Source organism: Mustela putorius, unplaced genomic scaffold (genome assembly GCF_011764305.1).
Source record: "Mustela putorius furo isolate JIRA1106 unplaced genomic scaffold, ASM1176430v1.1 tig00000081_pilon_pilon_pilon, whole genome shotgun sequence".
Lineage (NCBI taxonomy): Eukaryota > Metazoa > Chordata > Mammalia > Carnivora > Mustelidae > Mustela > Mustela putorius.
Window position 1 is genome coordinate 1,425,826 of NW_025421272.1, and position 288,358 is coordinate 1,714,183.

Sequence of the window (288,358 nt, forward strand, 5' to 3'; positions counted from 1 at the left end):
GAATGAAGTACTCATTCATGTTACAACACTGGTGAACCTTGGAAACTTTATGCTAAGTGAAAGAGCCCACTCACAAAAGATCACATATTGTATTATTCTAGTCGTAAGAAATATCCAGAACAGAGAAATCTGCAGAGACAGGAAACAGATTAGTAATTGCCTAGGGCTTGGGAAGAGGGAATGAGGGATGGGGATAACTAAAGGGATGAGATTTTTCAGGGGTTGATGAAAATGTTCTAAACTTGGCTGTGGTGATGATATATACATATCTGTGAATATAATAAAAACCACTGAAGTGTCACCTTAAAATGTGTGAATTTGGGGATGTCTGGCTGGCTCAATTGGTAGAGCATCTGACTCTTGATCTCAGCTGAGGTCTTGATCTCAGGGTTGTGAGTTCAAGCCTCACATTGGGTTCTACACCCAGCATGGAGCCTACTTAAAAATTAATAATAAAATAAAATGGGTGATTATACGGTATGTGAATATCTCAATAAAGCTGTTTAAAATTTTTTATTTCTATTTATTGCTAGAATATAGAAATATACTTTATAAATACTTTATTTATACTTTATAAATGAGCTTGTATCTAGTAGGATGTTTGGTTGTAGGTATTTATAATAGATATTTTTCTGATTAAAAGTCTTCCCTTCTAGGGGCGCCTGGATGGCTCAGTGGGTTAAGCTTCTGCCTTTGGCTCAGGTCATAATCTCAGGGTTTTGGGATCAAGCCCTGCATCGGGCTCTCTGCTCAGTGGGGAGCCTGCTTCCCCCCCTCTCCCTGCCTGCCTCTCTGCCTGCTTGTGATCTCTCTCTCTCTCTCTCATCAAATAAATAAATAAATAAATAATCTTTTAAAAAAAGTCTTCCCTTCTATTCCTACTATTGTGCAAAATTTTTATCATAAGTGAGAGTATATAAATGTACATTTTGGCATATATTAAGATGAGCATATGTTAGCTTTTTTCCTTCTCAATTCTGTTTATGTGATGACTTACATTGATTTTTTTTTTTAAAGACAAATGTATTGAGATACAGTTCACATACCATACAATTCACTCATTTTAAGTGCACAACTCTATGGCTTTTAATATATCTACAAGGATTGGGCAACCGTCACCATAATGAATTACATTTCATCACCCCAAAGAGAAACCCCACACCCTTTAGCTATCACCTCTATGTCCCCCATTTCTACTTCCCTAGACGTAAGTAAAGAGTAATCTACTTTCTACCTCAATAGAATTCCCTATTCTGGATTTTCCTATGAAAGGAATCAAAATAATATGTAGACTTTTTTTTTTTAGATTTTATTTATTTATTTGACAGAGAGAAATCACAAGTTAATGGAGAGGCAGGCAGAGAGAGAGAGGGAGGGAAGCAGGCTTCCTGCCGAGCAGAGAGCCCGATGCGGGACTCGATCCCAGGACCCTGAGATCATGACCTGAGCCGAAGGCAGCGGCTTAACCCACTGAGCCACCCAGGCGCCCCAATATGTAGACTTTTTAAAGGAATTTATTTATTTATTTGAGAGAGAGGGCAAGAGAGAACACAAACAGGGTGAGTGGAGAGAGAGAAGGAGAAGCAGGCTTCCCACTGAACAGAGAGTCCAATGCAGAGCTTGATCCCAGGACTCTGGGATCATGACTTGAGCCAAAGGCAGATGCCTAACCAATTGAACCACAGAGGTGTCCATAGACTTTTCTTTTTTTTAGATTTTTATTTATTTATTTGAGAGAGAGAGACAGAGAAAGCAAAAGCCGAGGAGGGGCAGAAGGAGATGGAAAAGCAGACTTCTCACTGAGCAGGGAGCCTGAAGCAGGGCTGGATCCCAGGACCCCAAGATTGTGACCTGAGACAAAGTCAAACATTTAAGCGATGGAGCCACCGAGGCACCCCTAATGTGTGGATTTTTGTAACTGGCTCTTTCACTTAGCATGTTTTCAAGATTCAACCATGTTGTAATATCTATTGGTACTTCATTTCTTTTTATTTTATTTTAGGAGTGGAATTCCTGGCTTGTATGTTGACTGAATTGTTAATTGTTTGACGAACTGCCAGATTGTTTCCCAAGATGGCTGTACCGTTTTAGGTTCCCACCAGCAGTGCATGAGGGTTTTGATCTCTTCATATCTCATCAACACTTGTTATTATTTTTTTTATTATCATTATTACATCCATCCTAATGCCTATGAAGTGGTATCTCATTTAGCTTTGATTTGTATTTCTCTGATGACTAATAATGTTCAGCATCTTTTCCTGTGTTTATTAGCTATTTGAATATCTCCCTTGAAGAAGTGTCTATTCAGATCCATTTTTATTTTTTAATTTTTAAATATTTTATTTATTTACTTGACAGAGAGAGACACAGTGAGAGAGGAAACACAGGCATGGGGAGTGGGAGAGGGAGAAGCAGGCTTCCCGCTTGAGCCAGGAGCCCTATGCGGGGCTCCATCCCAGGACCCTGGGATCATGACCTGAGCCAAGGGCAGATGCCTAATGACTGAGCCACCTGGTGCCCAAGATCTTTTCCATTTTTAAATTGCATTGTCTTTTTATTAAGCTGTAAGTGTTCTTTATATATATTCTAATATAATTCCTTAATCAGATATGTGATTTCTCCCATTCTGTGAGTTATCGTTTCATTTTTTTGATGGTGTCCTTTGAAATATGAACGTTCTTGGAGCACCTGGGTGGCTCAGTGGGTTAAAGCCTCTGCCTTCGGCTCAGGTCATGATCCCAGGGTCCTAGGATTGAGCCCTGCAGCAGGCTCTCTCTGCTCTGCGGGGAGCCTGCTTCCTCCTCTCTCTGCCTGCCTCTCTGCCTACTTGTGATCTCTGTCTATCAAATAAATAAATAAAATCTTAAAAAAAAAAGAAATATGATCGTTCTTAATTTTGATGAAGTTAAATTTATCTAATTTTTCTTTTGTTGCTTATGTTTTTGATGTCATATCTAATAATCATTCACCCAAATCAAGGTCATGAAGATTTACACCTATGCTTTCTTCTAAGAGTTTTATAGTTTAAGACTCATTTTAAGTTTAAAGTTCATTTTTTTAAGATTTATTTTTTTTTAAAGATTTTATTTATTTATTTGACAGAGAGAGATCACAAGTAGGCAGAGAGGCAGACAGAGAGAGGAGGAAGCAGGCTCCCCGCTGAGCAGAGAGCCCGATGCGGGACTCGATCCCAGGACCCTGGGATCATGACCTGAGCCGAAGGCAGAGGCTTAACCCACTGAGCCACCTAGGCACTCCAAGATTCATTTTGAGTTAAGTTTTGTACAAGTTGTGAGGTAAGGATCCAACCTCATTCTTTTACCTGTGGCTATTCATTTGTCCATTGATTGATTTTCGTAGTTAAATCAACCTTGTGTTGCTAGTCTGTATATCGCTAGATTCAATTTGCTAATATTTTGTTTAGGTTTTTTGTACCTACATAGAGAGAGAATGGACTATTATTCTTTTTTTCTTATGTTCTTGTCAGGTTTTTGTTATCTTAAATGAAAGTTAAGATAACTTAAGTTAAGTTGCCCTTCTCTTTTTCAGTTCTCTGGAAAGTGTAAGATTGGTGCTACATCTTCCTTAAAATTTGGAAGGGTTCATCTGCAAAGCTACATGGACAAGGAGGGAGATTCAATCTCAGATTGAATACATTTAATATATGTGGGGCACCTGGCTGACTCAGTCAGTGGGGCATGCAACTCTAGGTCTCGGGGTTGTGAGTTTGAGCCTCACTTGGGTGTAGAGAGTATTTAGAAATAAAATCTTTTTTAAAAAGCTTAAGAGATGTGGTTTTTGTTCAGGTTTTCTATTCCTGTGTTGGGTTTTTAATAAAGATTTTATTTATTTATTTGACAGACAGAGATCACAAGTAGGCAGAGAGGCAGGCAGAGAGAAAGGGGGAAGCAGGCTCCCTGCTGAGCAGAGAGCCCAATGTGGGGCTCAATCCCAGGACCCTGGGATCATGACCTGAGCTGAAGGCAGAGCCTTTAACCCACTGAGCCACACAGATGCCCTATTCTTTTTTTTTTTTTTTTAAGATTTTATTTATTTGACAGACAGGGATCACAAGTAGGCAGAGAGAGGAGGAAGCAGGCTCCCCACTGAACAGAGAGCCTGATGCAGGGCTCAATCCTAGGACCCTGGGACCATGACCTGAGCCCAAGGCAGAGGCTTTAACCCACTGAGCCACCCAGGCGTCCTCAGTTGCCCTATTCTTGTGTTGGTTTGATAAGTTGTCTTTTCTTCTAGGAATTTGTTCATTTTATCTAAAATTTCAGTTAATTGGCACAAACTTGTTCTTAACATTCTTTTTTAAAAGATTATTTATTTATTTATTTATTTGAGAAAGAGAGTGAGTGAGTGAGAGAGAGAAACCATGAACCGGGGCATGGGACACAGAGAGAGGGAGAAGCAGATTCCCTGCTGAGCAGAGAACCCAGTGTGGGGCTTGATCCCTGAACTCCAGGATCATGACCTGAGCTGAAGGCAGATGCTTAACCTACTGAGCCACCCAGGTGCCCCCTAATATTATTTTGTATTCTTTCTCATGTTTATAGGATTTTTAGTGATGTACTCATGTTCTTTCCTGACATAGGTGAATTTTTGAAGAGTCTCTTTTGTTTTTCTTCTCTTGGTCAATCTAGAGGTTTAGTAATATTTTTTTCAAAGGACTCAACTTTGACTATTTGATCTATTATACATTTGTTTTCTTATTTTATTAGTACCTACTTAACTGTATTTTTTTTCTACTTTCTTTGGGTTCAATGTGCTGTCCTTTTCTAAATTTCTCAGAATACTTAGAGGATTTGGTTTTCACCAATCTTTTCTAATATATGCATTTTAGGCTATAACTTATTTCTAAGTAGAGCCTTAGCTATACATTCTATTTTGAGCTACCATGTTTTCAATATTACTCAGTTCAAAATACTTTTTTGAAAAACGATTTTATCTGTAAATAATCTCTACACCCAACTTGGGGCTTGAACTTACAACCCTGAGATCAAGAATCACATGCTCCACCCACTGAGCCAGTCAGGCAACCCCCAAATACTTTTTATTTTAAAAAATATATTTAAAAAATAATTGTTTTAAATTGAAGAATGATTCACACATTACATTAGTTTCAGGAGTACAACACAGTGATTCAACAAGTCTATATGTATTAATCTCAATGTATTAAAGTACATTATGGGGGCTCCCGGCTGGCTCAGGAAAAGAAAGAAAGAAATGGATAACTGAATGGTTTGAGTAAAAGATAGTCCCAAATTTTAAAACATGCTCCCTGCCCATCAGCGCTTGAATTTGCTGGCCCTTCTTCAGCAAGGAAAAACAGCTGCTTCTATATCCGGAGGGGGAGAGGCAGCCAGTGCCTTTCTTTCAGAGACGCTGACAATGTATAAATAGATGTCATTCCAAAGGGATGTGAATGAGGCAGCCAAGCCAAATCTCTTCTCCACCAGGAAAATGCAACCTCCCAGGTCCCTAAGTGGCTCAGTTGGTTAAGCAATTGCCTGGGATCAAGTCCCGCATTGGGCACAGGGCTCAGCTGGGAGCCTGCTTCTTCCTCTTCCTTTGCTGCTCCCCCTGCTTGTGTGCTCCAGCTCTCTCTCTGTGTCAAATAAATAAATAAAATCTTAAAAAAGAAAGAAAGGAAGGAAGAAAATGCAGCCTCCTTAGAAGACTCATATTAACTTAAGTGGCATTCAGCGATGATCCCCATCACAGCCTTAAGCACAGTGTCTGGCTCTAAGTAAATGTAGACAGCATGAAAGATGCTGGCTGTGCAAAACTCTCCAAAAGTTCTGTTCTGTCTCCAAACTGGGAAACCTAGAGCAGTACTGTAATTCTCACTGCTGGAGTCCCCCATCCCAACAATGGGAAATCTGGATAAATGGGGTTCTCCATAGTGTTGGGCCATGGCTGGAAACCAACTGTCCAACTAGTCATGTGACCCTGGTTAAAGGTCTTAAGCACCTTGAGTCTCAGTGACTTATCTGGACATGGGATATCACTAACTGCATGGGATTGTGAGGATGAAACGATATAGGACAATTTCAAAGCACCTGGTAGGTGTGAATTATCCAACAGCTGCTGCACATTGATTTCTTCTGAAATTTCTCTACTACCACTAGGGGGCAGAGGTGGCCTAGGATTTAAGAACGAATTTGCAATCCCCCTGAGATTTAATTTTTTTTCTTTCTTTTTCTTTCCTTTTCTCTTTCTTTCTCTCTCTCTCTCTCTCTCTCTCTCTCTTTCTTTCTTTCTTTCTAAGATTTTATTTTTAAGGGGCATCTGGGTGGCTCCGTCCTTAAGTGTCTGCCTTCAGCTCAGGTCATGATCCCAGGGTCCTGAGATGGAGGCCCGCATCCAGCTCCCTGCTCCAGGGAGAGTCTGGTTCTCCCTCTCCCTCTCTGGCTCCCCCTGCTTGTGCTGTCCCTCTGTGTCAAATAAATTAATTAAATCTTTTTTTTTAAATTCTATTTTTAAGTAATCTCTGCACCCAATATGGGGCTCAAACTCACAACCACTGGATCAAGAGTCACATGTTCCCCCAACTGAGCTAGCCAGCCAGGCACCCCTCATTTTTCAACTTTTAAAGATGTTTTGCAAACTGTGGATGGTGGTGGCCATAGTGCATTATAGCTTTTGTGAGTCCTAAACACTTCTGCCTTAATGGAACCCTTCCTCCATAAAAAATAAATAAATAAAAATAAAAAATAAAAATTGCATTTTACAATTGTATTTATAGAAATACAAAGGAATCCAGGCCTCGTTCGTTACTATAATTATATATTTTCCCCTATTTTAATAAATTAAAATTAGAACATTGCTGTGGGCCCTAGCAACATCACAGTGCCTACATTTTTTTCTATTTTTGTGCCTAGTGATCAGGTTGGCCTAGGGTGGTAATGGAGAGGGTATGTCATCACTCCTGATAAAATGAGTGAAGCTTGGGCTTTGAGAATGTCAGAGTCCTCACTGGGCTTCCTGTAAGTGATGTGTACCAGCCAGCTAATGCTGACATAACAAAATACCACAGATATGCTGGCTTAAACAACATAAACTAATTTTTTCCCAGTTCTGGAGGCCAGAAGTCCAAGATCACGTTATCAGTAGGTTTGACTTCTTCTGCTGCTTCTCTCCTTGGCTTATACAGATGGCTGCCTTCTCACAGTGTCCTCACATGGTCTTCTTTCCTCTGTGTGTGCAAATTCTTGGCATCCCTTTGTGTGTTTTTATAAGAAGAGATTCTTATAAAACACCTCTCAGATGGGATTAGAGCCCACCCTAACATCTCATTTTACCTTTAATCTTTTTTTTCTTTCTTTTTTTCTTTTTCAGTTACCTCTATACCCAACATGGGGCTCCAATTCATAACCCAAGACTGAGTCATATGCTCTACCCACTGAGCCAGCCCTAATGTCTCATTTTAACTGAGTCACCTCTTTAAAGTTTCATTTTAGGGGCGCCTGGGTGGCTCAGTGGGTTAAAGCCCCTGCTTTCAGCTCAGGTCATGATCCCAGGGTCCTGGGATCGAGCCCGAGTAGGGTTCACTGCTCGGTGGGAAGCCTGCTTCTTCCTCGCTCTTTGCCTGCTTCTCTGCCTACTTGTGATCTCTGTCTGTCAAATAAATAAATAATCTTTAAAAAAAAAATAAAGTTTTGGGGCACCTGAGTGGCTCAGTGGGTTAAAGCCTCTGCCTTCAGCTCAGGTCATGATCCCAGGGTCCTGGGATCGAGCCCCGCATTGGGCTCTCTGCTCAGCGGGAGGCCTGCTTCCCTTCCTCTCTCTGCCTGCCTCTCTGCCTACTTGTGATCTCTGTCTGTCAAGTAAATAAATAAAAATCATTTAAAAAAAAATAAATAAAGTTTCATTTTATTTTTTAAAAAATTTCTTTATTTGGGGCACCTGGGTGGCTCAGTGGGTTAAGCCGCTGCCTTCGGCTCGGGTCATGATTTCAGGGTCCTGGGATCGAGTCCCTCATCGGGCTCTCTGCTCGGCGGGGAGCCTGCTTCCCTCTCTCTCTCTCTCTCTGCCTGCCTCTCCATCTACTTGTGATTTCTCTCTGTCAAATAAATAAATAAAATCTTTAAAAAAAAATTTCTTTCTTTGTTGGAGAGTAAGAGAGAGATATAACAAAAGAGAGAGCTGAGTAGGAGGGAGAGGAAGAAGCAGGCTCCCTGTTGACTTTATCCCAGGACCCTGGGATCATGATCTGACCTGAAGGCAGGTGCTTAACTGACTGAGCCACCCAGGTGCCCCTAAAGTCTAATTTTAACTGAGTCACCTTTAAATACAGTCACATCCTGAAGGCCCTGGGGGTTAGGACTTCAACATATGCACTCTGGGGGGAAGAGGCACAACTCAGTCCATAACACAGTGTGACCTTGAGCAGTTGGTTAATGTCTCAAAGTTTGTCCCTCCATCTATTAAAAATGGGGCCACATCGGTAACTGCTTATGCACATTATTGTATTCTGGAGTTGTTGGGCTAGCAGAAAGGGCTACTTAAGATGGCGAAAGTTCGGGGCGCCTGGGTGGCTCAGTGGGTTAAGCCGCTGCCTTTGGCTCGGGTCATGATCTCAGGGTCCTGGGATAGAGTCCCGCATCAGGCTCTCTGCTCAGCGGGGAGCCTGCTTCCCTCTCTCTCTCTCTGCCTGCCTCTCCATCTACTTGTGATTTCTCTCTGTCAAATAAATACATGAAATCTTTAAAAAAAAAAAAATGGCAAAAGTTCCCACCACAAGACCTGAGCTTGGACAGGAGAACAAAGGCCCAAGCAGGAATCTGAGACCCTCCCGCCCCCGGCTCCAGTGGACCAATGGGACCCCGACGAGCAGGTGAAATAACCAAATAAGGGAAACTTGCCAAAAGACCCCTTAAAAGCCCCCTCCTCCCTGCTTTCCAGAGTTGTGGAACCTCGCCTGAGGGTGCCCACCTCCTCCCGGAACAACTTTCCTGGCTCCCCTTCTCCTGAGCCCTGAAACTTCGCTGGAGAGTGTTTTTAATAAATCTTGCCTTGCACCCACTTTGCCTGGTGTTGTGTTTATCTCGCCAGAAAAAATTTTACAGGAGTGATGAAAATGTTCCTGAATTAGGTAGAGATGACGGTCGTTCAACATTGTGAATATACTAAATGCCACTAAATTGTTCACTTCAAATGGCTGGGTTTAACAACCAAAAAAACCAAACAACCCAATTTAAAAAGAGACAAAGCAGGTGCCTAGGTGTATCCATTGGTTAAGTGTTGGCCTTTGGCTCAGGTCATGATCCCAGGCTTCTGGGATTGAGCCCCATATCTGGCTCCCTGCTCAGCAGAGAGCCTGCCTCTCCCTCTCCCTCTGCCAGCCACTCTGCCTACTTGTGCTCTCTGTTTCTCTGTCAAATAAATAAATAAAATCTTTTAAAAAATTAAAAAATAAAAATGGACAAAGAATACCATCACTTTTAGGGGTTAATACTTCAACATATGAATTTTGGGGGATGCGTTCAGACCATAGCAGAAATGCATTGTTTTGCAAGATGTTACATTGGGAAACTGGCTTCCTCTGTATTATTTCTTGCAGAATGTGCATGTGAATCTACAATTATCTCAAAATTGAAATGTTTTATTTAAAAAAATCTCATTCCAGGGGTGCCTGGCTGGCTCAGTCTCTTCATCTTAGGGTTGTGAGTTCGAGCCCCAAGTTGGGCGTAGAGATCCTTAAAAAAAATAATAAAGATAAAGATTTTTTTTTTAATCTTTAAAGATTTCATTATTTATTAAAAAAAAAAATAGGGGCACCTGGGTGGCTCAGTGGGTTAAACCTCTGTCTTCTGCTCAGGTCATGATCTCAGGGTCCTGAGATCGAGTCCCGCATCCGGCTCTCTGCTCAGCAGGGAGCCTGCTTCCCCCTCTCTCTGCCTGCCTCTCTGCCTACTTGTGATCTCTCTGTGTCAAATAAATAAAATCTTTTAAGAAATAAATAAATAAATAAATAAATCTCATTCCGGATAGATTTGAGCCAGACTTCTGTCCCCTCATTCAAGCTACCTCTGGAATAAAACCTTTCCTTGATGCCTTAAGAAAAAAAATCTCATTCTGGCTGCTGTGTAGAGTTGGATTTTCGGGGGAGGAGGGTGAGAAAGAGTGGTTAGGAGTAGATGGCTCTTGTGCAAGTCTTTCGTTTTTTATTTTTATTTTATTTACTTATTTATTTTTTTTTTTAAAGATTTTATTTATTTATTTGACAGACAGAGATCACAAGTAGAGAGGCGGGCAGAGAGAGAGGAGGAAGCAGGCTCCCCGCTGAGCAGAGAGCCCGATGCGGGGCTCGATTCCAGGACCCTGGGATCATGACCTGAGCCGAAGGCAGAGGCTTTAAACCACTGAGCCACCCAGGCGCCCCTTGTCTTTCGTTTTTTATTTTTTTATTTTAATTTTAATTTTAATTTTTTTTTTAATTTGACAGACAGAGATCACAAGTTGGCAGAGAGGCAGGCAGAGAAAGAGAGAGGAGGAAGCAGGCTCCCTGCTGAGCAGAGAGGCCGACCCTGAGATCATGACCTGAGCCACCCAGGCGCCCTGTCTTTCGTTTTTTAAAAAGGTCATGTGACTTTCTAAGATTCACGGGGTCAGTGAATGAAATGGCTGGGCAATTACACCCAGATTGTCCAAAAATTTTCCAGGATGACTTTTTATGAATCCTATGCCTTCCAAAGAATACTGAGACAATGGGGGTTCTGAAGGGTAACAATAGACTCTGTTGCTGGTAACTGAATCTAAGGTTGGGGGGGAGGTGAGGAATGCCAAAGGCATTTAACCCCAATCAGCAAACACAAGTTTTGTTACACTGTTGTGGGAACTTCAACATCTGAGTGATTTGCAGCATACAGTCCTGAGAAGAAATTCCAAGGGTTCCTGCTGAGATTTTCATTTTTGTGACTTTGAAGCTAGGGCAAAAACTTGTTTGGTGAAGCAGATTTTTTTTTTTTTTTTTTTTTTTTTTTTTTGCTGTTCATAAGATTACTTCTCAGGTAGAGCAAGTTTTTGGCTATTTCTGCCCATGATTGTTATCAATTTTGTTTTCTTACACTCTGTGGTAGGTTGAATTTTTACCCATTTGTCCCAGTTCTTTATACTTCCCTGTATTACACTCATGTTCTTTCCCTTGTGGCTTTATGATTGATTCGTCCTACTACGGGTAGAATATTTTCCCCTGCTCTGTTGATACTAAGGTTGGCCATATGATTTGCTTTGGTCAACGGAGCATGTGAGGAGAGCACAGAGGCTTTCACCATTTGTGTGGTTTGGCTTGGCTCTCTTGCTCTGGGAAGCTATTGGTGCAAGGAATGTGAGAGATACTTGGACCAGACTAAAACCTAAACTACAGCCAAACCCTGCTGACCTGGAGTCTGAAGCAGATCCACTGAACTGAGCCCACTCTAGATCAGCCAAAGCACAGTTGACCTATATAGATCCAAGAGCAGGATAGTAGGGGGACCTGGTGGCTTAGTGGGTTAAAGCAGAGGGCCCAGACCATTCCTGCTCTTTTCCAATAGACTGCACCATCTGTCTGAATCCCTACTGATGCAGAAATTCTCCAGTTATGCTTCGATGATGGTCTACTCTATAGCAAGGGAGAGCAATGACCCATATCTACGTATATCAATCTGAGTTCGTCTCCAAAATAAAACGTCATTTGAAAATAACCAAGACGCTAAATGACACATACTCAGACAATTGGTGCACTTTAAAAAGAAAATAACATTGAGTGTGCCTAGGTGGCTTAATTGGTTAGGTGACTGCCTTTGGCTCAGGTCATGACCCTGGAGTCCTGGCATCGAGTCCCGCACTTGGCTCCCAGCTCAGCAGGGAGTCTGCTTCTCCCTCTGCTCCTCACCCCTCTTGTGCTCTTTCTCCCTCTCTTAAACAAATAATATCTTAAAAAAAAAAAAAATTACAGGGCACCTGTGTAGCTCAGTCGGTTAGGCATCGGACTCTTGATCTTAGTTCAGGTCTTGTTCTCAGGGTTGTGAGTTCGGCTTCCACATTGGGCTCCATTCTGGCTGTGGAGCCTATTCAAGAATAAAAAAATAGGGGCACCGTGGCTCAGTGGGTTAAAGCCTCTGCCTTCAGGTCATGATCCCAGGGTCCTGGGATCGAGCCCTGAATAGGGATCTCTGCTCATTCGGGAGCCTGCTTCCCTTCCTCTTTCGCTGCCTGCTTGTGGTCTCTGTCTGTCAAATAAATAAATAAAATCTATAAGTAAATAAAATTTATAAAAAAATAAAAACAATAAAGCCAAAATACATATCCTTTCTACCTGTGAATGCTGGCAAGTAAGCACTGTTCAAGTTTCTCCTCCTGCTGGCATGTTGAAGTCAGTCTCCCAAAGATTCTGAGCAGCTGCAGAGTTCTTCATGGGAGCTTTCAAACAGCTGATGAGTCTGAGGAGCCATTTTGAGCAATGCAGAAAGCTCACGGACTATGTGGTGTAATGAGCGAGCCAAACACTAAGTGCTTCAGGGGGCAGGTGGATTGGAGAGTTGTGGAACCAAAGAGAAGATTCTCAAAGACCTGGTGCCCACTTACCTGTGGAAAAAGATTTTTTGTTGGTGACATTAGAGAAGACACTGAAGAACATCACTTAAGAGATTATTCTGAACACTATGGGGAAATTGAAGTCATTGAAATCATGGCTGACTGAGGCGGTGCCAGGAAGAGAGTTTTTGCTTTTGGGATCTTTGATGACCATGACAAACTATCGTGGTCAAACTGTCATTCAGAAATACCACACTATGGGGTGCCTGGGTAGTTTAGTCGGTTAAGTTTCTGCCTTCAGCTCAGGTCATGATCCCAGGGTCCTGATATTGAGCCCCACATAAGGCTCCCTGCTCAGCGGGGAGCCTGATTCTCCTTCTACCTCCGCTTGCTGCTCTGCCTACCGGCACTCTCTATATCTCTCTGTCAGAAAAGTAAAATCTTTTTTTTAAAAGATTTTATTTATTTATTTGACAGAGAGAGATCACAGTTAGGCAGAGAGGCAGGGAGAGAGAGAGAGAAAGAGAGAGGAGGAAGCAGGCTCCCCAGTGAGCAGAGAGCCCAATGCGGGGCGATCCCAGGACCCTGGCATGACCTGAGCCGAAGGCAGAGGCTTTAACCCACTGAGCCACCCAGGCGCCCCAGAAAAATAAAATCTTAAAAAAAGAAAGAAAGAAAGACCTGCTATGAGTGGCCACAACTGTGAAGTGAGGAAAGCTCTATCTAGCAGGAGATGGGTAGTGCTTTGTCCAACCAAAGAGGTTGAAGTGACTCTGGAAACATTGGTGGTGGTCATGGAAATGGTTTTGATGGGAATGACAACTTTGGTCATGGAATAGCTAGTGGCTGAGGTGATTTTGGTGGCTGCCATAGCAGTGGTTGCATATGGTGGCAGTGAGGAGGCTGTAATGGATTTGGTAATAATGGAAGCCACTATGGAGGTGGCAGAAGCTATGATGATTCTGGCAATTACAACAATCACTCTTCAAAATCTGGATCCATGAAAGGAAAACACTTTGGAGGCAGAAGCTCTGGGCCCTGTGATGTTGGAGGCCAATACTCTGCCAAACTACAAAACCAAGCTGGTGATGGCAGTGGCAGAAGGTTTCAATTACTGCCAAGAAATAAAACTTAGAGAGAGAGGAGAGCCAGAGAAGGAACAGGGAAGCTACAATAGATTTATTTGTGAAACCCCCCAAACACCATGGTGGCAGAACCTAACTGCTACAAAGAAGACAAGTTTTGGGGCACCTGTCTGGCTCAGTCAGTGAAGCATCTGCCTTCAGCTCAGGTCATGATCTCAGGGTCTTGGGGTCGAGCCTCACATCAGGCTCTCAGCTCGGCGAGGAGCCTCCTTCTCCCTTTCCCTCTGCTAGCTGCTCCCCTGCTTGTGCTCTCTCCCTGTGTCAAATAAATAAATAAAATCTAAAAAAAAAAAAAGGGTAAGTTTTAGATAATATTCATGTGTATGGACAAAAAACATAAGGACTATATTTGTGACTAATTTTATAATAGAGGTTTTTCTGTTTGTTTCTGTCGGTAAAAAGTTGAAGCATTCCAATAAAGTCTTTTTTTTTTTTTTAAGATTTTATTTATTTATTTGAGAGAGAGAGACAGAGATAGCCATAGAGAGCAGGAGCTGGGGAGGAGAAGCAGGCTCCCCACTAAGCTGGGAGCCTGATGTAGGACTGGATCCCAGGACCCCGGGATCATGACCTGAGCTGAAGGCAGAAACTTAACCGACTAAACTGTTAGGGTCCGTAATCAAAAGAGCGAGACTGATACAAAGCGAAGGTCAGGCAAAGCTTCATTGAGAATCAAACTGAACGGTCAGGGCCGTCTCTTGCAAAGAGGCGACCCCTCCCCGCCTCACAGACTAACTTTTATAGAGGTAGTTTAGCCGGGCTATACACGCCAATGAGATTGCAATACACAGAGAAAACTGCACAGTCACGCTAGGTCTGCCACACACAGAAAAAACTGCTAGGTAACACACGGGTGGCCAATTGAATTTCAATTTACCCTAGTAGATGTATGTGCCCCCTAGTAGATATCAGTGCCCCACTGATTGGATGTCTTCACCTGGCTTGACCCGCCCTTTTATCTAGATTTTGCAAGTAAGTTCCTCTGGGAGAGGTGGGGTCAATCTAAGTTCACTATGTAAACACAAAATGACTCCCTCTGGCCAAGCAGGCCCTTAGACAAACCCCCCCCCCCCAATAAAGAGTCTTAATATAGATTTTTTTTTTGCATTCATACTTTTCATTGCTAAATGTAATCATCTGATCATGATGCTGAATAAATGTGTCTTAAAGCCAATACAGAGGCACTTAGCGGTCTCAGTCGGAAGAGCATGTGACTCTTGTCATGAACTCAAGCTCCACACTGGGCATAGAGCTTACTAAACAAAATAATATAAAAACAATATTGTAAGTTGCTTATATATAGAGAGAGAGACAGGAGTTAGGGGACTGAAGGACAAATACTAGCCTTCTGACAGTGGCTGTCTCTAAGGAGTGGAGCAGGGATATAATAGGGACTGATCATCTCTTTGGACTTTGGTGATATCCATAATGGTTTATTTCTTTTAGACATGACGGGAAGCAATTTGAAAAATACTAACCCTTGTTAATTCTGGATGGTGGAAATATGGGTGCTTATTATGTTCTTTTTTTTTTTCCTGCAACTTTTATATTTCTTAAAAAAAAAAATCTTTTTCTCTCCCCACAGCACTCCTACCTATATCCTAAAACTTGCCAGTCTGCCTCCTCTCAGTTCCTGACCCATGTGTCTCTCTCCCCTATCTGTCCATGACCTTCCAGAGGACTGGCTATTTTGTGTCCTATGGTGCTCAGGCAAGCCATGATACATTGATCTGTTCAATAAGCAGTTATTGAGCATGTGTGTGCCAGGGATGTGCAAGGGGCTGGGGATGGCAAACAAGACCTGCTCTCCTGAAGCTCACAGGGGAAGGGGATCCTGGGGAGTGAGCAGGCAGCTCAGAGGGTGGGGGAGTATATGCACTGAGGAAGCACGTAAGAGGGGTGCCTACCAGGCAGTGGTGGGGACAGAGCCGGAAGGGGCTGGGGGAAACCTTCAGAGATCTGAAGTACAGGCAGTTCAACGAAGGGGTGGAGAAAGAATATTTCCCGCCAATGTGACAGCTTTCCTGCAAACGCTTCAAGGGAAGAGAGAGCATGGAGGATCTAAGACACTAGAAGAAATTCAGGGTGCTGATTCAAGGGGGAATGAGGCTGGAGAGGAAGATGTGGGCAGAAATGCTGATTTTGATAACACAGCCTCACAGTCAGGAGGAGGCCCGTGGTCCTCATCTACAAAATGGGGATTACAATGATTTACTCCAAGTTGCTGTGAGAATTCAAGGAGAACATAAGCACAAAATGCTTGGCCCTTGGGCAGGGCTCAGTAAATGACAGTTATTATCTTTATTTGAGTATGAGGACAAAGCCATGAAGAGATATTAAGAGGTGGTTCTGACAAGGGCAAAATTGTGTTTCACAAAGATGGCAGCAGTAGGAGAAGGCAGCCAGACTCATCAACTGCTGCAGTGCTTTGGGAATTTACCTCTCTGTTTGCACTATTTCAGGAACCATTGCACCATCTTCAAGAGTCTGAGATTAAAAATGCAAAAGAATGGGGTGCTGGAGTGGCTCAGTCAGTCAAGTGTCTGCCTTCAGTTCAGGTCGTGATATCAGAGTCCGGGGATCAGGCCCCATATCAGGCTTTCTGCACAGCGGGGAGTCTGATTCTGCCTTTCCCTCTGCCTTTTCCCTGTTTGTGTTCTCTCAAATAAATAAATCTTTTTAAAAAATGCAAAATAAAAAGGAGAAAAATTCCCAAGAGGATTCCTGTGCATGGGATTTTCTGCCTTCCAGCACACCACACTTATGTCCTTGGGCCAGGGATGCAGTCTCCAGGTTGGGGTTGCAGGTACCACCTCCCAGATAGGTGACCCCACTGCCTGCTGCCTCCGCAATGGGTAACTCAACTGGCCCCTCCCCGCTTATGAGCTACAGTCAATCAGAAGGCGTGAGACCAGCTGTAGGTGTGGCTGCAGCCGGAGCTGGGCAGAGCTGGGCAGAGCTGGGCATCAGAAGAGTTGACCAGGGGCACCTGGGTGGCTCAGTCAGTTAAGCATCTGCCTTGGGTTCAGGTCATGATCCCAGGATCCTGGGGTGGAGTCCCACAGAGGGCTCCCTGCTCAGTGGAGTCCGCTTTTCCTTCTCCGCCTGCCACTGCCCGTGCTTGTGCGCTCTGTCAAATAAATAAAATCTTAACCAAAAAAAAAAAAAAAAAAAAAAAAAAAAGAAAGAAAAAAGAAAAGAAAAGGAAAGGCGACCAGTTCTACCCTTTGTATCTGGGTAGCCACAGGCTGGGTCCCTTGAAGAGTCACTGAAGGGAAGAATTACGGGGCTTTCACATAGCCAGAGTCAGGGGGTTGAAAAGGACTTCACCAGGTCTGCGCCACAAGAAGTTCTGTGAAAGCAGCCTATTCGTTCACCCATGACATGCTTACGCAGCTCCTCCCATAATATGTGAGGGGCTGTTTAAGGTGCCAGGAGAGCCCAGGGTGAATAAAACAAAGTTCCTGACCTCAAGGAGCTTACCTTACAGGAATGAATATGTACAAAGTTGTAAGTGCTGCAGAGTATAAATTACATAACGGTGATGCAGAATGGGTGGGGATACACCTTTAGGAAGGGTGATCTGGGAAGGCAAAGATCTGAGAGAACATATAGAAACATGGGAGAACATTCTGGGCCCTGGAGACAGCAAATCAAGTGAATGTATCATACAGTGGGAGCATGCTGTTCAAGGAACTGCAAAAGGTCTGTATGTAAGTTCTATTCAAACTGCTTCTATCTCCTCAGTGTACAGGGAGAAGACACTGGAAGTGTAAGATGTTATGACTCATCCATGACCTTTGGAAGTTGCTTAAAAATTAGAATTTTCTGGAGCACCTGCGTGGTTCAGTGGGTTGGGCCTTTGCCTTTGGCTCAGGTCATGGTCTCAAGGGTCCTGGGATCAAGCCTCACATTGGGAATCTCTGCTCAGCAGGGAGCCTGCTTCCCCCGGGCCTCTGCTTGCCTCTCTGCCTATTTGCGGTCTCTGTGTCAAATAAATAAATAAATAAATCTTAAAAAAAAAAAAGAATTTTCTATAACACTTCTTGAGAAAAGTCCCAGAAGCAACTGCAGAGATGAGGTGTCTGTCACGGCAATAGGGCAGGACATCACAGAGGATTCTTAATCAGCATGGACCAGTCCTTATTCTCAGGAGGCCCTACCAACCCAAGATCCTGTAATGGGATTCGCTAAAGAAAGAACACTTAATAGATGATTAGTCTCTCCCTTCTAAACAAAGAAAATGTGTAGGAGAGTACTCTTCTCAAGTAATTGTGAAAACTAACAGAAGCACAGCTGCCAGGCAGAATGTTCCCCAAATGTAAAAGACTACATGGATGGAATTGTGTTGTAGAAGCCCAAGAATTAGAAAAAGCCAAGAAGGGACACTGGGCACTGCTTTTCCTCTGGACAGAGGAAGAACAACCTCAGAAATCATGCTTCTCTCTGGGACATGTCGGTGTGTTAGAGAGCCATGTTTTCAGTCATTTGCTAGCTGCCATTGGTGGAAAGAGGGAGCTGAGAATGGAGGGCTCACAGCCTAACTCATGGATGGATAGGAGGATGCGATAAAAGGCAAGACCCTTTTTACAGTAAATGAATGAACTTATTTATACTCTTATACTCTATCTAGTTTCATTAACAAGTCAAGCTCTTACCTAAATAGGCTAGTATTGGAAACATATCTGCTTTCTTGCCCCTCTGCCAAATGAGAAAGTAAGGTGCACTATTTAAAAATCATACCTAGGGGCGCCTGGGTGGCTCAGTGGGTTAAGCCTCTGCCTTTGGCTCAGTTCATGAACCCGGGGTCCTGGGATCGAGCCTCGCATTGGGCTCTCTGCTCCCTCTCTGCCTGCCTCTCTGCCTATTTGTGATATCTGTCAAATAAATAAAATCTTTAATAAATTAATAAATAAAAACATACCTAATGAGTGCTGTGAATTGTGTAAGACTGACGATTCACACACCTGCACCCTGAAGCAAATAATACATTATATATATATATATATAATATATATATATTATTTTTTTTCTTTAAGGATTTTAGTTATTTATTTGACAGACAGAGATCACAAGTAGGCAGAGAGGCAGGCAGAGAGAGAGAGGGAAGCAGGCTCCCCGCTGAGCAGAGAGCCCGATGCGGGGCTCAATCCGAGGACCCTGAGATAATGACCCAAGCGGAAGGCAGAGGCTTAACCCACGCAGCCACCCAGGCGCCCCCCCTTTTAAAATACATTATATATTAATTAAAAAACCCATCACACCTAAAATACTGCTCAGCAACCCTACCCCACATGGTATGACTCAGATCTGAATGAGTCTCAGTGGTTTCCAAATACCAAATTCTCTCACAAGATAATTTGTTGCCACTGAGTAAATTTTATTTTATTTAAGACCTTTTTACTTACTTCAGACAGAAAGAGTGAGAATGAGCTCAAGGAGGGAGGGGCAGAGGGAGAGAGAAAGAAGTAGACTACTGGCTAAGCACAGGGCCTGATGCAGGGTTTGAGCCCACCACCCCAAGATCATGATCCAAGCCAAAACCAAGAGTCGGACGCTCAACCAGTTGTGCCACCCAGGTGTCCCCCACTGAATAAAATTTCAAAGGTTCACTGCAGGATCAGAAGGTCACACAAAGCAAGAGTCCTTGGGGCAGTCTTCAGAAAATAGTGAAACCTCATGACACTAGAGGTAAAATTTTAATCTATTACCAACCTGTAAGAATAAAATAAGAGGGGTGCCTGGCAGTCTCAGCCGGTAGAGCATGTGATTCTATATCTTGGGGTTTGAAGTATGAGCCTAAAGCTGGGTATAGAGATTACTAAAAAAAAAAAAAAATTTTTAAAGATTTTATTTATTTTGGGAGAGCGAGTGAGCAGAGGCAGAGGGAGAAAGAACATCTCAAGCATACTCCATGCTGAGCATAGAGCCCCACGTGGGGTTGATCTCACAACCCTGAAATCATGACCCAAGCCAAAAATCAAGAGTCAGACACTTAACCAACTGAGCCACCCAAGTGTCCCCCCCTCTTTTTTTTTTTTCAAAAGGATGAAATAACAGCCTTGAGAGTTATTTGAAAGGTTTTCAAAAAAAATTTTATTTTCATAAATTAACACACATAACAGTGGGAATTTTAGAGTCACAAACTACCAAACAGAAAAGGAACTGCAGGGGCATCTTGTATGCCAATGTTACCAAAAATGTACAAATTTCACTTAACTATTGACCATGATAATATATAAACACTTCAGGCAGCTATTTACTGGCCCAGACCAGCCCAAGGAGATGCTGAGGCCTCTCACCAGGAATTCAAATCCAATTCAGCACCAGGGAGGGGCTCATGAAGACACACAATGAACAAGCTTCAAATCTGAGAATATGCTGTGCTAGATGGAGGGCTTTATGGGGACCCTCACTTTATAATCAAATTAGCATTTGCTGCTCAATTTGTGGTTAAATGGTAATATGAAACTTTGATTTTTGTAAAACTAAGCCTTCCTCCAAAATCAGCTGTTTACATTAAGAAGTGCAGTTGTGGTAAGGCACCCTTCCCGTGGATAAATCCAGGAAAGGCTATTCCATACCTCTGGCCAATTATTTATTTATTTATTTATTTATTTATTTTTTTTTTTTTTAAGATTTTATTTATTTATTTGACAGAGAGAGAAATCACAAGTAGATGGAGAGGCAGGCAGAGAGAGAGAGAGAGAGAGAGAGAGGGAAGCAGGCTCCCTGCCGAGCAGAGAGCCCGATGCGGGACTCGATCCCAGGACCCTGAGATCATGACCTGAGCCGAAGGCAGCGGCTTAACCCACTGAGCCACCCAGGCGCCCCATGGCCAATTATTTAGACTTTGGATACAGCCACCCACAATGCGGTATTTAAGAGGTCCTTTCCATGATACCAGGGGAAAAGCTTCCAGAAACAAAACAAAACAAAACAAAACAAGGGAATTAAAGAAAGCACCAACTGGGTACTTCTCCCTCGGGTGGTGGGAGAAAAGTATCACTGACTAAAAGTTGGTCTTTCGCAGATCTTATTATACATGGAATTATGAGATGGAATCCCAGCCTGGGGACGGAGCGCTGGCTGTGCGTTCCATTAGGCTATGCCAATGCCTTGGCTCTGCTGCCTTAGTCCCACACACTCCACAGGCTCTCAGTCTGGTGGGCAGGGAGTGAACCCTGGGGGGAGGGATCATGCCCAGATGGTAGGAACTGGAATTTATCTCAGGTTGGCTCTGGTGCCCATGCGAAAGACCCTTTCAGGCAAAACTGTGACAAAGTGTCATGATTTTCACAGCTCGTGAAGGAGCGCTGAGTTTGGGGATTCACAGCATGAGTTTCTACGCTCTTCAGGCTCCAAGTAAGGCAAACGCTACATGTCTTTCCATTGTACCTCCCTCAGCTGTAGCTCTTAGAGTAAGGTCACTAAGAAAAAGTGGACATAATATGCTTGAATAGGTGATGAGGTACATTTAAATGAATGGAGAAACGAAGCTGGAAAGGTGACCAAAAGAGAAGGGGAAAGTGGGTGGGGAGCAGATGAGAGGAAAATGTAGCTATAAACTGAAAAATGGGGAAAACAAAAACAAAAACAAAAACCAAAAAAACAAAACAACAACCCATCTTTGAAGTTTCAGTGAAAAGCTGATGGGCAGAACCCTGATTGGACCTGAGATTTCTCCTCTCTTTCCTGTATTAAAAATACTAAACCTCTGGAGTTGAGTTATAGCTGAGTAAATCATAGTTAATTGTAACTTCCCACCACTTGGGGTAGGAAGTCCCCAGACTCAGAAGTTGTATCAGCCTCCAACCCAGGAGACCTCCAGTAGCTCTGGACAGGTGGTGTGCCAGCAGCTGACTAATGCCTCCCATTGCAGGCAGCTTCCACAGGCTCTGAGGACCACAGAAAGCATTGAAGCTGGCCAGGCCAATGATGAAAATGGATGCTAAGACAGGTTGGCTGAGTGTGGTTAGAAGTTGATGTGTCGACTTCAGGCAAGCAATTTCAAGTTTGCAATGGGGGCCCCTTCTTAATTTTGGAGCAGGGGAAAGCCCCTAGTCCGGGGTCAGGCCAAGATTTTCAAGGATAGGCAGGGCTGCCTCAGAGCTGCTTCTCTCCCACACGGCCAGGACAAGGAGAGAGCCCAGGCCTCACTTCCTCCATCCCTCCAGTGTTCCAAATCATTGCTCCTGGCTCTTCCAAGTGCCATGCCTATAAAGGGCAAACTTGAAATTGTGTTTCTGTAATGGTGGTGATGCCACAGCTGTGCCCACTCAACTTCAGTCTGGTGGATGACATGGCTGTCACATTACTAACTGGTCTACACTGGCAATGGAGCTGGCAAACAGGGCTCTGTTGAGTTGCTGGGAGTTTGCACGCTGTCCAGCAGCACTCCCTAAAAACATCTGTCGGAGGATACAATGGATTACTAATCCCACTCCTTTAGGCAAAAAGACAGAGAGAAGCATTTAGTGTCTAAGGACCTTGTCCCAGGAAGGGAGAGGTACTGAAGTGAAACACAGGTTGTGTCTATACAGTCTGGGCAAAGCGGATGTAGAACGACAGAATTTGGTTCACATCATTTAGAGCCAGTGTGGAAGTGTGGCCCTCTTCTAATGCTATTTGGCCAAGGCCTTAGAAGCCTCCGTGGGTCACCAGGTATGTATCTCACTTACTAAATGCTATGTCTGAGGCAGCGGGCCTAGAAGATAGACGTGGCACTTTTTTTTTCTTGCTCAAGTCAGTTCTTCTGCTCCAGTGCGGCATAGACTGTCAACCTGCAAAGGAAAGGCACATAGAGACCCCCCGCCCCCACCCCATCTCCCCACCCACTCACAAATGGGGAGACAAAGGAACCCTAGGAGACAACACTCCAGGACGGCACCACTCACTCTTCTCTAACAGACTGGCTTTGAAAATATCTCTGGAGTTCTGACAGTCTCTAGGGGCGGATGCTTCCCAGCAGAGGCTCCTAGGAGAACGGAAAGAGGTGACCAGTGTCCTAAGGCTGGGTGTCGCATCTCACTCACCAGCCAAGGAATGTTAATTCTCTGAACTTTTGTTTTGAGAGCAAGAGAGAAAGAAAGATATAACACAAGGGAAGGAGGTAGGGGGAAGCAGGGCAAGGGCACACAGGAGTTAAGTGGAAAAGGAATGACACCTCTGGGCCTGGCTGACTCACAGAGTGTCCTTCTAGGCCACGGACTCCTGCAGGTCCATATAAAGGACTCTGCTAACTCTGGCACTCCACAAAATTTCCAGTAGGTTTGACACAGCCCCCAATACGATGGTGTCCTCAGAGAGGGCTGGTGGTGGAATTTCATGATCCAACCACAAGGATGCATCACTGGGTCTGAACCATGCCCTGTCTCACTCCCCACTTCTGGAACACACTCTGGGTTGACCTTTATCACAGCCTGAGCTGTTATGCCCAACTTTGTTCTATACTACCACTTCAGATATAACCCATTAAGACCACACCCAATATTCCTATTTTTTTAAATGGCTGGGAGGAAAACCTGCTCTTACTTCCATCATTAAAATAAACACATCAACTTAACGAGCAAGAATGAGAACCCAGATGAAAAAGTACTCCCTCTAATGAGTTACACTGGAAGGTAGAGATGGGGAAGGGGCTGTTTGAAACATGTGATGGAAAAATGTCTCTCCATTGTCCCAAACCATGCACTGATACACTGGGTCAAATGCCTGTCATATATTCTGAAGATGTGTATTGTCTTTCTCCTTGATGTCTTAAAAATTTTGTTTTAAAATCACATTTAAAGGCTCCAAACATGCAGCAATAATACAAAAAAAAAAAAGGAAAACAAATGAAAATAATCAACACCACAACATTAAAAAGTGCAACTTACGTCGAATGGGGCCTGGACGGGCTCCTCTGGCACTAGTGACCCACAGTCACAGAGGGGAGAAAATGATGGGGAAAAAGCCACACACACACATACACACACGCACATGGTTCTAGGCAGACAGACTCAGAGGATTAGGAAACACAACAGCTCATCTTTCCTCAACTACCAAAATGAGCTGGTGTGACCACACAGGACAGGACGCCAGGTCCCCCTCCCTAGCCCATGTCTCTAAATAATCTTGGTCTAGCACCACCGTAAACAATGCAGAACTTTCACATGGACGTGCAAATGCTGTGAGTCCTTGGAATCCTAGTGTTACTGAAGGTGTGCTGTGTCCTCCTCCTGAGGATGGCAAGTGGCGGGAGAGGAGGCCAGATGTCATTCAGGACCATTTCTAGGATAAAGGGAGCATTCCTGAGGTTCAATACTCAGCAGTAGAAGTAGAGGACCCTCTTTCACCATTTCCTAAAAAGGTTGCACCTTAAAATAGGTAAAAATCCATGGATTGCATCTTGAGTAGTTTGGGTGGTAGGGCAAAATTAGGCAACCTCTTCCAAGGAGCCTGGAAAACCTAAAATCGAGACCCCCAAACTGAATTGCTTCTCAACAACCAGATGGTCGCTCCTGATCCTCCTCTTCCTTGGCAAAAAATGTCTCCAATTCCATTAGTTTCTGTATCAACAGAGCATCGAGCTCCCGACTCTGCAGAGCTGCCTTCTGCGCCCTGGTAAAGCTGCCTGCCACCTTGACCTTACCACGAACTCTCCTCTTTCGTGGGACGGTAAAATCCTGAAATTCTAGAACTCGTTTTCTCTTCTGTTGGCTGATTGAGATTAGCGTACCATTTCGTTCCTTAGGTTCCTCAAAGATGGTCTCCAAACACCTGAGAGCAAAGTACAAAAAACAATCAACACGCTGACTCATGTGGCGCGTCTCCTGGGCCACCAACCCTTCTGGTTAACTGGGGCTAAAACAACTAACAACTACTTACTCAACTCTGGCCAATATTTCTCTCTTTTATATGAAAAAATATATATATGGGTATGTAATATATGAACACATAGTGAAAAAACTGCAGCTGGACAAAAGGGTAAAGAATAAAAGGCCAGCCCTTGTCAGCAACACCAGTAAAATTTTTTGTGTATCCTCCCAAAAGTCATTCAATGCACAGACATACATAAATAAGCATTTATTATCAGAGGTGAGCTCTTTTACATAAAATGCCAGAGTAAACATTTTAAAATTAGTAAGCCACATAGGACTCTACTACATACTCTTCTTTTTGTTTTTAAATAACTCTTTAAAAATGTAGAAACCAAAAAAAAAAAAAAAAAAAAAACCAAACAAAAAAACCCCCCAAAATGTAGAAACCATTCTTTGCTCATAGACTATAGAAAAGAAAAGAAACAGGCCATTGGCTGAATTTGGCCTGTAGCCTGCTGACCCATGACATTTATCTTCCACTTTGAGTTTTTTCCCTCTTACTCAAATGGTAGCAAATTACATACACTATCTTATGCACTGTGCCTCTCTGACTTGCTAATAACTTTTTTTTTAAAGAAAGATTTTATCTATTTGACGAAGAGAGACAGAGAGCACAAGCAGGGTGAGCAGCAGAGGGAGAGGGAGAAGCAGCCTCCTCACTGAGCAGCTCGATTCCAGAACTCTGGGATCATGACCCAAGCCAAAGGCAGATGCTTAACCAACTGAGCCACCCAGGAGCCCGATTCATCTTTTTTTTTTTTTTTAAATAATTTTTTATTTTTAAATTAACATACAATGTATTATTAGCCCCAGGGGTACAGGTCTGTGAATCACCAAGTTTACACACTTCACAGAACTCACCATAGCACATACCTTCCCCAATGTCCATAACCCAACCACCCTCTCCCTACCTCCCTCCCCCTGGCAACCCTCAGTTTGTTTCTGACTTATCTTTTTAATGGCTATACAGTACATTCCATTATAAGGCTGGATTACAATTTAATCAAAACTAGATTAGTGAATATTTTCAGTTGTTTCCAATCCTTTCCTATTATTTAGTAATGCTGCAATGAATAATCTGTACAAAAGTCTTAGAGCAAATATTCAATTTACAGGATAAAATCCTAGAAACTCTCTTGCTACAACCTGGACACAACAGGAATTTAAAAAATGTTCCCTGATTTAAACTGAATTCAGATTCAAAGGCAGCCAATGAAATTTGTTCTGTATTTGGAATCATATCTGAAGATTGACCATTATTAGTCCTGAAGAAGAGAGCTGGCATGTTTGCTAAAAACACAAGTACAAATTGAAATAAGACGTTTTCTGTACGTACACCATTCAACGCACGTTCCTGTCCCATCCTACCACCAACCCCGGTCCAAATGCTGGGAAATAAAATAACTGAACATAAAACCCTTTCTGAAGTGAAAGGATTGGAGATTTGCATTGATCATTTCAGAAGTCCTCCCAGTCTATTAACTCCTACTCATGTACCCACCTGTTTGCAGGAGGAGACTTATAATTCTTATTGGTATAGATTTCTTCTAAACTAAACTCTTTTTTCTTCAACCTGAAAAGAGAACAAAGTAAGTTCTTCATGCTTTTTTTTTTTTTTAAAGACTTTATTTATTTATGAGAGACAGAGAGTGAGAGCACGAGCAGGGGAGAGGGGAGGAATTGACTCCCCCCATTGAGCAGAGGACCCTAGGAGCATGACCTGAGCTTAAGGCAGATTCTCAACCAAGTAAGCCGCCCAGACGCCCCTCTCCACTGAAAGATAAACTCTTCAACGTGAGGCAGGAATCCATCAGAATCTTAGAGGAGAACATAGGCAGTAACCTCTTCGACATTGGCCACAACAACTTCTTTCAAGATATGTCTCCAAAGGAAAAGGAAACAAAAGTGAAAATGAACTTTTGGGACTTCATCAAGATCAAAAGCTTCTGCACAGCAAAGGAAACAGTCAATAAAACAAAGAGGCAACCCAGGGAATGGGAGAAGATATTTGCAAATGACAGAACAAAGGGCTGATATCCAAGATCTATAAAGAACTCCTCAAACTCAACACCCAAAACACAGATAATTATGCCAAAAAATGGGCAGAAGACATGAACAGACACTTCTCCAATGAAGACATACAAGTGGCTAACAGACACATGAAAAAATGTTCATCATCACTAGCCATTAGGGAGATTCAAATCAAAACCACATTGAGATACCACCTTACACCAGATAGAATGACCAAAATTAATGAGACAGCAAACAACGTGTGTTGGAGAGGAGGTGGAGAAAGGGGAACCCTCTTACACTGTTGGTGGGAATTAAGTTGGTGCAGCCACTTTGGAGAACAGTGTGGAGATTCCTTAAGAAATTAAAAATAGAGCTACCCTATGACCCTGCAATTGCACTAGGGGTATTTACCCCAAAGATACAGATGTAGTGAAAAGAAGGGCCACCTGTACCCCAATGTTCATAGCAGCAATGGCCACAGTCACCAAAATTGTGCAAAGAAGTAAGATGCCCTTCAAACGGATGAATGGATAAAGAAGATGTGGTCCATATATACTATGGAGTATTATGCCTCCATCAGAAAGGATGAATACCCAACTTTTGTATCAACATGGACGGGTCTGGAAGAGATTATGCTGAGTGAAATAAGTCAAAGAGAGAGACAATTATCATATGGTTTCACTTATTTGTGGAGCATAAGAAATGACATGGAGGACATGGGGAGATGGAGAAGAGAAGGGAGTTGGGAGAAATCAGAGGGGGAGACGAACCATGAGAGACTGTGGACTGTGAGGAACAAACTGAGGGTTTTGGAGGAGGCCTTTCAGCTCTTCCGCAATGAGTTTTAGATGGCTCATGTGCACAGCACAAACTAGATTTTTCTTTTCTAGGCTGTCAATTTTCAGCTTTATGAAATTTTGTCCATTTATACTTACTGGCAATGATATAACTGTATTTGTATCTATTATCATATTTTACAGCTTCTTTTAATCCTACCTTTTCAATGTTTTTCTTCTCCTTGACTGACTGTTTATTTTCTCTTTTTTATCCCCCCTTACTGGTTTGGAAATTATACATTCCTCTTTTAGTGGTTGGCAAGAGTTTCAGTAAGTATTTTTAACTTAGAAAATGAAGTACATCACTTTTACCCTTTTCCCAAACACAGGTCCCTGGAATTTTTAATCCCAATCACACCCATCTCAATTTGTATGTTACTCGTGTTCTATTTTGTCTGTCTCCCTTTTCATTTTGTAATTTATTTGGTAAAGAAACCAGGTCGTTTGACCTGTGGCTTCCCCAGTCTAGATTTTCTTATTACACCTACACAGTATCATTTAACCTGTTCCTCTGACCCAAACATATGGGAACTACTATAGGTATTTCCTACAGACTGATGATTAAATATAGAGGCATAATCGGATTTAGGTATTTTGATAGTAAGATTTTTAGATGGTAGTATATACTTAAATCATGATGGACCTGTTGTTGATTTTTTATATAATACTAATAGCCACTGAAAAAGGCTGACTAATCTATTACTTCTTCAGGGTCATACATGGTGACAGTCTATCACTCCTCCAATCATTAGGTAGAATTCTTCTATCTAAATTGAAAAACCTCATGCTCATCAATTACTTGGTAATCCTGAGGTACAATGTATGCAGGAGATCATGACCTGAGCCGAAGGCAGCGGCTTAACCCACTGAGCCACCCAGGCGCCCTAACGTATGCAGGAAAAACAAATCATACTTGGTTCTTTCCCCTTATTTATTGATTTCCAAAACAATTAATTGGTTCTCTAATCTCATCCAAATATGGCCAATGGATTGTAAGGGCATCTGGGTGGCTCAGTCAGTTAAGTGCCCCCACACAGGGCTCCCTCCTCAGCTGGAAGTCTGTTTCTTCCTTTCCCTCTGTGGTCTCTCACTTTCTCTCAAATAAATAAAATCTTTTTTAAAAAGTGTCATTATAAACTATAGCACTTAAACATATTTCTTGTGCTTTAATCTTTTCAATGCTCAGACCATTTCATCTGTGGCCAGTGGGAGTTCCAAACTGGTTCCTGATCTATTTGATATGACCTTAGTAGTCTTTGAGAGCTTTAGCACTTCCTGGTAAGAAAAGATATTCTATATGCATCTTTTTAAAAAAACCAAACAAACATTTTATTTACTTATTTGAGAGAGAAAATGAGCAAGCAGGAGCAGCAGCAAAGGGAGAGGGACAAGCGGACTCCATGCTGAGCACGGAGCCCAATGTGGGGCCCAATCTCACAACCTGGCAATCATGACCTGAGCCAAAATCAAGAACGGGATGCTTAACTGATTGAGCCCGCCAGGCGCCCCTATACTCATCTTGTACATTTTCTGCTGTAGAACTTTAATCAGTCCTCGAGAAGTCTTGGTTCATATACCATAAAATTCACCCTTTTATTCATTTGTTTGAGTATACTCAGTTCATTTTGGCTACACTATGTGGAAGAGGATAGCTGCAGGTCACCACGCTTATCTAAGTAGAAACTTATTTTCAGAGAGCATAACTTTTACATTAACTATTATGAAAGAGCAAATCACCACAATGTTTCTGTATATTTTAAACCCGTCATTCAGATAAGAAAAACAGTCTGCAGAGCATGTCAATTAACTCTGGCATCATGTTTTAGTTTCTTTCTGAAAATCTTATGAGGTTTTGTTTGATTCAATTTCAATTCAGCAAAGAACATGCTCATGGAAGATACCCAAATACAACAACACATATATAATTTTTAATAGTGATTAAGCACTGGCATTCCAACAGACAGCAGCTACTCTGCTTCTTACTGGTAGCAACTGCTACATTAAAGATGTCCGATAGGCAGTCTGAAAGTGAAAGTCATTCTGACTGGCAAATCAGGGCAGTATGTGTCATTTCTGCGCTGAGGTGAAAGATGGTAAACAGAGCTCAGATTCTGGAATTTCTGGCCCTTAACAAACTGCCTTCTTCAGAGAGGCTTCACTCACTGGAATGATGCAGTCTGCCTCACAAGCACATGTTCTGTGGAGAGACCACCTTGCCCAGAGTGGTTTTGGCGAGAGTCTACATTTGAGTGTCTTCCCATCTGGTGGGTCCTCTCTCCCTCATCACTTGATTTGTTTTTATGACTTGCACCATGCAGAAGGCAATTTCAGAGAAAACTCTCTGTGTAAGGTGTGGTCTTGAGGCTGAGATGTGCGGATATATATGCTAAGCAGAATATAGCAACAACTTTTGATGGCACCTGTTTTCTGGCCTAGAAAATGACTAGGGACATTGAATCCCTAAGGTGACCAAACTGCTTGAGTAACAATGACTTTTATATTCTGAGGCAGAGAGAACAAATCTCTACATACAGACAAAGATAAAACATCAGGCATTTGGTGGGTAGGTTGAAATTCTCATTTTGAGCAATCACATCCCTCATTTATAAATGTTTATAGAAGACACGGTTACAGAAATGGTCTATATAAAACAAAGAAGTCTTAAGAATTCCTATTTCCCGAAACCTCCATTGTTTTATACAAATGGCAACATTCCACAGACAATTTTTGCTCTAGCCAACACTACCTTAAGACACTGATTATATAAAATGGTACATCTTGGTGTTTTGAAAGATTATATGGCATTCTGTTCTTTTGAATAGATGTACCATAAATTATTTGATCAGGCCCATATTTTTCTTAGTCTTCTGACATTATTATGATGTTGTGAGTTTTATACACGTCATTTCCTATACATCGAAGTGTATCTGTATCAGAAATTCCTAGATATCCAAAGGGTCTGCACATTTCTAATTTTGATACAGCCCTCCAAACAAGCAATGTGGTGTTATGATCATTTGTTCCATTTGGGTAAGAGCTATTTTCACTTTCTTACCTGTGGGCCGTCTATCTAGTCACATCCTTTGCCCAGTTTTCTGTGGGGATTTTCATTTTCTCTTATCAATTTGTACAAGTCTGGTGTGTTTGTATGCACAAGCATATGTATGTATGTAAATTAGCTTTTTGATAGGAGTTTATGGTTTCTTAAAATTTTAAAATTTTACTGTTTTTTTTCCAGCTTTATTGACATATACCTTACAAATAAAATTCTAAGACATTTAAAGTGTACATCTTGAGGCTCTGTTATGTGTATACATTGTGAAAGGCCTCCTCCCACCTAGTCAATTAGAAGTTGTGGTTTTTTTTTTAAGTTTTTATTTGAGACAGAGTGTACGTGTGCAAAAGGGCGAGGGGGGGCAGTCTCAAGAAGACTCCCCACCAAGTGCAGAGCCCGTAACCGAGGCTAGGTCTTAGGAACCGAGGCTCAGTCTTAGGACCTAAGATCATGACCTGGACTGAAATATAGTTAGGCACTTAACTGACTAAGCCACCCAGGTGCCCCACAAGTTGTGTTTTGACTTTGTTTATGGTATTCCTTTTTCTAGCAGAAGTGCTAGATTTTTATGAAATATATTTCTCAGACTTTTATTTTATGGCTCTGGACTTTGTATTCTAGTCAGTCACTCCAGTTAGAAATTTCCTATGGGCAGGGGCACCTGGCTGGCTCAGTCAGTGAAGCATGTGACTCTTGATCTTGGGGCCATGCTGGGGGGAGAGTTTATGTTTAAAAAAAAAAAATTCCTATGGTTTCCTCAAGTATTCTTTTTTTTTTTTTTAAAGACTTTATTTATTTGTCAGAGAGAGAGGAGCGAGAGCGAGCACAGGCAGACAGAATGGCAGGCAGAGGCAGGGGGAGAAGCAGGCTCCCTGCCAAGCAAGGAGCCCGATATGGGACTCGATCCCAGAATGCGGGGATCATGACCTGATCCGAAGGCAGCCGCCCAACCAACTGAGCCACCCAGGCGTCCCCTCAAGTATTCTTACAGTCTGATTTGTTTCTGTTTAAATCTGATTCATTTGGAATTTCTTCTGGTAGAAGGTCTAAGATACAGATTCAACTTTATTATTTTTTTTGAAGATTTTATTTATTTTTATAAGATTTTATTTTTTGAGAGAGAGAGTGAGAGAGTGAGCAAGAGAGAACATGAGAAAGGGGAAAGGCAGATAGAGGAGAGGCAGATACCCACTGAGCAGGGAGCCCTTCAAGGGGGTCAATATTCCAGGACTCTGGGATCATGACCTGAGCCACCCAAGTGATCCCCAAATTTTACTTTTAAGTGATCTTTATACCCAACATGTGGCTTGAACTTACAGCCCCGAGAACAGAAGTTGCATGTTCTACTGACAGATAGCCAGGCAACACTCCCCACCAAGTTTATTACTTTTAAAATGGCTATCCAGTTGCCACTGATTTGAGGGGACACCACGATCACATACTAAATCTGTGTTTGTGTCTAGTTCTGGACTTCCTATTTTAATTTATCAATTTGTATGTTTATGCTCTGGCACTACACCATTCTTATTTACTGAGACTTTACAATATATTTTAATATCTCTCAGGATTAGTACCTCTCTTATTTCACTCCTTTTTGGAATTTTCCTCCCTATTCTTGCTTCTTTATTCTTCCATGTGACTGTGTTAAATACCACTTTTCCATTTATTCGAATCTCTCCTTAAAAGGACAGTCTCTTGGTCAAGTGAATGGCATTCATATTTCTGGTTTATACTGGTATATACCAGCTATCAAATTATTGCTTCTTAGATCAAACTGTACCTTTTAGTAGCTACTCTGTGAAACTGGAATCTTGGACTCTCAACACATTTCTTCTTTACAGTAAGAATGACGCTAAAAGCTTTGGCAGAAGAGGGCACTGGGGCAACACTGTAGGAGGAAAGGAGCTTCTCTTCCTGGTTCTGGTAAACTACCCCCAGCCCCTGTCACTGTGTGTGCTTGTGAGGATGTCAAGGAGGGGCATTTGGAGTGGGCTCAGCCCTAGCTGTGTGGACAGAGCATGCAGTCCGTCAGTGCTCTGGCAACCCTAGCCTGGTGACCATGTCACATGTTTCTGTGTCAGGAAATACGTGGCACTCCAGGCTATAAGCTTGCACTCCAACTTCCTGAGGGTTGTTTCCTGTAGCCCTCCTGAAAGAGGGCAGTATCCCCTTCCCCTGCATGCCCACCTACCTCAGCTTGTCTGCACCCTGCAAAGTTGCTATTTCTTGCTTGCCTAGCTCTGGCCTTAGCAACCCAGCCATCCAATGGGTTGCAACTCTACTCTCTCCAACAAAGTCTAAATGGCAACTTTGGGAGGTGTCCCCTCTTCTAAGTTTATCCTTCTTTGAGTACTTGCCCTCAGTCTTAGGGTACCCTCAGAATTCTCTGTACATCTTGTGGCTACTCTCCTATTATAGTTTAAGATTTTATTTTACCATTTCCCTATTTAACATACTGTGTAGTCTGTCTAGTTGGACTGAAAGACACATGAACTCCCAAGAGCTAAATAAGGTTGCTGTTAAATACCCTAAACCAGTGGCATTCACACCAGTGTGCCAAAAGACATGTCACAGAGTACACGAATACCCTGTTTTAGTGTTTTAGTGGAAACTATCTCCCGATCTTTAATTTCCTAGAACTTCTAGTCATATGTTTGAGAAGTGTCTTTGAATGTTTATGCAGATTTCTCCATCCCCACGAATTCTTTCAGAACAGCACCTATCCATCCCGAATGTTACTTCAGTAAATGAGTCAAATCAGTGATCTTGCTGAGTCCCCTTCAGTAATTAACGAAATCACAGTAAACTTGGATTGGATTGGTCTTTCCCTATCACCTATAGTTCCAGTAAGAGAGGAGTGGCTTTAGAAATAGGGTACTTTGGCTGGTGTCAGAATATTCAGATTTCATATATGCTGTAGAAATGAGTTTGTCAGGGTGACCCTACATCATGTGTCTCCTGATTATCATCAAACAATGCCTCCTTAAGAAGGAGGGCCGACTTAACAGTCAATTCTTCTTTCTTAAAATATACCACTGAAATGTTTACCAAGACTATCAAACGTTATTAGATGAAGTGTGTAAAACCCACAATCAAAAATTTTAAGTAATTTCCTTCAGTTAAGGAATAAACTTAACAAATCACATTAAGAAAAATTTAATTTGATTATTTAATCCTCATCTTATTTTAGCCTATAAAGTATTGTAACTTCTACACCTGTTAACAGCAGCAAAAATTACAGGATACTGCCATGTAAGCTGGTTTCATAGTACATTTTCTCCTACATTGAATATTGAAGCAGTCCTAAGATTTACATAAATAGGTTTATTTGATGTTTTACATGACTCTTAATTGCTCCTAAAAGTCCAATAACATTGTTTGATTCACATATGCATACACATTTACTGAAGCAGTATCATGCTTTTACCACACTCCTCACTTCATTATTTATTTATTTAAAATATTTTATTTATTTAATTTATTTGAGAGAGACACAGTGAGAGGGAACACAAGCAGGGTTAGCAGGAGAGGGAGAAGCAGGCTCCCCGCCAAGCAGGAAGCCGAATTCGGGGCTCAATCCCAGCACCCTGGGATCATGACCTGAGCAGAAGGCAGATGCTTAATGATTGAGCCACACAGGTGCCCCCTCACGTCATAATTTATTATTCTAACTACACATTACATTAGTTTATTACAAATCCAGTAATGACAAACAGCATTACCATGTTATTTTAATAATGTGCTATTAAAATAAATTATATATTTGTTATATATGATTTTAATTTTCACTTACAGCTTTTACAAGTAAGATATTTTCAGAACTTACATCTATAAATAAATGCAAGGGGGCGCCTGGGTGGCTCAGTGGGTTAAGCCGCTGCCTTCGGCTCAGGTCATGATCCCGGGGTCCTGGGATCGAGCCCCGCATCGGGCTCTCTGCTCAGCAGGGAGCCTGCTTCCTCCTCTCTCTCTGCCTGCCTCTCTGCCTGCTTGTCATCTCTGTCTGTCAAATAAATAAAATAAATAAAAAAAAATTCTTAAAAAAAATAAAAAATAAAAAATAAATGCAAGATACTTTACTGTAAGATATGTTCCATAATTTATTTCTCAATGGTTTGCATAATTTTAAGTGCGAATTAATACATTTACTTGAGTTGGAACACAAAAGTTAGGGAGTAAGAATGATTTGGCTGATGGGCTTGAATAATAAAAACTGTGTTTGCCAATTTAGTTATATGTTAAGGGGTGGGGGAATGTGCAAAATGGGTGAAGGGGAGTGGGAGACTGGGGTTTCCTGTTATGGAATGAGTAAGTCACAGGGATAAAAGGTATGGCACTGGGAATATAGTCAATGGTATTATAATAGCATTGTATGGTGACAGATAAGAGTTACAACTGTGGTGACCATAGCATAATGTGTAGTCTTGTTGAACCAGATGGGAAACTAATGTAACATTGTGTCACGTGTATTAAAAAAAAGTTGAATGTCAAGGCTTTTCCATACATTTACTACACTAAATCTGTAACTTCAAGATTTTTTGACAAAAGATGATGGGAATAAAAAGCACTTTATCAAAAAGCATCTTAGACTAAGGTTTGTCAAAAATCTTATTTTTTCAACCTCTTTCATTATATTGACTTAAATAAAGTATCTCTAAGTGAAAGACCGGCATACAAATTATTGGGCATCTGACACTGGTCAGATCTTTTTGGTGTGTTGCTTGTACAATGAAACACTCACTGCTTCAATGCCTGGTAACAGAACCTATATGAGTCAGCACTTGTCAATTCTTTGCTTTCAACAAAATTAGGTGATAAATCATTAAATATAATTTGATGATAGATCACTCTGGGATTTTTTGGCTAGTAATATTACTTGAAAGAAGTTTAAAGGACTGAATGTCATTATTATATTAACTGTCTCTACTCCCAACTACTTATTTATCATAATAAGGTTTTTCAGAACTTATATCTATATACAAATGCAAGATAGAATACATCTGATTTTGAATCCTATTTCATTCTAGTAATAAATACTATTCAACCTAGGATATCTGAAGTATTTCAAAATTTCTCTTATAAAGACATATGGTAGGATGATCAATAAAAGAACTGTAAGATAAAAATATATTAAGACAAAACCATGTGGGAAAAGTAGGTCAATTATGATTATAGTAATTATTGCATTTGTGTTACATGAAGCAATGTAATAGGCACACTACACATTTTTTCTTCAACTGGACTGTACAGCAATCTTAAGTGTTAGGAATTCTTACTACACTTTATAGACACATTCTTGAAGTTCAGGAAGGTTCAATAACTTACCTGGAGTCACTTAAGGGACTACTGTTAGACTTCTATTTGCCAGTGAGAAATGAAGGAGTGAAATCCACCACAAGAAAATGTAACTCTGGAGATCTTTTATAAAATGTTATTTTCATAGTGTGTCTGTATAATTAATGTACAGTACACCAAACACCTAATTTGGTAATCTGTTTTTTCTTTCCACTTCCTGTTTTAGGGTTAGCAATTATCTCTGTCATAAAAAATAAATCTTTAGAAACCAAGTTTTTAAAGGCCATGATATAGACCATAGCATGGATCTGGCATTTTCTTAAAAAAAAAAAAAAAGAGAGAGAGAGAGAAAGAAAAAAAAATTTCAACTTCTTTCTCTCATGACATCAGGTCCCTTCTCAATTTGTACCAGCATGTTGTGAGCTTGGGCTGTGGGTTCGGGTAAAAACCATGTGAGAGAGAAGCCGCCTGAGCCACGACTGACACCATGGCCTAAAACAAGTGTCTTATACACTAAGCCCTGGCATCCTCATCTAAACCTTGGAGCAACAATTGCACTGACCTCTCAGCACCACTGGGGGACAAACAGACTATGTACATAAAGGGACAGAATAATATCTGGCATAGTGAGCTTGCTAAAAATGATTAAGAATGCAGAACAAGGGGTGCCTGGGTGGCTCAGTGGGTTAAGCCGCTGCCTTCAGCTCAGGTCATGATCCCAGGGTCCTGGGATCGAGGCCCGCATCGGGCTCTCTGCTCAGCAGGGAGCCTGCTTCCTCCTCTCTCTCTGCCTGCTTGTGATCTCTGTCAAATAAATAAATAAAATCTTAAAAAAAAAAAAAAAAGAATGCAGAACAATATCCCTGGCACATAAATCTCTGGTCGTATTACCAATTAACTGTTTTGGATAAATTCCTAGAAGTATAATAAATAGCTTAGAGTCCTTATATTCTACCAAAGGTCCTTATATTCTACCAAACAATTTTCCAAAAAAGCAGACCTATGTGTGTTAGAGAAGGAGCTCACCTTTTGGGTCGAGGAAGGCCCATAGGGGTAAGATTAGGGTCTGGCTTAGGAATGGTTTTCCGGATACGAATCTGTGAGACTTTCTTTGGCCTCTTCTCTGGCTCAGCCTATTTTTAAAGATTAAGAAGAAAGACGGTCAAGTTGTAAGACATTTTAAATACAAAAAGTCCTTTTTCTTGACACTCTAAGATTTTGCTTCCTCAGTTTATAGATGACTCTAACTCATAGTTTATGACAAAGCTCTACTTACTCCTGCTGACAGTGTTCTCAGCAACCACTCCCTTTATATTATTAGAAGAGAATCCGTACATTCAGCTCAGATATTGAGATTAGCAATATGAAAGCCTGTTAACTGTTGGAGACAGAGAGAGATTGCAAAATTGAAGAATACCATTGTTCACTCATCTTTGAATGCATGAAGCAGCTCTTTGGTCTAATACTCTAAATACTGTTAAATGCTATCATCGAACAAAAGGGACCTGTAAAACAATGCAGATTCAGAGATCCAGAGTAGCCTTCAGTGGCCAAGCAGAAAAACCCCTGCTTTGGTAATCTCCAGCACTCAGCTGAAGCTAACAGTGATAAGCAAAGATACCCAGGGGCCTGTGTACCCATCATGTGATATGCGGACCTCAATAGATGCTTCCAGTACTGCCCCCGACTCTATCAGCTCTTTACATTTACCTCCTTCTCTTCTGGAGGGCTGCTCTGTGGATGGGGGCATGACGCTGCCACACTATCCAGCTCATCAAACTCAGGAACCTGGAACTCGGAGGCTGAAAGCAGGAGCTTGCTGACAGCTGAGTCTGTTACCAGGCAAGACTTTGGTACCAAGGCAGGGAATGGAGGCTCTAGTCTAGCACCATGGAAAGAAAAACGGAGAAGGAAAATATGAGACAGGTTTCACTTTCTACCTGGGCAAAAATTCCTTAACATCAGACTAAGGTTGAAGATCTTCCCTTTTTCCAGCAATGATGTTTCCAGCCAAAGGATTCTCTAGTTATTTCTGGACACAGCCTGTGACTACATATTTAAAAAAATTATGAGGATGTGGCCAATCCTTTCCTTGGTGTAGAACAGTTTTATTTAAGAAAAATATAAAAAGGAACAGATTCTTTGGAGGAAAAGGCATTTAGTGAACTGAACAAAAGAACTGTGCTCAGATAAGATCAATCCCATCAAGGCAATGAAGATGGTTCTATGAACAAGAGATAGCTTGACAGGGAATCTGTGGTTCAATGAGCTGGCTAATGATTTTGACTTTTTTTCAGTAAATGGTACTGATTACACACCTTAGGTGCCACTTAGGATAAAAGATATCTGAATCTCAGATCATGTTTGGAAGGAAAAGATGTCAGAATCATACTGTGCTCGATGTACACCATCTGCCAGCGCGTCCTCAGGTGCTGTGTTTGGTTGCACATTCACTCTTTCCTTGATCTCCCACACATGCACACACACTCGTTGCAAGCCCTCTGTACCAGGTGCTGCTGGAGGCTTACCTCATCTGACTGCCACTGGTGTTATAAGAAGCTTCCATGCCTGGAAGAGGCACATATGGTAACATGGTGTGGCTGAGGTGGGGCAAAAGTACAAAAGCAACAGGTTAGGGCAGTGAAACAATAGGAAAATTTTGATGCCACTGTGGTACTCAAAGGTTTTGACGCCCCTGATAGCACATGATAAGCAATTAGGCCCCAGGAAGACAAGAAATGTCCAGTCACTCAGAAAGAAGAAAAACCGCCTCCAGTCATAAGAATTACATTTGCATGCCCACCACTGGAATGAAGGCAGGCTGATGGGAAGATATTTTCTAACCTATATGGGAAGAAGATAGAGAGAGTAATAAAGAGAGGACAGTAAGAGAATGGAGGGGAACAAGGATGACTTTGAGTCTTGCATCTTCTGTTGTTAAATATATATCTTAAAAGATTTCAAAAAACGATTCACAGATAAAAAAATCTTGTATTATTCATCTCCTTATTAATGCTATCAAAAAAAATAGAATTTTTTTTTAAAAGATCTTATTTATTTGACACAGAGAGAGAGAGAACACAAGTAGGCAGAGAGGCAGGCAGAGAGAGAAAGGGGAAAGCAGGTTCCTTGCTGAGCAGAAAGTCTGATACTGGCCTTGATTCCATGACCCTGGCATCGTGACCTGAGCCGAAGGCAGAGGCTTAACCCACTGAGCCACCCAGGCACCCAAAATAAAATCTAATTTCTATACCCTTAGAGAAAATTATGAAGAAACCTTGTTTTCTTTAAAGCCAAGTTCCACAGAAAACATGGTTATGTAGAAGAAAACCACTAACAGGGTTAGCTCCTTTGTAATTAAGCTTTTATTTTTATAAATGAAGCAAGAGTATTCATCACTTATAGATAAATCAATACGCGATGGTGGAGAGCTTTTTGTGCCTCTCAAAGTAAAACCTGTATCAGTTTCTACTGAATTTGGAACACAGTACCAATTAATGAGGTGTTTGTATGGCTGTAAAACAATTCATCTTCTCTTAGAAGTAGATTTGCTCAATGTCTACAAAATAAAGATAATTCAGATTTTTAGAAGGTTTAGCACTAATTCAGGATTCCTTGACAGGTACTGATAAAAGGAAAGAGGCAGGGTGTATACTGGAAAAGGAGCAGACCAAATCAGAAATCAGGAGACCCTGCGTCTAGGTCTAGTTCAGCTGAAACACTAACCTGATTTGGGTTAGAAAAAACCATGTTCCTCAAGATCATCATCTATAAAAACAGCGAAAAAGAGGCCCAATCAACCTATATTATTGAGTGCTTAAGGTTCAAATAAAATCTTATGGGGGTGCCTGGGTGGCTCAGTCAGAAGAGCAGGCAAGCTCTTGGTCTTAGGGTTGTGAGTTCAAGCCCCACACTGGGTGTAGATTAAATAAATAAAACTTAGGAAAAAAAAGTCCTATGGGCTGCCTAGGTGGCTCAGTTGGTTGAGCATCTGCCTTTGGCTTGGGTTATGATCCCTGGGGTCCAGGGATTGAGGCCCACATTGGGTTCCATGCTCAGCAGGAGCATGCTACTGCCTCTCCCTCTGCTGCCTCACCCTGCTCGTGCACTTGCTCTCTGTCAAATTGAAGGAAAAAAAATCCTACAGAAACAAATTAATTTAACATTTGTTAAGTCCTGCTTTCTTGGGTTACCCAATTTATCATGCTTAATATTTCTAAGTCTGTTTAAAAAATAGCAAACTTCTAAACCTAAAGTCAAGGCATATGATGTTAAGGCACTTCTAGAACCAACAAGAAGGAAAAGTCCCTATAAACAGCCCCCACGCCCACATTACACTTGAACTGAACTAAAAAACACAAAGTAAAATGCTAGACAAAGGAAGGGAGGAAGAGAAAAAATATCCCACACTAGGAAACAGAAGTCAGAAGGGAAGAGAGTTCTGGATGAAGGAAAAGGCCAAAGGCCACACATCTTCACACGGTACAACAAAGAACTGGCCTACATTCGAACCTCAGGCATGAACATAGTGTAGAGAAGGTACAATTTAAAGCTGTGTGTCAAAAATAAATAAATAAAGCTACGTGTCAGACACTGAGCAAAGTGTGTTTATGAGATCATAGAGGCATACTGACAAAACAGACAAAATAAAATGAATACACTATCATTTAAAACAATCTGAGTCAGGGGTGCCTGGGTGGCTCAGTCAGTTAAGAGTCTGCCTTTGGCTCAAGTCACGCTCTCAGGGTCCTGGGATTGAGCCCCGTGTCAGGCTACCTGCTCAGTGTGGAGTCTGCTTCTCTCTCTCCCTCTGCCCTCCTCCTGCTTGTGCTCTCTCTCTCTTGCTATCGCTCTCTCTCTCAAATAAATAAATAAATAAAATCTTTGAAAAAAGTTAAATAAAAAAAAAAAAAACCCAATTTGACTCATTCCAGTGTATTTCTTGTGACTACACTATACGAACATTTTTCTATTAACTACAAGACAAGTACTTAGAAGAGCACTCATCTCTCAATTTCCATCAACCCCATTCAGGTTCTGGGGTGTTCTTCTGAAACCCTTTGATTTAGTTAGTTTTCTACTAAGACGCTCAGGGAACTTTGCAATATGCGCCAGATAGCATTTTAGTGACACAGAATGATTCTGCACAAGAGACTGCACAGACACACAAAATACAAGACCTCTTCCAGGCTATTTGTAATTTTAAGGCTTTGATGGTGCTGAGTTTTTAAATTATAGCAACAATGAAAGCTAATTAAAAAAATGTTCAGTTTCTGAGAGATTACAAATCAAAGGATTTTTTAATGTCTGAGACAGATCTTTGGGAATTCAACTCTCAAATTCTTTTTCCTCTTATTTTTATAAGGAGGTAAAATGAGGGGCACCTGGGTGGCTCAGTCAGTTAAGTGTCCAAATCTCAATTTCAGCTCAGTTCATGATCTCAGGGTTGTGGGACTGATCCCCACATACAGACTGGGATCAGCAGGGAGTCTGCTTGAGATTCTCTCTCTCTCCATCTCCCTCTTGCCCCAACTCCCTCTCTAAAATAAATAAATGAAATCTAAAAAAAAAAAGAAGAAGAAAAAGAAAAAAAAAAGAAGGTAAAATGATATTGGTGAAATGATTTACAACTATTCTAAGTGGTCAAACTCCTCTTCTCTGGCTCACTTAAAATTCTATGAATTGTACAACTATAGTATGTAAATGTCAATCTTTGAAGACTCTCTGCTCCAGGGAGAAATCCAAAGGTTTGTGAACTAGATTTGGTGATGTCTACATAATTAGTTTATTTACTTAAGAAGTACTTATTCTGAGGGTGCCTGGGTGGCTCAGTCGGTTAAGTTGTCTGTCTTCAGCTCAGTTCATGATTCCAGAGTCTTGGGACTGAGCCCTGTGTTGGGCTCTCTGCTCAGTGAGGAGCCTGCTTCTCCCTTCCCTTCTGCCTGCTGCTCCCTATGCTGTGCTCTCTGTGTCAAATAAATAAATAACATCTTAAGAAAAAAAAAGTACTTACTCTGTATCCTTTATATATCAAACATCAAATCAGTTGCTGACCGAATAACACTTTGTCAATAAGATATAGTTAGAAGCCATTGTTTGTCACTATTTTCTTTTTTAAAAGATTTTATCTATTTGACACAGAGGGAGAGATCACAAGTAGGCAGAGAGGCAGGCAGAGAGAAAGGGTGAAGTAGGCTCCCTGCTGAGCAGAGAATCTGACGCGGGACCTGATCCCAGGATCCTGTGATCATGACCTGAGCCTAAGGCAGAGGTTTAACCCACTGAGCCACCCAGGCGCCCCTGTTTGTCACTATTTTTAAGTCTTTGACCTGTAATGGTGTTTGCTCTTTGCAAGGCAGGGGCATGGATAGAAGAGATTCAAAAAATTTGATGGTTTGCGAATGACATGGACAGAACATAGAATGGTAAAAATACTTAAGACTTACTGGTACATTTTCTCAGCAGAGATTTGTCAAGGTAAACAGAAAATGCAGACACAAGAACTCTAAATAGCCTTGCATTTCCAGCCCTCAACTTTCCCCAGAGATTGAAAAGCAAACATGGATTTTACCTGCTCGTGGTGCTCGGAGTTGGCTGCTGCTTGCTGTGAGTGGAATGAAGAGCAGAGATTTCGAAGGGGCAGGCAGAAGGCCCATGCTGGCTCCAAATGGAAAGCACTCGGCCCACCGAGTAGGGAAAAGAACAGAAGACCTTGTCTGCTATGGAGGCTGGAGATCTTAACCCTTTTAAGCCCTGTGTAAACTGGGTCATGAAGAGCCTCTGCATGGTAGGCATGTGACTAGAGAAGCTCCGTTTTTTTGTCCAGATTCTGTAACATCCAGGAGAACAAAGTGCTAGAAGTGTGTGAAGGCCAAGTACAGAGCAGCCTGCTCTGGTCTGGACTATGGCAGTGCCTCCATAGTCTTGGAGAGGACCTGGAGACTGTGAAGGAGCCTGGGCACATGCCTGACCATGGAGGCCAGTGTCTTCCCTGAATGTGGCCATCCCAGGACAACTGTGGGACAAGAAAAAAGAAAAGGTCCACTTGGGAGGTTGAGACAGGCACCTTTGGGCCTCTCCTAAGGCGAGCCTGGCTGGAGCACAGTGCTCAGGAAAAGTCCTTGGGGACTCGGTCATGCACTCAGAGCCCGACTTCATGTGAAAAGATACTGGGAAAATTTCCGAACCAAACAGCAGTGATGGCACCTTGTTGCTCAAATCTATGAAGCTCATTTTGATGGCTTCGAGTGAATAAAGTGTCAAGGGCTTACTGTTAGGTCTCTTATCCCATCCGCCAGCTGCCAAATAGGGATTCAGCTGCATTGTATTGTATGAAAATCCATCCAGAAGCCTTTTATATCTGAGACGCTTGTAGCTTTTAGCCACTGGAAGAAGTTCAGAGGAACACCGCCGATATCTTAGTTTCTGGGTCTTTGTGGCTGGGACCAGTTTGGAGGCAAGAATGGACAGCTTGCTAAGTAAGGCTGATTCTTTGGTAGGCTTCCTAACATTCAGGCTCCTCAAGGAATGGCATGGAGTCGCCCTCTGCTTTGGTATGTGGCTCGTTAAGCTCCTGGTTGGTTCTCTTTCAGGTTCCAACTGTGCAGGTGCAGGCACGGCACATGAACTGAGAAATCTGTGTGCTTTTGTGGGGACGGTTATAGAGGAACTCTTGAAAAAGGCAGAGCTTCTGATTTTACTTATTTTTTTCCCCGTGTTGACTTGCTCCTGACAGGAAACTTTCTTACATGTTCGATGGGGCTGCTTCTTTAAGGGAAGCACTCTTTTCTGATATGAAGTGTTCCCAAAGGCACCATGTATTTCATCACACCCAGCAAAATCGGGGCCTTGTGCTTTCTGAGGGGCACCATGAAGGCAAGGACCTGTGCACGACTCCATGGCCCTTTTTAATGGATGACACAAGCTTTCCTCCTTTGGATCTTCCAACTTCTGGAACTGTGCAGCTCTGCTGCCCTGGGCCAGCTTTGCTAGGGTGATTTCCTTCATCACGGTGGACCCACCTTTGCAATCTTTAGCTTGGTTCTTATCTTGCAACTCATCTGATAACATGTTAGATGATGTGCATTGTTCCAATATCGTGTGTACTTCTTTTTGATGTATATATTCCTCTTCATTCTGCAACATGTAGTCCAAAGCCCTCTGCCTTTGCTGCTCTTCATCACCAAGCATCTTCTGGGACTTAGAGGGGGTCTCTCTTATTTTATCACCATGACCAGCTTCTCTGGAAATCATCTCCTCAGACTCTTCGCTGACAGTTAAGTGACCCATGGGTCCTCTCCGATGTTCTTCAGTTTTTTCTTCTCTCAATTTAGTTCCTGTTTCTATTGTCAAAGGCAAATTTTGCACATCAATGTCTATTCTGACTCCTTCACTAGAATTACTCCCATCTCCTGGTGCTCTTTCCTTCGTCTCAAGCAGGACGGTGTGATGCCCCATGTTTTCACAAGGCATTTCACCATCTTTTGGTTTAAAAAGATTTTCCAGGTCAGTTTCTTCACTATTAACATTACTTTCTGAATTTTTGTGAGAAGACAGATATGAAGGCATTATCTCAATGGATTCCAGGCTCCCTACGGGAGCAGGATTCTCATCTGGACATCCAGAAGATAGCAACTCTTTCGAGGAAATTCCAAAGGTACTGTCCTTATCAAACTCAGAATTTATTTCCAGTCTTGATCCTTTAATCATTCCTTCTATTTCTCTAAGAGATGTTTCTTTAACTTGCTCTTCATGATGAATATAATTTAAGGACACATTTACTCTATCCAGTGTTCTTGTATTTGGTTCATGATCTGTAACAGACTCTATATCATGGGCACAAGAGTCTGGGTACACTTCCATTTCACAATCTTTTAATGATCTGCTTACTTTCTCTTCACATGATTTTTTAATTTCCAGAGGCTGCCCTGTAGAGGACGTAGCATCTGGGAAATCTGAGTCCTGGCCAATCATTCCGATAAATGCAGCATTCAGTTCTCCTCTCTGAGATAGAGTACTCACCAAGGTTTCCTGTAACCTCAGTCTATCTTGCCCTGCACCACTGTCAAGAGTACTAGATGCTCTGAAGTCTAACATGCCTTCTGTAGACTTTCTACTGCAGTTCGTGTAGATGATGTCTGGCATGTCATCTGCGGACTCCTCACTACCAGAAATACGTTGAGAGTCTCCTTTCAAATTGCCTTTCTTTGAACTACCACTGGACAATGGGTTGTTACTGGCTGAACCAACTAGCAGATCCTTTTGGTTGTGGCTTACGTCTCTGTTAGGTGCTATGACAGTCTCTCTCTCTTCACCATCTAGTGTCTCCTTAGCTGGTTTATCTTCATTCCTGCATTCATCTGGTCCATTTTGATTATGCTGGCAGTTAAGGACTTCATCTCCTTTCTGATCAAGAGTTTCAACTGTTTGGCTCCTGTTTTTGAAACTGGAGAACATAATAGTAAGAGACTGGTCCAACAATTTTTCAGGCCTTGGAATGTTTGCAGGTACGTTTAGTTCTGGTGTGGCACAGTCAGAGATTTTATACTTGCAAAACACAGTCTCTTTAGGTATATCCTGTTCCTTTCCTTCTAGCCATTCCTCACTGGGCTGGGTGTGAATAGTGGGGGAAATGGCCTTGTCTAAAGCTTCACTATTTAACATGCCTGCTGCCATTCTTTTCCTCATCTTATCTCCTTTAGTTTCTTCCCCAGAAAGTTCACTTCCCTCCGAAGTAAAACTCACTTTGTGGGTGCTACTTTCTGTGGAGTCTTCTCTTCCTTGCAAGTGGTGACTGCTGAGCTGAAATGCATCTTCACACTTGGTTATCAAAGAGTTTTCAACTTTTGTGATGATTCTGCTGGACTCAAAAGCAGCACAAGAAGAACACATACTCTCTTCTTGTGCATTTTTACTTACACGAGGACAGCTAGAGAGATCCTGAGATTGAACACTATGACATTCCATAACAGAGACTTCTTGAGGCAAGCCTGCTGCTTCTTTCTTACTTGAGGGAAGTCTGGAATGTAGATCGACTATTCCAGAATCAGTCACTTTGCTTTTTCTTTCTAGGCTTCCTGGTTTGATGTTTAAGGTGGGGTTGTTTGATGAGGCACCACAGGTTTTGTCACCTGATGGAGAGACATCTTTCATTTTTGTCTTCATGGAAATGATTTGGGTATCAGCAATGACATCTGCTCCATCCTCTAATGGAGGGTGATGGCTCTGTTGGGAATCCTCACTTGTTGCTAAAGGCATCTTTCTTCGAGCTGGCAACTTAGCGTGGTCTTGAGAATTAAGGGGCACTTGATTTAAAACACATTCACTTTCTATTTTGTTTACAACCAGTTCATTGGTACAAGGAAGTTCATTCATCTCACAGGCAATGTTCTGTTCATCTAAATGTGAACTATCGTCCTGTGCGGCCTGTACAGCTTGTTCTGACTTGGGTTTGTAATCAAATTCTAGGGATGGTGGTAACTGAGCAATATCTTTCTTGGGTTTTGACACCTCATTCACAGGACTTATCTGGTCCTCACGCATTAAACTCACAAGGGATTTTCTTTCAATCAGAAATTCATTATATGATGCTTCACTTAACTGGGTGTCGCCTTCCAGATTTCTCTGGAAGCGGAATGAGTTAGAGTCTTTACTGTAAATCTTTTCAGTTATCGTTCTGAGCTCTATAGTGGTTGTCTGTTCTGGCTCCTTAATTGGCATTAAGGAGGAAAAGCTGCTCTCTTCAGAGTGTTTGCCTAAATGGCTCATATCAGTAGAAGTTTCTCTATGGTCCTCATGGTTTTTCAAGCTACCTTGAGTGTCTAGAGTGATTTTCAGATCATTTTTTTTAAACATTTGTTCCGTGGCTTCAGTGAAAGAACCAGGCATTGAAGAACTAGACCTGTCTGTCTGGATACTGCCTTGAACACAAGAGTTACCATGGCTAGTCTCTTTGGGGGAGGCAACAGTCTCTTTTTCACCAGGACAATAACTGCTAGCATCCTCTTCTGGTTGCCTGGCGTTAACAAGAAAGAGTTCCCCTCTTTCACTCCTGGGGTTCAAAAACTGTTCATTTTCCTCTCTAGTAGCCACGTTCTTGCTTTGATCGTCCCCATCAAAACAGGAATTGCCTGTCTTTTCAGCACATCCCTTTGGCAAGCCATCACCTTTAAAACCACATGTTTCTAAGGATGGTGTTCTGGATTGTGGACCAGACAAACTTGAAGAGAAATAGGAAATGCCAGAGTTTTCTCCTAAGGGTTCTGTAACAATTACATTTCTTGTGGCTTTGGGACTGCCATGGGCAGAACTGTGTTTTTCATTATGGTGGCTGAGAATCTGTTGGTGATTGTCATCTGCTTCACAGACAAGGTTTAACTTATACACCTCTTCCTTCCCATTGTCCACTTTGGAAATGGCACTGCTCCCTGGTAACAATGACAACCAAGAAGGACAAGTTTTTAATTCTTCACATTCTTTTTCTTTAGAAGTTGCTTCTGTTAATCCAGGGTCCACAAAGGTTAAAGGCTCTAGGGAAACTAATGTGCTGGTTTCTGAAACCTTACCACTGGCCATGATTTTGTCTATTTCTGGGTATTCGCTGCACCCAGCTGAGAGACCTTTACTCACATTGCCATTCTTGTGTCCTTCATTATAATCCGTCTTAGTACCATTGACCTTTATACCTTGTACTTCAGTAGATTTTAGAAGAGTTCCAGTTGTAATTTGTACATTTCCTTCTGCACGAGAAAAAGAAATCCAAATCAGTATGCAATTTAAAAAAAATTAGTTACACTTTCATAAATTTAATTATGTGATCAATAGCAACAAAAAAGACCCAACTCAAAAAGCAAATTATAAAATTAGTGCATGATACCATTGGTTTTGTTCTTTTATGCAAAATACGACGCAGGGCCAAAAGTATACTCGCCTAATTTTGAACAACTGCCTTTCTCTAAGTATTACTTATTTAAATGTACTTACTTAGCTGGACAATTGAATATGGAGACATACATGTAATCCAGAGTCTTAAGAAGCTTCCATTTTAAAAGATTAATAAAGCAGACCCACAATATAACATCTTATATTATTCAATGAGCATCTTCTTATTACTTGAATAATACTGAGACATAAATAAATTACCTCTTTGTAAAAGAACAGTTTTACACAAAACCTATGTAAAAGATAAATGTGTAAGTTGAATATTAGTTTTGAACTGAATTACTTAGAGTAACTGCTTCCCTACAAAACTAGTTATGAAAGCTGAGTGACAGATACATGTGGGTTTAGTATACTCGCCACTTTTCAATAAATTAAAAATTTTCTTTTATGAAACATTAAAGAATAAAAAACCTTTTTAAGCAGAAGGTTATGCAATTCATAAAGAATTAAATTAAAAATTAAAAATTTTCTTTTATGAAACATTAAAGAATAAAAAACCTTTTTAAGCAGAAGGTTATGCAATTCATAAAGAAGTATTACTATACAGTGTCCCTGAAATCCTAGGTAAAAGACGCAGTATAAACAAGTTCCCCAAACTTGTTAATATATAACAAGTTTTTCATCCTTACTTTCTTTTTAGAAAACACAGATATACTCATACATGTGCATATATGTATATGTATATTTGCATGCACACATATATATAACAAAATACGAGCACTAAACAGATAAAGCTAAAACCAAATCAACCTAAAGATCTAATTCTCACTAGAATATAAACTCCGTAAGTAAGGATCATGTTTGTCTTGGTCTCTTCCTTTCCCTATTGCCCAGCATAATACCCAGTACAAAATAGCATTCAATAAATCTGGGGAATTAATAAACGGTTAGGTCAAATCAACAAATGCTATGAATACTGTCTTTTAGAGCTTCCCTATCCATTTCTCAACTGGTACTGACAGCAGCAATTCTGAGAAAAAGAACAGCAACTCTGAAGGCAGGTGGGCTCTGTGATCTTACTTACCTCTCTGAGTTTCAGTTTCCTCCTCTGAAAAAGAGGGTATGAAATACACTTACCTCAGTGCTACTTTGAGGATTAAATTAAACAATACATGTAAAACACCACCTGGTACAGTGCCTGCCATTTAAAGAAAAAGTGCTTTTCCTTTGTTCTGCTTTCTTTCTTATCTTACTGGACCTGAGAACAGTTAAAATGATAAACTTAATAACTATGCTAGGACAGGACACAGTGTTTAAAAATACTGGGAGTCAACAAATACTAGATGGATAAATACATACTGGATTCCACAAGCCTGCACAAATTCCAATTATTGACTTATTATGGCCTTGAAATCCTAATGGCCCATATAGTATTTATCTTTTTGAAACTAGCTTACTTTCCACATCATAGCAGATAACCCTACCTATTCATGAATTTCTAAGTGCATTTACCCCAAATAGTTTAGTGTATCTCTTCACTGGAGAGTATGGCATTAAGCCATTCCTGTAAACTCCAGTCCTTTACACGCTGGTCTAGCACCATCCTAGTCAAATCCTTTGTTTTATCTGCTCAAGAAAACTGCAAAACTCTTCACCCATCCCCAAACTATTCACTACTGTGCAAGGCACTTAAGGCAAGATTCCACCTCAGAGCCCTTACCTGCTAAGAAGAACACCTGTTCTCAACTGAGCTGAGAATCTTAGGGGGAAGGAGGGGAACAGTTGCTTCCCAGGTGGTATTAACACTGAAGGTTGGGTGGGAAACAGGGGTTGTGTACAGCTTGAAAGCAAGAGGATACTCTACCAATCTTTTACTTGATTATAATTAACCACGTTGACTTGGAAATGTCGAAGAATTTTAAAGGAGAGTTTGAGGCAATTATGTTTATAAGAAAGTTCTCTAAAGGCTATGGAACACTGACCCAGTCCTCTCCTTTAATATGGGGAGAAAGATGGTATCCCCTTGTAGGACTTGTAAAGGTGAGTCAAGTGCCAGAGTTCAAACTTGGTTAGGGCTAGGAACTCCTTTGGGTTTCCACTCCCTTGTACAGGATCTCTACTAAAACCTCTGTGATACTGTTTCTCAAATATTTGTTTAATATATCACCTCTGTGAGACTGGAGCTATCTGAGGGCAGAAACAGGACCTTAATGATCACTGTGGATTGAGTACCCGACACTGACCTTGGCACATAGCAGGTACATAATAGATGTTGTCTGAATGAAGAACAAGAAGGTTAGGGAAGCTGATCAAAGTATTAGATATACTCCATCCAGCAACTCCACTTCTGGGTATATATCTAAAGGAAATGAAATCACTATTCTGAAAAGATATCTGCACCCCATGTTCATTCCAGCATTATTTACAGTGGGTGAGACATGGAAACAACCCTAAGTATCCATTAATGAATGAATGGATAAAGAAAATGTGGCATATTAAAAAGAAGTATTTAGGTATACTGGAGGGTAAAACATGTATTTTGTGAGGTATGGGTCTATTTTTATTTATTTATTTTTAAAGATTTTATTGTATTTATTTATTCGACAGAGACAGAGACAGCAAGAGCACAAGCCTGGAGACAAAGGGAGAGGAGAAGGCTCTCCACTAAGCAGGGAGCCCAATGCAGGCCTAGATCCCTGGACCCTTGGATCATGACCTGAGTTGAAGGCAGCTGCTTAACCAACTGAGCCACTCAGGTGCCCCTGTCTGGGCCTATTTTTACAAGCATTGGGATTTCATGACCTCAGCTGAAGGCCCTAGATTTATTGTTTTATTAAATGGTTATTAACCATTTAAAAAGTGCTTACATTTGCAGAAACTGACAAACTAATCCTAAAACTCAAACAAAAATGCAAGGGACACATAACAACTGAAATGCTCTTGAAAAAGAACAAAGATGGGGTGCCTGGGTGGCTCAGTCATTAAGTGTCTGCCTTTGGCTCAGGTCATGATCCCAGGGTCCTGGGATCAAGTTCCACATTGGGCTCCCTGCTCAGAGGGAAGCCTGCTTCTCTCTCTCCCACTCCCTCTGCTTGTGCTCCCTCTGTCAAATAAATAAATAAAATCTTAAAAAAAAAAAAAAAAAAAGACAGAAAGAAAGAGAAAGAACAAAGATGGTAGACTCACACTTCCTGATTTCAAAAACAAAGTTGCAGTAATATAGTGTGGCACTGACACAGGATGGATTTAATGAAAAGCAAGGAAATCAGAACTGAGAATCCAGAAAGAAACTCAAACATTTATAGCCAGTCAACTGATTTTTGACAAAGAGACCAAGAAGAATGGCTTTTCAATATATGGCTCCAGGACAACTGGACATCCACATGCAAATGAACACATATGGACGCTGTCTCACGTCATACAAAAAAATTAACTCAAAGTAGATCAGAAACCTTAATATAAGAACTGAGAGTAAAAAGCCTTACAAGAAAACACAAGAGTGAATTTTCATGATTTTGGTAATGATTTCTTAGCTAAGATACCGAAGGAGTGATAAAAAGAAGACTGGTAAACTGGACTTCATCAAAACTAAAATCTCGGGGAAACTGGGTGGCTCAGTTGGTTAAGCATCCAACTCTTTTTAAAAAAGATTTATTTATTTATTTGAGAGAGAGGGAGAGAGAGCAAGCATGGGGAGGGAGAGGAACAGAGGGAGAAGAAGACTTCCTGCTGAGCAGGGAGCCTGATGCAGGGCTTGAAGGACCCAGAGATCATGACCTGAGCTGAAGGGAGACACTTAACTGACTGGCCACCAAGATGCCCCAAATAAATAAAAAATCTTAAAAAAAAAAAAAAGAGAGAGAGAGAACTGAAAATTTATGTCTACACAAAATCTATACACAAATGCTGACAACAGCATGATTAATAATAGCTAAAAAGTGGAAACAACCTAAATGTCGATCAGACAAATGGATAAATGGAATATTATTCAGCCATAAACATGAATGGCATACTTATATATGCTAGATCATGGATGAACCTTAAAAATCTTTATGCCAAGTGAGATCAGTCATAAAATACCAGGTCTCATTTACAAGAGCTGATTAGTGGCTGGAAAAGGTTGGGGGGTATGGAAGAATGGAATGAAAAATGAATGCTAATGGATACAAACCAGGTGGGAGTAATGAAAATTAAATTGGGGTTATGGTTGCATGCTGTAAGTACAGAAGAAAACCACTGAACTGTATGTATACCTCAAATGGGCAAACTTTATAGTACATAAATTGTATCTCAATAAAATTATTTTTAAAAAAGTGCTTATACTCCAATTATAAGTAACTTAAAGATTAAAGTAAAATATAAGTAAAAATAGAAGTAAACTTAAAGATTAAAAATCAGAAAACTGAGAGATCTTTTTTTAGGTGTTATTTCCATATAACCATATAACCAAAATTGGGGATAGACATGCTGGAGGTTGACAAAGATTTAATTGCATTTCTGTCAAAACCTTCTCCCAAATCAAAACATTAAGTGGTTAGACTGTGGACACTAAATATGACATCCGTTTTTGGCACATCGTACATCTCATTTTAAAAAAGATGTGCAATGGGTTAGCAACATTGTAATGTCTTATAAAAGGAAGCTCTCCTGTGTGGAGACTCACAAAAACTACCTACAGGGAGGAGGCCAGCAGACAACCCTACAAGCTATTGTCACCTCCCCAGCTTCTCTGACCAACAAACATCTGGTTTTCCAAACGAATGAATTAACAATGAAAAAGGATTCAAGGGGCACCTGGGTGGCTCAGTAGGTTAAATCCTCTGCCTCTGGCTGGGGTCATGATCCCAGGGTCCTGGGATCGAGCCCCACATCAGGCTTTCTGCTCAGCAGCAAGCATGCTCCCTGCCCCCCTCTCTATGCCTGCCTCTCTGCCTACGTAGGATCTCTGTCTGTCAAATAAATATAAAATTAAAAAGAAAAGAAAAAGAAAAAGGATTCAACTCCTTAACTGGAACTCATATACTATTGGTCCCAAAGGGTACAACCACTCTGGAAAACTGTCAGTTTCTTATAAAATAAACACACTTTCCAAATGACCCAGCAGTGTCACGCCTAGGTATTTGCCCAGGTGAAATGACAACTCATGTTCACACAAAACCTTGTACACAAGCGTTCACTGCAGCTTTATTCCTAACTGCCCAAACTGGAAACCCCATTTCCATGGAAATAGGAAACCCTATTTCCCTAAACCCTATTTCACATCTCCCTCAATGGGAAATAAACAAGTTGTGACAGAAATTTCCCTCAATGGGAAATAAACAAGCTGTGATAGAACCAGACAACAGGATACTCTTCAGCAAGAAGAAGCAATGAAGTACTGATACACATAGCTGTATGGATGAATCCTGAACGCACTATGCTAAATGAAAGAAGCCAGACTCAAAGGCTTCTCTTCTATGATTACATTTAGGGACATTTTGGACAGCATAAAACCATACGGACAGAAAAAGATCAGTGGATGCTAATGACGGAGGCTGGCCAGAGGGATGCACTATAAAAGAAATGCAAGAAATCACTGGGGTGATGGAAATGTTCTGTATCTTGATTGTGGTGAGTCACACAACTGTATTTGTCAAAACTCACAGAGCTGTACACACAAACAAAAGGGTGAATTTTAGTGTAGGCTAAGTTATACCTTAATTTTTAAAAATGATTTTATTTATCTATTTGACAGAGGGTGAAAAAACACAAGCACGGAAGTGGTAGAGGGAGAGGAAAAAGCAGGCTCCCCATGAGCAGAAAGCCTGATGCAGGGCTTGATCCCAGAACTCTGGGATCATGACCTGAACTGAAGGCAGACACTTAACTGAATGAACCACCCAAGGGCTCCTACACCTTAATCTTAAATAAATAAATAAATAAGTAAGTAAATAAAAATAAAAAAATTTTCAGTTCCCAAAAGGTCTGCACTTATTTCATGTTGTCTATTAAATGGGAGTGGTACTGGCTGATTTTTCAACTTTCCCCACCCTAAAATATAAATTATAGGAGGACAATGACATAAATAGGGAATATAAACAGGAAATATTCTTTCCAAATTATATATATATATTTAAAAAGAATCAATAAACTCCAAGAATCTAGATGAATATAGAGCATAAGAAATTTATTGATAGGGTTCTTTCCATCTACTTAAAATGCTTAATTGAATCGTATGACAGACATAGAGGGCTTTGAAACATAGTTTCAACTTGAATTCTTCTAAATAGTTCAAACTACCTAGTTCCAAAAATTACATAAGTTATCTTTTCCCTCCTTGACTGCTTTTACCTATGCATCATAATGTATTCCCTCAAATGCTCTTCCTATTTCTTATGACTCTCCTACTTCAGAGAATTCCTAAATAACCCTTCATGGAGACTGCTACTCTGGGAATTAAGTCATAAACTTCCCAAACCAAGCCTGTTACTAACAGGGAACTTGCGGGGGAGAAAACCACAACAGAAACAAACAAAAACTTGATAATGTCAATTCTATAAAATACTGAACAGAATTATGGTAAAAAAGCCACATTAGAAAAGCCACACTGATGGAACTAGAGGGTATCATGCTTAGCGAAATAAGTCAATCGGAGAAAGACAACTATCATATGATCTCCCTGATATGAGGAAGTGGAGATGCAACATGGGGGCTTAAGGGGTAGGAGAAGAATGAATGAAACAAGATGGGATTGGGAGGGAGACAAACCATAAGTGTCTCTTAATCTCATAAAACAAACTGAGGGTTACTGGGGGAAGGGGGTTTGGGAGAGGGGGGTGGGGTTATGGACATTGGGGAGGGTATGTGCTATGGTGAGTGCTGTGAACTGTGTAAACCTGGTGATTCACAGACCTGTACCCCTGGGGATAAAAATACATTATATGTTTATTTAAAAAAAAAAAAAAAAAGAAAAGCCACACTGGTAGAAAGGGAGGGGCAGCAGAGTGCCTGAGAGGAGGACACCCTCCTTTTGTGAAATGGCCCCTCAGCCAACATCCATCACTGCTCCCCCATAGCCATTTTTCATAGGCCTGCCCTACAGCAATCAAGAAATAAGGAATGATTTGCAAGGTAACATCCTACCAATTAAAGATGACTTTTGGTTAACACAAATGTCCTTTCAAAGCATTAAGCTTGTTCTAATTTTATCTACCTAAGTCACAGCAGACATGACTGTAAAGAACCTAAAAATTCTGAATACCACACTAACTTGGAAGTACTGTGAATGGGACATTTACTTAGAGAAGGAAGAACAACACACCAATGAGAGTGTGGCAGACTTAGGTTCTCTTGCTGAACGCCTCCATGCAGGGAACCCAAATCCATTCCTCAGCAAATTTATCAATTCATACAGCCCTAACCTCTGAGGTGCCCTCATTCAGAATAAGCAAAACCGAATAGAGCAAACATTTAAAACAAAAGTAGGAAGGATATACCAGTTTTTATCAGGAAGATCTACCTCTAAAATGTGTGGGACCAGGATCTGGGGCAGAGTGAAAATTCTGCAGCTGGGGACCCCCGAGGCAGTGCACCACTAAGTCTCCAAGAAATAGTAAATGACAGGCTGCCAAATGCTTTACTTTAAACCTGGCAAACTGAGCTGAGATGCTGGCCACATGACAATACAGCATGTACACTTGTTTAATTGAAATCCATGGCAGCAGCCTGTGTGTTCATTTCTTTCACAGACCTGCCTTCATAGAACTTTCTTTCTGCCTTGAATAATAGGTTGGGCGGAGCCTGTTTCCTCCTGTGCAACAAAGGGACACCTTGGGTGGCTCTTTGGGGACTGAATGGAAAAACACATCACAGTCAGGCACACTAGGTCACTGTTACTAAAAAACTCTAGTAGAGCTGCTGTTTTCAAGTTTCTCCATCTAAAACTGAGAACCTTGCACATGGCTTTGGGGAAAGAAAAATAAACCATATTCCCAATTTTAGTAATTAAAGAATGGTATTAACTCAGGAAGAAAAATGTCACAAAGTAGTTTATCTGTGAGTACTTTTCAGAAGAGCTCATCTTATCCATGTCCAATGTAGACCAGATTTTTTGGTGGACAGTGACCAGGTAAGTCTGAGAAGGCAGATTTCCTCACTGAAAAGAATTCTCTTTTCTTCTCTTGTTTTTGTTTGTTTTTTTTTTTCCCCAATATTTTTATTTATTTTTTTAAGATTTTTTATTTTTTTAAGTAATCTTTACACCCAACGTGGGGCTCGAACCTACAACACCGAGATCAAGAGTTACTTACTCTACCAACCAAGTCAGCTAGGCACCCATTTTTTTGCTTGTTTTTTAATTTATTTATCTTCATTAAGTAATCTCTATGCCCAACATGGGGCTCAAACTCATGACCCTGAGATCAAGACTTGTATGCGCTACCAAATAAACCAGTCAGGCACCCCCCTAATTCTGTTTAAAGGTCAGTTCAGTTGTTAAGTGAAAGTGTCTTTGGTATATTTGGTATGTGGGTGAAAATATACCAAATACACCAAAGACTCAATACAGCAATACTGGAGCCCCCTAAAAAGATATTTGAGGTGGGGGGTGGAAGGGTGGCTAAAATGGTCCCAAGTAAGGCCCTAGGAACTGGGTGAGACACGTACAAAAGGACATTTCTCATCTTCAGAGTTTTAATCTATACTGGACAGCCAAGCCTTTGAGCCACAGAGGAAATCTCCAGCAGCAGGAAGCAGGGTGATAAACTGGGACAAGTGCCCTTTCTCATAAGGACAATTTGTGCTTCCTTTTCTGTCTGGGCTGCCAAGAAGCAGAGAGTCAAATATGATGTTTTATCACAGTAACAAAACGTTCATATAATTAAACATACTTGCTCTATTTTCCTTTTTTTATGGTTTTGATTACTCCGTATTTTTAACTTTAATTGCATAATACATACACAGAGTCCTCTCTAAAGTTACATATGATTATTTTCAGCCTGGGGAGAAAATCTTGGCTCAGCACTCTTTCTTTGGGCCTCTGTTTTCTCCTCAATCAATCAATCTAAAGGTGGTATCTCAGATGCCTCTATCTATTCATTATTTTGAGGAACAATACAAAGCAATGGAAATGAAAATGCTTTGACGGTTTTCAAGGTGACCTGGAGTGAACACTTTCTCCTATCCCTGCCCAGGGGAACAGAAACAGGATGCACTCTATAGTGCTGAACTGGACTGGGTCAATTTCTCCCCATTCATGTTAACCTTTCCGAACAGGCAGTTTAGTTTTATAAAATCAAAGATTTCACATCAATAGGGGTTCATTATATAAAAGGGGGAAGCAAACTATTGTCAAAACTAAGGCTCTGCTTGGGGTGGCTAACTGGCTCAATTGGAAGAGCATGTGACTCTTGAATTCAGGGTCATGAGTTCAAGCTCCACACTGGGGGTAGAGTTTACTTAGAAACAAAAACAAAAGACGGGTGCCTGGGTGGCTCAGTTGGTTAAGTGTCTGCCTTCAGTTCAGATCATGATCCCAGGGTCCTGGAATCCAGTTCTATGCTGGGCTCCCTGTTCAGAAGGGAATCTGCTTTGCCCTCTGTCTTTCCTCTTCCCCATGCCTGCTTGTGTGCTCTCTCAAATAAATAAACAAAATCTTTTTTTAGAAAGTTGAAAAAATTAGGGCGCCTGGGTGGCTCAGTGGGTTGGGCCGCTGCCTTCGGCTCAGGTCATGATCTCAGGGTCCTGGGATCGAGTCCCGCATCGGGCTCTCTGCTCAGCGGGGAGCCTGCTTCCTCCTCTCTCTCTCTGCCTGCCTCTCTGCCTACTTGTGATCTCTGTCGAATAAATAAATAAAATCTTAAAAAAAAAAAAAAAAGAGAAAGAAAGTTGAAAAAATTAAAACAAAAACCAAAAAACCACAAGAAAACCTCAGGCACTGCTCAATAATATTAAGTGTCTTCAAGTATGTCTGTGGACAAGATCAAGAATTTCTACAGTTAAGTCCATCTTGCAAGGCAGGGACTTGCATTCCCAATGCGAAATAGAAACCGTGAACTAAAACAGTGTGTGTAATAAGTAGAAAAAGGAAAAGACTGGAGAAAAATAAATACCTTTGCTTCTTAGATAGTCTTCAGGGAGGCCTGTGCATAAACGTTCTCTGCTTGACTGCATCAGGAGGTCTTCCTGGAAGAAGAAAATCCAGTGGTCAGGGAGGATTCAGAGATACCTGATCATGAATGCAAATTACCATCTGAGAAACTTCTTTATGACTAGCAGTCATAAATTTTTGGTAGCAGTCACAAAGATTGGCAACTGAAGGAAACCTCAAATTTTTTTTTTTTGAAGATTTTATTTATTTATTTGACAGACAGAGATCACAAGTAGGCAGAGAGGCAGGCAGAGAGAGAGGAGGAAGCAGGCTCCCTGCTGAGCAGAGAACCTGATGTGGGGCTTGATCCCAGGACCCTGGGATCATGACCTGAGCCGAAGGCAGAGGCTTTAACCCACTGAGCCACCCAGGCGCCCCAGAAAACCTCAAATTTAAAGAAATAAAATCAATAAAAACTGCTCTTCTCTAGAATTTGAACTTGAAAAGCCAAGTTTCCCAAGGTCTGGATAATAACAGAGGCTTAAAATGCTGACCCTATTAAATACTTTCTGAATAAAGAAACACATTGCTGGGCCGCCTGCCTCTCGGCTTACTTGTGATCTCTCTCTGTCAAATAGATAAATAAAATCTTTAAAAAAAAAAAAAAGAAACACATTGCTGCAATGTAACCTTAATTTCATCCATTTATATCCAAAGTGGATGTATCTCAATCCCCAACCACTCTAGAGATCATGTATGCATTTTCTTTCCAAACTTCTTAGAAGGGCTATTTTCTCTTTTCATCTCCCTTCACTGGAGGAAGAGCATGCAAAGAAGAACACCATCAATGACAACCAGTTTTCTCCTACAGAACAAATTCAGAAGAATGGGAGGGGTCAGTGACAGCAAAATGTGCATGTCATGGCAGCAAATGGCTTCAAGCACCATGAAGGAAAGTTTACCAGCTAGGAGATGCTGAAAGAACAAAGATCGCTGCTTATGTTAAGCTCTCCTTCTGAGTCACCTCTCTTACCCTACCCCAAGATTTAAGTTTTTTTTCATACTGATTTAATTGCTAAGTGCAAGATACTGACATGGTACATATCTAAATCTATGGATAGTGGTATCATTACTGTAACTTGGTAATTTTTATAGCACTTCAAACAAACTCAAAACTAGCAAAAAGCTCAGTGGCCTAAGCCCCTGCCTTCAGCTCAGGTCATGATCTCAGGGTCCTGGGATCGAGCCCCACATTGGGCTCTCTGCTGAGCAGGGAGCCTGTTTCCCCATCTTTCTCTGCCTGCTTCTCTGCCTACTTGTGATCTCTGTCTGTCAAATAAATAAATAAAATCTTAAAAAAAAAAAAAACTAGCAAAAGCCATCCGTATCCTAAGCAAAGTTCTCTCGTGGAAACAGAACCCAGGACGGAGAGGGAAGATAAAAGCAGTGGCAAGAACTGGTGGAGACAGGCGGAAATAAAACATCACCACTGAAATTGACAGCATGGACTATCTCATATGAAGAACTATTTTTCCATTTTCTTAGTGTGGAATACTTTTGCAAGGCATGAACTTAAAAACAAGTATCTCCCAGATAATTTACAGTAATACTACCTGTTTGACAAAATATGAGTTCTAGCATGATGCCAGACTGAACTTGTCTGCAAAGGAGGAGAAGAGAAAGCTCTTACTTACTGTAAAAGGAATCATGGAATTAGAAAATCACTACTGGGTGACCATCACAGTAATAATAATCTCAACCAACAATCGTCAATGGATGTTAAAACTAGTGGCTAAAAGTTTGAATCAGAAACAAATATTTACATAGCCTCAAAGTATCTTTCCATGAGATAACTAATAATTTCATAAGGGAAAATAGTAACTGCAGTGGAGAAAGCTGGCAGCTCCCACCTGAACCAAGTGATAGACTTGACCTCCCAGGAATGAAGCAACCCAAAGCCATGTGCCTCCTAAGAGGATGGACCAAGAAGAACCAGCATCACTTCTGTGGGATTCCTGCTGCCAAAATGCATAATCAGAATCTAATCATGAAAAGTCCAGACAAATCCAAATAGAGGGAAATTCAACAAGATAAATGGCCTGTATTCTTCAAAAGTGTCAAGGTCATGGGCTGAGGAACTGCTACGCATTATAGGAGGTTAAAGAGACATGCCAACTGAATGCTACAAGTGATCCTAGGTTTTTCCTAGACCGCCCCCCCCCCAAAAAACATTTTATTTTGCCTCAAAAGACATTAGTGCAACTGGCCAAACTTGAATATAGTCTGTAGATTAAATAAAAATACATAGATCAGTGTTAACTACTTGATTTTGACTAAGGTACCATGTGGTCATGCATCACAATGTCTTTTTTTGCTAGGAAATACACACTGAAATATTTAGGCATCATGTCTGCAACTATACTCCCAAATTATTCAGGGGGGAAAAAAAAAGCAAAAGTGGAAAAATGTTAACATGTAGGGAATTTGCATGAAGGGTATATGGGAATTCTTTGTACTATTTGTGCAACTTTTCTGTAAGTCTAAAATTATTTCAGAATAAGAAGTTACAGAAACATCTTTATTTGTAGTTACATTTGCTTCTTTATCCAAAATGGTATTTCTCTTGCTGTTCCAGTTCTCAGGCTGAATGTTTGGGATGTGACATGAGATGCTATTTAGAATTATTTTTTCAGGCTAATACTTTATAGAAAAGGCAGAATGTTGGAGTAAAAGATTATGGGATGAGGAGTTAGAAAGGGCTCTGTTCCAACCTCAGGACTCCTACCTATTAGCACTAAGAACAAGCTTGTACAATCAACCATACAGACTCCTGCTCTGGGAGGGGCTCCTGGAATTTTAGTTTTGCTCCACCTGCTGCTCTAAGGTTCTCAGCTGGAGGACTCAAAATACCCTGGTGGAGTGCCAAGCCAAATGCTTCAGCCATGTCCCCTTCTTCTTGGTTTGTCATGATTTGTACCAGGGAAGGAGAGAAGCAGAAGCTAAGAGGAAGTGACTCCCCTCTCCCTCTGCCTTGCTGACTTCTCTTAAAAGGTTCTGAGTTAAGAAGACCCTATAAAGTTTGAAGTCTCAAATATAATAAGAAGTTTACTGTGTTGAAAAGAAAACAGAGTGTGAGGCTGAGGTCAGATGTGAGACACCTCCCACCCCCAACAACCACCACCACAGTGGTGGGTCGTCTCCATATCAGATGGGAGCTCTACAAAGTATGGGTCTCAAGTGCGGCTGACAGAACAGAACAGCCCACCTGCAAGCAGGACACATGGAGCATAATGATCCTGTCATTCTCCCAACCCCATCACGGTCAGCTAGTCATAAAATAAACACTTGCAGAAATTTATCAATTCCTTTTCCTATAATATTTTATAGGCTAAATGTTCTAACTTTCAGGATTTTTAGAGGTGGAGTCTAAACATTTTCTCTTCCACCTAGATTCTGCAAAATCTGTTTTGAATGAATCAACTTCCAAGATGAAAGTTCACATGGTTCCTTCCCTCTGCTATAGCTTATAATATGCTGTTAGCTGTATAGAGTAAGAATTGCCACAGTACATTACCAATTCATTTTTCAAATCGACAGTAAACATTCTTTGCCTTGCATATCCAATATACCAGGCTCTTGCCAAATGCTTAGAATCAAAATCAACTTTTGATACTTCAAAGTTGTGGCAGATTTTAGAAAGGTCTTGAAAAACCATTCTTACTGCTCATCTGTGATCTTATTTCCCATTAAAAGTTGTTATGTCCTGGAAAGGATGCAATTCTCTGATTCATTCCTGTGAGACTAGTTTAGAGTAGGAGAACACAAATGTTTCAAAGAAGAAAATAAATATAAATCAGATTCTTCAGCTTTTTACACGTGGTAAGTTACAAGCTCTTCAGGGCCTAATTTATCTCTGAGCTGTGAGCCCCGCTTGTAACCAGACTCCACTGAACTCTTCTAAACCTGAGCTTCCTGAGCTGAAGGCAGAGCTAGATGAGTAAGGATGGTCAGTGACCACACCATCTTCAGATGGGACTGTCTGTACACTGAAGTGTGCAATGACAGGGCAACAATATGGAGCAAATGAGATTCTTCCTACTACCTAACCTTTGTGGAAACAGCCATGATTATGTTCATAGTGAAGAATACTTTGAAAATAAAAGAAACTTTTGTATCTCTAAGTGGATCTTTGAGTTTCCTGTCTCTTGCATATTTAGAAAGGAACAGCTGTTGAACAGTAACTGTAAATCATCCTTACTGAGCTTAAAAAGGAATTTTCCTTCACGTATTTCAATTCAGGGAAATAACTGGTGACTTTAAATAAGGCACTGATCACCTTAGCTGGGAGAGGCATTTGATAATAATCCCATCTCCCAATAATTATCTGAGAACTCTTCTAATAATTAGGAGAAAGTTCTATCTTAGTCTCAGCAATATGCCCTTTGTGCTTAGGGCAATTTTCTGTCACTTTTAACATCATAAGATATCAGAGGGCAAACCATCACTGTGGGGACAAGAGTGCCCTGGCAGACCTGGAGAACAGGTTATGGCCACCAGCTTTACTAGTAACAGCATGAAGTTCAGACTTTTTCCACCTTTTTTAAAAAATTATTATTATTTTTTATAAACATATATTTTTATCCCCAGGGGTACAGGTCTGTGAATCACCAGGTTTACACACTTTACAGCAGTCACCAAAGCACATACCCTCCCCAATGTCCATAATCCCACTCCCTTCTCCCAACCCCCCTCCCCCGAGCAACCCTCAGTTTGTTTTGTGAGATTAAGAGTCACTTATGGTTTGTCTCCCTCCCAATTCCATCTTGTTTCATTGATTCTTGCCTCCTTTTTCCACCTTTAAATCACCAAAAGTGAATTCTTTCCACCAAGATATCCTTTCAAGCAAATAGCAAGCTCCTACACTCAACCGCAAATTTCGCATAGGATCACAGACTCTTAGAGTAAGATGTAAATAAGCTTAATGGGCATTTACTTCAGTGGGCTTTCATTTAAGTGAAGTCACACAAATTGCACAAGTTTGGGTCTGATGAACATGGCATTAAAAAACAAGTTTCTTGGGGTGCCTGGATGGCTCAGTGGGTTAAGACTCTGCCTTCGGCTTGGGACATGATCCCGGGGGTCTGGGATCAAGCCCCGCATTGGGCTCTCTGCTCAGTGGAAAGCCTGCTTCCCCCTCTCTCTCTGCCTGCCTCTCTGCCTGCTTGTGATCTCTCTGTCAAATATATAAATAAAATCTTTAAAAAAAAAAAAGTTTCTCCAACAGCATAACATGGTTCAAGTGATCAACAGCCATTGTGCATCCTTATTTGATGTCCCCTGTCCAGATAGCTTCAAATATATCTGTCAAAAGTGTATAATGACTCTTCATGTGTACAGATAACAGATGATCAGAACTTTTTTCTATGTCCGTGTTGAGCACAAATGAAGTATCATATCCTGGAACTAAAGCTTTTGTAACATATTCAACCCAGGCACCTCAACCACTATGAGAGGAAAAAAAAAGTAAAATACATAAAAACTTAAACACCCGGGGCACCTGGGTGGCTCAGTCATTAACCGTCTGCCTTCAGCTGGCGTCGTGATCCTGGGATACAGTCCCGCATCAGGCTCCCTGCTTGACAGGAAGCCTGCTTCTCCCTCTCCCACTCCCCCAGCTTGTGTTCCTTCTCTCTCTCTCTGTCAAATAAATAAAATCTTAAAAAAAAAAACAACAACAAAAAACCAAAAAACCTTAAACACCCTACAGCTAATATCTAAGCACCAGGAAAAACAAAGAACAAGCATATGTTGGGGGCGGAGGGACCAACCACACACTGAATAAAGAGTTTTCAAGGTTAAAATCATCTACATGGAGTATCACATTCTCATCTCTATCTACTCTTAAATAACACTAACATTGTCCACATCCTCGCTATGCACCCGATTTGCTGACCTTTGTCCTACAACTGAGTTCTGAACTGAATTCTCTCTTTGACCATTCAGTCTGGCTCTTGCAGCTGTCCCTGCCACTGAGTCTGTTCTGATACTTTCCCCTCCTTCCTTTTTGTCTTTCTTCTCTCCTCCTCAATAACAAAGTGGTTTCCTGATCAAAACATCAAATTATTAGTTGTAAGCTTTTATGCCTTTTTGACACAATCCTAAGTCAGGAAAGAATTATTTTTTGTTGGTTTCCCTTTACATGACTGAAGCATTTGAATGACTGAAGTATTTCATGGTTAGAATATTTTAATTTTTTTAAGTGGATCTTAAAAAAAAAAATGTTAAGTGCAGTCACAGAAGGACAAAGGATGTATAATTCCACTTAGATGAGGTCCCTAGAGTAGACAGATTCATAGACAGAAAGGAGAATGATGGTAGCCAGGATTGAAGGGAGAGTCTAATGGGGAGTTAGCATTTAATGGGTAGAGTTCCAGCTTGGGAAGATGAAAACAGTTCTGGAGATGGATGGTGTTGATGTTTATATAACAGTGTTAATGTGCTTAATGCCACTGAACTGTACATGCACAAATGATTAAAATGGTAAATTTTATGTTATGTGCATTTATCACAATTTAAAAAAGGCAAAAAAAAGTTAACACCAACATTTAAAAATATCCCACTTCATAAAATAACATATTGTTTTTTCTTTTAACAACAAAAACCTGTAACAACTTTAAATGCGATTAAACAAGTCAATGAATTAAACAAGTGAATTAAAACCAGTGCAAACTTCTAATTATAAAAATGAGTGCTGTCCTTCTCCTTGAACTGGGAAGTTCACCAAGCAAACTGGACTGTTAAATTCATTTGATTTATACAATGTATGCCCTGGAAGCCTAGGTGGCTGAAGCCACTACTTTTCCCGTCGTGATGGATTTTGGTCCAAAGGGAAGAGAGAGCAGTGGGTAAGAGGTAATCTTTGAGTATTCACTGTGCTACAAACCTGTGGCAGTGCCCAGCTGGGCCTCTTTGCTGGTATGAGATGAAGAACAGCCGAAGGAAAAGAACTTTGTGGAATGCTGCTGAAGGCTATTAGAAATAAATCACAGACCCTTGGGATGGGAAAAGAACAGCTCTCAGGTTGCCTGTCCAAACTAGATCCCCTCTGCTATATTCCTGACATTCAGTCATTCTGTCTCTTCATAAACAGGACTTCCCCACACAACATAACCTATTTCTAAACTGGCCTAGATGTGAAAAAGTACCTTTTCTATTGATTTAAATTCTGTTTCCTTTAAACAAGAAGAGTTATTTTTTTTGGTTGTTTTTACTATTATTATATTTAAAAATGTTAAATGTTTTTTTAATAATTCAGAGGTATTTTCCCTCAGATGTGTAAAAAAAATTTAAAAAGTTGGCAAATACTGTTCAAAAAATTTTCTGTAATCTTCATCCAGCTTTCCTTAATGCTACTATCTTACACATAACCACCATACAGTTATTAAGGCCAGTAAACTACTATTATTATAATATTTACAGAATTTACTCAAATCTTATTAATGGCTTCCCAAGTCCTTTTTCAGGACCTGGATCCAATCCAGGCTCTCATGATACCTTTAGTTATCATGTCTCCTTAAGTTCTCCCTTAAACTGAGATAGTTCTTTAGATATTCATCTTTGTGACTTTGACAAATTTGAAAAGAAAGTCCCTTGATTTGGGTTTGATGTTTCATCAGTAGATTCTGGTTATCTATTTTGGAGGCAGGAATCTCACAGAAGTGATGCTGGTTCTTGGTGGATTCTCTCAAGAGGAACATAGCTTTGGAGGGGGGTGTTCTCAAACCTCTGGAGCCAAACTTCCAACACTTGGTTCAGGTGGTGTCTGTCAGGTTTCTCCACTGTGATTATTTTCTCCTTTGTATACCTTGTAATGATTCTGTTACTATAAAATTACTAAGTATCTTATGGGGGAGGTATCTGGAGACAATGTAAATACTTGTTTCTCATTTAAACTTCTAGCCACTACCCATTGAGGATTCTTGCTTGAGATGACTATTACTGTGATGGTTGCCCAATGGAGATTTATTTCCATGATTCCTTTTGTATTTACGAATTAGAATTCTTTAAGAGCTTTCCTTTTCCAAGTTATTTATTCAATTATTTTATATCAACATGGGCTCATGATACTTGCTTTATTCTCTGGGTTATAATTCATTATCATCATTATTTAAGCTCAAATTGTCCCAGTCTTAGCCACTGGGAGTTCTTTCAAGTTGGCTCCTGGGTCCTTCTGTTATGTCTCCTAATTTTCTAAGCAATTAACCATAAATCGTTCTTAGCTCATCTTGTATTTTCCCCTGTGCCAGCCTCTAAAACATTTCCCCAAAAAGTCCTGGTTCCTTTAATTGGAAAATGTTACTTAGGAACCAAGAACTGGGTGCTCACTGCTATGAGGTGTCACTAGATCTAGATCCTACCTCACATACCCATATATATAAGTACATTTCTTTATCTATCTACATATATTAAAAACCGGAAGTTCATACTGATAGCTCCAATTCTAGTTTCACACCATAGGATTCATTCTAGCCCTCAACCCACCCCCATCTATAATTTCATTTTGTTAGTGAGAAACCTGGTTCACTCTCATTATTCACAATATTTACCTATTTGCTCAATCCCTGAACATAACTATAGCAGTTCAGGAACTGCTAAGCCTCACCCGTGTGAAAAACAAATTACTAAAATGAGGGCTACTTGGTGACTCAATTGGTTAAGTGTCGGACTCCTGAATTTGTCTCAGGTCATGATCTCAGGTCATTGAGCCCCAAATTGGGCTCTGCGCTGGGCATGAAGCATGCTTAATAAAAAATAAATTTTTTTTAAAGTTTTATTTATTTATTTGACAGAGAGAGAGAGAGAGAGATCACAAGCAGGCAGAGAGGCAGGCAGAGGCAGAGAGAGAAGCCGGCTCCCCGCTGAGCAAGGAGCCCGATGCGGGGCTCGATCCCAGGACCCTGATCATGACCTGAGCTGAAGGCAGTGGCTTAACCCACTGAGCCACCCAGGCGCCCCATGAAGCCTGCTTAAGATTCTCTCTCCCTTTAGCTCTGCCCGCCCTCCCCACATGCCCGCCTGCTTGTTCTCTCACTCTTAGGAAAAAAAAAAAAAGGCCTTATTGGATTTAGATTTAAAAGTACAGTTAAAATACTGTTTCCCAAAGGTACTCGGGTTACTTTTCTTTTTCATCCACCTCCCTTAATGTGGGTAATACAGTTAAGAGTTATTTGTTAAGAGTTTTTATTCAATTCTGGGTTCCCCTCACACCCAGGTTGTCTAATTAGTTTTTTTTTTAAATTTTTTTTTAAGAATTTATTTATTTATTTGACAGAGAGAGATCACAAGTAGGCAGAGAGGCAGGCAGAGAGAGAGAGGAGGAAGCAGGCTCCCTGCTGAGCAGAGAGCCCGATGCGGGACTCGATCCCAGGACCCTGAGATCATGACCTGAGCTGAAGGCAGCGGCTTAATCCACTGAGCCACCCAGGCACCCTAATTAGTTATTTTTTAAGAACAGACTCAAAATTATACAAAAAGATGTACTCAGAGAAGTGTCACTTCCTCTTGTTCCTTCTGTCCTATTCCTACACTCTCTACCCTGCTCCCACTGGCTTCTTTTAAGTAGCCAAACCCAATCATTTCTACTTTATTCTTCCTGCATGTACATGTGTGTGTTTTATACAAACCAGTAGATACCTGTACGTACTCATCTCCCCTTATTTCTTGAATGAAAGCGAGGATACAAACAATTATTTACTTGCCCTTTGCTCTTTTCCTTTACCAGTATATCCTAGTTTGCAGAAGAGAGTTAACATAGTAGGCCTGTTATCCTTAGAAAGGCCTTGCTTGCAAGGGTGGCCTTGGCTCATCTGGGAACTTAGATTTGGGGAGAGTTTCCAACATTCCCTAGTGGGAAGAGTGGCTCGGTGCACCTATATGACAATGGGGTTTATGCTGAACATCTGCTTTCCTTCTGGAAGTCTGGAATTTTGGTATGTGCCAGCCAGAGGATGCCCACATGACCAGCCCCAGTAAAAACCCTGGGCTCTAAAAACGTTTCCATGGTAAACATTACACATGTGTTGTCACAGTTTGTTCCTGGAGAAGGCTGTGTATATGTGTTTGTGTGTGTGTGACTACAGCGGGAGAGGACTCTTGGAAGCTACCACCTGATATCTTCTGGACTTTGTACCATGCTTCCCCCCCTTTGCTGACTGGCTAATATTCTTTGTTATAATTAAACTTAGCTACAAATATGACCGTATACTGAGTCCTGTGAGTTCCAGTGAATACTGAAACCTGGAGGTGGTCTTGGGGAGCCACGGTACTTCTGGAAATCCCTATCAGTACACGGAGATCCTCCTTGATTCTTTATTATAGATGCATAGTGCTCCATGTATAAATGTACCATATACATACTATGGTTTAATCAAACTTTGTCCTATATGTGGACATTTAGGTTGCTTCTAACATTTTGCAATGCTGCAAATAGTAACTTTGGGTATATGTATTTCCATAATTTGGGAGTGTATATTCAGGGTAAATTCCTAGAAATGAGAGTGCTAGGTCAACAGGTCAGAGTATGTGCTTTCTAGTTAGGTGCAGCCAAATGCCTTTGCTGAAAGGTTGTATCAGTATGCATTCCCACCAGCAACGGGTGAGAACACTTTCCCATAGCCTTGCCAAACAACATGTTGCCATCATTTTTCATTTTCTCCAGTCTTACAGGTAAAAAAGTGGTATTTCAACCATTTAAAATTACATGTCTCTAATTATAACTGAGGTCGACCATCTCTTCACGTGTTTAAGAACACACACACGAACACACACACACACACACTAATCATCTATTCAAGTCTTTCCTTCATTTCTCTATTGGGTTTTCCATTCCTCAATCTAAGAGTTCTTTATATAGTAGTGGGGTGCCTAGTTGGCTTGGTCAGTAGAGCATGACTCTTGATTGAACCTCAACTTAAAAAAATCTTTAAGGGCCCCTGGGTGGCTCAGTGGGTTAAAGCCTCTGCCGTCGGCTCAGGTCATGATCTCGGGATCCTGGGATTGAGCCCCATCTCAGGCTCTCTGCTCAGGGGAAGCCTGCTTCCTACTCTCTCTGCCTGCTTGTGATTTCTGTCTGTCAAATAAATAAAATACTTTAAAAAAAAAGAGAGTTCTGGGGCGCCTGGGTGGCTCAGTGGGTTAAGCCGCTGCCTTCGGCTCAGGACATGATCCCAGGGTCCTGGGATCGAGTTCTGCATCAGGTTCTCTGCTCAGCGGGGAGCCTGCTTCCCTCTCTCTCTGCCTGCCTCTCCGTCTACTTGTGATTTCTCTCTGTCAAATAAATAAAATCTAAAAAAAAAAAAAAAGAGAGTTCTTTATGGGATGCCTGGGTGGCTCAGTCAGTTAAAAATCTGCCTTTGGCTCAGGTCATGATAGTAGGACCTGGGATGGAGCCCTACTATGGGCTCCATGCTCAGCAGGGAGCCTGCATATTCTTCTCTCCTGCCCCGCCTCTTGCTTATGCACTCTCTCATATAAAATATTTTTTAAAAAAGAGAGAGTTCTTTATATATTAGAGAGATAAATCCTTATCTGTGATATATACCGCAAAATGTTTTCCTAATTCATCAGTTGTGTTTTGTCTGTTTGTGGTGTTTTGCCAATCTAGCAAGAATTATCTTGCGGCGCCTGGGTGGCTCAGTGGGTTAAGGCCTTTCTGCTTTCGGCTCAGGTCATGATCCCAGCGTCCTGGGATAGAGCCCCGAATCGGGCTCTCTGCTCAGCAGGGAGCCTGCTTCCTCCTCTCTCTCTGCCTGCCTCTCCACCTACTTGTGCTCTCTGTCAAATAAATAAATAAAATATATTAAAAAAAAAAAAGAAATCTTGATGTCAAAGATGTCTGGGCTCTGCAAACCTTCTGAAACAGTAGTCTACTTTAATGAAAGATATGCAGCATTCATTCAGATTTTCAAAGGGTCCTGTGACCTAAGAATGAGCTACCACTGTCTTCTACAGAGCCTAACTGTGCCCAACAGAACCATTTCTACTTGACAGCTTTGCAAATTCCTTTTTTTTTTTAAAGATTTTTTAAAATTTATTTATTTGTCAGAGAGAGTGAGCGCAGGCAGAGAGAGAGGCAGGCAGAGGCAGAGGGAGAAGCAGGCTCCCTGCAGAGCAAGGAGCCCGACGTGGGACTCGATCCCAGGACGCCGGGATCACGACCTGAGCCGAAGGCAGCTGCTCAACCAACTCAGCCACCCAGGCGTCCCAGCTTTGCAAATTCTTTTATTTTTTTTTTTAAGATTTTATTTATTTATTTGACAGAGAGAGATCACAAGTAGGCAGAGAAGCAGGCAGAGAGAGAGGAAGAAGCAGGCTCCCTGCTGAGCAGAGAGCCCAATGCGGGGCTCGATCCCAGGACTCTGGGATCATGACCTGAACCGAAGGCAGAGGCTTTAACCCACTGAGCCACCCAGGTGCCCCTATTTTCAGGTTTTGTCATTAGTGTGAACTCTTTATCATGAATGCGTTTCTGGTTTTCTATATTCTTCCTACACATGATACATGTGACACCAGGCTCAGCATGGGGAGAGGACAGGATCCAGTTTGGCCAGTGACCCCAACACTGACACATTCTTTGCTTTCCCTCTGTCCTTCTCACTCCAGGGGCATCTTGAGCTCATCTGAGTGCTGGAGTGGGAAGAGGGGACTGTGAGTGTGATATTCTAACTATAGATTAACCAACACACAACAGACTATAATTGCTAGTTCTCAGTTCAACTAACACTAACAACTAACAACTAACACTTCTGTTCATGGACATTTAAGAGCAAATTGGCTTTTCTTGATGGCTATCCCAAAAAGCCAATTCTAATTGAGTAGCTAAAGCCTATAGGTCTTTTGTTTTTCCAAAAGTATTTCTGCTTTTTTCTCTTTTTTTCCACTTACGCAGTTTTTGGAACGAAGTAAAAAAGTCTCACATTTATATCTATTAAATTTAATTTTGCTTTACACAATTCAAAATAGTATTTATCTCTGGTAGAGCTGGGAGGAAGAAAGGGACAATAATTTTCTAGATCTTAGGTTGGGAGGCATATATATGTGAGTGTATGTACTTATTCATTACGTACTTCATAATTTATGCATATGTACTTTTATTTTATACCAAATACCACATGAAAACGTCACCAAATTACAGAAAAATTTCATATTGTTAGACTGAGCCCACCATATCAAGAAGTTAAGAAACTTTCAGATCCTGAATCTGTTACCTCACTTATATTTTTAAAGGTAGCTTATCATAACATAAAATCAGATACATTATTTAATTGTTGTTATCTAAAGCTATTCCTAACTATGGTCAATGTACGGAGACTATTAACAATCAATTTTGCCCTGTAACCTGTGTAAACAAATGACAGATCTATAAGATGGGAAATGGAACTTAGCCCAGAAAGCCCAGGCAGTATGAATTTATTTGTAGGTTTAGGGTGGGGGCTGACAAACTATACCCTACGGGCCAGCACCTGTTTGTAAAAAAAGGTTTACTGAGGGGCGCCTGGGTGGCTCAGTGGGTTAAGCCGCTGCCTCTGGCTCAGGTCATGATCTCGGGGTCCTGGGATCAAGTCCCACATCAGGCTCTCTGCTCGGCAGGGAGCCTGCTTCCCTCTCTCTCTCTCTCTGCCTGCCTCTCTGCCTGCTTGTGATCTCTCTCTGTCAAATAAATAAATAAAATCTTAAAAAAAAAAAAAAGGTTTACTGATATATTTTGCCACACTCATTCATTTATGTATTGTCTATGCCTGCTTTTATGCTACAAGGGCACAGCTGAATAATTTTGACAGAGACCCTATGGCCTACAAAGTCTAAAATATTTACTACATGGCCCTATACAGAAAAAAGTTTGTTGAACCCTGGTCTGAGGCATCACCCAGAGAAAGTTAGTTTTCTAGTGTACTTGGCAGATATATTCCTTTAGGAGTCTGGGTTCCTCAGGCTATCACAGCTTACTAATCATTAGTTTTACCTACCTGAACCTTATTACTCTAATTTCACATTACAAAGAGAGATTTGATTTCCCATGTAGACTTGCCTACAAGAAGAAGACATACTGACCAGCCAGTGTGACCATTCCTACCAAGTTATAATTCCACTTTTCACGCAAATTAAAGAACTGGCTTTCTGATTTATACTTTAGTCTCTCATGAAATGGGTTAGCATGGGTCAGTCCTTTGGAGATAATAATCTCTGATATACTAAAAAACAAAAGTTAAGTGTCTGGACCTGCAGAGCTAAGGACTGGCTCCTGAAATAAGGAGACTGCTCTAGGGTATTCATCCTATGAAGCCCGACCTGGGTCAACAGAGTTTCTCAGAGATTTCTGTGACATGTCCCTCCATCCTACTTATGATGCTACCAAAACTTAAGGAATGAGTACCCATCATTTCTTAAAACCAGATGCACAAGTATCCGACTACCATAAGACTCAACATTCCACATACGGTAGCTGCTTCAGAGAAGTGACACTTTTTCATCAGATAAGCACTTTCTCTCTTTAAGTGTCTGATGCGACACAGATGTTTTTAAAAAAATCATTAAAAGAAAGTTAACATCAAACTCAACTTTTTGGAAATATTTCAAGAGCAAATCATAAGCTACCTGTCAGCATCTGTACTTTACCATGTGAAGTGTTACTCTGGAAAGCTGTCATTCACACTCATCTGAATTGAGATCTCATGTCTTACCTGACTTAAGCTGATCTTTTCTTCAGCAGCTGTGGAATGTTGATGTGGGTCTTCCTTTGCTCCCTCACAGGGGTCTCTTAAAATTTCCGCCTGGTCCCCTTGATCTCTGAAGACCTTTAGCTCCATGCTCTTGATTTTCTCTTCCCTATCCAAGATCCCAGAAGCCACAGAACCTCCTGCTGTGGAGTCCACCAGCCCACACCGCCCAGGTTCACCCCCATGATCCAAGGTGCCAGAAGTTTCTTCACAACAACTTTCCGCATGAGTCCTCTGCAGCTCCAAGGGCACTGCCCTACTCTGACTTATAAGAGAGCTTGAGGCTCCGGGTTTTACATCTGGAATCACACTTGGCTCAGGGTCAGCATGAAGCTCTTTGGAGACACTCACAGGGAGTTCAGAGTATAATTCCTGTACCACGGCAGACATGGAGGAATCAAGTGGAACTGGCTGAGTCTCTACTCCGGATGACAGCATTAGGGCAGATGGAAGATTATGGAGTCAAGTCTTTTACATCAAACGGTTCACCCTGACACAAATCAAAGGAAGGGATAAAAGTTTAAAAGCTTGCAGGGTAGAAGAAAGCTGTTTCAGCTAAAAAGTGGCTAAAATAAGGACAAAAAAAAATCCACCTCAAATGCTGACAACATCTGGCACCAAAACATCTTCCTTAAAAAGACTGTGAATTAGTGGAAAAATAAATAGCTTACACCTTTAATAGACACCTGTCTAATCTCAACTGAAATACTGCCTTATGAACAATTATCAATTGTGGGTGAGCGAGGGACAGCAATATGGATGAGAATAAGACATGTTTTAAGCATCCAAGGATAGAAATGATGTAAGTTAGAAGATAAAGATAATTTTCTACCTGTTTTCAGGGCATGAACCTTGCCTGTTGTGTTCATTGCAGGATCCCCACTGCCTGGGAGAAGTGCTTGGCACATAGAAGGTACTCAGGAAATACTTGCTGAATGAACATATACCGAGAGATTCTGAGGAATTTAATATACTGACTTTTCCTCAAGAATAATTCTCTGTAAAGAAAAGTTTATAGACAACAGAATTCCATTCCTTTATTGCTTACCAAACACTCTGGCACAAGACACTACTAAACCAGAACTTTAGCAAAGTCCTCTCTGACTTCCATTCAGCATCTTGAAATTTTCCAAGTGCCTTCACAGGCACAACTAATTCGATTCTCACAACCCTATGAGCAAAGTAGAGCAGCTATCACCATCCCATTATAGATCCTAACATCACATTGAAGAGGTAAAAGTGACCTGCCTAAAATATTATAGGGTTATCTGAGGAGAGATGGGAAGATACAAGAGGCTTCCACAGTGTTGGAAATGTTTCACCTTTTGCACTGGAGAGTGGAAACAAGAGTTATTTGCCAAAATACGTATATTTGTGTAATTCATAAAACTAAATTACTAAAGTTACACACACACACACAAACGCACACAGCTAGGGAATGGTACACTTGGACCTAAGGTTTCCTGATTGGTAACTTTTTCATTTTAGTCTACCAAATATGGGCAGTTTCCACAACAAAATTTACTTCGACCTGACCAAGGTGGAAACTGGCTAACCAAGTAAGATACTACATGCTTTCATTCTTGATGCTTTCCCTAATCTAAACAAAGGAAGAGAAAACGTGAGAAATCTCTGGCAACTGAGTTCATAACAAGGATTTACCTGAGGCTACTGATGGCAAATCCCTTTGGCCAAAATGCACACAGGAAAGGGTATTTCAGAAAGCCAGCAGATTTCTACTCCTACCACTTTCTAACATCCATCTCTTCCCAAAATAAACACATTACATACAAGCAAAATCCATTGTTGGCTACCAAACTGTTTTGACTACTAAGTTGTCTCACCTCCTCTCTCTCAATTGACCACATTCAGATTTCTGAGCAGGAAGGACTCTCCAATACACCATGTAAATCTTTACAACTCAATTTCCTTGGACACTGTCTCTATTCCTGCCCTGATTTTCTTGGGAAGCCCACACATGTTACTTATACAAAAGGCACTTGCTCTGCCTCCCCGTCAAGAAGCACCTACCCCTTGGATATTCCTGGGTTTAAAATCTTTCCTCTTTCCACAGAAGATCCCATCCATTGACCTGAGCTATCAAGACTGAAGCTGAGAGGGACGCCTGGGTGGCTCAGTTGGTTAAGCAGCTGCCTTCGGCTCAGGTCATGATCCCAGCGTCCTGGGATTGAGTCCCACATCGGGCTCCTTGCTCCACGGGGAGCCTGCTTCTCCCTCTGACTCTGCCTTCCACTCTGTCTGCCTGTGCTTGCTTTCGCTCGTGCTCTATCTCTGACAAATAAATAAATAAAATCTTTAAAAAAAAAAAAAAAAAAAAAAAGACTGAAGCTGAGGGATGAGTCGGGACCAAAGACAGATCCTTTCATTTTGCACCATTCTGCCTTTCTGGTTTTCCAACCTGTGGTAGATAAATTTACTTACTCACGTTCCTATGCTTTCATCCACTGGGTGTCCTTATTGTTTTGAAGGACTTCTCCCCAAAAGTTAAGACATGACACTACTAATTTAAATACTAGAAATTATAGGAAATCAGACTGCTGGTCCATTAAGTTCAGAGAACACAAGAGGGCTGATGAAAAAAAATGAATCCAAAAAAGCAGCAAGGAGAGATAAACTGTTGTGTCCAGGAGTACGGTGAGAATCAAATGAGACATTTTAATAAATGGTGCTGACAGAAACATATCCTTTTTGGAGCTACAATCTTCCCCTTTCTCCTCTAGCTCCTGGATATTTTTAGAGGCACTTTAGATTTTAGGCCACTGAGGCGGGGGGGGGGGGGATTAACGGCTAAAGTAGAATTGCTATTGGATGCCAAAAAAGGGAGGAGGTGCTCAATTTTCATTTGGCTCAGTTTCCCTTTCCCAACAACAGATACAATCCAGTTTTTGGTTATCACACCACATACAGACCAGCAGAGTAAGTGCAGGAAAGGATACTGTAGAAGAGCAGATTTGTTGATGGAGATCAGCTCCCTGGGTCTCTTGCCCCCATGTGCTCAAGAGCTCCTCTCTCTTACTGCCACTAAGGTGTGAGTGTTCTCAAAAGTTTAATCCTTGATATGCCTCGCATTCCAGGCTTCACTTTTTTGATGCCCTCACCTTTTTTGCAGCCTTTCTGCTATGTAGATGACTGAAAACTCTCCCTTTAAGTACAGGTAACCATATGAGCCAAACGTTCCACTCCTAAGTACGCATGCACAAAAACTAGTACACAAATGTTCACAGCAGCGCTATTCACAATAGCCAGAAAGTGGAAACAGCTTTTATGTACAACAACTGATTAATGGATAAGCAATGTGGTACACCCATACAATGGAATATCACTTGGCTGTGAGAAGGAAGTGAATACTGATTTGTGATAGAATATGGATGAACCTTGAAGACATTACAGTAAATAAAATACACCAGTCAAAAAGAACCATATAAGATCTCATATATATAAAATATCCAGAGTCAGCAAATCTGTGGAGTTAGAAAGTGAATTAACAGTTCCTTAGTGAGGGCTCGAAAAACTGGGAGTGACTGCTAATAGTTTTTTGGGGGGGCATAAAAATGTTCTAAAATTGATTGTGGTAAAAAAAATAATAATAAAAAAATAAAATTGATTGTGGTGATGGTTACACAACTCTGTGACTATGCTAAAAACCACTAAATTGTACAGTTTAAACTGCTGAATTGTATGATATGCAAATTATATCTGAAAGCTGATTTAAAACAAAAACAAAACACCTATCCCCAGCTCCCATGTCTTCTCAAATTCCTGACCTATGTTTCACTTATAAGGATGGTACCTCTCCCAAACTTAACATTTCCAAGATAGAACCCACTCAACCCAATAAATAATTGGGTCTCACTACATACAAACAACAACCAGAAATGAAGGTAAGTAAGATGTTCTCAGTAAACTTACATACTTATTTTTTTAATCCATTGCCTCTCTGAGTAACAACACCCCCACTATTCTAGAGGTCAGACTTGAACCCAGACACAACTGTATCTGACCTTCCACCTGTTGCTCCATTAGCACTTGTAGTCCACAAACTCAACTCCCATGGTTTCTCTAACAAATCCCACTCCTTTCCATCCCCATGGTCCTAATTCAAGATTTGTTTCAAACACAGGATCATACACAAATACACATTTACTAACAGATCTGTATCATGAAGAGGCAATATTGATAATCACATAGAATGGTTCAAAATATTCATCAAGGAAAACAGAGCTGTTATGTTTCTTGTACATGCTTCTATGATATAAACTGGCATTTGCCAAAACAGAATTTTAAAGCTTTGGTCACTCCCAAATAACCTCCAATTTACAAAAGCCAAACACCACAAAGCTATCTATCACTTCTTGAATTTTCTGTTTGGAAAAGATACAATTCTAAGAATTTTCAATCTGTAAATCACCTAAGCACATTGGCTGTTGAAGCAAAATAGACTTCTCTCCTTTTCTCCTTGCCCTATCCTGGGTCCTTGAGTTTCTGAAGAGTATCTGCAGTTGAGTCACCCAGGACAGGGGAGTCTCTCAGCTGGAACCCTCGGAGTTGAAGTAATATTTAGATGTAAGCCTAGAGTAGCAGATTAAAATTATTCTCAGCTCACTAGCTTGTACCATCAAATATTGAAAATGCCACAGACTGTAGAAACAGAAAAAAATTTTAAGAAGACATTCAAATTCTTTAAAACTAAATTTCTAATTACACTGGAACAATTAAAGATGATGGTGTAGAGAAACAACTCTACAAAGGAGGTTGCCTGGGATAGCTGATCAAACTAAACATCAAAACTCTTTTATTATGGTAAAATATACACATAAGAAAACTGTCTGAAAGAATATAATTAATATTAACAGTATTACCCTAGGTGAGAAGATCACCAACAACTTATATGTTTACTTTTTTTTTTAACAGTAAGTATGTACTACTTTTGTTAAAACATTTTAAACACTGTTTCCCAAGATCCAAACAGGAATAAAGAATAACTGGTATATGGTTTCACTTATCTGTGGAGCATAACAAATAACATGGAGGACATGGGGAGATGGAGAGGAGAAGGGAGTTGAGGGAAACTGGAAGTGGAGGTGAACCATGAGAGACTATGGATTCTGAAAAACAACCTGGGGGTTTTGAAGGGGTGGGGGCTGGGAGGTTGGGGGAGCCAGGTGGTGGGTATTAAGGAGGGCATGATTGTATGGAGCACTGGGTGTGGTTAAAAACAATGAATACTGTTATGCTGAAAAGAAATTAAAAAAAAAAAAAAAAAGAATAACTGGTAAGTGGGACGCCTGGGTGGCTCAGTTGTTTAGCATCTGCTCAGTTCATGATCCCTGGGTCCTGGGATCAAGTCCCGCATTGGGCTTTCTGCTAGGTGGGAAGCCTGCTTCTCCCTCTCCAACTCCCCCTGCCTGTGTCTCTCTCTCTCTCTCAAATAAATTTAAAAAAATATATTTTTTCTTTTATTCTTTTAAATATTTTTTAAAATTTTATTTATTTATTTGATAGAGATCACAAGTAGGCAGAGAGGCAGGCAGAGAGAGAGGGAGGGAAGCAGGCTCCCTGCTGAGCAGAGAGCCCAATGAGGGGCTCGATCCCAGGACCCTGGGATCATGACCTAAGCCAGAGGCAAAGGCTTTAATCCACTGAGCCACCCAGGCACCCCCCCCAAAAAAAATAATAATAAAAAAAAGAATAACTGGTAAGTGTATTATCCCTTTATTTTTATCAGTTATCTTTCCAAATGTCAGCTCTCTGCCTCAACCATAAAAATTTTTACATCAAAGTGTTAAGTAAACTTGAAAACAGTGAGTTACACATGCTCATAAAATGAAGGCAGGGATTTATAGCTTAATCCTTACTAATGACTTGTAACCAACCTACTGGGTTAGCACACTGGGTAATTATCTAGTTTGAGGTATAAGCAAAAAATAAATAATAGATTGACAAACTCTTAACAGCTGTTACTGGCTTCTCATCTTTACCATGACACAAATTAGAATTAGACTGCTTAGGGAATGGACTTAGCCCTGAAAAAAGACCCATATTTATAGGAGTATGCAGTAAAGTTATCCCAATAATGGAAGAAATTCTTTTGAACTGAGAACAATCATCTCAAAACCTTTCCATGTCAACTGCAACAGCAATGCTGGGAAGCAGTCTAGTTGCTGGTCTCCAAACAGGGTCCCTATCCTGCTGCCTGTATGGTCTTGAATGTCACTTAACTTTTCTTCCATGTTTTTCACATGTAAAATGAACAAGTTAAACAAAGTAACCTCAAAGGGTCCTGCCACCCGTAAGAATTCCATGACTCTAAATGATAACTTTTCTATTTCTCTTTGTTTTTCAAAGTACATCTATAGATATCAATAATGGTGATAGAATTCCAACTAAGCCCCACTGTGGCACTCAAGGTTTACACACACAAAGTTTTTTCTTAGTGGCAACATTAATTCCTATCCTACCAAATAACAAAAACGTGAAAAAAAGAAAATAAACTACCAGTGAAAGATTAACACTGCAGCTCTCAATCTCATTAGAATACATTTTATAATATAAAAAACCTGACAAAGTGGTTTAGTAGTTTAGTAGTTCAAACACTCCCTAAAACAAAAGTTCTGGGAGTACAAAGTTTACAGCAGTAAGTAAAACGTAGAAAAAAGAATCAAACAAAGAAAAAAGCGGAACAGAAAACCATGTGCCCAATAATCCCCAGTCTGAAGGTCTCCCCTCCCTTTAATTCCAATGCAAAAGGGCTGCTCAAAATGAGAACAGTTAACACTGGGCGCTGCCACACTTATGTCAAGGGACAATACTCACAATATCGATCAGGCCCTCAGAAGTTCACAACATTCCTTTCACCTTGAGAAAGGGGCTTTCTTTTCCAAGATTCGGACACTGTAGCCAATGCCTCCATGAGGGCATTCGTAGAAGGGGCCTCTTCTTGAGGGACAGAGAAAGAAGAATCTTTTAGCAAGATCTCTAGACAAACATAAAGTAGGGTAGTGAAGTCTGTACACTAAACAGGGCCCAGCTCTTCAACATGGGAGTGTGCAGGAAATCTCAAAAGCATCAAGCACTGTTTCCCTTTTCCTTCCTTTATTAGCATGCAGAAAAAGGATCCCTCTGTCTCCACATGGGGAGTGAAACAGCGAAAATGCTCCTGATTTCTGACAAAAGGCTTTCTGCATAAAATATTTTTGTTTCTTTTTCAAAGGATGAGGAGAAGGAAACCATCTGTGCCACTCTAAATACACTGCAGGAAAGACTCCTCCTCTCAAAGGTAGAGTCTTATTTTCCTTGGGAGAGAAAGAAAAAAGAAGTTGGAACTCCCTCTTTGAGGAGGGGGAGGTGTGTAAATCACTACAGCAGGTAGGGGGAGTGGGTGAGGACATCTCTAACCAGTCAGGAAGTGATAGCTTCTGTGGACAAAGGGAAAGCTGGCTTTTAGTATCTGTCCTCCCTCCCTCTTGGAGTACAGACCTGTTTCCAAAAACAAAGTCTTTTCTCTTGATTATTCTGAGGCCCTCTTTGTTAATCTGGGGAGCATGGAAGAATCTAAAGGGAGTAGAAATGCCTCTTTCTCCACCCCAGGATGGGGAAAAGTCTCCTTTCCAGTGAGAAAGGATGGACTGAACACCTGTGATGTGGGGGTGGGGACGGGAGGAGGCATGCATGGAAAAATCTGGGTCTCTATGAAGATATTAGTTTTCTTTCTTTAAAAACAACAATAACAGTAGCAGCAAATTTAGTAACAATGACAGCAACAGTCTACCAAAAGCTTGTTATGTCCTAAACACTTACACAAATTCTCCCTTAGCCCTGAAGACCATGCTTTCTACAAAGAGGACCCAAATTAGAGATGGGCTAATTGAGACTCAGGAAGGTTGAACAACTAAGCAAGGTCACGAAGATGGAAAATGGGAGACAGACTTGAAACTACCACATTCCAGACGCCATGCTCTTAACTGTGCAAGGGAAAGGAGCTCATTGCACACCAAGAGACTTGCGGAAAGAGAAGAGAGCCTCACTCTGGGGACGTTATTGGGGGAGGGGGGAAGAGACTGACTTCTAATACCACAAAGTAAATTCAGGGTCTTCCTCTGGAGTTAACCTCTAGGGTTAAAGGTGAAAAATAAAAGAAAGAAGGTAAGTCTCTCTTTTACAGGGAAGGAAGACACCCCCCTCCCCAACACTTTTAGGCAAGTTGAATCTCGCTCTTCATCGAGAGCGCTGACCAAATCGGGGGAAAAGGTCTTGTTGAGGGGTTACCTACTACTGCTCCTATTGAAATAAGTTTAGAATCGCCCTCTCGCACCCCGGGAGCGAGTGTCGCATGGCTGACAAACGCACAGGAACTGGGGAAGAGCGGACGCCCACAACAAGGGGCGTCGCCCTCCTCGAGAAGTTGGGGGTCCCCCGCCGTATCGAGGTGGAAGAGGAATATCTCTCCCCCGTCGGAGCCATGACTCGAAAAGCCGTTTCCCCCTCGCGACGCGGGGTCTCCTCCCTCTCCCCAGGTCGTTCCGCCGCCCGCAGAGCAGCCTCCGTTCCCGTCGACACCCCAAGAGGGAGGGGAGCCCGGGCTCCCCCTCAGCCTGCAACGCCCGGTAAAGGGTCCCCTCGGGATGGAGAGGGGCGGGGCGGCTGCGCCCGAAGCCTTCCCGCCCCCGGCCTCTTACCCTGAGGCCTGCTCCGCGGCCCGCGCTCGCCCCGCCAGGCCGGCCTTTGCAGCCGCAGCCCCGCCGCCGCCAAAGCTACCTGAGCCTACCGAGCCGAGAGAGCCCGGGGGCGCTCCAGCCGCCACCGCCTCTTCGTCTCTATGGTTTTCTTCCTCCTCACCACCCCCCACCCCGCACTTCCTCATCCGGGACCCGAGCCAGCCATGCGGGCTCACCCAAGTCCCGCCCCCGCATGCCGCGCGCGCAATCCTAGGGGCGGCTCTTCCCGCGTCCAGTCTCGGCCATGGGCCGGCCCTAGCAGCCTTCTGCCCCGCCCCTGCGCCCAGGATTCTTAAAGGGGAAAGCACCTTTGCCTCAGCTCCTATTAAACCTTAGGGCCTATTGTCTCCCCTGCTGCTACCCTGGCCTAGTCCACTGTTTTCCTGGCCCGAATGGCTGCAATTCTAGGGGACTCTCACTGGCAGCCCAGGAGATCTTTTTATAACTCGAATCAGTGTGTTAGGTCACGTCAGTCCCCTGCTCCTTCCAATCACATTGAACACTAAATCTAAAGGGCACCTCGGCCTCCAGTCCTGCAGGACATCTTGTTTTAACTTCTTCAAGGCTTAAAGACTGGTTGAAATTGCCACGTTGCGGGACGCCTGGGTGGCTCAGTTGGTTAAGCAGCTGCCTTCGGCTCAGGTCATGATCCCGGCGTCCTGGGATCGAGTCCCACATCAGGCTCCTTGCTCCGCAGGGAGCCTGCTTCTCCCTCTGCCTCTGCCTTCCACTCTGTCTGCCTGTGCTCGCTCTCACTCGCTCTCTCTCTGACAAATAAATAAATAAAATCTTTAAAAAAAAAAAAAAAAAAAAAAAAGAAATTGCCACGTTGCAACTATTTATTGATTCATTCATCATTTGTCCCTTCCCATGCTTGTTCATCATTCTATGGTCAGCACCTAGCATGGTATTAGGCGTAAGTAAATGTTCAACAGATATTTGAAGGAAGAAAGATGGTTTATTCAAAAGGGAATCAGAGGGGTGCCTGGGTGACTCAGTTGAAAAAGTGTCCAACTCTTGATTTTGGCTCAGGTCATGATCTCAGGGTCATGAGATGGTATTGAGCTCCATATGGGGCTCTGTGCTTGGTGGGGAATTTGCTTAAGATTCTCTCCGTCTCCCTCGGTCCTTTCCTCCTGCTTGCACACACTCTCTCTCAGATAAATAAACAAATCTTGGGACACCTGGGTGGCTCAGTTGGTTAAGTTCTGCCTTTGGCTGAGGTTGTGATCCCAAGGTCCTGAGCTCTAGTCCTGCACTGGGCTCTCTGCTCAGTGGGGGGCCTGCTTCTCCCTTTTCCTGTTCTGTCTACTGCTTCCCCTTCTGGTGCTCTCTCTGACAAACAAATCAATAAAATCTTTTAAAAGAAAAAAAAAAGAAGGTTCAGAATAAATAAACAAATCTTAAGAAAAAGTGGGGTGGATTAAGGAAGTTCAGAGAATGGAGTCAACTTGATCCAAATCACACAGCCTTATATTAAACACAGAAATCTGTTGCTTTTTGGAACTTAATAACCTGGCTGCCTATAGAACTAGAGATTTGGAGGTTTATGAGAGATTTTAATTCTCTTTTCTCTGATCAGGATATCTTTGAGCCAACATGTGGACCATTTTGGCCAAGATAGTGGTTTTCCCACTTTTGGTCAGGGCTGGAGATAGATAAACCCAAATGTCAGCTCTGTTATTTTACAGCCCATGAGTGCAAAGATCATCTGTATATATGTACAATTCATACATAGACTACTACAAAAGGTATTGTGATGATTTTTTTAAAAAGATTTTATTCATTTATTTGACACAGAGAGAGAGATCCCAAGTAGGCAGAGAGGTGGGCAGAGAGAGAGGGGGAAGCAGGCTCCCTGCTGATGCGGGGCTTGATCCCAGGACTCTGAGATCATGACCTGAGCCAAAGGCAGAGGCTTAACCCACTGAGCCACCCAGGCTTCCCGGTACTGTGATGATTTAACTAGAAATTCACTTTAAACATGGCTGCCTTTACACAGTATCCACATTGTCCAGTACTTTCTCAGGCAACTATCTGCCTATAGAATGGGAATCTGAGAAATCCAGTATTACTGGTTTGTCTTTTTGCTTCAGGATCTAGCATGACTGTCCAGCATCACTATTGATCTTGTCTTTATTTTATTTTAAAAGAGTTATTTATTTATTTATTTATTTAAGGCGTGAAGAGGGACAGAGAATCCCAAACAGTTTCCCTGCTGAGTGTGGAGCCTGATGCAAGGCTCAATCCCACAACCCTGAGATCATGACCTGAGCCGAAGTCAAGAGTTGGATGCCCAGCTGACTGAGCCATCCAGGTGCCTTGACCTTGTCTTTTTTTTTTTTTTTAAGATTATTTATTTATTTGACAGACAGAAATCACAAGTAGGCAGAGAGGCAGGCAGAGAGAGGAGGAAGCAGGTTCCTTGCTGAGCAGAGAGCCCGATGTGATGCAAAACTCGATCCCATGACCCCGAGATCATGACCCGAGCCGAAGGCAGAGACTCAACCCACTGAGCCACCCAGGCACCCCTTGTCTTTATTTTAAAATGTGATATTTTGGGGGCTCCTGGGTGGTTCAGTGGGTTAAGTGTCTGCCTTCAGCTTGGGTCATGGTCCCAGGGTCCTGGGATCAAGCCACACATCAGGCTCTCTGCTCAGCAGAGGGCCTTTTTCTCTCTCTCCCTCTGCTGCTCTCCCTGCTTGTCCTCTCTCTCTGTCAAATAAATACACACACACACACACACACACACCCCTTTAAAATGTGATATTTTGGGGTCCCTGGGTGGCTCAGTGGGTTAAGCCGCTGCCTTTGGCTCAGGTCATGATCCCGGGGTCCTGGGATCGAGTCCCACATTGGGCTCTGCTTAGCGGGGAGCCTGCTTCCCTCTCTCTCTCTCTCTCTGCCTGTCTCTCTGTCTACTTGTGATCTCTCTCTGTGGAATAAATAAATAAAATCTTAAAAAAAAATAAAATGTGATATTTTGGAGGTACCTGGGTAGCTCAGTTGATTAAGCATCTGCCTCTGGCTCAGGTTATGAACCCAAGTTTCTGGGATCAAGCCCCACATTGGGCTTCCTGCTCAGTCAGGAGCCAGCTTCTCTCTTTGCCCCTCTTCCTCACTCGTGCTCTCTCTTTCTCTCTGAAATAAATAGATAAACAAATCATTTTACAAATGTGCTATTTTGGGGTGCATGGGTGGTTCCATCAGTTCAGTGGCTGCCTTCAGCTCAGGTCATGATCCCAGGGTCCTGGGATTGAGCCCTGCATCAGGCTCCCTGCTCAGTGGAGAGCCTACTTCTCCCTTTCTATCTGCCAGCCGCTCTGCCTACTTGTGTTTTCTCTCTCTGTCAAATAAATCAATAAAATCTTTTAAAAATGTGATATTTTGTTAATAGTGGGCTTTTGTATTAATTTTTATTTTAAAAATTATATTAAATATTATTTATCTTGTTCCCTGAGCTTTTTTTTTTTTTAATTTTTAAAAGATTATTTATTTATTTATTTGACAGATAGAGAGTACAGGTAGGCAGAACAGCAGGCAGAGGGAGAAGCAGACTCCCCGCTGAGCAGGGAGTCTGATGCGGGGCTCCATCCCAGGACCCTGGGACCATGACCTGAGCTGAAGGCAGTAGCTCAACAGACTGAGCCACCCAGGCGCCCTTCCCTGAGCTTTTTTGACATCTCCTTAACATTTTGTGCCCTAAGATAAGTGTCTCACTAGCCTTACCCAACTCTGCTCCTAGCTCTCTATTAGGCACAAAGAAGTCCAAAGGAAGGAGCATAAATATCATTCAATGCCCTGAAAGTCGTGGAAAGCCAGTTTCCTAATCAACTCCATGCTTGCCAATAATACTCTGTATTTATATATAGTATTTTAAATTATTTTAATTTGAAAGACTTAATATAACATGCCCATCATTTCATTTGGTCTTTAAACATCTTGTGAACAAGGAAATACAGGTACTTCTTATCTCCATCTGGCAAGGGAGAAAATTGAGAAAAGAGAATTTGGTATAAAGCCACACTGCCCAAAACAGGCTATTGTGCAGGTGGTTGTAGCACAGTGATCTTAGAATTGAGAATCCCCTAGACTAGATCCCCTGTCCAGGAACTAACTGCTCCAGCCATCCCTAACCTTGACCAGGCTTGACAATTTTTTTAAAAACTCAAAACCTATTAAGTTTTTTTTTTTTTTTTTAAGATTTTATTTATTTATTTGACAGGGACAGCAAGAGAGAACAAGTAGGCAGAGAGGCAGGCGGAGGGAGAGGGAGAAGGAGACTCCTCACTGAGCAGAGCAGAGTCTGGACCCCGGACTCTGGGATCATGACCTTGATGGAAGGCAGGTACTTAACTAACTGAGCCACCCAGGCGCCCCTGTTAAGATTTTGTTTGCTTGTTTGTTTGTTTGTTTTTTTAACAAGTTTTTGCCAAATTAAAAAGTGAAATATTTGCAGTTCTAAGATATGACACCAATTATAGACATTTCTCAGGAGATGGAATCAAATTTCAATGAGGGCCAGTGAGAGAGAATCTCATTAGGCCCTCTGGAATGAAAGACTTCCCACCAGCCACTGCTGCTAACAAAACAGTCAGGGGGATCTGAATGCGTCCGCTGAATTAGCAACATTGAAGTCTTTCATAGTTAACATTTTATCCCTGAAGTTTTTGCAACTGTTGCAGTTGATTACATGTTTTTACTTATATAAAAAATCACAATTATTTTTTAGTTTTAACTTCTGAATCCTAAAACAAAAGTATGGATACCGAAAAGAAGCTCCTCTCTTCACATACCCCCCCTCCTTCCCCCACCCCCGCCTTCTCCCAATCAGGTCTCCTTTGTGCCACGCGACGTTTTCATCTTTAAACATTCAGAAAATTTCCCAAACCGTTGTCAGTTAAATGGAATTGGTAACTTGTCAGAAGTCCTTGGCGAGTTTCTGGAACAGTCCACACAGCTCTAATTTTCTTCTGGAGAACAGAAAGATGTCCTGAAACGGTCTTAGGAAGAGCTCCTCGGTCTGTGAGGAGGATGCTCGTTAGAAGCTCAGCCTTCAGAGCCACGCTGGACTCGACTGGGTCAGGATCCATCCTTGCTTCCTTCTGAGGAGTTTCGTGTCCCCCGCCTGTTTACCTATATGTGAAATACAACGTACCTGCCACCTAATAGGGAAGTGACCATTTTATAAGGATGTCTGTGAGAGGGTAGCTATTAACCAGGGAGGCACGCAATTCATTTGGGGTTTCGAGGGATTTGAAAAGTGAATGCTTTTCAGCAGAATCCGTCGCTCTATCGCAAGACCTGGGCCTTTTGCATTTTACAAAAGTTCTCCCAGAAACTCTTTTGTGCTTCTCAGTAGCCCCGTGAGGCCAGGCGAGGGTCCGCAACACTATTTACAGATCCGAGGAGACTCGTCTGTGTTTGCCCTGTTGGGCGGGGGGGAGTCCTAAATCGGAAACGAAGTTCTTGGGCATGGATCTAGGTGAGACTGTCTGGAAGAAAAACGATTTCCATTCCATGGCCGGCTACCGCCCTGCCTGCGAGCGGAAAACACAGCAAACAGCCAGAGATAGAAGCCACACGCAACGCCCCGCCCCCGGCGGGAGCCCCGGATAGGGAAGTGGCGTGGACACCGAGATGAGGCGGAGGCCGGGCCAGAGCGTCCCGGGGGCGTGTGGGCGGGAAGGGGGCGGGGCTCCGGGGCGGAGCCACCAGAGCTGCGCGGGTTCTCAGGTGAGCACACTGTGGCCGGGGCGGGCGGACAGGAACCTTGAGCTGGGGCACGGAAGCCGCAAGGGCTGTGGGGGCGTAGGCGGGGCGTCCAGAGGAGGCGCAGGGGACCGTGGGAGGGTCCGGCCCTCGGAGTCCCGGCTTGAAGAGGGAAGGGGCTCCGGAGCTGTGGGTGAGTGGGGCTGCTCGCCGGGCCCGGGTTTGTGGAGTCTGAGGAAGGGGGTGGTGGCCCAGGTTCGAGTTCTGACCCCACTCTCCATGCTGCTGTGTGATCTTAGACAAGTCTCCGAGCCTCTCTGAGCTTTAGTGGCCGCAGCTGTGAAATGAGAGTGGGGAGGAGGAGTCGCTGAGAGTTTGTACAAATGGACATAAAGGGAACGAAGCCCTGCCTTCCTCCTCTTTATCCTCTCCTTGCCCAGGACACTGACTGCGAAACGTGAATGGTGGGAGTATCTCAGTCTCTGAGTGACCTTGGACAAGTCCCTTACTTCTTCATCCACAAAATGAGTGCGCTAACCTGTTTCAAGATCTCTTTAGTATTTGGATGTTTTTGCTTTAGATAGAGACAAGGTAGTGAGTGCGCAATTGACTACAAGTTTTCCATTTAGGGGGTGATAGAATATCTTCTTGGAGGTTGGAATAGACCCTGGGCCAAATTTCCTTTAGTTTCCAGATTCTCCGTTTTGCCCTTTAACCCTCCTTGTAATTGGAGGAGTGATTTCATCCAAGGGTTGGTGCTACCTCTTCTCTGAACAATACCAGTATATTCAATGGCCTAAAATCAAAGAGCAGTTGCAAAGAAAAGTCTGACATTCTAGCCTTTTTGTGTTTCAGTGGCAGAGAGGCAAGATGACTTCTCTCCCCCAAGCTTGGAACAGCTGAAGGAAAAACAACAGTACAAGATGAAAACAACAAAGGTCTACAAACTTGTCATCCACAAGAAGGGCTTTGGGGGCAGTGGTCAGTATTGATTGGTCTTTGAGGGTTGTGTAAGTTGGCTAAGGTTCTTGATGTGTCCAATGCCTTGAAAATGACACACTGACTCACATGACCATAGCAGCTAGAGGCAACTTAACTGAGTGAAACAGCAAGTATGAAATAGTTGCAGGGAGGACAGTAGCACCAGAGAGCACAGGCCCCTGCTAAGAGCATTTCTATTTTGACTTTTAAGGAACATGGTGAATGTTGCCAGTCTACTACCCTTCATTTATTTGTATTTTATTATTTATTTATTTAAGTTTTAAAAGATTAATTTATTTATTTGACAGGAAGAGAGACAACAAGCAGAGGGAGCTGGAGGGGGAGAAGCAGGCTTCCTGTCGATCAGGGAGCCAAAGTGGGGCTTGATTCCAGGACCCTGAGATCATGACCTGAGCCAAAGGCAAATGCTGAGTCGACTGAGCCACCCAGGCGCCCTTATTTGTATTTTATGTTACATGTTTATTGCATATATCTTATAAAATCTTAGTATGCACTGGTTTGGCAGATAAAAGAAACTTACATTATATGAGAGCAGTAGTAGACACACATTAGACAGGTCTGATCAAAGCATGAAACTTTGCCTGGCTGAGAGGCATAGTGAGGAGGGGCAGGACAAAGCATATTGTTCTGTACTAAACCAGATTTTTCAGCTCTGCCTTTAACTTTCCCTGTGACCTCATAGGCAAGCCCCTAGTTTATCTTATCTAAACTTCAAGCACATTAGAATAATTTTTCTGTTTTTCTTAGCACATTGTGTCTATTAATCTGCAGAATAGGATGGTGATTAGTAAAATGATTTTTTTTCTTTTTGTAAAGAAATAATTTTCCTTTTTGTCCTAACAATCTTATTTGCTTCAGAAATTGGAATTAACAACACAATGAGTGTTTTTTGTTTTTTTTAAAAAAGATTTTACTTATTTATTTGACAGAGAGAGATCACAAGTAGGCAGAGAGGCAGACAAAGAGAGAGGAGGAGGCAGGCTCCCGGCTGAGCAGAGAGCCTGATGCGGGGCTCGATCCCAGGACTCTGGGATCATGACCTGAGCCGAAGGCAGAGGCTTTAACCGACTGAGCCACCCAGGCGCCCCACACAATGAGTCTTTTTAAAGATGTATTTTACTATGCATTTGCTCTTGTATATGTGTAAGCCTCCCAAGGGCAAGGATTCCCCAAAAAGGAAAACACTAGTTTGGATATCATAAAGTATGTGAGGTTGAGTAAGATGATATATGGAAGGTATTTAGTAGAGTATCAGACTCAGTGCCGCTCAGTAAATGTAACCATTATTATTACCAGGGCAAGGATATACCAGGTGTTGCTGTATTTAAAACACAATTTCTGCTAAAATGCAGAGTCTGTTGTTAATACTAGATTTTGTATTCTGTTGATGCTGCCTGAACACTTGGGGTAGAATTGAGTAGAAAACAGAAACAACTTTTGACAGACAGAAGAATAAGAAGATACAGTGTATACAGTGTATATACAATGAATACATGTCTACTTTTTCATTTGTATAAGAGAAAGACAGCTAAGTGTTATACCCCGTCTCCTGTAGGACTATAAATAAAAACACATCAAATGAAATTAGGTGCATATCTGTGCTAAACGTAAAAGTTATGAATATGACAAGGTCCCTTGTCCCTAAGGAGCTTTTAGCTTGATGAGACAGATATGCAAAAAGAAAATGGTAAAATGAAACAGTGGAATTAGTGCTCAGGGATTTTAATTCAGAATATGGAAGTTAGGGGAAGGCATCATAGTGGATTTGGCATAAAACTATCAGTGGAAGCAATATACCAAATAAAATTTGGGATTAACCCAATGCTTTGCTTTCCTAGGCTGAATTTTTATGGAGTCTGATTATATTTGAAGTTTAGATATACGTATTTGTCATGGTTTTAGCATAATTAAAGGCTGTAGCTTTTCCTCAAAATCAAAACAATAACAAAAAAAATCACTCCCTCTTTATGATTCTGAGTTTGTTATATATGAAAGGATTCTCTCCACTCCTAGTGAGTGTGGAGGTGGGGGTAGATAAACATATGAAACATAGGTCCTCCCTATATTTTAAGAGTTTTATTGGACCCTAATGTGAACTAGTATCCAAAATTTTTCCCTGATCAAGTGCTGCCTTCCAAAGTGTAGGGTATTTTACTTGGCTTGTGGGATTTTGTTTTGTTTTGTTTTATGACATATGGGAGGTTGTGGGCTTTAGGCAGAAGGAATCCTGGGCTAAGGGTGCCTAGGTGGCTCAGTTGTTAAGTGTCTGCCTTTGGCTCAGGGGATTGGGCCCTGCATCAGGCTTCCTGCTCAGTGAGAGGTCTGTTTCTTCCTTTCCCACTCTCCCTGCTTGGATTCCCTCTCTTGCTGTGTCTCTCTCTGTCAAATAAATAAAATCTTAAAAAAAAAGGGAGGGGGGAGAGAGAGAGAGAGAGAGAGAATGAATGAATCCTGGGCTAGTAATCAGTCTTGGCTGTGCTGTTATTAGCTGTTTACCTTTAGGCAGGTCACATTATCCCCTAGGTCATTTCTTCACTTCTGTTAGATCTAAAGATTTATTGTGAGGATCATATTAAAGACAGTATTTTTGGAAATTCTTTGAACACTTTATAAATATCAGGGATTGTGCTGCATTTGTGGGATCAGGCTGTTTTGTTCCTGGTATAGGCCAGGTATGTGATAATTCAAGGAACTAAAGTGTTAATCCCAGAGGTTTCTTTTTCCCAGTGGGGTGGTAATAGAAAGAGCATGGGCTCTGAGGACAAAGGCCCCGAACACTATCCAACTCAGCTACTCACTAGTTTTATGTCTCTCTGTGAATCCTTAAGTTCACCTGAATTGCAATTTAGAATGGAACCTCATCTTCGAGATGGGGTAGTGATACTAACCAATGAGGTCACTAGGACCCAACATGAGAATGTATATCACAGCTTGTCGTCCAAGTTAGTCCGTTTTCTACTTGAGATTGCTGACTTGTCTTTCAGATGATGAGCTAGTCATGAACCCTAAAGTGTTTCCTCACATCAAGCTTGGAGACATTGTGGAGATTGCTCACCCCAATGATGAATACAGGTAAACATCTCATTAGGATCAAGGGGACTAACTGGGCAGCCTGCTGTTTCCAAATATTTTGTTTAAGGGGCATGCAAGGCAGGACAGCTCTTAGCCTTTACATGAAACTGTTCCTGCCCTCTGGGATTTGATAAAGCAATAATCTTTTAAAAAGTAGTCTATTCTTTCTGATTTTAAAGTCAGGATGACAACTCTGTGAAAATTGTGTAGCATTTAGCTGTTTCCTGGAAGGCAAGTGCAGAGTTTCTTTGTTTCTAAGAGAACTTCTCCCCCTTCTTGTGCTGTACGTTACAATATATCCAGAGGGATCTCTTTGCCTTTTGTAGGGGGTGAAGAAAGCTGGTTAATTACAGCTTACAACATCCTATCTCTTTGTTGCTTTCTCCCCCAGCCCTCTGCTTTTGCAAGTCAAGTCACTTAAGGAAGATTTGCAGAAAGGTAAGAATTTCATCTCTCTTCTCTAAGGTTTTTATTTTTACACTTGGAGAAACTGTTCCAGAAACTGTAAGGAACATGTCTCTTCATAATCTCAGGGAATGAGGGCATAGTACTTCTTTCCTTGTCAAAATGTGTGCCCCTAAAATAATTGTCAGATTTCAAAAGTGCCAAGGAATCTCGTTTGTCAGCATCCTGAGGGCACTGAAGAAACTGTCTTTATTGTTAGGAGGAAAGTTAATCTGACTAGGTAAAGCTTTATTCTTAACTCCAAAAAAAAAAAAAAATTTGTTGGCAAAGCATGCTTTCCTAAATATTGTATTTTTTCACAAGATGTTTGTTAAGTGCGTACTCTAGGTGAGAGAAGATAACCTATCACAAATGTAGGATAGTATACTGGGAGCTTTTTGTTGTATTTATTTATTTATTTATTTAAATTTTATTTTATTTTTTCAGTGTTCCAAGATTCATTGTTTATGCACCACATCCAGTGCTCCATGCAATACCTGCCCTCCTTAATACCCACCGTCAGGCTTACCCAACCCCCCATGCCCCTCCCCTCTAAAACTCTCAGTTTGTTTCTCAAAATCCACAGTCTCTCATGGTTCATCTCTCCCTCTGATTTCCCCCAACTCACTTCTCCCTTCTCCCAGTCTCCTCCATGTTATTCCTTATGCTCCATAAGTAAGTGAAACTGGGAGCTTTTTGTAATGTCTCTTTCTTTTTATCTTCCCACACAACTCTTGATTGAGGGAGGGAACTTAGTCTCACTGAGGTAAATTGGCTTGTCTGACGTCAGTAAGTAGAGGAGCCAGAGCAGCCATTCTACTTACTCATTCTGGATCTGATCCTTTCTTTTTTCCTCTAATGAGTGTACCTCCAATGAGCTGTTCAAGGAACCAAAATGTTAATTGATAGCAAATAAGGTAATTTCTTAAATGGTACTTCAAAGAAAAAAAAATTCTGATTTGCTCTAAAGGATGGTGATGCTCACTACTTTTAGAATTCAGTATGATGGGGAAGCATTTTATAAAACCCAAATCATGGGGTGCCTGGGTGGCTCAGTTGTTAAGCGTCTGCATTTGGCTCAGGTCATGATCCCAGGGTGCTGGGATCGAGCCCTGCATTGGGCTGCCTGCTTAGCAGAAAGCCTGCTTCTCCCTCACCAACTCCCCCTGCTTCTCTTCCCTCTCTCACTTGTGTCTCTCTGTCAAATAAATAAATAAAATCTTAAAAAATAAAAAGACCAAAACCCAAATCCTAAGAGTTTTCTCCTTGCTCTCACCACTCCATCTCCTGCCATCTGGTATGTTTCTTACTTACCAGCTGTAACGGCTCATTGAAAAGTTTGTTTCTCCCTTAACTACCTCGGCTACTTTCATTCCAAATGAGAAATGGTCTCCTTCTGAATTTTCACAGTTCTTTGAGCTTTTTTATGTTGCTCCTTGGTTTCTTTAATTTTCTCTCTCTGTCTCCATTTCTGTTTCTCTCATTTTTAATTGCTGAAGGCTTGGGTCTTATTTCACATGCTTGTTTCACCTAAAAAGCTTTCAGATGCTAGAAGGCAGAGAATTTTTCTTGCCCATGGCCAACAGTCATTTGTGTTGCTTGTCAAATGACTACAGATTAGAATATATTTGCCTGCTTTTTCAGAATATGTTATCTGATCCAGATTTCTTCTGTTTCAGAAACTATTAGTGTGGACCAGACTGTGACTCAAGTATTCCGATTAAGACCTTATCAAGATGTTTATGTGAATGTTGTAGACCCTAAGGTATGTGTTTGTTCTGGACTTGAGTATCTTTTGGGAATGATTAATACTGTTCCCAAGAGGTTGGGTCTCTAAGGAAGTAATGAGTTACTTAAGTATAGTGTTGGATTATTAAATATGTGGTCATATATAGGTCACTTAGATTATAGGTATATATAGGTTGCACTTAAAGCCCTCACTTTTTTGTAAAAGCTTTCCTAAAAAGATTCTGTATGTATAGGTACGTGTCAAGCTCAATGTAAAATTTGCTATTAAAATACTGTAATTTCTCTAGGCGTTCTTATTTTTTTTTTTTTTCTGAAATGAGAAATGGTGCTATAATAGGTAAAAATCATTGTTTAAAAGACACCACTGACATTATCTAGGGAAATAAAACACAGAGCTCAATGTCCTGTGTAAGTGCCAGAATCAAGACTAAACACAGAATTATTACTTTGGTACTCTTTGCACTTAGTCATGATCCAGCTGCTGTAGCATCTCTTGTAGACTTATCATCTGTACTCAGAAGCCTTTTCTGGCAGTATGAAATGCTGTTTGTCAGTGTTCTGTTATCAAATGTTCTTCCAGTAGTTTTCTTGTTTGCTGAAAAGTTTCTCCATGCTGAGTGTGCCTTATCTTAAGATGAAGTGTGGCAGAGTAACACAGAGAGATATATTTGATTATCCCTTTTAGGATGTGACCCTTGACCTAGTGGAATTAACCTTTAAGGATCAGTATATAGGCCGTGGAGATATGTGGCGACTAAAGAAAAGTTTGGTAAGATGTGATAAAAAAAAGTCTGTTACTTTTCCTGTTATATTAAATAATCCATTTTCCTTGTAGAGATTTAATAGGGAGAAGGGTATAAAATCATTTCTAAAACCAGCTTCACAGATAATTATTGTAAACTCTTCGTGTATTTTCTTCCATTCTCTTTGTGGTGTTTTTTTTTGTTTGTTTTTGTTTTTTAAAAGATTATTTATTTATTTATTTGACAGAGAGAGAGAGATGACAAGCAGGCAGAGAGGCAGGCAGAGAGAGGAGGAAGCAGGCTCCCTGCTGAGCAGAGAGCCTGATGCGGGATTTGATCCCAGGACCCTGAGATCACGACCTGAGCCGAAGGCAACGGCTTAACTCACTGAGCCACCCAGGCGCCCTCTCTTTGTGGTTTTTTTTGAGCTTTGTTTTTCCTTGTTTATAGATTTTTACTCCACATTTTTGGTTCAAATGGGAAATTATAATATTACCTTCCATTTGAGTGGAACTTTAGCTTTCACATGTTCATGTCATTCCCATGGATAGCTTTTTATTACCCTTCATTTATAGATGTGAAAATTGAGATTGAGAGGATAAACGATTACCCAAGACTAGAAAACTATAGTCAGCAGTTGACACCAGGCTAGAATCCAGATCTTGTCGCTTCCTGGTTAAACTGCTTTTGCCGTACCCTCCCATTTTCCTGATCTATTTATTTTGAGTTAACGTTTTCCACTTAAAATGATCAATTCATTGTGAGCTGGTGCTGAAAATTTTTCTTATCGGGCATTTTGAGCATTGTGAAGCAATGAATTATAGATGGAATTTCCATAACAGTGAATATTTTCAGAAAAAATATATTTGTTCATTTTTTATTGGACAGGGAAGGGTTCCATTCTATAAAATGAGAGCTAAAATGAGAAATGAATGTTGTGTAATTAAATAAGCATGTAAATAGAGATATGTATGCAAACATATGTGAAGATAGCATGTTAGTGAAGCCCAGTTATTTTTCCACCTGGTCTTTATTATTGTCTATACTTGTCACACTCTTAAGAACCTACTGTTACACTTGCCCCAGCAGGTTTGCCTATAGGGCAAATCTATTGCTCCCTTGTTAATTGAACCTTTGGTTGTTAGAAGAAATTAAAAAGGCAGGAGACCTTCTTTGTGACCTTGATGTGTTGTTGAATCTCATATTCTCTCTATCTTCCTTAGGTCAGCACATGTGCCTATATCACTCAGAAGGTGGAATTTGCTGGCATCAGGTAGGTATTACATCACTCTTGACTTAATCGGCTAATATCTAGGAGTAGGATCTAGTGCTGTAACTGGGATATATACTGCATTTGAGGTGTGTGGTGTCCATATAATAAAATACATGATAGCTTAAACGATTAGACTTGTTGCTAAAATAAACCAAAAAATCCCGAAGTACACTACAGTAGTTTTTTTTTTTTTTTTTTAGATTTTTATTTATTTATTTGACAGACAGAGATCACAAGTAGGCAGAGAGGCAGGCAGAGAGAGAGGAGGAAGCAGGCTCCCTGCTGAGCAGAGAGCCCGATGTGGGGCTCGATCCCAGGACCCTGGGATTATGACCTGAGCCGAAAGCAGAGGCTTTAATCCACTGAGCCACCCAGGCGCCCCTACACTACAGTAGTTTTAAGTTGAGTGGAAGTTGCTGAAGCCACATGGTATTCTGTAACAAAGCAGGCACAGCCTCATAATTTTAGAATAAGAGAAAGCCTTAGATGAATGTATTTAATCAAACCTTCTCTTTTTACAGATTCAGAAACATACTTGGAGATACAAAAAGACTAGCCTAGTAGTTCCTGATTTGCTGCCTTTTAAACCATATTACACTGCCCTTGATTTATTAAAATGATTCCTAGATTTTAGTTTGTAAAGAAGAGAGAAAAAGGGATTTTTTTGAAAGCACTTTTAATGTGAAAAGCACAACATCCACAGAATAAAGCCTTCAGACAGGGCAAAAAGGTATAATGAAAAACAAATCCTTCTCCTTAGAAGAAATGGTTTCTTTCCTGAAATTTGTTATGTATAACACAAGCATGTTTACATCTGGTTGACTCATATTTTTTAAGATTTTATTTATTTATTTGAGAGAGCGTGAGTTCACACGTGAGTGAGTGGGAGCAAAGGGAGAGGGAGAGAGAGAGAATCTCAAGCCGACTCCATGTTGAGCATGGAACCCAAAGTGGCTCAATCTCAGGACCCCAAGACCATGACCTGAGCCAGAATCAAGTCAGACACTCAATCCACAGATTGAGTGTGTACAGAATACACACTCAGGCGACCCTGGTTGACTCACTTTTAATGGCACTAGGATTGATCAGGGGGTTCCAGTGAGGTAGTCTGGTCCTCCATTATGAAGTTCCCCGTAAACTTTTCACCTAATGGTATCATCCATTGATGATCATTGCATGATAGTGATTTTCTGATTCAGTCATTTCTCCTACCTTTGTTAGCCAGAATCCATTCATTCATCCATCCATTAATCCTGCCATTCATTTCTTTCTTTCCTTTTTTCTTTCCTTCCTTCCTTCCTTCCTTCTTTCTTTCTTTCTTTCTAAGATTTATTTATTTATTAAGGAGAGTGAGAGAGAGAGATAGTGCATGCATGCAAGCACACAGAGAAAGAGGCAGAAGCAGACTCCCCACTGAGCAGGGAGCCTGATATGGGACTTGATCCCAGGACCCTGGCGATCATGACCTGAGCTGAAGGCAGACACTTAACTGACTGAGCCACCCAGGCACCCTCAGAATCCCTTTTATAAAGAGCATTTCATCATCAACTAGGGCTAATTGGTTAGTCTGAACTACTGATCCTAAAGGAAAGAAAGGATAAAGGATTAATTTTTTTTTCCCAAAAAGGGGATGGTTTAAAAATTGGAGGGTCAAGATTCTTTGAGAAATCTTAGTAAGAGATTATAAAGCACAGCCCAAGAAGTGACTAAGCCTTGAGTTAAACAAGAAATGTAACCTAGATTCATTCTTTCCGGTACAACTTAGTCTCTCCGAGGTGGTGGGCCAGGAGTCAGGAAACCTATAATCTGTTCCTGTACTGCCAGTGATTAGTGGGGTGATGTTGGGCAGGTCAGGGAGACTCTGAGTCTACTCCTCTGCAAAATGAAATGGTTGGTTTAGAATCTTTTTCCATAAAGGACCAGAGAGTAAATTTTTATGCTTTGGGCTACATGGGTCTCAGGTCTCTGTTGCAAATTTTTTTTTTTTTTTTTTTTTAGCATTTAAAAATATAAAATCCATTCTTTAACTGTGACCCACATAAAAATAGGAGATGGACTGGATTTGGCTTGCGGGCTATAGTTAGCTTAGCCCTGGTTTAGAAACCCACTCAGATACCTTTCATTCTTAAATTTCTTGTTTTTCTGTGCAAGTGCCCATATCTATATGGTGCCAGATACAGAAATGAGAACCCTGACATAATGTCAGGCTTAGACTTTTAAAGATCTGTCCTAATATTTTGCTCATTCATGGTTAAATGTAAACCACAGTCTTCTACTATTTCTCTAGAATATTTACTTATAGTCTTCCTACATTGAATCAAAAGTCACTTTCTTTCCTACAAGGAGGCATGCAAATTAAGAAGACAAAAAGAAAAAAGAAGGAAAGACAGAAACTAAGAAAAAGATACTCTGGGCCTCACATAACAAAAGACAGTTGTTATTTACATAAAGTCATAATTATTGAAGTCTTCTGTAATTTAGCTTCTTTACTTGGTACTTTAGTTAGTTCTTAAGGACATATGAGACAATTTCATTACCTTGAGACCTTGCCTTTGAAGCATCATTTTTCCTTCAAAGGTAAACATTTTGATTTTCTCAGACTAAATTCCCAATGTATTCTTCAAAATGTTAAAAATAAACCCTGCAATCGATAATTTTAAAAAAATTAAAATTTTAAAAGAAAAATACTGCACTAAAGTCCTATTTCCTAAAACTTAGCATTTTGCTTTTTTTTAAAATATGGAACTTAAAAACCTAGTCCATTTGATTTCATCATGAAGTTTTCCAGGTAGTTTTGGGACTGCTGACTAGCTAAGGTATCTTTTTTTACTGAAAAAAAAATTTTTTTTTTTTCTGATCAGACTCCAGAGGGAGCAACACTGAATAATTTCTGGCCTTGACTTCTCAGCTCTCCAGAAGCAGACAGACCAGTGTGGAGAGTCATAGTTAAACCCCCTTGAAATACTCAGTTTGGGTGTTTTCCTGCTACATCTGCTGTATCGCAGATCTGGAATCTTCTCTGACTTGAGTCTTCTCTGGTGGCCATTCTCTTAGAATGTCTTCTCTAACTATAGTATTAGTACTAAGTACCACTTGTTTATCACATGTTAGATATCAGGCATATGCTAAATATTTTTTATATATAATATGTGTTCAATATAGGCAGTTTGAAAAATGGAAAAAAGAAGCAGGGAAAAGAAATATAACATTACTACTCAGAATCAACAACTATTAACATTTTGACATAGTTCTGTCAAAATATTCTGCGTTTTGGCTTGAGACCATATAGTATATGTGATTTTATATTCTGTGGGAAAAAAAAAACCCTGAAAACTTTGCTTTCATAATTTGAAAAAAACATTTATTCTAGAAAATTTGGGTATTACAGAGAGTATAAAGAAAAAAAAACTTTGGTTACCTGAGTCTCCGTTGGTTGTGCTTTTCCTTTCAGCTCAGGCCCTGTCTGAGATGGAGCCACTCATCAGGCACCTAGCTCAGTGGGGTTCTCTTCCTCCCTTTCCCTCTACCCCTACCCCCACTCATGCTTATGTGTGCATTTTTTCTCTGTCTCAAATAAATAAATAAAATCTTAAAAAAAAAAAAAGTGGGGTACCTGGGTGGCTCAGGTGGTTAAGTGTCTGAATTCAGCTCAGGTCATAATCCCAGGGTCATGGGATCAAGCCCCACATCAGGCTCCCTGCTGAGTAGGGAGTGTGCTTCTACCTCTTCCTCTGCTGATCCCCCTGCTTGTGCTCTGTCTCTCTCAAATAAATAAATAAAATCTTAAAAAAAAAAAGTAGAAAACTTATGGTGGAATATAAGCTAACTATGTATTGGTAACCACTATTAAATTTTAGTGTGACCTTTCAGTATTATTTTTCTTTTATTTAAAAAAAATTTTTAAACAATGAATTATCCTTTTAATGTATTATTGAATGCTGTTTGCTAATATCTGTTTTAAAAAATTTTATTAACATATAATGCATTATTAGCCCCACAGTAGAGGTCTGTGAATCGTCAGGCTTACATACTTCACAGAACTCAGCATAGCACATACCCTCCCAATGTCCATAACCCAGCCACCCTCTTCCTTTCCCCTCTCTCCCTGGCAACCCTCAGTTTGTTTTGTGAGATTAAGCGTCTGTTATGGTTTGTCTCCCTCCCAATGCCATCTTGTTTCATTTTTTCCTTCCCTACCCCTTAATCCCCCCACTTTGCCTCTTAAATTCCTCATATCAGGGAGATCATATGATAATTGTCTTTCTCTGACATCCATGTCGTTGCAAATGGGAAGATTTCGTTTATTTTGATGGCTACCTAGTATTCCATTGTGTATATATGTATATACATATATACACACCACATCTTCTTTTTTTTTTTTTTTAAAGATTTTATTTATTTATTTGTCAGAGAGAGAGCGAGCGAAAGCGAGCACAGGCAGACAGAGTGGAAGGCAGAGTCAGAGGGAGAAGCAGGCTCCCCGTGGAGGAAGGAGCCCGATGTGGGACTCGATCCCAGGACGCTGGGATCATGACCTGAGCCGAAGGCAGCTGCTTAACCAACTGAGCCACCCAGGCATCCCCACACCACATCTTCTTTATCCATTCCTCTATTGATGAACATCTAGGTTCTTTCCATAGTTTGGCTATTGTGGACATTGCTGCTATAAACATTTGGGTGCATGTGCCCCTTCAGATCACTACATTTGTATCTTTAGGGTAAATACCCAGTAGTGCGATTGCTGGGTCATAGGGTAGCTCTATTTTCAACTTTTTGAGGAACCTCCATACTGTTTTCCAGAGTGGCTGCACCAGCTTGCATTCCCTCATTGCAATGAGGAGTGTTCCTCTTTCTCCCCATCCTCGCCAGCATCTGTCGTTTCCTGACTCGTTGATTTTAGCCATTCTGACTGGTGTGAGGTGGTATCTCATTGTGGTTTCAATTTGTTTCTCCCTGATGCCAAGTGATGTGGAACACTTTTTCATGTGTCTGTTGGCCATCTGGATGTCTTTGCAGAATTGTCTGTTCATGTCCTCTGCCCATTTCTTGATTGGATTATTTGTTCTTTGGGTGTTGAGTTTGCTAAGTTCTTTATAGATTTTGGGTACTAGCCCTTTATCTGATATGTCCTTTGCAAATATCTTCTCCCATTCTGTCAGTTGTCTTTTGGTTTTGTTGATTGTTTCTTTTGCTGTGCAAAAGCTTTTGATCTTGATGAAGTCCCAATAGTTCATTTTTGCCCTTGCTTCCCTTGCCTTTGGTGATGTTTCTAGGGAGAAGTTGCTGCGGCTGAGGTTGAAGAGGTTGCTGCCTGTGTTCTCCTCAAGAATTTTGATGGATTCCTGTCTCATATTGAGGTCTTTCATCCATTTTGAGTCTGTTTTTGTGTGTGGTATAAAGAAATGGTCCAGTTTCATTTTTCTGCATATGGCTATCCGGTTTTCCCAATACCATTTGTTGAAGAGACTATTTTTTTTCCCATTGGTCATTCTTTACTGCATTGTCGAAGATTAGTTGACCATAGAGTTGAGGGTCTATTTCTGGGCTCTCTATTCCATTCCATTGATCTCTGTGTCTGTTTTTGTGCCAGTACCATGTTGTCTTGATGATGACAGCTTTGTAATAGAGCTTGAAGTCTGGAATTGTGATGCCACCAATTTTGGCTTTCTTTATCAATACTTCTCTGGCTATTCGAGGTCTTTTCTGGTTCCATATAAATTTTAGGATTATTTGTTCCATTTCTTTGAAAAAAATGGATGGGATTTTTTTTATGGGATTTTGATAGGAATTGCATTAAACATATAGATTGCTTTAGGTAGCATAGACATTTTCACAATATTTGTTCTTCCAGTCCAAAAGCATGGAGCATTTTTCCATTTCTTTGTGTCTTCCTCAATTTCTTTCATGAGTACTTTATAGTTTTCTGAGTATAGATTCTTTGCCTCTTTGGTTAGGTATCTTATAGTTTTGGGTGCAATTGAAATGGGATCGACTCCTTAATTTCTCTTTCTTCTGTCTTGGTAGTGGTATATAGAAATGCAACTGATTTCTGTGCATTGATTTTATATCCTGGCACTTAACTGAATTCCTGTACAAGTTCTAACAAATTTGGAGTGGAGTCTTTTGGATTTTCCACATATAGTATCATATCATCTGCAAAGAGTGATAGTTTGACTTCTTCTTTGCCGATTTGGATGCCTTTAATTTCTTTTTGTTGTATGATTGCTGAGGCTAGGACTTCTAGTACTATGTTGAATAGCAGTGGTGATAATGGACATCCCTGCTGTTTTCCTGACCTTAGTGGAAAAGCTCTCATTTTTTCTCCTTTGAGAATGATATTTGCTGTGGGTTTTTCATAGATGGCTTTGATGATATTGAGGTATGTACCCTCTATCCCTACACTTTGAAGAGTTTTGATCAAGAAAGGATGCTGTACTTTGTCAAAGGCTTTTTCAGCATCTACTGAGAGGATCATATGGTTCTTGTTCTTTCTTCTGTTAATGTATTGTACCACATTGATTGATTTGTGGATATTGAACCAACCGTGCAGCCCTGGAATAAATCCCACTTGGTTGTGGTAAATAATCCTTTTAATGTAATGTTGGATCCTATTGGCCAGTATTTTGGTGAGAATTTTCACATCTGTTCATCAAGGATATTGGTCTATAATTCTCTTTTTTGATGGGGTCTTTGTCTCGTTTTGGGATCAAGGTAATGCTGGCCTCATAAAATGAGTATGGAAGTTTTCCTTCCATTTCTTTTTTTTTTTTTTTTTAAAGATTTTATTTATTTATTTGACAGAGAGAGATCACATGTAGGCCGAGAGGCAGGCAGAGAGAGCAGGGGAAACAGGCTCCCTGCAGAGCAGAGAGCCTGATGGGGGGCTCAATCCCAGGACCCTGGGATCATGACCTGAGCCGAAAGCAGAGGCTTTTTTTTTTTTTTTTAAAGATTATTTATTTATTTATTTGACAGAGAGAAATCACAAGTAGATGGATAGGCAGGCAGAGAGAGAGAGAGGGAAGCAGGCTCCCTGCCAAGCAGAGAGCCCGATGCGGGACTCGATCCCAGGACCCTGAGATCATGACCTGAGCCGAAGGCAGTGGCTTAACCCACTGAGCCACCCAGGCACCCCGCTTTCCTTCCATTTCTATTTTTTGGAACAGTCTCAGGAGAATAGGAATGAATTCTTTAAATGTTTGGTAGAATTATCCTGGGAAGCCATCTGGCCCGGGCTCTTGTTTGTTGGGAGATTTTTTGATCACTGCTCCAATCTCCTTACTGGTTACGAGTCTGCTCAGGTTTTCTATTTCTTCCTGGTTCAGTTTTGGTAGTTTATACGTCTCTAGGAATGCATCCACTTCTTCCAGATTGTCAAATTTGCTGACATATAGTTGCTCGTAATATGTTCTTATCATTGTTTGTATTTCTTTGGTGTTGGTTGTGATCGCTCCTCTTTCATTCATGATTTTATTTATTTGGGTCCTTTCTCTTTTCTTTTTGATAAGTCTAGTCAGGGATTTATCAATCTTATTAGTTCTTTCAAAGAACCAGCTCCTAGTTTCATTGATTGGTTCTACCGTTTTTTTGTTTGTTTGTTTCATTTTCATTGATTTCTGCTCTGATCTTTATTATAATTTCTCTTCTCTTACTGGGTTTAGGCTTTCCTTGTTGTTCTTTCTCAAGCTGCTTTAGGTATAGGGTTAGGTTGTGTATTTGAGACCTTTCTTGTTTCTTGAGAAAGGCTTGTATCGCTATATATTTTCTTCTCAGGACTGCCTTTTCTGTGTCCCACAGATTTTGAATAGTTGTGTTTTCATTTTTATTTGTTTTCATGAATTTTTTCAGTTATTCTTTAGTAGGATGCTCTTTAGCCTCCATGTAATTTGGGTTCTTTCCAACTTTCCACTTGTGATTGAGTTCGAGCTTCAGCGCATCGTTGTCTGAAAATATGCAGGGAATGATCCCAGTCTTTTGGTACTGGTTGACACCTGATTTGTAACCCAGGATGTGATCTGTTCTGGAGAATGTTCCATGTTTAGAGAAGAATGTGTGTTCTGTTGCTTTGGGATGGAATGTTCTGAATATATCTGTGATGAACATCTGGTCCAGTGTGTCATTTAAAGCCTTTATTTTCTTGTTGATCTTTTGCTTGGATGATCTGTCCATTTCAGTGAGGAGGGCGTTAAAATCCCCCACTATTATTGTATTATTTTTGATGTGTTTTTTTGATTTTGTTATTAATTGGTTTATATAATTGGCTGCTCCCATGTTAAGGGCATAGATATTTAAAATTGTTAGTCTTCTTGTTGGACGGACCCTTTGAGTATGATATAGTGTCCTTCCTCATCTCTTATTATAGTCTTTGGTTTAAAATCTAATTTATCTCATATAAGGATTGCCACCCCAGCTTTCTTTTGATGTCCATTAGCATGGTAAATGGTTTTCCACCCCCTCATTTTAAATCTGGAGGTGTCTTTGGGTCTAAAATGAGTTTCTTGTAGACAGCATATTGATGAGTTTTGTTTTTTTATCCATTCTGATACCCTGTGTCTTTTGTTTGGGGCATTTAACCCATTTACATGCAGGGTAATTGTTGACAGATATGAATTTAATGTCAGTGTCTTGCCTCTAAGGTGAGTGTTACTGTATATTGTTTCTGTTCCTTTCTAGTCTAGTACTTCTAGGCTCTCTCTTTGCCTGGAAGACCCCTTAGAGGACCTGGTTTGGTGTTTACAAATTCTTTTAGTTTTTGTTTGTCCTGGAAGCTTTTTATCTCTCCTTCTACTTTCAATGATAGCCTAGCTGGATATAGTATTCTTGGCTGCATATTTTTCTCTTTAGTGCTCTGAATATATTATGCCAATTCTTTCTGGCCTGCCAGGTCTCTGTGGATAAGTCTGCTGCCAATCTAATATTTTTACCATTGTATGTTACGGACTTCTTGTCCCAGGCTGCTTTCAGGATTTTCTCTTTGTCACTAAGACTTGTAAGTTTTACTATTAGGTGATGGGGTGTGGACCTATTTTTATTGATATTGAGGGGGGGATTCTCTGCACCTCCTGGATTTCAATGCTTGTTCCCTTAACCATATTCCTCTACAGGGAAATTCTCTATAATAAATTCTCTACAATAATTCTCTACAATAAATTCTCTACAATAAATTCCTCTAATATACCTTCTGCTCCCTTCTCTCTTTCTTCATCTTCTGGAATCCCAATTATTCTAATGTTGTTTCATCTTATAGTATCACTCACTTATCTCTTGAATTCTCCCCTCATAGTCCAGTAGTTGCTTGTCTCTCTTTTGCTCAGCTTCTTTATTCTCTGTCGTTTGGTTTTCTATATCACTAATTCTCACTTTTGCCTCATTTATCCTAGCAGTAAGAGCCTCCATTTTTTTATTGCCCCTCATTAATAGGTTTTTTGATTTCAACTTGGTTAGATTTTAGTTCTTTTATTTCTCCAGAGAGGGTTTTTATTTCTCCAGACAGGGTTTCTATAATATCTTCCATGCCTTTTTTGAGCCCAGCTAGCACTTTGAGAATCGTCATTCTCAACTCTAGATTTGACATATTACCAATATCTGTATTGATTAGGTCCATAACTTTGGTACTACCTCTTATTCTTTTTTTTTTTGTGGTTAGTTTATCCACCTTGTCATTTTATCCAGGTATGAATGAGAGAATAAAATAACTAAAAGGGTGGCAAAGATCCTAGATACATGTATGCTATCCGAATCAAAAGAGACCCCAAATCAGGGGGTGATAAAAGGGGGTAAAAGGGAGTTTTAAAAAAATTTAAAATGAAATAAAAAAAAATACACACACACACACACACATATATATATATATTAGACTGATGAATAGAATAGAGTTCTCTTAGAAGAAACTACTTCCCAGAGTTTTAAAGAAAGAAAAACTTACATGTATACAAAATTAAAGGTAAACACGATGAAGGAATGGAATATAACTGTAACGATGAAAATTAAAAAAAAATTTCTAAAAAAGAATTGGTAAGATACATTGGTTGGTAAAAGAAAGAAAAAGAAGGTGGAGAGAATTTGGTCAGGCTGGAGACTAGAACAAAGCCCTGTGCTAGATTTAGGGTATATTTTAGAGGAAATTTTATCCCAAAATTTTTTTAGAAGAAAACCCCTATATGTATACAAGAAATAAAGTTAGATACAATGAAGGTTAAAATGTGACTGTAATACTCTGTCAAATAAATAAATAAAATCTTAAATGTGACAATAATAATGCAGGTTTAAAAACATTTTTTCTTTAGAAAGGTATTGTTAAGATAAACTAGTTAAAAAATATTGCGAGAGGAAAGAGGAAAAGTTAAAAAAATTAGAATAAGAAAAAAATTAAATTAAAAAAATTTAATTAACCTTGCAAGACTAAAGAATCATGGGGAGAACACCATGCATTGCATGCTTTGCTTTTCCCTTCTCTGGAATTCCACTGTTCTCCTTGATCAGTGAGCTTGGTCTTGGCTGGATGTTCCTGCTGATCATCTGGGGGAGGGACCTGTTGTAGTGATTCTCAAATGTCTTTGCCCAGGCGGAATTGCGCCATCCTTCCAGGGGCTGGGCTAAGTAATCTTGGTTCGCTTTATGGAGCCTTTGTTCTGCTAACGCTTTCTGTAGAGCTCTGGAGGACAGGAATTAAAATGGCGGCCTCCCACTCTCCGGCCCGGAATAGCCAAGAGCTTGGGCCCCACTCCTCAGTGCCTCCTTGGAGAAAAGTGCTCAGTCACTCCACTCTCCCTCGTCTCCAGCCACACTCCTAGGTCATCCGGCCTGCAACCAAGCATTTATGTCTCTGGCACACAAATCCAGCAGATTCCTGCCGCTCTGCTTTTCCGGCAAATGAAGGTGGTTTTCTCCGGATCTGCCACTTATGGGGGCCCTGCTCAAATAGCAGTGGCCTGTCTGTGCCATGGATCACGGTTTAAGGTAACCCTGAGCTGAGAGCTCACTCATCAGCTCTGTCTCTGTAGCCAGCTTCCCCGCTCTGATACCTCCGAGTTCTGCTACACTCAGACACCCCCAATCCTTCTGTGACCTTGCGGGACCTGAGACACACTCTCCCTGTGAGGGCTCCACCCCTGCTTAGCCTCTGGAGCAATGTTCCTCAGTGGAGCAAACTTCTAAGGGTTCAAATTTTGTGCTCTGTTGCTCCACTGCTTGCTGGGAGCTGGCCTCTCCCTCCACGGTCTGTCTTCCTGTTGCTTCAGATTCATTTCTCCGCACGTCGTACCTTTCAGAAAGTGGTCGGTTTTCTGTTTCTGGAATTGCTGCTCTTCTTCTCTTCGATCTCCTTTTGTGTTTGTAAGTGTTCGGAATGGTTTGATAAGTATCTAGCCGAACTCCTGCGACCTGATGTCATCTCAGTCTGCTACTCCTCTACCATCTTGACTCTTTCTTTTATTTTTTTAAAAAGATTTATTTATGTATTTAAGGGAGAGAGAGAGAAAGAGAGAGAGAGAGCGAGCGTGCATGAATGAGAGGCCGAAGGAGAAGCAGACTCTCCACTGGGCAGGGAGCCCAATGTGGGTCTCAATCCCACAACTCTGAGATCATGACCTGAGCCATAGGCAGTTGCTTAACTCATTGAGCCACCCAGGTGCCCCCTCTTTCCTTCCTTCCTTTCTTTTTTTTTTTTTTTTTTAAAGATTTTATTTATTTATTTGACAGAGAGAGATCACAAGTAGGCAGAGAGAGGCAGGCAGAGAGAGAGAGAGGAGGAAGCAGGCTCCCTGCCGAGCAGAGAGCCCGATGCGGGACTCGATCCCGGGACGCGAGATCATGACCTGAGCTGAAGGCAGCGGCTTAACCCACTGAGCCACCCAGGTGCCCTCCTTCCTTCCTTTCTTTTTAAATTTTTGATTTAGTAATTTCCATGTCCAAAGTGTGGCTTGAACTCACAACCCAGAGATCAAGAATCGCATGCATGACCTACTGTTTGAATCAGGTACCCCTCAATGTTTTTTTCATGCATACACATGCATGAATTTTTTTTATATAGATGAATATATATATATAGGTGAATCTATATTTTTATATAGATGATGATACTGTGTGTACGATTTTGTATCCCTTTTTTCTACTTAAAAGCTTATAAACACTTCTGGTGAAGTTAAAACTCCTTGTAAACATGAGTTTAATGGTTGCATGATATTCTGTTGTCTGGTTACATCATAATTTACTTAATCTGTCTGCCATTGTTGGACATTCAGGTTGTTCAAAGCTGTGTTACACAGATAACAGGATAGTGACCATACTTTGCATTTATTTTAACTTCGTATTCACAGAAGGATGAAATTTAGTTGTAAAAGATAGTGGAAGTCACTGATCCCCAACAGCTCACTCGATAGAAAAGGAAGGGGAAGTGCCCTGCCTAAGCTTCTACATAAATCAAGCGCTAGTACCCTGTAGGTTAACTTCATCCTCAAGGCTTGGCAGTGTGCCCTTTTGTCTTGTCGTAAGCCATGTGTGCTCTTAGGTTCTGTCCTGGGGGATAATGGATTTTGTGTTTGCATTGGTCAGTGGCAGTTTTTCTTCCCTTGAACCAGCAGAAAAGAGAAGAAAATCTACCTCAGGGCCATTCTCAGTTCCTGTTTGGCAAAGGGCAGATTTTAGGTTTAGGAGCAAAGGTCAATACTGCATTTTCTATGTGTGTTTTATTTTTATGTTTATTTTTTAAAATTTATTTGTCAGACAGAGATCACAAATAGGCAGAAAGGCAGGCAGAGAGAGACGAAGGGAAGCAGGCTCCCGGCTGAGCAGAGAGCCTGATGCGGGGCTCGATCTCAGGACCCTGGGATCATGATCCGAGCCGAAAGCAAAACTTTAACCCACTGAGCCACCCAGGCGCCCCTCTGTGTGTGTTTTATAAGGAACCATTTACATTGGAATCATAACTGTTTCACAGTACACCAAGTACTCTCATTTACAGTGATCTCATTTACTGGATCTTCTCAAGAGCTGTAGAAGATGGATGAGGCGGTGTTCTTATTAATCACATTTACTGATTTTTTAAAAAAACTGGCTCAGAGAGATTGTGACTGGGGGGGACCTGGGTGGCTCAGTCTGTTGAGCATCTGCCTTGGACTCAGGTCATGATCCCCGGGTTCTGGGATTGAGTCCTTTATCAGGCTCCTTGCTCAGCAGAGATCCTGCTTCTACCTCTGCCTGCTGTTCCTCCTGCTTGTGCACTCACACAAACACTGTCTCTCCGGCAAATAAATAAATAAAATCTTTAAAAAACATGCTTACCATTGTTACGGTTCCTGCTAATACAAGTAGCTACTAGTACTCTTAACTCTGACACCTCCTATCCCAGCACTGTCCTGAATAGTTTCTCCACAGTATGTGGTTTAATTCTCTGAATACCTCTATAAAGTAGACGTCATTATTTCCTTTTTTAAGATAAGGGTGCTGGGCTTCAGAGTTATTTCCCTATGGTCGTTCATCTACTTTAGGACACTCAGAACTGAGATTCCTGCCGCGAATAGTTCCACTCAAGGCTGGTCAGCTCAGAAGGACATACTCTTTGAACTATGCTATCCATTTCATGCCCTTAATAAGTTGCAGAGCCAAAGACATTAAGCCCCAAAGTGCAAAATCAAGTCGCCATGAAAATTTTTCAGAGTGACCTTCATTGAATAGGGACTCTGTCCCATGCCTCCTAATGGCTTGTCTTCCAATCCTGATATTAAGACAGATTTTTGTTTTTGTTGATACTCATCATATCAAAGTTGGGATTAGCAAAATTGTTTGTTTGTCAGTTCTTCCTAATTATTTTTGTGACATGGACCCTTTAGAGATTTGACAAAAACTATAATTCTTTGCCCAGAAATCTTTGCATGATTTCAGAGGATTCATGGATTTCCTGAGACTTGTGTGTTGCCTATGGATTCCCAGATTAAGAACTGTCATATAAATTCACTATACTCTGAGAATTATCTTTTTTTTTCCTTCTATTTTTAATGACAAAACAGATCTAAAACTGGAGCTTCTGGAAGAACCACTTGTTCTTGCTTGTCTCATACTTCTTCTCGAACTTGACCTTGGCCTCTCTTCAGGCCTGTGTTTAAGAGTAGGGCCTCTGAAGATGTCCTGTTGATGACAGTTTTGTCAAAGGGGGTATCCACAGAGTACCTTGTGGGCATGAAGTTGTTTGTAGTTACCAACTTTCACAAAAGACTTGATCTTTGATCTCTGGGTGATTTTCTTCTTCCCCATGGCAGCTGTCACTTTGTGGGGATGGTGGTCATTTCCAACCACCAAAGTATGACTGTAGGGACAGTTTGAGGTGCCATCATCAATGCTTTGCGTCTGGAGCAGTGTCTGGCCAGGAGCAACACCACCTAACTGGGTTTCATGAACTTGTCCATCTTGACACCAGCCACTCCAGCCCATAGCAGAAAGGAAGAAAGGGCACTTCCACTCCATTATGAGAATTCTTCATGTTGCGTAATCTGTTCATGGCATTTCCTCTGGAAATCGGTAACCGGGCAGGTCATTTAGGGATAAGTATCAGAGTACAGGGAGGCACCCTGAAGTTATCCCTGTTTCTTTGTGTTTTATGTAAGACTTGCAGTAACCTCTGTGTCTATCTTTTCAGGGCACAGGCTGGTGAGCTGTGGGTCAAGAATGAGAAGGTCATGTGTGGTTATATCAGCGAAGATACTAGGGTGAGACTGATAAAATATCTTTTGGTTTTGTTTCTTCATACCATTATCTCTGAGTCCTGAAACCGAAAACAAATCAGAAACAGTCAAAAACTTGATTATCTCCTGATGGGTACTATTCTCCCTGGTAAATAATATTGTAATATTGTTAAGGACTCCTGGAATTCTTTTTTTCTTTTTTAAAAATATTTTATTAATTTATTTGACACATAGAAAGAGAGATCACAAGTAGGCAGAAAAGCAGGCAGAGGGGGAGGGAGAAGCAGGCTCCCCGCTGAGCAGAGAGCTGGATGTGGGGCTCAATCCCAGGACCCTGGGATCATGACCAGAGCCGAAGGCAGAGACTTAACCCACTGAGCCACCCAAACGCCCCAAGGACTCCTGGAATTCTAATGTTCTATAGTTGGAGCTCTCCAGTTTGGGGTCAATCTTTGTTTTCTCTTCTTATTTATTTATTTATTTATGAGAGAGAGAGTAAGCGTGCAGGCACAAGTGGAGGGAGGGGCACAGGGAGAAGCATACTCCCCTCTGAGCAGGGAGCCTGGTGGGGGACTCAATCTCAGGACCCTGAGATCATGACCTGACTGGAAGGCCCATGCTTAGCTGACTGAGGCACCCAGGTGCCCCTTTGTTTTCTCTTCTGAAAGAGGTCTAAACATGGAAATGCAGTGTCTAGTTTGCAGGCTTTGATGCTTGCTAGTACATATAGCAAAGGTTAAACTCAGTAGAAGACTGCAGTTGGTAAACATCAACAGAGACTTTTGTGAAGGAATTTCCTTCTTTGGTTCTCTATTCTAGCTGGCAAAATCCAAACTGAAGAGCTGTAAACATTACCCATGCTGGTGAAACCACCTGTCTGCTCTTCCTTGTTCTTATCCCCTGCCTCCTTTGGGAGTGGTGGTTTGACCGGAGGGTGATCTTGCCTCCACTGGGGTCTTTTGGCAATGTCTGGAGACATTTTTCTGTGTCACAGCTAGGATTTTGAGAAGAAGGTGGTAAACATGATTATAATGTATAAGACAGGTCTCCAGAACAACGAATTACCTGGTTCAACATAGCAGTGATGTGATGGGGGGCTGTCTCATGCAGTATGGGATGTTTAGCAGCATCCCTAATTTCTGTGCACAAGATACCAGTAGTACCCTGTGAGTCACGACAACCAGAAACATCTCCAGATATTACTGAGCATTCCCTTGGGGAGCAAAATTGCCTCTAGTTGAGAACCAGTGCCTTTATAAGTAACTGCTATCTGAATTCTATTTTTGTGTATTTTTCTTGTTTACTTAGTAACAAATACATGTGTGTCTTACTCTTAACAGTATATTATTTGTTTCACTAATTTTTGAGCTTTATGTATGTATGTATTTATTTATTTATTTTAATCAGAGAGACAGAGGGAAAGAGCGAGCGAGCGAGAACAGGCAGACAGAGTGGCAGGCAGAGGCAGAGGGAGAAGCAGGCTCCCTGCCGAGCAAGGAGCCTGATGTGGGACTCGATCCCAGGATGCTGGGATCATGACCTGAGCTGAAGGCAGCCACTTAACCAACTGAGCTACCCAGGCATCCCTTGAGCTTTATTAAGGCAAAAAAAAATATAGTCCTTTTTAGCTATATTTTTGTACCTAATACATACATACATATAAATATATAAATATATATATATATATATATATATATATATATATATAAAAGATTTATTTATTTGAGAGGGCAAGCACAGGTGTGTGAGCAAGGGGAGGGGCAGAGGGAGAAGGAGAGGAAGAGAATATCAAGCAGATTTCCACTGAGTGCAGAACTCTATTCAGGGCTTGATCTCACAACCCTGAGATCATGACCTGAGCTAATATGAAGACTTGGACACTTAACTGACTGAACCACCTAAGAGCCCCTTTTTATATATTTTTAAAGATTTGGGGTGCCTGGGTGGCTCAGTGGGTTAAACCTCTGCCTTCAGCTTGGGTCATGGTCTCGGGTTCCTGGGATCGAGCCTTATGTTGGGCTATCTGCTCAGTGGGGAGCCTGCTTCCTCCTCTCTCTCTGCCTGCCTCTCTGCCTGCTTGTGATATATCTCTCTGTCAAATAAATAAATAAAATCTTAAAAAAAAAAAAAGATTTATTTATTTATTTAAAAGAGAGAGTGTGCAGAGGGGAGGGGCAGAGGGAGAGGGAGAGAGAGTCCCAAGCAGACTCTGCACCGAGCACAGAGCCCAGCACAGGGCTGGATCTCACGACTCAGATCATGACCTCAGCCAAAACCAGGAGTCAGACACTCAACTGACAGTGCTCCCCCCAGGTGCTCCCTTAATACTATATTTTTAATCTATAATTAGGAGTGTATAGGCCATAGGTAAGATAATGGAAAATTATTTTTCAAAATATTTGGACCAGGTCATATTCCTAATAGCAATATATATAATCTCCTGTTATTTTTCATTTTTTCCTACATTTGGTATTAGATTTTTATTTTTATTTATTTATTCATTTATTTTTAAAAGATTTTATTTATTTATTTGACACAGAGAGAGAGATCACAAGTAGGCAGAAGGGAGGCAGAGAGAGAGGGGGAAGCAGACTCCCCGCTGAGCAGAGTGCCCAGATGTGGGGCTCGATCCCAGGATCCTGAGATCACGACCGGAGCCGAAGGCAGAGGCCCAACCCACTGAGCCACCCAGGCGCCCCAGTATTAGATTTTTAAAGTCTTTGCAGCTCTAATGGGCACAAATTGTTATTTGATAGTGATCTTGTTTTGCTTGTCCCCACTTTACTAGAAATTCACTCTTAAGCATAATTTACAAAGACACAATAATTTGGCATATGCTTGTTTACATCTTCAACCTCATTCATTCACATATTTAAAGATTTTTTAAGATTTTATTTATTTATTTTTCATAGAGAGCACAAGCAGGCAGAGTGGCAGGCAGAGGCAGAGATAGAAGCAGGCTCCCCTCTGGACAAGGAGCCCGATATGGGGTTCGATCCCAGGACCCCAGGATCATGACCTGAGCCGAAGGCAGCAGCCTAACCGACTGAGCCACGCAGGCATCCCTCATTCACATATTTAATAAATAATATGGAAGCACCTTCTGAGTGCTATTGTGCTTTTCTTTCTTTTTTTTTTTTAATACTTAATTTGGTGGGGGGAAAAAATTGGTAGATGGGTACCTGGCTGGCTCAGTTGGTAAGGCATGTGGCTCTTCATCTTGTGATGAGTTCAAGCCCCAAGTTGGGTATAGAGATTAACTATTAAAAAAAACCAAACAAATTGGTATAGAATGTTATCCATGAGCATCCTTCATTCTAAAGATTTTATTTATTTATTTGTCAGAGAGAGAGTGTGTGCACAAGGAGGGGGAGCGCTAGGGAGAAGGAGAAGCAGGCTCCCTGCTGAGCAAGGAGCGTGATGCAGAACTTGATCCCAGGACCCTGGGATCATGACCTGAGCAAGGCAGACACTTCACTGACTGAGCCACCCAGGTGTCCCTATGAACATCCTTCATTCTAGAGGGGAATTCAGAGTGGAGCACTACCACTCAGTGGGGAGGCATGAGTGAACAGCACAGATGAGATCCCTCCTGGTAAAGAGCCTACACACCCTAGTGGGGAGACAGATGTAAGTAGACACCCAGTGCATAAATGTAATTATAGATTATGATGAGTAGTCCAAAGGAAACTAGTTGGGTAATGAGAAAGACTAACTGAAGGTGGCCTTCTTAGTAAACAAATGAGATAAATTAAACATTCATAGGGAAACAGAGCATTGCGAGAGAGAGTAGTAGATCTCCTTTACAAAGATGGTCAAGGAGGTGTCTCTGAAAGACTTCAGAAAAGTGAAACTTAGCCAGTGTATGGAGGTTTAGGCAAAGAACTTTCCAGGCAGAGGAAACAATTGTGAGAGGCCAGTGTGCAGAAGCATAAGAGATAAATAGGAAGAATGATGTCGGTGGAAAGGTGGACTGGTTGCAGCCGGTTCACATAGGTCCTTGTAACTGGGGTAGAAGGACAATTGGAATCTATTCAAGGATTTTGAGTGGTTGAGTGATTCCCGAATTACGCTTTCAAAAGATCACTTATTCATCCAATTGTTTTTTTTTTTTCTTTTTTTGTTATGTTGTTGTTACATTAGTTAACCTATTTATTATAGGCTAGAGGTGTTTCAAATGATGGAGCTTCTGCTGGTCTCTGAATTCCTTTCCTGCACTGATGGCCGCCTTCGCTATGATGGTAGTGTAGGTCCAGGCACCACTGGTTACTGTTTTCATGTAGGAACCATAGTGCCAGATGCCCACAGCTCATCTTTTCATCTTAGTTTTGCCACAGAAGGAGCATGTGTACTTGATGTGCTGACTTTTTCAATTTTCTTCATCATTTTCCTGAGGGAGACCCTGTAATGGGTGCTGTTATTTACCAACAGTTCTGACCTTCCTGGTGCATTTAGCCATGTCACCACAAATAAGGTCCATGTTCAGAGCCATTCAGTTGGATTTTGTTGAACAAAAAAATCCCAAAGTAACAGTGGCAAATTGATGTTCCAGAGTCAACTTTTTTCTCTCTGATAAAAGAAGTCCATGGGAAGACCATTCCTGGCTGGAATGGCAGTGTCGCAATTATTGGTGAGCTAAGGCTCTATTTATCTTCCTGTTCTTCCATCCTCAGGACTGGGCTTCCATGGTACAGCGGGAGCTGCTGTAACCACATTCATATTCCAGGTCGAGGAGAGAGGAAGGGAAGAAAGTCAGGAGGGATTCACCTTCCAGCCATGTCAGCTTCCAGATGTGACATTTTGTTTACATCTTATTGGCCAGAATTTAGTCACATGTAGCTACTCAGGAAGCTGGGAGGTTTAGTCTTTTGACTGGGTGCCTTGCCTCTTGGAATAGAATCAGCTTCCCATTACTTAGGAAGAAAGGTTGTGGCATATGCACCCATAGTATTCTACTCTGTGTAGAGCATTGTTTGTAGGGGCAAGAGTAGAAGCAGAGAAATAAGTCAGGAAGATAGAAAACTATGGTATGGACTAAGGTAGGAGCCCTAGCAATGGAGGGATGTGGGCAGACTTAAGAGGCATTTTGGAGTAGAGTTCACAAAACTTAATGGTGGATTGGGTATGAGGAGTGAAGGAAAGAGAAGAATTGATCAGCTTGATGGACAGACAGTGATGTCTTTTATGAGGTGGAGAAGACTGGGGAGGAGACATTTGGGAGCAGTTGAAAAAAGTTGTTTGTAAGATACCTGTTGGACTTCTGAGAGGAGAAATCTGCGGAGACATTGGAATCTGGAGCTCATTTTTTCATTTCTCCCATAAGTCCCTCTATCGCATGCTGTCCTGCCCTTGGGAACCATTTGCTGTTCCTCAAACATGCCATGTTCTGTCTTGTGTCCGTGTCTTTGCACATACTTCTCTACTTCTCTCTCCTGTCTGGAGCATTTAGCTCCTGCCTTCTCCCCCTTACAAGCTATTCATTCATCCCTCTGTACTTGTCTTAGGCTCCCTTACTTTTGGAAAGCCTTCCTGATTCCTTGAGGCAGTCTAGGTATGTAGGGTGTGTCCGATGTGAATTATAATTAATAATTTATTAGACTGGCAGCTCATCGACTGGCATATCTTACCCCCAAGTTCTGTATTCATAATGAGGTTTTCTTGACTATCCTAGGTAGATTTACTGCCCCCCCCATTTCTTACGAGAACCTTCAAGGAATATTTGTATATGTTGCAGTCTTTTGTGTGTTTTAATCCTCTACTCTAAGCTCCTAGAGGGCAGGGACAAGATCTTCTCTTCGTGGCTTTATGATGCCAGGGATGAAGCTTGCTTTTAGAAGTTCCATGTCACATTTAAGAAAAATCTTCCATCATTGCCTTTCTTTTTCTTTTGTGGTAAAAAACATGTAAAACATACCATCTTAACCATTTTATTTTGTTTTATTTATTTTTTAAGATTTTATTTTAAATATTCTATACACCGGGTGTGGGGTTTGAACTTACAACCCTGAGATCAAAAGTTGCATGCGGGGTGCCTGGGTGGCTCAATTGGTTAAGTGTCTGCCTTTGTCTTGAGTTCAGCATTGGTCTCCTTCCTCAGTGGGGAGTCTTCTTCTCTCTTTGCCTGCCCCACCCCCTGCTTGTGCTCTCTCAGACAAATAAGATCTTAAAAAAAAAAAAAAAAGTCCCATGCTCTACTGATTGAGCCAGCCGGGCCCCCCATCCTATCTTAACCATTTTATTTTATTTTATTTCTATTTTTTTAAGAGAGAATGAGAGTGAGTGGGGGCCAGGGGCAGAAGGAGAAGAAGGGAGAGTCTCATGTAGGCTCCACATCCAGTTCAAAGTCCAACACTGGGCAAGATCTCATGACCCAGAGATCAGGATCTGAGCCAAAATGGAGAGTCAGATACTTAACTGACTGAGCCACTCAGGTCCCCTGTCTAAACCATTTTAAAGTGTACAGTTCAGTAGGGTTAAGTGCATTTATATTTAATTATTGTGAAATAGATCTCCAGAACTTTTTCATCTGGCACAACTGAAATTCCATACATCATTGCTTTTTAACGCAATTAACATTTTTGTTTATTTCAGGTGGTGTTTCGTTCTACGTCGGCTATGGTTTACATATTTATTCAGATGAGCTGTGAAATGTGGGATTTCGATATTTATGGTACTGTTCCTAAGTGCTGGTTGTAGCTGCCATTGGGTTGACATTTCTGGTTTCTCCCAAGTTGGTATCATTTTACAGTAAGCTATTGACATTCTCCAAAAATCTGTCCTGAGATCTTTACAAATCATTAAATGCCAAAATAAACAAATTGAAAGGAAATATTTTACATATTTATATTTATATGGTGAATTCCATGAAATGCTATAAAGTATTAATGGAAAATCTGACTTCTCAGATCTTTAATTATCCTGCAAGTATGGGTTGAAAAGACATAAAATCACTCTATGGCTAGGAACAAACTTTCTTTGATATCATTCATTTCTCTTCGTGTCACTCAGGACTCTCCATGTTTGTCTCATTTTTTTTTTTTAATTTAAAGATTTTATTTATTTATTTGACAGAGAGAGATCACAAGTAGGCAGAGGCAGACAGAGAGAGAGGGGGAAGCAGGCTCCCTGCTGAGCAGAGAGCTCCATGTGGGGCTCGATCCCAGAACCCTAAGATCATGACCTGAGCCGAAGGCAGAGGCTTTAACCCGCTGAGCCACCCAGGTGCCTCTGTTTGTCTCATTTTATTAGAGTTATCATGTAATGAGTAGAGGGCAGTATAGCTGCTATGAGGTGTGGCTACTGTGTCCAATACACTAGCCCTATGGTACATGTATTTCAAATTTGTGTTTAGCAAAATTACAAATTAATTTCTTTTTAAAAACTTTTTATTTAAATTGAATTAATTAACATATAGTGTATTATTAGTTTCAGAGGTGTGGTTCAGTGATTCATCAGTCTTATGTAACACGCAGTGCTCATTATATCACATGCCCTCCATAATGCCCATCACCCTATTACCCTATCCTCCCAAACCCCTTCCTTCTAGCAACCCTAAGTTTATTTCCTGTAATTAAGAGTCTCTTATGGTTTGTCTTCCTCTCTGGTTTTGTCTTGTTTTATTTTTCCATCCCTTCCCCATGATCTTCTGTTTTGTTTCTTAAATTTCACATATGAGTGAGATCATATGATAATTGTCTTTTTCTGATTGACTTATTTCATATAACATAATATTCTCTAGTTCCATCCATGTCTATAAACTAAACTCTTTTATGGGTCATCAAAGTCACTCAAGAACAGTAGGAACCGCAACTGATAATTCAGTGAATGCGCAGGGTCATCTAACCAACTTTAAGCATCATTGTGAGAATACTCACATTTGGAGATTAAGATGGTCCTCTCATTCTGAAGGTAACACTGCATTTTTCAGTCATCAAAGCATTTTCAATCTTGGCTTTTACCTTAGAGCTACAGCTTCTTACTAAGTTAGGCAAATATTAAATTTGGCTCTGTGGAAAGTCTAGATTGAAGCTACTTTTATACACCTGACTTTTATAATCTTGTTTTAAGATATAGCAGAACCCACCTTGTCTTTGGTCCCATTCCTGCTACTTTACTTAGAGCAGATACTGTAAACAAGAAATAAAGATAATCTTCACCCTCTTCTCATTGTTGCTTTTCAGGGGATCTGTATTTTGAGAAAGCTGTGAATGGTTTCCTTGCTGATCTCTTTACCAAGTGGAAGGTATGTTTCTTACACACTAAATTTCATTGCATAAACATTACTATTGCAGATTTTAGAAATACACCATTTTTATTAAGCTACCTTTGGATTTTTAAATTTAATTTTATTTATTTATTTGACAGACAGAGATTACAAGTAGGCAGAGAGGCAGGCTGAGAGAGGAGGAAGCAGGCTCCCTGCAGAGAGCACGATGTGGGGCTTGATCCGAGGACCCTGAGACCATGACCTGAGCCAAAGGCAGAGGCTTAACCCACTGAGCCACCTAGGTACCCCAAACTACCTTTAATTAAAGTTATCATAGCTAAAGCCTAAATTAATAAAACTCTAGATTTACATTACTTTAACTACCTCGACATGATAAAGTATTTGTGAGAAACCCATAGGTGACATCAGATTTAATGGTGAAAGACTAAAAACTTTCCCCTTTAAGATTTAGGAATATTAGGGTACCTAGGTGGCTCAGTTGGTTAGGCATCTGCCTTTGGCTCAGGTCATGATTCTGGGATCGAGTCCTGCATTGGCTTCCCAGCTCCACGGGGATTCTGCTTCTCCTTCTGACCTTCTCCCCTCTTATGCTGTCTCTCACTTTCTCTCTCTCTCTCAAATAATAAATAAAATCTTAAAAAAAAAAAAAAGATTTAGGAACACAGTAAGGATGCCTGCCTTCACCATTAGTATTCAGTGTTGTACCAGAGGTTCTAACTGCAGCAATTAGGCAAGAAAATGAAGTAGAATGCACCCTTATTGGAAAAGAAGAAGTAAAACTACCTCTATTCACAGATGAACTCTTATATGTAGGAAATCCTAAAAAATCTACAAAAAAAACTATTAGAACTAATGTAAATGGATTCAGCAAAGTTCAGGGTACAAAATTAACACACACCATCATTTGTGTTTCATAGGCAATGAATAGTTTGAATAGGAAATATAAAAACATAGAATTAAGTTTTAAAAAGAGAATTAAATTAAAAACAATTCCATTTACAAGAGCATCAGAGAGAATCAAATACTTTGGCGTAATTTAGCCAAGGAGGTACACGATTCGTATACTAAAATCTACAAAATTAGCTGAGATAGATTAATAAGGATCTAAAAAATGAAAAACAACCCATGAGAATAGATTGGGAAACTTAATAAGTGTTAAAGTGGCAGTACTACTCAAAGCAAACTATAGTTCAGGGCACCTGGGTGGCTCAGTTGGTTGGGCGACTGCCTTTGGCTTAGGTCATGATCCCAGAGTCCTGGGATTGAGTCCCACATCAGGCTCCCAGCTCCAAGGGGAGTCTTCTTCTCCCTCTGACCTTCTTCCCTCTCATGCTCTCTCTCACTCTCTCTTGCTCTCTCAAATAAATAAATAAAATCTTAAACAAACAAACTATGGCTCAGTCCCTATCAAAATCCCTGTGGCCTTTTTCTTTGCAGAAACAGAAAAGCTAATTCTAAAATTTATATGCAATTGCAAGGGATCCTGCATAGTCAAAACAACCTTGAGGAAGAGCAACAAAGTTGGAAAACTCTTACTTCCTAATTTCAAAACTTACTACAAAGTTAAAGTAGTAAAAACAGCATGGTACTGGCATAAAGATAAATGATATAAGTCAATGGAATAGAATTGAGAGTATAGAAATCAATCCATACATTTATGATCAATTGATTTTAGACAAAGATATGAAGTCCATTCAATGAGGGAAAGAATAGTCTCTACAACAAATGATTTTGAGCCAGATATCCATATGCAAAAGAATGAATTTAGACTCTCACTACACATCCATATTTAAAACTTAACTCAAATTAGGGTTCCTGGGTGTCTCAGTTGGTTAAGCATCTGACTCGTGATTTTGGCTCAGGTCATAACCTCAGGCTTGTAAGATCAAAGCCCTGTTTCGGGCTCCCTGTTCAGCAGGGAGTCTGCCTCTCTCCCTTTCCTCCCCTCGCTCGAGTGCTCTCTTTCTCTCTCTAAAATAAATAAATACATCTTTAAAAAAATTAACTCAAGGTGGATCAAAGACTTAAATAGGAGAACAATTTATATGTTATAAATGTTATATATGATTTATATGTTATTATATGTTATTATGTCTGAGGTTATATTATGTAGTGGGAAAGAACATGGAGTTTGGTTAAAGTCTGACTGGGTTTAAAATTATGGTTCTACTTTGATTCTATTTTTTATCTTGGAGAAGTAGTTAGTTTCCTGGGCCTCTATTCTCTTTTCTGCAAAATGGAGTTGATAGTAGTTCCTGCCTCACAAGGTGTTTTTTTTTTTTTTTTTAATTTATTTGACAGAGTGAGATCACAAGTAGACAGAGAGGCAGGCAGAGAGAGAGAGGGAAGCAGGCTCCCTGCTGAGCAGAGAGCCCGATGCAGGACTTGATCCCAGGACCCCAAGATCATGACCTGAGCTGAAGGCAGCGGCTTAACCCACTGAGCCACCCAGGCGCCCTCTCACAAGGTGTTTTAAAGCATCTATACATAGTATGGTCTCAGTAGGATCCTGGTCTCAACTGAATCTAAGTCCCATCTTCCTCAGCAACACCGAAGCAATATCCTTCAGCTGTGAAGTGTATAGACGTAGAAGTACAATGCTTGCCCCCAGAGAACTTACAGATCTGCTGGGAGCTTGCATCTGTGTATTTGAAGCAATAGCAAACTGTATGTTTTAGGGGTTGAAACTTTATTTACTTTTGAATTTGGGCCTGGAAGGCCGAGGAAGGTTTGGATGTTGGAAAGGAAGATGGAGAGGGTGTGTCAGATGAACAGTTCGAGCAAAAGGATGTAGACAGGTGTGAGAGTGGGGAGTGGTCTAGGCAACTTCATAGAGGGTTTATATGGGGTATAATTAAGTAATGAGGTGGATTAGAAAGATAGGGTCACATTGAGCCAGGTAGTTTTGGACTTGAAGTATGGGAACTATTACAGGTTCTCAACCAAGACATCACTGTGATCTAAGCCAGGGAGAATTTGAGGAAAGAAGAGTCCAGTGGCCAGGAGCAGTTTGGTGAAGGGACACACTGAAATTAAGCAGACCAGCCAGGAGGCTTCTGCAGTCATGTGGCTTAACCATGATCAGGCCTTGGTGTCTGCCAGAGTACTGAGCCTAAAGCTTGGGGTGGGCTGAATAATGGTTACCTTGGACCTCATAATGGCCATTTCATTATTGGGTCTGTGAAAACCTTCATTTCAGGTCTGGCTCAGTCGTGTCTTAGATGTGGACTAACCCAAGATTCTGTAAGTGGATATGTGATTAGCTATAGGGGCAGAATTTGGCATAGGCCCAGTCATTAGTTTACAGGATTTTGTTCTTAGGATTTGTTTATTTTTTTAAAGATTTTATTTATTTATTTATTTTTATTTGGCAGAGAGGGAGAGAGAGAGAGTAGGGGGGGCAGAGGGAGAAGCAGACTCCCCGCCGAGCAGGGAGACCGATGCAGGGCTCCATCCCAGGACTGGCATCATGACCTGAGCTATATCATTAAATCAGGAGTTGAGTTTGGAGCACTTGGTTGGCTCAGTCAGTTAAGCAGTTAACTGACTGAGCCAACCAGGCACCCCATGAATTTGTTCATTTTTTAAATTCAAGAACTTGGTTTTTTTTTTTTTTTTTAATATTTAAAGATTTAAATTTCTTTATTGTTTGACAGAGTAGGCAGAGAGGCAGGCAGAGAGAGAGAGGGAAACAGGCTCCCCACTGAGCAGAGAACCCGATGCGGGGCTTGATCCCAGGACCCTGAGATCATGACCTGGGCCAAAGGCACAGGCTTAACCCACTGAGCCACCCAGGCGCCCCTTGGTTTTATTTTTTTTTAAGACTTTTATTTCTTTGTGAAAAAGAATGTGAGAGAGAAAGAGAGCACGAGCTGGGGAACGGCAAAGGCAGCGAGAGAAGCAGACTCCCCCTTGACCAGGAGTCCAGTGTGGGACTCCATCCCAATGCCTGGGATCATAACCTGAGCTGAAGGCAGATGCTTAATGCCTGAACCACCCAGGTGCTCAAGAACTTGGTTTTAAAGCAGGAGCTTGAAAATGAATTAACTTTACATAACCACTCTGTATTGATTTAATGATTTTAGTGAAGGTTGTTTATTCCTCTTGTCTAATAACTTAAAAGTTAGCACTGTGGACAGAAGGATTGAGCATGAGAGTTCATGAATTCATTTCAGAGCCCAAAATATAGTAGTGGTGGGAGTAATAGTAGTAGTCTGAGTTAACATTTATTGAATATTTTGACATAGCAGGTATCTTGATAAGTGTTTTATCCACATTATCTCACTAAACTCTTGCCACTATTTTACAGGTAGGGAAAGTACAGCTCAAAGAGGCTGGGTAATTTGCTCATGATCAACAGCATGTAAAAGCAGAATGAGGATTCTAATTGGTGCCTTCCATTCACCCAGAGGTAGCCTGAGATCATAACCTCTGTGCTATCCTGTCTGTATTATTATAGTCCCAGGTCATGTTGCCTGTCATATATTATCCCCGTCATCACATGAGTTGAGAGGCTCATATGGCCACACCAGCCCACTGTAAGGCATTTTTTTCTGTATATCACTTACCAAAATCAGATAAATCAGGAGTTGAGTTTGGAGCACTGGGTATCCAATAAATTTGTTGGTGGCTAATGAAGATGTGCTCTTTCCTAGCACTCTGCTCTGGGTACTGTGGCTTGTATTTAGGAATTTCTGTCCACTTGAGGTATATCCATGGGGGTATATAAGGTGGATCATGGTAAATGGTGAATTGTGTAGTCAGTGAGTGTGGTCAGTTAGAGATGGGTCATTGTAAGCTCTCCTCTTTGAAGATTGGGAGGAACTAAAACTGGGCTTGCTGGTTCACTGGTGCAAGCCAAATTTCATGCCATCTGTGAACAGCCTATTTCCAGAACATTGATCTCCAGACTCTGTGGAAATGTATTCTCACCAAAACCCGTCCCCATCCAAAGGTACTTCATTGCCTTGGCTTCGACTCCTGCATCTCAAGTAGTCCCAAGTCTCATCTTTATGGCAGTGGTAGGATGTTGGGATGTGTTTGATTCTCACATCTACCACCATGGGTTTTATTCTTGTTTCCTAAGCTACTTTTCTGAAGAAATTTTAAAAACACCATGAAACAGGTACAGATACCATAATCCTTTGACACTGGGCTAATCTAGTTCATGCCAAATCAAGAGCTGGGAGATAGTGACCCATACTTATTGGCAATTTGCTGTTTTTAAGCACTTTTTGCACTTCTGGGACAATTGGTAATTTGCCCAAGGTCATGTGGTGGTAAATTTCAGAGCCAGGACTCAGTGCAGATCTTCTCACTCCAGCAGTGCTGTGTTCACTGCATTATGCAGCCTCAGTTATGTGATATCATCTAATACAGTGTGCTATCACTGAGCCTCCTAAAATTGAGACTATTATGTTCATGCAGGCTCCTTCATTGTGAAGTAAACGAAATAAATGTAAGCCTTTTTTTCTCTACTCATTCTAGGAGAAAAACTGTAGTCATGAAGTTACAGTGGTCCTATTTTCTAGAACTTTCTATGATGCAAAATCTCTTGGTAAGTTTTTCTCCTCTAGTTTTTTTTTTGTTAAGCTTCCCACCCATTCCTTACATCTTTCCCTTCACAATGCTCATCTTTCATACTTTTTCTGTTATGAGCCCAGGGTAAAATAGAAAATCTTAGAGTCTATTAGTGGATGCCGAGGGTCTGCAGGCTGTGATTAGCCAACTTGATATATAATTTTATTCACTCATTTATTTTGGTGATGCAAATTTTCAACCCAGAAGAGGGAGCAGAGAAACTGAATTTCTCTTTTCACTTTGATTTATATGTGTTGTTTCTCTTTTTCAGATGAATTTCCTGAAATAAACCGAGCCTCAATTCGACAGGATCACAAGGGACGGTACTATGAAGACTTTTATAAGTATGTTTGAGTGGTTTGCTGTGCCTTTTTTTTTTTAAAGGATATTTTAAAGATTTTATTTATTTATTTGTCAGAGAGAGAGAGAGAGAGCGAGCACAGGCAGACAGAATGGCAGGCAGAGGCAGAGGGAGAAGCAGGCTCCCTGCCGAGTAAGGAGCCCAATGCGGGACTCGATCCCAGGACGCTGGGATCATGACCTGAGCTGAAGGCAGCTGCTTAACCCACTGCGCCACCCAGGCGTCCCTGCTGTGCCTTTTTTAAAAAAGATTTTATTTATTTTATTGAGATAGAAAAGAGAGGGGGGATTGGTGGGGGGGCAGAGGGAAAGGTAAAAGTAGGCTCCCCACTGAGCAGGGTGGCTGATGTGGGGATTGATCCTGGGACCCTGAGCCAAAGGCAGATGCTTAACCGACTAAGCCACCCAGGTGCCCTCTATGCTCTGTTTGTTTGTTTGGTTATTTCTTTCCTAACTTAAAAAAAAGTTAACCTTTTCATTTTGGAATAATTCTGGGTTTATAGAGAAGTTACAAAGATAGCCCAGAGAGAGAGTTCCCATATACCCTTTACCCATTAACATTAACATTAACATACCCCTGTTAACATTTCATAACCAAAGTCCATTTGTCAAAACTGCAAGATTAGCCCTGGTGTATTACTATTAACTAAATTTCAGATGGTTTTCAGATTTCATTAGTTTTTCTACTTTATGTTCCAGGATCTAATCCAGGATACCACACTGCATTTAGACTTTACAAACTTTGTACTGTGAAAACTGTCAAACTCCCAGAAAAAAAGAATAAATAATGTAATGAATTCACATACCCAACAGCTAGATTGAACAGTTATTATTATGCCATATTTGCTTCCTCTGTTTTATTTGTTTCTTTCTTTATTTTGCTTCATCTTGTTTTTTCGGCTAGCTTTTATTTTAGCATAAATTGCAGATGTTGTGACATTTTTGTTTTTTGGTATATCTAAAAAATAAGGGCATTTTTACATATAACCACAATGTCATGCCTATGTTGAACAAAGTTAATTCTAATATCTAATATCTAGTATATATTCAGATGTCATTAATTATCTCTGAAATAATTTATGTTTGATTTGCTTGTTAAGTCTAAATCTAAAGCGGTTTCACCCTTCCTTTTTTTTTTTTTAAAGATTCTATTTATTTATCAGAGAGAGAGAGGGGGAGAGAGCAAGCACAGGCAGACAGAATGGCAAGCAGAGGCAGAGGGAGAAGCAGGCTCCCTGCTGAGCAAGGAGCCTGATGTGGGACTCGATCCCAGGGCGCTGGGATCATGACCTGAGCTGAAGGCAGCTGCTTAACCAACTGAGCCACCCAGGCGTCCCTCACCCTTCCTTTTTGCCCCCAAACATTTGATGTGTTGAAGAATCTCAGTTGTACTGTGTGCTTCCCCAACTTCAATGTGCAGGTGAATCATTCCAGGGGATCATGCCAATTCCATTAAGTTCAGGAGTCCTGGGGTGGGTCTGAGATTCTGCTCAGTCTAGCTAGCTCCTTTGCTTGCGTAGGTTGGTTTTTGTATCCCGTTTTGAGTAGGGAGGCTGTAGAAGACCCCTTCTGGATTGGTCTAAGTGCATCCTTATGGTGGTGTAGGTTTATTTTCTGTAAACCAGAGGCTCCACTGGGGCAATTTCCTTGCCACCTCTACTTACCCAGCACATTTGGCACTGTTGAGAGATTTTTTTTTTTTTTTTAAATCGTCAAAATAGTGTGCGGGAGGTAAGAAGGGGAAGTTATACAACTGATATCTCCTGGAGAGGCCAGGGATGCTACTAAGTGTCCTACAGTGTGCATAGGACAGCCTGCACAGCAAAGTTACTTAGCCCACGAGACCAATGGTGCTGAGGTTGAGAAGCCCTCTGGAAAGACTTGACTGGACCTTTTTAGTTAAGACTTACCCTCTTTGCTGATGCCCTGTACTTCTCATTCCATCAGCACAGAATTCAGATCAGTCCAGATGTCCTGAAGTGCCTCTGAATAAGGAGGCGCTTTGTGAGATGGTAGAAGCATAGCAGATACAGTCGGATGGGGATTGCTTAATGGGCTGGAGCTAAAGGGCTTTGATCTTTTATTTTTTATTTATTCATTTTTAAAAAATATTTATTTATTTATTTGACAGACAGAGATCACAAGTAGGCAGAGAAGCAGGCAGAGAGAGCTGAGCAGAGAGCCCGATGTGGGGATTGATCCTAGGACCCAGGGATCATGAGCTGAGCTGAAGGCAGAGGCTTTAACCCACTGAGTCACCCAGGTGCCTTGGCTTTGATCTTTTAAATTCTCAGATCCTTGGAGAAGTTTATCACATGACTGTTGACACTTCAGGTGGATGATAGAATAGATCTCGAGGCTTTAGAAAGCCTTTCACTTTGTAGAGTTTAAATGGATTGTTTTATTTTTGCCTGAGGTAACAAGATTTTTTTTTTAAGACTTTATTTATTTATCTGACAGAAAGAGAGAGCTAGCAGAAGCAGGAGGAGCAGCAGGCAGAGGGAAGAGGGAGAAGCAGGCTCCCCACCAAGCAGAGAGAACCCTATGCGGGGCAATCCCAGGACTCTGGGATCATGACCTGAGCCAAAGGCAGATGCTCAACTGACTGAGCCACCCAGGCGCCTCCCAAAAATTTATGTTTAAATAAAAAGGAACTCTTTTGATACGAAGCGTGTTTTCTCACCTTACTACACTTGTTAAAGCCGATAGAGACTGCTTCTCTCAAGCACATGACTCTGTTACTGGTTCATTCTTGCTGCCTCAGACTATTTATTTCCTTCTGTAACTGAGAGGAGGAACCCTTTGCTCATTTCCCTTACCATCTCAGACTGGGAAATCAATGTCTCTCTCTTTTGCAGAAACAGTTTACTATGTGGATTTAGTTTTTGTCTCAGATGTCCATTCTTCTCCCTTACCCCCAGCCTGGAACCTTTAACATTTCTTTGTAGCTAGTTCCTTCCTAAGTCCCAAGCCAGCACCAAATGCCAATTTGTAGAGTATTCCCCCCTTCCCGCCCCATTCTCAACTTTGTCGTAACATTCCTAAAGAAGAAATTTTTTATTCTTTTACAACTGTGTGTGTGTGTATATATAGGTATATATATATGTATATATGTATGTGTATATTATAATGTATATGTGTGTATATATATATATACACACACACACACATATTATCATTTGTATTCTGGACTTACTATGTGTATGTATATGTGTGTGTATATATATATACACACATAGTTATATTTTATTTTATTTTTTTAAAGATTTTATTTATTTATTTGACAGAGAGAGATCACAGTAGACAGAGAGGCAGGCAGAGAAAGAGAGAGGGAAGCGGGGGAGCCCGAACACATAGTTATATTTTAAACTGTGGTTGCGGATAAGCCCCAAAGAATGACAGAAGTTACGGACACTCTCTAGGCAGTTTTTTGGGCAACCTTTTAAAATTTCTATCTCAAAAAATTTTAAGTTATGAGAAAGTGGAAGGAGGAATATAATGAATATCTGTATACTTTTCACCAGATTTATCAATTATTAACATTTAATAGACACATGATTATCTTATACTTCATTATTTATCTCCTTAGAGCAAGGACATTGTAACAGTGCTAATTGTCCTAATATTCCTTCTTGAGATGCTTTTCCTGATCCAGATTTCTTTCTAGGATCAGCTTAGGTAATTTCTTTCTAAGATTAGCTTAGGTAATTTTGTTTGTTTTTATAGTATGTTACTGTGAAAATTTTCAAATAGAGAGACAAATTGATTGAATTGTATAGTGAACACTCATATACCTGGAATTAATAATTAACATTTTGCTGTACTGTTGACCCTTGAACACATGAGTTTGAACTATATGTCATATATGTGGATTTTTTCGACAGACACAATACAGTATGTAAAGGTATTTTCCTTATGATTTCTTTTTAAGATTTATTTATTTGAGAGAGAGGGAGCACTGATGCATGTGAGCAGGGGGAAAGGCAGAGGAAGGGACAGAGAGAGAGAATCTCTCTCTCTGCTGAGCACAGAGTAGGACACAGGGCTCTATCCCACAACCCTGAGATCATGACCTGAGCTGAAATTGAGTCAGACGCTCAACTGACAGAGCCACCTAGGTGCCCCCGTTTATGAGTTTCTTAATAACGCTTTATTTTGTCCAGCTTATTTTATTGTGAGACTATAGTATAAAATATCTATAACATCTATAACATACAAAATACATTAATGGACTATGTTATCAGTGAGGCTTCTGGTCAGCAGTCAGCTATTAGTAGTTAAGTTTTTGGAGAGTCAAAACATACACACATTTTCAGTTGCACAGGGCAGGGGCGTTAGTGCCTCCAACCTCCATGTTGTTCAAAAGTCAACTCTATTTCCTTTATCACTTACCAGATTACCTTTTTCTGTCATTTAAGAAATAATGCATCTTCATTGTAGAAATTATGAAAAATCTATAGAGGAGCACAAGATAGAATATAAGAGTGGCTCCACTCTCTTATTGAGATGGTAATAAGATGATAATAGTTATCATTTGTATTTTGGACTTACTATATATAGGACACTTGCTAAGCACTTTAGTTATCTTGATTTCATTTAAATATCATAGCATTCCTTGTGATGGTTGCTGTTATCCCATTTTACAGATGCAGAAACTTGGACACAGAGTTTAAGTAACATATCCAAAGTCCATGGAAGATTAAGTGATGGAGTATGCACTTGATGCAGGCAGTGTGGTTCAGAGTCTGTGCTTTTGTTTTTTTTTTTTAAAGATTTTATTTATTTATTTGACAGAGAGAGATCACAAATAGGCAGAGAGACAGACAGAGAGAGAGATGAGGAGAAGCAGGCTCCCTGCCGAGCAGAGAGCCCCATGCGGGACTCGATCCCAGGCCCCTGGGATCATGACCTGAGCTGAAGGCAGAGGCTTAACCCACTGAGCCACCCAGGCACCCCGAGTCTGTGCTTTTGACCAGTGTATTCTTTTTTTTTTTTTAAAGATTTTATTTATTTATTTGACAGAGAGAGATCACAAGTAGGCAGAGAGGCAGGCAGAGAGAAGGGAAGGGAAGCAGGCTCCCTGCTGAGCAGAGAGCCCTATGCGGGACTCGATCCCAGGACCCTGAGATCGTGACCTGAGCCGAAGGCAGCGGCTTAACCCACTGAGCCACCCAGGCGCCCCATTGACCAGTGTATTCTTCAACCCCATACTGATCATACTTTAAATTATTTGTCGATTTTCTTTTGGGTCCTGTATTATAATGGGCCATTTCTTCCCCCAATGTCACCATTTATATCTTCATGCTGTTAAATTCATCATATCACTTCAGTGGATCCTAGAACTTTTTTATTTGATTTTTTTTTAAAAGATTTTATTTTTCAGTAATCTCTACATGTAACATGGGGTTTGAACTCATGACCCTGACGTCAAGAGTTCTATGCTCTTCCAATTGAGCCAGCTGATTCCTGGAACCTGAGAACCTCTTTTGGCCTAAGAATATATGAAGTTATTTCTACATAATGAATATGAATGAGTATGAATTCACTTGAGGATAATTATGGACATATTAAAAGATTGTAGAAAGCATGAATGAGTTACAAGTATAGATTTACATACGTAAATATATCATTAATATATCATTATACATCATCATAAATATATCATTAAGATAATATATCATTAATATATTAAAATTTCCTCACATTATTAAAAAATCAGCCCCAACATTTTTTTTTAAGGTTTTATTTATTTATTTGACAGAGATCACAAGGAGGCAGAGAGGCAGGCAGAGAGAGAGAGAGGAGGAAGCAGGCTCCATGCTGAGCAGAGAGCCCCTTATGGGGCTCCATCCCAGGACCCTGGGACCATGCCCTGAGCTGAAGGCAGAGGCTTAACCCACTGAGCCACCCAGGTGCCCCAGCCCCAACATTTTTTAAATTAAAAGAAGCTTTGTTTATATTTTTCTTACTATAAAAACAATACAGATTTATTTTTAGGAAAATCATGAAATATAGTTAGGTACAGGGTAATACAATATAGGACACCCTCAATTCCACTTCCCAGGTGCAGTCATCATCACTTGGGTGTATCAAACCCTGTTCTTTGTTTATAGAGACAGAGTAGTTTTCACAGAGATGTGGTCACAGACTCCCCTGCCTTTTTTTTTTTTTAATTAATTTATTTATTTTCAGAAAAACAGTATTCATTATTTTTTCACCACACCCAGTGCTCCATGCAATCCGTGCTCTCTATAATACCCACCACCTGGTACCCCAATCTCCCACCCCCCACTCCCCTGCTTTTTTCACATGATGTTTTAAACGAGCATTTTCTTTTTAAGATTTTATTTATTTGACAGACAGAGAGCGCGAGAGAGGGAACACAAGCAGGAGGAGTGGGAGAGGGAGAAGCAGGCTTCCTGCTGAGCAGGGAGCATGATGTGGGGCTCAGTCCCAGGATGCTAGGATCATGACCTGAGCTGAAGGCAGATGCTTAACAACTGAGCCACCCAGGCACCCCAAAACCAGCATTTTCCACTAACTTCATCACAAATGCCATTCCATGTCAAATACTGTTTCCACAGCATCATTTTTATTGCTCTGTAGACATTTCATTTGATTGCTAGCATTTATTGAACACAAGTAATTTTCAACTTTCCACTACTGTCAGAAGTTCTACCAGTAAATGGTCTTACAGTGTGTAAGCATTAGCTTAGTTATAACCTTAAGCATAAACAGGATAAGTTCCCAGAAACCGAGTTATTGGGTCAAAGATATTCTGTTTCTGTTAAGGCTTTTTATTGGTGTTGCCAAATTGCCCTGCAAAACCACGGAAGTTAAAAAAAAAATCTGTTTTCCCAGTAGTTATGTTATTTCTCTGTCCTTTCCAACACTGAATACTATTTTCTTTCTTCACAGTTAGAGTGGAAGAACAGTTACCTCACTAAGTCTTAATAATCATTTCTTTTAATACCAAGAGTAAATATTTTCTCATGCTGATTGGCCTTTGTATTTCTCTTTTGCAAATTGTATATTCATCTTCTTAGCTAATTTTTTCATCTTTTTTGTTTTTTGTCTTATCCCTGGTTTGACTTTGTAATCCAGAGGGAAGTACTTTTAATACTGTGGTATGTTTCTCTAGATCTTTTTCTCTTTGGCCCATTTTATTTTATTTTTTAAATATTTTAGTTTATTTTTTAAGTAATGTCTACACTGAGTGTGGGACTTAAACCTATAATCCTGAGATCAAGAGTTGCATGGTCCACTGACTGAGCCAGCCAGGTACTCCTGTTTAGCCTGTTTTAAAATTGGATGATTTTTTTGGCTTGCTTTGTTTTTTTTTTTTTTTTTTTAAAGGTTTTATTTATTTATTTGACAGAGAGAAATCACAAGTATACAGAGAGGCAGGCAGAGAGAGAGGAAGGGAAGCAGGCTCCCTGCTGAGCAGAGAGCCCGATACGGGACTCGATCCCAGGACCCTGAGATCATGACCCGAGCCAAAGGCAGCGGCTTAACCCACTGAGCCACCCAGGCGCCCCTGGCTTGCTTTGTTTTTAATAAAATCAAATATACTTGGGTGAGATAGCATTGTGAACCTCCATTACTCATATTAAATGGCTATCAAAGAGGATTTCATTTTTGATAGTTATATATCTATTGTAGCCTGAAATTTTATCATATCATACGATATCTTTATTGTTAGATATTTAATCTTTTTCTAATTTTTATTTATTTATTAAAGATTTTATTTCTTTATTTGACAGAGGGAGAGAGAGCACAAGTAGGCAGAGTGGCAGGCAGAGGGAGAGGGAGAAGCAGGCTCTCCGCTGAGCAGGGAGCCTGACTTGGGGCTCTGTCCCAGGACCCTGGAATCATGACCTGAGCCGAAGGTAGCTGCTTAACTGACTAAGCCACCCAGGCACCCCTCTCATTTTTAAAAAGATTTATTTATTTCCTTGAAAGAGAGAATGAGCAGGAGGGGCAGAGGGAGAGGGAATCTCAAGTAGACGATGCTGAGTGCAGGGCCCAACACGGGGCTCAGTCTCACAACCCTGAGATCATGACGTGAGCCAAAACCAAGAGTTGGATGCCCAATCAACTGCACCACCCAGGCACCCCAATCTTTTTCTAATTTTTAAATTAATCAATGTCCACTGTGATATACAGGTATATAGTTATGCATTACTGAATGTTTCTTGCTTTTTTTTTTAAGATTTTTAAAAAAGATTTTATTTATTTATTTGATAGACAGAGATCACAAGTAGGCAGAGAGGCAAGCAGAGAGCGGGGGGGAGGCAGGCTCCCTGTTGAGCAGAGATCCCAATGAGGGGCTTGATCCCAGGACCCTGGGATCATGGCCTGAGCCGAAGGCAGAGGCTTTAACCCACTGAGCCATCCAGGTGCCCCTATTTTAAAGATTATTTATTTATTTATTTGACAGAGAAATTACAAGTAGGCAGAAGAAGGCAGAGAGGCAGGCAGAGAGAGAGGGAGAAGCAGGCTCCCTGCTGAGCAGAGAGCCTGATGTGGGGCTTGATCCCAGGACCATGGGATCACGACCCGAGCTGAAGCCAGAGGCTTAATCCACTGAGCCACCCAGACTCCCCGCCTTTTTTTTTTTTTAAATTAAGACTTCTAATTTTTTTAGAGCAATTTTGGGTTCCCAGCAAAATTGAGAGAAGGTACAGGGATTTCCCAAAACTTTCTCTACCCACATCTACATAATGCCATTCTCATATTATCAACATCCTTTACCAGAGTGATGCCATCGTTAGAACTAATGAACCTACACAGATACACCATAATCACTGAAAATCCATAGTTTACCTTAGGACTCACTCTTGGTATTGTACTCTCTGTAGGCTTTGACAAATATTTAATGATATATCTCCATCATTATAGTATCTTGCAGAGTATTTTTACTGCCCTAAAAATCCTCAGTGTATCACTATTCATCCCTTCCTCCAAAGCCCTAATCCTTGGCAACCACTGATCTATTTAGAGTCTGTACAGTTTTGCCTTCTCCAGAAAGTCATGTAGTTGGAATCATACAGTATATAAGCTTTTCAGATTGGCTTCTTTCACTTAGTAATATGCACTTAAGTTTCCTTCAAGTCTTGTCATGGCTCATTTCTTTTTAGCACTCAGTAGTATTCCATTTTCTGGATATACCACAATTTATTTATCCATTCATCTACTGAAGGACATCTTGGTTGCTTTCAAGCTTTGGCAGTTATAAATTAGGCTTCTATAAACATCTGTGTGTAGGTTTTTGTGTGGACCCAAGTTTTCATCTCCTTTAGGCAAATATGAAGGAGTTTGACTGCTAGATCATATGATGAGAGTATGTTTAAGAAACCACCAAACTGTCTTCCAAAGTGGCTGCATTATTTTGCATTCCCACCAGCAAAGAATGACAGTTTCTGTTGCTCCACATCCTTACTAACATTTGGTGTTGTCAGTGTCCTGGATTTCAGCCATTCTGATAAGTATATAGTGGTCCCTTATTGTTGTTTTAATTTGCATTTCCCCATATGACATGATGTGGATCATCTTTTCATATACTTATTTGCCATGTGTGTATCATCTGAGGTGTCTTTTTAGGTGTCTGCCTATTTTGAATTGGGTTGTTTGTTTCTTATTGTTGAGTTTTTTTTTTTTTTTTTAAGATTTTTAAAATTTATCTGACAGCGATCACAAGTAGGCAGAGAGGCGGGCAGAGAGAGAGGAGGAAGCAGGCTCCCTGCTGAGCAGAGAGCCCAATGCGGACCTAGATCCCAGGTCCCTGGAATCATGACCTGAGCCAAAGGCAAAGGCTTTAACCCACTGAGCCACCCAGGCGCCCCTTACTGTTGAGTTTTAAGAGTTTTTTGTGTATTTTGGATGATAGTCCTTTATCAAATGTGTTTTTTGCCAGCATTTTCTTCTAGTCTGTGGCATGTCTTCTCATTCTTTTAACATTGTCTCAGAGCAGAAGTTTTTGTATTTTAATAAGATCTAGCTTATTAGTCTTTTTGTTTCATGGATTGTGGCTTTGGTGTTGAATCTAAAAAGTCATCATCCTACCCAGGGTTATCTAGGTTTTGTGGTATATTATCTTTTGGGAGTTTTATAGTTTTATTTTTTTTTAAAGATTTTATTTATTTATTATTTGAGATAGAGAGAGATTGATGAGTAAGAGGAGGGGCAGAGGGAGAAGCAGACTTCCTGTGGAGCAGGGAGCCCAATGTGGGACTCAATCCCAGGACCCTGGGACCATGACCTGAGCCGAAGGCAGATGCCCAACCAATTGGGCCACCCAGGTGTCCAATATAGTTCTACATTTTATATTTAGGTCCACAATCTACTTTGAGTTGGTTTTTAAAAAGTTTTCTGCCAAAACCCAGGATCAAAGCATATATTTTAGTTAATTTTTATGAAGAGTGTAACGTCTGTGTCTGGCTTGCTTGCTTGCTTTCTTTCTCTTTTTTTTGCATGTGTATGTCCAGTTGTTCCAGCACCATTTGTTGAAAAGAATATCTTTGTTCCATTGTGTTATCTTTGCTTCTTTGTCAAAGATCTATTGATATATTTTGGGGATTCTATTTCTAGGTCCTCAATTCTGTTCCATTAATCTGTTTGTCTACTATTTCACCAGTGCCACACTGTGTTGATTACTGTAGCTTCTTGAAGCTTCAAAGGTGTCCAACTTTGTTCTCTTTCAATATTGGGTTGGCTATTCTGGGTCCTGTGTGTTTCTTTTCTTTCTTTCTTTCTTTCTTTTTTTTTTTTTAAAGATTTATTTATCTTAGAGGGTAAGAGCTGGGGAGATAGGGGCATAGGATGAGAGAGAGAGAGTTTTGTTTTGTTTTTTAAAGATTTTATTTATTTATTTGAGAGAGAGCATGAGAGGGGAGAGGTCAGAGGGAGAAGCAGACTCCCCTCCGAGCAGGGATCCCGATGTGAGACTTGATCCCAGGACTCCAGGATGATGACCTGAGCCTAAGGCAGTTGCTTAACCAACTGAGCCACCCAGGTGCCAAGGGAGAGAGAGTCTTAAATGGACTCAGCACTGAGTGTAGAGCCCAACTTGAGATCATGACCTGATCCAAAACCAAGAGTCAGACACTAACTGACTCTGCTACCCGGATACTCCCTTTGTCTGCCTTCCTTCCTTCCTTCTTGCTCTCCCTCCCTCCCATTTTCCTCCCTCCCTCTATCCTTTCCTTTCTCTCCTCTCTTTCCTTCTCTCCTCCTCTCTTTTTTAAAAGATTTTATTTATTTATTTGAGAGAGATATCAAGAGAGAACATGTGCAGAGGCAGGGGAGAGGGAGAAAGAAGCAGGCTACCCACTGAGCGGGGAGCCCAATTCAGGGCTCCATCCCAGGACCCAGGATCATGACCTGAGCTGAAGGCAGATGCTTAACCAGCTGAGCCACCCGGGCACCCACTGCTGTGTGTTTCTTTAGGATAAGTTCCTAGCATTAAAATTGCTAGGTTAGGGGCACCTGGGTGGCTCAGTCAGTTAAGCTACTGCTCAGGTCATGATCCCAGGGTCCTGGGATGGAGCTCTGCATCAGGCTCCCTGCTCAGCTGGGAGCCTGCTTCTCCTCCCCTGCCACTCCCCCTGCTTGTATTCTCTGACTCTATCCCTCTGTCAAATAAATAGATAAATTAAATCTTTAAAAAAAAATAAAATTGCTAATTTAATACAAATGTATGTATTTTCATTTAAATTTAAATTTTACTTCTTGTGGTACATTCACATGGTTCAGAAGGTCTATAGTAAATAGATTGCCACCTATCACTTCTTTCTTTCCTTTTTTTTTTTTTTAATATTTTGTTTATTTATTTATTTGACAGACAGAGATCACAAGTAGGCAGAGAGGAAGCAGGCTCCCCGCTGAGCAGAGAGCCCTATGCAGGGCTTGATCCCAGGACCCTGAGATCATGACCTGAGCCAAAGGCAGAGGCTTTAACCCACTGGGCCACCCTGGAACCCTTTTTTTTTTTTTTTAAATACTTTATTTTTAAGGAACACCTGGGTGGCTTAGTTGGTTAAGTATCTGCCTTCGGGTCAGGTCATGATCTCAGGTTCCTGGGATCAAGCCTTGAATTGGGATTCCTGCTCAGCTGCTCGGCACCTCTCTTTGTCTCTCAAATAAATAAATACAATAAAAAAAAAAAGATTTTATTTTTAAGTAATCTCCATGCCCAACGTAGAGCTCCAGCTTACAAACCTGAGGTCAAGAGTTGCAAGCTCTACTTACTGAGCCAGCTAGGTGCCCCATTTGTATTATTTATTTATTTAGATTTTATTTATTTATTTGAGAGAGAGAGAGCAGGAAAGCATGAGCAGGTGAGGGGCATAGGCTCCCTGCCAAGTAGGGAGCCTGATGTGGTGCTCGATCTTGGGACTCCAGGATCATGACCTGAGCTGCAGACAGACGCTTAACCGACTGAGCTGCCCAGGTGTCCATTCTTACTTGTTTTAAAAGATTTTATTTTTAAGTAATCTCTATGCCCAACATGAGGCTCAAACTCACAACCCTAGATCAAGAGTCTCATGCTCCACTGGGTGAGCCAGTGAGGCTCGCCCCAACCCATCCCTTTCTATTAATCTAGTTTCCTGACCTAGACATGTTTATTGGATATATATGTAAAACATACATACAGTTCTTTTCTTTTTTTTTTTTAAGATATTTTTATTTATTTGTTTGACAGACAGAGATCACAGGTAGGCAGAGAGAGAGAGAGGAGGAAGCAGGTCCCCCGCCGAGCAGAGAGCCCGATGTGGGCCTCCATCCCAGGACCCTGGGACCACGACCTGAGCCGAAGGCAGAGGCTTTAACCCACTTAGCCACCCAGGCGCCCCCAGATATTTTCATTTAGGGTTTTTATATATTCCCTAATTGTAATTCATTATGTGAAAATTTCATATTCCTACTCAATGCTAGGTATTAATACAATCTCAAGGCAGTTTTAAAATATATATTTTTTAAAGATTTTATTTATTTATTTGACAGAGAGAGAGATCACAAGCAGGCAGAGAGTCAGGCAGAGAGAAAGGGGGAAGCAGGCTCCCCGCTGAGCAGAGAGCCCGATGTGGGACTCTATCCCAGAACCCTGAGATCATGACCTGAGCTGAAGGCAGCGGCTCAATCCACTGAGCCACCCAGGCACTCCAAAATATTTTATTTTTGTTTTCAATCTGTGTGACTGTTTATGTGATTACATTCCTTTGTTAATGTTTGTTATGTGCATTTGACTTTAATACTTGTTATTATATGGTAAATTACCCTAACCTTGGGAATCCCATCTTCTCCTTTCCTTCAAAACCCTGTGAAGGACCTGATGTAAATAATAAGCTCTTCAGTATTTATGACAATATTCCTTTCAGAGTGGTGGTGCAGAATGAAAGGAGAGAAGAGTGGACTTCACTCCTTGTGACCATTAAAAAACTCTTCATCCAGTATCCAGTGTTGGTGCGACTGGAACAGGCAGGTACTGCATACATATGATAGGAGGTGCGGCAGGGAAAGGAGGATGGAGAGATGAAGGAGGGGAGGTGAAGAGGTTCATGCTTGCTTCCTTCCCAGTGCTGGGCATAGTTTCTGCTTCTGGTCGGGTTTCTATTTCTAGTTGCGTCCACTTGTTCATTAGGTATGCAGTAAGTTCAGTAATGTTCCTACTACAGGGTTGGGCGGCCCTGTCCAACTACTTTCTGCTTGTTCTTTTAGAGTTCATCTTTCATGAGATACTTTTCCTTCTTGTGTTTTTTTGCTTCAGAGGGTTTTCCTCAAGGAGACAATTCTACCTCAGCACAAGGAAACTACCTAGAGGCCATCAATCTGTCATTCAATGGTGAGTAAGGACACTAGCCATGGTGAGCTGGCATCTTGTTTACCACATGGATATGAACTTCTTCTTTTTTTTTTTTTTTTTTAATTTCATTTACTTACTTGACAGAAATCACAAGTAGGCAGAGAGGCAGGCAGAGAGAGAGAGGAGGAAGCAGGCTCCCCACTGAGCAGAGAGTCCAATGTTGGGCTCGATCCCAGGACCCTGAGATCATGATCTGAGCCAAAGGCAGAGGCTTTAACCCACTGAGCCACCCAGGCACCCAGGCTATGAACTTCTTTTTACTATCATCCAAAGACCTAGATCCAGTTGATAATCTCCCCACCCACCTACCTCAAAGATTAATTGAAAGCAATAACTTCTGATTGGATGGTTTTAATGGCCAACATTAAGCTTTTGGTTCTGCTGTTCTCATCTGCTTCTCATGGTAACCTGAGAGTAAAGAGCTGGAAGGAATCTTCCTTGGGCTGCTTTACTAAAACTTTGTTCTTGATATTTTCTACCTTATCCCTCAATTGCTTCTAGGGAATTAAAAAAAGATTTTTTTTTAAATTACAAAAGGAACTCATGTTTCTAGAATTCAAATAATCAGAGGTATATCAAGTAAAAAGGAAGATCTCTCCCCTCCCTCTACTGTCAGTTCCCTTCTAAGAGGGAACCTTGTTAACAGTGTGGTGTGATTTCTTCCAAAGGTTTGTTCCAGCATATATGTGTGAGGTGATACGCTTTGTTTCCAAATAACTGAAACCTACTTAATTGGTTTACAGAAAAAGGGAAATTTACTCTCAGGATATAGAAACCTGGTGAGGCCACCAGGGAAGGCTTGAACATCATGCAGAAGAAGGTGGGGACCAAGGTGGCTCTAGGAACTGCAAGAGCAGGTATTCCTAGAACAGTGGTCAGCTCCCAGCTCTGCGGTCAGCTCTCTCCTCTCTGTCCAGAATTCCATGTTCCCAGCACAATCTCATCGGCCCAGCTCTGGTTAGGCATCCGTTGACACTGGCTAGTGGTGGAAGTGATGATGTGTGGTCACTTCACTGCATATAACCTGCCCATGGGTCTACACCCAGGTGTGCTGGGGATTCTAAAGCACAGGGTCTTGTGTTAGTCAGTCTTTTAGTCATATTGGAACATCTTTGGTTTTCTAAAGTCAGGATTGTATAGGACAGAAAGAAAAATTAACTTGCCAGATACACAAAGTCCACTCTTTTAAATATTGTCTTAGATTAATATTTGATTTTTATGAATTTCAATACAGACTCATTTATGGATTGTTTAAATTAATGACATAAAATTTGAGCATTTAATGCTGCAAAAGGCAAGTATTAGGCATCAGTGATGGAGTGTTAGCAAAGGCAAATGTGACATAGTCTTGTGTTCAAATAGTTCTTAACGTAGATGGGGAGAGGCAGATGTGCACACGACTAACTAGAATTCAGGTGAGAATGTCGCTGCAAAGAAACATGGACAAAATACCCTGAGGGCACAGAGAGGCTCACCAGTGGCTGGTTTCTGAGAAGCTGTAACCTCTTCATTTGAGAACTTTTGCTTTCTTTCAAGTGTTTGACAAGCACTACATCAACCGCAACTTTGACCGAACTGGGCAAATGTCTGTGGTGATCACGCCTGGGGTGGGTGTGTTTGAAGTGGACCGTCTACTCATGATCTTGACCAAGCAGCGGATGATAGATAATGGTAATGTTCCTTGGTTTGTGCTGTCTCTGAGTGTTTATAGCCTCACTTACCCGTAGAACTCTGAGCTTTCCCTGGTTCTGTGTGTCAGAGATCCTGGAGATGTGAACAGTGTTAGGGGACAAAAAAAGTTCCGTGGTCAAGTTGGTTTGGGAAGTGCTGGGTCATACACAGTTTAGGCAGATTCCCTAATTGCAGGTTTTAATATGTTAGTGTATCTTGTCTATCTCTAATGGTACTCAGGGTTTTGCAAATATAAATGACACTGGAGAACTCTTTTTGGGGGGATCGTTTCAAGGAACTGGTGTGCCATCAGTCTGCCTTGGGGAGGACCATCAGATCCTCTGACCCTGTCCTCCCTCCATGATGTGCCCTGCTACCCCAGCTTGTAACCCTGGTCTCATTAAATTTGTGCTTCAACAACAAGATGGAGGTGGAATGTAGATCCTGATTGCCAGTGAAGAAGCTCCATTAAATGATATGGATTGTTTTGCTTTTTTACTGAAATAACAAAGTTCCTGTTCCTTTCTGGCCTTGAAACTTGAGTAATGGGGCCTGGGTTGTCTTTTTGACCAATCATGATTTACAAAGCGGTCAAAGGCTAATTGTCAAGGATTTAATAATTGCAGGCTGTGATGGGACCTGGTAAAGAGGAAAGAGACAAAAACGCATCTATTTATTTCTCTGCTCTGTAGGCAAATAAGGTTATAAATCATAGGATGGGAAGTCAGCTTTGCCTCATACCCTGACCCGCTTAAATAGTATTGTTAATAGATTAGGACACTTATCTCTACTTTTCCCACCTCCACCCCAATCTCTTTTCGTCTTCTGTCTTTTTAGGAATTGGTGTGGACTTGGTATGCATGGGGGAGCAACCATTACATGCTGTCCCGTTGTTCAAGGTAATTCGATTTTGGAGTGCTTCCTAAACCAATTTCCTAGTACTAGGGTGGTCTTGAGAATACTGCTGAATAAGGGCGTCTGGGTGGCTCAGTTGTTAAGCATTTGCCTTTGGTTCAGGTCATGATCCCAGGGTCCTGGGATCAAGCCCCACATCTGGCTCCCTGCTTGGTGGGAAGTCTGCTTCTCCCTCTCCTATTCTACCTGCTCGTGTTCCCTCTCTCACTGTGTCTCACTCTGTCAAATAAATAAAATCTTGAAAACAATAAAAGAATGAATACTTCAGAACAGAAAAGTTGAAGTGAGTTGGGGGAAATTGGAGGGGGAAATGAACCATGAGATACAGTGGACTCTGAGAAACAAACTGAGGGTTTTGGAGGGGAGAGGCGTGGGGGGTTGGGTGAGCCTGGTGGTGTGTGTTAAGGAGGGCACGTATTGCATGGAGCATTGGCTGTGGTGCATAAACAGTGAATGCTGGAACACTGAAAAGAAATAAAATAAAATAAAATGGAAAAAAAAAAACTTAAAAAAAAAGAAAAGAAAAGTTAGAGCAGTTCCATAGCCTCCTTGTTTTCTAGCTGATCTGTGACCTGGCTTTTTTCTTCTAGCTACATAATCGAAGTGCGCCTCGTGATTCTTGTCTGGGTGATGACTATAATATTCCTCACTGGATAAACCACAGGTAGGTGTGACCTTGATTCGTAGTAGATGATGTGGGTTTTGAGTAACTTCCTTGCCATTTTCTCTTCCCATCTATAAAGTTCTTTTTTTTTTTTTTTAAAGATTTTATTTGTTTATTTGACAGAGACACAGCGAGAGAGGGAACATAGCAGGGGGAGTGGGAGAGGGAGAAACAGATCTCCCTTTGAGCAGGGAGCTGGATGCGGGGCTCAATCTCAGAACCCCAGAATCATGACCTGAGCCGAGGGCAGCTGCCTAACAACTGAGCCACCCAGGCATCCCCCCTTCCCCCGCCAATCTGTAAAGTTCTTACCATAGAAACTTTTGTCCAGAAAATGCAGAGACCAAAGTTCCAGTGTTTGCTTAGAGTTTCTGTACATGCAAAGCGGTGGCAGTAACATAAGAACAGTCTAGAGTGAAAAAATAAAGGCAAATTTGAAGGACTTATTTTTATTATTAGCCCTAGCTACTAAAATTCCCAGCTCCCACAGATTATAGCAGATGAACATTCTGCCCTTCTCTGTTTGTAGAAAAATCCCCAAGCCTCTTCTTCACATTGGGACAAGGCCTCAGTGTTTCTGCTGACTGAGACTCAATGGGGTTATCTCTCATGCCTCTCTCAGTGCTACTGCCTTCTCCCATCCTCATGTTTTTGAATATCTGCAATATTTTTTAATTTTATTTTTAAGATTTTATTTACTTGATAGCATAAGCAGGGGGAGCGGGAGAGGGAGAAGCAGGTTGCTCGCTGAGCGGAAAGTCTTCTGTGGGGTCCTGGGATCATGATCTGAGCCCAAGGCAGTTGCTCAACCAACTGAGCCCCCCAAGTGCCCCGGATAACTGCTGCAGTAGTTTTTTTTTTTTTTTTTTTTTAAGATTTTGTTTATTTATTTGATAGAGAGAGATCACAAGTAGCAGAGAGGCAGGCAGAAAGAGAGCAGAGAAGCAGGCTCTCTGCTGAGCAGAGAGCCCGATGTGGGTCTCGATCCCAGGACCCTGAGATCATGACCCGAGCCAAAGGCAGCGGCTTAACCACTGAGCCACCTAGGCGCTCTGCAGTAGGCTTATTAGTGTGTCTATTTCTGATCTCTCTCCTTCAGTCCATCCTTTAGATCAGGGTTTTTCAACCTCAGCACTACTGACATTTTGGGCCAGATCATCTTTGTTGTTGGGGGGCTGCCCCATGCCTTGTAGGAAGTTGAGCAGCATCCCTGATCTCTACCCACCAGATGCCAACAACACCTACCCCCAGCGTGATAACCAAAATGTCTATGAGAACTGTGGCTAAGTGAATTTTCCTATAAAAAAACCTGGAGCGAGTTAACTGTTCCTTTGAAATCTGCCAGTAGAGCTCATAACCTCCTGGAAACTAACTATGAGAACTAGATATCTGCAGACCTGCCAAAAGTGAAAAGACTTGAGCTATTATTCTTTTTAGTGTTTTATGATTTTTAAAAAAAATGCCTGCAGGTTTATGGAAAGTGCAGTCGAAACCATTGGAAACTGGAAAGGGAAATCATTTAAATTAAAAAAAAAATTTTAAAAATTTAAAAAAATCCAGTGTCTCCTACAGTACCACATGCCTCCCGAGTGGCAGAATCCCACTCATTCCCCATTCCCCACTTCGAGAATCAGTTCTTTAGGCCAGTGGTTTCTTCTTTCCGATTTTTTTCTTAAGCAACAGCCTCCCCACCTTTTTTTTTAAGTATAAGTCTTACTTGCAACCAAGTATACAGTAGTGAGAAAGTACTCTTTTCACTTTTGTATGAGGAAAAGTTCACTTTTCCTGATGTAGTAGGCCCATATGTCACACCAAGGAACCCTGGGGTTCTGCGGGCCAGCATCTGTCAACTACCATTCTACTTGGTTACCAGAGTCATTTCATGAAAAGTAAATCCCGTTGCTTTTCTTCTCTGATTACTCATACCTGCTTGATGAAGACTGAAGTGTTTGACATCTGAGGCCTCCTTTCCCCCCTTTGACCTCTTTTATTCTGCATAGCAGATGCACACTTGCCCCTCTTCTGAGTCTTTCTACCTGGAGGGCCTCTCCACCTGCCCTCTTCCTCACAAATGCCTATTTATCCTCTAAAACCTGACCTCAGCAACTCTCTCCTGCGAGTTTTTCCTGTGCTGTCCTGGAGAGCCAAAAGCCACCTTCTCTTGAGTGCTTCTGGAGCATTCTGCCCTTCCCTGGGTTGTCTGTTTTAAGGCGGCATTCTGTGAAGGGCAGAAGACTGCTCAGCTGTTCCCCAAGCTAAACAGAACCTGTAATTTTGTCTTCTGTTTAGTTAGAAGTCTTTGCTGGAGACCAGCTTGAAAATTGATCACAAATGCTGATTTTGGCCTTCTGGTTTTTTCTCTACCTTTGCTATGGGCCAGATTGCCCTTGTATGGTGGTTGCTCCCAGTCAGCTGTAATCATTCATAGGTGAAGAACCAAGAAGGAATAGTGGTTTGGCCATCCGTGTAAGGATGGTCTGGTCACCCAGTAATTATCCTGTTCTGAGTGTGCCTCTCCCTTCTCAGCGCAGTGAGGGACTCTCTGGCTGGTCATCCATGTGATTCCGTTATGTACATGTGTGTGTAACTGTTCAGTGATGTTCAGTTTTGTATGTTGTCATTGCATTGCTTGATGAAGTCACTTTAAGAAAAAGTGCCTGCTTTCCAAGAGGTTGCCTTCAGAATCTTTCTCATCTTGTATTTATGTTACTGTCGTTTTAAAAACTTGGTCCAAGTAAAATAGTATTTTGAACTTTTTAGATTTTTCACTTATTTCAGGGAGCAATGTATCTTCTTTTTTGTCAGCCCTTTAATTAGTTTTGGCTTTGTAATCTTTAAAGAGACATTCAGATTCTTTTGCCCATAAGAAAATAGCTACTGTTTAATTATACACCATATTTCATGGTTTTATGTTTAGTTTAGGAAATAACTAAAGGACAGAGTAGCTGTAGCACACAAAAAATTATATAAGAATTTAAGCACTGTAATTTCCTCAAATTTTAATTAATAATAACTTGAAGGTTTCCTGATGTATCACTTTATTTTTCATGCCAAATTGGCTCTCTGATGCCATTTAAGATGGATGATAGATCCAGGTGGGGCTTCAGAATTTGAGAGCTGGGATGGCCTGAGGCCTGCTTTTCACTTCTCATTGTGAGCCTTATTTGCTTGAGCCATCCAGGGACAGGAGGGCTGGCTGCCTGGGCTACATGGCTGCTCACAGGGGCCATTGTTCTCATTCTGTCCGCAGCCTCTTCAAAAGCATCCCACAAGGCCAGAGAGCTTACCTGAAGCATAAACAAATTGTCTTCAGTGAAAAATTATCACTCTCCAAAAAGATCCAGAAAGTAAATTAATAGCAGATATATGAGTTACGAAGGTGGGGGATATCACCGACTATCCCCAGAGACTGTTTTGGAGATCATAGAGACCTCCAGTCACACTGTATAGGTGAGGAACCTGAGTTCCAGAGAGGTAAAGTGGCTTGTTGAACAACAAATTCATGGCGAACCTGAAGCTATTGGTTTAAACCATTTGAAATTGTGATAGGAGACTGGTTTTGACTTTTTTTTTTTTTTTAAGATTTTATTTATTTATTTGACAGAGAGAGATCACAAGTAGGCAGAGAGGCAGGCAGAGAGAGAGAGGAGGAAACAGGCTCCCTGCTGAGCAGAGAGCCCGATGTGGGACTCGATCCCAGGACCCTGAGATCATGACCTGAGCCGAAGGCAGCGGCTTAACCCACTGAGCCACCCAGGCGCCCTGGTTTTGACTTTTAAACACAGCAATTTCATGTGGATAAATCTAGTAGAAACCCATTGTTCTGGCTAACATCACTATGCCACACAAATTTTTAAATTTATATTTATATTTTATTTATATTTTTCAAATTTTATTTTTATTTATATTTTATATTTTTATATTTATATATATCTTTATTTATATATTTTTTATATTTATATTTTTTGTTTATATTTATTTATATTTTTTCAAATTTTTATTTAAATTTGAGTTAGTTAACATATAGTATAATATTGGTTTCAGGAGTAGAATTTAGTGATTCATGACTTCCCTCAGATCATTTGTAATTAATATCTGGAAACAGAGCTACATCCTCTACATAGTACTTTCCTTGGTACCACTTGGAGTGGCCAAGTGCCAGGAGCTGGTTGGACTCCAGGTCTTAATGTAGTTAGTATTCTTTTTTTTTAAAAGATTTTATTTATTTATTTGACAGACAGAGATCACAAGGAGGCAGAGAGACAGGCAGAGAGAGAGGAGGAAGCAGGCTCCCTGCCGAGCAGAGAGCCTGGTGCGGGGCTCGATCCCAGGCCCCTGGGATCATGACCTGAGCCGAAAGCAGAGGCTTTAACCCACTGAGCCACCCAGGCGCCCCTGTAGTTAGTATTCTTACTTTCTTGTGCACATAAAGTGTTAGTTACTAGGATTGCCCTAAAGTCTGCTGGTTATCTATTGATACTGCCTTTTTTTTTTTTTTTTTTTTTTTTGGCTTATGATTAGAGTTATGATGGAAGGTGGGGATTGGTTAGTATTCAGAACATCCTTCCCATAAATTAATTATAGATTAAAGAGGATGCCTGAGAAATGGAAAAGGCTGTATAGCCTCTATTTACTCATTCATTCAGTATACCCAGGGCCAGCTTGGGTCTCCCAGTTTTCTTTTGTGCCTGACATGACAAATGTGATTTTCAAAGGGGTAGGAATTTGATGGTTGTGTCTTTTTTTTTTTCCCTTTCCTTTTTTTCTTCTTCTTCTTTTTTTTTCCCTTTTCTCTTCTTTCTTCTTAAGTAGATTCCATGGCCAGAATGGAGCCCAGTGCAGGGCTTGAACTCACAACCCTGAGATCAAGATGTGAGCTAAGGTCAAGAGTCAGATGCTCAAAAGACTGAGCCACCCCTGTGCTCTCTTTTCATGAGATCACTTTTTTCTTGCCTTGCATGATTTATTCTTGCTTACCAAATACTATTCAACCAATAAGGAGCACCTTTGTGCCCAGCATCATGCCAAGTATCAAGATGCAAAAGTATCATGGTATAAATAGATTTAAGGAGGAGTTTCTCATCCAGTTAGGAATCAGGGCTAGCATGAAACCGTTTATGGAGAATGAAAGAACAATAATTAAAACCATATTTAATGTTTTATAGTAATTACAGAACAAGTTAGAATTGGGGGAATGAGTGAAGCCTGAGACATAGGCAGTCATGAGAGGGCTAATTCATGGCTGCGTTTTAATTGTGTCTTGAAATTTAAAATGAAAGGAGCTTAGATTAATGACCCTTTCTTCTTTCACAGTTTCTATACATCCAAAAGCCAGCTCTTTTGTAACAGTTTCACCCCACGAATAAAACTGGCAGGAAAGAAGGTAGGTGTCACCAACCTCCAGAGCCTTCAGGGACAGTCCCTCACCAACATGGTTATTTTGGTCCCGAGATATGCCCTTCTCCCTTACGGTCATTAATATGTTTAAGATACTCATCTTAGAGCTTTGTAATTTTCCACATTAAATACATCAATAACAAGGCAAACCCTCCCAGACCATAAGAAATATCTTTGGGAAAAGTATGACAATTATTTGTAGTTCCTTAATAATGAAAAGAATTATTTTAGTTATGATGTGACTGGTTTATTCAGATACTGGGACCTCTCAGATACCTTTGGGGACAAAGACATGGGCATGCATTGCAGCAAAGGGGAAAGATGAAAAGATCAAATCTTAGTGGTAAAGAAATGCAAATTCAAACAAGAATAGGATTATTTTTTGCTCACCAAATGGGTTTATTTTATTTAACTTTATATTTAAACATTTCATTTTTAAGTAATTGCTACACCCAGACTTAACAACCCAAAGATCAAGAGTCACATGCTGTACGGACTGAGCCAGGCAGACACCCCTGCTTACCGGATAACCTTAAAGCAAAATAATTATACTAAGTCCTAGAAAAAGTGGTGAAGTTGGTGCTCGAGTACCTGGTTGTTGTACCATACTTATGAAAAGAATTCAGCCATGTATATCAATAGCAGTGCAAATGTTCATGCTACTTAATCAGATAATTCCATTTTGGCAATGTGGTCTAAGGAAATAACTGAGCTGTATTGAATGCAAGTGAAGTCTTGGTCCTGTATTATTTATAATAGCTACAAGTTGAAGATAATAGGGAAATGACTAAGTGGAACCATGAGATATCCACTCGATGGAATATATTCACAGCCAATAAAAATGCCAGTTTTAAGAATCTTAAAGGGTGTTTTTGATGTAATATGAAGAGAAGAGCAGACTGTTAGGTATGTAGGTGGTATACCAGTGTGCTCTCACGCAGCTGCCTGTTTCTACCAGAGCTGAACTCTGAAAGTTGTCCCATTGTCACTTTGTTAGTAGTATCAGGGCCATTTCTTCCTTTATGGGGAAGAATCGGGGGTTAATGTTACTTGTCTAATAAGGAAAATGTTAATTTCAAGGACTAGGAGGATTCTTCCTAAAATGGGCCATGTCAAGTAGTGAAGTGCTGGGAGAAGGGACTCTGCCCAGAAAGGGCCACCTCCTGTCCTCTGAGGTTTTATGCCTTCATCAGAACCCTTCTGGGCAAAGAGGAACACAGAGGAACTTCTCTGCAACGTGACCATTTTTGTCTTTTTTTTCCCCACAAGATTTATTATTTGAGAGAGAGAACAAGAGCACTCATGCTGCGTGTAAGCGGTGGGGAGGGGCAGAGAGAGAGAGAGAGAGAGAGAGAGAGAATCTCCAACAGATTCTCTGCTGAGCATGGAGCCTGATGTGGGGCTTGATCTTACGACCCTGAGGTCATGAACTGAGCTGAAATTGAGAGGTGGACACCTAACTGAGCCACTCAGGTGCCCCTGCAAAAAAATAAATAAGTAAATAAAATAAAATAAAAATAAAAAAATTTTTATTTTATTTTGAAGATTTTTAAAAATATATTTGAGAGAGGGATCAAGAGAGAGAAAATGAGTGGGGTGAGAGGGTGAGGGGTGGAAGGAGAAGCAGGGTCTCCATTGAGCAGGGAGCCCCATGTTGGGCTCAATCCCAGGACTCTGGGATCATGACCTGAGCCAAAGGCAGATGCTTAACTTACTGAGCCACCCAGGCACCCCAACATGATCATTTTAAAGAAGAAACAATGAGTATTATGAACATTTAAAGGGTGCTGAAAAATATTTATTTGGGTGGAAAAAAAAAGCTCCTTCTGTTTTCTATCTCTGTATGCCATTTCAGCAAACTGGGTAATCCACTCAGTGCTGAGCTCTTGTGGGTGTAGGCAGACCGGTGAGAGTACCATGGTGAAGGGGGAGGCATGCATGCAGGGCTTAGGGTAAAGTAGGAGCAAGCCATGGTAGGACATATACACCAGTGGACTGACCAAGAGCATGAAGGGCTGGGCTTGGATTTTGGCTCTGCCAGCTGCTAACCATGTGACTTTGAGCAAGTCCCTTTTTCTCTTTAGAATTGAATATCCTTTCCTGAAGGTGGGGTGCATATCCCCATTGAATAGAGTTTTGAGGGTGACCAAGGTGTGAAGTGGGCCGGGTAGGGCCTGATACTGAGGTAGGGGGGCCTCAAGTGTTCCCTCCTGCCTTTCTGTCAGTTTCATTGAGGGGGAAGGCACGGTCCCTTCCCTGGGGAGCAGCCACCTACATATTGTGCCTTGTGATAAGTTCTGTTCTGGCAGAGGAGACAGTGATTAATTATCTATCTAATTTTACAGCCTGCCTCTGAGAAAGCAAAAAATGGCCGTGATACATGTGAGTATTTTTGTGACCTCCTTTCATCCCTTTTAGAAAGAGTCAGCTAAGCCATGGCAGCAAGATCATGTGAGGTCGCAGAAACAGTTTACCACCCAGTTGGGAAACTGGAGTTCCCTTTGGAAGGTCCCTTAACCACCTTGTATATTTTTGTCCCATCACCTGCAAAATGGATGGTGACAAACCTTGTTTTTCTTTTCCTTAGGTCAGTTGTAGGGATTGGGTAGAAAATTTTAAAGTACTAACTGTGTTACATATTAAGATGATCTTTTTAAAGTGGAATCCCAGAAGAATGAAATATTGCCAAAACCTTACCTTTATTTAGTGCTATATTATTTTCTTTTTTTTTAAAATATTTTAAAATTTATTTTGAGAGAAAGAGAGATTGAGAGATAGAGAGCTAGTGGGTGGGGGAGAGGCAGAGGGAGAGAAAGAATGTAAAGTAGACTCAACGCTGAGCGAGGAGCCCTATGCGGGGTTCGATCTCAGAACCATGAGATCATGACCTGAGCCAAAATCAAGAATTCAAAGCTTAAGCGAGCCACCTATGTACCCTAGTGCTAGTGTTATTTTCTGTATCACTTCGACATGTAAGTCATTTAATTTCAACAACCTGATGAATGGATTATCATCTCGCTTTTCTTGGGCGGTCATGATGGTGATCATCTCTGCCTTGCAGATTTTGATGAAGACCCTTCGAAGGCATCTGGTTGAAATGTGTTTTAATGACTATTTGTGTGATTTATGCATTTCAGCTCTTGGGACACCAAAAGAACCTGAGAATGCCCTTCCCATCCAAGTAGATTATGATGCTTACGACGCCCAAGTTTTCAGGCTACCAGGCCCATCCCGGGCTCAGCGCCTCGCCACCTGCAGGTTTTTTGCCAGATTCACTTTGGGGTGTATATAAAAGTTGCTTGGAAAAAATCTGAGGGCCTGTGGGGACCTTCATGAGTACAACTTTGAAATTGTTTTAAATTAAAATTAGCCAATGGAAGCTATACCATGTAGCTCATTGGGAATTTTGTTTCCAAGTTCTCTGGCCCACCCATTTTGTTAGCTATATTTGCAGGAAGCATTTTCTCCAAATAAAGAGAGTGTTCTGCTTTTTCTAACCAAGAGAAACAATTCACAGATTCTAGAATATTTTTCTCACTGGGCTGCTACTAATACGTATAGATCCTATAGATCCACAGTTCCTTTTGGCTTTTTTATTCCCAGAAGGCAAGAGACTTCCCTTTAATTGCTTTTTTTTTTTTTTTAAGTAAGATTTTATTTATTTATTTAGTTGTCAGAGAGATAGAGTACAGGCAGGCAGAATGGCAGGCAGAGGCAGAGGGAGAAACAGGCTCCCTGCGGAGCAAAGAGCCCTATGTGGGACTCGATCCCAGGGCACTGGGATCATGACCTGAACCGAAGGTAGCTGCTTAACCGACTGAGCCACCTAGGCATCCCTCTTTAATTGCTTTTTAAATTGCTCCATGGTGTTTGGTCATAAGCTAGTCTTTAAGAGTGATGTAGTTAGATTTACCAATATATTAATTTCTGAGTATTATGTTAAAAAAAAAAATCCATCCCTATCCCAGGGCTTCCTCCTGCCCTTGTGAACCAAGTACCACAAACCCATTTTCCAGATTTCTTAAATATGCAAGTTTATTTAAGCACAAGTGATTGGAAAAATATGCATCCCTTCACATTGGTAAATGAGCTTATAGTGGCCACATGATTATCTTTTGTCCTTTTTCCTCATCCCAAGATGAAAACATTTAGAGCTCAGACAAAACATTTCCTAAATGTTGAGAACATTCAGTGCCATTAACTACAGCTCTCCCACACATAGATGCTGCTTAGGGGCTCGGTCGTGTTTTCATTTGGAGTATTTTAAAATGCTTTCATGGTCCAAGATCCTTGGTTTTCCTTTTTCTAATGAAAGGTGGCAAGACCTGGTATTTCAGAGACCTAGGTTATATGTTCCCTGAGGGAGCAGACCATGTTTTGGTGCTCTGTACCCTGTGCAGGACTGAGCATCCACTAGTGTCCATATATTTACTGTTGCAATAATGTATATATGGTCAGCTCAGGGGATCTGTTTTCAGGCTGTTTAAGCTCTGACTTAAGGCAAAATCCTTCCAGGTGGAAAGCAAACAGCTCTGATGCCAGAGAGAGCAAGCCTTATCTATAGTTGCTAACTTTTCCTTTTTTCCTTTTTGTCTCCCCATTGGGCTTCTCCCCTTTTGATACTTCCTCCCCCTTAGGGAGTTTTATGTTTTAATAAGAGTATACTGTTTTTTAAACCTTTATTAAGGACATGTTCGGACATGTTCGAACGTGTTCGAACAAATGGAGTAATGTAATGAAGAGTGCTCAGTGTCTTGTGAGACTCATTTCATTACTTTCCTCACATTTTGCATTTTGCATTTTGCTTGAGTGTTCTAAAGCAAATCCTTTTTAAAAAACCTGTAAATACTATAATGTATGTCTCTAAAAGAAACAAATAAGTAATCACAAGTACCAAAATTAACACTAATTCTTTCATATCTTCTACTAGCCAGTCTATAATTAGATTTCCCAGTTGTTTCAAAAATGTATTTTTAGTTTGAATTGGGATCTAAAGGAGATGTAGACATTGCATTTGATTGGAATATCTTTTTTTCTCTAAATGTAGTTGTGTTGCTTTCTTCATTTGGCTGATTGTTATGTTATAATGTTTAACTTCTCCTCTCTTTTCTGGATTTCCTATAAACCAGCAATGACCTCCAGAGGCTTGATTAGATTTAGGCTCAGTTTTTTCATGCAGGAAGCCTCTTGAGGTGGCACTGTGTACTTTTCTCTTGCATCATATTGTATCCTGCATAGTTGTCCCATTTTCAGTGATATGAGATGGATCAGTGGGGATCAAGCAGGGTCAGACTGGACCAGTCACTGCTTGACAGCAATTACCCTAAGACTTGGGCCATTTGCAAACAGTCAGTTCTTAACATATTATCTCAAGCTGGTCAAGGCAGAATACCTCCTACTATTTCCCACTCATAGATCACAGTGGGGGTTTTTGTTATTGGTTTCCCAAGTATCTTGGGGTGGCGACTAATTTTGTGTTTTCAGTTCTGGGTGGGGCAGCATCACTTGTTGGTTGGTAACTCATTGTCTCTCATCTTTCAGGTCTGTGCGAGAGCGGGAGAGTCACCATCGGAAGAGTGCCAGCTCCTGCGACGTCTCATCCAGTCCTTCCTTGCCCAGCCGCGCACTGCCCACTGAGGAAGTGAGGAGCCAGGCTTCTGATGACAGCTCCCTGGGCAGGAGTGCCAACATCCTGATGATCCCACACCCCCACCTGCACCAGTATGAAGTCAGCAGCTCCTTGGGCTATACCAGCACTCGAGGTCAGAGAGCTGAAGTATGGGCACAGCTAGGGACAGATGGGGACAGCTCCCTTCCTATAGCAGGGGCTAGAGGGCACGGGATGTGACCAGGTGTGGGGTTTAAGCCCCATATCTTATTTATTTCCATGCCAGTGCATTGAGCTGTATGTATGTGCCTCTGACACCTTTCCCCCTTCACTGTAGCTGTATATCTTTCCTTCTGTTAATGTAGATACTTTCTTAGGCCTAGAGCCCAAGGTGTTTGCTCATTTCCTTTTTAAAAAAATTTTTAAATTTTTTGAAGAGTTTATTTACTTGAGAGAAGATAAGAGAAAGAGAGAGAGAGAACACAGAGGCAGAGGGAGAAGCAGACTCACTGCTGAGCAGGCAGATTCACTGCTGAGCAGGGAGACGGACATGAGACTCAATCCCAGTACTCTGAAATCATGACCTGCGCTGAAGGCAGACATTTTTTTTTTTTTAAGATTTTATTTATTTCTTTAACAGAGAGAGAGAGAGATCACAAGTAGGCAGAAAGGCAGGCAGAGAGAGAGGAGGAAGCAGGCTCCCCGCCAAGCAGAGAGCCTGATGCGTGACTCGATCCCAGGACCCTGAGACCATGACCTGAGCCGAAGGCAGTGGCTTAATCCACTGAGCCACCCAGGCGCCCCTGTTTACCTATTTCCTTATCACTGTCATTTGTGCCATCCCTAAAACAGCCTTTGCCTCATATTCTACTTTAAGATTTCTCGCAGTCACCTGCTAACCTGGCTTGCAGTAACGAGTGTGGGTACTGCTTTTTTTGTATCTCATCCTGCCATTCGACCGTACCTGCAGCTGGAGTCTAAAGGCCCCTCCTGAAAAAACTTCTGTTTGAAATCATTATGGATCCATGGAAAACTGCAAATTACACACGCATGCACACACATTGGGAGGTCGTATGTACCTTTCATTCATTTCCCCATGGAGACATGTTGTATAATTGTAGACAACCTCACAGTCACAGAAACTGACGCTGGTACAAGCCCACAGCGCTTATTCAGAGTTCACCAGCTTTGCATGTACTCATTTGTGCATGTGTATGTCTATGCAGGTTTTTTTTTTTTTAAGTAAGTACCATGCCCAATATGGGTCTTGAACTCATGACTCTGAGATCAAGAGTCATATGCTCTAAAAACTGAGCCAGCCAGGCACCTCCTGTGCAGTTTTATCATGTGTGTAGATTTATTTATTTGTGAGTATCATCGTAATTAAGATACCAAACTATCCCATCATCACAAGGCTGTCTTGTGCTACCCCTTTATAGCCACACACTGTCACTAATCATTCTCTTTCTCTATAATTTTGTTAATTTCGAAGATGTTCTATAAATGTAAGCATAGCCCTTCTGACTTTTGACCAGTGACTTAGGAATGTTGTATACATGCAGCTTCCCTCTGTTGCCCTCCTGGAAGGATTCCTGAAGGGTGAGGACTGTTTTCTGTGTGCCAGGACATTGAAGGGGAAGGCATCAGCTCCAGCATCATATACACTGTGCCAAAGGCCTAGGACATTTTTTTGTTTTAATTTTATTTGTTTATTTGCGAGACAGAGAGAGAGAGCATGAGAAGGGAGAGGGTCAGAGGGAGAAGCAGAGTGCCTGCTGAGCAGGGAGCCTGATGCAGGATTTGATCCTGGGACTCCAGGATCATGACCTGAGCTGAAAGCAGTTACTTAAGCAACTGAGCCACCCAGATGCTCCAGGTCTAGGAAGATTTTTGACCGGAGGAAAAAGTTTGTTTTTTAACTGGCTCAAAGTATAAAAAAGAAATGCTGAAAGAGAAAGGAGCAGATATTTAATTGCATGACTATAGCATATAACCTATGTATATAAACATTCAAAGAAATTTTAATATGTTTGAAATTTTCTAGGTTATCTTTTTCCCACTTTCTGGAAATATCTAAGTTTGCATGACAGGTACTCCCATTTTGCTGAAAATATTCTTGGTAGGGTCTGTAACAAAAGCTAAATTAAACTAAATGTTAATTCTTTCAAAACGCTTTTTTACTCTAAAATCCAGCTCTCTGGGGAAATAACGTAGCTTTGAAATTAGCTTTGAAAGTAGCTTTGAAAATAGTTTTCTTAAAAATTATCTGAATAGTAGAATTGATTTCAATGTCCTTTAGTGATATTTGGGAGTTTATTGAGAAAGCCAAAAACCAATTCACCGGAATATTGTAAGGCAGTACAATCTACAGGCCCTTAGTTTACTATTTCTCTGCTATGTTCAGGGGGTCTTATCTATTTACCTACCCAACATAGCATAAAAAACATTTCCCCATTCCTCTACATGTATTTTTGACCCATTTTATCCCTTAGTCATATTTCTCATCCTTTTCAAAGCATGAACTTACCTTTTTAAAAAATTGGGTTTTCGGGGCACCTGGGTGGCTCAGTGGGTTAAGGCCTCTGCCTTCGGCTCGGGTCATGACCCCAGGGTCCTGGGATCTAGCCCTGCATCGGGCTCTGCTCGGCGGGGAGCCTGCTTCCTCCTCTCTCTCTGCCTGCCTCTCTGCCTACTTGTGATCTCTGCCTGTCAAATAAATAAATAAAATCTAAAAAAAAAAAAAAAATTGGGTTTTCTCCTTTTACTTTCATGACAACTAACTAGACCATATTCTTCTTTACTTGGTAAACCAGATCATCGGTTCATTAACTAACAGTGAAAAATACAGCTTTCACGGAGATCTGAATGTCCTCTTCTTGCATGCAGATCAGCTTTGAGGAATTAACTATTACTGTATACCAGGTTCTTTGGTAGGCATTGACTAAATATTGGTGGACAAGACAGATTCCTTGATGCCATGAAATTTGCATCTGTTTGATCCCCTTTCTAATGTGGGTGATTGCTTAGTGAACATGGGATGCACATCAGGGATGCTGGTTGTGGGTTTTAAGTCTCTGATCCACTTAGGTTATGTAGCCTGTGGCCTCCATCTCTATAATAGGGACCTGTCTGCCATTGGATGGGGGACAGGTTGAGTCTAAATATCATGCCACCTCCTTGCCAGGTCAGCACTGGATGCATCCATTTCTTCATTCTTTTCTCCCAAGAATTTTTTTTTTAAACACAGTGGCATTTGATTGCTTTCTTATGTCCAGGTCACTGAGTCAGAAGGAAGGGGTTCTGATCCACCCAGTCATTAGGGCTCAAGGATCCTTCTATCCTGGGATGCCATGATCATTAGCACTGGTCTTCAAAGTTGGCACAGTAGGGGAAAAGAGAAGGGATAATTATGAGTGGAGATATCTGTGGTCTAGGCCTTCAATTGGAGCATGTCACTTCTACCAGTGTTCTCTTGGCTAGAACAAAGTTTTTTATTTTATTTTATTATTTCCAGTATAGTTAACATACAGTGTTATATTAGTTTCAGGTGTACAGTAGAGTGATTTAACAATTCTGTACATCACCCATTGCTCGTCAGCAAGTATACTCCTTAATCCCCATGCCTCCACCCACCTCCCCTCTGGTAACTATCAGTTTGTTCTCTATAGTTAAGAGTCTATTTGTTGGTTTGTTCCTCTCTCTCTTTATCTCCTTTGCTCATTTGTTTTACATTTTGCTTAGTGTAATATTCTCTGGCTCCATGTCATTGCAAATGGCAAGTTTTCATTCTTTTTCATGGCTGAATAATTTATCATTGTATTTATATACCACATCTTTTTCCGTTCATGTATTGATGGATGCTTGGGCTGCTTCCATAATTTGGCTATTGTAAGTAATCCTGCTATAAACACAGGGGTGCATGTATCCCTTTGAATTAGTGTTTTTGTATTCTTTGAGTAAATATCTGGTAGTGTGATTACTATATCATAGGGTAATTCTATTTTTAATTTTTTGAGGAACCGCCTTACTCTTCTCCACAGTGGCTGCACCGGTTTACATTCCTACCAATAGTGCAAGGGGTGGAATGAAGTTATTTGGCCCCAGCACAAAGGGACTGTAGTCTCGTGTGCCTACACATTTGCTCTCTCTGCCAGGACCTTTCCTTCTGGACACCAAATATCTATTTTAAAAATTTTTTTTAAAGATTTTATTTATTTGTCAGAGAGGGACATACAGCGAGAGAGGAAACACAAGCATGGGGATTGGAGAGGGAGAAGCAGGCTTCCTGCCAAGTAGGGAGCCCGATGCGGGGCTTGATCCCAGGACTCTGGGATCATGACCTGAGCTGAAGGCAGACGCTTAACAGACTGAGCCACCCAGGCGCCCCTCAAATATCTATTTTTATTGTTCCTTCCATATAGAATATACTCACCCTATCTCCCAGGGAATTGTTGCATTCAGCTCAAAGTATAAGGTCTCCCGCAGATGTGTGTGTGGTCCTCCCCACCAGGTTGTGGTGTGACTTCATTGGGCCAGTAATTTAGGAACCAGAATGTCCTTCTTTCAGGTATTTGTTTATTAAGAAAGCATGGGGGAGGGGCAATGGGAGAGGGAGAGAGAATTGCCCCACGCAGGGCTCAACTCTCAGGACGCTAGGGCCATGACCTGAGCTGAAATCAAGAGTCAGACCCCTTAAGTGACTGAGCCACCCAGGTGCCCTTCTCACAGGTATTTAAAAAGCGAATCAAATCAGTGATTTTACGTGTTTCTCTCATTCCCAACATGTATGGTATCCAAGATTCTGGTCAGCTTGGCTGATTGCCTGCCCATCCCTGGTTTCACCATCATCTGTGGTTTCTCTTTGTGCCCCTACCATCACTGACAGATGTCCTGGAGAACATGATGGAGCCACCACAGCGAGACTCAAGTGCACCGGGGAGGTTCCACGTAGGCAGTGCGGAATCCATGCTGCATGTTCGACCCGGGGGATACACACCCCAGCGGGCACTCATTAACCCCTTTGCCCCCTCACGAATGCCCATGAAGCTTACCTCCAACAGAAGGCGCTGGATGCACACTTTTCCTGTGGGTAAGTTGGTTGCTCAGGAAAGAGCCTAGGCTGGGAGCTGCTGGTCCTGGTCCTTGTCACTAACCAACCATGTGGCTTGGTCAAGTATTTCAACTTGTCTACACCTCTGGTGCCCCACGCATGAGATGGGGATAACCATGGCCATTCTGCCTATCCCAGGGGTTCTTGTGAGGATTCTTGAGGGCACTCTTGGAAAGGGCCTTGTAACGATGGAGCTATGTAAACCTAAGGGCTTCTCATTTTTGTTTGCAAAGGACTGTACTTTGTCACCCGTCTTCTTTGTTAAGGTGATTGCCCCTCATTCTTGTTCATTCCTTCCTCTCCTAGCTCTCTCTCTGGATAGTGATATTATTGTCTTGCTTACACAGAAGTTAGGTTACTCTGTGTTCTCTCAGGGGTCTCTGACAACTGAAAAAAACAAAACAGGACACTTTTTGAGAAATGGGTGAACCTTCTTTTTTTAGTTCAAATAAGTAAAGAAAAAAGTGTAAAATAAGTGGGTTCTATTTTTTATAATGAGATGCTGTACAGAAATAAAATTGAACTACAACCATATACAAACCTATGTTGAAATTTACAAACATAATGAAAGAAGCCTGACATAAAGAAGTACATACTGTATGATTCCATTTAAATTAAGTTCAAAAGCAATCAAAACTTAAGAAAATTTTTTTCTTCAATTTCACTGTTTTTCCTAGCCCGTCCTCTTTGATCTGTGTTCTGTCCTACAGAGGATGACCGTAAGATTTTATAAAGCTGTGGCTAAAATTAAACTTCAGCTTAATGGGCTCTGACTGGGCTGGGAGGGAACAGATGCATTAAACTCCAGGGTTTTTTCATGGAGGCGATCCTGCTGAATGCCTGCACATGTCTAGTTATTTCCTTTTCACTTGCTTTTAGTGTTAAAAGTTGAATAAGTGAGAAGTGAATCTGGTTGTTTGGGATGTAATGGGGGTTCATTCCCAAACTCCTCTTTGACCCCCGTCTCCCTGCCATAATCAGTCGCATGGTTTGTTTCTTCCCGATGTCTCTTTCCCTACATTGTTATCCCCATGAGCTCCCTTCAAATTCTCTTACGAGAACTGTTGATGTTTGTTGTGTGACCTCTAGCTCTTCTTTCTCCCAACCATTAGGTGCACTTTCCTAATACAGGACTGTCCGGCCCCACTTCCTCTGTTTCCTCCTACTGCCTGCCCAGCCTGCTCATAGCTGAGGCCCTCCTTTGCCCAACTCCCCAACTTGGTGTCCCCTTGCTCCCATTCTCAGAGGTTCTGTTCTTCCCCAAGCCCATCTGGTGGTCTCCTGCTTGTCCTCCACATTTGCGATTTCATACACATTGTTTCTTCTGCCCAGGTAGTCACCCTGTCTTTCAGTTCCTGCTAACCTTGCTGAACATTCACCTCTGAAGCTTCTCCCTCCCCAGGAAGCATTTTATAGTAGATTTCACCCATGGTGATTTCTCTTCCGCCCACCCAATGTCTTTTCGGCACTTGCTCATCCTCTGCTGCTTAGAGTTACAGTTGTCACTGCCTTATGTGTTAACAGAGTCATTGGCATTTCACTTGTTGTGTTCTTTGTTTAGTTTGTGTTAGCCCTCCTGGGAGGGACCCTGTACTCCTATACATCAGAAGTTCTCCATGGTGTCTCAGCTTGACATGCATGAGACAGAGGCTCCTAATGTATTCTGAGGCTAAACAGGATGACAAATGTGAGGCCCCAAAGGAGGGTGAGTCCTGCTCAGAAGAGGAGATGTCCTTTTGGGAAGCTGGAGGGTCATGTGTGTAGTGTTGCCCTTGGAGTGCTCTCTTGACGGTCTCTCCCAGCACCCATGTCCCAGCAGCTGGCAAGAAGGAAGAATCAAGCTAAGTACAAAGCACTGGCTGTTGGGTGGGAATGATGCTCAGTGGATCTTTGTCTGGGTAGGACCATCCGGAGAGGCCATCCAGATCCATCACCAGACCCGGCAGAATATGGAGGAGCTGCAGGGCAGCGGGCAGAGGGACCCAACTCACTCCTCTGCAGAGCTGCTGGAGTTAGCGTATCATGAAGCAGCTGGAAGGTGAGGATGTGCGTAGGGCTCTAGAAGGTACCTTGAGAAACTCCCCAACACCTAGGACCATGGCTGAATAGTCTGCCAAATATTATGTTTCTATGACTTGAAGGGGCAGGATGAGATCAAACCTTTCCTTTGTCAGTGCCATTCCTTTCACTGGGCCAAGTGCAAAGCAAATAGCCTGACACTGTTGCCACATGTGTTACTCAGGCCCTGCTGTAGCTTTCATTCAAAGCATACTTTGTAAACCTCAAACATGAGCTTCATCTAAACCTTAGCCAAGGGTGAGACCGAGTGCTGAGGCAGGTGGTTCATGCTGCGTGTTTCAGGCAGTCTGTCTATGACTTTTGTCGTTTTGGTCACTGAGAAATTCCACTGTTGAGTTTAGAAGTTGTTTATGCTAAAAGCAGTGGAAATCAAGGCCTGCATTTATAGAGACAACTCTTCTGAACCTGGGCTATGAATGCGGTACAAAGCAGCCAAGAGAGTCAGTGCAGGAATAAAGTCAGTTAAGCCTTGACAAACATGAGCTGGGGGTGACCTCCAGCCTCACTGTTCCTCTGATGATTTGGAGACACTTGGCAAAGGGCAATCTTCGGCCCCGTTTTCAGTCACTTCGACATGCCATGGGTTGGATGAGATAGGGCAGGGCCTGACCCTCTTTATCAGCTTAAGTCACCTTACATCCTTCTGTCCATGTGAGCAGGGGAAGGCTGAGGACAAGAAAGGGCTGCCCTGTATGGCAGTTGGAGAGTAGTTTTGAGGGGGCAAGGGCAGGACAAACAGGCCACAGGGGAGGCCAGAGCTGGCCCACATACTGAGCACGGCAGCCTGGTAGCCTGTGATATGGCTCCCAGTTGTTGCCAGCCCATGTGGCCAGATATTCAGAGCTGTTTTTGATGAAAACTCCTGGGATACAGGGTAAGCAGGATGACAGAGGTGATGGTCTGCATTAAGCCAGGTGGCTGGGCTCTGTTCTCTGCAGGCACAGCACTTCCCGTCAGCCTGGTGACAGCATGTCCTTCTTGAACTTCAGTGGAACAGAAGAGCTTTCTGTCAGCCTGCTTAGCAGCAGTGGTGCAGGTAACCAGTCCAAGAGGTAACTTGGGATGCTTGGAGTTGCAGGCTCACATCTAGAAAAGACCTGGGGAACCAGAGAAGCAGGGCCAAGTCTATTCTGGGATCATTTCAGCCACGATTTTGGGTGACCTATTTAGAAGCAGTGCTATATAATGCATGGAATTAGAAATGGGCCGCATGTTACATTTTGAGCCAAGAACACATTGGTCAAGCCACATTTATCATTGGCCTGTCAGTGAGTCGTGACCAAGGGCTGCATATGAGCTTGGTGTGGAGGGTAACACCCTTGGTGTTGGATAGCAGGAGAAGCCTCTGCTCTCAAGGAGCTTCCAGATCTGGGAGTAGGGGCCTCACCCAGCAGCGTAAAAATAATCAGAAGAGGCCCAAAGTGAAACAGTGTGATTCCAGTTGTGCAATCAAAAAAGAGAAGGGTGGCATTTTTGCTTCGAGAAGTGGGCAAGCACCTCAGAGTTGAAGGCATAGAATTTGGTTACCTAGAGAGTTAGCAGGTGAGGGTTCTAGGTGGAAGTGGGGAGAGGATAAACTTATACAGGTTATATGATTTCTGGAAGCACTTGTATATATCCCCTGTCATGCAGTCATCCTAGGAGGACATATGCTATTAAATACTTTTTGCACATGGGGCAACTTACTGCCCAGAGGTGTAGAGATATTACATGAATCTCTCAAGCCCATGGCCAGGTATCCTGACTCAAACTGCTGTTCGTCATTTCGACTACACTTTTCAGAGTACCATTAGGATGTAGGGGAGTAGGAGTTGGGATGGGTGAGCACAGATTTTGGAAGGCCTCACAGGACAGCTGTTGTTCAACATGAGTGTGAAAAACATTAAAACTTGGGGGGCAGGGTGGAAATGGGCTGCTCTTAGTTTTCTGTAACTAACTGCATTTCTATAACTTAGCTTATAGTGAAAGTGAAACTGTATGAGATTGGTTGTATGAAGTGTTATTTCCATTTGTTGGTTGCTTTATCCAACAATATTTCTAGAGGTCTGTGGCTAAGCATTGAAAAGCAGTTGGTAGTAAATGAATCCCTAAAGGATTATAATTAATTCATTTTCTTCCCTTCTTCCCTCCTTCCCGCCTTCCTTTCTTCCCTCTCTCTCTTTCTTTTATTCTTTCTCTTTAAATGAGAAAATGAACTGAGTAACAGTTTGGGGATAAGATATTTTTTATGCCTGCACTCAGGGTTCTGAAAATTTCACTGGGCTACCAGACTCCTGTGAAGTGCCTTCAGAACATCATAAAGGCAACCTTTCCATTTTGCTAAGCCAAGGGACCATTTTATAGGAACCTAGACTTTGAACTTCTCAGGCTGTTTGGAGTGGGTTGTACCAATGAGGACTGCTCTAGGATTCACAGGACTATAGTTTGACCTAGTTTTACTGGTGACCTGAAGCAAGGGGATTCTGGGTTCCAATGGCAACAACATCGAGATTTACCCTGACTAGTCTTGGAATGGTTCTGGGCCTGGGATAGAAAAGGTAGACCAGATGATTTCTCAGAAGATGAATCTTTTGGAAATTTGAAATCTACTTTGAGGAAAAAAGGAAGTTTCAGAGTCCTTATTTGGGGATGGTTGTGGAAGATCCTCTAATGACACCATCATGCTTGCACCTGATGGGCCTCTCTGCTTGGATGACTCCCGAGTACCTCATCCTTAGTGTACTGACAACGAAAATCATGTCTTGAGGTTCACCTACCCACTCTCCCTCTTCTGTTCCCTCCTTCTTCTGACTCTGGCCCCTCCCCTCCATTCTCAACTGCCATTGCTTTGGTTCAGAAATGACTCCTGTCATTTCTGGCCAGGATTATGATAGCAGCCTTCTAAGTGATCTTCCAGATCCTGTTCCTGTCCCCTCTGATTCATCTTCCTTGCTGTCACCAAGGACATAGTTCCAAATGCAAATTGATCAGCCACCCCTTCCCATGTATAAAACCCTCCCATGGTTCATAGCTCCTGCCTGCCTTGTGTCCTCATTTGTCACCACGTCCGCACATCACTGCATGGAGAAAGAACTCAGGCTGTCGACTCTTCGGATATGAGTCCTGATTCCACTTCTAATGAGCAATGAGGCACTCAGGCCAGTTAACCTCCATGTGTCTCACTTTCTTCTGTATCATTCAGTGTGATAATCCACATACGGTGGTTGGAATAGTGCCTGGCATGCTTGGGGTGTGCTCTGTGAATGAGAGCTGCCATTATTGGGTATGTTATGAGATGTGCATATGTTATATTCCAGCCATTGCTTGTGGCTCCTCCAAAGATCCTTGTCCTCTTATTCCTTTGCATGGACTAGTCTGCCTGCAGAATGCTTTTCCTCTATCTTCAGCCCTCATTCTCTCTGGCAGACATGAGCTCAGTCTTTATGATTCAAGCCCAACAATACCTTCTCTTTGAAGCCCCCCCTGGTGGTTCGCTCTCATCCCCAGGAGATGATAGACATGTTTCCACAGAGCTCCATATGCATAACGCAATTGTACTACTTGGCATATCATGATCTCTCTGTTTGTTTCTATGTCTGTCTCTGCACTAGACTGAAAGAACTTATCTTTATTCATTTTCTCTCCACAGTGTTTAGCACATTTATTGACAAATGAATTTGTGCTTCCACGATCAAGCTGCCATATGTGAGAAGCACATATGAAATTGAACAGCCCATGAAATTATTTTCTTTAATTGGTATGCAAGTGCATAATTACATAAATATGTTCTAGAATGTGTAGCTTCTTAGAGAAGGTGTGGGCTCCTTGGAGTCTTTATCTAGTCAGGATGAGAACGTTAAGTAGGATCATCCTTATCTTTGCCTGGTCTCTTTATGATTGGTAGCGTGTGTTTTCAAAGAGGCAAGAGGTCATTAGGAGGTAGACTGAAGGATTGGGCTCCTATAGGAATTGAATTCCCATCTTTGATCTTGTGCTTCCTGATCAATTATGTCAGCCAGCCACAGAAAGGATTAGGTAAAAATCATTCTAATTTTTATTACCATGTATAATAACCAATTAATGTCAGACCTATCAGGATATATCTTGAATCTTTCCATATGGTATCACTGCCACCAGTCCCAGCCCTGTCCAAGGTACCTTCATATTTTGCTTGACTGTTGCAGTATCCCACTAGCTGGTCTCTCAACTTCCTCCTTTTGTCCTTTCATGTAGTTTATTTCCAGCACAGCAATTCTGAGTGACCCTCTGAAAATAGAAGTTAGATCATGAAACTTCTGTGCACAAAACCCCCTGGGGCTTCCCAGTGCACTCAGATTAAAAGCCAAGGGTGTTATGGTAGCCAACAGAGCCCCCTGCCTCTTGGGACCCCATTGTTACTCTCAGACCTCATCTCCTCATTTCCCCTTGCACTTCAGTAAAGTGGTTTCCCAAATGTATGAGGCACACTCTGCATCTGAGGCACACTCTTGCTCATCCCTCTGCTCTGCTGTCATACTGAAGAGCTTTATGGGTAAGGTCTGCATGTCTGAGTTTGCCCAGGACAGCCCTGGTTTGAATTCACTGTCCTGTATAATTATTAATAGTGTCTCCTTTCACTCTTGAAGTTGTCCTGGATTGGATGATAAATGATATGGCCATCCTCCCCACAGCTTTTTCTATTCCTTCCATTAGGTCTTACCCAAATTGCCTCTCTCTACCCTGGCACTCCCCATCCATCTTCCATGCCTATTATTTCTCTAGAATACCACCTGTTATACTAGATCTTTTAATTTTGTATTTTTTATTGTGAGCTCCAACAAGTCAAGGATTGTTTCCCTCATGGCTGTATCTTCAGAACTTAAAACAGTTCCTGGCACATATCAGGTAGTTGAATGAATATTAAAAGCTTTCTGAGGTTAGCTTTTCCTCCACTGGAGAGTGCTTTTCTTTCCTGTCTTATAACCTTGTTGAACAATGAACTGGATGCCTTTTATTAAAGGCTTGGATAGTGTTTTTCTGCCTTGCTTGTTTTTGAAGTGACTTTCCTTTCAAACCATCCTCAATCTTCCTGGAATTTGGTTTGCTTTCTCAAAACCCACTATTATACTCTTACCTATTCCAGAAATATTTATTGAACTGTAGGCACTGTGCTAAGGCCTGAGAAGAAACAAAATAATTAAGGCACCAGTTCTCTTCACCTCAAGGAGCTCTGGCTCACCATTCACTTGCAATTCTGTTTGAAGCAGTTTTATGCAAGATGACAACCATGAAAGGGAAGCCCTCTTGTGGGGAGCTAGACCTAGTGGTTTACAGTGCAGTTTGAACATGTGACCTCTGCTACATTATGATATGATAGATGAAGTAGTGCCCCAGCCCTGTCCCTCATGGTCTTTAGAGTTTAGCCTTCAGTTCATCATCTGTATAATGGACATAAAGTTCTTCACCTTCATGCCTGCCTCACAGGGTTATTGTGAGGAGCAAAGGTAGATTGGGCTCCTTAAGGGCAAAATTGTTACAGTAGCTTCTCATCTGGGGACAAAGTGGGGTCTAACTAAACAACTAGTTATCTTTTTATTCATTAAAAGGTAGAAAAGAAACAGAACCTCATATGTGACCCCACCTTTACCTCCTGGGCTTGACAGTTTGCACCATCTGCAGGCACTCAAGCGTGACTCAGATTTTCTCCTGCCTTTGGACATGATTCATCTGCAAGTCACGATTCACAGGAGTGGTGCCTCTGTGGGTTTCCCTCCTGGCCCTTTAGAATTTCATTTTAAGCATTGTTGCCTGGGGCTCATACCTGTACACTTCACTTGTTTTTCACCATGCTCCCCAGCAGGGACCAGGTGGTTGATGAGGTTGTGGAGACAATCTTTTTTTTTTTTTTTTGAGATTTTATTTATTTGAGAGAGAGAGAGCGAGACAGTGTGAACGAGCATAAGCAGGGGCCGGGGCAAAGGGAAGGGTAGAAGCAGACTCTCTGCTGAGCTGGGAGCCCACTGCGAGGCTTGATTCCAGGACTCTGGGATCATGACCTGAGCCAAAGACAGATGCTTAACCGACTGAGCCCCACAAGCAGCCTGGGGAGATCATTTTTATCCCTCTTGTTTCTTTAACTGGGCACCCATTTATAAGACTTGTCAGTCACTGTCATTCCCTTCCTTGGGGATAAGTGCTGTAGATGATTTTGGAAAAGAAAACAACTGGATGCCATGCTTTCTTTCCCTGTGGTATTGGGACTCAGAATCTGCAACTTGGTATTTGTGTTGAGTATTAGGTACATGTGGCAGCCCGATAGCTGAAGTAGAGAGGAAATCATAGCACATGGAAGCTGGAGAAAAGGCCCTCAGAGTCATTCATCCAGGCCAGGTTGGGATTTTTGTGGGTTAAGTTCCATCTCTGTACCCCAGGGAGGAGAAATGACTAGCCCCACGCACAGGTTTCTAGATGTCACCAGGGACCAGTTCTGAAGGCTCCACACTGATAACCTGTTTTGGCCTGAGGTTAGCAAGCAAAGGTTATGTTCATACTTCTTCTTCTTTTTAAAGATTTATTTATTTAATTTTGAAAGAGCGAGAACAAGCATGTGTGTGCCTACAAGCAGGCTGAGGGGCAGACAGAGAGGGAGAGAGAGACTCTTAAGTAGGCTCCCCGACGAGCGTAGAGCCCAATGTGGGGCTGTATCCCATGACCCTGAGATCATGACCCGAGCCAAAATCGAGAGTTGGATGCTCAACAGACTAAGCCACCGACATTCCCCAAAATTCAGATTTCTTGACTTTGAAGAGTTGTCAAAAGACAAAGCTAAGATGGCAATTTTCAGCATTGTTTCCCCAAGTTGAGTGAATATTTGACTTTGAATGTTGAGCGTAAGGTCTCATTCACAAATGTTAGGTTGGAGCAGAGCTAACTGACCATGAAGTGTCACCTTGGTCACCTTAAGTTGTGAGGCTGTCACATTCCAATAGCCAGTACATTTTATTGAAAGTAAAATCTTAAAGTCAGAGCTGGTGGGAGCAGCAGTTCATTGGGCTTGAACTGCGAGAAAACTGTGTATAAAGAGCCTCATAAAAGAGCACAAAATATCTTTCTTTTAATGTTTTTCATTGCTATTTTTTAAAATTAAAGTGTGTGTGCGTGTGTGATAAAAGGCTGGTGGCCTTAAATATGCTTTTGTCCAGTTCTACTTTTGGTCTAGAAGCCAGAGCTGCTCTGAGAATCCCTATTGGTTTGCCTCTTTGCACTCAAAGAATTGCCCATGTAGTTATAAGTTGAACTGTTTCTTTATTAGTGTAGGAATTTCAGTTCTCATAGACCCAGTCTGGATTTGGGTTTTCTTAAAAAAAATAGATGTATATGCTTTAATGACAAAAATTTAGCATCTCAATCTGTGAGGTAATGTATTTAATAATTTCCTGTTGCTCAGAATACATTTGTGAATGAGATACTTTGAGGTGGCTGGTTTTATACCAGTTGCCTTCATACTGGTTCTCAGGCTGAACAAGAAAATCCACTTTGTGGCTTTTTTTAAAAAAATATTTTATTTATTTATTTGAGAGACAGAGTGAACACGAGCAGGGGGAAGGGCAGAGGGAGAGGGAGAGGGAGAAGCAGGCTTCCCACTGAGCAGGGAGTCCAACTTGGACTCCTAGGATCATGACCTGAGCCAGAAGCAGACATTTAGCTGTCTGAGCCACCCAGGTGCCCTCACCTCTTTGCTTCTTAAGAGCCATGCTTTGTGTTGCATGAAGATGGATGTTATCAGCTAATATCGCTTTTTCAGAAAATTTAGCTTCAAATGGCTTTTGGCTATTGACAAAGAACAGCTAACATTTTCAATAGCCGAAAACTGGTGCCCCAGATGGAGAGTCAGGAAATGAAACATCTGTAGAGTTGAGCAGAGTCTAAAAGCATCTTTCCCCTATTTACTGTGTGATCTTCCCTAAGTTAATTCTCTTCTCTGAGCTTCAGTGTGTCCGTACAAAAGGAATAGTACCTACTTCATACCTGCCTCGTAGCAGGCGTTTGAATAAAATGAAACACTGAATTTGTCTGACTTAGTAAGTTTTATCTCCTTATTCTGATGACTAGAAATTAAAAAAACGAAAAATCTGCTGAAGGCAGTTCCAAAAAAAGAAGTCCTAAAACTGTTTTGGTCAAGTGCCATCATCTTTCTAAATTTAAAAAAATGTTTTAATTTTAGAGGCGCCTGGGTGGCTCAGTCAGTTAAGCATCTGTCTCCTGCTCAGGTCATGATCCCAGGGTCCTGGGATTGAGCCCCAGGAGCTTGCTTCTCCCTCTCTCTCTGCCATTCCCCCTGCTCGTGTGCACTGTCAAATAAATTTTTTGAAAGTACTAATTTTAAAATTCATACAGTACAATTCATTCTTTTTAGTGTACAGTTCTGTGAATTTTTAACAAATGTGTACAGTCATAAAACTACTAACAAACACATCAAGCAAGATACAGAACACTTCCATTATGCTCCCCCGCCAATTCTTTGTGTGTGGCCCCTTTGTATACAACCCCACCCCCTGTCCACTGGCAACCCCACTGATCTGTTCTCTGTCCCTCTAGTTTGGTCTTGTCCCAGCATGCCATGCACATGAATCATACAGTACGTAGCTTTTTGAGCCTTGCTGCTTTTATTCAGTGTATAATGATTTGAGATTCATCCAAGTTGTTAAATGTTCATTACTTTTTATTGCAGAATTGCATTCCATTGTATGAATGTATTAATTTGTTTATCCCTTCACTAGTTGCAAGATATTTGGGGTGTTTCCAGGTTTTGGCAACTATGAATAAAGCCGCCATTTACAGAACAGGTTTTTGTAAACATTGGTTTTTTTTTTTTCTCTTGAGTAATTTCCTAGGCATGAATTGCTGGGTCAGATGGTAAATATCTTTTTAACTTTTATTATTATTATTTTAAAAATATTTTATTTATTTATCTTTAGAGAGCATGTGTGTGCCTGCAAGCAGGGAGAGGAGAAGGGGAGAGAGTAGGAGGGGAAAAGAATCTCAAGCTGACTCTGCCCTGAGTGTGGAGTCTCATTTGGGGCTCGATCTCACAACCTGAAATCACAACCTGAGCTGAAACTCAGGAGTCCAGCACTCAACTGACTGAGTTATCCAGGCGCCCCATTAATTTTACTTTTTTTTTTTTTTTTTTTGCCAAATTTTCTTTGTTCATTCATTCATTCTTTTTTTTATTAATTATTTTTATTAACATATAATGTATTATTTGTCCCAGGGATTCAGGTCTTTGAATCGTAAGGCTTCAACATTTCACAGCACTCACCATATCACATACCGTCCCCAATGTCCATAACCCAGCCACCCTATCCCTCCCCCCACTGCCCCCAGCAACCCTCAGTTTGTTTAGTGAGATTGAGTCTCCCTCCCGATCCCATTTTGTTTCATTTTTTTCCTTCCCTCCCCCCCAGACCTCCCACCCTGCCTCTCAAATTCCTCATATCAGAGAGATTAATTTTACTTTTTTTTTAAAGTTGATTTTTTTTTAGTAATCTCTACACCCAACATGGGACTCAGACTCAGGACCCCGAGATCAAGAATTGCGTGCTTCTTGGGGCGCCTGGGTGGCTCAGTGGGTTAAGTCGCTGCCTTCGGCTCAGGTCATGATCTCGTGTCCCGGGATCAAGCCCTGCATCGGGCTCTCTGCTTGGCAGGGAGCCTGCTTCCTCCTCTCTCTCTCTCTCTGCCTGCCTCTCTGCCTACTTGTGATCTCTGTCAAATAAATAAATAAAATCTTTAAAAAAAAAAAAAAAGAATTGCGTGCTTCTCCAGCTGAGTCAGCCAGGAGCCCCTGTCTGGTTTGTTTGTTTGTTTTTTTTTTTTTTGGTCTGTTTAACTTTTAAAGAAACCAACTTTTTCCCAAAGTGGTGCACCATTCTGCATTTCTACCACCAATGTGTAAGGTTTTCCATGGCTCCACATCCATATTCACACTTGGCATGACTTGTCATTCTAGACATTGTGAGAGGTCTGTAGAGGTAATTTCTCTTATGGCTGAGGATGTTGAGCATCGTCTCCTGTGCTTTTTTACCTTCTGAATATGTTTGGTGAAGTCTTCAAATCTTTGGCCCAATTTCTCTTCAGGTTATTTTATTCTTGTTCTTGAGTTTTGAGGTCTCTATATATTCAGGGTCAGGTCCTTTGCCAGGTAAGTGATTTGCAGATGCTCTCTCCCATATCGTGGCTTGTCTTTTCAGAGATTCCATAAGGGATTTATACATATTTATTCTTGTTATAAAAGAGTCACATGACACACAATATCTAGAATAAAAAATACGAGTTCTGGTTTACCTCCCAGTACCTCTTCCACCTTTTTCTTGCAGATAGCCACTGTTGACAGTTGGGTGAGGATTTTTTCAATCTTTTTTAAAGTATCATAATTTTCTAGTAAATATATATTTAGAAAGGGACCTTTAAATATTGATATGTACTTTAAAATTAATTCTGTTACTTTTCAGGCAATAAGTTGCATTTCAAAGAATCTTTCTGTTTTTCCTTTCAGACCCCCTATAGGGAAAATCATTGTTTTTCCTTAAAGTGGTGAGTTTTGATGTGTCCTAGGTCATATTCCAGAAAACCAAGATTTGGAGAAGAAAAATCCAGATGATAAGGATGACTGATGAGTGAAATGAACTTTAAGTGGGTCATTTTATATTTGCTAAAGTTTTCTCCAGTTAGTTGAAATGACTGAAATGTGGCCATTTTCTTAAAATAAGTGGTGGGTTGCTTTTTGCCAGTGTGTGTGTGTGTCTGTGTGTGTGCATGCACATGTATGTGAATGCTAACTGTCATTGGGCGAAGAGTGGTATTGATAATCTCAGAGTAAAGTTTTGGCTTATTTTCAAGTTTTAGATTGTTCATTTTTCTTGGATTGACTCTTTTATGCTATTTGAAATATTCAGCATAAAACTTGTACTTGATTCACATTTTTATTTTTAGCTATAACTTTGGGCTCTTTCAACCATAACTGGCCATAACATTTTTTCTGCAGAATGAGCCTTATTAAAACAACCTGTTTTCATCTTTCCATAGGTATGAATCCTAGGACTCAGAATAAGGATTCCCTAGAGGACAGTGTTTCTACCTCTCCAGACCCAAGTAAGAGGGGGCAGCTAATTAGGGTGGGGTCAGGGTGGAGGTGATCAGAGCATAAGGAAACAAGGGGAACCCTATAGGCAGTCTACACATCTCTGGGGTACCAGAAGGCAGTGTGGTAAGGGAATACTCGGCAGCCTCTCCAATGGAAAGTGAGAGGGGCCAGATAACCTGTTCTGGAATGTGATTCAGGGCATGTGGGAAGGGTAATGGAATTCCCATGAGGTCCTTATGCTGGTCCAGAGCTGGCCTTAGCCCTTAAAGGCTCTGTGATGGCTCTGGGGAACAAAGGAATAAGAGGGACTGGAATTGTTTATATACCTGTAGTTGAAATTGTTTGACTGGGTTGCATTTTTTAAAAAATCATCTTTATCTGTTGAAACATCTGTGCAGGAAGAACACATCTCAATATCTGTAACAGCTTAAATCCTACCACCTGATTGACTTTATTTTACTTAGCTATAACCAGTAGAGATATATTATTGAGTCTTTTTCCCCTGGCTTATGATTAACATAATAATCATTTTGCTTTTTCTTCAGCCCCTCCTACCTCCCACCCCCCACCGCCCTTTTTTGAAGATTTTATTTCTTTGTCAGAGAGAGAGAGAGAGCAAGCACAGGCAGGGGGAGAGGCAGGCAGAGCAGGCAGAGGAAGAAGTAGGCTCTTGGCTGAGCAAGGAGCCCCATGTGGGACTCGATGCCAGGATTCTAGGATCATGACCTGAGCAGTGGATTAACCAACTGAGCCACCCAGCCTCTTCAGGGCCCTTTTTAATAGCAGTGTTAATAGCAGTGTTAAACACATTACATCCCAGTTTGAATAATCATTCATTATTGGTGACCATCTGGGTGGTTTCTAGTTTCTTAGCCATAATGTAGAATGCAGGTGTAATGCATGATGCAGTGGGTATAGCTTTTCTTTCCCTTCACATCCTTAGAATATATTTTCCCCAAAGTACAGTTGGCAGGCTGATTATTTTCCAGAAAGCTTCCAGCAATGAATAGATGAACCTGTTACTTCTGTACAACCCTAGGACTGGGTTTTGTAATCCATGTTTATCATTGTTAATGGTTTTGATGTGGGTCCTCCTCAAAGGCCCTCTTTATAGGGCCTGAAGTTGCTGGAGTTAGAAAAGAGACCACAGTCTTTTCCCAGGGAAAGAACACCATTAAACTAAGAATCAGGAGCTTTCTCACCGTGGGATTTGGGACCATGCATTTGAATTCTCTGTGTCTTGGTGTGTGCCCAGCAGAAAACATTTCTGAAAGATGTTCATGATCCTGAGGGATAGGACTCTAACGAGAGCCAGAACAATCTAAGAGGGCATGAAGATACAACTGCCTTGTGCTTCTGGCTTCCCACTGTGGTTTTGGTCTGTGTCTTCCTTCTGCTCTTGGTCCTAACAAGGAAGTAGAAACAAACTCACCCCTTCATCTGCCATTTAGGGAAATTGGGGTGATCAGTTAGGCTCTTTTGGGTTGTGTTTTCAATTCTGGAAGTGTTAATAAGTTAACGAGGCCTATGTATAGTTAGACTCGTAGAATGAGTGTGGAATGGTGGTTACTAGGGGTGTGAGGAGAGGCAGACATGGGGAGGTGCTGATCAGTGGTGTAAAGTTCCAGTTATGCATGATGAATAATTCTAGAGACCCGTACAGCACTGTGCCCAAGTTAACAATATTGTGTAGTACATTTTTTAAAAATTTTTTTAAATTTATTTATTTGACAGAGAGAAATGACAAGTAGATGGAGAGGAAGGCAGAGAGAGAGAGAGAGAGGGAAGCAGGCTCCCTGTCGAGCAGAGAGCCCGATGCGGGACTCGATCCCAGGACCCTGAGATGATGACCTGAGCCGAAGGCAGTGGCTTAACCCACTGAGCCACCCAGGCGCCCCACATTTAAACATTTTTAAAGAGAGTTCCCATGTTAAGTGAGCTTACCACAGTAAGATAGAATTCAAACACACAAACAAAATACTCAGACTTGTGTAGACCTTGGAGTTAGGCCTCTTGCAGGTCAAATCCTCTTTCCCAAGGTGGTGGCTACATGGGGCTTGTCTCCCACTATGACTTAGCATACGGGTCCTTTTCTTGTCCTTTAACTCTGCTTAAATGGGACTCTGTTGTATTGGCTAGTATGTGTGTCTCTGTCACTGCATGGTGGGAAGATCCCTAAGCAGAGAGGCTTCTGATCGAGTAACCTCTGGGAGGTTTGGCCTGGCCAGGTGTTTAAAGGGGTTGATGGTATTGCAGTCCCTGCTCCAGGGTGGCCATGTGAGGGCTGATGAGACAACAGGGGTGTATCGCGCTGTGAGCCACATTAGCACTGTACAAAAGATACAGTGTTGAAGGCATCCCTTGCTTGAGACTCAGAGGCAAAGAAAGGCATGGAGTGTTTCTGTTTCCTATTGCTCCCTTGTCTAGAGATTTGAAAAATAATCTTTGCTTAAATTATTTAAAGAGATAACTGCCCTATTACCTTGATTAGTGATTCTCAACTGGGGAAGGATTTTTGCTCCCCAGGGGGATATGTGGCAACAACTGCGGACATTCTCGGTATTTACACCCAGGAGATGCCACTGGCATCTAGTAAGTACAGTCCAGGAATGCTGTCCAACATCCTGTAATACAAAACACAGCCCCCCATGACAAGGGATTACCCAGTCCAAAATGTCAGTGGTGCCAAGGTGAAGAAACCCTGCTTTAACCAAAGATCAGGCAATTCAGGGCAGACCCGTGTGATTGGGCCCACTCTGCTGATTGCAGCTTTCCTTTCTAGATCATTAAACTCTGTCTCTTGAAGTCCTGGCCTTGTAACTTTCCCAGACATCCTTCTTTGACTTCTCCTACCCTTTTGGATCTGTGGCTTACTTTTGCAATTCTGGAAGTATTCCTCAATTCTGCTACCATGTGCTCTTCGCTCCCAAATCAGGCTGAGCTCTTCTTTCCCCACCAGCCACTCTGTAGTCCTCCAGAGAGGCTCTGGCTGGAACTCTTGGAATGTTGATTTGCTTTGACATGTAACTCTGCCTGCGCTGCCCTGCAGTAACCTCACTGGCATTGTGGCTGTAGCTTAAGATCAGCAGAAAATGAGTACCAGCTGTGAATCCCATTTGCATGATGGGATTGGAGGAGCATGTGCACTGCATTGTCTAACAAACTCTGTTTCTCTCTTTCTCCCCCCCCACCCCTTACCTTCTTCATCCCCTTTCCTGGCCATTTTGTCACTGTTCACTGTGAACTCCTTCCCCTCCTGCCCCGCCCATGTCCCACACCTGCCCTGGTGACCACACGTGCCTTTCTCCTCTGTTACACGAGGCAGTTCTGACACTGTCTGCTCCCCCTGTAGTGCCAGGCTTCTGTTGCACAGTTGGAGTGGACTGGAAATCTCTCACTACTCCGGCGTGCCTCCCCCTCACCACCGACTACTTCCCCGACCGCCAGGGCCTGCAGAACGACTACACGGAGGGCTGTTACGATCTCCTTCCAGAAGCAGACATCGACAGGTTGGTGTCAGAGGAGGGTTTTGGATGCGTGTCCAAACACTGCATTCTCAAACCTATGTCTTCCTTTTCTGTTCAGAGAATTTCATGAAGTAAGAACTGTCCTTTTTTTTCTTTAGGGTTCTGTGTACATGCCTTCTCTAACCATTTCTCCTCATGGGTGCTTTCTCACATTTTTCTGTGGCAATTGCTCTGGACCCACTAGATAGGATCTTTTTTTCCTAAGATTAGCTATCTGAGCTATTCTAGGAACAGCTGTTAGCTATTCCCTGCCTTCTTCCTCTGCGTCTTTGAAATGATCATTTCTCCCCAAACTGGCTTGTAGATTGTTAGTTTTATGAATCACCATGGAGTGCTTATCAGGGCTGGCTTGTGGAGTCAAAGCAAAACAGAGGATGGGAGTGTGGACTGAGTGTCACTTCGCCCTGGACCAAGCATGTCCATGTGAACAACCGTTTGTTTTCTCAGAAGGGACGAGGAGGGTGTGCAGATGACGGCCCAGCAGGTGTTTGAAGAGTTCATCTGCCAGCGTCTCATGCAGGGCTACCAAATCATAGTGCAGCCCAAGGCACCGAAGCCCAACTCCACTGTCCCACCCCCACTGAGCAGCAGCCCGCTCTATAGCCGAGGTGAGTTGTTCTCTTTGGACTTGGATTTTTTTCTTTTCTACTAAATTCATGTAAGTAGGTTCTCAAGATAGTAGGGAATAGATAAATCCAGGAGAGAATTACTTTTCAACACAACATTTTTTCTTTCTACATGAAGAATAAAGTCTGCTACACCCAGATTTATCTTAAAGCTCTCTTTAATCTACTGCTCTCCTTTTAAGGAAGGGGTGTGACCCAGTTCAGGAATGTTGCAGCCTGGCTTTGGCAGCACCTAGGAGTAGCAGGCACCTGAGCCAGGCCTGAGCTATCAATGTACGTTGCGATTATTTTAGACCCGATATTTATTTCTAGCACAAGTCCTGGACACAGCAGGTTCTCAGATGTTACTTAAACCTGGAATTTATACTCCTCCACCCCATTCTGGCTGCATCTTCTCTTGTTTGTCACTGAAGCTTAGCATGATGAAGCAATAATGGATCATCTGTGAGTAGTAGAGACTAATAAGTGACAGAGACTCAGTGAGGCCATTTGAGGCTCAGCCAGGCTCTGGAGAGTTTTTCTAAAATAAGTCAGGTAGAGAGAATAAAGTATGGGTGCTTAGGATCAGAAAGCAGTGATCACTTCCCAGGACAATCCATTACTCTCCCACTTTCTTTTTATAGCTACTGAGCGTCCCCATTCTCCTAAACTCCCAGTCCAAAGCCTCAGATATCTTTGGCCCCATTAAAGTGCTTCGGGCCAGAGGATCAAAGCAGTGTGATGGGGAGCTTGGTGGTCCTGGATGGACCAGTTGTTGCTTATGATGAGGCTTTGGACTCCCTCTGGATGTTGTTTGAAAACCCATTATGATATTTATCACTTGTTGCCTTCTTTTCATGTTCTAGACTGCACTGAATATTAATCTTCCTGAGTGCCAGGACTCTTTCATCTTCATGTTTTTATCTCCTGCAATGAAAATGATTGTGTCTGGTATACAGCAAAATGGGTTGATAAATATATGAATGAATGAATCGCCATTTATTCATTCATTCATTCAACAGTGTCCTTGTACTTACAGCCCAGTGAGGAAAATAACATTCCCAGTGAGGAAAAATAACATTAGTAAAACTTGAAATATAATTCCTCATTGTGATAAAGATTGTGAGGGAAAAACCAAAGGGCTATGAGTATATTTAATACAAGACTTAATCTGGTCTAGAGGGTCAGGGATGGCTTCCTTGAGGAGGTGATGTTTGAGGTGAGACCTAAACTATGTGCAGGAGTTACTTGGAAGAGAAGCAGTTTGAGAGTGGTGGGCAGGAGTAGGTAGGAAGAGCATGCCAGGCAGAGGGATTAGTATGTGCAAAGGCCGAGTGGTGGGAGGCACCGTGACACTTTCTGGGCACTCAAATGAAGACTGGTGGGGTGGAGTACAGGAAGTAAGCTAGAGATATATTCAGACATGTCAGGAGACCGAGGCCTCACAAGGCCACATGATTTTGTCCTTTATCCCAAGAATAGTGGAATGAATTCACCTTTAGTGTCAGTGGCCCTGTCCAGCCTTCCTACCTACTTTTCTCTAGAGTAGCTGATCAGTGTCCCTTAGTGGTTCATAATTCCTCTGGCATCTAGTTCTGCTCTGGCTGATAAATGAACCTTGTGTCATGGCTAGTTAGCCAGAGTCTATAGAAGACCCCTTCTGGCTACTTTTCTCCTTCAATAAATTTAATTCTTTTATTTCTGTAGTAACAGAAATGGTATCATTGTTGTTATAATTACTGGAAAAGTAATTATAAGTGACATTGTGTCTGATTGAAGATTTGTTGACTACTGGTTATGAGAGGGACACTGTTCCGGTAGTGAACAGAACAGCCCTGTCCTCAAAGTTTATTGTCTACTGGATGAGACAGTCGTTGAACTAATAAACCACAAGTATTTATTTGATCACAGGTTGTAAAGAGTGCTGTGCAGAATAAAAACAGGAACTAATTTAGAGTGGGGTCGGTACTGTGCTAGGTGCTCGTGAACATTGTTCCATGACTTCCTGACAGCAAGCAGGGGGTTGCAAGAAAGAACGATGCAGGGATGGGGGACAAGACCTCTTTCTTCCTTTCTTCCTTCCTTCCTTCCTTTTTTTTTTTTTAAAGATTTATTTATTTATTTATTTGACAGAGAGAGAGAGATCACAAGTAGGCAGAGAGGCAGGCAGAGAGAGAGGAGGAAGCAGGCTCCCTGCTGAGCAGAGAGCCTGATGCGGGACTTGATCCCAGGACCCTGAGATCATGACCTGAGCTGAAGTCAGATGCAAGCCCACTTTCTAGTTGCAGAAAGGGAGACTTAGAGACTTGACATCCAAGGTTACACCACTGGCAAATGGAAGTGCTGTGGTTTAACCCAGGGTCCTCTGAGTCAAAGCCTGACCTCTTTTAGACAAGTGTGCCCCTCACTGTCACCTAGAAAATTTTCCACAGCCTCTGCTGTCTTCTCTTGTCCTAACAATTCCCATGCTGCTTGCACTGTGTGACTGTCTCTCAGAACTACACAAGAGGAGCCTTTAATTTTGAGATCATGGGAATCTTGTCTTGGCTCCCTTGTCTGTTGAGGCACTAGTTTTACTCTCTTGAGAGCTCGTATTTTTCTTGATTCCTCATAACTTCCCTCTTTCTGATGCCCAACTCAGTTCAACTAATATTTTCAAATACCTGCTGTGGGCATGGCACTTTGCCAGGTGCTCTGGAAAATTTAAAGACAAACAAGATTTGGACCCCGGCTTTGTGGAACTTCCAGTTTGCAGGGTGTGAGATACACACATGGGGAGCCACATCTAGAGTAGAATTCAGACGGCGGATGGGTTCTGCTAGCTTTCTGGAGGAAGTGGCATTTGACGGTGACCTTAAATGACCCATATGATCTTGATTGTGGCCCAGGAAGAGAAGGCAGAAAAAAAGCAATAGGAGCCAATGTTTGGAGAAAAAAGTTCTTTAAGACAGAAGCAGGCTGTGGGAGTCATTGAAGCTGATGCCAGGTTGACCGCCACCCTGGGGTGAAGACCTCAACTGCCAGGGTGGCAGCTTGTGCTGGAGCAGAGTGGAGCTCCATTTCAGTCCCAGAGTTGACTCTTGGCCCATTAACATCTAATCCAGAACTTTTCCTTCTTGGAGGCTGAGGAGTCAGGCTGTTCACCTTTGAGTGCGTCTTCTGGATGCTGTCAGCACTTCTGGGCTCTGTCTGCTGTTGGCTGGCTTAGTAACAGAAAATTCTGCCAACTTCAGGACTTTTTTTTTTTTTAACCAAGAATAAGTCTTTTCCAGGAAACTGTTCCTCAAGAGAAAAAGTTGCTTCTTTTGTTTTTCCTTTTCTGACTGTATATGGAAGAGAAGTTATTGTCTGTTAAAGGAATGAACCTCAACCAGATAGAGGAAATGATTCCACCCCGTCCCTCTATTAGGCCTTGTGTCCCGAAACCGACCTGAGGAGGAGGATCAGTATTGGCTGAGTATGGGCAGAACATTCCACAAAGTGACGCTGAAGGATAAGATGATCACAGTGACACGTTACCTTCCTAAGTGAGTCCTTCCTTGGAAATCTCAGGTTTTCTGCTACTGTCCTGAATTGTTTCCATATCCTAACTTCTGTTTATAATGCCTGCTGTGCACCTAGTGAATTCTGTGACACATTATTAAAACCAACACAGGTTGAGTGGTTGGTTTTCCTGTTCTTAGAATTACTATTTTGTTTTCTAGGGTTATTTACTGTTGTAGTTCACCTGCCTCTAAAAGGGATTTGACTCAGCTTGTAATGTTTAGCTTGATTCTTAGCAAGCCCATTAGAAATAAAGAATGAGAGGATAAAAGAATGACAGAGTTTAAGAAAGGAGATGAGTTGGTTACCACACTTGAGGATTGAATGCCAAGGATGGTGCTAACTGTATTGAGATGGAAAGGGGTGGGAAGGTAGTGATTTTCTTTTGGACTTCTGGGCATGCCCTTTGTTTTTCAGGTACCCTTATGAATCTGCCCAGATCCACTATACCTACAGCCTCTGCCCTTCCCACTCGGACTCAGAGTTTGTCTCTTGTTGGGTGGAATTCTCCCATGAGCGGCTAGAGGAGTACAAGTGGAATTACTTAGATCAGTATATCTGTTCTGCCGGCTCTGAGGACTTCAGGTCAGAGAACATACTTTGGCTTTCCATCCAGCTACCTTGTGTGTGCCTGACTTTGAACATGTCTGTCCTTTTGTTTCTGATTACAAGATGATGTTTGTTTTAGAAAACATGGAAGAACAAAAGCACATCTGCATTAGTGTACTTAATGGCATAGAATTGTACACTGAAGGATGTTAAAATAGTACATTTTGTTATGCACATTTTACCATGAAATGACAGAAACCTCAGTGATGAAGTCCTCTTCGATGGAATGTCAGTGTAGATCATATTCTTAACCTTTTCCTAACTACCTGTGGTATCTCATTTTTTATCTTTAATTTTTATGTGTGATTTAATATTGTGGTGATAAAAAGCCACAACTCCATTGGGTCTGGGTGTACAGAACTGTCCTGACATCTCTGGGATGTAAATTAAAAGTACCCTTTGTGATCTTCCTCTAGAGCTGTGTTTCAAATGAAGCCATGAGATGTAATATTAGACAAACATGTACTCAAGGGGAGAGGACCCCTTACATACATGCTCCAAGGACAGGCTAGAGATGGGACCTTCACTGGGGGTGCCTTTTTTTTTTTTTAATTTTTTTTAGAGAGGCAGAGGGAGAGAAGCAGACTCCCCACTGGATACAGGGCTTGATCTCATGAACGTGAGATCATGACCTGAGTGGAAGCCAAGGGTCAGACACTCAACCGACTGAGCCACCCCAGTGTTCTGAGAGTGCTTGCATTACCTGCTTTTGTTCACCACCACCCCCTTTTCTCCCTTTGGCCCTTCACAGCTTAATTGAGTCTCTGAAGTTCTGGAGGACCCGTTTCCTGCTGCTACCAGCCTGTGTCACTGCCACAAAGCGCATCACAGAAGGGGAAGCCCACTGCGACATCTATGGGGACAGGCCCCGGGCAGATGAGGAGGAATGGCAGCTCTTGGATGGGTTTATCCGCTTCGTGGAGGGTTTGAACCGAATCCGCAGGAGACATCGCTCAGATCGCATGATGCGGGTAGGGCTCTGTAGGCCCCTTGGGGACTGTGCTTGGTCTCCTCCTATCTTAGGGGCCTCTCTCTGGCCAGTTTATTTACTCTACAATTTATTTTAAATCTAAAACAGTGTGTTCTCCAGTGTAGGGTGAAGGAGGGAGGGATAGGGTACCAGGCGGCCAATGGCAGTGTTCTGTGGCCCTGAGGACACACAGCTCCTTCATGTGCTTCCCAGGTGAGACCTCATGTCAAGCCCAGTGGCTTCTGCTGGGTTACTGAGTAAAAGTCACTCAAGAGGGTAATGGCAGCAATACTTGCTTACTGTTGTATCACTTTTAGAATTTCCAGCACCTTGAGCATTCATTCACCCACACACTACCCAGGGAGGACACTGAAGCCCATGGGGTGGGGATATGGCTGAGGACACCATCCGATAAAGGGCAGAGCTGGAATTCTGGGTGTGTGTATGTATAGTTCTATAAATTTTAACTTTTTTTTTTAATATATAGACTCACATAATCAGGATACAGAGCAGTTCTATCACTTCCCCAAAAAACTCCTCATGCTACCCTTTATCTCACACTTTGCCCCATCTCTAACCCCTGGCAGCCACTGATCTGTTCTCTGTCACTATATTGTTGTCTTTTCTAAAAGTCATATGCACATAATCACATAATATAATCTTTTGGGAAACTGCCGCCTTTAACTCAGCACAATGCCTCTGGGATTCATCCAAGTTTTCCTTTTTAGTGTGAGTAGAACTGCATCATCAGTTATGTTTTTAACCCCAAGTTCAGTGTTCTTCCCCATACACTGGCTACCCTTTGTCCACAGCCTTGCCTATGACGGGAAACATTTCAAAAAAAAAAAAAAGAAAGAAAAGATTTCCTAAAGACCCTGCATGGTGGAAAGAGCTCTGGTCTTGAAACCAGATGATTAGAGCTTGACCTCCAGCTCCAGTGGGATTCACTATAAGTCACTTAACTTCTCTGGGACTCAGTTTCTTCTTCTGTGAGTTAGATAAAACATTATTTACTTCCTAGATTCAGGACAAGGGTGAAAAAATCTGTGGACTCCACCTCAAAGAGGCAGTTTATTTTGAGTCAGTAGGCATTCAAGCCTTCAGCTTAAGCAAAAAAGCAGTTTTCAGCATTTACCGAATAACAAGGGTCTGTGTTGCTTGCCTCTGTGAATTGGATTCCCAGAGGGCCTGACGCACAGCAGTTGCAGGAGGCACTCTCTGGGCTGTGAGTGGCATCCACTGAGGGAGCCCACTTGGGCTGATGGCCTTATTTCCTCTTGTCTGCTTTAGAAAGGGACCACCATGAAAGGCTTACAGATGACCGGGCCCATTGCCACACACTCCCTTGAGTCGGCCGGCCCCCCTGTTGGGAAGAAGGGAACCTCAGCTCTGTCCGCCTTGTTGGAGATGGAAGCCAGTCAGAAGTAAGTGCCTGCTTGGGAAGAGACTCATCCCCACCCCACAGGCTCCACAGGTTTTCAGTGCCTCACCTTGTGAGTGGGGGTGAAATACAATTTCTATCTGCAAGGAGCCTGAAATTAAGAAAAAGATGCATACATGAGCCAGAAAGCTGGGTTAATACCTGGTAAGTGTCAAATAACATGAAATATGCCAGACATTATAAGCGTGCAGTCTGGGGCTTAATTTGAGCTACAGATACATTTTCTTTGGCCCACAAAGTGAGGTTTCTATTTGTTTCTTTGTTCTTTTTTAATAGATTTTATTTTTTTAGAGCAGTTGTAGGTTCAAAGCAAACGTGAATGGAAGGAACAGAGATTTCTCATATACACCCTGACTCCCACACCTGCATTGATTCCTCCATTGTCAACACCACCCTCCAGAGTGGTCCGTTTGTTAGAATTGACAAAGCTGTGTTGACACATCATCATCATCCAGTGTATATTCTGTGGATTTCAGACAAATTTATAATGACATGTAGCTACTGTTACAGAGTAGTTTCACTGCCGTAAAGGCCCAAAATATTTTTAAAATAGCTGAGCCACATTTTTTAGTTCGGAGATTTTGAATACAAATCTGGATTTTACAGGAAATTATATAGTATACACAACATGATACGTGATTATATTATATGTAAAACCATATATTATAGACAATATACACAACACTGTATTATAGATAATAGATAAAATCCAATCTTTTGAGAAATAGAAGAGCCTCAGTTATAGTGCTGCATGCATACTCACGTGCCTACCCCGCCATGGGAGGACTGGTGCTTTAGAATGGGCACATGCCCCCTGGTTTATTGGAAAACCAGCACACCCTCTGGTCTTGGGCTTGCCCTGTTCCCTCAGGCATGTGACCTGGCTAGCTTCTCTAGGCATTTGTGTGGTCCCTTCATAAACAGTAAGCACTCCATTTCCCAGGATGCCAGTGGGGCCATATCTTGCCTGGGAGGGCAGTGACAGCATCACAGGAGGGGGGATTTGAGTTGGCCTTGGAGGAAAGGAAGTATCTATACAGAGGGACAAGGAGGGAACTTGGGCAAGAGGAGAAAATACCTCTGTGTGCAGGTGGCACCCACTGTAGGAGCCTTTCCTGCCCCTCTGTCCTTCCAGCCAACTCAGATTCTGTGCTTCCCAGCATCTCGGGCCAACATGCATCAGAGCCTTTACCAGAATTCTACCAGGGTTTACTCATGTTCCCCCTGGCTTGCCTGTGCTCTGAGAGTAGAGGCTGTGTGTTGTGCCTGGAATATAGGATGTGCACAGTAAATAGTCATGGAATGATAGAGGAAAGGATACTGGGGGTCCCTGTACAGGTGTTAGGGGAGGCTAGACCTTGTCTCTCTGGTGTGAGAGGCCATGTGGTGTCCAGCAGGTACCTGTGTCCATTAGGCTTTCCACGTGTCACGTCGAGTGACCTTGAGGCATAGTGGAGTTGCAGTTGGACAGACAGGTGGGAACATGGATGCCAGGCTATCCTTGCATGTTCTCATAGCAAGAGGGATCCTTTGCAAGTTTTTTTGTTTTATTTTAATGGAAAATTTCAAACAGATAAAGTAGACTAGTATAATAAATCCCTGTTTACCTGTCATGGCAACTTCGATGATTATCAACTCATGGCCAGTCTTATTTCATTTATATCCCACTTGTTCTCACCTTCCCTTTTTATTCTTTATTAAATTTCAAGCATCATATCTCTTTATTTAAAATATTTCAGTATATATCACTGAAAGAGAAGTACCCCTTTAAAAAAAGTCCCAATACTGTAATTTGTCTAAAAGATTATAGTCATTCCTTAATAGCATGAAATATCCAGTCAGTGTCTTTGACAGAAGTGTTTTCAGAGATGAGCCCCATGTATAGGAAGGCCTGGGACGTGGGCCTCAAGAGACAGAGACTCTTTGGCAGGCTCTCAGTAGTCAGGCAAAAGGCCACAGAAGATGGAGAGACGGTGATTAAAAAAAAAAAAGGAAAGGAAGGGAGACAGGGAGAGAAGGGAACCTGGCGGGGACACTGGGGTGGTAAATGAGAGGAAGAGAGCACATGTAGGCTGGGCTCATTACTGAGGGAACTGGGTCCTCTTACCTTCGTCTGACCAAGGGAAGAGCTCAGAACTCAGCCTGGCAGGTCCTCCCTATAACTAATCACAGATCTTTCCTGCTAGAAAAAAGAACAAGGAACATATGTTGCTGGGAGGGGTGTGAAGCTGGGGGTGGGGGTGGGGATCTTATTTTGTCAGTGAGTCACCATTTAGTATGCTCCAAGGAGCAGCTTTCTGCTCAGCCTGGAAGAAGCAGGGTAGTTGGGGTGGGAGTGTCCCCCCCCCCCCATGTGTAGGGAGAGACTCTCAGCTAAACCCCCAGGAATAGGCAGGACAGAGAGACCCAAGACTTATTCTCTCCCCAGATGACTGCTCTTGGGTGACTTGCTGCGTTTTCTCAGTGCAGGAGGTAGAGCAGAGGGAGCCAGACCTTTATATAATGTTTGCTCACATAGCATTTTTTATTTGTGTGCTTTTCTTTTGCTTTTGCTGCACTGAGCAGATCCAATTTTGTTTATTATGAAAAACAATGCTATAGCGATATGGAAAAGAATTTTTAAAAATTTCATCTATAGTCCTGCCATCTTAACCATAAACTGTGTTTCTTTCGTTTCTCTTCTAGTCTGTATCTGGGGTCAATGTTTAGTCAGACTCTCGTGGAAGACAGAGGCCCCCAAAGTCTCAGCCTTCTGCCCATTGTCTTCATGACTGGGACCAGTCTGGGCAGCTGGTGCTGGCCCAGCTGCTCCTCTTAATAGATGAGCATAACCTGATGACAGCTAAGTCAGGGCAGAAACTACCAAAAAGCAGTTGTCACTGCTTCCATAGAGGCTTGGCCGGCAACCCCATCCCAGCAGAAGGCAGCGTGTCTCTCTGTATGTTTTCACATATACATATGTATAGTAGAACTGCTCGTTTTCGGGCAGGTCCCCTTCTTCTGAGCCATCAGACAAGGAGCCTCCAAACAGGGTTTTACTCGCCTCTGAATCCCTGATTCCTAGTCCACAGTTCCCCACAAGGAAGACAACTCAGTAAATGGGAATTGTCATGTGCATCTGAGGGGACACGGGAGGAGGTGGGAGGTGGTAACCAGGGCTTCCTGTCCCTGCAGCCTTGGGGAAGTACGAGAGAATGTCACAGTGTACATTTGTGAATGAAGCTCAGAGGAAAACACACTTCAGTGTGATAGAGACAGTGTGGTGTAGGGACATGGGAAAGAATTGAGCATTAGTTCTGCTTTTCCTCTATGAATTACACCTCAGAGTAACAAAGTAATTGGTGTAGGGAGGTTTGTGTTTTTTCAGTATTACAGCTCATAGGTACAGAAGGAATGATAGACTATTACCATGTCTGATCTTTAATGAACTTCTGGATCTAACAGCGTTCACCAGTGGCCATTAATACCACCAGAGAGAGAGAGGGCCAGACATTACAGGCCTCCAGATAGAAGTACACAACACCACTTAGGAGTTCTTGCCCAAAGTTGAACCTGAATCTGCTCAAGCCATTAGATAAAACTTCTAGTTCTCAGGAGGTAGGAGGCAGAGAGGAACATGATAAACAGTAAAGGGAGAAAATCAGCCCATCCAGCCTATGTGAATTTACAGGACAAATGAGCTACTTTCTTCGATAAATAAATAAAGATATAAAGATATAAAGAGAAATGAAGAGGAACTTATGCCTTAAAAGAGAGTTAAGAGACATAACTTAGTGCAACGTAGGAACCTTAGTTGAAACCTGCTTTGAACAAACAAACTGTACAAGTGATTTTTGGGAGACAGTTGAGGAAATACTTGATACTAGAAAATTAAAAATTTTCAAGTGTATTGGAGTTGTGGTTGTGTTTTTTCACAAGTTATTTTCTTTTAGGGATACAGTGCATACTGAAGTTCTTAATGGGTGAAATAATATGTGAGAGTTCTGCTTCAAAATAATTGGGATGTGTCGCTAAAGGGTAGAGATGAGTCATAATTGGCCCTAAGTATATAATTTGTAGGGACTCATTATCTTAGCTCTTTTACTTGTGTTTGAAATTTTTCCATAATAAAAACTAGAAAAAAAAAAAGAGTGTAACAGGTTACCATGGAAACTGATTTTTAATCTCTGGTATGAAATTACTTGACAATCTGTAACAAACATGTCAGAATTTGAGAGTAGGGAAGTCTTACAGACTGGGTTCTTGGGGAGGCAGACTGTGATGGAGTTTAACATGCAGGATTTTTTTTTTTTCCTCATGCAAGATGTTTATTAAGGAGAGTCAGTGGGATAAGCATGTGTAGGAAGCAAGAGTGGACTGAGGGAGAAGCCCAGGTGCAGCATAGCCCCAGGGACAGCTTTGGGCCACCTCTGGAGCTAGAACAGCCTTCAGAGATGAGCCCAGGTGGACCAACATGGCCAGACCTGCACACTTCCTCATGGATCATTCATTGTCTATGGGCTGCTCTGGGTGGTGTGGCAAGAGCCTGAACAGGCTGCTGTGCAGTTGGGGCTGTCCCCGAAGGGGCTACAGGTGAGCTGGCTGGACAGTATGCCCAGCTACCATGACAGCAAGGCCACAGCAGAGGGACCTGGGCAGTGCCTGACAGTGCCCACTGCAGGAAGTATATTTTGCAATAATAACGAAGATTTAAGACTATATATAACGTGAGACTTCTGGAATCTTCCAAACAAAAATTCAGTGATGTGTTGAAGCAGTCTAATTTGGGGGAACATTTAAGTTATGATAGCTCATAGTTATTTTTAGTACAGATAGAAGGAAAATAAACGTGGAAGTATACTTTTATGTACATCAGAGCTGAGAGGGATAAGATGTTCTAAGAAACCATTGTTGTCTCTGGTTATGAAATAGTGTCTGTTAGATTCTGTTAGATTTGTGTGGCTGGGGGGCGGGGTAAGGATATCAAGTGTGTGCATTTGAAAAATTAACATGTAAACCTTTGAAATGTATGGGGAGTCAATTCATTTCCCCATCTAGTTTATGCCATGTTAATGCAGCCCTAATTTTCAGAATGTGCTTCTGCTGGTATATTTAATACAAACAGAACAAGTCTTCCCAGTGGATTAAAAAAATGGTGTTCTTGGGCGCCTGGGTGGCTCAGTGGGTTAGGCCGCTGCCTTCGGCTCAGGTCATGATCTCAGGGTCCTGGGATCGAGTCCCGCATCGGGCTCTCTGCTCAGCGGGGAGCCTGCTTCCCTCTCTCTCTCTCTCTGCCTGCCTCTCCATCTACTTGTGATTTCTCTCTGTCAAATAAATAAATAAAATTTAAAAAAAAAATGGTGTTCTTGGGTGGAGCCACTCACACCATGTTACTTCACTTTTCAAAGTAATAGGTACTGCCATAGTGCTTCTTAAATTGGGCTCTTTTCTTATTTACCTTGGGGGACTGGTGATTGTCCAGGAAAATGAATGCAGTTAAGGGTATTGTGTTGGGCCTGAGAGAGAAACAAAGCAGAAGTCTATATTTCAGAGGTGACAGCTGACCTGTCTTCATTTCATCTTGGCTGACATGGCCCTTTACCAGGGGCTTTCAGCAAGCTACAGGCGTGTTTTTCCATCTTTCAGGTGTTTAGGAGAACAGCAGGCAGCTGTGCATGGTGCCAAGAGCTCCTCCCAGCCAGCTGAGAGCAGCAACGTTGCCATGACTCCCACCTACGTGGACAGCCCACGAAAGGTAAAGGGGACCACTCCAGCAGGGAGCTGCCTTGTGCTCTCAGGGACCCGAAGTGGAGAAGAAAATGAAGAGTGATTCGAATCCAGGGATGAATGTGCTGAGGATTTGTATGAATTCTACCCTGAATCCTCTTAAGCATTGCCATTTCTGTAGAAGCCGTTTCTGCTCGAAGTTGTAAGGAAGTTAGCTGCTAGATAAATGCAGATATAACACAGTCAGGCTAAACTATATTGGTCAGGTCCCAAGATCTGGCTTGAGCTGTGAAATTGGCCATCTGGTTTTCCTTCAGCTACATCTTTGGCTCTCCCAGACAGGAGGTAGAAAGCTAGTGGGGTAGCTCCTATGAGAGCTCACTCTTTGATAAAGAAATTCCTATCTGTTTGCTTAAACTCCTGAGAAATATAGTCAAATGGAGGCATCCTGTGGGGGAAAAGATCAAAATATGGGGCCTTGGGCCTCTCCTATAGAATAGTAAGTACAAAACTCCATAGGTCAGGCTTTTTGTATCCTTTAAGACCGATACACTTGGCTCTGTCTACTCATTCAGGGAAATTCAGAATGTGAGATCATCTGGTATGGGAGTCAAGGTGAGCTGACTATGCATTGTCTTATCTGGTCTCTATCACTAGAAGATGAAGGAGATTCAATAGATGTATTTTATTTTTCAAAACTGTGGCCAACTTTCATGCTTATAAGTCTGTATATGTATTTGTATTTTTAAATTTCACTTCCATATCTTTTTTTTTTTTTTTTTAAAGATTTTATTTGTTTATTTGACAGACAGAGATCATAAGTAGGCAGAGAGGCAGAGAGAGAGAGAGAGAGGGAAGCAGGCTCCCTGCTGAGCAGAGAGCCCGATGCGGGACTCGATCCCAGGACCCTGAGATCATGACCTGAGCCGAAGGCAGCGGCTTAACCCACTGAGCCACCCAGGCGCCCCTCACTTCCATATCTTAAAAATGTCCTAGTCAGTTAACTATTTTTTCAAAACATGATTTAAAAAAAATACACAATATTTCATCATATAGATAGACCTTCATTTATAACTTACTTTTTTGTTAAAAGTGTAGATGGTTTCTTTACCAAAAAGAATTTTGGTAATTATTCCTTAAATTTTTACCGTTATTCTGCACTGTATCACAATTATAAATAATACTGCAAACAGCACCCTTGCACATAATTATTTGACCACATCTCTTTTTATTTCTTTGGGATAAATATATCCCATGAGGATGGAGGGATTAAAATCTGAGAAAGAGTATCATCTGAGACTATAGGCAGCTTATATATTCTCTAGACCAGAGGTTGTCAAATCTAAATAAATATTTTAGGCTTTGTGAGCCAAGAGGCAAGATCAAGGGTATTATGTAGGCATTTTTTTTTTTTAATGTAGGTACTTCTATATTCATTTAAAATTTTAAAAACTACCCTTAGCTCAGAAATTATAATAAACCAGTAGCCAGATCTGCAGGCTGTAGTTTGCTCACCCAGCTCTAGGAAGTGACTTTACGTACAGTCCCAAGGATATGCAGTCTCTGCATAAGGAATGATCTGTCAGTTAAGAAAGAATCTTTTCACGTCTACGTAAATCTCAGCAGCATTAGCCCGTCTGATTCTCTGTGTTCTAGTGGAGAAGGGACACAGATGAAACAATGAGATTGCAAAGGCGCCCTGCGTGCTGCCCGCTAGCTGTTACCCATACTTATTGCCATCTTTGAGGATTAGAACTAGTCCCTGGGACAGGCCTGAGAAGTAGAGAACTTATAGAACCACAAGCAGTAAGGTTAAAATGCACCAATGGCCAAATATTAGATTGCTGTTCAGAACATTCTTCTCATTTTCCAAATGAATGCTAAAAATCCACATGGATGATTATCATTTGTGGCCGATGTAGATCCCCAAGCAATCAAAGGGAAGTGAAGGTCTTATGAGATGGTCAAAGGGAAGACCTCTGGGTGACATACTCAGAAATGCCAACAGTGTCTCCAGTCAGCATCTTGTGTTAGGAGGCAAAGAGTGGTCCCTGAACTTGCATCTCCACAGCCACACATTCCCATGATTTTTTACTTGACTTCAAAGTGGTTGATCGGGAAATGGCAGCAGTATGGATGAAATGGACCCTCACATAGTTCAGTGATTCTACTTTGAGAATTGGAGAAAAGTTGTAAGAAAGCAGACTTTCAGATTTATCAAGTGCCATTTCTGAATTTCAGTGATAATGTGGAAAAAGTAAAAGTATTTGGAAGGGACAAGAGGACACTTAATGATTTTAAGAAAGATGGAAGGAGGGGTCTTCGGGAAAGCCATTTTTGTTTCAAATACATGGAATCCTGTACCCCACAAGGGTAGGGTTCAGCAGGGAAGGCAGCTTGAGAGCTCTCCCACCTCCCCTCTCCCATCCTATGAGTGCTTATGTTTCTGACACTATGTGTATTTCAGCTTCTTGGTTATTTTGTTATACAACCAGTGGAGGAGAAGGTATTGCTGCTTCTGGATCCCACCTTTGCCTGCATTGAATCCTTTTCTCCCATCTGGCTGCCGTGTTTATTAACTGAAGACCTCAAACCTCTGTATCTCCCCAAGAGGGCTGCTGGTCACCCAGCCAGGTGGGAGGCCAGGAAGTGACCCCTACAGGCTTTTCCCCCACCTCCTCACCAAGCAGCTCTGTGGCCTTTTCCTCTCCCTTGACATAGGTCTGAAGAAAGTTCAGAGCTATGTGGGAGGGTGCAACATCCAAGTGAGGCTCTGATGAGACCTCAGGGAGCTTGGACACACCTTCTATCCCTGTGTTTGCTCCCACACAGATGGGACATTCTGCCTGGGAAGGTGTGAGTTCCTGCTAATGCTTGCATTTGGATATAGTCTTTCTGGGTGGATCGCTCTCCCCCCCCCCCCCCCCGCTTTCTCTCTCTTTTTGTTTCCTCTCCATTCCCCTCATGTGCCCTTGTTTCTCTCCTTCCCTCCTTGTTTTTATTTTTATTTTTTTCTTTCATACCCTTCTCTTTCCCCTGATGGTTCACCACGGGTCCACATTCGTCCCTTCGCTCCCTTGCATTTGCTGCTGCCACCGCTGCTTCCTCCTCCTCTGACTTCAGGACGGGGCCTTCTTTATGGAGTTTGTCCGCAGCCCGCGCACAGCATCGTCTGCCTTCTACCCACAGGTCAGTCAAACTCTGAGGGCTCTGCAGCTCGTGCATGCCTGTCCCATCAGCAGAAGGCTTCTGCTTGGCTCTGAACAGATAGACTTGGGCTGAAATTGAGTTTGAAGAGCAGCTGAAATTGAATTTGGCCTCAGAGGTGTGCATTCCCTTCCATTGGGTTGGTGGCGACAAAGGGGAATGCAAATGATGAATGCAGGAGAGCAGAGGAACCATCAGCATCGATGCTCTTGTTTCCCGAGTCTGCTTCTTTCTGCCATGTAGTTGCCACCAATTCTCTGCCACATCAGCAGCATCTTCCCTTTCAGGTGTTTTGTCCATCTAATAGAAGCAATGTGAAATATGCTTTCTTAAGAACTGAGCACTTACTTTTTTCCTCCTAATGCAACCTGATAAATTCATAGCAGTGTGGCAGGAAGTGGTCAAAAACAGCAAACATTTATTAATAGGGCATACGCTTCATCATAGGTTTAATGATGGGTGACACTGGGCAGCTTGCCTCGCCTCTGGACTTCCCTTAACTCATTTAGTCCAAATAAAGGGTTTGAACCAGACCTCCATAGGCCTTCCAAGACTAAACAGTCTTGGAAGTCTTAGTTGCTCTGTGCCAAACACATAGTGTTCTCTCATCTCATTCTCACTACCTAACCTGTGAGTTAATTTATCGTAAGTTGTTAACATGGAGAAATTGAAGGACAAAGAAGTTGTGCTTTACATAGTACAGGGTTGAGCTGGGATTTAAATCCAGGACCAACAGGCTTGACTTGTGACCCCTGCTCTGTGATTGGCTTTAGTAATTACTGTTCTGACAGGACCTAGGGGAAGGGAAACCAGACTCTATACCCTTTTTCAAGGCCCCTAAATATACGAAATTGACTAAGTTACAGAGATTTGAAAGAATTGAGAGAGTTTAGGGATGCCTGGGTGACTCAGTCAGCTAGGCATCTACTTCGGCTCAGGTCATGATCTCAGGGTTCTGGGATTGAGTCCCACATTAGGCTACCTGCTCACCAGGGAGCCTGCTTCTCCCTCTTCCTGCTCTGCCTGGCATTCCCCCTGCTTGTGTGTTTTTTTTTTCTCTCTCTCTCTTTGGCGAATAAATAAAGTCTTAAAAAAAAAATAATCCACAGGGCTTATGCAGAGAGAGATGGACTGAGGAGGACAGGACTTTGGAGGTTCAAAGGCAAAGGTTAAGGGATCCCTATCTGGTGATATTCAGAAAGCCAACATTGATTTAGTCCTCACTCTGCCAGCTACTGTGCAAAGGGTTTTGCACACGCAGTCTTCTTTGAGGTATTGGTGTTATCCCCCCGTTTTCTAGATAAAGATACTGAGGCTTAATACATTACCTGGTCAAAGGCACACAAATCGTGAGTGGCTGAGCCCCTGCACCATTTAGCACACGTACCTGGAGGGAAAGGGGGTAATGAGCATTGGAGTCTTCCCTTTCTTAAGAGGTCAGATGATGCTGTGCTTGTCTCTGCAGGTCTTCAGAGGTCTGCACTTGCCTCTTCCCAGTGAGCTGTGTCACCCTGGGCAAATCCCGATGGGGATCTCTGAGTTCTAATCAAGAATCTCTGATCTCTGAGTGTGGGAGGCACGCTGCATTTTTGGTTTAAATCAAACTCAGGGTGGACTTATTAACCTTTTACTTTCTAACAAGAGACTGTTATGAAAAGTTTTTGACTTGGATTAGAATTTAACATAAGAAAAATCAGCTGAGCCAGAAGGGAATTATTTTATAAGTCCCATAACGATGTAGCAGTCCACACAGCTTCACTTGGCGGATTTCCAGGTGAAACAAAAATGGACAAGTTCCCACAGTTGGAAATCACGTATAAAAATGAACTGTTGGGAGAGGCACACGAATAAAGTTTGTATTAGTGACCAAGTATGTTGTTAAGCTTACACATAAATCAAAAGATTGTCTCTGCTCATATATAGTAAGGGATCCTCTATACTGACACAAAATGAGATTGTGCTCAGTTTGTTTTTGTTTGGTTTATTTATTATTGTTGTGTTAAAATATACGTAACATGGAATTTGCTGTGTTTGTTTTCTACCATGATATGTGGAGAGTGGAGTGGGGCACTGGAGTCAGAGGGCTCCTTTCAGATTTCGTCTTCAGCACTGTACCAGGGAGCTGCTTTAGGCATGTGAATTAACCTCCTGAACTTCAGTTTCCTCATTTGAATAAAAATATCTTCCTTGTAGGATAGTTTTGAGGATTATAAAGAATATGCATTTCTCAACAGACTTCAAGGGAATGAAATCCCATAAAGCATTTTTCTGTGCACCGAGCAGTTAAGTAACAGGTCAAGGACAACTAGGTAACTAGAAGAGCCCTACATATTTGGAAACTAGGTAACGCACTTCTAATAATGCCTGAGGTAGGGACAATGTCGCAGGCTGCATGGGATGTGGTGGCTGGCTAGTGGCTGGGATTAGCCTAGGATTCTTACCGTGCCAGGTTTCTGTGTCCATTTGGGACAGCTGCTTATTAGAGCCTATTCGCCATTCCAGCAGCCTCTGCTCTCCACCCCAGTTCCCAGACCAGGAACCGCAAAGAATGGGTCATGAGCTCCTTAAGAGACTGGTGCTACGTGTTAAAAGACTGTCACTCCCTACTGAGCACCTGGGTGACTCAGTTGTTTGGACATCTGCCTTCAGCTCGGGTCGTGATCCTGGGGTCTGGGGATCGAGCCCTGCATCAGGCTCTCTGCCCAGTGGGGAGCCTGCTTCTCCCTCTCCCTCTGCTTGCCACTCTCTCTTTCTCTGTCAAATAAATAGATTTTTTAAAAAATCTTAAAAAAATAAATAAAGACAGTGTGTTGGCTCTGGCATCAGACTGATTGTGAGCCTTTTGGCAGCTGCACTAACCTCCCTGAACCTCAGGTTTCTCATCTGTAGAATGAATGGGACTAGTCATGTTTTCTTTGTAGGCTTGCTCTGAGAGGGAACTGAAATGAAGCTTCTGTGTGATTAGTTTGGACCCTGGCATGTAGTACCTTCCCCCATACGTGTATCTGTGTGTGGGAGAGGGAAGGGAGGACGGGCTGAGGGTACCAGGTATTGACCCAGCTTGATTGGGCCATCAGCTGTTTTTCCTGAGTGTGTGTGTGTGCGTGCATAAAAATGCACTGGACCTGGGTGACGTGTCCTGCGCCTTTTATCTCTGAAATTCGGGATGACCCTGTAGGACCTTGCAATGTAAGTCCTCCAGCTCTGAGTCGCCAGGACTTTGCCTGTGATTTTTGCCCTTCACAACAGCTTTCTACTGACAAGGGGTTCCTTCTGGTCAAAGGGGGTAGGAGGGAATCACCCTGACTCTGACTCTGCTCAGGGAAGAAAGTGCCTGTAAAATTAAAACAGACAGCAATGTGCAGAGGGTTCCAGGTAACAGGGCTGTGCACCAGCCGTGGAAACTAGTTCCTTGTGCCACCAATTCATCATTCTAATGATAATGAACCTGTCACTCTATCTGATAACCGGAACAGAGCTACTCAGTGCTTTCTGGAAATCGATTTTTATCATCACAAACTGACACAAGCATTTAGAGGGCATGAGAAGCCCTTGGTAATGAAATTTTCCTCAGAATTCAGCCTGGTATCTTTAGTCTGTGGTTTGGAGCTGGAGGGAATATCATAGTCAAGAGGACAAGCCCCTGCCACCTGAGGCCTGAGTTTATGTTAGGCTTTCTTCCCTCCCCCATCCTCTGACCCCCAGCCCGTTACTCTCAAAGCAGGCATGGGTCTCAGGGGCTCACCCCAGCAAGGACTCACCTCCTTTTCTCCTTCATTTTTATCACCAGTCCCTGTGACCATTTCTCACGCTGGTCCTGAAGGAGCTTCCAGCGTGGTTTCCTTGCTTCCATCCTGGCTCTTGGCAGTCTGTTTCCCAGCCCAGGGTTTTGCTGTAATGGAATACCATAGACTAGGGGCTTAAGGGGTGCATTGGCTTCTTCGAGTTCTAGAGGCTGAAAAGTCCAAGATCAAGGTGCCAACACATTCGCTTCCTGGTGAGGGTCTCCTTCTGGCTTGCAGATGGCCGCCTTCTCTTATGTCTTCAGGTGGCAGATATAGAGAACTGTGGTCTCTCCTCCTTTTACAAAGACATTTATCCCATTATGACTTTACCCTCCTGCCCTCATCTAAACATAATCAGTTCCCAAAGGCCCTACCCCCAAATATAATCACATAGGGTTTAGGGCTTCAGCATGTGAATTTTGGGAGCACATATTCAGTCCTTAACATGTGGCTTTCTTCCTTTAGGATAAAGGCCAAAATCCTTATGATGGCCTGGAAGGGCCTGCATGATCAAGGCTTTCCCTCCCTTTCCAACCTCATCTCTGTCATCCTCTTCGTCACTCTTGGACTCCAACGACAAGAGCCTTTCTCCACACTGCTGTAGGCACTAAGTTTCCACCCACAGTGCCTTGGCATGCACTGTTCCCTCTGTGCCTGGTTAACTCCAAGCCATCTAATCAAATCCTACATCTTAAAGATTCATACAGCTCCCGTGCCCCTCCTTTCTGCTCTAATCCTGGTTCCACTTCTGTGTTTGTATGGCTGGGATTTGATTAGTGCCCAACTTCATGAGACTATAGGCCTGTAGGCTCCCATAGGGCAGCTGCCATGTCTGTGTTGCTCACCGTTGATTCTTCAGCACCTGCCTGGCATTTAGGAGGAACTCAGTAAGTACTGCCTGAGATATACTAATGGGGGAGATAGACACGAAAATGTTTGTTTGAACAATGGAACAACAACAAAAAAAACAAACCCAAAAAACCCTTTTCTTTTCTGTGGATAAATTAATTTCTTTTCTGTGGAACCATTTTGGCTTAAGTATGTGGGGGATTGGAAAAGGCTCCTAGCCCCCAGCAGGTGTGCCCTGTGATGGCCCCAGAGATGCTCCCATAGGCCCCCAGGCTGTTGCAGAGTGCACTTTGAAGCCACAGCTGTTAGGGCCCAAGTTTTTGGCATGCTTGTGGGAACCCAGGGAAGTCAGAGTCAGTGACCAAAAGTGGACTTTTTACCCTTTGATCTGTTTTCTCTCTTTGGAGACAAGAGTGAACAAAAGGCTCATGTCCCTGGGGGCTTAGTTCTACCCTCCCCCCAGAGGACCTTAGGGTCATATTAATCAACAGTTGCCCTCACCTAAACTCTTCACCATCAGTCAGGCTCTTATCAGAAATCTCTGTGCAAGGCTTTTGCCATGAGCACAGTTTTACCTGCAGGACATTCATCTCATTCCCAGCTCCTGAAAACATGTTCAGCCTTGCTGTGCATTTTTAACTCTTGAAGTGGTTGCAAATACTTAAAAATCAGGAAATTTCATACAGAACACAGGTTTCTGTCTTGTATTATAAAATAAGCTAGATTTGGGTCCTGGTTTCCTTCCCAGCAGTGTGGCCTTTCCTTTTTTTTTTTTTTTTTGGTAATAGCCAGCTGTGCTGATATATATCAATAGTCCCTATACATATTTTCATTTTGCCACCTTTGCTGTAGAACAGTGTTGTCCACTAGAACTTTCTGTCATGATGGAAGTGTTCTGTATCTGTGCTGTCCAACACAGATGGTTAGTCACACATGGCTAGTGAGCATTTGACAAGAGGCTGGTGCAACTGAGGAACTGAATTTTACATTTTATTTTAATTTATATTTGAATAGCCACAGATAGCTAGTAATCACTGTATTGCATGGAACAGGTCTAGACGTTTAAAATGTTACCATTGAAGTACTTATGGATATTCTAGAATGTCACATTTTCCTACCCTTGTTTATTTTTTTCCTCATTTTTTTCTATCCTTGTTCACTGGATTTTCTCATATATTTATTTGATCTTATTGTATGTCTATTTATTAATAATCTCTTCCTTTTTTTTTTTTAAGAGTGGTGCTGAGATATGAAAATATAAATAACCATTCAGAGTCAGGGGCTAGGATGGACATATGGAAGAGGGAGGCTGTACCTGTGGAGAAAATGTGGTTCAGTTGAGATCAGAAATCCCGAGCGCTTCCTAGGCATAGGGCTGTCCTAACATGGGCGTTCCTTGTCTAATGTCTGTTTTTCCTTCCCATACCCAGATGGCAAACTCCATGAGGGCAGGGGGGCAGAGGTTTGATTTGGAAGGATATTCCAGGGGCACCTAGGTGGTTGGGTGGTTGCCTTTGGCTCAGTCATGATCCCAGAGTCCTGGGATCAAGCCCCACACTGGGCTCACTGCTCAGCAGGAAGCCTGCTTCTCCCTCACCCTCTCCCCCTGCTTGTGTTCCCTCTCTTACTGTGTCTCTCTTTCTGTCAAGTAAATAAAGTAAAATAAAATAAAATAAAAGATATTCCATCCTTCCCTGATACTATAAAGCTTGGGAAACCTGGCTATGGAGCTGAGAGTTATTCCAAGCTCTCTGAATATGAGATTCTGTCATGGGTCCCTTTATGATGCCTCTAAATGCCCTCAAGGAGCCAGGTGAAAGGAAACCAGGTATGCCACTTAGCCCACTTTGTCTTCAGAAAAGACAAAGCAGTATGTTCTGTCTGCCACCCTCGAGGTACAGTTAGAGAGCTGGGCTGGCAGATGTGGCAGCTTTCTGGTGGCTGATGGTCTTCCAGCATCAGAAAGTGGGGCCGTGACAGGCACACAAGTTGGAGGTTCCTTGGGGGTGCCTGTTGTGGATGGTGCCAACCTCTAGGGCATCCCTGGTGGAGCTTCATCCCTCATCTTCTCCCATGGCTTCAGGCGTAAGGGAAGGGGGAATGGGACTGGGGATTGGTGTTGCAGTTTAGGGTTGGTTTATTAATAATTAACTAAATACCAGACTTTATTTGGGTTTCACCAGCTTTTCTTTTAATGTCCTTTTTCTGTTCCAGGCTCTAGTCCAGGGGCACCAAGTTGCATTTAGTTTTAGTGTCTCCCAAGTCTCCTCTGTGACAGTTTCTCAGTTTTTCCTTGTTTTTGTTTTTTAACAATGTGGAGAATCTTGAGGAGCCCTGGCTAGATACAATGTAGAAGGCCTCTGAATCAGGACTGACTTGATGTTTTTCTTCTGGTGGAGTTATGGATTCTTGACAAGAATAGCTCAGTGGTGAAGTATGCTTCTCCTCACATCATACTAGGGGGTCCATGGGATCCACACAACATCATTGGTTACAGGAGCCTTCATCACTTGGTGTTGTAGTATTTGTCAGCGATCTCCATTATGAAGTTACTGTTTTTCCCTTCCTATACTCTGTTCTTGAAGCAAGTCCCTAACTGTAGCTTACTCAAAAGAGGATGGAGAGATTCACCTGCAGCTTCTGGAGGTGGGGGTGTCTATGCAGGTTAATTGGAACCCCTCTGTAAGGAGGATTTGGAATAAGGTTCTTAAAATGGAGTTGCACCTGTGGTGCCTGGCTGGTTCAGTTGGGAGAGCATGTGACTCTTGATCTCCGGGTTATGAGTTTGAGACCCACTTTGGGTGCAGGGACTACTTTAAAATTAAAAAAAATAAAAAATAAAAAATAATTTTTATTTTTATTTATTTTTATTGCATCCAATACCAAGCACCTCCCACCACTTGCCTTTTCTAGGCCTCTGTGCAAATTCTGCCCTTCTGTCCATCCAACTTTCCTTGTCTCTCTGTTCATTCCAGAAAGGTCCTTCAGGTGGGTTACGGCAGTAAATGCAACCTCCAGAATAAAATGTGACTAAATGAGGAAATGTAGGAAAAGAAAAACTTAAGATAGGATATCATCTGAGGTCTTATAAATTATCTAGAGTTTAATGCTAAATTCAGCCCTGAACTATCTCGGAGCCAAAGAAAAGTGGGAAACATCTATTCTAGGATTCAGAGTGATCATAAGGTAAAGGCAAACCATTTGCCCTGGAGAAGCATAATCTTTCATGGTATTAAGTTCTAAGCAGTCTCTTGAAAGATGGACATTATACGATATAGTGCAGGGGGTCAGGAAACTATGGGGCAAATCTGACCCACATCTGCTTTTGTAAATAATTCTTACTGGAACAGAGCCACACCCATTCATTTACTTTATTGGGCTGCTTCTGTCCTTCTTACTGAATTGAGTAGTTTCAACAGGGCCCTGTAGCCCACAAAATCTAAAATAATTACTCTCTGCTCCTTTACAAAAAATGTTTGCCAATTTCTGATTCAGAGGGCCTGCTAAAATAAAGCTATAGGAATCATGTAAATTTCTGGCAGTTTAGGCTGGTTGGGCAATTCTCAGGTGCTGTAGATGAGAGTTAACCCCACTATAGGGGTCTGGAAGATAGGACCTAAGAGCTGGGTCTAGCCCCCATCAATTAGCTTCTTCTCTTTTAATTTTTTAAAAAATTTTATTTCTTTGAGAGAAAGAGAGCACATGAGAGGCAAGAGGTCAGAGGGAGAAACAGACTCCCTGCTGAGCAGGGAGCCCGATGTGGGACTTGATCCCAGAACTCTAGGATCATGACCTGAGCCTAAGGCAGTTGCTTAACCAACTGAGCCACCCAGGCGCCCTTCTCATTTAATTTTATGGTCTAGTACCTGTTTCTAAGTCTTGCTGGTTAGAGGCAGATGGTGATTGGTAATTGCAAGCTGCTTCTTGCTGCATTTCTCTGTGTGTTTATGGTGCTAGCAAAGTCTGTGTGGTCTTTTTTGGAAATATTGAGCCTGATGTAGGAGAATGGTTCTTTAAGAACTGGTGACTACTTTATTTCCCAGGGTGCATTCGGTTGTATCTGGAGGTATTTTTAATTGTCACAGCTGAAAATGGAGGGCTTGGGGGTGCTGGTGTTACCAGCATCTAGTAAGTGAAGGCAGGGTTGCTGTTCAACATCTTATAAGGTACAGGACAGTCCACCCAAAGACTCATCTGGCTTTTAGTGGCAATGGTGCCAAGTTTGGGACACCCCATTTTAGAAGGAGTGATTTTTACAACATCCAACAAAATGTTTGATAATAGAAGGCTCCCTTCTGAGGTACTTAAGAAACCCATATAAGAGGGACTAGGAGTCAGATTTTTCCTGGAGTGCTCTGGAAGTGCTGTTCTCTCCAGGTATCTGCTGTGGGGTACAGTATAGCCCTTCTAGGTGAACAGGTCATAGTCCTGCGCTCTCAAGATGTTTAAAGGGAATAAGACCAATAAAATATTACATGAAGCAAAAATTGGCAGCTGCCAGGAGGGGGTTATAGAGATCCAAAGTAGAGAGTGAGAGAGATGGTTTTCCTTTGGGAGCTGGGGTGAGAGTGAGTCAGAAGACATTTTACTGAGGAAGCAGCATTTGAAATAGCACTTAAGATGATGGGTTTTTAGCTTACAGTTGTAGGGAAGGGCACCTTGAGTCAGCAGAGCACACAGACGGGATTAAACACACGGGATCTGATTTGGCTGGAAATGTGTATGTGGGTGAGTAGCCGGCTGTGCAGGGCCATCACCAACCAGGGTTGTTTGTGCTGGACCTGCAAGGCTCTACAAGTTTGGTAGCTCATGGGGAGACCTGAAAGATTTCAGAGTCATGGAGCGATGGGATTAGAACTGCTTTTTTTTAGGAGGATGAAAATGGAGGTGGCTGGCAGGTAGTGTCTTCAGGGATGAGAGGCTGCAGTTGGTGGTCAGGTAGGAGACTGTTACAGCCTCTCCTGGGAGAATAGGCATGATGTGGAAATACATGTGAATCGGCGGAGGCGAGGCTGCAGAACTAGGCCTCTCTTTAGAGGTTAAGCTAGAGAAGGAAGGGAGCTACCAGAAGCCCCTGAGGATTGAGCCTGTACACTTAGAAGGTTGATATCCTGCTGACAGACACAGGAAAGGAAGGTTGGGGTGGCAGGGTAAGCCATAGTGAGGGAGGGCGTTTGCTAGGATATTCACCCGTTTGTCTCTAATTGTATTCTCTCTCTCCCACTTTTCAGTCTCACAGGAGTGTTGCCTTTCTTACTATTTCTGTGGAGATTTTTTTTTTTTAGTGTAAATCTGTGGCTTGAGTCAGGTGCTGGAGCCATTTTTTGGTTCTGGGGATTCACTGTGAATGGCGATTTCCTATCAGCTGTGGTGTGGGGTGCAGGAATTCCCATGGCTCTGATAGAAGGCAGCCCACATGAGACTGGGCTGGGCTCCTGTAGCTCTTCACCACAAACCACTGAGGGTTAAGAAGGAGAGAGGAATGGGGAGGATCACATATATAAATAGCCTTAAAGAATTTCATTGTTTTGTTCATTTTCAAATCTCCTTTAGGTGTCTGTGGACCAGACAGCTACCCCAGTACTGGACAGCACCAGTTTGGGGGTAAGCACAAGCCAGTCTGTGGACAGAGGCAACAGCCAGGCCTTTGGGAACTCCCAGAACTCAGGGGAACAGAGCTTCCCCCCTGCAAACTCCAGTGACAGCAGGTGAGACTCAGAATGGCCAAACTCATGCACTGGGGAAGCACTGGGGAGGGTCTGGCCTCAGAGGCTGTGGAGGCTGAGTCCAGAGTCCCAGATCCACTATCTGATTCAGCTGTGAGTTCTACCTGGAACTCTACCTGGAACTACCTGGAACTCTCTACCTGTGTAGTTCTACCTGGAAACCTGCTAACTCAGGTCTTAGCGGTACCTGTTTGATGGGGCTAAGGATCTGTGCCCTGCCTTCCTTCCTGGATAGCTGACAGGTGCCCACAGAGACCCAGGGAAGTTATCAGGCATTGTGCAGGAGTGGACTTTGGGGAAGGGATCCTGGACCCAGTCTATCCTGTTGAGTGTGGCACACCTAATGCCTGCCTATGGACAATCAGTATCTGCAACTTGAAGAAATGAACAGCAGATGAGTGGCTTGTTGTGCCCCAACCATGGCTGTCCTTTTCCTATTCCTGAGTATCTGAGGAAAAAAGAAGCTGCTTGGACCTCATTTACTTGAGAAAGTTAGCCCTAGGTTTTATTACGATTTGTCACATCTGAAAAACAACTTTTTGATTTCCTTCCCAGCTGTGTTAGCCTTCTAATATTCTGCCCAGTCTATTCTGGTTGCCTCACTGTCCTGCGACCTGAGCAGTCCTTGGTGCAATGGTTTCAGATGTGACTTCTGCATGCCTTTATCCGAGAGCAAAAGGGCCCCTGCGGCAGCTCACCTGGCTGGCCCCTGCCAGCGGCCACCCACTTTCCTTTCTGTCCCGTGGTCTGCCAGTTTTCCCTGCTTCTGGTGCAGGGCACCTCACTCACTCTGGCCAGGAGGGCTGAGGATCACTTCAGAGGCAGCAGGCAGCCTGGACTTCTTTAGTCTCTTTTGTCCCCCCAGGCCCAATATCCCCATCAAGCCTGGCTGATTTTTCGGCTCTGGACGTCGAGGAGAGTGGAGGGACTGCCTAGGGAGGGAGTGAATTTCTCTGCTTCCTCATTGAGTGGCAGGTTTTGTTCTGCTTTTGGAAGAAAAGAGGAACTGGGGATTCTTGGGCTGGAGATGAGAAGACCAGAAGTGTCACAAATCATGATGATGAAAATGACAAAGAATAGGTCCCATTTTGTGATGAAGAACTGACTAGCAGTTGGTACTGCCCCTGGGAAATGGGCTGCATAGAGGAGCTAAGTTCTCTGCCATCGAAGATGTTCCTGCAGGCGGGACAGCCTCTTGTTTGGACTCTTGTAGTAGGGACTCAGGACTTAGAAGGAAGTTCACTTCATGCGGGAGTGGGTGGTGTCTTCACAGGTTTTTAAATTTTTTTTTATTTTTATTTTTTAAATTTTATTTATTTATCAGAGAGAGAGAGGGAGAGAGAGCGAGCACAGGCATACGGAATGGCAGGCAGCGGCAGAGGGAGAAGCAGGCTCCCTGCTGAGCAAGGAGCCCGATGTGGGACTCGATCCCAGGACCCTGGGATCATGACCTGAGCCGAAGGCAGCTGCTTAACCAACTGAGCCACCCAGGCATCCTTCACAGGCTTTTTTAAACCTGAGATTCTGAAATGCTCCACGGAGTCCTGGACGCTCCAAATAGGAAGAGGCGGCTGAGACTGAGGAAAGGGAGAGGTTTTATGGATTTGAGGAGCTTCTGGAATAAGCTCCAGGTTTGGTATGGTGAGCGGCTAGGAGTGTCCCCCACCCAGTAATCTGGGCTCAGCTGTCAAGTATTGCATATGTTTAAAGCCAGACCACTGAGGAGGAACTAAGGTGATAGGTGGTAGAAAGTTCTGGGCTTTGGAAACAGGCAGACCTGGATTCAAACCCGGACCCTGATACCTCCCAGCTCTTTAACCTTTATCTGTTCCTTTAACCTCTCTGAGTTTCCAGTTGACATTACTGTTATTATGTTCAGTATTGTTCACCATTTGAGACTTTGTGGGTATCGCCCCTACACTTAATATTTTACACACATTAGCCTCATGGCACCCCCAAAAGATAAGGAATAGTATCACCCCCATCTTCAGATGAGGGAACTAGAGTCCCTCCAGCTGGTAAGCGATGATACTGGAATTCTCTCTCTCCTGCTCTTACCAGGTTACCTAACGTTCTCTGGTGAGATTAAATGGTGGGGAAGGCTTTGGGGGTGAAACCAGAGCTGTCCAGGGAGATCTCTCGGAAGTGGCTGAGGTATTAATTAAAAGGGGAGGTGCTTATTAAGGGAAACAAGTTTGGACACAAAACCACTTTGATTTTTTTTTTTGAATCTTAACATGTACGCTTTCAAAGTAGGAAACTCCCCATGAGATATCCCTAGGATATAGTGACCAGCATTCGCTTGAATGCCTTCAGTATCACTGTCATCCTTGGCCTCCAGCTCTGTAAGAATGGTTCCTGAAGGTCATGCTCTTGACCGCACCCGTGTCCCCATGCTTTGCTGACTGGACATTCTGTTTACAGCTCTCAGCAGCTGGCAGCAAGCTCCTTAACTTCATCCTCCACCCTGACGGAGATCCTGGAAGCCATGAAGCACCCCTCGTAAGTGGTTTGTTATATGTATGAGTGCAAGGGTAGGAAGATTTCAGAGCCCTGAGACACAGTGATGCTCGGGCAGTGTGATTTGGTGGATTCAGCTGGCTGTATTGTTCAACAGCTGTGAGACCCTGGATAAGTTCCTTGATCTCTCTGAGCCTAGATTACCTTGTTTGTAAAATGGGATACTTGTGGTTAAGTTGCAGGCTTAGTGTAAGGATTAAGTGAAATAATTATGTAAATTACCTAGTACAATGCATATAGGTAATTCTCTTAAGTGTCAGATTCCTCTTCCTTCATCTTCTCCTTTTCCCCCGTAACACTTTCTTTTGTCCGATCTTGCAGATTTCTGTGGGTTTAGGAATAGTGAGAGAAATTATACTGCGTGGAGCCTTACTTCAGAAATTAAATGCTCTAGTGGGAGTCCCTTCTTTCTCACCTTCTCTTTTGCTTGTTGCCACCATGCACACATACCCTGCTCCCTGCCTGCCATGTTGCAATTCAGGACGGGAGTCCAGCTGCTCTCAGAACAGAAGGGCCTCTCACCGTGCTGCTTCATCAGCGCAGAGGTGGTGCACTGGCTGGTGAACAACGTGGAGGGCGTCCAGACACAGGCGATGGCGATCGATATCATGCAGGTGAGACAGCACTGGCAGGGCCCATAGGACCGTCTGCTCAGGCCCCTGAGAAACCAGAGCTGGTCTTTGAAGCAGCTGTCCTTTCTAGTAATGGGATCTGTGAGTTGTGGTAAGGCTCTGCTTTTAGTAAATATAAAGCCTGTCTGCAGTCCATGAACGTGCAGGTCTTGATTTGAAAGACACTATACCTTGACTTAAAAATCCAGCAGAATTTATCATCTGAACTGAAGTGTTCTGGATGGAGTCTGCGCTCTTGAACGTTGGAGGAGTCTGTGAAAGATTCCCAGGGAATGCCTTCTCTCTGACCTCCAGCCCCCATTTCGCCCGGGGCTACCTCCTTCTTATTCAGGATCCAGGTCTCTGCCTCAGGGACCTTCTGGTGCCCTGGTCTTACTGTGCCAGAGCACTTAGCACAACAGAAGGAAGATGCTGCCTATCTCATTTCATTGTTTCCCACCTTGACTGGGCTCCTTGAGGGCTGAGCTATCTCTTGTCTTCCCATTTCCAAATCACCCTGCTGTTTGGCACACCGTAGGCACCCAGCAAACACTTGCTGAATTTAATGGCACTGTTCAGAACTGGAATCACACAGGAGAGGAAAAGAACAGGGAAGGTCATGTTGGCTGATGGGGTTCATGCTGTCCTGTCCACACAGAGGCCCCCACTGAAAACAGTCCCAGCTAACTTATCCCTGAAACATAAAATCAGTAGCTGATTTGAATAAACACGCAATCTTCATTTCCCTCTTCGAGGGTCTCATTAGGCTGTTTTACATGACCTTTACCCATCCCTGAAAATCAGATTTTCCTTTTTACATGGTAGAATACTTCTACAGCCCTTAAAATGAATGAGCATGAAGGATGCATTAACAACATGGACAGTGTCTGAAGCATGATGTTGAGTGAAAATCCAATATGCAAACTGATAATTGTATTATGCCATTTATTTAAAATTTACAGTCTCACAAAAACACCTCATATTCTCTATCAGTCCTTGTGCATATAATAAAATTATTAAAAACATACATGAGAATAATGTTATACTAACCATTTATTTCTGGGGAGAGAGGAAGAGGAGTGAGACATGGGAGGGTCCACAGAATATTTTGTTTTGTCTTCTAATTAAAGAATCTGAAGTCAATATAGCAAAATGTTAAGTTTGTTGAAGTTGGGTAGGGGTATACCTGGATCTTCTTTATACTTTCCTGTATGTTTGAAATAATTGATGATACTATAATAAGCCTTTGAATTGTGTAATATAATTTACATCAGGTCCAGCATTTATCCTAGAGCAATCATCATGGCTGATGGGGGTGAAGAGTAGGGTCTCCTTAATGTTCTGGTCACTTCCTCGACTCCAGGGAACTGAGGGCTGCACCTCAAGATGTCCCTCCACAGTAATTTCAGAGTTTCAATGTGTCTCCTTCTAGAAAATGCTGGAAGAGCAACTCATCACACATGCATCTGGTGAAGTCTGGCGGACCTTCATCTATGGCTTCTATTTCTACAAGATAGTCATGGACAAAGAACCTGACCGAGGTCAGAGATAACGTGAATGCTGTTGCCCATGGGGGCAAGTGTTTTTCTTGGTGACTTGCTTTGTCAAATGATGGTGGTTCTTGAGTTCCTTGTGTGACTTTGTATTCTAAGTAGACAGATCTGTCAATTTTCTGAGCATTTGTACTTAATTTACGCATAACCAGAGTGACGAGTATTTCTTAAAGCTATGGTATGTTCTTGGTCAGAATGGTGTGGATGGAAGATAAACCTACAAGAGGCCAAGGGATCTTGGTGTGAGGAAGTTCCCATTAGCCATTTTTGGTTACTAATTTGAGTAATAGTGCTCCCTTCCTGCCCCTATCCAGTGCAGGTGGTTCTGAGTATAGACAGGGTCTGATCTGTAACTTACAGCACTTTTTACTTGCTAGACCCCCATTTCTTACCCCAGAAAGACTATCAAATCCTAGCAAGTTTTCTAAGATACATTTTAACTTTTTTCTTTTAATGAGAAAACATAATTCCAAGAGGGAACCCATTCCAGCAAGGTCAGAGGTAGCTCATGTCGTGCTTAAGGCACCCAGGATTCAGAGCCATGACTCTAGTCCACCCAGAACCCACAGGGACCTTGGCTGGAGGTGACTCCCATCCTGCAGACAACTGGCTTCTCAGCCTCTGGGTTTTGGGAGTCTGATGAAGCGGCGAGCACCTTCACTGTGCTCTTTTTTATCCAAGAACATGTCGGAAGTGGATCTGTGCAGGATTTTTCCTGGTACCCAATAGCATGTCCACGGCCACCTCTCCCCTTAAATTCTCACTTGGACTAATACCAATTTTACCTTCAAGTTGGGGGGAAAAAACCAAAGCTGGTTACTGTTACCTGCTCTGAAATTAGAGATATGAAACTGAGGGAAGGAAAATCTTTTTTAATTGAAGAAAAGTTCACGCAACATAAAATGAACCATTCTGATGGGAACACTTCTCTGGCATTTAGTACGTTCCTGGTGTTGTGCAAACCCACCACCTCTGTCTAGGGTCCATATCGTTTTCTGGACCTGTAATGAACCCTTGTATCCAGTGACAGTCACTGCCAAACTCCAACTTCCCCCACCCCACCCCTGGGGGGATCTGCTTCCTGTCTCTAGGGAGTGGCCTATTTTGGATATTTCATTCAAGTGGCACCCTATAACATGTGGCCTATTGTGTATGGTTTCACTCACTTAGCATCGTGTTTTCAAGGTTCAGCCCTGCATCGGTACAAAAATGAGCATTTGTACTGAGGGCACTTTCTTTCCCCTTTGCTTTTCCCAGTGGCCATGCAGCAACCCACCACCTGGCACACAACGGCAGTGGAGGACTTTGCCAGCTTCCAGCGCAAGTGGTTTGAGGTGGCCTTTGTGGCCGAAGAGCTCTTGCACTCCGAGATTCCTGCTTTCCTCTTGCCCTGGCTGCCTAGCCGGCCAGCCTCCTATGCAAGCAGGCACAGCTCCTTCAGCCGCAGCTTCGGAGGGCGAAGCCAGGCAGCTGCGCTTTTAGGTAGGTGCTCAGCTCAGATGGGGCCTGGGGATGATGCCGGGAGCTGAGGGAGAAGGGCAGTCAGCCAAGGGGACAATGCCACATGGACCAGGATTAGAGCCACTGCGCCTGTCATACAGGTAGTCTGTCCACAAGGTGGACTCTTGTATTAGCTCCCACTGACCTGAGGGGGTCAAGATCGTTATTATCCCAACCAAGAAACAGTGTCCAAGAACTCTCAAATCAGGGCACAGTGCTAAACCTGCATAAACAGGAGAGAATAGACAGTGGGGCCACTTTTCCCGAGAAGCAGCCAGACTACAGGGCTTGTGAGCTGCTGCTCACTCCTGGTTTAGGACCTGCCAGAAGCCTTCCCAGGACCTTAGTGTCTTAGGATGTCTGAAGAGAAAGGAATCTCAGAGGTTATCCATTCCAGACACTGAGGCTGAGCATGAATCTTTCTTCCAGCTTTCTTCCCCAGATGTGCTCACCACATCAAGGGATGTAAACTAGGAGTCTTCCCTCCTTTCCTTGGTGCCTGCAGTTCCAAGATAGGGGTGCACATTCACGTATTGAATGGTAGTGACCTCTGTTAGGAAATGGGACCTCTGCTCTCAAGGACTGGACTGGTGGGTTAGGCTGTAAACGTCTTTAGGCAATGCATGCTCTAGGCAAGCAGTCACAAGATTTTCCTCAATGGCAGGTTGGAGAGATCCTAAAAAACCTCTGGAAAGAAGGGAGGAAATGTGACATAGATCAAACTCCAGGGAAATTCCACCTTCTGCCTAGTTTGCCTGGAAATGCCCAGCTCATTAGAATTCTTACCTAGCTGGTAGAATGGAAATGCTAAGAGTCATGATGGTTTCCAGATCGTCAGATTCACTTGGGTCCAGATGTAGCTTTGAACCTTGCCTTATACCTTCACCCCAGCATGCCCAGCACTGTGTGAGAGAATTGGGGGGGGGCATGGAGAAGACAAAACTATGAAGAGAGTGGCTCCCCTAACCCCAGTAGTCACAACTTACCCGCTTCCTTGCATTGCATTTTTAATTCTGCCCCTCCTTGAAGTCTTTTGGAAAAAAAGAGGCCATCTACTCCCTACCTACTAGTTACCAGTAGCACACCACCCCCTCCCCCCTGCCCTCCACACCACCACCCAGTGAGGCAAAATATCTCCTGACATTGTCCAATGTCCCCACTTACTCCTGGGTCAGAGTTACTGCTTTGGGAACTGTCCTCTTTGCATCATCATTCTGGTTTTGGAGGCTCCTTGACAGTTTCTGCATATGCACATCCTCATTAACAAAGTCTCCTCCTTCAGCAGGCTGGTGGAACCCTCTCCTGTCCGCCATAGTCCTAAGCTTAAGGTGAGATTCAGATTATTCATTTTAGCTTTGGTTCTTAGTTACTTCAGAAAAATTGCACTTAAAGAGGAGCACCGTATGGAAAAAATAAGTCATCTTCTCAAAACAAAGGGAGAGTAAGGAGGAAGAGAGGATTTAGGTCTTCATCAGGTGGTTTATTAAGCAGGTGTCCTTCACTTGGGGTTTGCATGTGGGCGTTACGGTGTTGGCATTGATTCTGAAACCAGAAGGAATTTCATATGTTTGCCTCTTTTCTTGAAGCTGTCCTTTCATTAGTTTTCCAGTGGCTCGCAGGATTATAGTAGAATTTCATTCATCCGCTTCTTTTCCCGTTAACCCCCACCCCCCACAAGTGTGTTTCTTACCACTGCTAATTCTATCTAGCAACACCCCTCAGACCTCTGTGTTAGGATAGGAGCTACTTCTTCCGAGCCTTTTTTTTTTTTTCCAGGTTAGAATGTAGACATTTACTTAAGTGAGAAAGATGAGTTATCTTTGAATTGGACTGTCCTCAGTGTTGGTTTTTTCCCCCTCAGGAAAGAAAAAATTAATCTGGTTTATAGGGGGAAGAAGAGGTGTGTATCATTTATGACCTGCTTCCCTTTCTGTTTTTTTCGGCGTGTTCCTTTTCCAACCTTTCAGATTCTTAGTTGGAAATCTGCTTGTCTTAGCAGAAAGACATTCTGATATTTCTGATGGGTGCCACAGTCCTGTCTGCCCTGGCCCATGGTGGCTCCCACTTCTCCCCTCATGTTGTCATTTGTCGCCTACCTGTGAAACTACAAGGGCATCTGAGACCCAGGGAGAAGCAGCACTGTATCCCTTAAGCCCACTCACACACCCTTGACTTCTCAGTTTTTTCTTGATAACCCCACTGGGTCTCAGGGTCAGAAGAGGCTGCCACACACCTCGGTCCAAACCCTGATGTGTGAATGGTTTCCATCCCACTCCTAATAAGTGAGGAGCCAGCTACTCCTTGAAAACTACCCCCAACACGGCACTCACTCCTGTGACTGACTACTCTTTCCATTTTGGGGCAGCTCTGGGTGTGACTATTGATCTCTGGTGCCCTACCTGAGACTGCAGTCTCTCCTCCTCTAGTGGCACTCATCCCCTCCCAGTTCATTGTCAGCCCCCTTGCTGTGACCCGGGGCAAGGACCCTCAGCCTGTTCCTCCTCTGGGTTTGCCCCTGTTTACTGCAACTCAGTGTAGCTCACTGTCCCAAGGTGAGTAAGTTTGTTCTTATGCAACTAAGGAGTGATTCAGAGAACTTGCTGGAAGCTGCAGCACAGCTGGGGCCTAAACCTTTGTCAGCATTGTTAGCCTACTGGCCATGTCTATACTGTCGAATCTCATCCCTGAAGTAGTGAAAGCTAGTGGTATCTTGAGCCTGTAACCACTTGGCTGAACGGGACACTTCCTTGGGCTTCCTCAGACTAGGCCATTCTGAACTGAATATGCCAGATGGGAGAGAGGAGATGTGTGAGGTTCTCTGCTGGTGTTTACTGAGTGCCCTTTCTGTTGTGACCCTGGCTTTTCCCCCTCGGGAGGACTACCCCATCCAAGACGAGAGAACAAAGCTTTATTCCTTTGATTGGGGCTATTAAGTAAAAGGCTACTGTGGTTGGGCCATGAATCAGGAACACAAGGCCGAGACAGAAACTAGTTCTGATGAGACTTCTAGCATTGAAGCCACCATGTTCTTTAGCCTCAAGTGTCCCAGGTGGCTGAGCAGTGCCCATGGGAGTCATGGCAATGCCTCATATTGAGCATTGCTGAGCTTGTGGCTTAAATGGGGGAGGAAGGAATAACAGGAGGGTTTCAAGTGGGGTGGCTAAAGAAGAAGGAAAGAGGGGGGGTAGTCTGCAACCTCCTGGCAGCCATGTTTTCCTTGATCCTCAACCCTCCTCCAGGAAGCAGCTGGGTGGACACCACCTCAGTTTGCAAATGAGGAACTAAACCATTAGAGCTGAAGCCCTGTCCTCAGGGGCACCTGGCTGAATGGCCGAGCATAGACCTTCCAACTCCAAAGGAAGAACATTTCCCATTTTGCACATTCTGGCTATGTGAGCATGATAAGCTGTATACCCAGCAGCTGAATATCAGTCCACCCCGGGGCCATTCAGCATCCTGGCTGTAGCTCCACTGCTGCTCAGCAGGAGCTGATTAAAATTGCTGATTCAAGAGCCATTTTATCCTTGTCAGTGGTAAAAGCCACTCAGGGCTTCTACCTGCAAAACCCAGAACTAAGCTGATGGCTTCAGATAATGGGATACCTTTGGATTCATGGGGCTGAGGAGAATGAGGAGCTGATAATAGTTTGTAGAAACCCGACGTCTGGCACTGCCCAATCAGGCAGAGCAGAGTCCTGATCTTTCCATTACTTCTGAGCCTCCTTCAGGCCTTCAGTCTGGTCAGGAACTTGATTGATCCATCCTTAAAACATCCCTATCTTGGGTTGAACAGGATTTCTGAGCAAGAATTCCAGATAGGATGAGCTAGTTGGATACTAGTGTAGAATCTGAGCAACATGCCGTTGATGGAACAGGGTGTTGAAATTCATTATGAGGTTTCGATGCTTGAGAAAAGATTCTAGAACTATTGTCTTCCTGGGCTGAAACCAGAAAAACGAGACTTCCTCCTCCTCACTGTGGTCTGGGCTGTCTGTCCCATGGTGTCCCTTTGTGGGTCACTGGAGGGGGAAGATCTGGGGTTCAGCCTGGCTGAGGTTCTGACTCTGATCTTGGTCAAGGCATTTCTCCTTCATGGGCTGCTGTTTCCTCATCTGCAAATGAAGGAGTTGGAGCCAATGAGGGGAGGCAAACTATGGCTTAACCGGCCAAATCTGGACTACCATCTGTTTGTTTGTTTGTTGTGTAATAAACTTTATTTTTAGAGCACTTTTAGGTTCACAGCAAAGTTGGGTGGAAAGTACGCAGAGTTTTCATATACTCCCCGCCCGAGCACATGCGCAGCCTTCCCCCACTGTCTATGCCCTGCACCAGAGTGGGGCGTTTGTTACCGTTGGTGAACCTACATTAACAAGGATCCCCCCGGGCCTCTGGCTTACATTCGAGTTCACTGCTGGTGTTGTATATTTTGAGTTCTGATGCACGTGTAAGGATGTGTATCCACCATGATAGTATCATACAGAATAGTTTCACTGCCCTAAAAATCTTTCTGGTTTTGTAAATAAAGTTTTACTGGAACACTGCCTGGCCTATTCATTTACATGTCTCTGGCTGCTAGTGCACTGCAATGGCAGGATTGAGTGGCTGAAATAGAAACCACAGAGCCTATAAAACCCAACATATTACCAGGCCCTATGTAGGAAAAGTTGACTGACCCCTGAACTAGATGATTTTCAGGAAGCTTCTAGAATTTGTGATTTTCGAGTAGGTGATTCTGCAGATGTGTATCTGGATGCTTAGCTGTTTGTTCTTCCACTTCATCCCAGTCTTTCTTCTCCCTCTCTCTCTCGGGGTCCCTTCAATGTGCTGATGTAGCTGCCACTGTCCCAGAGCAGAGGACTGTGACCCTGGACGTGGACGTGAACAACCGCACAGACCGGCTGGAGTGGTGTAGCTGTTACTATCATGGCAACTTCTCCCTGAATGCGGCCTTTGAGATCAAGCTCCACTGGATGGCTGTGACTGCCGCAGTCCTCTTCGAGATGGTGAGCCTCCTTGTGTTGTGGTCAGGGCCTTGGCTCACCTTACCGAGGGGCACAGTGGATGCTTGGTAGAGATTTGTGTCACTATTTTTTCCCCCTTGGGTTCAGGCTCCGATTACCTTTCACCTGGACTGTTTGGAATAGCCTTGTAAAAAATTTAAACACAATAAAAAATTGAGACAGTCAACAAAGAACTAGGTCAGGGTTTCTCAGCCTTGTCAGCCTTCTCTTGACATCTAGAGAGGGATAATTCTCTGTTGAGTGGGGCTGTTCTGTGCATCGTAGGATGTTAGGCAATATCTAGGACCTCTACCCTAAATGCCAGGAGCATGCCCACCTTGGGACAACCAAAAATGTCTCCAGATAATGCTGCATGTCCCCAGGGAGGAGGAATATTGCCCTCAGTTGAGAATCCCTGGTCTCGAGTGAAAAGTAAATCCTTCCCCCACCCTTACCCCGTTTCCAGGGATTTCCATCTAAAAGCAACCACCCAGAGGTGGGTAAGGGTTGGGCTAAATGGGTGTTAGGTAGTAAGGAAGTCACTTATGTTTAGCACGAGGTGTTCTATGTAAGTGATGAATCACTAAATTCTACTCCGGAAACCAATATTATGTTCTATGTTAACTAACTAGAATTTTAAATGAAAATTTGAAGAAAAAAATACAGGCAGCCCCCTGTTGCACCTGGCTGGCTCAGTCAGTAGATTGATCTCAGGGTTGTGGGTTTGAGCCCCACATTGGGTGTAGAGATTACTTAAAACAAAACAAAAACTTAAAAAACATTTTTTTAATGAATAAATAAAAACAGCCACCCCACCACTTTGTTGAGTGTACTTCCAGAGATAGTATATGCACATACAAATCCTTGTTACCATTTTTTTTTTTTAACAGCTATGGTAGCTTGGAATACTGTAGTTGACACTTGAACAGCAGGGGTATCAGGGATGCTGACTCTATGCAGTCAAAAATTTAAGTAAAACTTTTGACTTTCCAAAAATTTAACTACTAATAGGGTACTCTTAACCTGCAGCCTTAAAGGTAACATAAACAGTTGATTAACACATTTTGTATGCTATATGTATTATATATTGTATTCTTACAATAAAGTAAACTAGGAAGAAGAAAATGTTATTAAGGAGATCATAAGGAAGAGACAATGCATTTATAGTCCTCTGTTTATAAAAAAAAAAAACCCACGTGTAAGTGGACCTATGCAAACCTGTGTTGTTCAAGTGCCAACTGTATTTGCAATGTGTTTTTTGTCCTACTACTATTACTATTGCTATTGCTATTACTATTACTATTTTTGTTCTGTTACTGTATCCTCAGTATGGGTTTAAATAAGTCTGCTTTGTTGTGTTTCAAACAATGTGCTTCATTGTTTTTAAGTGCTACAGAATATTCTGTTATTTGTGTGTATCATTGTTTACTTTTTTTTTGTTTTTTAAGATTTTATTTATTTATTTGACAGATGGAGACCAGAAGTGGGCAGAGAGGCAGGCACGGGCAGGTGTGGGGGAGCAGGCTCCTGCAAGCAGAGAGCCCGATGTGGGGCTTGATCCCAGGACCCTGAGATCATGACCTGAGCTGAAGGCAGAGGCTTTAACCCACTGAGCCACCCAGGTGCCCCTGTATCATTGTTTACTTAACCAGCCCCTTGACAGTGGCCATCACTGCCTTTAACTCTAGCTCTCAACAGGGGTCGGGTTGGGGGAGAGAGTGTGATTTTGTCCCCGTAGGAGCATTTGGTAACATTTGGAAACATTTTTACTTGACACTAATGGTTGAAGAGTGCCATTGGTGTCTAGTGGGGTAGACACCAGGGATACTGCGCATCACTCTATAACACCTTACATAGGACAGCCTCAACGACAAAGAATTAACCAGCCAAAGTTGAGTGCCAAAGCTGAGAAGCTGTCTTCTAATTGGTCTTCTGTCTTTTGTCCTTCTAGTCAGCCTGGCCGGTCTGTCTAATCGGGTCACTCACTGCTCGCACTGAGAGAGCAGCCTGGCCACTGCCATCGCTGGTCCCAATGTCTTTAGAACAAGCCCTCCTTAACCAGGCAGTCAGAATCTTCCAGGTGCCCTCTTGAACCATCTTTGCAGCCTGCCACTCCTTTAATACACTCTCCCCTTCAACCCAGAAGAATGCTTTTCTGTGGCTTTAACGGAGTCCTGCTGTCCTCCTACATTGGCGCAAGCATCTCATTGCTTTGCTGAGAGCAACCAAAAGGTTCAGGAAGACTTTACAGAAAGCTAAGATATGACCAAAGAGAGTGAGCATGGCATCAGCTGGCCGCATATTGTTTTTCTCTGCAGGGCTCAGAAGCCTAGTTTTGTCCCACAGGGCATGATACCCTGGGGAAGAGATTTGTCTTTTTCTCTGCCTGCCCATCCCCAGTCTGCCTCTGCATGGCATTAGTGCCTCTGTGGACCCCTTCCCTGCAACACTGGAACATTCTCAAGGTCCAAATCAAAAGAGATGCCCCGCAGAATGCTTGGGTGGCTCAGTTGGTTATGCATGTGACTCTTGATCTCAGCTCAGGTCTCAATCTACAGTCATGAGTTTAAGCACCACATTGTGGTCCACACTGGGCAGGGAACCTACTTTAAAAAAAAAAAAAAAAAAAAAAGACACCAAGCCACCTGTCTGGCTCAGCTTTCAGAGGACACTGGCTCTTCTCCAGCCAGTTGACACTGGGATAAACCACTTCCTCCAGGCAGAACTAACCCTCTGACCTGGTAAACTAAGCCTTCTCCTTGGAAGCCCTACCAGATAATCCTATCTCAAACAACATGACCATAACATTCATAGATGCACACGTATAGTCACAGTTCCGGGAAGAAGAGTATCTCCCCCGGGGAGTATAGCAACTGTCTTTAAAAATACACTTTTCACACCAATTCATGTAAAACCCACTGAAAGCTGCTAATCCCTTTATCATTACAGATTTGACCCTTGAATAGCAGGGGTTTGATTTTTAAATCAAAATTTTTTTTAAAGATTTTATTTATTTATTTGACAGACAGAGATCACAGGTAGACAGAGAGGCAGGCAGAGAGAGAGAGGGAAGCAGGCTCCCCGCGGAGCAGAGAGCACGATGCGGGACTCGATCCCAGGACCCCGAGATCATGACCTGAGCCGAAGGCAGCGGCTTAACCCACTGAGCCACCCAGGCGCCCCTTAAATCAAATTTTTAAAGTATATACAATACAGTACTATAAATGTATTTTTCTCTTATGATTTTCTTAATAATGTTTTCTTTTCTCAAACTTACATTATTGTAAGCATACAGTATATAATACCCATAATATACAAATATATGCTAATCAATTGCCTTTCTTATTGGTAAGGTCAACAGTAGGCTATTAGTTAAGTTTTTGGGGAGTCAAAAGTTATACTCAGATTTTTTTATTGCATTGGGTGTTAATGCCCCTAATCCCTGTGTTGTTCAAAGGTCAACAGTATTTTTTAAGTTTTCAGAAATCTGTAGCGTAGATTAATTATTATTTTAAGGGAGTGTCCAAATTTGTTATAAATTACAATTTATTATGTAATTTTATAATATGTAATATTTATAATATTGTAATGTCTTTTGTAATATTAAAATATGACATATTTTAAAATATGACATAAAATAAAAAGAGCCTTAGAAATTATTTTGGTCAGAGGCACGTGACTGGCTTAGTAGAGCACGCGACTCTTGATCTTGAGGTTGTGGGTATGGGCCCTGTGTTAGGTGTACAGATTACTTAAAAATAAAATCTTTTCTTTTTTTTTTTTTTCAAGATTTATTTATTTATTTGACAGAGAGAAATCACAGGTAGGCAGAGACGCAGGCAGAGAAGAGGGGGGGAAGCAGGCTCCCCCCTGAGCAGAGAGCCCGATGTGGGGCTCAGTCCCAGGACTCTGAGATCCTGACCTGAGCTGAAAGCAAAGGCTTAACCCACGAGCCACCCAGACACCCCTAAAAATAAAATCTTTAAGGAAAAAAAAAAAAAAAGAAAGATTATTTTGGTGAAACAGAAATCTTGGTTTTTGTTGTTGATGTGTTGTTGTTATGACTGTTTCTAGGGAAAAAAGCTAAGAGTGGTCCCCTTCAATTTTTAACATAACCGTATCTATTTAAATTAAATTATCGCTCAAAATAAATAGCTAAATAAATAAATACACACACACGTATTTATATATTTTAAGATTTTATTTATAGTAGAGAGAGACTGGGAGCACAAGCAGGGGAGGGGCAGAGGGAGAATCAGACACTCCGCTGAGCAGGGAGCCTGATGGAGGGCTTGATCCCAAGACTGTGGGATCATGACCTAAGCCAAAGGCAGACGCTTAAGTGACTGAGCTACCCAGGCGTCCCTTGAAATAACATTTGACACATACCTCATCTGTATGCCAAAGCCACATACATGAGGGTTTTTTTTTTAATATATGTAGCTTTATGGTTCAGAAAGTATTTTTTTTTTTTTTACAGATTTTATTTATTTATTTGACAGACAGAGATCACAAATAGACCGAGAGGCAGGCAGAGAGAGAAAGGAGGAAGCAGGCTTCCCGCTGAGCAGAGCCCAATGCAGGGCTCGAACCCATGACTCTGGCATCATGACCTGAGCTGAAGGCAGAGGCTTTAAGCCACTGAGCCACCCAGGCGCCCCTAGAAAGTATCTTAAGATGTAGAAATTTGCCATTGTTCTCTAAGGAAATGGTACTGATGGGGAGGTTTGTCTCGCTGCCCCAGTTAACTTTGGTTCAGAGTCTTTGGACAGACGGCTTTTGGGAGTTTGCCGGAGAGAGACTTTCATTCCACCAGGTCAGGGCTTATCACTTTTGGCCAGAGGCCACCACAGTCATCTTGTGCCCTGCGTCATGTCCCTTCCAGCCAGCCTGAGTGGATTGTTTTCCTATTTGATACTTTGGTCTTAGTAAATTTTTGATAAAGGACAAATTTAGAAGGACTTAACTTATATCCTGTGACCTTCCTCCAACGTCCTATAGAATGAGAAGGCCATTTAGGAGGCAAGAAATAGCTCTCTCCTGTCGCTTCCTCCCAGAAGAAACACTGAAGTTGCCGAAGCTTGCACTGGGAGGAGGAACCACTTAACTCACAGTTCTTCAAGTATCTGTCAGAGGAGCAAACTGTGCTGTTTCCTGACCAGGACCAGTTTGGAGCCAGTGAACATGAATAAATGAACACGCCAATCAATACGTATGCCGCCACGGTGGCAGCCTCGTTCCCTAGGAAGTATTTTCTCTTGTCTGAATTCACTTGGAGATGACTCTGTTTCTGTGCTTTCCACCAGGTCCAGGGTTGGCATCGCAAAGCCACTTCCTGCGGCTTTTTGTTGGTCCCTGTTCTGGAGGGTCCCTTTGCGCTGCCCAGTTACCTGTATGGCGATCCGCTTCGAGCACAGCTCTTCATTCCACTCAACACCAGCTGCCTGCTCAAGGAGGGCAGTGAGCACTTGTTTGATAGTAAGAGACACTCTCCTTGGATGTTCTGTCTCCATGAATAAGACCCCCCCTCCCCCAAGGCCATCCCTCTAGGCCAGTGCACAGAGGGAGCCTTTGGACAAGGGGGCTGAAAAGATCTGGGTCTCGTATTGGTTCTTTACTTAGTGTCCGGGTAACCCTGCACGAGTCACTTAATGCCTTAAATTCCTTATTCCTCAAATGAGAGCATGTCAAGTTGAACACTGCCTTGCCAACTCAGGAAGACCCTTGTGAGGCCGGGAGCAGATGGTAGGAGAGGGTGTGAGACACTGTAAATCACGAGTAGCTCTGGTATTCTCCCCACACTCTCCTTTCCGTGCTCTAGCCTAACTGGCTTAGGACTGTGGGAATTTGAACCTTATGGGAGGCTTGAATTTGCTATTTCATGCAAACGGACTAAAAAAAGTGGGGGGGGGGCATTGAATGCAAAACAGGATCCAGCATTCTATTGTGCAAAGCTGCAGTGTGTCAGCACCTGGTACACACATGTGGCTCGAGTCCAGCGTCTCAGGGAAGACAGAGCAGAAGGGGGCTCGGAGGAGGACAGCAGGACTCTGAGGACAGCCTTTCCCCTGGGACAGGACTGTCAGTCCAGGGGGAATTGGGAGTGGGCGGAGGCAGGGAGTAGGTGGTGCTGCCTTGCTGCTCCGCCCTTGCTCCACAGATCTCTGAGGGTAGGTGTAGGACAGATCAGAGGACGAGTCTTACTTCACATGGCACATTATTTATCCCCAATTAATTGCTCATTTTGATGAACATATAAATAGCCCCTACAGAGCTCTTGGTGAGCTGACAAATGACCTTTTTGAAAATGAAAAGTTAGAATTGCTGCTAATATGTCAGTAGCCTTTTCGTTTCTCAGATGTAGACATTATAAATGTGAAATGAAGAATTTTTTGGTGTGAGGGAGATGGTTTCTTCCCGTGCCTGTGTTAGTCTGTGTAATGGTGGAAGGAGAGAAGCAGCCCAGGGGTGAGAGGTCTTACTAGATCAGGGAGGCCTCACTAAATGTTGCCACACTTTTCCTGTGAAAAGGCTGCCCGGGGATGCAAACAGCTTGTGTTCCAAAGACCCATCTGTATATTCTTTGTTTACGTCTCAGAAGACGTTTTTATACAGACACTGTTTTCAGTGATGGTTAGGGTTTGAGTCAGGTCCCACAGAACCCCTGGAGGCTATAGATCCCATGATCTGTAGAGTTGACACAGTGCTGTACACATACACACATACATACACACACTCACACACACACCCCTTCTCATGTAATCTCCCAGTGGCTGACAGAGGACCACTGTGGTCCTGAAATGCCACATGATTCTATTCGTATCTGATGATTTCAAGCCAGACAACCGCCTCATGCTGCTGTTTTTAATATGCTCAGGAGACACGTCCCCCACACCAGCCAGCCCTTCTGGGGTTTTCCACCTTCACTGTGACAGCACAGGATTGCTGGCAAGGCTGGCATTGGAGGACATTTTTGTATGAGCTGCTGGTTTTCCCTGCCTGTTGTAACCAAGGCTTCAAGACCAACATCCTCTGTTAGTTGCCATGGTTACAGCTGAAGAAAGGAGTCCTAGTTTAAAGCAATAAGGGCGTGAATCTAAAAATCAATTTTCTTGCATCCATGCTGCTTCTCTTCCTGTGATCTCCCCTTCCAATAACAGTGGATTCCAAAGCTTAAAAATCTGACAAGGAATCTGCTCTTTGTTTTTACCTGTTAAGGCTGAAGTATTTTTTCTTATTTGCTCTTTAGTTGCCTGCAGCCCTCAAATGTATTCTAGATAGAAAATTCCAAATGTAGAGAGAGTAGAGAGAGCGCCCCTATTCTTCAGGATATCTTGTGCAGTTGCTCCTCCAGCCCTCAGCGTCTCAGTCCCAAGAGCAGTGCTGGCCTGTTGCCTGTTGCCAAGCGACAGCCTGCCTCAGCCCTCCACCTCCTCCTCAGCTTTTGGTCCTCACACCAGTGATGCAGAAGGAGCGAGGCTGGAGCCATGATATGGGCGATGGAGGAAGGCTCTTGTCTGCTCCCCTGCCCTCCCTAGCCCGTCACTTTTCCAAAAATAATTTTTAATATTTATTTACTTCAGTTTCCCCACCCATAAAATAGAGCTTGTACCATTGTCTTTCTTGTAGGGAAATTGAAGATGGGTAGTAAAATTTTTTTTCTTTTCTCCTTAGAAGCAGATAACATGCATTTAAAGCTTATCTTCTGTTGGTATTTTTAATGTCATGTTCCTTTCCACTTTGCGCATAGGAAGTCATTAGAATGAGTCTTACCTCGAGTTCTGGTAGCTCACACTGGTTGCTGAGGACTCCTATTCAGTGCCTTTCTAGACCCTGATAGAGCTTCAGGGAAGTGGTGGTGAGAATGCGCCTTTGTTCCTTGGGACGGAGGCTGGTGTCCCAAAAGTGGTTAGTGTGGAAAAGCTGGACTGAAGCTCAGAGGGGAGGAATGGCCAAGAGAAGTGAAGGATACAGAAGTCCAGATCCAGGGAAACTTAAAAACCTTGGGATCGCACCCTGGCATTTTTTTTTTCTTCTTTCAGGCTTTGAACCGGAAACATACTGGGATCGAATGCACCTTTTCCAGGAAGCCATTGCACACAGGTTTGTCCCTTAGTAGGAGGGCATCATGGGAGGGCGTTAGTGACTGTTGTGAGTAGTCGACCCAAACCCAGTTTGTTTCATTTCTGGGGAAGTGGATCTAGTTCACCAAAGACCGACTTGCTGCCGATACCCTACAGGACCCTTTGCCTTGGTTTCAAAGATAAGAATTACCCCTCCAGTTCCTATAGCTGTTGTTTCTCAGACCACATTACCATCTTCCAGTTGAGCAGAAAGCATAGAGCTTCCTCCTTAGCCTCCAGCAAGACTTTGAGCCAAGCTGTCAGGCAGATGACATGAGATGAAAAACTATAAAATGCTTCAAGAGCCCCTTGATATATGCTGAGAAGATAATGGGGGTTAAAAAGCAATGGATAAGTCCATGGGTATTTTTTTTTTTTTTAAGATTTTATTTATTTATTTGACAGAGAGAGATCACAAGCAGGCAGAGAGGCAGGCAGAGAGAGAGGAGGAAGCAGGTTCCCCGCTGAGCAGAGAACCCGATGTGGGACTTGATCCCAGGACCCTGAGACCATGACCTGAGCTGAAGGCAGAGGCTTAACCCACTGAGCCACCCAGGCTCCCAAGTCCATGGGTATTTACTGGCACTAGGATTTGTGCCAGGGAGGGGCTTCCCTGGGCTTAGCTGCCCTGAGGCCAGTCCAGCTTTGTCTCTAGAATGCGCCACTCAGTGTTCATTTGCTGCTTCGTGTTAATCATGGCAGAAGCAAGTCCTCCATTCCCACTTCCATAATCCTCTCTCTCATCACTGTCTGCAATGTCCTGCCATCTCCTTATTCAGCTGTTACCACCCCATCTCACACCCCACTCCCGCCCCGGCCCACCACAGACTGGCTTCTTTCTTCCAGCAGGAGAGGGTGCTGACTCGGGGCAGAAGGTGGGCAGCACAGTGGGTGGGTGGCAAAGGGTGTTAATCCAGAAAGCAGAGAGGCCTGGCTCACCTCTGCCTCCACCAGCATGCAGCTGAGCAAGTTCTGGAACTGCTTCACCTTCATTTTCTCACCACTCGCTGGGTTGTTGGGAGGGTTCTCCAGAGTTCCCTGTACCTAGGAAGCCCTGGGTAGACAGTAGGTATCATTAGGAAGACCCCAGCTGACCGATGAATTTATAAGCAGGTCTGATGCTTCCCTTGGATGATATCATTGGGTGGTAATTGGATTTTGCTGGCTACATGTCACTTGGGACATGGCCTTTTGATTTTTTTCATGTCTTCTGTCCCATCCCCACGAATCACAGCATGGACTCTGCTAGTGTCCCTGCACCTGAACATCGTGGTCCCTTCCCCACCTGGACCCACCGTCCTTACCTATATCTTACCCCCACATTCTCCTCTAAACCCCACCCCCTCCTCCATCGATCAGCCATGTTCTACCACAGATTCCAGGTCCCTGCTCTCTCAATCTCTCTTTCCCTTTTTTCCCAACACACTCTGTCCATCTGTTACCCTAATGTAGGGGCCCCTGGAGGACAAGGGTATGCATTTTTCTCATTTTTGTTTCCCTTTACAGCACCTAGCAAAGTGCCTTGCCCAGAGTAGCTTTTGCACGTGGGGGACTCTAGATTGGAAGGTGGCTCTGAAATGAAACATTAGCCCACCTATAAGGTTCATTTCTGAAAGAGTTAGAAACTGGTCCAGTAAGTAAAAATCTATAAAAAAGGAAGAAGAGGAAGAAATTGGTCCAGCTTCCCTGGACCTTCCCCAGCTTCCCTACTGTGGCTCCCCAGCTCCTTCATATTTTTCTGGATGGGTTGGGTGCGCCCCACCCCAACCCTACCTTTGCTGTAGTCCTTGCTCGAATGTTTCCCAAGTGGACAATGAAGGAGCCAAGTGCTATGTGGTTAATTGCCGTTTTAAAATTAAAGGTCTTGGGGCGCCTGGGTGGCTCAGTGGGTTAAGCCACTGCCTTCGGCTCAGGTCATGATCTCAGAGTCCTGGGATCGAGCCCCGCATCGGGCTCTCTGCTCAGCGGGGGCGCCTGCTTCCTCCTCTCTCTCTGCCTGCCTCTCTGCCTGCTTGTGATCTCTGTCAAATAAATAAATAAAATCTTAAAAAAAAAAAAATTAAAGGTCTTCCCTGGTGACCTAAGGAAGAAATGAAGGAAAATTCTGGTCAGGCTGATCCATGCTGAGTAAATAAACAGCCTTGGTTGAAAAGTAGAGGGGAAGAAAGGCAAAATCCAGAGCCATTCTTACACATGATAGAATCAGCCTATAGATGATGGGGCTTGCTGTGCATGTTAGCTGATCCATTTAACTTGCATATTTGACTTCATGTGTTCTTGATAAATAGTTATTGAAAGCCGGTGTAAAGCTGGCGGCTTATACAGAGAATGCAATGGAAGGAAACAGGTGCTTTACCTCCTTTAGTTCTGCCCACATCACTGCGTTTCGTTACATAAACCTCTCAGACTCAGGGCGGGAGCTACATCTGTTAACACGTCCTTTTCAGCAGTTAACAGGTAGAGCTGTAATAAATGTGTTTGATGGAAATAGAAAAACCCGGAATAGAATAAACCATAGATGGGAAGCAGAATCGAGTAAGTCACAGATGAAAAGTGGCTCCTGCTGCCCATTTCCAGAATGGAGCAGCGAAGCAGAGAGCCCCAGATTTCGTTCCTCGTTTTTAAGAAGAGGATTTCAGTTAAGAGGTTTCATTCCATTTCACCTAAGAGCTTTCTTTGAGAACCCACTATGTGCTTAGAACTAAGGGAAAGAGGTGTGGCTAAGATGAATTAAGATAAGCACCTTCCAGGGTAACTGGGTGGCTCAGTGGGTAAAAGCCTCTGCCTTAGGCTCAGGTCATGATCCCAGGGTCCTGGGATCGAGTCCTGCATCAGGCTCTCTGCTCAGCAGGGAGCCTGCTTCCTCCTCTCTCTCTCTGCCTGCCTCTCTGCCTACTTGTGATCTGTCAAATAAATAAATAAAAATCTTTAAAAAAAAAAAAAAGATAAGCACCTTCCCCCTGTCATCGTGTGGGTGGGAACTCAGCATGGTGAAGGACCCAGTGTGGATTCTAGGGAGAGAGAGAGCAGAGGGGTAGGATGGGGCAGTGCAACAGCGCCCAGGGGAGGGACTGACTGGACAGGTGGAGGGGCAGAGACTGGGCTGGATGTGGAGTGCAGCTGGTGTGAGGGCTCTTCCCCACCTGGAGATGACGGGAGGCCTGTGGGAGGAGGTCTGGTGAGGGCAAAAACCAGAAGCTTGAGTGTTCAATCTTGGAAGAAATTTTCCCAGGTCCCTGTAGCTCAGGCTGTCAGGAAGTCCTATTAGCCACATCTGCTCTCCCTGTCCCTTTAGCTAAGGAGGCCCTAATCTGTGTGTCTTCCTGTGCTTCTCTTAGGTTTGGGTTTGTGCAAGATAAATATTCCGCTTCTGCTTTTAACTTCCCCGCTGAGAACAAGCCTCAATACATCCATGTTACAGGTGAGACACTCTAGGCAAAATGTGGAGTAGGTGGGTTCCTGTGGCGGGAGCCTGTGCACGAGACCCTCTCCCCATGATTGAGCCTATGTCTGCAAAGCCCCTGCAGCTGCCCAGGGGTAGGGGAGCCCTCCTGGTGGTGGTGACATGGGGCCTCCCCTTGCTCCTCAGGAACAGTGTTCCTGCAGCTGCCCTACTCCAGGCGCAAGTTCTCAGGACAACAGCGGCGGCGGCGGAACTCCACCAGCTCCACCAACCAGAACATGTTCTGTGAGGAACGGGTTGGCTACAACTGGGCCTATAATACCATGCTGACCAAGACATGGCGCTCTAGTGCCACAGGGGACGAGAAGTTTGCTGATCGGCTGCTCAGGGATTTCACGGACTTCTGCATCAACCGCGACAACCGGCTGGTTATGTTCTGGACGAGCTGCCTGGAGAAGATGCATGCCAGTGCCCCGTGAGGCCAGGCTGCACCACGGGCCGAAGCACAGCCGAAGCACAGGGAGGATTCTGTTCTTGTCCAAGTCCAGTAGGGGCAATGGGGCTCCGGGCAGCAGGCGGCAGTGCCTCCGTCCGTGAGTGGGGGCCATTGCTGCTGCTTTCCCTCCTGCCCCGCCAACAAAATGTTCTTCTCCTCGAGGAGAAAGACTCGGGAAGAAACGAGTGCTGAGAGCAGGTGGGAGGCCCAGATGGTCCGTGGGAGGACCTCAGTACTGGGGAGGGGGGCGAGCAGCCCCCATGAATGTCCTTGGAGAAGGGGTGGCTCCTGAGAGCGTCCTTTCTTTCCCCTAGCCGTGGGCTTTTCGGAGCCGTCTGCTGATTCCCGCCCAAAAGTATGCACAGGATGTAAGATAGTTTTGTGAAATAGTGTACCATAGGCTCAAACCAACTGTATATACCTGTACATATCAGAAGCAGGAATAAAGTGCCACATGCAGCATCTCTGGCCCCTGCCTTGTTCCTGGCAGCGGCGATCCCATCCTCGGCTGGGCAGTCGGGCCTTGTTGGCAGTGACATGGTGGCAAATGAGGCAGCCACAGAAGGTGAGGAGGACTTTGAATTCACTGTCTTGGGAGAGTCTGGCCGGGGATTTCCTGAACGATGTCTTTTCATAAGCCCTTGGGCAAGAACAGAATAGTTTCTTTCAGACCTAGTGAGCAGAGCAGATAGTACCACGCGCAACTGCAGGCTTGTGCTGTCAGAATGAATCTTGCTAAGTGGGTGAACCCAGGTGTGGCACGCAGATGTCATGGCATTCTGAAAAAAAAGGGGGGGGGAGTCTCTATTGACGCCAAGGTTTAGAACCTACTCCTTAAAGGGATAAGATTCAGTGTGGGGCCTCAGCCTCAGCACCCTTCCCTAACCTGCTAGTAGCAGGGGTGAGGGGTTGTGGGACAAACGGGGCATGACTAGGTACTGCCACTGCCTCCGCCTCCATCTCTCCACACAAGCCCTGTTGATTTCTGTCCTCAGTAGCTTGCAAAGCCACCCATTTCTTCCCAGCCTTCTGCTGCTGCGCCCAGCCCTGCGCAGCCCTCCTCCATCTTCCTCCTCCTCTTGCATGGCTAGGAGAGCCCCTAACCCATCTCTGCTTTCCCTCCAGGCCATCCTCCACCTGGCAGTCAGAGTCTTATTTAAGAACCACTCTGATCGTGCCCGCCACTTACTTAGACGTCTTTGGTAACTTGAACTTCAAACATCCTAGACATAGCCATGTACTATCTGTCCTGGGCTGTTCCTCCAACCACCTGGAACATCACAGACTCTTTAGCAGCTCAGGTCCTTTGCACATGCTATCCCAGTTGCTTAAAACACTCCTCTCCAGGCCCACTCTGCTTGCTAACTCCTGGTCATCGTTCATCTGCTCTCTGCTCACGTGGTACTTCTCTAGAAAAGCACAGTAGGCTACCTGTCAGGTCTTCTTGCAGCACCTTGTACTTCCCGGGCAACACTCGGCACATTTCCATGCTAGCATGACAGAAGCTTGCCTATTTTGTTCGTCTCTGTTCCTAAACATGCAGTGTAATAGCAAATGCTGGAGAAATGGGGTTGGCTGAATATGTGGAGTGAATGAATGAACTCTGGACTCAAGGACTTGGGGGCTGGGTGTTGCATCTGAATCTCCCCGCGCTGGGTTCTTAAGTTACTTAATGGAACGCCTTTCCTCAAATTGGAGCTATTTACGCTACACTTAGAGATTTTGAAAGAAAAGATCTGTTAATATATGTGAAAGCACATGGGTTGATTTCTGGTGAGGAATAGGTCCCTGATAAAAATCCCATTTTCTTTCCCTTTCTCACCTTCCCCTCCCTCAGACAAACCTTTACTCTTTGTTAAGCATCCATACCCTTCATTTGTAAAATGGGAAACTGTCTGCTAGGATGGTAGGAGGACCAGAAGACAGAGGTATATGAAAGCACTTACTACCTGGCAAGCAGTAAACAAACGGTGGTTCTGACATTCCTGGATGGAAAGTCCTCTTTGCCATGTTTCTGATCCAGCTTCCTGCATGATTGTTGCCGGATGTGGCAGCATGATTCCTACATGATTGTCAATGGATGTGCCTGTCCGAATCAGATCATGTGGCACAGACGTGTGTGGTCCTCAGTGATCTACTTTCCACCCTCCTCTTCCAAAGATGACCCAGGAAAAGAAGGCTCAGTGATTTGGTGGAAGAAGGCAGCTGATAAGCGAGAATGCTAGCCACTCATTCTTCAGAGCTGGGCCTGAAACACCTGTGCCCTTGAGACCTGGTTCCCCCACATTCTTCCTTTCTGACCAGCATCTCCTTCCACCCATTTGTCCAAGGCAGAATCTGGGAGTAGAACTCAATCCTCTTTCAACTCCACCATCACCTAGTCCTCCCACCTGTCCCTCAGGCCCACCCACCTCCCTCCGTGCCTGCTGCTCAGATGCAGAGAGAGCCCAGCCTGAGGAAGTATGTGGTTTGGTTAGATATTGAGGGATGTGTCCATGCAGATCGGAGGCCCCACACCAGGTGTATAAATATGAATAACCATTTCTTGGTGGAGAGAGGGAGGCGGGAGGCTTGGGGCCAAGAGGACCTGGGTTTAAAGCCCAGCCCTGCCATTTCTTTGCTGTGAGAGCTAGAGTGTTCTGGCTCTAGTTCTGTGAGAGCTCGAGTGCGGTTCCTCACCTGTTAGAGACTACATGGCCTCACCTTTCTTCCCAACCCCAAACAACATACATATACCCCTACCTCTCTTGAGTGTTGCTCTTCTGTGCTTGCGACAATGTAATTATTTGCTGACCCCTTTCAGCCCTCTAGGCTGAGAATTTCTTCTGGCACACTCTCTAGTCACTGAGAATTGAGTGGGTGAGCTGGTGAGACCAAGGGAGCAGGTGCACATGGCAGGGACCCTCACAGGGTCTAGCACAAAGGAAGGACACATGGACTATAAGGAGGACCTTGATGGGCTCACCAATCTGGTTCCCTAAATTAAGTCATGGAGGGCGCTTATTCATGTTCAGACACTTGGGGTCACCCCAGTGTAAGGGGGATGAGGGTGGTCAAGTAAGTAAGACAAGAGCCTTAGAGCAGAGGGGTTCTTGGAGATCTGGCCCAACCCTTTCATTTTTTTTCAGTTAAGGAAACATGGAGTGACCTGCCCTAGGCTCTAGGTGGAACTGGGACAAGGGCCAGGTCCTCCAGTTCCCAGGCCCAGTGTTTTTCTAAGCATTTGGTTGTAGTCAGCAGTGTGGCAGTTGAGAGGGCAGGTGCAGGAGGCAAATGGCTGGATTCAGATTCTAGCAGGGCCACTGGCCAGTGTGTGAATCTGAGTAAGTTACTGCATCTCTCCAAACCTCAGTTTCCTCATCTATAAAATAAGACACTACTACCACCTCCCAGAGTTTTGAAAACCACATGAGAGAATGTGGGTAGAGAGCTTGGACAGTGCCTGGAACATTGTGCCCCTCCCTCAACTTCAACTGTTAAAGTGATGGCAATTTCCCCAGACTCTCTGAACACCAGGAGTTTAGAGAAGGGAATAATCAGAGAGCTGGAGTGGATGGGCTAGTCTTTAAAAAGGAAGTGGCCTTGAGCCTCGTAGGATGGACAGGAGTCAGAGTGGTCGAGAGCCTAGTGTCCCCACTTGGGCCAGAGGGCTGCACTCCACTAACTAGTTGCTGTGGTCATTCTGCCTTATCTAGGTGCCAAGAACCTCTGTTGAGAAGTTTTTTCTCTTGTCAGAGGTGTCACATTGCCAAAAGCATGAAGAGGGCCTTCTGACCATGCCATGCTGGCTCCTTGTCGTGAACAGGGTTGTTGACCGAAGCTGAGCAGCTCTGGAGACATCTCTCAGTTCTGTGGTCAGGCCGTCGGACACCTGGGGACCCACCAGACGACCTCCTGAATGTAGAAATGAATCCAGGGTGGGGAACCACACAGAGTGTGAGATGCAGAAAAACCTGATGGGAAAAGAGATGTGATAGAATAACACCTGCACCCTCTACCAAAGGAATGGAAAGAAGCCGAGAAGTCTTTACAGCAGAAGTGGTAGCTGTGTTAGTCCCCCAGCTGTGGTTCTCCAGTGCTCCTGGGTGAAGGAGCTTGTATAAACTGCAGATTCCAGAGCCTCTCCCGGAGATTCTGAAGCGGGGTGTCCTGGGACTCTGCACTAGAAACAGACACTCTGCTCTCAGTGGCTCATTTGAGAAGCCCTGTTCCAGATTCCTCTCTGGGCTTCTTCGTGAGTACTCTATATGCAGCTCTAACTATCCTAGAAGTCTGATTCTTAGACCAAAGCAGATTAGAAGCCACACACTGAAAGGCAATACGGTAGAGGCAGAGAACTTGACACCTGAGGGAAATGACATCTGATAGCAGACAGAGAGTTGCCCGGGCTGCCCAAAGCACAGGACCACCGACGCCTATGCAGCTGGGCCGGGAACTGCCAAGTACTACATGGGATGGGCACGGAAGCCCGTATCCCCTGTGTAGGAAGAGACCCATCCAAATAATTAAAATGGAAACTTGAGGTATTATAAGGAAGAAGCAAATGACATACGCTTGATACTAAGGAAGTCTGTGAGGCTTTACCAATGTGGATAGGAAATAGTGGGGCAGAAAGCTGAATAGAAGCCAATTTCAGTTATATATATATAATAATGGTCACTCCATTTTTTTTTTTTAAGATTTTATTTATTTGACAGACAGACATCACAAGAAGGCAGAGAGAAGAGGAAGCAGGCTCCCTGCTGAGCAGAGAGCCCGATGTGGGGCTCAATCCCAGGCCCCTGGGATCATGACCTGAGCTGAAGGCAGAAGCCCTAAACCACTGAGCCATCCAGGCGCCCCTCCTTTCTTTTTTAAAAATTTTTAAAGATTTTAATTATTTGAGAGAGAGCTAGTGAGGGAGAGGAGCAGACTCCCTGCTCAGCAGGGAGCCTGATGCGGGGCTTAATCCCAGGATCCTGAGATCATGACCTAAGCCAAAGGCAGACCCTTCACCGTCTGAGCCACCCAGGTGTCCCAGACACTCCATTTCTTGAGTGTTGGCTGTTCTGGGCAATGTAGCATACATACTTTATGTTCCACTGCATTGGGTAATCTTACCAGCCATCTTCAGACCAGATGAGAGTGGAAGGCCCAGGCAGGGGAGCCCAGGGTCACACAGCTAATAGCAGGGCTGGGAATCAGGCCTGTGGGATCCCAGAGCCCAGCCCCCGTCCACTGTGCTGTCGCCCTCAGCCGGGTCAGTGAGGCGTCACCTCTGCTCTGACCTGGGGCTCTGGCTAGGGACCCCGTATTCCTTTCAGCTGACTCTAGTGTGTGTGGTATGGCTCTGCTGGTGTACAGATGTGTAACACATGATCGTGGCCTCACATATAGACGCTCTGCTGGGAGTACACAGTGATTTGAGCGTCTGTCAGTGGCTTTTCCTCACCTCCAGGCTCCTCTCTGGAAGGCCCTGTCTGCTCCTTCCCTTCCAGCCCCACACCGACTTCAGCCTGCAAGTGCATTGGGTACCTCTTGGCTTTCAGGCCAGGCCACACACTTGCCCAGGGCCTGGCCTGGATTGCATGGGTTGAGGGGGGCAAAGCAGGCACCAAGGACTCATTCCTACCCATCTTTAGATTTGTTTTCCCTCTGCTTCTCTGGCTGCAGCAAGATTCATCTCTTTCCTCAGCAAACCAGCACATAGTCCTTCCAGGAAGAAAATCTCTTCTCACCCTGGTGGCAAAGCACAGGGTGTGGGTGGGGGGAATTGCTATAAGACCACCAGTAAACCCCTCTCTCCAGGCCCCAGTATTTCCATCTAAACTCTTCTGGCAATGAGTCTGGGAGAAGCCTTGGGGAATCACAAGATTTCAGATCTTTCCCCTCCTCAACTAGCAGAAGAGCTAAGTGCCAAGAGGGAATAGGAGTCTCTTTCAGTTTCTGAGGCAGCTGGTGGCAGCTTGGATGGGAGCTGAGTCCCTTACCTCCTCTCTGTCCACTGTGGATTTTACCAGATTGCTTATCCAGGCCCAGTCTCTCCCCGTTAATCCTCAGTTGTCTCTTAAAAAGAGACAGAATTTTATTTTAAGCCCAGGGCATTCTGGGAGAGAAACATCTTTCTAATGTCTTTGTTCATCCAACACTAGTAGCTCACATTCTGGGTTCTTCTCCTCCCCACAGTCTGGGAGCAACAGATAGGTGTGACCAGGCACTGTCCTAGGAAAGGCACCTCTTCACAAGGTGAAATGTCCTGCCTCATCCTGTGTGTCCTCAGAAGCTGAGCAGACACAAGCTTGAGAGGGCGGGTGCGGCTCTGCCCGAGAACAGCCTGTGACATTTCTGTCCTGATGCTGTCTCAAACCCCCCACCCCTTTTCCAGGTGGTTGGATACAGCACTGGAGGAGAACCAGGAGCTAGCCAGGGGTTCTCAACTGGGGGCTATTTTGGCCCCCCTTTGAGGGACACTTGGCAATGTCTGGAGACAACTGTGGGAAGTGCTACCAGCTACACTTGTGGGTGTTTTTAAACACCCTGTAATGCACAGAACAACCCCTACAGCAAATAATTATTCAGCCCCAAACATCAATAGAGTCGAAGTTAGGATACCCTGAGCTAGATTCTGATCTGGTAAGAGGCCCAGATGGCGGGCCCCTCCTTCCTGTGACTTTGGAGGAAAAGATACATGCCACTTGCCCTGATTATGGAGCTCTAAATCCTTTTCTGATGGCAACCCCATCCCCAATCTCCTATAGCTATTACTCTTGCTATGTCCCAAGGCCAGAGTGGCTAAGGGACCTGCTTAGGGCCATACCGCAAGTTGTGCACAGAACCAGGATTAGAATCCTGGTCATACTGAGTGCTTACATGCTGTGCCATGGTCTTTGTGTTTCTCTTTCCTTGTACAAACAGCTTGTCTCTCCAGTAACATATAATCTCCTGGAAGGCAGAGAGCACATCTTGCTCATCCTTGTGTCCTCCACGTTGAGCACCCATCACACATAGGGGCTCAGCTCATTTAGCATTGGTTCAATTCATTCATTCGACCATGTCAGCCCTGCACTCTCCGTGGAAGGGCACAGATGTAAAGCACGACAGAAATAGAGGAGAGGGGCCTAATTCTATGTGGGGGAACTGGGAAGACTGGAGAAAAGGGCATTTCGACTGGGATGTGAAGGCAGGCGGGTGAGGAGGGCGAGCCAGGGAAGGGATTCTGGAGGGCACCAGATCCAACGAGAACGTGACTGCCTAAAACCCGACACGGAGGAAACTGGAGAGCGATTTCTCCAAACCCGCCCTACTCAGCGCCCACTTCCAACAGCTCATTTCCAGAGGGAGTTTAGTGTGGTCAAGTTCCAGGGTACAAACCAGAGTGACACATGGTCCACTGTCAGGAAGCCCTGAGCCAGCCTGGGCCCCAGGGTCCCACCTTGGGGAGGAGGGGACAGAGACACGACACCTTGCTCACCTGTCAGGCTTTGCCCTTTCTGGTCATGGATCTGAAGAGCAAGCTCTAAACATACCCAGGCTCCAAGGAGGGGGCCGACACCCCTGATGGGGCCAGCAGAGAATGAGCCTCTTTGATTATCCCCTTTCTCTTCAGTAAGCCGGAAACCCTGCTCGTAATTTTGGCCTGTCCAAGCTCCCAGAATCATGCTGAGTCTAGGGGATGGGTGTGAGACCCCTGGCCGGGGGTGTGCTATGAAATATTTTAAGAACTTGCACAACCACCTGGACTCCCTACAGTTCTTGTCTGACTTGAGTGCTCACGACCTGTGCGATCCTGAGCAAGTCTGTTCCATGGGCTGGACTTCAAACTTGGGGGCAGGGCAAGGATGATGTTCCTTCTGCCTTTTTCAAGGAATTGGGAGTTGGAGACCTAATGCCATCAGCTTTGCGAGGTGGTCTGGATGGGACACAGAATATGCCATAACTTTAAGGCTGTGCTGTAAATACACCCTTCATGGAGACCAGACACTGTTTTGGATGTGGCTGGCAGATGTGCCGGGAATCTGGTCCAGCACAAGCTGGTCTGAAGCTTGGGAAGGGAGTGACAGAAAGCAGAAGAAAGGTAATAGCAGGAGCTCTTAACACTGAATCCCAAGCAAGTGCGTTCCCATGAGCCAAGTGCTAGTAGCCTGAGGACAGCCTGAGGGAGGCGGCTAGGTGGTGGTACCCACTCCGCCAAGGAGAAACTGAGTCTCAGGGTAGTAGAGCGACTTAGCCAAGGTTACTGAGTGTCCACGTGGCAGGGGAGGGATTGAACACAGGGATCCTTCACCCCCAGGGCTCTTCCCTTAGAGAGAAAGAGGTGGGGGCATGGAAACAAGAAGCCCACTGAAGGTAGCTTCCATGGTGGGGCAGCCATGTCCGGGAAGGAGGGAGGTCAGGGCTTGGGGCCTGGGTTCTCCACATGGCAATGAGGGCCACATTCCCAGGCTCTCCAGTGCCTCATCTCCACACTGGCCGCAGCTGGTGGTTGGCGCTAGGACAGGAGCACTCCTGGGTGGTGGGACACACAGGATGTGTCTCGCCTCAAAGCAGAAGTGAAACGAGGTCCACTTCCCCTTGCGACACGAGGCAAGTCTCACCACCACTCCCTTCCCACCATCTCCTGCAGAAACTAGGAGACTGGCAGCCCCTGCTGGGGTCTGAGATTGGGGTTGGGGGGGCACTGAGAAGCCAGCCTGGTCTGGGGACCTAACCCATGCTGGGGGCTGGGTGTCCAATTCCCAACTCACACGGCTTGGGATCTCCTCACGCATGCCTCCTTGGACAGCATCTGCGTGATTGGAAGGTGCTGTTTCTCCCAGGTTCTATGATTTAGACCTCAAAGGAGACGGCCCTTTATACAAGTATTCTGTCTCCTGGCAGGATTGCAATCAGCTCGTCTCTGCAAGAGGGAGATTTGTTTGTGGCTCAGTCTCTCATTCATGTTCACAAGTTTGGTCATTCTCCCGTCTGCAAACATTGAGAGCCATCTTTGTGTCAGGCATCATGCGGATACAGGAGGGAGAATGATGGTGAACAAAATGTTACATAGCTCACTAGTGTTATGGCTGTGAAATAATTCATTGTGAAAAGTGCAGCAAAGGCAAGGAGAGGTCGCTGTGAGAGGTTAAAGAGGAGCCCCCAACCTGGTCTAGGACTCAGGGAAGGCTTTCTAGGCATTTCCATGGAAATCTAATGGATGGCAGAGCTTGCAAAGGGCAGAGGTGGGAGGAAAGGAAGAACCTAAGAGGGAAATGAAGCTTGTGAGCCCCGGGGAGAGGCGGTGTGGCTGGAGAAAGCAGAGAGACGAGGACACGCAGGCTACAGGCCACTGAAGGGGGTCCCCCCTGTCTGACACATCTTAAAGAGAAATATCTGGAAGGCCCGGTAACTTTAGGCAAGAATTTCTCTTCTCTGGACCTCAGTCCCCTCTTTTCGATAGGAATATATTCACCATGCGTGCAGGGTTGCTGAAGAACCCTCAGTTGAAGCACTGGCTCAGTGTCTGACAGTACGGAGGATCCTGGTAAGTGTAGCCATTAGTCTAACCGCGACAGAGCCAGACCAGGAATCCAGGCTCCAGGCCCGGCTCCCACTCTCTGGGGGCTACTTTAATCCCAGAGCCACTTCTAGGAGACACGGAGCCTGGTCACCCAACCTGCTTCTTGTTGTAGCATCTCCCGACTTTGCCAGCCTGGGAAAAGGCTTCAGTTTATAGCTATGGCTGGCCCTAGAAGCGGATGCCCCCCTTTGTGCCTCCCCGCCCCTACATGGCCCCAGCTGCCTGACCAGACAGGCTTTGCAGACTCTCCCTGCCATGCAGGTGAGGGACGGAGGTGGCACAGAGCTGGCAGCCCCAGGGCGGAGTGGCAGCAGAGCTGCCTTGTTCCCCAAGGGTAGAGCTGCTCTGGAGTCCTTTTCTTTTGATTCAGAGAAGAAATCTTCCTGAAGGAGGAAGGAAGTAGCATTGACCACATGCCTGGAGCTGTGTGGGGTGCTTTTGCTTGCCACCTGGTTTATTTCTAGCAACAACCCCTCGTAGTGGGCATTACTGGCTGCCTCTTACAGAGGAGTACCTGTAAGGATCAGGGTCACCCAAAGTCACCCAGCTGGCATGTGGCAAGATCTGGATTCTACACCAGGTCCTATAACCTTACCCTGTCCCCTGGCCCTCAGAGGTGGGCCTTTGGGCTATGTTTTGTTGTATTTTGTATTTCTTCTAGTGCAAGCCCGTTATAGGAGAACTGGAAACGAAGTGGTCAGGCCCGAGTTTTGATTTCTTCATTTGGCCAGTGGCCATAGGAATATCACACAACGATCCAGGGGGAGCCATCTCAGTGAAGGGTAGGGCCACCCCCCTCCTGCTCCTATTTTACAAAAAGGAAACTGAGGCCTAGAGATGGGGAGCAACTTGCCTGAGATGACAAGGTAGCTCAGCAGAGAGCTGGGCCAGGCCACACTCTCTTTCCGGACTCCCTTCTCCAGCCATTTTCCTTACCCTCTCTTACGGACCTCCACGGCTCTGTACAGTCTCCACACACTGGAGGATCCCAGGCTGTGCGGGCCCTGGATCTACGTTCTGCATTTCCTTCCTTGGGCGCCCTAGTCTCATGATTCTAACCACCAGCTACTTAACCAGGCCTGTGTGTCTCAACCTGAGATCTCTAGCGCCAGCCCCACTTCTGAACTCCAGCCTGTCAGTCCAGCTGCCTTCTCAGCCTCTCCTGAGTGATCTCAGAGGGTGCCAAACTGGATATGTGTAAAACACAACTCTTGATTTAGCTGTGTCCTCCTGGCTCCTACCCAAACCTGCTCCTCCCACAGTCCTCCCCGTTTTAGTCTCTGTACCATCATCTACCCGGTTTTTCAGGCGGAAAGCCTTGGGTTATCCTGTTTCCTTCCCTCGGCCCCACCCACATCTAATCCATTAGCAAAAATATATTGTAATCTGACCTTTTCACCACCTCCACCTTCGTCTGATGCAGCAGCATCCTGGCTGGTCCTCCTGTGTCCTCTTTTGCCTTGGAGAACGTATTTTCACAGCAGCCAACGTGCTCTCTTTTAAACATAGAACAGGCTGTGCCATTCCCCTGCCTGAAACCCTCCAGTGACTTCCCATCTATTCAGGATGAAATCCCAACTTCTTGCACAGCCCACAAGGCCCTATGGGGCCTGGGCTTCTGGAACCGTCTATCTCCATTCTCAACTTTTCCTGCTCACTCAGAATGATGCAACATCTCTTCACTCTGTTCCATGAACACCCCATGGTTGCCCCTGCCTTGGGGCCCTGGATGACTCTTCTCTCTTCTTGGAGCCGTCATGGCTCAGTTGTTTTCTCGTTGTTGGTGTCACCTGCTGCCTTCTCAGTGAGGTCTTCCTTGTATACAGAGGCACCACCCCCTACCTCCCCTACCTGTCACTGCCCAACACCCTGCCCTGTTATCTCTCCCTTACAGTTCTTTTCGTCACCTGCAATTATCTGCATTGTTTGCCCACTTGTGTGTTGTCTTTTCTCCACACTAGAACGTAAGTTCTGGGACTGTTTTTTGGCCCTGCCAAATCCTCAGTACTCACCTCAGTGTGCATACATAGCATGCGGTAGGTGCTCAAACCACATGGACTCAGGGCCCAAGTTACACATCAAGTTTATTAGAGGTTGCTGTCCCCAGACGTCTTTTGTATGGGATAGCGTTTTCTGGTCCTAGGACTTCTTTATGAGACCAATGTCTATAGGTGCTATGACCACGGAGGTCACTCCCTTATCTGTCAGCTCTACCACCTATAAGCTGTGTGACCTTGGGCAATTTACGTACTCTTCCTGTGCCTCAGTTTTGTCAGTTGTGAAGCGGGGATATTAATAGTACCCGCCTCACAGCGGAAATGTGAGGACTGAATGAATGGATGCATAAAGAATGCTTAGTGAAAGCAGCATATGGGACATAGTGTTCAGTAACACTAGCTCTGTTATTAGTTTTATCCATATTATTATCACCACTACTACCATCATCACTGTTTGTTTTTTTATTAAAGTAGTTTCCACACACCATGGAGCCCAACATGGGGCTTGAACTCACGACCCTGAGCTCAACACCCGAGCTGAGATGAAGAGTCAGACATTTAACCGACTGAGCCAGCCAGGTGCCCCTGCATTGCTGCTTTTTTAAGTTGATGTATACTTGACATAATGCATCATGTTAGGTTCAGGCATCCAGCATAATGGTTTGACATATGTCTAAGTTGCAAAGTGATCAGCACGAAACCTGGTCAACATCCATTCCCAGTTTCCCTCCTGGAGGAGGCAGGTGATTCCTCTTTGCTCTCGTGCCACTTTGCTTACTCAGTCCCATTCAGTGGTCTCCTATTTCAATTAAGAAAAAGAGCCAGTGCTTTTAAGTAGCCTGTGAGCCCTCCACCTACCTCTCTAGCATCATCCTCTTGCATGTCTTTTCCAGTGCTTTCCCCCTCTGTGGTCACACCGGCTCCATTTTAGCTCTTCCTGTGATGGATGCCAACACCCAGGCACTTGGCCTGCAAGTTGCTTTTCCTCCTTCTTCACCGGATCAGTCAAGACTTGCTCTTCATTCCCATCTCAGCTTGGTCAATACCGCCCCAGCATCTATGACCACGGAGGAGCAGAATTCCCCTATTTTCATGCGATCCAGGCAGCATGTGTCTCTGCACCAGCTCTTGTCACACACATAGGTTTGCACCCACCCCCCACATTGGGTTAATTTCTGCCTTTCCTAATAAACTGAGCTCCACAAGGACAGAGACCAAGTCATTCCTTGCACTGCCATTGTTAGCACAGTGTTTGCATACAGTAGGCCTTTTTAAAACATTAAAGAGGAGAATGAATGAGTGGCAAGGAGGCCTTGGGTCAGAGGCTTTGGGCAGAACAAGCCCAGAACTGCCCCAAGAGAGAATCTGCGGTCGTTGCAGAACCAACCAGGCTTTGTACCGGCCTTCCAGCCGCAACAGTCCTCCTGACTTCTAGTCGGTTCTACCATTAAGCAATATGGTCCTGGGAAGCTCCTGCCTGCCGCATGCCTTCAGGGGTGCCCACTGAGTTACGAGGGTAGGGAGAGACTTTGCTCATCTAAGCCAGGACAGAAACTGGACAGGAGGCTGTGACACAATGGAGAAGTGTGTCTTGCTTCCTGAACTCCGCTATCCCACGGAGCCAGACACGTTCCCCTTTTCCTTCCCTCTCGAAACAGTGTCCTGATGGCAGGGCACTCTGTTCTGGGTTTTCCGGCTGATGGCATTTTCTTTAATTGGTTGGAGCAGAGGTCCTTGCAGGCTGTAGACCTGGGCCAGTCCCCCACAGGGTCTGAGCCGGGACACGGTGAAATGAGAGAAATGGGGACAATGTAGGGAGTTGTCGTAAAGGTGAATTAAATCTCAGATTGTCTGCCCTACTTTTTATGTGTCAGGATGCCCTTTCTTTTATGAAACAAGGGTGATGGGAGGTGGCGAAAAGGTTTCTTTCTTTCTTTCTTTCTTTCTTTTTTTTAATGCCCTTGTTTGTCAAATCACCTACTTAATTTTGTTTTGAAGTGTAGTGGTCTGTGGACAGTGGCTGAGCCAGGATAAGAACCCAGGCTCTCTCTATCTCAAGGTTAGTGCTCTCTCTGCAGAGGATAAGATGTAGGGGAGACATGAGAGCTGGTTGTAAATTATTGACAAACTGCCATGTGGAAGGAGGGAACGTGCTTGTTCTGGTTGTACGGGGGCAGAAATGGGGTCACTGGGTAGCAGTTGCAAAGTCAAAAAGTGCCTGTCTGAAACTGCTACGCAGTGACCCCAAACTTCACTTTGGTTCAGAATAAAAGTTCTCTTCTCTCTCTCTCTTTTAATTTCTTTGAGAGAGAGAGAAAACACACAAGGAATGAGGAGAGGAAGAGGCAGAAGCAGACTCCTTGCCAAGCTGGGTGCTTGACTTGGAGCTCAATCCCAGGACCCCGGGACCATGACCTGAGCGGAAGGCAGACACTTCACCGACTGAGCCACCCAGATGCCCCTAGAATAAGGTTCCTAACAGGCAAGTATTCAGTAATAGGCTAGGTCACTCCACACCAGCAGTATTCAGGCACAGGTGGAGTGGCTGCAGCCAGGGCTGCTGGAGGAAATATTCAGACTGGCGGTGAATGCCAATTAAGGACCATAGATTCAAATCCACCATGCTTCAGCACCCAGTTTTACCACTTACTATGTGACCTCAGGCAGGAGTTTCCTTCTCTTGGGGGGCCTGGGTGGCTCAGTGGGCTAAGCCTCTGCCTTTGGCTCAGGTTATGATCCCAGGGTCCTGGGATCGAGCCCCGCATTGGGCTCTCTGCTCAGCGGGGAGCCTGCTTCCCTCTCTCTCTGCTTGCCTCTCTGCCTACTTGTTATCTCTGTCTGTCAAATAAATAAATAAAATCTTTAAAAAAAAAAAAAAAGAGTTTCCTTCTCTTGACAATAGGGGTAATCATGCCTCCCTCAGTCTCCTGTAAAGATTACATGAGTGAGTATGTTTGCTATGCCACAGATTGGCCTTCCCTAAGACGTGAATCCTGTCCCCTGGGAGCTTACTTAGAGTATGGTGGAGAGGAAGACTCGAGGAGAAAGGATAACATGAAGAAGTTTATGAGCAAAGACCAGCAAGAGTGGCTCAGTCTTATGTGCTGGGCAGTTCTGAGGATGGGAGATCAGGCACAGGCTGGATAACCGGGGAAGAATTGACGCTTGAGATGCCGCTGGGCTCTGATAAGTAGAAAGGAGTATGTTTTGCAGGAGGAGAGCATACAGTGATGTCTGGCACACAGTAGTAAGTGTTAACTGGATGTAGCTGTTAATATCTGAATTACAAGGGTAGGGGCGTCTCGGTGGCTCAGTTCATTAAGCATCCGACCCTTGGGGCACCTGGGTGGCTCAGTGGGTTAAGGCCTCTGCCTGCAGCTCAGGTCATGATCCCAGAGTCCTGGGATCGAGCCCCGCATCAGGCTCTCTGCTCAGCGGGGAGCCTGCTTCCTCCTCTCTCTCTGCCTGCCTCTCTGCTTACTTGTGATCTGTCTATCAAATAAATAAATAAAATCTTAAAAAAAAAAAAAAGCATCTGACTCTTGATTTTAGCCCAGGTCATGATCTAGAGGTTGTGAGATTGAGCCCCATGTTGGGCTCCCTGCTGGCTGTGAAACCTCTCCCTCTGACCCTCTCCTGCCTTGCAAACACACACACACACACACCCTCTCTCTCTCAAAAAATAAATAAAAACAAAATAGGGGCATCTGGGTGGCTCAGTGGGTGAAAGCCTCTACCTTTGGCTCAGGTCATGATTCTAGAGTTCCGGGATCCAGCCCTGCATCGGGCTCTCTGCTCAGTGGGGAGTCTGCTTCCCCCACCCCTCTCTCTCTGCCTGCCTCTCTGCCTACTTGTGATCTCAAATAAATAAACACACTCTTTAAAAAAAATAAAATAAACTCCAAGGTCATGATGATCTCTCTTTCCCTGGGCTCTGACAGCACTATAGGCACATTCCTGGTACATCAGACATGCTTGGTATATGTTAAATGAATAAAGGGTGGATAGACTAGCCAAGAATTGAGGGAGATATGATGAGGTCTAATTAAGCTGGGGAAAATGAGAGTCTCCATCCATCCATATAACCATATACCCACCTACCTATCATCCAGTAATACCCACATACATACACAGACCCACTCGTCTGTCCATCCATCTATCCATCCACTCATCCATATGTTTAAGGCATAGAACAAGACAAAGCCACTGCCCTCGTGAAGCTTATATCAAGTGGGGAAGGGGTTGCAGATATGAATTAAAAAATTACATGGATAAGTGTAAAACAGCAACTGTGATATTTGCTACAAACGAAAGGTGTCTATAGTGCCAGGAGAGCCTGAAACAGGGCAATTTGACCAATTCAAGGAGGTCCAGAAAGCCTCCCCAAGAGAGTGACCATTGAACAGAGAGCCAAAGGGTGGGTAGGAGTAACTAGAAGAACTGGGGGACATGGTAGGGGTGAGAATATTCCAGGCAGCTAGAGCAGAGCACATGGAAGGGCAAGATGAAGTTGGGGATATGGGACTGACAATGCAGGCCTCCGGGGCATGTTAAGGATTTTGGTTATTATACTTAAAGTCTCTAAGCAAGCCTCAGGTAACAGGATCAGATTTGTAAGACACCGTCTGGCTGCGGTTATAGAAAATGGAAGCGGGGGATGGGATGAGCAAGTGCAAAAACAGGAAGCCCGTGAGAAGCCAACAGTTGTCCAGGAAGTTCGTGATGGAACCTCAGCTGGGGAAAGTGGTGGGGGGAGGGGAGTAGTGGGAGACTTAGAGGCCATTTAGGAGATGAAATGATTAGGCCGTGGGTTTGGTGGGAAGGATGAGGATGAAGGAGTGGTCTCTGGGATGACACCTAGGTGTCTGGAGAGAACTGTTGCCAGGCAACAGAGTAAAAGACTGAAGAGAGTGGGGAACAGGACGGACACATTTTAACTTGAAGTTATTATGCCCATGTTTGCAAAATTAGGGGCATGAGAAGATGGGCGTGCATAGTTCTCTGATTGCCTGCACGGAGGTGAAAAGGCTGGTTTAAGCAGGTTGCACCTTACAGGCTGAAGAGTTGAGCCTGGGAGTTAGGGCTTCTAATCTTGGCTCTGCATCTATCTTCCTGAGTGACCTTGAGGGGGCAGCTTTACCCCTCTGGGCCTAGGCCCTAAAACTCATGGCCCTGCTGGTCTGGCATTTTAAGGGCACAAAGCAGTCTGAGTCTTATTTGTGTCCACTGGCACCATTTATAGGGCTCCCCCTGGGAAAAATATTCCTTGTAGATCTGCTTTTCCAGAGCCTGAAGATTAAACGAGCATTAAGTCTAGAATGAGAGATCTGAAGGGAATCACAGAGCCCGTTTGCCCAGTCTTCAAATTGTACAGAGAGGGGCAACACCTGTGTCTGACCTTGATCTTGATCCCCCTTTGTACCCTGCCCCTGGGGGGAGAGGTGTTGCAGTCTGTGCCAAGCCACAAAGCTACAGGGCAGAAGAGCATTTTTTGGAGGGTAAGCCCTGTGTTCCCTTTCTTACTTTGGGGCGGGGTGGGGATTTTTCTGCAGTCTTCAGTCGTTTCTTAGGACAGATGGAGCTAGGTAGATCCGTGGGGATGGGCTAAGATCAAAGACATAAGTGATGCTGAGTGTATCATGGAAGCATAATGAAGGGAATGTCTGAAGCTGTGCTGTGCTAAGCTTGGGGTCCTTTCTCACTCTTTGAAGATGTCTCTTGTCGTGCACCCCTAATGTGACTCCTGAATGTTCTCCCGGGGTTGTGAGATGCTCTTTGCCAAAAAGGAATGCAGAAAACCCAGCCTACCCCCTCCCCATCCCCCTGCAAAGGAGGCATGGAGATAAAACGCATTTGGAACCTCAGGGCTGAGGTTTCCATGGTGGCCCCACTCTGCTGCTCTTCCCATTGGCCAGTCGTCCTGCTGCCAGCTTTAGCAACAGAGGCTCAGATACCCATCTCCTTCCTGATTGGCCAGGTTGTGCTGCAGCACCATGGCAACAAGGGCAGAGGGACCAGTCTGCAGAACTTGAGTCACCATCTACCTGGGGTGGAGTTGAGATCCAAAGGGGGCGCAGGGGATGCAAAGGAAACAGGTAGCCCCATCCTCAGCTCACAGTTGGGTGGGGAACCTCCTCCGTGGGTTGCCCAGGGGTTTGGGAGGCTGGTAGGCTTCATCTTTTTATCTCATCTGTCTTGTATCTGACAGTATCTTCCCTGGCCCTTCTCTTGCCCTAGGGCTCCTGTCTCCTGCAGAAGAAAAACCAAGCCCCTGTCAGTAACAAAGACTAACTCATTTGCCCGGAATCATGCAAGTTGCGATCTAGAACTTGACCTCGTATTATACTGCTTAATTTAAAAGCTTTAGTTGTTGTTGTTGTTGTTGTTTTGCTAGAGAATCCAGGTTTGTTTCTTTTTAAATAGACTTTATTTTTTAGAGCAGTTTTAAGTTCACAGCAAAACTGAACAGAAGGTACAGAGATTTCCCATAGTCCTTTCAGTTTTAATAGTTTTCTTCATCAGACAGCTAATGCTTTCCAAAACATTCTTGCATCTGAATCATTATCTGATCCTCCAACCACCCTATGAGTTGGTAATTCAGGGGTGAATGACCCATTTTATAGATGAGGACACCAGATAGAGCCCAGAGAGGGCAAGTGACTTATTCCATGTCACACAGCTTATTAGTGCTAGACCTGGGCCTCCAACCATGGCCTCCTGAATCCCTACCAGGCCTCTACCCCCAAACCATTGCCTTTTCCATTCCGGGGGTGCTCCACGAGGGTTGGAGGACTGCTCTGAGGGGTCCTCTCATAAGCCTTGTGAAGAGTGCTAAGTAGAATCAGGCATTCCAGTGTTTCCAATATGGACCAACGGGTTCCCAGTGTAAACCGAGTCCCTGACAGGCAGCTCCTAAATGTGGCTCCAATCCCCAGGAATGGTCTGAGTCTTACTCAAATCTTGCTCTCCACACACCTCGCCCCCCACCCCAACCCCCAACAGCATATGGAGAGGTAAGGAAATACTTAGAGAACTGAACCGTTGATCAGTTCTGTTGCTCGGCGCCGTGCTGCGCATGCGCAATCTCATCGACCACCCCTCCCTCCGACAGCCAGCACAACTTTAGACTTTCGGTTTTCATTGTGCGCCATCTGCAGATGCAGAAGCTGGTGCTCAGCGAGGTTAGGTAGCGCACCAAAGTCACACAGCTACCCAGCAGTGCAGCCAGAATTTCAACAGGAGCCCACCCGGCTGGAGAGCTGCCTGGTTTGGACCGTGGCGATGCGCGCTCCGCCCCCACAGAACGCCGCATGGTAGCTTGAAGAGACCTCTGATAGCAGATTCTATTGCTCTTGGCTGTGCAGTTTTCCCTCAGCTGAGGTTGTGGCTTTACCCAGTTTTAGGCACTGGAGAAAGCAGGCTCGGAGGATCTGCTTTGTGTTAGGGACTCGGAAATCCTTGGGCCTCTGAGGAGTGACTCAGTGTCCGCGACACTGTCTGCCATTGCCTAGATCCTCAGCTTTTGGCAATTTCCTTTCATTCCTGCTCAGCTTGGGCTCCCTGAAGCTCTTGCCCATGAGAGAAGCCTGGACACCTGGCCTTACCTTCCTGACCTCCCAGGGGCATTGGTTTTGGAGGACGCAGCCAAGTGGGAGCTCACACCTACAACTCTGCCCCTGAAGTGCCACACCAGCAAGGGGCAGGCACATGATTTCACCACCATCACCAACTGGGGGCATCTTCCTTGTGTCACACCCCACACAAGTGCTAGGGAGATGGCAGGGAACAAACCATTATGGCCCCTGGCCTCATGGAAACTGCTGTCGCATGGAGGAGAAGAACAAGTCCGTGAGTGAATATATCATGATTTCAGATGGTGACACATGCCCAGGACAGGATGAAACAGGATAATGGAGTAGAGAGCAACCGGTGGGGGGAGTGTGCTGTTTTAGCCAGGATGATCGGGAAAGGACTCTCAGAGGAGGTGACCTCTGAGCAGGTACTTGAACGAAGACGAGCATGTTATGGATGTCCACGTTACAAACACGAACTGTGTGACAAACCCCCAAACTTAGTGGCTTATAACAACCATTTATTATTTCTCATGAGTCTATCTTTGGCCTGGGTGGTTTCTCTGCCTGTTTCTCCTGCATGTAGCTGGAGGCACAGCTGGGCTGTAAGGTCCAAGAACGCCTCACTCAGCCTTCTAGCAGTTGGTATTGGTTTTTGGATGGGGCACCTCAGCTCCCTGTTGCACAGGCTCTAATCCTGCAGTTGGCCTTATATGGTGATTGAGGGGCAGCATTCTAAGAGGGGGAAGGCGAAAGCTGCACTGTCTCTTTAGGCTTAGGCTCTGAACTCATAAAATGTCTCTTCTGCCACATTCTGTTGTCAAAGCAAGTCACAGGGCCAGCCTGGATTCAAGTGCTCGGGAGAGACACCACCTCTTGATGGGGCGAGTGGCAAAGTATTTGTGGTCATCTTTAATCTCCTATCTTCCCAGAAGAACCAAGGGAAGATCTTTTGGGAAGAGTGCTTTGGGCAGAGGGAAGAGTAGGTGAAAAGGCCCTGAGGTAGGATGGAGTCCAGAGACCTGAACCACAAACATTTGGTTCCACCACTTCCTTTGTTTGCTGTTCTGTCAGGTGGGAATGAAAGATGCTTCCCTGTCTCCTTTATAGGCATAGAGGATGCAGGAGGCTTTGCTACAGGGAGGGGTTAGGATTTGGTTCCTGACCTCTGAGTAGGGGGAGAATCAGACATAGGAGCTTGGTTTGGTATCCTCCAAACTCACTGGCATTTTTTGACTATCCTCTGGTAGGAAGGTACCGTACTGGGCACTGCAGGTCACAGGAGAGTCTGAGGGGTGCTGCTTTTGCTGAGTTTATGGGATAAAAAGATTGCTCGCTACACTGGAGAATGACTGAACTGGCAGGATCAGGTCCTGAGGAGGCCTCGAGGAGGTTAGATTTCAATAGGGTCTTGGGTGGCATGTAGGATTTAGCTGATAGATGTAGGTGCGAGGGCCTGTGGAATTTAGCAATCCAATATAATAAGTGTTTAATGAGCCTCTCCTCTGCACCAAGTGAATGAGACAGGCAGAGGACCTTCCCCAGGCACAGTGGGAACCCAGGGGAGGTACCATGTAGGCTTGGAGAGCCAAGAAGCCTTCCAGGAGAAAAGAGCAAAGCTTCAGAAGCCCGCGGATGGGTCAGATAAAGCACAGTGGGGCAGTGACAGGAGGAAGAGGTATAGAGAAGGTCCCAGTGGAAAGGATAGCATCTACAAAGGCAGAAGAGAGGGAGAGCTTGAGATTCTCCAGAAAAGCCAACAAGCTGTTTCTGAAGCAGAGAGTTCATGTGCAAGAGAGGGAAAGGATGAGCTTGGGGCTACAATGGGCCTCATGGGCCAGTGAAAGACTCTGATCTTTTTTCTGAAGGCTGTTTGTGTCAGATTGCCAGATTTAGCAAATGAAAATACAGGTTGTCCTGTTAACTTGGAATTTCAGATAAACAATGAAGAATTTTTTAAAAAGATTTTATGTATTTGAGAGAGAGAGAGAGCACAAGGTGGGGGGGGGGTGTGGAGAGGGAATGTGGGGATCGATCCCAGGACCCTGGGATCATGACCTAAGCTGAAGGTAGACGCTTAACTGACTGAGCCACCCAGGCGCCCCAAACAATGAAGAATTTTTTTAGTGTAATCATGTGTGGGTGATACTTGGAACATTCGTATACTGAAAAATAATTTGTTCTTTATCTGAAATTCAGTTTTAACCAGGCCTCCTGTATTTTCTCTGGCAACCCTAAGTGTGGGACCACAGAAGAGTTTTAAGCAGGGGATGTCTTGGTTGGATTTATGCTTTGGGAAGCTCCCAGGATTTGCAGGGAAACATATGGGAAGGAGACCAGGAGGGAGTGGAGGATGAAGGTCCTGCTTTGTCCAGTACCCATCAGGGAATGGGGGCATATCCTCAACATTACTGGTGGGGAAGGCAGGCAGACAACTACAGACCAGGTCAGACCCCAGCTCTGCTGTGTGAGCCTCTGCTCCCTCCTGGGCCCTCGGCATCCTCGTCTATCTGGTGAAGGGGTTAGGCCATCAGAAAGGAGGGTCCACAAGTGTCCCTCTCTTCTGGCCATGCTGGCCAGTGAATGTGTGAAGCATCTTCAGTTCTCCTCACTCCAGCCTCAGGCCCTGCACCTGGTTTGGGAGAAGTATTTACCGAGGTCCTAGTATGTGCTGAGAGGGGTCCTCTATCTAGATCACTTGCTTTATTTAATCCTCTCACAACAGCACTTCAAGGAAGGTACCATGCCCATTTCATAGGTTGGAGAACGGAGGCTCGATGGTGCAGTTGCTCCCCGCTCACACAGCTGCACAGTGCAAACCTGGAGTGGAGTCTAGGTCCAGCTGGCGCCAGTACTCACCTTCCCACTGTATCCAGGAAATCTCCCTGGGAGCCCCTAATCCCCCATAGGTTTACCACTTGGGCTCAGTCAGTAGTTTCCTTGTCCCCTTGCAGGCACACGCTGCCCTGGCTCTTTCTGAGTTAAGCCAGGGACTAAAATGGGCCAGTGTAATGCTCCTCTGCTGGGGTCTTTCCGGTTTGCGCACCCCTTTTCCATCTGTGCCCTGCCTACAACTCCATGGAGACGTGGCAAGGCCCCCTCCAGCTCTTCTAGCCTGCAGCTCTGCCGCAGTGGAGTCCACATTTAATATTAATAGGACAGCTCCTGGTGCTGCTGTGACATCAGTTACTGGGCTGCTGGGTAAGGGCTGTGGCTGCCTTTCCAAGGTGAAACAGTGACCGGAATTCAGCCAGCTCAAATGGCATCCCAGGGGGTTGACTGTCAGGACTCAGAAATGATGCTGCTAATGTAAGGCATGGCAGGAGTCCAAAAGTCTTCCTCCCCTCTCCCCAGCTCCTCAGGGTCTGGGTGGCATCCTGATGCTGACATGATGCCTTCAGTCATTTGGCAAGTATTGACTGAGCACCTGCTATATGCCAAGCACAGTGCTAGGCTCTGGGGCTACCTCTGTAAGTGCGACAAAGTCCTTGCCTTTTGGAACTCCCCTGCTGGCTGGTGGAGGAAGGGAGAAAAAGTCTCAGTGCAGAGGACCAGACCAGGTGCCCACCCCAGCCTGAGGTTGAGGGATTCTTCCAGGGGAGCCAAAAACCTGAGGAGCCCCCCGAGTTAGGCACAGAAAAAGGGGGGTAAGTGTTCCAGGCAGAGGGAACCGGATCAGAGCTCAGATCCTTGTTCCAACCATTCCTAGCCATTTATCTGCAGATTACCTCACAGAGTTGCTATGAAGACTAAATGCAGCCATGGCTGGTGATAGCACAGGGCTTGGGGCATTGCGAGAGCTCAGGGTAGCTGTTAGGAAAACAGCCCTGTGTCTTCATGTAATCTCTTTGTCCTGCCAGGAATCCTTGGGGAGTAGGGAAACTGCCGTTCAGAGGGGCGACGGCCTGGAGTTATATTGTGGATTAGACTGCAGGCTAAACATAGGACCCCAGGCTCTGACTTGGGCTTTTTGCCATTTGCCAGCCATGCAAGCAGTTGTCTCAGTTCAGTGGGATCACTCACCAATGATCCCAGTGAGTTCCTCAGCTGCATTTCCAATGTCCATCTCGGCCTTTGAGGTAAGACTGCCTTGTCTTAAGGATAAGCCCAGTTCTTGGCTTTGGGGGGACCTGGCATAGACCTGTTTCTGTTGCTAACCTACTGTGTGACTGTGAGTGAATTACTTTCCCTCTCTGAGCCTCAGTGCCCTATAGTTAATACTGACTCACTGCCTGGGTCTCTGATCCTCTCAACAGAACTATGGCAAAGGAATTATGTTTAATTCCATATTAAAATTGAGGAACCAGTCTGAGACAGGCAAAGTAACATGTACGAGGCCACAGAGCAAGTGGAGGCTGGATTTGGAACCAGGCTCATTTGCTGTCTCTGAGAGTGAGAAAGCCAACCTGAGTTGTCTCTAAGACCCTTACTATAAGTCTGTGATCCTGTGAGTTCCTGGATGCTCTCAGACCTTTAGGGCCCACTGATTTCATGGGGAGGGCATTTCATGCTGGGCTGATCCTCCAACTGTCCCAGGAGGCAGCACTCACTCTCTCCCTTAGCACAACCTCATTCCTCCTGGCAGAAGCCCTGGGTGTTTAGGGTGAACAGCAAGCACTGTTGCAACAGGCCCATGTTATGGAGGAGGAAACAAGCTCAGAGAGGTGCAGCCCCTTGCCCCGGCTTCCCCAGCTACTGTGGAAGAGCCAGGGTTTGAGGAGGCTCTGAGTAACTGCCCCTTTCAACTGAGGAGCCCTCCTCTGAGGAGCCTTTCAGTCTCCTCCGACCTGCAATCTCGCCTTCTTCCCCCTTGCTTCCTCCCTTAGCTTATCTTCCTCCCCTGCTGTCAATTAGTCAGTTAGCTGTCAACCAGTTAGAAGTGCTACGCCTCCTGAAAGCCCTTGCCACTCACAAAGAGGACTCTAGTGATGAATTTCTGCAGTGTGCGTGAGGTGTGATCAGATTCAATTCAGCACTCATGGAGAGGTACGTCCAGGAGTGGGGGCTCAGATGAGGAATGATTCCCCAGTGCTTACATTCTGCAAGGGAAATGACGACTTCCTTGGAAAGTGGGAAGCAGGTGGTGTAAGTGACAAAGAGCGTGAGCTTGACAGTCAGACCTGGGTGTGCATCCTGACTGCCCCTAGTAGCTCCATGACTGTGGGTAAGTGAGCTTCACTTTCCCCACCCCCTTGAGTGGGTATAAGAGGAATCCCCACCTCATCGTTGTCAGGAGGATTAAATGAGGTCATATGTGAAGCTGCATAGCATCATGCCCAGTGCCTAACAGCTGTCCAGTACACATCAGCCTTACCAAAATAACTCTACGCACATGGTGGATACCAGAGTCCCTGGGGGAGTGGGCAGAGGGGACAGTGCTTCCTAATGGAGAATCTGAAAGGCTCTCTAGAGGAGGTGAGGTCTCAGCTGGGCATTAAAGGACTTCAAAGCAGAGGAAGAGGCAGCAGGTTGGGAAAGGACATTCTAGTTGGTAGAAACTTTGGGCAGAGTCTGGGAATGTAATGTGGTGAACATAGGATGCTCAGGTGGCAAGCTTGGAAAGACGGCCCAGGGCTACATGATGAAAGGCCAGGAGGGAGGAGCTTATATCTTGTAAGTGGGAAAGGGTCTTACCTATGCCTCCAGTGGCTCTGCTGTGTGTCTGTGTCTCCCTCGTCTGCATAGGCCAGACCCCTGGGGTCAGCCTTCTCCTATGGCTTTGGTCCTCCCACATCTCTTCGTTTCCTGAGTGGGGGCCAGCCTGCTGCTCTTGTCTGGAAGAAGAGAGAAGGCTTCTGTTGCAATCTGCTCACCTCCTACTAACATACTAGGTAGGAAAAGATTTTTTTTTTTTTAAAGTACAGTTGCCTGGCAGGAAACCTTGGGGGAAACACAGCTACCCTCTCTCACTTACTTCCCAGGGTGTGGTTTAAGCAGCAGTGGAGGATGGCTGTGCTCACAGCTCAACAACCAAAAGGCTCTCAGGAGGTCAGAGCAGCAGTGGAAAGAATGGGGAAGGTGGAGTGCAAGTGCTGGCTCTGGCCCCCTGCTGTCTCTGCGGAAGTTGAGCAGGACACTTTACCTCCCCAGGCTTCAGTCTCCTCATCTGTAAAATCAGAAGGACAATACTGACCTTACCTTAACTGAGTGGGCATGCACAGGGCAGACTGTGCCCCCACCCCCATCCCTGGCCTGCTCTGGAGTAGGTCTCGTTACCCTCCTCTACTCCATGTTTCAACTGGGGGTCCAAACACTGGTCCTTTGAAGCATCCCCGTTTCATCCTCTTGAGTTGTCGTGCTGTTGTTTGCTGAACCTCCAACAGTGAAATACCATAGACCTTCGGGGCTGGAAGAAAGATTGGACTCTACCATCTGTCAGTGCAGACTCCCATTTCACAGGCAAGAAGTCCAAGCCTCAGGGAGGGGAAGTCACAGCCCTCGAATGTGCCACACAGCCCCTTCCACCTGGTTCCACCTCAGTGGGAATCGCACAGAAGCTTGAGACAATTACCCAGAAGGTTCCAAGCAAAGGATCTAGAAAATTCTGTCAAAGAAACACAAGGTCCTCAACCATCTGCAGAACTGAAGCAAAAAAAAAGCCCTCCCCCTGCTTTTTTGCCCTTACTCTCACTGTGGTTCCATGGGGGGCAGCTTCGCCAGTCTTCTCTCAGAGCTGAACTCCTCTGAACCAGCTTGCAGGGGGCGGGTGCCGAGAATGGGCTCTGAGCTCCACTGGTTCACAGATTGTAGCTACCAGGACATTTTCACACTTTGGAATACCAAAAGCTGCCTTGAGGAGCCGATCTGCTCCCCAAGTAGGCTTTGACAAAGTGGTGGAGGGCTCTGCATGGTCCTGAAATCTGTGGGCACAGGCCGGTCTCAGAGTGGGGTGCAATTTAGTATGAGCAAAAGGACACTGGGGCCACAGCAAGTGGCAGAATGTGGGCATGAGTGGGAGGCTGTGCGTTGACCTTTCTGTTTCATTTTCCTCATCCATATGAAGGGGAGAACCTCCTTCCACGAGTTTTAAGAATCTGGTGGGATAATATTAGGGGGGAAAGTGTTGACCCTTGGCCAGCTGCTGCTGCTGCTATTGGTGATAGTGTTATCATTGCTTCAGCAAGGATTATTTGGGCAGCAGGAGGCCTGCATTTGGGGGGAAAACCCTAAAATCCTATCTGGGTGACACTAATCTGTGGGCAGGCAGCCTCTCCTGCTCATGGTTACCACCATGCCAACAGTGTGAAAGCCATCTTTCTGGAATAATACCAGGTCTCCTCTGTAGTATGTCTCTTGGTGACCAGACTTCTCAGGGACCTCAGAGTGTCCCAGAGTACACAAGGGGGTGGGGGAAACAGGACGTGCCTTTTCTGGGTCACCTATTCACTCGGCTCTAGTGGTAGGTTCTGGCATTGCTTCTGAAATCCAGTCCTGCAAGAGAAACAGTCGTTCCCCCTGGCTCAGAGTGGGATACAGCAAGGAATTATTCTTTCTTTGGTCATGATGGCTGGTGCCTCCCATGTGCCGCCTCCATGCAGGTGAGGAACATCTGTGCTTTGGCCGGTCCCCAACCCAAAGAAATAGGTGTGGTTGGTCCTATTTTAGGGACTTGCCCAGAGAGATTCATCTGGTAAAGGGCAGAGTAGAATTTGAAACTAAGTTCAGATCCTTCTTCCCCATCACACCACTCATGTGTCCTCAGGTGGTCAGGGGCAGGTTGCTGTGTTCCCTGATGAGATTCTGTACAGGACAGAAACGCACTGAGGTTTTGCTCTGAGCTCTGAGTAACATCTTGATCTGGTTCAGGGCCTCTCTCTGAAGTTGTTCAAAGAGAACAACTTTATTGATGGGACTTAGGGCCCTGGGAGTAGATGTCCCTCCCATCCAAGGTAGCTATCCTGGGGCTTGAGTTGGCAGCCCTTTCCGAAGGGTAAAGATGGGTGCCGGTCAGAGAGTGTAGACTCCAGGTAGGAAGGCTTGTTTGTACTGTTTACAATCTAAATGACTCCAGAGGGGAGTCACACTGTGAGCCCATCTCAGCTAACACCAAAGGCAGTGTTGGACCATCAGGTTTGGGAATCTGTTACCAGCTCTTGACTAGTCAAATCATGAAACATTTTTAAAAAATTTATTTTTTATTACATTCAGTTAGCCAACATATAGTACATCATTAATTTTTTCCCCCCAAGATTTTATTTATTTATTTGATAGACAGAGATCACAAGGAGGCAGAGTGGCAGGCAGAGAGAGAGGAGGAAGCAGGGTCCCTGCTGAGCAGAGAGCCCAATGCGGGGCTCGATCCCAGGACCCTGAGATCATGACCTGAGCCAAAGGCAGAGGCTTTAACCCACTGAACCACCCAGGCGCCCTACGTCATTAATTTTTGATGTAGTGGTCAAAAATTCATTAGTTGTGTATAACACCCCAAATCATGGAACACTTTTGAGCCAGTTTCCCCATCGTAAGATGGGAATGGACACTGTACTTACCTTGCAGGGGGGAATTTTGAGGGGAAAAAAATATACCCATTTCTGCAAAACTCCTTGCCCAGAGCTGGGAATATGGGCTATGTTCCCTCAAGAGTGGGTGTGGATGGAGTCACCCAGGATAGGACAGAGCAAGAAAAGCAGAGGGCCTGGGGAAGAACCCCAGTATTTCAGGGTAGGCCAAGAAGACAAGCCCACACGGAGACCAGAGAAGGGGAATAGCAAGCCAGGAGGGTGCAGTGTCATGAAATCTTAGAGGAGATTCTGTCTAGGAAGGGAGAGCAGTTGTGCCCAGTGTAGTCAAGAGGGCCAGGAAGGTGAGAACTATGAAATGACCTTGGACTGACAACAGGAGGCTACTTACTACTGGTGGCCACAGTGAGAGCTGTCTAGGTGAAGGACTAGGGGCAGACAGACCCAGAGTACACTGGACTGAGAAGTGGGTGGGATGTGAGGAAGTAGAGACAATGAACTTTGGTAAGAAGGAAAGAAAAGCTTCATGGGAGATCCAAAGTGTCCCCCATTGACATTTATTAGAATTCAAATGCCCTGATCTACCTAATTTTCACCGATTCTTTTTAGTTAGTATACTAACTATAACTAACTTTCTTTTTAAAGATTTTATTTATTCATTTAACAGAGAGAGAAATCACAAGTAGGCAGAGAGGCAGAGAGAGAGAAGGGGGGAAGCAGGCTCCCTGCTGAGCAGAGAGCCCAATATGGGACTCGATCCCAGGACCCTGAGACCATGACCTGAGCCGAAAGCAGAGGCTTAACCCACTGAGCCACCCAGGTGCCCCAGTTTTCACTGTTTTGAAATCAGTCTAAGTCCCACATGATCAGACAAGCTAGAAGGGTTCTAATCTCTCTAAGGGCTGGAAGGAACCATAAAAATCTCCCCCAGCGCTGGCCCTCCTCCTCCCACCTCTCACTGGAACCCCATTTTCATAGAGGCGGGGTGGACAATTAATTATCATCTATCATGCTCTTTAAAGATATCCACCAGGGGATAGATCAGCCTGGTTTGTTAACCTCAATTCCATTTGTAGTTAGCAAAGGTGACCCTTCAAAGCATGGTGAAAACTGCGGCGGGGGCCTCCTCTCAGACTCACACTAAAATCCCGTTTCACAGGTAATGAGGTCCTCATTTTAGCCTCAAAGCAGGGAGAAAAAGGCCAAGAGACAGGAGACCTAGTATGGAGACCTCAGCTCTGCTCACTCACTGTGCAAACTGGGGCTAGCCTCTCCTCCTCCTCAGATCTTGGTTTCTCCTTATACGGGATAATGGGTTGGATGACAGTGACTCTAATTGTCCTGCTACCTTGGACGTTTCCGGATTTCTATTCTACGGTGCATTTAACAGTACTCCAATTGTTGGATGGTAAAACTATGGTCCAGTCCCTCTCTTCTCCCTTCAAATGCATCGTACTCTCCCGAGCAAGATTCCTGGCTTGAAATGGGACTTCCACTCCTCTTCTGGTTCCCAGTTAAGGATAATGACTCAAATCTTCAAGTTAGCATTTAAAACACTCCATTATCTTGTTTTGCCCAACCTCATTTCCCACTGCCTTTCTTCTCAGGTTTTGTTTCTGTCCTCACTGCTAAGTCTTTGTCTGTTCCGGACCCCACTCCCTTTTACCTTTTCCCTGACTTTCATCTCCCTCAAAGTCTAGCTTACCTGCACTTGCATATTTAGATCTGGCTTATGAGACAAGAGAATATATCTTAATTATTCTGTAGCTACTCCTTCCCCCAGTGCTGAGCATGCAATAAAATTCTCAAAGAGCCTAAGGTCTTTCCCTTGGTATGTTGTACTCAAGTGGGGCTATGTTTCAGTCCTTGGGATTTTCCTAGTTCATCTGAGGCCCAGCTCAAGGCCTGGTATGAGGGACCCTTAGCATAGAATGCGACAGCTGGATGGGCTTAGTGACCAGTCAGCCCATCCACCCGCCACCCCTTGCCACAGAAGGAAGTTCAGCTTGGGTTTGAACTCAGATCCTGGCTCCACCACTTAGGGGTTACTCAAGTAACCTTGAGTAAGTCACTAATCTGGCTTTGAAAAATGGGGAGACCAGCTGTGCCCACCTGCAGGGTGGGTTGTGAGGATTAATTATGTTTATGCCTATACATGCCTAGCGCTGGACTGGCTCCTAGTACTTATGTTACTCATCCCAGTCAGGCCAACCTGTTCCTCCTCTCGTGGAAGGCACAGTATGCCCAAAGTCCATTGTCGGGGTTGGAGCACAGCTCTGCAGAGGGTGTGAAATTCGTGTTTGGGATTAGAGGTGGGGTGCTGTCCCCAAAGTTCGGACGGATAATGCCCTGGCCAATACGGATCCTAGCGCAGAGTGCGTCCCCAAGAAGCGCATGGGCCAGATTGGGGTCGAAGCTGGCAGGACGGCGAGGGCGGCCCCGGCCCGCCCCCCGGGGCACACGGCCTCCTGGCTTCTCCAAACAGAAGGGTTATTTGATTTTCGGGTCCATCTGGAGCCAGACCTCCAAACTGACCTCAGAGATGCGCTTCAAGGAGGAGTTGTGCCACTGAGCTACCTACGCAATCGCCATCACCACGCCCGTTCCTGGGGATCCGCAGTCCCCACCCCACTTTTCCTTCTCCCACCTCCACCTATGCGGCGGTAAAATGCAGCACTGACAGGGCGCCTGCGCAGTTCTCGGGCGGGGCAGCAGCGGCGGTGGCGGCGGCAGCTATTTATAGTAGGTGACGTCACCTTGAAATAGACCGTTAGGGCCGGCCCGCCCTTCCCCCCTCCCACTCCGGTCGCTCCCCGCCGCCAGGCCCGGCTGCTCCCACTGCGCAGGCGTCCTCCATCCTCCCATCCCCCCGCGCCGCCGCCTCTCCTCCCTCCGCGGCGTCGGCGGCGCGAGCCACAGCGTGCGGGGCGAGCCAGCGAGAGGGCGGGAGCGGCGGCAGAGCCTGCAGTCTGCAGCCTTGGGCCGGCCGGCGAGCCAGTGCGCGTGCGCGGCGGCGGCTTCCGCGGCGACCAGGGAGCGGACGCAGGGCGAGCGAGCAGGCAGGCGAGCGGTGCAGGCGCGAGGCGAGGCCGAGCCACGAGCGACATGGGGGACCGAGAGCAGCTGCTGCAGCGGGCGCGGCTGGCCGAGCAGGCGGAGCGCTACGACGACATGGCCTCCGCCATGAAGGCGGTGAGCGCGCCGGGAGGCCCGGTTGGCCGGCTGGGGATCCCGGCGTAGGGAAAGGATGGGCGGTCGGGCGGCATCTCCCTCCCGGCCCAGAGCGACCCCGCGACCTCGCTGGGCGCGGCCGCCCGCCAGCAGCCCGCGCTTCCCGGGCCCGCCCCGCCATTTCCTGCGACCGGGCCCGGGTGGGGTCTCGGGGGAGGAATGTAGCCCCACGAGGATGGGTGGGTGATAGTGGCCCCTTTCAGGTGGGCGGGGGTCGCGGCATCCCAGCTCGGAGCCGTGGGGGGGGGGGAAGGGTGCCTGAGGAAACGTGAGAGAACCACATTCCTCGTTCTAGACCGTTCTGCCCAGCGTGGGGGCTCACGTCCCTCTCTCCTTCCTCCATACCCCAAATTGTAATAAAGAATCATCTAGTGAGTGGCACCCTGTCTCCTGGTTCTCTTTGCCACACGACCTGAAGTCTGTTTTGATTCCAATCTGTTATGCTCTACTCTACGGAATCGCTCTCTATTCCATCTTCCCACGCCCGGGTCTGGCTTTGTGTGCGAAGACCCCCATCCTGCAGTCTAGACGTGGACGCGAGCTGGAGGGCGGCGGGCGGCGGGTGTGGGGCCCCACGCCTAGGTCCGATGGAGGGAGCAAATGCTTGGACATTAAAATGAGACGTGACTTCTTGGCAAGACAGGGCTGTGTGCGTTTGCGTTCCCGAGATCTTCATAGATTGATTTTGCAGCTTGATTTCCGGTGAAGGACTCGTGCCTAGCCACACCCTAGCACATACCGTGGATTAGACACCACCTGCATATATGAGACTAAGAGTTCCTGTTATCCTCTTACTGCTCTTCTTACCTTTATTTTACCTTTTCTCTAAATGAACATTACTTCTCTGCGTCAAGGTCACACAGTGGTAGAGCTACAGCTGACGGCCACCAACCTGCTATGTTTAACCAGCGTATATCCTCTGGAGACCTGGGAGGATCCGCCTGGGCCACCTTAGACCTAAAGATTCTGCATCTCTGGGGTCGGGGCTCAGAAATCTGCACCCTAACATCCCTCATGGCAATTTTTAGGGGGCTGAAGCCTGACAGTTACTGTCCCGAATTAATGGCTCGATTGTCCTTTTGATGGTCTTGTGAGATTTCTTATAATCTACAAATCTCCCTAAAATTTCAGAATCATGTGAAAAACTGCTTTTAATGCTTTTGATATTAATATCAAATGAAATACGTTGCTGAAGTTAGTATTGAGGATTTTCCAGCTAAGAAAGACATTTCAAGAGATATCTTTCCAGTGGTGTCCTTGTTAAATATTGCACTAGGTGTGTTTGGAAACCAGCATTACCACTCATTTGTTGATAAATTGGTGGTGCTGATTTGAGCCCTGGCATGCTTTCAGGGGTTAGATTGTCTAAACCAGGGACAATCTAGGTCTGGGATCTAAAGCTTTGTAATTCAGGGGGCCCTCTTTAAGGACACAAATGTGAAATGTATTAATTTTGCAAATTTTACAGAATCTACTGTGAATACATTTTCTCTGAAGGGGTTCTGAGCTTAATTTTCTTTGGGATAAGAGCCACTTCTCTTCACACAGCAAGTCACACTAACGGAGTGGTACTGAGATTGTGCAGGCTGAGGCCTCTCCAGACATTTTCCTGAGGCCCTCGTTCACCCTGTGAGTGGGGCTTGAAGAAAGATGACTTGAGGTTAAGAGAAAACGACAAGAAAGGACATTCTGGAGCTCCAGGAAACCTGAGGCAACTTGAAATGGGAAGTAAGGAAGGGTTTGAGAGATGTAACCAGAATGAAATTCAGGTTGGGGAGAGAACAAAACTGGCATTCTAGTGTTCATAAGCAGGCTTGAATAATGCTATTCTGTAGCTAGAAACTTGTGTTCACACATTTTTTTTCCCTGAGGCCAAAAGGTGGCATTTTGCAACTAATGAACCCTCCTGTGTATTGAGAATCTGTAGTATCTCTCTGAAATGATTGATGGGTTGGATAAGCCATCCAGCATTGAAAAATCAATCCAAGCTCCAGTTATGTCATCTGAGAATTGTGATAAAACGATTCCTTCATTGTAACTCCTTTTAAAAAGTCAAGTTTTTTGTCATCTAAATTAATGGAATATATTCATTGGAAAGGACATGGCAGGGTTCAGTGGAAGACAGTTTCTGTTCTACTTACTAAGTTGATATTTGTACATTAAATTTTTTTTTAAGATTTTTATTTATTTATTTGACAGATCAAAAGTGGCAGAGAGTCAGGTTGGGGTGGTGGGGGAGGGGTGGGATGGGGTGGGTGGGAAGCAGGCCCCCTGCTGAGCAGAAAGCCCCGTGCAGGGCTTGATCCCAGGACCCTGAGATCATGACCTGAGCCAAAGGCAGAGGCTTTAACCCACTGAACCACCCAGGCAGCAGCTTAATCCACTGAGCCACCCCGGGCACCCCTGTACATTAAATTCTTAATGTTACTGGGAAGTCTCAGTCCCCACTTTGTTAATATTGTAGGCTTAACGTAGAGCTTTTGGAAAGAGGGGATTCTGGTAACGTGGGTTATCTGGTAATCTGGATTTATGTGGGTTTTCTTTGGGGTGGTGGAAAGGCAGGTAAGTAGACTGCTCTAGCGTAGACTTAGCACACCTGAGTGAGGAGATGTTCCAATGTCACCACGCTGTAACCTTGGACCTAACATCTTTGGGCTTTGAGTCCTTTGAAGTGTAAAACTAGAAGTGCAGGTGTTGCTATCAAGTCATTTTTCAGTCTTTATTCTTCTAACTTGTTTTCTGTTTTCTTTATAATTCAAATGGTCACCTAATAATGCCTGCCTATAATCATTGATGTTCCTTATGCTGCCAGCGTCACCTGGAGGATGGTGTTGGTAAGCTTTAAGAAAAACCGTGCATTTTGGAAACAATACTGTTGCCTCAACTCATTTGAGAACTGCAGTTCCCTGCCTCACCCCATAATTTGAAGAGGCAAGAAATGCTTCTGAAGTGAACTAAAGGAGTATCTTCACGATCTCCTCATCTCATACCTAGCAACTTGAAAAGGTGAAACATTGGGAAGAGAGGCATTGTGAAAGATTCTAAGAACCCAGTTCCTTCTCGGCTGGTCTTGGAATGACCTTACCCAAATTGTAACCTCTGAAACATGGGTATCATACCATCTTATGAGAAAGTGAAATAAACCAAAATAAACCTATAAAGGGGGATAACAGTGTGCATTAGACTTAGTGATTTAAGGAAAGAGGGCAAATAACCAGATTTCTGGTGAATATTCATGGGTGGACATCATTCATTCATGTCTCTTAATTGCCTTAAATCATCTATTTTATAGTAAAACAGATTGTATATGTGCTGCCGAAGCGAGCACAGTAAAACAGATTGTAAATGTGAATCTGTTAAACATCAAAGATTATTTGGGATAGCATGGTGTGTTTTAACACTGTTAATAACAGTTGATTACAAAATTAACAAAGGACAGAGAAATATATCTGAAGGACTTGAAGAATAGCTGTACAAATGTTGAGTGCAAGAAATAAAGCTTCAACTTAAACAGTTTGAGAGGAAGAGGCACTTGGCCCCACCAGTGGCAAAAGGCTCTTATTCCAACAGCTGTGAGATTATGAGAAGTGGGGAAGTGAGCAGGTGGTATATAAAAGGAGAGCTCGACTGAGTCGCTCAGGGTAAGACATAACCCGTGTTGCAGATATTAAAACTAAGTCTGATTTTGAGGTGGACCAAAATTGTGGTTAGTGTGAAATCTTAAAGCCACATCAGTGCTGTAGTTTGAAATATGTATAAACTAGAGAGCATGATTTCCCACTGGGTGGTAATTTGTAATGTAAGTATTGCTTTGCCATACATTGGCTGAGGAAGGAAAGAAGGAAGGTTCTGGGTTCTTGGAGTAGCTTCAATTAAAAGGATTTCAGATGGTGAATAGGTCACAGAGCTTTGAAATTTCATATTAGTGGTAGAATGCAGTGTCACACTTACAGAAATGGTTTGGAAGGAGATACCGCAAATACGTTTTCTGTGTTACAGTTCATCAAATTTATGGAATTTATATTTTACTTATTAGGTATTCAGTAAATGGTAGCTGTTACTCCCATGTGTACATTCTCATTTAATTTTCACAACAACTTTGGATGAACTGACTATGAATAGTTAACTTCATTTTACAAATGAGGTTAAAGAGGTTAAATCTTTTTTTTTAAGATTCTGTTTATTTATTTGACAGACAGTGAGAGAGGGAACACGAGCTGGGGGGAGTGGGGGAGGGAGAAGCAGGCTTCCCGCTGAGCGGGGAGCCCAATGCAGGGCTCAAGCCCAGGGCCTTGGGATCATGACCTGAGCCGAAGGCAGATACCCAACCACTGAGCCACCCAGGTTCCCCTAAGAGGTTGATTTTTTTGAGATCAAGTTGTAAAGCCAAAATTTGAATTCTTAAATTTAGAACTCTCACTTTAGCCGCTATGTAATAATGGCCTATGAGGCTAAGGGACTTTTTATATATATATATATACACACACACACACACATAAAAAATTATGTATAATTATATAAAATTATAAATTATATATATAAAGATATTTATTTGAGTGTGAAAGAGAGAGTTCGTGAGAGAGCATGAGTGGGAGGAGGGGTGGGGAGAGGGAGAAGTAGGCTCCCTGCGGGGCTCGATCCCAGGACCCTGGGATCTTGAAAGGGATAATAGTTCTAGTATACATTCTGGTATATTAGTCATTATTGGTGACTAACTTGCAGGCCCTTTACACAAGTGGGCTTAGTGAAGAAGTAATTTCACGTATCAGATGTAAGTCATTTTTGCCAAGTTTGATTAAAAACAATCTACCACGTATGGTTCTTAGCTATAGCAGAGGAGTGTAAAAGGTAGACTCACACATTTGGATTTTGCTTGTTCTGAAGACCAAGAGTTTTTTTTTTAGCTTAAGAAGCAAAGTTTTAATTGAATTTGAATTCCTGCTATGAATTAGGAAGTGCAGAACTATGTTAAATTATACTCCTATTTTAGGGAATTGTTTCATGTACTTGGCACCAGTTGTTTCTCCACATTTTTTTAAAAATATATTTTATAAGCTGATAGGCCTTAATATTTCATTGTCTGGGTTATTGGTAGAATTCCTCCTAGCGTCCAGGTTGAGGCTGCCTGTCCACTGCCCCACCATTGGGTGCTCTTCCCACTTCTTGCAGTGACTTTCCCCATTGTGGGTGGTGGCCATTGCCTGTGATCGGAACCTGGCATAACTTCTGAAGCTTTCAGTGCTGGTACCTCCAGGGACAGTAGCACGCAGTAATGCCATTCAGATGCGTTGGATTTAATCCTTGCCAGTCCTACAGAAGTGCTCAGTTATGTTAAGAGTAAGAAAAGGCAGTCTCTCCATGATACAAAGGTGGCTCTTTGACTAATGTTAGGCTTTGAGTGGATATTAACTACCTGAACTTACCAAGCTAAGCTTGAAGTTTAGCTTCCTTTTGGCTTTCTAGAACTGCAGCCTTGTTCTGAGGACAGGGAGTGATCTATCCAGGCCTGGGCAAGTGGTGACAGATGGGTAGTTTGCCAGCTTGGGACTAGGCAAAATCTTTACTTGGAGGGTAGTAAATTGGGGAGAAATCGTTAAAAAAGCTCTCATTCCCTGACTCACCATTTTTTTCTTTATTTTTCCCCCCTCCTCTTTAATACATACAGGATTCTGCCAATGAATCCTAAAGATTTTATGATGTGGCATGTTTACCTCATCGTTCATGAGAATTGTTTTCTCCTTTTGCCAACTCTTATATCAAATGCAAGCTTGTTAGTAGCAAGTGGGTGTGGGTAACTAAAAGGTGGGATGGTAGTGGGTGTGTGTAGCCCTGAAGGATGGAAGTGTCCTTTAGGAGAAGTAACCTTTACCTTGACTTTGGCAATGTGGCCTGGCAATCCATCCTGGGGGGCATTTTTTGTTTGCTCAGTGTTACTTTTGAGGTTGGATGTTTCCCAGATTAAGAACTTTTAAATTTTCCCAAATAGTCCCTGGGCTATTTTTGGCATTGGGTCTATTTTTACCCACAAACACATAGTTTATTGCCTGGCCAGTTAGTGGGAGGAGGCCCTTAGGGATTTTTGGGTAAACGAATGGTGTCATAGGAAGATAAATGAGTTAGTGGCCTCTAAGGTTGCTTGTAACTTTAGTACTGCTGTCTGGTCCTAGAGCCAAGGAAAGGGGTGAAGTGATTCCCACTGCCTCCACCCCCCACCCCCGCCAGGGGAGTTGGTGCAACCAAAGGTGGTGGTATGGTAAGGACCTCAGTCAGGACACAAGTTGAATGTCTGGCCTGGAGCCCAATCCTTAAGGGAGGTGGAAAGAGGGGCCTTTATAAATGGGAATGGTCCACCAACTCCAGGTTTTCAGAAAGAGGGCAAATTGGACTAGGTGGGGGAATGGCGAACAGGAAGGCGGAGAGACTGAACAGAGGTGAGGAGTCCTTCAGAGGTGGTGCTGCCCCATGAAGATGTGTCTAGAATGGCTGCCCTGAGGGTAGCCGATGTGTGGCAGAAATGAGGCTATTGAAACTGGCTGGAGTAGAGACCAGGTTGAGAACCACTGGGCAGGGCTCTGTATCCCGGAAATTCTGTGTCTAGGCTTTGCTTCACGTTCCCAGTTAGAAACCATTTGGAAACTTCTAATGGTAAAGCTCCAGTAAATCATCTCCGTAGACTATGCATGCGGAGGACCACGCCACTGCTTAGCGCCGGGTTGGGACTAGTAGTTAGGTTTTCCTTTTTCTTGTACTACATTGCCTCCCAATGTCTACTTCTCTTGATGTGTGACCAGACTTTCCTGCCTCCAGTAGTTTGGAATTTGAAATACTGGGAACTGGTGCTAACAAATCAAGATTGGCTATAAATTTTGTTTGTTTTAGTAGCCTGTCTGATTTCACTTCGGTCTATACTTTTCCAATCTGGGGAAAGCTCCCTTTACTTCAGTTATCCAATCAAGTGATAAAATGATCTTCCTTCCATAAGTTTCCCTTTCTTAACTGAGTTGTAACCCAGGAGTCTTAAAAATACTATATTTAAATGTATCCAGTTATTTCCTAGTTAGGCCCTGGCTGGGGTTCTAAGAACAATGCTTGCTTAGCTGTTAGTCACACTCAGCTGATGCTGATAGTGATTCATTCAGACTGGCAGGAAACCAGATAGTTACATAAACACTAATACTCCTAGTAAATGATTTTTCTTGGGAAGGTGTCATTATAAATATTGCCCAGCAGACTTTTTGGGCAGTTTATTCCTGATGGAGAAGGGCTGCATGAATTCCTGAAACCTACAGATACAACCAAATTTCATTTACACCAATATCAACCTCCTGCCTTTCCACACCTTTTGTTATTGCTCAGGAAAAACAGAATCCTAGAATATTAGAGCTGAAGAGGTCCTTGGAAATAATTTAGACCAGTGCCCCTTGTTTTGCTTTTGATCCTCAGACAAGGTCACATAGCTACTCAGGCTAGACTCTGTATTTCTTATGGGGTTTTTTGTGTTGTTTGTTTGTTTTTTAGTTATGATAATGTCTATTGTACAAACACCGTTAAGGGTGTTCTGTATTCACATATGCATGCAATTTTATTTTATTTTTTTTTAAAGATTTTATTTTTTACTTACTTGACAGAGATCACAAGTAGGCAGAGAGGCAGGCAGAGAGAAGGAGGGAAGCAGGCTCACCGCTGAGCAGAGAGCCTGATGCGGGGCTTGATCCCAGGACTCTGGGACCATGACCTGAGCCAAAGGCAGAGGCTTTAACCCACTGAGCCACCCAGGTGCCCCTATGCACGCAATTTTAAAGATATACTCTGGGGAGTTACTTTGGTGTGTCTGTGAGTCTAGCTAGCAGCTTTATTAGCCACAGGGTGAAATCTTATTGACTCCTTATGGATAACCTTTGCCTTTTAACGTCAAGTGATTTACTGCAGGATCTAAGGAGCTCTGTGATTCTGTGCTTGCCTCATGTTTTACTGAATATTGTCACTGGAAAAGTGAGTCATTTGAGAGGATTCAACAGTCTGAGATTTGCCAGGGTATTCAAGATGGAATTTTGATTTATAAGGATTGCTTCCTTAAAAGATCAAATTCACAAATATCTATAAAGTCTCTTTATTTTTCTAATAAATAAATATGAGTATGTGTTGAAGGAACTCACTGGAGGAGGAAACAAGTGGGGTTACAGGTCTTCACCTGGATTTGAAGGGAGCATGGATTTGGGGTTAGTAGAGAGATTGCCTGGGACTGGGGCAAATCATGGAGAGAAGTGTGGAGACTACTCAATCTCTGTGTGAGGAGGAATGAGGAACCTGGTTTGCAGGCAGCCCTCCCACGGGATGGGCAGAAGCAGCCAGTAGCCAAAGATCACACTGAAGAAGAAAGTGGGATTGGGTTGATTGAGTAGGCAGAGGTGGAGAGACAATCCTAGGCTAGGGATTTGTAGCAAAGAAGTAGGGGTGCTGGGGACAGAGAAATGGGGTAATTTTGGTATTTTTATTGGGGAGGAGATTGCTAGTAGACAATGAAGAACTTAGCACAAGTTTTCTAATTTTACACATAATGATTGTATTTGTTGCTTATGTCCTTGAGTTAATTTTTTGGATCTTTAAAAAAGTTTAAAAGCGTTTCTGATTCTCTGCTGCTCAGTCTTTTCAATCCACGTTAAAGCATGTCTATTTTAATATGCTGTTAATAACTTTCTCCACCGAACCTGGCCTTTCCCCCTTTCCCCTCAGTTGTAGGAGTTTCTGTCCTTACAGTTTAAGTAATATTTTTCTCTGTTGAGTGTTTTATGGTTTCCTAAATATTTTTCTTTTTCTTCTCCTGAAAATTAAAGACTTTTACCAGTCAGTTATGTAATTAAGGAATCCCCCTACCTTATAAAGATAGATGTCAATTTAGAAAATTAGTGGCTTTGCTGGGACCCAGACCCGGGTTTTTCTGATTCCGAGTCTGTGTTAGTCCCCTTGGGCTGCCAAACAAAGTACCACAAGTTGGGTAGCTTAAATAGCAAATTATATTATTGCATTTGGGAGGGTGAGAGGTCCAAGATCAAGGTGTCAGCAGGGCTGTGCTCCTTCTGAAGGCTTTAGGGAAAAATCCTTCTTTGCCTCTGCCTTGGCTTCTGGTGGCTCTTGGTAATCCTTGGTGTTCTTTGGCTGGTAGACCCATCTCTCCAGTCTCAGCCTCCATCATTACATGGCATTCTCCCTGTGTTTGTGTGTCTCCAAATCTCCCACTCCTTATAAGGGCACCAGTCCCTGGATTTAGGATCCACCCTAATACAGGATGACTTCATCTTGACTTGATATCTGTAGAGGTCCTGTTTCCCAATAAGGTCACATTCACAGGTCCTGAGGTTAGGACTTCATTGTAACTTTGGGTGACACAATTAAACAACACAGCAAAGTCCAGCACCCTTTTTACTAACTACATAGCTGGCTCACTTGTTGTTGGCATCATGAACTACCTAAAGTTACAGCTTAGGAAATTTAACATTGCTCCTTAAAGTAATTGGTGCTTCTATCTTGATGCCCAGTCAGTCAGGTAGAGCTAAGTAGAGCTTACTGCTGAGTAAGAGGTAAACATTGAGAACTGGAGAGTTCCAACATGCCCCCAGCCTCTGCTTTTAGGAGAGGCTGGTGGCACGTTCTTGTCACTAATGTATCCATTTGGATTGGGGGAGGTCTCAGTGTAAGCTGGGATTTTCTTGTGTAACCAACTCAGGGCAAAACTGTGGCCACTTGACCTGTGTTTGATCTCATCTGTGAATCTCTTATCTATTAATATATATTTGAGGGAGGTATGATTGGTTCTTTCTAGAATATAAAGTTGGAAGTAGAATCTGTAATGTACTTCCCAGTCTCTAGTCTTTGAACATTTGTTGACAATACCTTTTGCAGAATAGCTGAACCTCAGGGCTTTTTCATTCACTACTACGTACCAATCTTTAGATGATTATATTTATCCCTGTACCTCTGCCAAGATGAAGGCAACATCTTAAAAGGCCTGAATTAAGAATTTCTGAAATCCCTTATCACTGAATATTTTTTTTTAAGATTTTATTTATTTGACAGACAGAGATCACAAGTAGACAGAGAGAGAGAGGAGGAAGCAGGCTCCCTGCCGAGCAGAGAGCCCAGTGCGGGGCTCGATCCTAGGACCTTGAGATCATGACCCGACCGAAGGCGGAGGCTTAACCCACTGAGCCACCCAGGTGCCCCATCACTGAATATTTTTTTTTAAAAAAAGATTATTTATTTATTTATTTAACAGACAGAGATCACAAGTAGGCATAGAGGCAGGCAGAGAGAGAGGAAGGGAAGCAGGTTCCCTGCTGAGCAGAGAGCCCGATGCGGGGCTCCATCCCAGGACCCTGGGATCATGACCTGAGCCAAAGGCAGAGGCTTTAACCCACTGAGCCACCCAGGCGCCCCTGAATATTTTGTTTCAAGTATTTATTTCTTCTTTTTAGACTACAGTCTTCCTTCAGACAGGATCCATGTCTGTTTTTTCTCCAGCTTGTCCATGCTGGCTTGAGAAGGGTTGTTGATTAGGTTCAAAGGCAGATTTCTTTCTAAGAGTTTTGGATTTGGATCTCATTGTTTATCTTTTGGGGATTTTGCAGGTGACAGAGCTCAATGAACCTCTTTCCAATGAAGATCGAAATCTCCTCTCTGTGGCCTACAAGAACGTGGTTGGTGCCAGGCGATCTTCCTGGAGGGTCATCAGCAGCATTGAGCAGAAAACCATGGCTGATGGAAATGAAAAGAAGTTGGAGAAAGTTAAAGCTTACCGGGAGAAGATTGAGAAGGAGCTGGAAACAGTGTGCAATGATGTCCTGGCTCTGCTTGACAAGTTCCTCATCAAGAACTGCAATGATTTCCAGTATGAGAGCAAGGTATTTTACCTGAAAATGAAAGGTGATTACTACCGCTACTTGGCAGAGGTAGCTTCCGGGGAGAAGAAAAACAGTGTGGTGGAAGCTTCTGAGGCTGCCTACAAAGAAGCATTTGAAATCAGCAAAGAGCACATGCAGCCAACACACCCCATCCGGCTGGGTCTGGCCCTCAACTTCTCCGTGTTCTACTATGAGATCCAGAATGCACCCGAGCAGGCCTGCCTCTTAGCCAAACAAGCCTTCGATGATGCCATAGCTGAGCTGGACACACTAAATGAGGATTCCTATAAGGACTCCACGCTTATCATGCAGTTGCTGCGAGACAACCTCACCCTCTGGACGAGCGACCAGCAGGATGAAGAAGCAGGAGAAGGCAACTGAAGAGTCTTCGGGGCCCTGGGCCTTCCCTTCACCCACCACCCCCCATCATCACTTGATTCTTCCTTGCCACAATCACTAAATATCTAGTGCTAAACCTATCTGTATTGGCAGCACAGCTACTCAGATCTGCTCTCCTGCCCCTTGGGAAGCAGTTTCAGATAAATCTTCATGGGCATTGCTGGATTGATGGTTGCTTTAAGCCCATAGGGGCTCTCTTTTCGAATTGTGCAGACTGGGGCGTTCTGAATGAGGCATTCTACTATGCCTATTGATCTATGTGAAATACAAGCAAAAGCAATGGGGAAGTTTAGAAAGAAGAATTAGCCAACACAGGCTACGATTGATATTTAAATGATCCATTTAAAAAAAGCCGATAGTGTTTTGTTAAGCAGTATACATCTTGTGCATGCAAAAAATGAATTCACCCCTCCCACCTCTTTCTTCAGCTAATGGAAAACTGTTAAGGGAAGCTGATTACAAAGAGACCACTCCTCCTTTCCATCAGCTTTATAATAAACTGTTTAACGTGAAGTTTCAGTAGCGCCTTGTTTTGCCTCTTTAAATTATGTGCACAGACCTTCTTTTTCAATGCAATGCATCTAAAGTTTTGATACCTGTAACTTTTTTTTTTTTTTTTTTTGGTTGCGATTGTTTAAGAATCATGGATTTATTTTTTGTAACTCTTTGGCTATTGTCCTTGTGTATCCTGACAGCACCACGTGTGTCAGCCCACATCAATCAAGATGGGTGATATGAAATGCCAGACTTCTAAATTAAATGTTTTGGAATTCAGTGGGTAAATAAATGCTGCTTTGGGGATATTATGTCTATGTGTGTGGTTTTCATCCCCATCCCCCTCCCCCCCACAAAGGAGCTCTCTAACAGATGACCATTTTGAATCCTGGTTTTAGTCTCAAACGCAAGCATTTTTTTTTTTTTTAAGATTTTATTTATTTGACAGAGAGAAAGATCACAAGTAGACAGAGAGGCAGGCGGAGAGAGGGGGAAGCAGGCTCCCTGCTGAGCAGAGAGCCCAACGTGGGGCTTGATCCCAGGACCCTGAGATCATGACCTGAGCCGAAAGCAGAGGCTTAACCCACTGAGCCACCCAGGTGCCCCAAACTCAAGCATTTTTGGCATAGTAAGTTTTCTTACTCTCAAATTCCATTACACATTTTGCAGTATACACATTAGACTCGTGAATTTTCATTTGTTTTCTGTGACCCTAGTCCACAAAGCCTCTCTGATCCACTCTTCCTGATAACTGGTGCTGGTATGGGAGCTGAGCAGATGAAAGTGCGCCAGTCTTCCGCAGTATATAGCGCCTGACCAGTGAAAGGTCAAGCCTCTGCTTAACTTGGGAGGGTGTGGCTTGACCCACCCTGCTGGAATGTTGGTTGATACTTAACACTCAAGGTAGATAACTGAGCTTGTACACGTCCTTGTTTTCTTCATATCCTTTCTGTATTAGATACAATAAAACATCCCTGAAATAATCTTTAGTGATTATTACTAAGAAAGCTTTGAGTATTCTTTAAAACAAAAGCCTCCCTCTGTGTTTAAAAAAGGGAAAGGCCTGACACCTTAAGCTTTCTCCCATCTGCCTTCACCCCAGGGCTTCTCTTGAGGCTTAGGGTTCCCATCTAGACTTCATTCTCTGGTGATAGGGACTAGAGCCCCTCACAGTTTTTATCACCTGCAGCTTGTTGCCCAGGAACCAAACGTGCTTGTTAAGTGAAGTGGTTTAGTTACACGAAGGTCTTAAAATCCCTTAATCTTGACTAAAGCTTGGCACTAGACTGCTGGGAATGACAATGGTCTCTATCCTTGAACTTAACATGGTGGAGCACAGACCTGTTAAGCTCAGAAGTGTAACCTGTTTACTGATTCTGAAGTAGAGGTCTGACCCCTGTGCTGCTAAAATACTCCTTAGGAAGCCTGTTTCAGGTTGACCTAATTGCTAGCTAAAGTGGTTATTAAGTTTCACTTCAGTTAGTAGGTCAGGTATTTTAAAGCTACCAGCTTTATGTAGAAAAGATAACTTGGTTGGGATAAACATGTAGACATTAAAACTTAGATTTTGAAATGCCCTTCACAGGAAGAGCTTTAGGAAAATAATTTGTGTCTTCATTTCCTAGGTGTCTAATGAAAGGTTCGGTCCCCACCTTGTGAATCAGGAAAGCTGAGGTACAGACGTGGACCTCGGATTCCCACAGCTGGTTAAGCTGCAGAGAACAATTTAAGGCTCCTAATCCAGAGTTCCAAATGGCTGGGGTTCTGGCAGTGCCATGTTCCAGGCAGGCAGCCTTGACAAGTCACACAACCTTTAGAAATTTATGTCTCATTTTCTAGTAAGTGTAGTATTTGTAATATGTTTTCATTCAACTCAAAGTACTCTGTGTAAGGCATCTTATTTGGTCTGGGAATGGAGTGTGGGGATGTGAGGACACATAATTACACTTTAGCCCCCATAAGTGATAAATGGGATTCGTTGAGAGCACCAGAGGGAACTATAAAGTGCATGTGCCATACACTGGGAAGGCTTTTCTACTGCACCATCTCAAAGTTTACCTTCCCGTTTTGCACATTCATGTTTTAAAACTTGTCAAGATAAATTTATGAAATAATAGGGTTCTTTCTGTGTTACTGCAGGGGAAACTAAACTACAGAGAAATGAAATGGCTTTTCCAGAGTCACACTGGAAAATTGGTAATACAACCTAGAGTAACATTTAGATTCTTTAAATCTTTGTTTCATGGTTCTTTACTATGCTCTTGGGATTGAGAAGAAAAAATGGGTTGTGGCATTCATCCCATTCTGGGGACACTTTCAGAGCTTTTAATATTTTCATTTAGAGTTGAACGAATTCTACTTGGCAAGGGATGTTTAAGTTTGTTGGTACTACTACTTCAAATTTTCAATAACTCCTCAAATTCTGCTCAAAAATCCATTTGTTTCTGAGTGCTTGGGTGGCTCAGTCGGTTAAGCATCTGCCTTTGGCTCAGGTCATGGTCCCAGGGTGCTGGGATCAAGCCCCGCAGCGGGCTCTCTGCTCTGCCTCTCCTCCCACTTGATCTGTCAATCTCTCTCTCAAATAAAATAAAAAAGTTAAATAGTAAAAATAAAATTAAATAAATAAAAAATGTTTTGAAAACCCATTTTTTCAGTTGGAGCAAAGGGTATTGGGTTCTTTTCTAAGTTTTTATTTTAATCATCTAGTGCTCATCACAAGAAGTGTACTCCTATCACCTATTTAACACCTCTCCTCCCCCAACTTTCCTTCTAGTAACCATCAGTTTTTTCTCTATAGTTGAGTCTGTTTCTTGGTTTATCTCTTTTCCCCTTTGCTTGTTGTTTTGTTTCTTAAATTCCACATATGAGTGGAATACAGTATTTGTCTTTCTTTGACTGGTTTATTTCACTTAGCATGATGCCTAGCCCCATCCATGTTGCAAATGGCAAGATTTCATTGCTTTTTTATGGCTGATTAATATTCCACCGTGTGTGTGTGTGTACACATACCACATTTTCTTTATCCATTCATCAATCGATGGACATTTGAGCTGCTTGTTCAAGGTACAGGATTCTTGCTAATGGAGCTATTGTTGGGTAAATGCTTGGCCATCTTAAATGTTTTGAGAGTGGGGAGTCCTAGATGTCTCTTAGCTGTGTGAACTAGGCTGCATTCGAACTGTTGGGCCCTTCACACCCTCCTATACACTCCTACAGACTGCCTGTCATTCAAGAGACCAAGAGGGCCCTCAGTTTTCAGGAGACCCTCCAGAGAAGCACAAACAGTGATTCACAGCTAGCTAGGACTTAACAGATCATCTTCCATTATGAAATTCAGTCATTAGGCTGATGAAAACAACTGTTTCAAATACCTACTATGTTCTGTACACCTCAGGTATGAGGTCTCTGGATCTTTACAGCACCCCTGGAAGGTAGTTTATTTAATTATTTTGATACTCTTTTTAACAGAATAGGAAACCAGGTATGGGGTAGAATGAGCTAGTAAGAATAACACTGAGATCACAACTGGGGCAGCCCTCTAAGGCTCTTACCACTAAACCATAGGTTTTTTTTTTTTTTATCCCCATCTAGAGAAAAGGAGTCCTAGGAAAGTACAATAGCTTGCCTTCCTGCCTCTCTGGTTTCTTTCCTCCTTCCTCCAGTCCATCCAACATCCCCCCTCAAATCAAATCCTCCTTTTCAGGTCTAATGAAATGCTGCCTATTATGAAACCTCTCATCTGTCTGGGAGCCTTCTGCCAGGAGACTTTGGGTCAGTCTTTGCATTATTATTCTAAATTACTGTGTACATTTCTTCACCTCTACTGGGCTATATGGCCCTATTATGCCTGGCAAAGCTAGGGCTCCAAAAGATTGGGTGAGCTAAAGAATGGTGGAATCCACTGTCAAGTTCATTTTCCTTAAGTATATCTCCAATGCCGTTTTGGAAGGCAGACACTGTAGCAGGGAGGAGAGGGAAAAATAACATTTGCTGACTGCCTTCTGTGGGTGACTTAGTCACCCTGCTAAACGGGGCTTTACGTGCATTTTAAAAAGCAAAGCCAACGATCCTGAGAAAGAGGTTATAGCTGCAACTGAGAGACTCAGAGAGGAAACAGACTTTCATGTGATCACACAGCTGAGAAGTGGCAGAGCATGTCCTGTGCAGGATTCCAAAGTCCTTGTTCTTTTCAGGAGCATGTTGCCTTCAGGCAGAGACTGGAAGCCTGACATTCCAGGTCTTCCTGGATGGGACCCTTCTGTCCTTGTCAGTCAGACTGCTTTCAGTTATATCTTCTTTACATTTGCCTCTTCAAATTAGTCCCGGCCCCAACCCTACCTCCAGGACTCCAGGAATATCCAGCAACAGGGACTTTAATGCCTTTCTTCCTCCTAATCCTTGTCATTCCTTCTTCCAGAAGGGGGGATTCCTTTAGGTGCTACAGCCACAGTATTACTCAAGAGGTAAATCAAAGCACCACTAGGTGAAAGCTCTACACAGGTGGATCCAGCCAGCCTGTTTAACCTGCTTTCCAGTTGGCTCAAGCCATTACTCTTCCCTTCTGGAATGGCTTTCTTCTCTTGACCTATTCAAATCGTATCTATGAGCCTCCCTGACTTAGAACCCTCTCTCTGGGTTCCTGTACTATGGGTCTGTACTACACAACGTCACTGTCACTACATCTTCATCCATTCAACACATTGAGCTCCTACTAGATGGTAGACATTGGGCAGGGTGTATTGCCTGTCCTCATGGATCTAACACTCTAGTGGGGGAGAAAAAACACATAATATATACATATAATATTTTATATATATATGCATTTATATATAAAATAAAAAATATGTATTATAATAATTATGAAAATGTCACTCAGGTTCTTTACAGGGCCTAGCACACAGCACACAAGAATTTGTTGAATTCATGAACAATTGATCAATTTGAACCAGAAATTTTAAAGAGAAACAACCAAAAGGAATCCTTTATTTCACTGCCCAAGTCTATCAATGGGCCACATAAGAAACAGAGGGTCATGATGCCTCACTCATAAATTGGTGGTGTGACCTTGAGCAAGTCCTGGCCTCTCAGCAGCCTCTAAAAACGAGGTGAGTGCTTTGGGTGGTCTGTGTGTTTTTTCACTTCTGAAATTCTGTTATTTTCAACTGCTCTGGGATGGTCCGCGTCCTCTTCCTGGCCTTTTTTCCTGTGGCTCCCCCCCTTTCCTTCCGCCCTTCACATCTGTCCCTTCTGCATCCGCCCTCCACCCCCTTCACTTTCCTGGCCACCCCCTAGTTTCACTGAGATGGTTACCATGGCAACCCCCTCCTGGAAATGACATCACTCATCTCTTAGGCAACTGTTTCCATGGCAGTGACATCATTCAATCACCATGGCAACCCCTGGGAGGACAGTCCTGCAGTGAAATGGGCAAACAGAATTCTTTTTTTTTTTATTAAATTTTAATTTTTTAAAAGATTTTATTTATTTATTTGGCAGAGAGAGAGAGATCACAAGTAGGCAGAGAGGCAGGCAGATGGGCGGGGGGGAAGCAGGCTCCCCGCTGAGCAGAGAGCCCGATCCGAGGACCCTGAGATCATGACCTGAGCCAAAGGTAGAGGCTTAACCCACTGAGCCACTCAGGTGCCCCTGGGCAAACAGAATTCTTATGTATATCTGGAGGTTGGGGCAATGCAGGGAGAATATTAAAAGAAGAGAAATATTTCAGGAGCAAGAAGAAAAAACTTTGGGCTTGTAGGGGGAAAATGGGAAACCAGTGTGGGGTTGGGAAAGAAGCTCTAGAGTAAACCTCTTCTCCTTTCTAATAACTAGATACATATAATGTATTGCCAAACTGGGATACTTGAGAAGGAACATGGGCACCATTATTATTATTACACTGGAATGACATGTGAACACTGAGCCTCTCCAAGTAAACCAGGGAGTATGGCCCTTACCCATAATCAGGCAGGTGCCTTACTCCCTCAACTTTTGTTCATCGAACAAGCATTGATTCAACTCTGTGTGGGGCACCAGTGAAACCACAGTGAGAAAACCAGCAGGGTCCCTGGCCTAATGGAGCTCACAGAGGTAGGTGTGTGTGCTGGGGCTGGGGCTAATCCTGCAGTTACCCAGTGAATGGGAAGGGAAGGTGTAGAACACTAGAGACCTGTTTAACAAAAGTATGTAAAGCAGCCTGGGCAGGAGGGGAGTTCACTAAGTGTGGTTGGGATGGGGTGGGGAGATGTTCTGGCAGATGGAACAGCATAAGCAAAGGAAGCATGCAGAACACCAGAAACTGAAAGGCAATGGTCAATGTGGCATTGGAGGGAGCTGGGTCAACAGAGAGGATGTCAAGGACCAGGCCTCATAGGACCTTGAAGTATTGGAAAGCCCCATAGAAGTGTTTTGAGGAATGAGAGACATGATCCTGTTTGCATTAAAAAAATCTTGCTTGCTATTGTGTGGGGGCAGAGTGGTAAAGTGGTTTGCCAAAGAGGGAGATTGGGTGGTGGGGATCTGGGTGGTGGCAATGAGATGGAGAGACACAGTGGGTAGAGCTGACAGGATTTGCTGAAGGACTAGATAAAATGTGAGGGTGGTGCACCCCAGGAGGCTCAGTCAGTTAAGTGTCTGACTTTGGCTCAGGTCATGATCCTGGGGTCCTGGGATAGAGCTCCACAGTGGGCTCCCAGCTGAGTGGGAAGTTTGCTTCTCTCTCTTTGCCCCTTCCTTCCCTGCTTGTGTGATCTCTCTTTCTCTCTCTCAAATAAATAAAATCTTAAACAAACCATGAGGGTGAGGAAAGACTTGGGATGGTACTTGGGATAGCGTGAGTGACTTGGGATAGGGGTGTGACTGCTTTCTTTCAAATAAGGAAGCAGAGCAGGAAAAAGGGGAACGCAGGGTGCAGCATTTAAGGAGGCAGGCGGAGTCAGGGACAGCCTTCAAAAGGAGTGCCTCCTTAACTGCTGAGCCCTGGAAGGAGAAGTGTTTGTTTTGTTGTTTTTTAGGGGGTAGGGTGCTATTGTGGCACTCAGCCTTCATTTTCACCAACCCCCTAATAATTGTGGAGAGGGCAGGCTGTAGGCCTGAGAACTGACTGCCAATGCATGCCAGCTGCTTTACTGTCCCCACAGGAGTCCAGTGAGGGAGCTCCTCACCGGCCCACCTTACAGATGAGGAAACTGAGGCTCAGGCTGCCAAAATTTGCTGAAGGCCTTGCAGTTTACAAGTAGCTCCACCAAATCTCAGACTCAGGCTTGCTGACCCCTAAGCCCATCCTCTTTCCACCAGACCGTGTTTACTAGCCTCTCCAGTTTCCTGGTAGAAGGGAGGAAGGAAAGAAGGGAGGGAGGGAAGGAGGGGAGGGGGAAAACCAACTGTTTTCAGGCGGCCCACCTCCTTTATCTTCGCCCACCATTTGTGCTAGGGAGCAAAGTGTCTGAGGAGCGATGAGACCCTGCAGCACAGTGGAGCTTCACCATCAGAGTCGCTTTCTCTCCACCACAGCTGTTCTCAGTTGACCTTTAAGGTTTTGTCTTGGGCAGGTCTCCCTAGGAGGAGGAACAGGTGGGAGGCTGAGACCATGCTCTATGCCTCAGCCTCCTCCTCTGTAAAATGGGGATAATGACAACGTTAATTACCATCCCAAACGTTTGTGCTGAGGTTAAATGAGATGAGGAAATTGGCTGGCATGGTGCTCCAACATAGATCGTAATCGATGAATGTTAGTGGCTGTTAGAATCAGGGCAGGAGGGCAGAAGTGTGGATGTGTGTATGACACACGGTCTGTGGATGGAGGCGGGAGAGGCAGGGTACAGCGACATGTGGACCAGTTTGTTGCTAAGGGAGAAGCCTCCTCCTCACCAGCTGGCTCTCAGGGAGACAGCATGGTTGTACCCCTTGTTCCTAATCCCACACCTGCTGCAGGGGGAGGAGGAGTCTGGTCACCCCTGGGAAAAGGGGACTATAGAGAAAGCCCAGGAGCAAGCAGGTGGCATCCATGAAGCTGAAACCTGGGACATGGCTGGTGGACGGGAGTAAGGGTGCTACACCTGGGCCTTGCATTCCCACCCCCCTACCTCACTTCCTAGACTTATCTTAGACCCAACATTATACAACCAAGGTTTTGCTATAGCCTCCAACCACAGGACTCAAAGGCACAAACCACCCTGGGCTTAACAAGGAGTAAATAAACATGAGGACTGGTCTCTGTGATCCCAGTATACACACACATACACACACATCCCTCACTTACTCTGGGTATTACTCAGGGTTCAGCCAGAGAAATGGTACTAGTAGGAGGTACATATTAAGAAATTTATTGCAAGGGGGACACCTGGGTGGCTCAGTGGTTTAAGCCTCTGCCTTCGGCTCAGATCATGATCTCAGAGTCCTGGGATAGAGCCCTGCATCGGGCTCTCTACTCAGCGGGGAGCCTGCTTCCCGCTCTCTCTCTGCCTGCCTCTGTCTACTTGTGATCTCTCTGTCAAATAAATAAACAAAACCTTTAAAAAATTTAAAAAATAAATTTAGCTCATGCTATTGTGGGGCTGGCTAGGCAAGTCTGAAATCATTGGGTACAGGCTGGAACTCTTGCCAAGGGCAGAAGCTACTGTCCACAGGCAGAACTTCTTCCTCAGGGAAACCCCAGCTCTGATCTTAAGGTCTTTCAACTGACTGAGTCAGCCCCACCAAGATTATCTGGGATAATCTCCTTTAAAGTGAATTTATTTAACTGCATCTACAAAATACCTCACCTGAACATCTAGATTAGTGTTTGATGGACTAACAGGAGTGTAGTGTGGCCAAGCTGACACATTAAAAAAGAGCATCACACTCAGATACCAGCTAGGTGTTGTCTTGGGTGGCCTGTGGAACACTGCTTTACTGCATTCATTTATTGACTATTTACTGAGTGCTTACCAGGTGTCAGGACTGGTGCTGTGATTTCCATGCATCTCAGTGAATCCTCAAAACAAACCAAGAAGCGGGGGCCCTTTTTGTTCCTAAATTTACAGGAAAGGAAATGGAGCTTCAGACAGGTGAGGAGCCTGCCACGGTCACACCGTTGGATGTCAAGTCAGAGTGCTTCTGTGCTTCGAGTCATCACTTTCTACAGACTTTCCCTGTTAGCCTCTCCTTTCTCTGCCTTGTTTCCTCTTCTCTTGGGGGTAAGAAGTTGGAGTTCAAATCGCTTCGTGATATGAGCATGTTCCTGACGGTCTGGACTTCAGTTTCTTCCTCTCTGAAGTGACTCGATCCTTCCCAGCTTTTCTAGTATTCTTGCGAAATGGAGGTACCATTTTTGGGACCACTTTCTCAGGCCTTTGCTGCCACCTAGGGGCTTAACAGTGTTAGCCATTCTCCAGAAGTCGCCCTCTGGAAGGTGGGTGACGTGCGTAGAGGCTGTGGAGGTCTCCGGGATGGGAGGAGGGGGCACGTGGAGGAGAGGAGCAATTCTGGGTCCAATAAACACAGACATTGCAAATTCCACTGGCTCTTGCCCCCACCTCCTCACTCAGTGCCCCCAGGCCCGCTGAATCCTCAAAGATTTCTGGGGCCCCCCAGGGGGGAGTATGAGATTTCAACCCTTGACGTGCTCTGCTGCCCGCCTGGCCCCGGAAGGGTCCCGCTGTCCCTCACCCCAGTTAGGCTCTAAAGCCGTCGGGATGCCCAGGCTTCTAGAGGATCTGAGGGGCAGCCGTGAACTTTTCTCACCCCATCAGGTCACTGGACAGGTCCTCAGGGCGACACAGGGTCCAGAGGGGGGTCCGCCCATTCCGACTGGAAAGGAGGACAAGGAGACCCAACAGGGGAATGAAGGCGGCGGATAAGAGGGGCGAAATACAGAAAAGTGGGTACTGATGCGCCGGGTGACAGACGCGGGTTCCCGCGGCTCCAGACTCTCCACCCGCGCCCCGCCCCTCTCCCCGCCCCTCTCCCTGCCCCTCCCCGCCCCTTCCTTCCAGGAACGGCCACCAGGGGGCGCCACATGCCGCTCAGGGGGTTCAGCTCGATCCCTGTAGCGAGACGCGTAGGGACTGGTTGGTGGCGGGAGGGGTGGCGGGAGGAGCGGCGGGGTGAGCTGACGTGGAGTGAACTGGAGGTGGAGGGCGAGGCTGAGAGTCTGGCGGCTGCCCGCAACACTCGCAGCCGCCAACCTGCCAGTCAAGTTGGCGGGAGCGTCAGTACAGCCAGCCTGTCAGCCAGTCAACCAGCCCGCTAGTCAATTCCCGTCCACCATCCTGTCAGCCAGTGCAACCAGCCTGTATCCCCTGTCCTTTCAGCCCGTACAACCAGTCAGTCAGCCTGTCAGCCCTGTCAGTCCGTCAATCCCATCAGTTGTCCTGTCAGCCAGTGCAACCAGCCTCTCAGTCATTCTTGTTGGCTATCCTTTCAGCCAGTACAACTGGCCTGTCCGTCAGGCTGTCAGTCCGTCGGTCCCATGCGCTGTCCTGTATGGCAGTCGGGTGTGTCCATCAGCAGAGAGTCAAGACCCACAGCCACAGCCAATTTCTCCTTCACTCCCTCAGCGGTGAGTGAATGTCTCGCTGGGAGGTGAGTGGGCCATCACGGTGTCCTTGTCACCGGTGTCCTGGTGTCTGGCCCTGTGCGCAGCAAAGGTTGAGAGTAGCTACTGGGGAATGTGGTAGCTGGGTTTCAGGAGTCAAAAACCTTCCCTCAGCCCAACATGAATGAGCTTTTGAGAGCCTTGTTGACCCTGGGGGAGGAAGGGAAGGAAATAGTCAAGCCTCAGCCATACCTGGGGGACAGTGGTCTTCCTTCTTTCTGCTCTAGTCTCTCCCTTATTTCAAAACTGGGTACCTAGATCACATCATGCCTGAGCCTCCTCAGTGGTCCAGTGAGGTGGGAGATGTAGTTCCTGGAAGCGGGAGGAGACCAGGCAAGGCAGGCTTCTTGTAGGGATCTGGTAGGACACCCCTACTAGGTCGCTTACCTGGGCATGACTGGGACCACCAGGAAGAGCTGGTATCATTCAACAGGTATCATGTGCCAGGCTTTGTGCTAAGCAGTGGATGGCAGGAATGTACAGATGTTGCCCCTGTTTATGAAGTGTATAGAGTGGTGTTCAGATCAGTCAAAGGAAGACAAAAAAGAAGAGAAAAAGTCAATAAATTAGCTGTAGTTAAAATTGTAAAATTTGGGGGTAGCAAAGAGGACGCTGAGGTAGAAAATGAGAAGGTGACACTTACTATAAGACTTGAGAGAGAAGGAGCCAACCATGGAATGGAGAGAGTGTTCCAGACTGAGTGAATACCACCCTTCATTCATTCATTCATTCATTTGTTGCTATATGCCACGTATTTTTCCAGTTGCTAGAGGAAGAGAGATGAACAGTAGAAGAGAAATCCTTTCTCTCATAGAGCTTATGTTATAGTGGAAGGAGACAGAAAATAATTTTGGGGAGTGATGAATGCTCTGAAGAAAATGAAAACAAGTTTAGGTAATAGAAAATGACTATGAGAGGATTATGACAGATAGGGTGGTAAGGGAAGGCTACTCAGAGACTGAATGGTGAGAAAGAGCCAGCTATGTGAAGGTCTGGAGGAGGAACATACTAAACAGAGGGAGCGGGAAGTGGGAATGAATTTAGCAGGTTTGAAACATAGGGCTGGTGGGAGAGTGATGGGCTGTGGGTGGAGGGAGCAGGTAATGAAGGACATGCAAAGTTAGGTTAGGTGTTTGGATTTATTAGAAGGCATTGGGAAGCTGGTGGAGGGATGTGGGTGGGGGAGAGATCTGAGCCCTCTGGCTGCTCTGTGTGGGTGTGGAGTGAGGGGGTGGGAGGGTAGGAATGGAAGCAGTTAAGAAACTACTCTAATAGTCCAGGCAAGATAATGTTGGCCTAGACTAGGCTAGTAGCCATGGAGCTGGAGGCAAGTGAACAGATATATCCATGGGCTGGATTGAAAGGATTTGCTGACTGGATGTGAGGCAGAGGTGAAGGAAAAGGATGACTTCTTGGATTTTAATTCCAGCAACTGGATTGACAGTGATGCCATTGACTAAATTGGAGTGGGTTGTAGGGATAGGTTTTGGGGTGGAAAAAGGGAATACAGTTTTGGGGAACTCACAAAGATTTCTGTTAGGCAAGTAGAGATGACAAGCAGGCAGCTGGCAAGAGCCTGGAGCTCAGGGAAGAGGACTGGTCTACAGGTAGTATTAGGTTTGGGGCACAGGACAGTGCTGGTCAGGCCAGCAGGGGCAGTGCTGTTCAAGGAATTAGAGCTAAGCTGTGCTGTATAGTGGCTACTAGCCATATGTGGCTGCTGGGCACTTGACATAGGATTTGTCTGAACTGAAATGTCTCGCATGTGTAAAATACACACCCGATTTAGAAGATTTAGTATGGAAAACGGATCGAGAGTATCTCATTAATTTATATATATATATCATTAATTTATATATATAAATTATATATACATATACATATATATATATATGTATATGTATGTGTATATATATATTTATTTATTTATTTTAAATAGGAGATGACTGGGTGGCTCAGTTAGTTAAGTGTCTGCCTTCAGCTCAGGTCATGATCCCAGAGTGCTGGGATTGAGTCCTGCATCAGGCTCCTTGCTCAGCTGAGAGTCTGCTTCTTCCTCTGCCTGCAGCTCCCCCTGCTTGTTCTCTCTGTCTCTCTCTGACAAATAAACAAATAAGATCCTAAAAATATTTTTTTTCTTGATTACATGTTAAAATGCTAATATTGTGGGCCTATTGGGCTAAATAAAATATATTATTAAAATTATTTTCACCTGCTTCTTTTTACCCTTTTGAATGTGGTTACCAGGGCATTTGAAATTACACTTGTGTCTCACATTATATTTCTGCTGGGCTGTGCTCCTCTAAGAGGGTAGGGCTGGTGGGACATTGTAGGCTATGGCTAGTCAGGGTACCAGGGAGCTGTAGTGGTTAGGAAATTGGTGGGCATCACCATAGAAAGCAATCCTACATAAAAGCCAGCATAGGGCCTATTGGCCTGGTTCTCCTTTGCCCCTCTTCCTGGGACCCTGCCAGAGCAGAACTGCAGCACACCCCTCTGGACTTCCCAACCCCTTTGCTATCTCAGAGTTGAGGAAGGGGCCGATGGGGTCTTAATATGGTTACAGTATGAAGGACTCAGTAGGTACTGGTACCTCAAATGCTGAATTCTCTTCCTCTTCATATCACCCCTGCCTAATATCACTCTGCCAGGGGAATATTTCCACCCCCTGGGCTGAGCAGGGTATGCCAACCAACAGCTGGGTAGTCAAGGGAACCGAGGCCATAAAACTCAATCATAATTTTTATGAAATAAATGTGGCTGCAACCCATTTTCATCCATTAACATTCTAAACACCTTGTTCAAACTGTGCCTGTAGTGTTTCTAGCTGGCAGGATAATTACCATTAGTGGAAAAGAGCTGTGAGATGATGAGAGATTGAATTCACTTCAGTTAATTTGATGTGATTTTGTGAGTACTACTGTGTGTCAGATGCTGTGCTGGGTGCTTCGGGTTGTTTAATACTCTGCCCTTAGGGTTTCCTGGGTGGCTTAGTCAGTTAAGCATCTTCCTTCAGCTTGTGTCATGATCCCAGGGTCCTGGGATCGAGCCCTGTGTTGGGTTCCCTGCTTAGCGGGGTGTTGGCTTCTGCTTCTGTCTCTCTACATCGTCCTTAAAGAATATATGTCCAAAATACCTCTGTATAGGGATAAATGCATGGAGAAATAGAGATGCACAAGAGCTCAGAGGAAGCAAAAAGCAAAATTAAGGTCCGTGTGTGTGTGTGTGTGTGTGTGTGTGTGTAACTTTGAACTCAAAGATGGTGCCAGGTATATCAGAGCATATGGGCAGGATTTGGCCATGTAGTGGAGGGGTGGAGAGAGGATTTTCCAGGCACATTGGACAGCAGGAGAGGACATGATTCAGGAAAAGGCAGGGAGAAATATTTGGTTAGGATGTTGGGCATGTGGAGCAGAGTCCTAGGAAAAGAAAGTTGATTGCAGATCTTGAGAGGCCTTGATTTTCAGATTAAGGAGATGTGGCTTTAGATTATAGGCACTTGGGAGTTATTGAGGTGGGACTGATCTAGACAACACTGGGAAGAGGAAACCACTTGCCTGGAGCTTTTGTCTCTCAGAGTACACAAGGCAAAGAGAGCTTGTGTGAGGAGAGCTGAAGAGCCCTTCTGGGATTACCCTGCAAATAAGGCAGTGTGGTATAGTGGTTAAAAGCATTGGTCTTTGGACCTGGAAAGAACTGGATTGGGTGTTATACACAACTAGTGAATAGTTAAACACTACATCAAAAGCTTAAAAAAAAAACCAACTAAAAAAATTAAATTCCCCATCTGCTCAAAAAAAAAAAAAAAAAAAAAAAAGGAAAGACCTTGATTTGAACCACTGTCTTGAAATTTTTTTTTGTAAGTGGCTTTATTGAGATATAATTCATATACCACACAATTCACTCATTTAAAATACACAATTTGATGGTGTTTGATATATTTGTAGAGTCATACAACCATAACCACAATTAATTTTTCTTTTTAAAAATTGAGATATTGGGGCGCCTGGGGGGCTCAGTGGGTTAAAGCCTCTGCCTTAGGCTCAGGTCATTCCTGGGTCCTGGGATTGAGCCCTGCATCGGGCTCTCTGCTCGGTAGGGAGTCTGCTTCCTCCTCTCTCTCTGCCTGCCTCTCTGACTACTTGTGATCTCTGTCTGTCAAATAAATAAATAAAATCTTTAAAAAAATGAGATATAATTTATATAAAATAAAATCGATCAGTTGAAATGTACATTTTGTTGGTTTTTAGTATATCCAAAATGTTGTGCAAACATCACTGCTATCTAATTCCAGAACACTTCTATCACTCATAAAGGGAATCTAGTACCTGTTAACAGTCACTCTCATTCTCCTCTCTCCTGAGTCTGTGACAACCATGAATCTACTTTCTGTCTTTATGGATTTGCCTGTTCTGGACATTTCATATACATGGAACCATAAATATGTGGCCTTTTGTGTCTGGCTTCTTTCACTCAGCACAATGTTTTTAAGGTGCATTCATGTTGTATCAGTACTTAATTTCTTTCCGTTTTTAAGATTTATTTATTTATTTATTTGAGAGAGAGAGAGAGAGAGTGTGTGTCTGTGGAAGTGGGGGAGGGAGAGAGAGAAAGAGAGAATCTCAAGCAGACTCCCTGCTGAGTGTGGAGTCCAATGCAGGGCTCAGTTTCATGACCCTGAGATCATGACCCCAGCTGAAATCAGGAGTGTGGTGCTTAACCACCTGAGCCACCCAGATGCCCCAATACTTCATTTCTTTTTGTAGCTGAATAATATTCCATCATATACCACATTTAGCTTATTCTTTTTTTTTTTTTTTAAAGATTATTTATTTATTTATTTGACAGACAGAGATCACAAATAGGCAGAGAGGCAGGCAGAGAGAGGAAGAAGCAGGATCTCTGCTAAGCAGAGAGCCCGATATGGAGCTTGATCCCAGGACCCTGGGATCATGACCTGAGCCGAAAGCAGAGGCTTTAACCCACTGAGCCACCCAGGAGCCCCCATTTAGCTTATTCTTTTGTCAATTGATGGACATAGGGTTGTTTTCATCTTTTGGCTGTTGTGAATAGGGCGGCTATGAACATTTGTGTACAAGTTTTTGTGTGTATGAATGTTTTCAACTCTTTGGGTATAAAGCTAGGAGTAGAATTGCTGGATCATATGGTAATTCTGTATTTAACTTTTTGAGGAGCCACCAAATTGTTTTTACGCACTGGCTGTACCATTTTACATTTTTACTAGTAACGTGCAAGAGTTTGATTTCTCCACATTCTCACCAACACTTGTTATTGATTGATTGATTGATTATAGCTATCCCAGTGGGTGTGAAATGGTAACTCATTGTAGTTTTGATTTGTGTTTTCCTAATGACTAGTGATGTTGAGCATTTTTTCATGGTGCTTGTCATCATTTGTTCCACTCTTATCTTGAGCTGAGTCAAGCCTTGATGGATAGAACTGTATCATCCAGAGGAGTTTCTTAGATCTGTCTGTGGCACAGTTTGGGATTCTTTTGGTAGAAGCCTGGTAAATTCCCTCCCAGGTCTTACATGAAAACCTTGCCCTGTGGGAGTTCCCTAAAGGGCTCCCTAAAGGGAATAGTGAGACTTAGACATTAAATGTGCAGTTTAAGTGTCCTTCCTGTGTTCTGATTACCCCGTCTCTATGTGGCCTCATTCGAGTCCTTGTCTTAGGCATCGGATGCTGTATCAACCTCAAGGGGTAACATTTGTGGGTTTTTTTGTTTTGGGTACAGGGGTTCCTTCTTTCTGCAGGATGGCTTTCATGTTCTCTTATCTCTCACTCATTCTTAACATGTTTACTGAGTGCCATCTCTGCTAGGCCCAGAAACTAGAAAGCTCAGCATTTGAGGACCTCATAGTTAGGGAGGTAGCTATAAATACAGTATGATGTGATGTGTGTTATAATTGAGGTGTGTGTGAAGTAGAGTGGGAACACAGTTGGAGGAAAAATACTTCGGCCTTAAGAAAAAGAATGGGTAGCTTAAGCTTCAGGGAAAATGTGACATTTGTGCTAGGCCCTGAAGGAGGAGAGGCTGATATAGGGGAGAAAGACATTCTAGGTAAACGACTCAAGGATTCTTTGCATAGATTCATATCAAGAATGATTCTGGGGGAAGCTCAGAAGCCCACAGAATTTCCTTTTTTGTCTCTCTTCAGCTGTACTGGGCAAACCTTGAAGTCAAGAGACCCTGTCTTGGGGTGCCTGGGTGGCTCAGTGGGTTAAGCCTCTGCCTTCGGCTGGGGTCATGCTCTCAGGGTCCTGGGATTGAGCCCAGGCTCTCGGCTCAGCAGGGGGTCTGCTTTTCCCAACCCCTCTCTGCCTGCCTCTCTGCCTACTTGTGATCTCTCTCTCTGTCAAATAAAAAAAAAAAAAAAAAAAAAAAAAAAAAAGAGACCTTGTCTTCCAAAGAAGTGGCCCAGGTTTCAGACCATCTCTGGGGCTTCCATGTAAATTGTCCTATGTCTCACCCACTCTATATGCAGCCAACCGATGTGAGGAACTCACTCATTCTAAGTGTTACTGGAAATGGATGGCCTTATCAATTAAATAAATAATCCACTCATCTAGTATTTATTTGGTTTATTATATGCAAGGCATACAAGTGATTACAGTGTTGTGCTTAATAGGCAGGACTAAAATTAGAATGACCTGAGTTTGAATTTGAATTTTATCCACAGCTGGGAGACCTCACTTAAGGTATTTAAGCTCTCAATTTTCTCTTGAGTAAAATAGGAATAATAGTTCTTTATAGTGTTGTAGAGATTAAGTAAGATAGTAAGCACACTGAGCATGGTGTCTGATATGGCAAACATGGATTAAATGGTGATATATACAGTATATACATATACAGTATATTATATATACACTTGTAGAATGTACATATATAATATGTACACAGTGTGAGCACGCACACACACACATATAAAACCTCCCTCAAGGAGTTTAAACACTTCAAATAGGAGAGAAAGGTATTCAAATAAACTAAAAAATAATACTATATTTTTTCAGTTATGTTATTAACAATTAAAACAGGGACCTTCTGGAGGCATTAATCAAAGACAGTTATTCCCAGGAAGATTAATCTTTTTTGAAAGGGAAAGTGGGACCAATGAATGGAAGTTGCCAGGAGGTATATTTTTGTCTTAGTATAAAAGTGAAATTCTTAAGAGAGCATCTTGGAGGTAGAGAGATTCTCATGTCCTAGAGGTGTGTAAGTAGAGACTGGCTGATTTGTTAGTAGAGAGGCTTCTTGTACCCCTTAGAAAGCTGCAGAGGAGATTCTGGGCTCCTAAGGGACATTTTGCAAGGGCTCTCTTTTTCTACTCCTGTTCCCAAAAGCCTTTGCCTTCTATTTGGGTGGCTTCCTCCTTTGGTAGGACCTGGAGCACTATGGTGCCAGTGGTGGCTGTCTGAGCAGGTGCCTGCTGCAGGTGACCTGGCATCTTATCTCCCTTGCCTTTTCCGGCTTACCTCCTAAAGTAAAAATAACCCAGGGCCAAACATTAACTGTGAAACCATAAATACACGTGAAGCTCAGGTGGCTTCCAGCAGGCTGGACTCTTGTTGCCCTGTTATCAGGTTCTGCCTTCCCTCCCCTAAGGGGGTAGAAAGTGGAGTGACTGTAATGATGAGGGGGAGGCAATACTTCAGCCTTCCACCCTGGCAGAGTATAGAGGATGCCTCCATGGCCCAAGGGTCAGGTGAGTCCTGTTTAATCTGATCCCTGGGGCTTGGGGAGAGAACACAACAGCATTTTTCAGCAACAACAGATGATGTGTCCTCACTTATATGATCAGGAACTTGCCTAGTTTGATGTGGGCCCTGATATACACATACATATATATAGTGATTTCATAGACAGCTACATAGTACTGAAAAAAACATCTACCACTCATGCATTGTGATGTATACCCCTCCATTCTGTGTCTTGTTCATGCCCAGAAACTTGCACAGTGTCTGCAGTATTAGTACACCTTTGTAGAACTGATTGGTGACTGGTGGGTGAGCAAATATATATGCCCAGTCACATACTCATCTGCACATATACACATTTTCCAGAAGAGTACCTACAGATACATGTGGTGGTTCACATTATATCAGAACAACACACACACGAGTGCGTGCGCGCGCACACACACACACACACACACACACACCACAATAGCATAAACACACTTCCATATATACCTGCACCTAATAGTCATTTGCACATTAATTTGTGCATATATTTACAGGTTTGTGACTGACCCTACTGAGCAGCAAGGGTGGCTATGATGAGAGAATATGGTTCCGCAGATGCTGGACAGGAAAAGATTATATTCTTGCTGGGAAGCCCATCTCCAGGTTATGTATTGGGATGATTGGCCACACTAAAAGCTTTCACAGGTCTTTTCCCCTCTGGAACACAGCGGGAGGAGGGAAGGGCCTGAGTGGAGCATCCTAGAGCAAGTAGGATCAAGTTCAGTGTCTTCTGGTTCCTTTTAATCTCTTTGAGAAAAATATTGATCTGACTGGGTTCTGTACTGGGCTGTTTTTCCCTTAAGAATGATGATAAATGATGGGAGAAAAACAGTCCTAGATTTATAAATGTGGAGCTAGCATGAAAGTATTTATAAAACATAAATGTATGCATGTTCATGTGTTGATATGGAGGTGGCAACAGACTGCAGTTTCTTAGAAAGAGGGTGAGGCTTTGATTTCACTGCATGCCATATACTCAAAAGTCCAGGAATGGAGGACAAGAACTCAGGTGTGTGGTTCCGGCTCTATCTCTTACTTGCCAGCTAGCCTTAGGAGATTGCTTCACCTCCATGTTAAGTGTTTTATACTCCACTTTAGTGGTCTCCCTCCTCACAGGCTTCTTGTGAGGATCCAAGGAGCTAAGAGAGCTTACAGGTGCTTTGAAGAGTTAAAAACATTTCTTAGTGGTCAGGGCTATTTCTGAGATTGGTAAAAAGCATTTCAAGAGTTTCAGCATCCTCAACCAATGAACCTGTGCATTCATGAATTTTAGCATTGATCTAGACACTGGATCCCTTGTATAAAACCTTAAATAAGCATAATTTCTACTCCTAAGGGGAGTAGCCAAGTAGGAATAAGTATCCATAGGAAAGGTCACTAAAACCCATGACAGTTGGTGCTTTATACTAGGATATAGTATAGTACAGTGAGGTAGTCAGTGGATGTTGTGGTCATTGGGCCTTGGGGAATCAGAAAAGGTCTCATGAATGAAGTGACTGTTGGCAGAGTTTAGTCAGCAAGAGAGGAAAGTTGGGAGAAGGGAATGGAACACTCTGGGTAGAGGGTCTGGGGATGGCACACGGGCCACTGAGGCTAGAGAGAGATAATGCCTCACCAGAGTTACTAATGGTAAAGATTAAAAAGGAAAACAGGAGTAACCAGGTTAATTTTTGAGTCCTTTCTGGAACTGGCCCAGCTCAATGGTTAATCATTTGACGCTTTAGAAATTACCTGGACCCTGTCCCAGGCATACATAATACAACTGGAGAATCCAGTGTGGCCCAGAGCAAAGCTGAGGGTGAATTTGGAAGTCACTCTGTCCAAGCTTTACTCCTTTCCTGGGACAAAACTGAGGCCAGGAGATGACAAAAAGAAGGACTGAGGTTTCCTAGGGGGTCAGTGAATTTAGATCTCTGAGTCTAAGTCATCATCACCTAGATCTTAAAAATGGGTTGGGTTTGGGAGGCTTTTGCCAAGTTTTGTTTCAGCCTGCAAGTTTGGATCCTGGTTTGTAAGTGAGCTGTATGTATTTGTTAATTGTTTCTGGATACAGAATCCAAGACTGCACACTGGCTAGGCCCATGAAAGTAACTGGGGTAGACTGTTTCTTGTGCTTGGGAATTTCAGGGATGACCAGAAGGCTCTCTGTATTCCTACCTCGTTAACTGAAAGCTAACCTTCCACTGGTAGACCTTTATGTCTATAGCGCTAGGCTCTAATTTTTTGAAAGGCTTTTCGGATCTGGGAGGAAGAACATACACAATAATCTGTGAGTCAGTTGACAATATCTCAGTTTAAATGGGGTGAGCAGATCCTTTCCTGAGAGCCAATAACGGTGGGGAAAGAAACCATTAAGGTATTCAGAGCTACATAAAGATAAGGGCAGCCTGGAGGACTCAGCCCTCACAATCTACAGATTTTTATTGGGCAGAGAGCCCAATGCAGGGCTCGATCCCAGGACCCTGGGATCATGACCTGAGCTGAAGGCAGAGGCTTTAACCCACTGAGCCACCCAGGTGCCCCCAGCCCTCACAATCTAGAGGTTAGAAGCTTTGTTTTACAATCAGGCAGGTTTTTTTTTTTTTTAAATTAAAAAAGCAGTATCCCCTTTCTACAGAAGAATTAGAAAACATGGAGGGCAATAATAGCAGAAGGCATAAACTCCAGCCTCATTTACCCATTCCCTCTTAGGTGATCATCATTAATACCTAGGTATATGTCCCTCCATTCCCTTCTCTATGGATCTTCTGGGTGTATATATGTGGATATTATTTGTAATTGATTCTCGAATGATGCCAGGGTTGGGGCACCAAACCCCTGCACTGTTGAAAGTCCATGTATAACGTTTGATTCCCCCCAAACTTAACTACTGATTGCCTACTGTTGACCAGAAGCATTACTGATAACATAGACAGTCAGCTAACACATGTTTTTTTGTGTTATATTTATTATATACCATTTTCTTACAATAAAGTAAGCTAGAGAATAGAAAATCTTATTAAGAAAATCATAAGGGGGGACACCCCGAAGGCTCAGTCAGTTAATCATCTGCCTTTGAACCAACAACAAAAAAAGAAATCTTGCCATTTGGGTATTAAGGGTATTAAGCTAAGTGAAATAAGTCAGTCAGAGAAAGACAATTATCACATGATCTCACTGATATGTGGAATTTGAGAAACAAGGCAGAGGATCATAGGGGAAGAGAGGAAAAAAATGAAACAAGGCAAAACCAAAGAGGGAGACAAACTATCAGAGACTCTTAATCTCAGGAAACAAACTGAAGTTTGCTGGAGTGGAGGGCACTGGGAGAGATGGGGTGGTTTGGTGATGGATGTCAGGGAGGGTATGTGTTATGGTGAGAGCTGTGAATTGTGTAAGACTGATGAATCACAGACCTGTACCCCTGAAACAAATAATATAGTATATGTTAATTAAAAAAAAAAGCACCTGCCTTTGGCTCAGGTCATGATCTCAGATCCTGGGATGAAGCCCCAGGCTCCCCAGAGGGAGCCTGCTTCTCCATCTCCCTCTGCCACTCCCCCTGCTCGTGTGTGCAATTTCTCTCTTTCTCTCTCTGTGTCAAATAAATAAATAAAATCTTAAAAAAAGGAAAATCACGAGGAAGAGAGAATACATTTACAATACTGTACTGTATTTATTGAAAAAAAATCTGTGTGTAAGTAGATGCACACAGTTCAAACCTGTGTTTTTCAAGGATCATCTGTATATGTATACTGTGTTCATATCAATTAGAGATAATACATACTTGCCTTGATTTCACTGTGATCTGGGAAGTACATGCCTATCAGCATCTCAAAA

The 288,358-nt window shown here is 43.5% G+C and overlaps 3 protein-coding genes, 1 long non-coding RNA gene and 1 pseudogene across 26 annotated transcripts; 2 read left to right on the forward strand and 3 right to left on the reverse strand.

The window, feature by feature from the left end:
- Positions 1-20,390: 20,390 nt before the first annotated feature.
- On the reverse strand, positions 20,391-81,358 carry PRR14L (proline rich 14 like). Of its 11 annotated transcripts, none has more exons than XM_045067432.1 (11): positions 81,240-81,356; positions 79,289-79,411; positions 72,419-72,944; positions 57,703-57,775; positions 48,699-48,722; positions 42,306-47,472; positions 38,263-38,334; positions 37,445-37,616; positions 36,761-36,867; positions 26,037-26,108; positions 20,391-24,434 (listed from the first exon to the last, which is right to left on the reverse strand). In XM_045067432.1, the coding sequence occupies exons 3-11, from the start codon at positions 72,890-72,892 to the stop codon at positions 24,155-24,157; spliced, it is 6,441 nt and encodes a 2,146-aa protein (XP_044923367.1). In that variant the 5' UTR covers positions 72,893-72,944; positions 79,289-79,411; positions 81,240-81,356; the 3' UTR covers positions 20,391-24,154. The 11 variants fall into 11 exon arrangements, with proteins under 11 accessions (XP_044923367.1, XP_044923360.1, XP_044923337.1 ...); XM_045067425.1 differs by having other exon boundaries at positions 79,289-79,408; positions 81,151-81,356; XM_045067402.1 differs by having other exon boundaries at positions 81,151-81,356.
- A 5,580-nt stretch (positions 81,359-86,938) lies between these two features.
- Positions 86,939-224,076, forward strand: DEPDC5 (DEP domain containing 5, GATOR1 subcomplex subunit). 13 transcript variants are annotated; one of them, XM_045067719.1, is made up of 44 exons: positions 86,939-87,094; positions 87,757-87,882; positions 90,888-90,975; positions 91,367-91,413; positions 93,099-93,184; positions 93,854-93,937; positions 95,135-95,184; positions 100,458-100,541; positions 109,817-109,886; positions 116,454-116,532; positions 118,043-118,104; positions 123,577-123,646; positions 123,941-124,013; positions 137,409-137,512; positions 137,798-137,872; positions 139,430-139,564; positions 140,402-140,463; positions 141,070-141,143; positions 146,457-146,526; positions 148,886-148,922; positions 149,678-149,798; positions 152,082-152,302; positions 157,034-157,237; positions 159,161-159,296; positions 160,276-160,373; positions 170,384-170,449; positions 173,767-173,950; positions 174,416-174,576; positions 177,983-178,100; positions 178,534-178,701; positions 179,477-179,696; positions 180,986-181,119; positions 186,762-186,870; positions 189,966-190,031; positions 200,237-200,391; positions 202,834-202,911; positions 203,411-203,543; positions 204,973-205,081; positions 206,351-206,575; positions 211,426-211,595; positions 216,899-217,070; positions 219,635-219,695; positions 223,054-223,136; positions 223,305-224,076. In XM_045067719.1, exons 2-44 carry the CDS (start codon positions 87,825-87,827, stop codon positions 223,595-223,597), a joined length of 4,893 nt encoding a protein of 1,630 aa, XP_044923654.1. In that variant the 5' UTR covers positions 86,939-87,094; positions 87,757-87,824; the 3' UTR covers positions 223,598-224,076. The 13 variants fall into 13 exon arrangements, with proteins under 13 accessions (XP_044923654.1, XP_044923682.1, XP_044923714.1 ...); XM_045067747.1 differs by having other exon boundaries at positions 173,794-173,950; XM_045067779.1 differs by lacking the exon at positions 189,966-190,031.
- LOC123388456 lies at positions 109,193-109,586 on the reverse strand (annotated as a pseudogene).
- On the reverse strand, positions 207,387-210,474 carry LOC106007236. The gene is made up of 3 exons (XR_001181873.2): positions 210,196-210,474; positions 207,758-207,915; positions 207,387-207,495 (listed from the first exon to the last, which is right to left on the reverse strand). It is a non-coding gene; the product is annotated as an uncharacterized LOC106007236 (long non-coding RNA).
- Positions 224,077-254,029: 29,953 nt separating the features above from the next.
- On the forward strand, positions 254,030-266,505 carry YWHAH (tyrosine 3-monooxygenase/tryptophan 5-monooxygenase activation protein eta). Its single transcript, XM_004766358.3, has 2 exons — positions 254,030-254,368; positions 265,033-266,505. The coding sequence occupies exons 1-2, from the start codon at positions 254,282-254,284 to the stop codon at positions 265,684-265,686; spliced, it is 741 nt and encodes a 246-aa protein (XP_004766415.1). The 5' UTR covers positions 254,030-254,281; the 3' UTR covers positions 265,687-266,505.
- The last annotated feature ends 21,853 nt before the right edge of the window (positions 266,506-288,358 follow it).

Coding starts and splice junctions, on each gene's coding strand:
- PRR14L (XM_045067432.1), bottom strand. CDS start 72,892: ATGCTGTCATCCGGAGTAGAGACTCAGCCAGTTCCACTTGATTCCTCC. Junction 57,776..72,418: donor AAAAGATCAGCTTAAGTCAG/GTAAGACATGAG, acceptor TTCTTCTTCCAG/GAAGACCTCCTGATGCAGTC. Junction 47,473..48,698: donor GGAAACTGAAACTCAGAGAG/GTAAGTAAGATC, acceptor TTTCTCGTGCAG/AAGGAAATGTACAAATTACA.
- DEPDC5 (XM_045067719.1), top strand. CDS start 87,825: ATGAAAACAACAAAGGTCTACAAACTTGTCATCCACAAGAAGGGCTTT. Junction 137,513..137,797: donor GGTGCGACTGGAACAGGCAG/GTACTGCATACA, acceptor TTTTTGCTTCAG/AGGGTTTTCCTCAAGGAGAC. Junction 174,577..177,982: donor CAGCCCGCTCTATAGCCGAG/GTGAGTTGTTCT, acceptor TCCCTCTATTAG/GCCTTGTGTCCCGAAACCGA.
- YWHAH (XM_004766358.3), top strand. CDS start 254,282: ATGGGGGACCGAGAGCAGCTGCTGCAGCGGGCGCGGCTGGCCGAGCAG. Junction 254,369..265,032: donor TGGCCTCCGCCATGAAGGCG/GTGAGCGCGCCG, acceptor GGGATTTTGCAG/GTGACAGAGCTCAATGAACC.